Source organism: Sinohyriopsis cumingii, chromosome 4, assembly GCF_028554795.1.
Source record: "Sinohyriopsis cumingii isolate HCF-2022 chromosome 4, ASM2855479v2, whole genome shotgun sequence".
NCBI classification, from domain to species: Eukaryota; Metazoa; Mollusca; class Bivalvia; order Unionida; family Unionidae; genus Sinohyriopsis; species Sinohyriopsis cumingii.
Window position 1 is genome coordinate 72,408,707 of NC_142964.1, and position 288,358 is coordinate 72,697,064.

At 37.1% G+C, this 288,358-nt stretch overlaps 1 protein-coding gene across 1 annotated transcript; it reads right to left on the reverse strand.

The window, feature by feature from the left end:
* Positions 1-44,718: 44,718 nt before the first annotated feature.
* LOC149801439 (insulin-like peptide receptor) lies at positions 44,719-229,099 on the reverse strand. The gene is made up of 25 exons (XM_089955571.1): positions 228,359-229,099; positions 154,450-154,983; positions 126,550-126,713; positions 115,351-115,546; positions 114,517-114,615; positions 111,454-111,601; positions 109,520-109,734; positions 103,739-103,865; positions 100,711-100,764; positions 99,860-100,050; positions 97,374-97,544; positions 91,351-91,534; positions 85,790-86,135; positions 84,013-84,100; positions 82,035-82,186; positions 78,483-78,651; positions 76,644-76,746; positions 73,331-73,392; positions 72,852-72,991; positions 71,363-71,427; positions 68,119-68,248; positions 65,346-65,505; positions 60,810-60,939; positions 58,545-58,679; positions 44,719-57,564 (listed from the first exon to the last, which is right to left on the reverse strand). The coding sequence occupies exons 1-25, from the start codon at positions 228,495-228,497 to the stop codon at positions 56,976-56,978; spliced, it is 4,491 nt and encodes a 1,496-aa protein (XP_089811697.1). The 5' UTR covers positions 228,498-229,099; the 3' UTR covers positions 44,719-56,975.
* Between the last annotated feature and the right edge of the window lie 59,259 nt (positions 229,100-288,358).

A 288,358-nucleotide genomic window follows, 5' to 3' on the forward strand; every position in this document is an offset into this window, starting at 1 on the left:
CCACACTGGACATGACCCACGTCTCTCCTCCTCAAGGGACCGGACGCAAAAAGATGTTATTGGTGAACGAGCTTCGCAGCATTGAGCGGAGCCTCGTCCAAATTCACAACCCTCAAGACCAGATGTGTTTAGCCCGTGCCATCGTGGTGGGACGAACCTATACCAACAAGAACGACACGGTAGAATGGAAAAAAACCTGGAAAACTATTCAACAATCCGACCGAGCCAAACAACGAAATGAAGCAAAACTCCTGTTGCAACAAGCCGGAATGTCCAAAGACACACCCTGTGGCATTCCTGAGATGCAAAAATTGCAAGATGCCCTAGCTCCACGATACACCTTGAAAGTGCACCCTCAAGAAGTGCGCGGACCTCTGTTGTTTCGAGGCCAAGACTTTAAGGACGGAAAATATATTCATGTCTATTATCACGATGACCATTTTGATACCATTACCAGTATCACTGCATTCCTGGGATACGGTTATTACTGTGAGAAATGTGACTATGGTTATAATAATCGAGAGCAACACAAGCATTGTGGATTGAAATGTTCAGGATGTTTGGCCTCTTCACCCTGTCTGAGCGAAGGACCAGTGCCTTGTTTAACTTGTCTGCGCACGTTTGTCAGCCCTACCTGTTACCAACAACATCTGAAAACGCAAGGTTCACAGCAGAAATGTGCTTGTCAACTCCTGAGATTGTGCCCTACGTGTCGACAAGGCATATGTACCAATACTGCCAAGGCACACGTATGTCGAGGAAAGAAAAAATGTCACATTTGTCACCACATCGTGGACTTGGAACACCAATGCTACGTGCAAAAATACCAACCTCCACCAGAGAAAGAGGACGCTCACAAGAAGAAAGGCAATTTCATCTATTTCGATTTCGAATGCATGCAAGAGACCGGTATTCACATTCCTAATTTCTGCGTGGCTCATCGAGCGTGCGAGAAGTGCATTCAAGAACCTATCTTCAGTCATTGCCCTCACTGTAGCAAGATTCCCGGAGGGCGTGAACAAATCTTTCGGGGACCGAACACGTTAGCCGATTTTGCCCAATGGGTTTTAGACCCCATCGACAAGACGTGGAGCCAAGAGGACATCAAACGTTACGGAGATTGTCATCGTCATGCCACGGTGATGGCTCACAATTTCTCCGGATACGATGGACAGTTTCTTCTCAGATACTATACGGAACATGGCACCGAACGTCCTAAAGTGAATTTGAACGGAGCCAAAATCATTTTCATGCAAGTGGGACAAGTACAGTTTAAAGATTCGATGAGCTATTTGGCCATGCCTTTGAGTCGAATGCCTAAAACGTTTGGAATGACAGAAATGGCTAAAGGGTACTTTCCACACTTTTTCAATACGGAAGCCAATCAACACGCCGTTCTACCCCATTTACCTGAGGCTCACTATTACGACCCCGACAACATGCGTACCGAACAACGAGAAGCTTTCTACGCTTGGTACCAGGCTCACGCCTCGGACCCTTTCGACTTTCAGGAAGAAATGCTAAAGTATTGTCGTTCCGACGTGGACATTTTACGGCGTTGCTGTGGAAAATTTCGAGAACTGTTCATGGAACACGGAGGGGTCGATCCTTTGAAAGAAGCTTGCACCATTGCCAAAGCGTGTTCCTTAGTGTATCGACAACGATTCATGCCTGAAAACACCGTAGCTGTCATCAGCCCTCAAACGACCCACTATGTCAAACGTCAATACTCGGTCAAAGCCCTACGTTGGTTACATTACTTGTGCGACAAGGAAGACAAGTGGATTCAGCATGCCCGCAACGGAGTGGGTGAAAAGACCATCGGAACGTATTCGGTAGATGGCTGAGACTTAGAAAACCCAAAGATCGTGTACGAGTTTAACGGTTGCTTATTTCACAGATGTCCCGTCTGTTACCCTGATCGTAGCACTAAAAATCAGTTTTTACAACGAACCATGGAAGACTTGTACCAAGACACTTGTCAGCGGCGCCTAAAGTTGGAACAGGAAGGATACCAAGTGGTGGAAATGTGGTAACACGAGTACGATCACCGTATGAAAACCGATCCCGAGTTTAAACGCCTCGTGGAAAGTTACCAGTTCATGGACCCGCTGAACCCGAGGGATAGTTTGTACGGAGGAAGGACCAATGCCACCTGTTCGCTGTACCAAGCCAACGAAGAGAAAGGAGAAGAAATGAAATACTTGGACGTGTGTTCGCTGTATCCCTACGTGTGCAAATATTGTCGCTTTCCTGTAGGGCACCCGCAATTGTTAACAGAACACATCGACCTGAAAAACATTCGACAATACGAAGGCTTGATCAAGTGTAAAGTTTTGCCTCCCACGAACCTACACCATCCCGTCTTACCTCACCATTGTCAAGGCAAACTGATGTTTCCATTGTGCCGTACTTGTGCCGAAACGTGCAACCAAGACCAACCTTGTCAGCACACCGAGGAAGAACGTGCCTTGACGGGAACCTGGGTCAGCGTGGAATTGTTCAAAGCTCTGGACATGGGATACCAACTGTTAGAAGTGTACGAAATTTGCCACTTTCCCAAGACACAATAATACCACAAGGGTGACCCCAGTCAGAAAGGCATTTTCGCCGACTACGTGGATGCCTTTTTGAAACTGAAGCAAGAAGCCAGCTGGTATCCGTCCTGGTGTCACACTCCCGAAGACCAAATACAATTCAAAGAGAAATACTATGAACAAGAAGGCATCTCTTTAGACCACATCGAGAAAAACGAAGGCAGGCGATCGTTTGCCAAAGTGATGTTAAATTGCTTGTGGGGTAAAATGGCACAACGACCGTGTTTACCCAAGACGGAATATTTGACAGAACCTTCCCGCTACTTCCAGATGATTCACGACAAAACCAAATACATGAAACACGTGGACGTCGTTCGAGAGGATTTGATCTTGGTCAATTACGAAGAAGATCTGGACTTTGTACAAGACGACCCTTTTGGAAATGTCATCATTGCGGCTTACGTGACAGCCCATGCTCGCTTAAAATTGTACGAAGCTTTAGAACTGTTAGGGGAACGCGTCCTGTACTTTGACACGGACAGTTGCATTTACATCCATCACCCGAGTCAACAGCACCCTGACATCGAAGGAGACCGTTTAGGAGCCTGGACAGACGAGCATTCCGACGACAAGATTCTAAGTTTCGTCAGTGGCGGTCCCAAAAATTACGGCTACGAATACCGGGACAAACAAGGAGAAGTGCACACGACGTGCAAAGTGAAAGGACTGACTCTGAATTATCGTACCAGTCGTGTGGTCAACTTTGGGGTATTGAAAGAAGCCTTGTAATCGGGAGAGGATGCAAACTTTAAAGTGACCACCTATCAACCGAACAAGATTGTACTTTTACCCACTCACCACATCGTCAGTCGACCCTTGGAAAAAGTCTATCAAATCGTGTACCAGAAGCGAGTTCGACTTCCCAGTCATTTCACCTTACCGTATGGACACGTCGGTATTGGTCTGTATATAAAAAGGAACCCTAGGCAAGATCGATAGTTCATTGTGACTACCAAGACCGAGCGAACAAGATGAATACTTTCAAAGAAACACAAAACAAGTTGTTTAGAAAGGCACAATTCAAGTGTGGGACTTCTGAAGTGGAATGCGATTGTGAGCCTTGCGATGGGTACGATGCTGTACGTTGTGACCTTAGCGATGCCGTAAAGCATCATGGGAACTTTAGTGTCACTACCCCTATCATGGAAAGTGATGCTGTGCGTGTCAAACCTGAGGGATGCGAAAGTGATGCCGCTCGTCCTCTTGGACATTTTACTGGGTTTCGTTTTAAAGGGGAATGTTCACCTTCACGTCTACCCCCCTACGGATGTCATCCAGCCCTGAGCAAACTCCTGTTCATGTCACCCAACCCTCATCGAAATGAACCTGTGAAAGACGAATATTCGTTTCCTGTGCGTTTGTCGGAATACTGCGACTTTGAAAATCGTCTTCAATCGTTTAAAGGAAAATGGCCTAAGTATCTGGGAGGACCGACCCCCGAAGAATTAGCCAGAGCCGGATTTTTCTACTTGGGCGAAGGAGATAAAGTCAAGTGCTTCAGTTGCGGTGTGTCACTTCACCACTGGGAACCGCAAGATTCGGCCTACGTCGAACATGCTCGATGGTCACCGAATTGTCATTACTTACCCTTAGTGGGACCGAGACATTGAAGTAACTTACCATAATAATCTGTTCATGAATACTTTACACGAGAACATTCGTGCTTTGCCTGTGGAGTTGAGAGAACGCATTTACCGAGAGCTGGTCAAAATACAAGTGAAACGTAAAGAACAATTGCATCCGTTACGTCACCGGTGTTTGAACCACTGGTACCTGAATGCTATACAAGGACTGATTCAGCTGAAAGTGTTCCATTGGACAGACATTGATCAACGATCCTCTAGTTTTAAAAAGGATTGGTTTGCTCTGGATGATTCTATCTACTACATTGTAAACGTACTGCATCGAATTCCAGAGGAAGAGTTAACGAATTACCAACATCTTGTTCACAATGTCAACTTGGTGAAAGAGGAAACTTCTGAACGAATTGTAATGCGTAAATTAGAAACTAAACGATTTAAATTCGACACTGAAGTAAAACCATGTCTGTGCAAATGATACATTTCTTGTGTCAGACAAAAGAGGATTTAGTATGACCTATTCATGGATACTTTGCTAGAGAACATTCGTGCTTTGCCTGTGGAGTTGAGAGAACGTATTTACCGAGAACTGATCAAAATACAAGTGAAACGCAAACGCAAAGTTATTGAACCGTTTTTAAATTATGCTCTGTTCCAAAGTATAAGAAGACTGATTATGAGTGGATATTACATCAGGCACAAAGGTAAACGAGGCTATTGGCCACCACCCAAGGATTCCAAAAACAGTGTATATACTTATGGATACTTTACAAGAGAACATTTTGGGCTTGCCTGAGGAGTTGAGAGAAAGGATTTACCGAGAGCTGGTAAAAATACAAGTCAAACGTAAAGAACAATTGCATCCGTTACGTCACCAGATCTTTAACCACTGGTACCTGAATGGTATAAGAAAACTGATTCGTCTGAAATTGTTTCAATGGTCAGACATTGTTCAAAACTTTGAGGTCGCCAATGATGTACATGTTCATAATTTTGGTTACTTCGAGATTCACCTAGTGCAACGCATTGAGGAAGACGAGTTAAAGGATTACCAACATTTGTTACGTGGAATCTGCTTAGCGGAAGACGAAACTTCTAAACGAACTCTGACGTTTCGGTTACAGTATGTAACATTTAAATTCCCTACTGGAGAACGAAGATTTCTGGCTAGAAAGTACGTGTATTGCATCCGAAAAAAAGAGAATATAAAAACAGGCTGCCATGCCACGACTTATGTCACATGTCATTGAACAGATTCCGTGGAAGGAACTCAATGACCATATTCAAACCGTGGATCATTACCATCGATTATTACAAGAACTGTATCCATTCAATTTGGGTCGACAAGGGGTGTGTGTCTTAGTGACTTGTTTTCTGGGATTTCGTTTACCAGCCGATTCTTTGTGGACTCTTTACGATCAGTACGTACCACATCCCCCATGGCCTTAAATGGTCACGAAAAACTCCTTTTGCTCAAAGCCTTGCGTTTTCATCTGGATACTTCTCGACCTCAACAGGAAAAAAAGATTCGTCAACTTTTAGCTACCCAAGACGTGTATGACGATGTGTGTGTAGCTTGTGACTTACATCCCCATTGGACAGATGTCCGTGCCTGGAAAGAATGGGATTTTGAGGCTTGGACCCAAGAAGTGGCCCAGTATGCACGAGAGTTGTTCAAGGAAAAAAGTTACTTTTCAACCCGTGTTAGTGACGGTGCCAGAAGAACCCGTCACCCAGGACGGGACTGTCGTGGACAGGCCTGAAAGACCCTTTCGGGAGGACACTTGTGTGACCTTACCCCCTACTATAGAACTGGTTAGAACATTACCCAAAACATGTTGTACAGACACTTGTGTTCATTCCACGTTAATGGTTATCATGTGCCTTTTATCCTTGTACTTAAGCCTTTGGCTTTTATGTATTTTTGTCTTTCGTATTCATGTTTGAAACATTCAATAAACGTGTTCTGAAAAAAGTATATAAACTCTCGTCTTGTTTGTTTTCGTGTCACAAGTGACATTCCTGACACTATGGCTACCTCTGCTGTCTCTGCTCCCTCTTCCTCTACTGTCAAAGTCATCGACGAACACTTAGATCGTGCCAGTTGGGAGGCTTTGTATCTTCGCCATCCCTTTAACATGCTCATTGCTGGACCTAGCGGTTCAGGCAAAACCGAATTCGTCAAACGTTTGATCGAACATAAAAATCATTTGATCGATCGGCCACCTCAGCGGATCGTGTGGTGTTACAAAGAGTGGCAATCGGCGTACAGCCTCTTGCGAGAGAGTCAAGGCGATTTCATCGTGTTTGTGGAAGGCATTCCTAAAGAAGACGACGGCATCGTCTCTGACTCCGGTCAAACCCATTTGGTCATTTTCGACGACATGTTAGGAGAAGACGAAGAAGAAATTAAACTGTGGTTCACGCGCAAAGGGCATCACCGTAATGCCAGTGTCGTTTACATCACCCAAAATTTGTTTCAACAAAGTAAAGCCCATCGCACCATCAGTCTCAATGCGCATTACGTGGTCTTGTTTAAAAGCCCTCGAGATAAATCGCAAGTGCAAGTCTTAGCCAAACAGTTAGGAAGGCCTTGGCTGACTCAGGCGTACGACGATGCCACTCAAACTCCACACGCCTATTTACTCGTCGATTTGAAACCTACGACTCCCGAGGATTTGCGATTTCGTACCCACTTGTTTCACCACTGGTGCCAAGACGGAGGGCCTGTCCTGTACACGTCTCCGTCCTCGACTTCATTTCACTCCACATAAAAAAAATCTATAAAAACCTCAGACCCTTTTCGTCTGTCTCACACACATTTTGAACATGACGTCCCTTCAGTCGCATCTTCCCGTCAAATTGATTCGTGACTTGTATGGAATCAGTCGAGAAAAAAATCCACAAATACGAGCTCGTGTCTTAGAAGCTAGTCTCAAAGAAGTCTTACGATGGTTCACGGTGACGGCACGTCAATTACTCCAAGGAATCATTCAGATTCCTCATCAAACCAAACGCTTTTTTGATCGAAACAAAGTCGCTTTGACCCAACTGGCCGATCCCCGCATCGACACTCAAACCAAAAAACAAATCATTTTGAAACCTGGAGGGAGCGGTACTCTAGGAGGGGTCATCATTCGTTCTCTCTTAAGATGGGATCCTAATGCCCCCAAACTTCTCCCCAAGAAAAAAGTCCAACAAAGCCCCAAGAAGAAGAAAAAGACCAGGTCCCCAAGAAGAAGAACTTCTCCAGTGGCGGGACCCTCCTCTTACCAGACACCACCCCGGAAAAAGAAAAGAAGCCCCCCGAAAAAGAAACAGAGGAAAAGTCCCCAGAAAAACAAAAGTCCACAGAAGAAAACTAGTCGCAAGAGAGGCACTTCGGCCAGGACGCAACTTTACACTCGCAAACCACGACCGGCGGTGACCGCGTCTCCGGCAGCCTCAAGTTCATCCACTTCTCCGTTGATGACACCAAGAACTGAAGAGTACTTGGAGACGTTGATCACACCAAGAACTTCTCCGTTGATGACCCCAAAAAGAACTTCCCCAGTGGCAGGACCCTCCAATTTAGTGGCAGTGGCTGCTGCTCACAAAGTACCTTCTCCCAAAATCAAAGTTCAAGAAAGATCGGGCATGTTACAAAGTTTACTGGATTTGTCCAAGCAAGAACTGGCTCGATTTAGTCCGTTACGTACCCCTGCACGACGTGTCATGCCTGTCCTCAAACTAATACGACGTAAAGACAATCAGTGGCGACGCGTTCCAGTATAAAAAAGGCTTGTGACTAAGTCGGGGTATCAGTGTTTTGGTGCTCCTGAAGATGTCACCCTCCAGAAAACCCCAAGGAAAGAAAAGGAAAGGACTACCACCACGTTTAGTCAAACATAGAGACATGTTATCTGTCCTGTCCAAAGCTTCTCCACCTCTACGAAAAAAACTCATTCAATCGGCCTCCAAAGAGGTCATCGTTACCGTGTGCGAATGTTGTTTGAACGTCTTGAAAGGCACGATCCCTTTGTCCAAACACCAGAAACAATGCTTAAGCAAACATCGTCAAGTTCTTCGCCAAATGGTTCAAAAGAAAATTCCCATTCGTCAAAAAAAGATGTTGGTCCAACGTGGAGGCATTTTACCCCTCTTGTTAGGTCCCTTGCTGAAAGGAGTCTTGGGAACCATGTTGGGAGGACTGGTGGGAGCAAGATAAAAAGGCCATCGGAAGTCCCAAAATCTCAGAATCGACCCCTGACAACCCCATGGAAGGACGAAAACTAGCTTTAGTGCCTTACAAACGATGGATGGAATACCATCGGTGGCAAGAACAACGCACCCCGCATTTACCTCCCAATCCCAATTTGAGCGAGATGTCCCAGTTACAACACGAATTGCAGTCCTTGATGGATCGCCAAGATTTGTCCGAAACAGAAAAATCGCAAAAGTACGGTCAACTCTTGCAACGACTGCAACTCTTTCACCAAAAAGCTTTAGACGAAACAGCTCTACCCACTCTGAAAGATTTTAAGACCTTGATGAAAAGTGCAGCACCATCACCAGTACCAGTACCAGTGACCAAGACAGAAAAAGGAGAAGAAGAAGAAGGGTTTCAAACTCCACCAGAAAAAGTACGCAAGTTAACAACACCACCTACCTCCAGAATTGGATGGATTAAAAAGATGATGGCCACCCCTTCTTCATCACAAGAGAAAAAGAAAGTGAAGACAGAAGTGAAGACAGAAGTGAAAGAAGAACCGATATCCCCCGCTCAGACATCCTCCTCTTCAACACCTATTGCTGGTCGCACACGGAAAGCAATGCAATCTAAGAAAATACCCCAAGAGAAAAAGAGTAGCATCCTCCAAGAGTGGGTGTCTCATTAACACACCAACCAACACAAAAAATGGAAAAAGTCTTAGCCAGCATTTACTACGATCCCTCCCATCCTGCAGGTTACGCAGGAGTTCAAAAATTGTATCGTGCTGCCAAAACGCGACTGAAAAGTCTCCGTTCACCTCAAGTGCAACGATGGTTACAAGAACAAGCTACCTACACTTTACACAAACCCATTCGACGCAAGTTTGCCAGAAGTCGCACCCGAGTGGAAGGCATCGATCATCAATGGCAAGCCGATTTAGCCGATGTCTCTCATTTGGCCACCTACAATCGTGGCTACAAATATTTGTTTTGTGTCATCGACGTCTTTTCCAAATTTGCCTGGGTCGTGCCCTTGACTTCCAAATCGAGCAGCGAGTTAGTGCGAGCCCTGAAACGGGTGTTGAAACAAAGCGGTCGTCACCCTCTTCGATGGCAAACGGACAAAGGCACCGATTTTCTGAACCAAGCTTTCCAAAAAGAATTAAAGAAACGTGACATTCATTTTTTTTACCACCGAGAATCCCGAAACCAAAGCCAGCATCGTGGAACGTTTTCAACGCACTTTGAAAGAACGCATGTGGAAATATTTTACGTATCACCACACTCTGAAGTACATCGACATCTTACCGCACCTGGTGCAAGCGTACAACCAATCTTACCATCGAAGCATCGGACGTGCCCCGCAAGAAGTGACTCCCGACAACGAAGTGCTGGTGTTTGAGCGCCTGTTTGGTACGTCCCCGACGAGGGCTGTCCCCAAGAAAAGTGGAGTGTTGGCCGTAGGAGATTGGGTGCGCATTGGCAAAACCAAACGCACTTTCGACAAAGGTTACTTACCTAACTGGACGACCGAATTGTTTCGTGTCACTGGACGAGTGCATGGCCGTCATCCTGCCGTCTATAAATTGGAAGACATGAACGGAGAAGTGCTCAAAGGAACGTTTTATTTCCCCGAGTTACAACGTGTCACCAAAAAAGAAGACGACGTGTACGACATCGAAAGCATTCTCGAACGCAGAACCCGTAAAGTGGGCAAACGACATGTCAAAGAAGTCAAAGTACGTTGGAAAGGATATCCACCCAGTTTTGATTCTTGGATCGACGCTTCGCAAGTCATCGACTATAAAAAGAAGTGACCATCATGCCCTTTCACACAGACGCAGCTACGTCGACCACTCCTTCACCCAGTTCTTCTGTGCAAGATTTAGAAAAACAACCCTTGTGGGTGTGGTGCGGAGAACGTGTGCCTAAAACGCAAATCGTCTTTTTCTGCCAAATCTTCGTGGTGTATTGTGTCATCGGGGCAGCTATTGCCAATTTGAGTTTGCAACAAGGAGACAAACAATTTTGTGGACCATTTTATTGAGCAGTTGCATCGGTTACCTGCTTCCCAATCCCTTCCTGAAATTCTCCTCGAACGGGAACCTTGTGTCCAGTGCCTGTGCCAGTCACCACTCCAATAACAACCAGAACCCCATTTTGAGCGGAGACACGCCTCTAACGTCCAGTAACCCCTCGGACAGCCACAGAACTCTGGAATTATGAGTCACCAAAACCAATTTTACTTAACCTTACCCAGTGACAGTTCCATGGAGGTGTTTCCCAACAACATGTTGTGCTGTTACACGGCCAAATTACCTCAGGCCATCCAGTTAGATCACGAAGCCCATTGGGAAGTGGCTTTAGTGGAAATGATTCACCCTACACAAATCCAAAACATCACCGTAAAGCAAAACACTTTTGAGGTCGAAATCCTGAAACAACAATTGCAACAAACCATGAATGACATCGGGTTTTCAGGCGACGTAAAACCAGCCAACAATCCACTCTTCAGTATCTACACCTTGAAAATTCCGTCAGGGTTTTATTTTAGTGGCCAACATTTGGTGGACACCATTGCTTCCAGGTTCGAGTTAGCCTTTGGCAAAGCCCTGAACAGAATCAAAAAAAGTGTCACCCTGGAATACCATAAAGTGGCTCGTCGCTTACTGATGAAATTTCAGGATACCCAAACGTTGTCCATCAGTTTTAATCGTGACTTGTTTGATATTTTAGGTGGAGACACAAAAATGGCTCCAAATTTTAAACCGAAGATCAACAGCAATACGGAATTTTACAAGTTTTTTCGATTCCCTGTAGAACTGAACCAAGGACTGAATTTGATGTTCGTGTATTCCGATGTGGTGGAGTACAACGTGGTGGGACACACCTCTGTGCCGTTACTGCGTGTCATTCCTTTCAAAGTGGATAGTACCACGACCAGTGACCAGGAAGGTGGAAACACTTATCACGTCCACCGCGAATTTGTACATCCTCACTATTTGCCTGTCAGCAAGTCTTATTTGGACACGGTCAACATTGCTATAAAAGGAGATCTAGGACAAAATATTTCATTCACCAAAGGAAAAGTCACGGTGAAACTCCATTTTCGAAAACGGTTCTCTCACGACTCGTAAGTCATGTATCCAGTGTACCGAGGGGTTGCTTGACAGCGGGGACACGGTTTAGGAGATATGTTAAAATCGGCCTTTCGTTCGGTGGCCCCAGTGTTGAAACCGATGGTGACACGCGGATTGCACGCCTTGAAAGATGCAGCACTGACGCAAGGCAAAGAATTTCTCCAAAATGTCATCATCGACAAACAAAACCCTAAAGAAGCCTTCATGAGGTCAGGCAAAAATGTCTTGCTGCAAACGGGCAAAGGCCTTTTGGGCCGACGAGACACACCTATAAATGCCCTGCATGCTACCGAGTCAGGCATTCAGCAAGGACAAGGCAGAAAGAGACGAGGAAGAAAACACCCTTTCACCAGACTTCACACGTCTAAAACTAGAAAGGCCAAGAAAAGAAGAACCGTTCGAGACTTAGACGTTTTCGATTATTGAGAAAGAGAAAAAATGATGCACCGAGAGTCTTGCGCCTGTTCCAAGTCGGAACTGGATCTGTTTGCCATGCCACCCACCATTATGACGATGCAAGAATCCCAATGGGTGGAATTTCATCCCGTCTCCTCATTGACCGATTCCGCTTCCATCGAGTTTGAAATCAAAGGACAGCCCGAAGATTACATCGATCTGAATAGCAGTTACTTGTACCTGAAAGTCAAAGTTCTAGATAAGACAGCAGGTGATATAGACACTGAAGCAGTAGCTCCCGTCAACAATTTCATGCATTCCTTGTTCAGTGGAGTGGACTTGTACTTGAATAACAAACTAGTCAGTAGCAGCATGGATACTTACCCTTACCGTGCCTACCTGGAAAATCTCTTGACGTACGGAATAGACGCCAAGAACACTCATCTCAATGCCTGTGTGGTATGGGAAGCTGACGAAGCAGGCCAGTTTGAATTATTGGAAACTGATACAACTGATAAAAAGAAAGAATACAATGAGGGATTTGTAGAACGAAGAAACAAAATCAAAGATGGACAGAGTTTAGAACTGATGGATCGTTTGCATTTGGACATGTGGTTGCAAGAAAAGTATTTGCTGAACGGGGTGGATGTCCGCCTGAGACTGAATCGTAGCAGTAGCGCTTTCCATTTAATGGCTGATAGTGACGGTTACAAAACCAAAATCCAAGAAGCCAGACTCTACGTACGCCGTGTGGAAGTGTTACCTAAAGTGGGAAACGACATCAGTCAGACGTTGAGCAGAACGACTGCCAAGTATCCCATACGACGCGTGGAAGTGAAAACCTTCACCATTCCCAAGGGACAGCGATCCATGATCGAAGATCATCTGTTCCAAGGACAGTTACCCAAACGTTTGATCGTTGGTATCGTCGAGAATACAGCCTTCAACGGAGCTGCCGAAAAAATCCTTTCTACTTTCAACACTTTGGCGTGTCCAAAATCGAAGTCAGTCGCGATGGCAAGACCTTGTGTACCCGACCTTTCGAACCTGACTTTACCAAGAAGAATTACTTGAGATCGTACTTGTCCCTGTACGAAGCCACTGGTCAGTTAGGAACCAACACCAGTCACGGTATTACGTACAAGGATTGTGCAGGAGGCTATGCTTTGTGGGCTTTTGATTTCACTCCAGACCAAGGCAGCGACGAGGGACATTTCCACCCTATAAAATCCGGCCAGATTCGTGTGGAAATTCAGTTTGCAAACATAGACCCTGATGAAACGGTGAACGTCATCCTCTATGCAGAATTCGATAATACGATAGAAATCAACAGTTTGAGAGAAGTCATTCTAGATTACTAGAAGCCATGGAAGACTGTTATCCCTCTTTACCTAGTGGAGTAACTTTAGACATGGAATGTGAGGAGACTGTGAAAGAAGAAGAAGTGATCATGATGAAGTCAAGATGGCCAGAACAAGAAGCCCATTTAGTCTCCTGTTTTGCCAAACACGGAATTGATCAAGAAAAATTGCTATGGATGTCAAAACGATCATCCCAGTCAAATTCAACACGATAAATGCCTGATGTTGAGTCAAGAAGAAAAATTGGACGAGTATCTGGACGAAGCTTGGAGTCTCATCTCGGACGAAGACGTGTTGCACCAGTGGTATAAAGACTTGCGTGAACATTCTTGTCCACCATTAACCACTCAAGAGATCCATCGTATCGAAGCTCTCCTGAATCAGAGTGAGGAGACGAAACGAAGAAACGGTTATTCGTCAGACATTTTCAAGCAAAAAGTCAGGATCGAACTGACAACGTATTATTACCTGTGAAGAAGAAAAAAAACAACACACAAATGGATACCTGGAAACTTTATTACCTTTTGAACCACAGTTCGTATACGTCTTCTTGGAATCCTGTCGTCTGTGCTAAAGATGAACTCCCTCATCGCAAACCTCAAGACCATCTAGCTTACGTGATCAACACGGACGACAGTCATCTCCCAGGAACCCACTGGGTAGCCGTTTACTTTCCTCAAGAAGGATGTGTGGTATATTTCGATTCATACGGATTGCCCCCTTTGGAAGACGATATCATCGACTTTATGAGAAGAAATTCTCAAACCACCCGATTCAATAATGTGAAATTACAAGGCACAGATTCCTTGGTGTGTGGACAGTACTGTGTGTATTTTCTGCATCATCGCAGCCTGGGTTATTCCTTAGAACATTTAGTGACTCATTTTGATCCTCGTTCTTCTTCTAGAAACGATGTGAAAGTAGATCGATGGTTTTGTGACCATTATGCTTATCTTTTGTCTCAAGCTAGGAAACGTAGTGTCCATCAATGGCCTAATGACTTCCAACAGTGGAAATCACAATTTCATTCACAACATTGTCAGCCCTGTTTAAAGTAGAGTGTGAATTGAAAAAAATGTTTGTGATTAGAAAAAAATGTTTGATTTTATAGTGTTGGATTATTGTTAAAAAAATGTTAGAGTTGTTGGTTAGTGTTAAGTAATTTTGAATAAAAAATGTTGTGTTTTGAAAAAATGCCTTTGTCTTTTGTTTGGCTATAAGAATGTTTGATTCATGCTCTTTGACTTCTTACTATTCTTTTCATGACACTCATTGAACGTTGCGGCTCGAAAACCGTAGAGGGATGTTTTCCTTCACGTCCGCGTTTTGACTTTAAGAACCGGGGCAGTTTCCAGTCTAACCATCCATTGTCGACTCATCCTCCTACGAAGATGTGCTCAAAACTAGCTAAGCTAAACGAAGCCTACGTGAATTTGCATAGGGTCAGACACAGTCTGATACCGAAGCCAGAAGAGATAGAGAATGTGAGAATGCTAAAAGTCACTGAAGACCTGATAGAAGAGCTCTTCAGAGAAGAAATGAACAGGGAGAAAGAAGAATGGACAGAGAAGTACAGACTTCAGAGACAGCAGCAACAGCAACAGCAACAACAACAACAGCAGCAGCAGCAGCAGCAACCTGAACCTGACAGAGGCTTTGTCGATTGTTGTATCGACACCAAAGAGTTCTTCTTCTTTTTCCAAAGAAGCAGACCTATCGCCAGAAAGTCTATCCTCAGAGGATATCGCATTCTTAGAAACTAAAAGATTGCCATAGCAAACAAAAAACAGCCCTTTTCAGGGCTACCCAATACTCTAGAAAAGAAATAACCATCGATTTGCCAATGTGTGTAGGTAGAGTAGTGTGAATATAAACAGTAACTCTTTTTTTTAAAAATGTGAGGGTATGTATTTGTGTATAAGATTGTGTGTTTGTAAGTGCTAACGTACGTTTGTGAGGATAGTAGATTAAGATGATGGGGTTTTTTTTGGTGTTTGAGGTGTGGGGAGAGTAGATTTGGGGTTGGATTGCTTTGCGTATGTGGATAGTCTATTGAAGTGATTAATGAAAAAAAAATTTAGAATAGGAATGGGTAGTATAAAAAAGTGAGTGAGTGTTTCTTTTAGGTCCGCGCGTTGTTTGGTCATGATCTAGGTAAGATCAATTTTATGTTTTTAGGGGGATGTTTTCCTTCACGTCCGCACTTTTAGTATAAATTGAAACTCGTTGGGCAGTCCAGCTACCCTTGTTGATTGATCAACACCAGAATGAACACGAGACTAGCGAAACTGTTGGAACTTCATGTGCATCTGGATTATGCCAGGCGCCTGTTAAACGAACTGGCCGCAGAAGCCATTGTGGAAGAGGGAAGGATGAAAGAGGAGGAGAGAAGAAACAAAGAAGAGGAGGAGAGAAGATACAAAGAAGAGGCGGAGAGAAGATGCAAAGAAGAGGCGGAGGAGAGAAGAAACAAAGAAGAGGAGGAAAAGGAGAGAAGAAGAAGAAGAAATTTCAGAATCCCAGAGACAGAAAATTGGGATTCTGAAGCTATTTATCCTCCCTCTGCTCTCTCCCCAAAAAAAGTAAAAAGTAACTGGGGAACAAGATGTGTATGTGGCGCCAGGCCTGGAAGGTGCGACCATTAACCAGGTGTCTATGAAGTTAAAAAAAAAACAGCCCTTTTCAGGGCTACCCAATACTCTAGAAAAGAAATAACTATCCATTTGCCAATGTGTGTAGGTAGAGTAGTGTGAATATAAACACTGACTCTTTTTTTTTTTAGTGTGAGGGTATGTGTTTGTGTTTGTGTTTGTGTTTGTAAGCGCTCACGTACGTTTGTGTAAATAGTAGATTATGTGTTTGTTTATTGTTTCTTAGCGTATGTGGAGAGTATAGTTTGGGTTTTATTATACGAAATGAGAAAGTAGGGGATGTTTTCCTTCACGTCCGCGCGTTGTTTGGTCATGATCTAGGTAATATCAATTTTATGTCTTAGGGGATGTTTTCCTTCACGTCCGCGCTTTTTATATAAGAACCCACAAGGTTCGTCGTTCACACCATTCTACAAAGAATAAAAAAAGAAGATGGCTTCGAACCACCTTGACAAAATGAAAAAATTGCAAGACGTTTTGGACAATTTAGGAATAATGGAGCAGATGTTAGTAAGACTCAATGAAGACCATTATTCTTATAGTCCCCATCGAGTAAAGATGGAAATTAATAACTTAAGAAAAGTAAAAGACATAATAAGTGGTGTCATGAAAGAAATAAAGGAGGAGAAGGAGGATGAAGAGGAAAGGATAAGGATAAGAGAATGGAATGAAAAAATTGAAAAAGAAGAAGAAAATGAGAAAAGGAAGAAAGAAGAGGAGGAGAAGAAAGAAGAGGAGGAGAAAAAAAAAAGAAGAGAAAGAGTGTAGGAGAGAAAATAAGAAGTTGGTGGAGAAAAAGAAGAAATTAGAAGCAGAAGAAAGCAAAAGAAACCCAAAGGCCCTTTTCAGGGCCACCCACATTTCTCGAAAAGAGAATGACTTTCGATTGCCTACCCCTTTTTTTAAAAAATTGTTTTTTAAAAAATTAAAAAAAAAAATCCCATGTTCAATCTCCCTTGACGCTATACAGTCCCACCCTGTTTAAATTCCTTTGTCACTCAACAGTCCCACGATTTTTCTCCATGTTCATTTCCCTTGTCGCTCAACAGTCCCACGATTTTTCTCCATGTTCATTTCCCTTGTCGCTCAACAGTCCCACGATTTTTCTCCATGTTAATTTCCCTTGTCGCTATATGTTCCCACGATTTTTCTCCATGTTAAATTTCCCTTGTCGCTATATGTTCCCAGGGGGGTCTGTAATGCTAATTTCCATTGTCGCCCTAGTATCCCTATTTACTACTCATATCAGCGTTTGCTGACATTCTTGTCGCGTAACACAAATATAGATACTGGAACGCAAATATCACAGTTTGATTTTACAAATTTGTACCCGATTTATTACTTTTCGCTGGAGCATCTTGATTTATCCAAGCAGTCTGTTGTTGATATCCACTTCCGAGCTCGTGTCGGCACCCTACCTAAAATTGCAGATGGTCCACCAATTGTTTATGGCCCCTATAGAGAAGTCGCGGTCATCCTCAGTGACAAAGCGATGTTACTCGAAGGTATTAGTGGTCGAATGAGAATCATTGATGTACCAGTAGAAAACATGTAACATTGTTAAAACAATGTGTAGACAATTAGATCAATCTCGTATTAAATAAAATGTCATACAGTCACGTCAATGTCACTCTGACTTCTGGTCAGGCTAAGAAATTACAATCGAAAAACGCGAGCACATGTGGGGCAACAATAACACTAAAACAAGATCAAATCGCTAATGGTGGCCCAAACAAGTTATCGCTGACTAAAACACAACTTAATCATTTCAATAAAGCAAAACAAGCAAAAACTGGAGCTCGACTTGATTTCGCTCCAAAAGCCGTCAAAGATATGGTTAAAACCGATGAAATATTTCCTCTTCTCGCCGCGATACCAGCACTGATAGCTGCTGCTGCCCCAGCTGTCGCTAAGGCCGCCGCGTTAGGAGCTGTTGGAACAGCTGCTGGAATGGCACTGAAGAAAGCAACTGGAAAAGGATACAAAAAAAAAGGACGCGGGTTAAGACTTCCAGGAACTCCGCCCTCATGGTACCCAAAACGGTTTTAGGCATCACTCGAATGTCAAATTTTGATTTACTCGATGCTGTTAAACAATTAAATATAAAAAAATTTCAGAGGCGTCTTTATGCGAGATCAGCTACCAGCACAACCGAATAACCCAGAAACCGGAATTATTAATCTCGATAACAGTAACGGTCCAGGAACTCACTGGGTTGCTTACGCGATCGATCCACGTGGAATTATCTATTTTGATTCGTATGGGTTAGCACCGCCAGTTGAATTCCTCAAATATACAAAAGACATCCCCCTGTCAAAGACAGGGACAAAAGTTTGGTACTCAACGCTACCAACACAAACACTGACCGATCCTCTGATATGTGGTCAACAAGTATTGAATGTCCTCGATGCGATATCAAAATCAACCAAACCACCTCACAAAGTCGTTCATGAGTATACCGCGGTTCGATTTAAACAATCGTTAAAGAATAATGGTTGATATTTACGGAAGATCTATTCTCAACAGAAAAGTGAAGCGCACCGACGTGGATTTGTCAAAATATGCAACCAAGGATGACGTCAGCAATATTTTATCGCTGGCTGGAGTAGAACCAGAAGAAGTTGTTATTTTTCAGGACCGACACGGAAAACTAAAAACCAGCGATATCAAATGGCATGAAATAATTCGTAGAGTTATTGGAGCCAAACCGGGTAACATCCCTGTGTTCACTGACAGCGGAAAAATCAAAGATTCGCTGATATCAATTGCGGCGTTAAGAGATGATACGCAGAAAGCTGCAGGGGAACGCGTAAAAAAGACCGGCGACACAATGACAGGTGAACTCAGCATGAACGGTAAGAAAATAGTGGTTTTAAGAGATCCAACATCCCCGGAAGATGCCGCGACAAAAAATTATGTTGACACCGTTGACGGTAAATTATCCACGTTGCGGGTCGAGTATGATGTTCATGTAAACGCGTTTACAAATCTCCGTAGAAACTTTAGAAAAACCGATGAGACCACGGATAAGTTCTTTGGAACTCCTCCCGTCATCGATATGAAACTTTCTGATATCAAGACCAACACTGACACGATCAAACAAACACAGCAAGATATCGTAAGTGGGATTCCTGAGGTCGTTAACAAAACCGGTTTGATTAAAATCCCATCTGGAGTAACTGCCGGGCATATTACCAACATAGCATACACAGTATCATCTGGATTTGCAACATGGTCTAAACAAAATAATACTATCAAATATACAGCAACAGTCACTGGAGTGTATAGACTGTCTGTTCAGTGCCGCTAAATTTGAAATTTTCATAACGTATCCCTGGAGACATTCCACCGACACGTATTCCAGGGTTGTGACTATCATATTAAACAAGGGGACTGAAGAAACATTTATACTGGAATCCGCCGACAAGAAATTAACCGCAACATCTTACTGGTGGTGTTTGGAATTTGTAGCTGAAACGCCTCAATTGGTTACTGCGTAAAATAATAAAATGGCGTCAGCATCAACGACAACTCTAATGACAGAGTCATTAAATGCTCAGCAATATAGGTACGATCAAGTACGCGAATGGCAGTCAGAGTTAAAAAAATACCATTAACGAATGCACAATAAAAGTAAAAAAATACAAGCAGCGTGTAATTATCCTCGATACAATAGTGTATTCAGTATCCGCGATAGTTGCATCTACGGGAGTGTTATTATCACCGCTAACACCAGTGACAACTGCAATCGCGGTCACAATTACAGTTTCAACATCAACGACAATTGCAGGCGTTGCTAATATTATCGCGAAAAAATATCTTCATGCGCGCTAACAAAATTGCACGAATATGAAAAGTTAAACAACACGGCCACGAGCCCCTACTCGAAATTATCGTCGCTGATATCATCAAGTCTCGACGATACAGTAATATCAGATTCCGAATTTACGCTAATGGCAAAGATGTATGAAGACTACACCGGCCATTTGAAGCGACAAAAGATAAATAATAATGTCAGAATTACTTCATCGAGCTCTGCTCGATATAGTCGAAAATACAAGCCAAAAACGAACTTCAATGATAACAATAATTTCGACTGAACCAGAATTCAGTATTAATTTTCCAACTGCGATTCCAGTAAACGAGATCGCGTTAGCACAATTACGAGTATATCACAGCTGGCCCAATATTAGATCAAAATCGTTTGGTGGATTGCCAGCGAATAATTCGTTTGTGTTTGCACATAAAAATAAACCTGGTGCCGATGGCGCTACAGGCACTCCCGACTGGAATGTCATTGGGTTACCAACCGGGTCTTATCAAATCGAAGAAATCGATGAAGAATTACAACGTCGAATAAAAAATATCACCGGAAAAGAATCCAAAATAACAATAACTGTTCATGAGCCAATGCTGTCTTCTGCCATCGAAATAAGCACCCCAGACTACGCCGTGGATATATATATAATAGTTCGATCAGAACAGTGTTAGGATGGCCTCAAACTCCGCCACCGGCACCACCAATACCACCAGAACCTAAAAAGTCTGATTATGTCACTGACAAACAATCATATCATGAAATTAGTCCATCGTATAAACGACATTTGGATAATATATAAGGATCAAAGTTGGGTAGTAATTTTAGATTTACCGACAAGGATGATACATTATGGTATTTTACTACTGAGATATCCCCCCCCCCACGAAAGTGGTTATGAAATTAATTTAAGTCAAATTATTGAATATTTTACAATCATTAATGAAGAACACAAAACACAACAGGAAAAACTACGGCAGCTCTTCCAGGAATATCTTTTTGATACATCGCTACGAAGTGAAGTCATCACGGGAATAGAAATATTAAATCAGCTTGTATCCGACATGGAATATATTAACCGGCGAGTAATCCAGGCAACAATTAACGATAAAACTCTTATCAATAAACAACGATTTATAACTGCATACTCGCTAACAGAAGCCACTCTGCCAAATTTTAAACTTCCCGGGTATAATGCAACCGAGTTAAGAAAATCCGTCACAGATCTAATCAATGAGTTCTTCGATGACATACTTGCACAACATCGGCGATCACTAACACCGCCAACTATCCTCAGACACAACAATAGTATTTCGGGTGACGGACGACATGTTATCTCCGGGTATCGTAAATATAACTGAAGTGGTCGCGGTCAATCTTGTGTGTGATGTAATCGACGGTAGCTACGGCACAGACACGACAGTACCAAATCAAGTCCAGCAAGGATTTATTCTTTATTCATTCACCCCGAAAGAACCACCTGGATTTCTAATCGTGCAAGAGCCGATCAATCCAGTCTATCTACGATGTCATAATCTGTAGCTGACCAGAATAAATTTCAAACTAACAGACCAGTCTGGCCGCATTCTTGATTTGCGAAATGAAAAACTACATATTAATTTACTTGTGAAATCGTAAAACGATTTTCAAAGACTTTCAGCTCAGTAAAAATATTTTATTTATACACATCGACCAATTTCTCAATTTTGATAGGGTGTTTACTAGTAAAAATCATAGAAATCGTCCGATTTGCTAATTTTGATAGGGTGTTTACTAGTAAAAATCATAGAAATCGTCCGATTTGCTACATTTGATAGGGTGTTTACTAGTAAAAATTATGCGAATTTAGTAAAAAGCAAAAAAATATATATATTTATTGAAATCTGCAGAAAAATTGACTGACAATTAATCAAGCGAGTATTATATAATGTACCACCGCGTAAAATGTTTCATACATAACAGAGAACTTCTTGATGAAGCTGTCGAAACCGGAAAAGTTACCCCGGAAAAAATAATTGTTGACGAATACGGCACTGACGATTTTATACTGACTGATACGCAACTGGAAGTATTTTTAAAAAATCATATTATGATCGCGCATTGCAGTATACCTCAAATTTTAGAGTATATACGCGTATTTAGATCTTAGATTTATGAATATGTACCACCACATAAATGTTTTCGTGTATGACAAACAAGCGCTCGAGCAAGCAGTTAAGGCCGCATTTACCCAAGAAGAAATTAACGTTAAATTCATTATTGACGAATACGGAGACGAAGATTTCTTACTAACACAGCAACAGTTAGATAGTCTCAGACGCGAGCATATTATTTCAATTGTATGTGACTGAGATCAAATTCTCAATTATGCTCACTCTTGCATTAAATCCGATCGACTAAGGGAAATATTATCTAACTCAGACTGATACAAGTCGCCTTGATAAAATCAAGGAAGTAAAAAAAAGTGATATATATTTTTTTTTACTTTCAATTTCATTTCCAAGTACTTGATTTCATTCTAGGTATTTACTTCCCCTTGACAAAGTCAAGGAAGGGACATACACTTTTTTAGCTTTCTTACACGAGTATTTATTATCTTCCTTGTTTCAAATTCTTGGGCTAATTCCAACCTAATTTTTTCAATTGCACGAGACAACGAAACAAATTAATTTATTTGTGCTTCTTCTACTGTAGCCAGCGATTTATATAAATTCGCCTGGATTTTTTTATAAATCTGTACTGAGCAGGTAAAATATAACGCCCTGCATATTTAGCTTCATGTAGTGTTTCAAAATCAGACATGATTGTTTCAGGATTTAGTTCATCGGATATATTAAATCCATACTCGTCTAATTTTTTAATTGCAACAATCACATCATTGATATTTTCGTAATAAAAGAAAAAAATAAACAGCAACCATGATGATCGGTTATCAATCACGGGTCTTGCACTGGCCTCGAGGTCCTTTCAGACTTTTGTCCCAAGATGAAATCTTGGAGTTTTTTTTTAATCTTAGTCTTACAGAGCCTTTCTGATGGCTTCTCGGCAATCCTCGTGATTGGTTCTTTTGGCCAAATGTTTTGTTTTTGTGAGACCCATGTGACGTACAGCCTTCTGCATCCAAGGCTACTGTTTATTTTTGGGGCTCCAAAGCGTTCTGTGTACATACCCACACCCCCAAGATCAAATTCCCAGGGGTGAAAAACACACCACCATGATTCGACGTGGAGGAGATATGTACACAAGGCCCCTGCTGGAGCCCCCATTTTATTATAAAACCCCGAATGGGCACCGTCGACAGTGTGTCCGTGACGAGATTCGAAACGCTGGCATTTGATAAAGTCGGGACGAGAGTCAAACGCTTTACCACTGTACCACGGTCTCATCTGATAATACAGGGTTTAAAAATTATCATATAGGTAACTATTGACAGACAGTTAACACGTTCTGAACTGGATTTTAAACACTGAATTTAAATTCTGAACTGGATTTTAAATTCTGAATTTAAGTTGGATCTAAATTTTAACACAGAATTCATATTGCTTATGAAAAATAACACTTACCTGTACTGACAAACGCGGAAGTGTTATAGACTGTGACGCAATTGGCTGTAAAAAAAAATAAATAATTGTATACCGCTCTGCCGCGCTGGATAAATTTACCTGTAATGACATCTCAAGGAGTGTTGCGCAATCTCCCTGATGAAATCACCTTGACAAGGGGGAGATAATTGTATCATTGACTTTTACACAGTCGCTGTAGAGTTATCTCCATCTACATAACAAAATAAAATCCAGCTATCAAACTTGTATGAAAACGACGATTTATTTATATTTTCTGCAACATGTTGGACCGAACGCTAGTTAATACGGAAATACTTGCCAGCCGCGTTCATTGAGTGAAATATTGTCTCTTCACGGTTACTTATATTGAAAGATCTGACAACTTTCTTTCCAACGCTCTTAAATTTACCAGTACTACCTCGTGCAGAATTCTCACTCTGCGTGATAGATTGTAGGTTAGATAATTTATTATTAAGTTTTTGTCCATCAATGTGATCAATCACAAGGCCGTCTTCGATCTTCCCAAAGAAACATTCAAATACAAACCTGTGATTATAATAGTTTTTATTCCCAGTGTTGAATCTTAGATAACCAGAATTATTAACAGCACCAACTGTTTTATTCAGCCTACAATTTCTGACTATTCCCTCACGATTCGCTTCGTAATTCTTAATGATAGGATGTGGGACAAATTCTTGGCTCATTTATATAATAATATATTTGTCTAATTTATAATTTGTCTGAAAACTTAGTTATATAATCGCGCTCACATTTTAGCGCAACATCGTTATTTTTTTGTTATAATATCTTTTAAGTTCACGGTATCTCTTATCCCGCCACTTGCACATAAGTGTTTTTTGCCCCTGACCCCAACACCACATCGCAAACACGGTATTGGTCCTAAACTCCCCCTTCGGATGCTTTGGGAATGTTCCCCGCAGAATTCTTTTCTGCAGGATTTGTTACAATCAGTTACAGACCCAACTTTAGACCACTTGCACTGATTCATTATATATATATATATATATATATATATATATATATATATATATATATATATATATATATATATATATATATATATATATATATATATATATATATATATATATATATATATATATATATATATATATATATATATATATATATATATATATATATATATATATATATATATATATATACATATATCTTATTTAAATGTTTGTCTTAAATATAATATGGAAGAGCTTGAAAGATTATCTGCAATCAAGCCCTAGAAAGCTTCTAGATTCGATCTTGACAGACTAACCCCTCACTCGCGGAGACGAGCCCTGACTGATCTGTTTGATATTATCAGGAACGCCAAAAGTGAATTTCGTAATGATGGAGCAGCTCACGTTAGGTCTACATTTAAAATAATACGCGACACCGACTCTGTCAATGTTGACTCTGTCAATGTTGACGAAGTCAAGGACGCTACAATGAATGATGCACGAGCGAAAACAATTATCGATTACCTTAATCAGAAATATTTTTTCAGAATAAAGTTTATTGTGCAAGATGATTCCGATACATGGATTATCCGTGATAAAAATGACCCTGTCCTTGCTAATGGAAACACCGTTCTGTTAAGTACAGATTTCAAACCAGGAATGTTGACTGGGATTGATAAACCATACTACGCTCGAGCGTATCCTGTGACCGCGGTCATTTATGGAATCTATCCGATAAAATCATCAAAAATCAATAAACTTGCCCCAATGAGATTCTCAAAGCTAAATTGTGTAGCCGAGCGAGTAATGGAACATTTCAAAAATGCGATGCGCGGAAACGGTCTAACTGATCTAAGACGTTCCAAGATAGCAGCGTGGGCTGAAAAAGTCAAGGATACAGGAGCATCAATAAACGATGTTGCTGAGCTAGAAAAAGCACTAAGATTTCCCATAACCGTAACAACGATAACAGAGGAAGTATTATACAAATCGAAATATAATCGGAACGGAGCTCCAATAAATATCATTGATCATAACGCTCACGCTTGGACTAACGCAGTTACGATATTTCCCCGGGACCGTGTTGTGAAATATTACCACCCCCAACCCCTAGTTTTCCGGGGAGGGTAAATATGTTTGATTTTATTAAACAGATAAGCAAAAACGACCCTGTGTCGGTGTGGTTGTTTAAAAGTTCCGAAGATGGCGAGTATGATCAATTTGTAAGATCTAATGGTGAGTTATACCGGACGAAATTTCTGCAACAGGAAATGAAAAAACTCGCACATAGATATTCAGAAAACACTGAGCAGTTATTAACTAATTGTTTTACAGTTCCGAGTGTTGCCGCTCACGCCGCCAGAGAAAGAAATTCATGGAAGCCAACCCGAAGTGAGTTTCTCCAGGATATACAATTGAGTTGTGTCGAGTATGGACATGGCGGTTTGTGGAATACTATGTATGACCACAAGGATATCATTTCCGTAGACATGATTGCGTGTTATCCGGGAAGCTTTCTTGGGATGGGCGAGTGTAGTGGATATTTTAAAAGATTTGGACATCCCACGAACTCGATGACGCGAGTTGCTATAAATGGTCCTTTACCCGATTTTGACTTGACAGGATTTGCTCGTGTAACTTCGTTTGAATTCTCTGAAGAGCTTCATCCAGTTTGTTATGTTTGGTTTGGCAGACATTTCTCAGAGAAACGTTGGGCACCAACAGTGTTTTTGCGATATATGCTTGACAGCCGAATACTGGTATCGTTGACGGTCAGTGAAGCAATCATATCATACCGACCGCAGACTTCGGTTTGGTTACCAACACCGGAGCGTATCAGTCTCGATGAGGTCATTGAGGAATATGCGCGAGAGTGTCCCCATCAGACCATGGATGTCATTAACAATACCGATCCTAATGTTCTTAAGATTAAACTCAGCAATAGTGAACAAACAGCAAAAGTTCTCGATAGAAGAATAATCGGTAAATTTTCTCAAGGTGGTGCATATGATCATAAACGACATCACTCACGATTGATTATGGATGATGCTGAATTAAATTTTATAATTAATGATGCCGCTGCGAGAAATATATTTTGTAATCGGGAGGACGCTTTTTTGTCCGACGGAACACGGTTGGGCACAATTGTTAGTTACATTAATGGAGAATCACCTCAATACACACATTTAAGATCTTCGATGCTGGCTTATGTTTCTATAAATTTGCTATCGCAAGTAAATAGATTTCCCGACACTGCAGTTAGAGTTGCAACGGATTCATTTTATATCGGTAAAAGATATTCAGAATTATTGGCTCGTTTTACAAGCAATGATGAATCATGGAGTTCGTGAAGAATAAAAAAGGAAATGCTATATTGTTATTGTGAATCCGCTGATGTTGCGATTAAAGATAATTATTGCAAATCAGAATTATCAGAAATGTCGTCGGCCCCGTCTGTGAATGATCCAATCACCAGACATAAAACCGTTTATTTGAACGGTCGGGGGGTTCTGGTAAGACAACTCGAGCGATTGAATTATTTCGAAATTCAGATATGATTGTGCTAACACCTACACACAGACTCGCCAGGGAGATGAAACAACGAGGAGTCAATTCTTGTACTTATCACAGCTATTTCAAATACAGTGGTGGTGTGTGGACTTCTGACCGAATGGGAACAAAATATATTCCAAAAGTTATAATTTGGGATGAAATATGTACGGTACCGTTAGATATATTAACAATATTTCTTGATTGGCTATTAACAAAACATACTGCAGTGATAATGTGTGGTGATCACGGTCAGCCACCACCTTTTGTTGGTCCATCTCCGCATTTGTGGTTAAAAGATTTTGTAGATTATTATGAAGAAGGGTCTGATGATTATAGATCTCTTGATGCAACGTTAAAGGAATTTAAAACATTAATCAGATTACAACCGAATAAAATTCAATGTGAAATTATGCGTAAAGTAATTTCAGAGACTTCAATGAGCGACTTTTGGAAAACGTGGAAACCAAAGGATTTGATAGTGGCAAGTAGAAAGATAGTCAGAGACACGCTTCAGCAGCAGTTATTTCAATTACAACGGGAGAAATTTCCAATGTTGCCAGTGCCATTGTGTTATAGATCAGCTGATACACGACTGCAAAATATTGATGTTGATATTCCTGGGAAAACAGAGAAACAGAATTTAGTATTAAATGATATTGTCACAGTTGATGTTAATGTTGTTGAAGATGCACTAAAAATGAACAAATCCCCGTGGACGCTAGGATACGCGATGACAATCCATTCATCTCAAGGACTGACTATTTCTGATACAGTTGTTTGGATTGTTGATGATCGAATCGAGTGGTCAAACTTAGTTTACTTGGCAGTGTCTCGAGTCAGAAGATTTTCTCAATTGCGAAGAATTGTCTTGGAAGAGTCAGTGGCTGATGATAACGATAAATGTCAAGTCGATATAATCAAAAAAAAAAAAAAAATCTCACCGTTTACAAACAGAGTGACAAAAATAATAATCGCGTTTTTGACCTCGATGTTGAATTTATCATGACACTGAAGCAACAGCAGAATAATCACTGTGCGAGCTGTAATTGTATAATGTTGTGACGGTATTCGAGGAATAATCCAAGACAATTCACCGTAGATAGAAAAGATAACAGTCGCGGTCATACACGACAAAATGTGATGCTCACCTGTCTTGAATGTAATCGACGTAGGGGTGCTAGATAAGTGATCGCGGTGGTAATTGTGTGTCCTCGGGAATTACTTGTAATTGTTCACGTGTGAATCCACGTGAGGAGCAGTTGAATCCAGCCTGTAGATTGCTGGTCTACCAGTAGATCTAGTTATATTAGATATCTTGTGTGTGGTGATGCTCCAGATAGGATCAGTCGCTCTTTTTTTACCACCTTCAAGTTCACCTGGTTCATATAAATATCTCACAGTGACATTGCCCAGTATTGGTTGTGCTGAAAAATCACGTCGTTGTGGTATATTCTTTTTGGTAATTGCAATAATAGGTTTCATGTTGGTTGTTCGAGTTATTTCATTATTTAATGCAGTTATCACGCTTGGTAATCTTGCAACCCATTCGCGAGATCTCTTGTCCTGAATGAATTCCTTCGCGTATTGATATCCAAATAACCGCTCAGCAAGTGTTCGATTAAATCGTTCAACAATTGCCTGATCACGATGAATCTCAGTATGCCCTCGTCTAATGGTGATATTATGTTGCTTCATCAGTGATGATACTGCACCCTGAAATTCTTTGCCAGGATCAACTTGTAATAGATTTGGCCATCGCAGAGGTCCTCGTTGATAAATTCGTTCAAACGCAGAAGCAACCTCAGATGATGTTTTAGCCGTTAACGGTTCTGCATCTTTGTATTTACTTGCAACATCAACTACAGTTAGCGCGTATTTATATGTTCGACGACGAACGGTATCATGTGGTAGAAATAATATATCAGCTTGGTAAACTTCATTAGGAACACTAACATCAAAATGTGCAAAATTAATTTTCTTAGGACGCGGTAGATAAATTTGCCATATTGCCTGTTTGGATAACCAATTTTTAGCAGTATCACGTGTGACTTTTGTTGCACTGGCAAGTTTACTAATTGCTGCGCTACCCCTCCAGTATCCTCTTGGGGAATAATAAATCGACTCCATTATAATTAATTACCAGCGCCTAGCGCTAATTTACCTTTCATTGCGGACTTTATTAACCAACTAGCTAACCTCTCCTTGAAAGATTTATCAGTAATGGAATTTAGCGCGTGAATTAATTTCACATCCGCGAGATGCCTATCTTGTAGATTTTTACTTTTATAAGCCACATCATGCGCATGACACGCTTTAGCGATAGCATTTATCTTATACTCACCCGGTTTTAGTTGATCTTGGTCATCAAGTCTGATATCAAGTCAGGTTCCAGGACCACAGTAATTATATCCTGGGAGATGTTTTTCTCCTGGGTATTTAGCCCACGGAGCTCCTGGTAATTTTCCTAACAATATCACCTCCTCGTTTTTTGTGTTTTTTTACTTAGCGCTGACTTATCAGGGAGATAAATTTGAACTTTTTTATACCGCATCGCTCACACTTGCCCGAAACCGCAGATCTGTTATTTTTTGTTGTAACAATTGTTAGATCACTTGTTGGGGTACGTGCTCTACATTTCACACAATATAAATCCATATTTATATTATATTATTCTAATGGAGATCACTGACTTTTCTGCTACAAGGAAACGAGAACCAGTTAAGCATCACGCAGCGCTACCAAATTCTGTTCGTATGATTATAATTGGCCCATCTGGGAGTGGTAAGACACAGTTGTTACTTAATTTAATAATAAAGTGGATGAAGTGGGACAAGTTGTATTTGGTAGCACCAAGTGTGGACGATCAACGATGCTACGAAGTGTTCAAAGATTTTAATGAAAGTGCAAAATCATTAAATGAAAACGGTGATGATGTTGTTGAATTAATAACTGACATTAATGAAGCACCAAGTATTAATGATATTGATGGATTCATTAATAATTTAGTCCTGTATGATGATGTGATGTTGGATAAACAATCAAATCCTGCCAAGATATTTTCCAGAGTCAGACACAGAAACACTGATGTGATTTATGTAACCCAGCGATATACACAAATCCCTAAAGTGATCAGGGATAACTGTAATATTCTTGCAGTGTTTAACGGAGTTGATACACACACGTTACGAAATATTCATCAGACTTGGTGCAGTGGTGATATGGATATAAATAAGTTTAGAAATTTATTTAGTCATGCCCAATCAACCCCGCACGGATTTATAACAATAAATTTACATGATCCTCGGACACGGTATCGAGTCGGGTTAGATACGATTTTTGGATAATTTTTCACACATCGGTTTTCGCAGGAAGCAGCAGGGAGGGCAAAGACAACAAAGGGCAACAATGACGGCGACAATTGAATTTACATAAAGCGTCATCGCGGTTTTATAAAGGGCTTATTTCGCCCTCCCTTTGCCTGAAAACTTGTAGGATTCGCCCTCCCTGCTGCTAAAAGGACGAACTGAACTTAATCCATTTTAAGTCATTTGCACACCAAAAAAACACAAGATTCACATTAGAAGTTACATAATACAGGAGAGAATGGCAAATACAAACCATAGTTCCTTGTCAGCATTATGAGGCATTCAATATAGGTCACAGTGACCTAACTGGCATGCTGGTGTCGTAGTAGACTTTTTAGCCAACAAGACTGAAGAACATGAAATGTAACCAGCCAATCAAGTGTGTCACAGCAACCTAACTTGTGTAGGTTATTGTTGTACTAAACTCATCTTTGTACAAAATTATATGACACCAAAGTAAACAAAATGTTTGAAAAACTGGTCTAAATGCAAAGCTAGACCATCTTGTGATGTTAACAACTAAATGCAAAGCTAGACCATCTTGTGATGGTAAGACCATGGATAACTTTATGGATTGAGAGAACTGACATAGGTAATGTTGACAGAGGGACAGATCAGACATGGATAACGCTATAGTCAGACATGCATAATGTTAGAAATTGAGAGAATATACGTGGGTAAGAATACAAATAGACATGGGTAACACTAGATGGACAGACATGGGTAACACCATAGATATATAGACACTGATAATACCATAGATCAACATATATGGGTAACACTAGATTAATAGACATGGGTAACAATAGATGGATAGACATTGATGAAACTCTATATACGGATAGACATGGCTAACACTAGATGGATTGACAAAGGTAATAATATAGTTGGACAAACATACGTAACACCAAAGATGGACAGACATGGGTAACACTATAGATGGATTAACATGGCTAATATTATAGATCGACAGACACGGGTAAGGGTATAGATGGACAGACATGGATAATGATATAAACAGGTAGACATGAATACTATAGATGGACAGACATGGGTATCTCTATATATGGAAACACATGGATAACACTATAGATGAATCGACATAGGTAACACTGTAAATAGGAATACCAGACATGGATAACACTGCATATTTTGGATCGGTTTTGTGGATTAAGACATGCCATTTTTCAGCGTATAATACATGGCAGCTAGTATATTTGATGAAGGAAGAGCCTGAGAAAACACCAGAAAGAACCACTAACCCAGGGGAAGCTACTGGTAAGCTTTCTCACATACCCACTCTCATATACCCACTATGGATGAGCTGATACTCAGACTCAAACTGACAGAGATGAAATGTCCGTGATCTGTAAAGGCGAATGCCTTACAGCACTGGACCACCCGGGCCACCCATTACAGATGTACAGACGTGGGTAACACTTTAGATTGATAGACTTGGTTAATGCTATATGGCCTTCCACATTCATGCTGAAGCATAAACCTTGACTTGCCGATCACACAAAGGTGTACAGCATAGTTGTTCTTGTTGTTATGGTGGTTGGGCTTGTAAACATGGTGATTCTGACATTTTAAAATTTAGCCCTGTTTCTTGAATGTACGTTTATGAAAGCTGACAGTTGGACTTGGACTCATTGGTAGGTAAATATAAATCAACCACTAAGAGTTGGTTGCAATGACATATTTTTGATACTGCATTGGTGCATTTCTCAGAATATGTATGGCCTGTCATGAAACTTGGTGTACTTATAGCAGAAAGTACCGTTTAGTGCAACAAAACATGTAAGTGATCAGTTCTTTTAACAGTGAATGAATACGTTTTTTTTTAGTATTCTTGTCCATTAATTGCCTGAAATTCATTAGGCATGCTGGATAGATTCACCTTGAGAAGTACTTCCCACTTCTAGCAACTGCATGTCACAATGAGTATAATAAAAAGCAGATCTGAAAACACGGGTAGGTTTCCACATGGTCTTCCCTCACATTTCTGTATAATCTGAGTTGCGCAGCTGATGGTCACTTTCCAAGGAGGAGGAGGATGCCATCACCAGTTCATGTCAGAGAAAAGGAATTTTTGTGTGCTGATGTTGTTATTGGATAAAGCTTAGTTAGCCCTTGGGTAAACGTAAGTGGTGTTCTCAGGAGTTGCCTTCTACTATACTAATAATCAGGGCTACTATACTACTAATCAGGGCAACTATATTACTAATCAGGCCTACTATATTACTAATCAGGGCTACTATATTACTAATCAGGGCTACTATACTACTAATCAGGGCTACTATATTACTAATCAGGGCTACTATATTACTAATCAGGGCTACTACACTACTAATCAGGGCCATCTAAATGATACTTACGTAATGATTTTATACAAAAATTAAGTCAAATAACGATAGCCTGCTTGTAATTATATAATCATTGTACTCAAAACTGAAGACTTGGCTAGCTGAAAGATAATGGCAGATGATAGCTTATATATTGATTTTGCATAAAAATGTTGGAATGGCTTGTGGATGATTGTATATTTATTTTACAAAAACGCTGTATAATTGAAGAGTCTATGTAGAAACATAATAGACATGATTCTTATCTTAGAGAGTTTCGTGAGATCGTATTAGATGCAACAGAAGTCAGCTGCTTGTCTTTTATTATACCTGCCACGGTAGGTACCTCTGACCTTCCCATGGTCTTGGTATCTGCCCATTTGCATCAGCTGTAGACATAGTTTGGAGAAATCTCGGAAAAAAGCAAGCATGATTAAATCATGCCTTGCCTTTGGAGGACATTATCTGAGCCCACTATAAGAAAGTATATTGGGATCACCATAGGCAAAAAAGTTATGGGCAACAATATCTGCATCATAAATATTGATGGCTTCAAATACAGCCCAGATGTCTACATAGTAGCAGCAATAAAATTCAGTTTCTGGAATTTAGATGTCTCTATGTAAGAGATGTCAGCAAGCATTATTATTTTCCATAAGTATATTCCGGCTCAGAAGTCTCGTTTATAACAGCATACGGCCTGCTTGTAGACATGGGGTTTTTTTTGCAAGTGCTCGCTAATCCAACTTAGAGTTTATCCAGTATGTAAAATAAAATTCGTAACAGACTACGGTTGATGTGAGAAACACCCAGTCGAAATGGGTATCATAGGCTTCATTACTGACTACGATGGTTTAAAACTGTTGATTTAAGCGAATGTACTAAAAAATGATATGCACAAAAAATAAATAGAACAATGCTACATTATCACGGGTGTCCAAGACTAACCAGATTTGATAGATGATATCACAATATGTTATCCTGAACGCAAGCTATTCTCTCTTTTACACTGACCCCCCCCCCCCCCGATCAAAAATCAAAACAAAACTATCAATCACGCTATTTCAAAATTGCGGCAGATTGCATACGAATTAGAGAGAGAAAAAATCAACAGTAATGTAGTGACTCGAACAGAATAATAGCCGCATATTATAACTCATACAACGCTAAGGTAAAATTTCCAATAGGCTGGAATATAGAACATGTCATAAAGCCACCTCATCCAATCAAAAAATTAAGTCGTTCAAATTGAATACTGTTCCTACATGATCGAGACAATGGGAGCACATAACTTGACTGGACTCTTAAATAAGCAAATACACCTGTAATAGCTTCTCTATGGTAAGTATTCATATTTTCGATGTTAAATTTACACAAAAAATCATTTTGAAATCAATGGCCTCCACCATTTTTGGCCGATATACAATGAACCCACTGTACGCTCTTTGCTAGCTGGCCTTACCTACTAAGAGAGACAACTCATGAAGTCCAATACATGTCGCTAGGACAAAGCACTAAAATATTTGCTCAATCCGCCAAGGTGTAGATAGGGTTAACATATCGGAACCTAGGCTAGCGAAGATCAAAAACACATGTGCCAACAACACCTACAGCGATTAACACTAGCAGAAATGTTGTCAACAAAAACAAGCGCTCTTAATCAATAAACTTTCTTTAAGCAGTAATTTCATTGGTGATAATATCAATTGTGACTGCTAATAGTTTTGGAATTAAAAAAAAGCCTATACAATACTTGTTTTACAGATCAAGGCTCATGCATGGCAAGCGTTGCGTTAATAGGTTTGAACAAAGTTGGATTTGCTTCTAAAATCTTTATAAAGAAGCTGCTTTCAAAATCTCTTTCTTACAGCTTTATTTTATTTATCAGCACGGCCCTCTGGAAAATTCGTGAAGAAATTATTTTGTGATAGCTCAGTAAAGTCCTGGTTGTTTGAATTTGCTTCTGCATATTTAATGGTTACAACAAGCGAATTGATATCAACATCAAGCCGCATCATATGCAATATCTAATTTTAGTTAACTTTTGTGCTCAGTAGCTTAAGCTTTATGTTGTGGTGGCAGAATTTCAGGTTGTTTCATGTCAATTGAAGACGTTTGCGCTTCAGGTTGTCGTGACAGGAATTCGGGTTGTGGCTTTTCTGCTTCATGTTGTGATTGCAGTCTTTCTTCCAGACCAGCATTAATAAAGCGTCTTAGATCTAAATTTTCTCCTTGGAACCTTCTGAAAAAAACTTGCGTTGAACTTTATGTTTTCTAATTTGGCTTTCATGATTAGCTTCTGGTGCATTGGATAATAAAATGGGTTTTCTTTTGTATATCAGTAAATACTTGGTTCACCGAAGCATATTTAATTGCTGCAACCAGTGAATTAATGTTGACAGCTTCTCGTAGAAAATACAGTTTGATTAAATAATATGCCTCAGCCAATTACACTTTTTATAGTCCAAAAACCTGCTATAGATCCAGAACACCTGCTGAATATATACCGCTCCGGTGGCCTAAGTGGTTACAGCGTCCGCTTCGGATGCGGGAGGTCGCGGGTTCGAACTCCGACTGAATCATACCAAAAACTTACAAAAATGGTACAGGCAGCTGCCTCACTTGACGCTCAGCATTAAGAAGTTTTTGTTAGGATTAGTTGGCCTGTTGTCAGGATAATGTGACTGGCTGGGACAAGATGCTACATGTCTGCGGCATGAAACCCCAGTGCTAGACATCACTATAAACTGCAATACTGTAAAGCTACGTTAAAAATCCAAATCACACGTACACACACAAACCTCTGCTGAAATACATCATTAGCTTATCGTTCTCGATTGGCGTCCATAGCATTCTTGATATTTTCCACAATATCAAGTCATATCATACAAAAGATTCTTTTCTTTCAACAGTAGCTCCTGCCGGAATTATGAAATTGCTTTTTTTTTTCACTTTATAAATAATGTATAAATATGAAGGAAAAACTTGTGTGTGTGCCAGCGGCTTATTATAGTCAAGCGATGCAGAAAGAACATTTGCTTTGTATTCATGTCTTGTATAATATTTGTATAAATTATAGATTGCCTCAACATTTCTCTTTAGTTTCTGCTGGCAATTATTTAGGAGGATAGTGAAGCATATCCATATCTAGTGTTATGACTCAATGGTCTTAAACTAAGTAACAGAAAAGAGCGAAAACTAAGAGGTTTTTAAAATTCAACAAATAATTTATTTCCCATGAACTCAGTGAAAATTTAAATAGAACTTACAGAATTGTAAGTTGAATCCCATATAGTCGTTAAAGTTCTGTCACAAGTCCAAAAATATTAGTATTTAGAATGAATTCCCATTTTTAATTTGCGAATGTGCCAGTAGTTTGGAAGTGTTGATGTGCTAACAGTATTGACATATCACGGTGACATACTTCACTTGAATGAATCACAGTAATAACAAAAACGTGATTTAGTCCGAATATGATCAGTGAGCAGTTTATAATTCCAATGAATAATTTGAATAAATATTTCCTCTCAAATATTAACTGAAACACAGCTAAAATTGATTCCATTAAAGAATGATGTTAAGATACGAATGACGAATGAGTAATTTCCGACGTAAAACAACTTCATATACCTCTCCACTTGATCTATGTCGCAATTACCATTTTCTATAAATACTCTCGTCTTAATGGAAACTTTCTCCAATCTGTAAAATGATCGTTTCTGGAACCTTCTAAGGCCAGAATCAAGGCTGTATCTAGAACTCAAACAGAAAAAAACATGTTTGTAATTAATAATTATCTTAATATATGATCTACAAAGATAGTCAAATATTAGCTGTGTGTCATATTGTTTATTTTAAAAAAATGTCACAAGTCAGGTAGGACCTTACAATTTAAAATCATCATTAAAAAAATGAACGGTACATAACACTAGCCATCTAGATTTTTTGCTTAGTGTTTACTCTGGGCTGAGGTTGCGGCTGCGGCTTAGATGTGGTGGCTGCGGCTTAGGTTGTGGCTGTGGTTGATATTCAGCACAAAATTTGCTAATCATAACTGAATAAAAAAGTCTGGCACTTTGTCTATTAACATAATGTAATGCATCTTCATTGTCTGCGTCTCGTTACCACATTATGGTACTTCTGGAGTATCAAGAAAGTTTACTTGTGGTATCGCTGTTGTAGAGGATCTTCTGTCTTTAAGCATACTGACCTAGCAGTCAGTCTTTGTCTTAATGAAAAGTGATAGCAGATTGTAGCTCTCTCATTTTGTTATTATTAATGTTTGCAGTTTCGGTCGTTTTCTGCAAAATAGATGACAGCTCAACATATATGTTGTCCATGATAAATTTTAAGATATTTTCGCAGTTTTCTAAATTAAAACTTCATGTGGCGTCATATTGAACGTACGATAATAAATATGGCCAGTTATTTCATCACCAGGATATTCTGCGTCGGCAAAGTTTCTGCTTGGTATGCTGTTTATTTGGCTGTCAGGTACTGCAAGCTCTAATTTGTTCTCTAGAGATAAATTTCCAACGTTCTCAAGAGCTGCGGAAAGAACATTCCTGTCATATTTGTAATAGTGTTTATACTTCGTGACGTGATAACAAGTTTCTGCCGTCTATTTCACAGGTTCTTAAATCTCACTGGCTCTACTTCTTGTTCCTCAGGTTTTAGCAACTGAATTTATTCCTCGTGGCTGCAATATTTCTTTTTCAGACGTCATCAAAAGAATATGGTTCCCCATTTTCTTTATCAGACAAATTTATTACTTGCAGTGTAGTTTCTACGTCATCATAATCTTACCCAAGTTCTCTGTAAATCTCCTTCTGCTGACTCTTTCTCCCAGTATATTTTAAAATAACTTTTCACATTTTTCGTTCTGTCTGTCTCGCTCGTCCATACAACCATGGTAATCTCGCTATGGTCTTTTCTTCCCTGGCGTTCTTTTTTTGCGGTATTATTTTTTGTACCGATACTTAATTTGCGGTTTCTCTTGGCTCAGCTGGTTATGAGCACATCGTCATATTATGTCTCATAATGCCTCTCCCAATTTTCAAAAACTCTTGATATATATATATATATATATATATATATATATATATATATATATATATATATATATATATATATATATATATATATATATATATATATATATATATATATATATGTGTGTGTGTGTGTGTGTGTGTGTGTGTGTGTGTGTGTGTTCTTTCTTCAAAATATCATCGAGCGTGAATATTTAAAAGTAACTAAGACCAGGGTTTATTGGTATTGCAGAAAGACAAAATATATGAAACTCCTTGCATTTCGCATTACTTGGAATCGGGATGTTATAGCTATATATTTCAAAGCCTATATTGTATGTGCTTGGTAAAAGTCTTGTTCAGATGACAGCATCATTAGAGGCCTCCAGTCTCCAGTTATTTATAATTTCGCTGCTAACCATCCTACCCCCCCCCCGCCCCCAGCAAAACGACAGATGCATAACGCCGCTGTCAAATCTATCTCAATCCAAACATTATTGTAGATACCAGCAGTCGCCCACTCATTTCTTGCTGTTGAATATGGAATGTGGCCAGCAAACACTTAGAAAACTTAAAAGATGCTTGAGTATTCGGACGAAGCTTGTGCATGAACGCCACTTCTGTTCAGAACATTACACGACAGTGAAGAAATATGTCCGATAGTAATCTATGCATTTAATATCAATCTACTATTTTCTTACATCATCTGTATTGTCCGCTGGCACGCCTATATTGTTTTTTTTTACTGTGCTGTTTTTGTCTATATCAGCTGTACTGAAATATAGGAACATTAACATTATTCCAAATTCTGAACCCTTCTGGCTCCTGAATATTTATTGGGCTGTATTCCACCGCATATGTTATATGTACAAAATCCGCCTTGTTTAAGATTCAAAAGTAAAACATAGTGATTTACTTTTAGACAAATAATTCATCGTTCCAGTATACCCGCTGGATTATCCACTGATATGTCTCAGTCCGGACCGAACGTTGTATCTAGATACTGTTTATTGCAGTGCTTCTTGGAGTCACTAAACCTGTAATCTTATTGTTGCTGAATGCTATGTGAATATTTAACATCATGAAAGACAGAAATCGTTGTCCATAAACACTGTCCACACACCTGAAACCGCTGGCAGCTCTGGACGCAATGAGCTAGTGGCTGCCGTGGGCTAATCTGTCGCAAATGATCTCTACGTGTTTGGCGTGTAACGAAATCTCATTGCAGTGCCATTATTTAGTTCTTGGTTGACACAAAAAATACGCAAGCGCGTAGGTGGCTTTGGCAAAATAAAGTTGCCCGGAAATTTTCATCAATATATATTTTTTATTTGTCTCCCCAGTGTCAACAGCATGTTTGAAATATTATTTTTCCCATGGATGTCTTTGTTCCGCCAGATAACGGCAACACACCTCGCGCAGATACAACACACCTGGCGCAGACAGAAGCATCTGATTGCCATGATACTAGATGCGAGAGTTTTGGCTGGTAGATAGCAAGTGACCTTAAGAAAAATTATTGCTCGTCTCAGCCTGCAAAACTTTGGCACTAGAATATTTTTCCACGTATTCCTTCTTGATGGCATCTGTGTTGACTGTAGGCCAATCTAACTTTATTATCTTCTGCGACGATATATTGAGCTGCCCTCATCTGGAATCTATTAATATATACCTATGATATATGTATGTCATTTTACACGCTGGATCCTGCATAGTTTTATTTTTGTCCAGGACTGTCATGAGAGGCTGCTGTCAATTTGATAACAAAAAATCAAGGTAGAGTTGCTCACAGATATTCACATGCACAAGTTTATCGAAAACGGAATAAGTGTTGTCAGTTCTGTCCTCGCAAAGAGACATGTTGTAGTCAACAATAAATACTGCCTGGCTATGACGAAAGACAGGTGACCAAGTATATTATGTATTTATATCCTACTAATTTGTATTATTGGGCTATATCGCAAAAGTTTCCTATGGGTGATTTTGCTTAGATGCCGACAGAAAATTTTACACCAAAAATATTAGGTAGTAATGATGACACAGTCTGTGTTCTCGAAGTGCATAATGATTATCCACTCGTATCAGAAACTGTGGCAATATATGACCCAATGCCCAGTACGTATTCAACAGCGCTAAAGAAAATTCTCGGCATCGTCAATTTCAGGATGCGAAAATTGGTATGCTTGGTAAAACAAGCTACCTCGTCCACTACATAAATCTGATGCAGTGCCTCGGCTTGGAAACTGTTATAATTGGCCGTGTTGTGAAACTCCGGGAGGAAGTTTAGCTGAAGCTTCGTGATGATTTCAACACGACAAGGAGAGCAGCTGCAACAAACGATCTCGAACTGGATTTTTCAAGCTAAGTAATAATTCAGTTTTGGAAAAGCTCTGGAAAACAATAGAAAACAAGACAATATTGAATTAGTAAACGACGTAACCTAGTGGCCGACCCAGGCTTTGTCTCAATAAAGATTTTCGACCAGAACATAGCAGTATCCTCAATCTACATGAGAAAAATAAATATATAACTTAGAAGAAAATTTATGTTGAGTTTGTTGTTCTTGTCAAAGTAATTTGATGTATGAATTTCATCATAATACGATCGAAGCGAAATATGGCGACCAGCTGATACTGATTTGCTGGGTAATGAAATCAGGACGGAAAACGTGTATAACGACATGCTTTCTAAGCGAGAAAATTTTGATTTTTCAGCAATCTACTTAGCAAATACTATGACGCAAGCAACAAAAGGAATTGTTGGAAAATTCACAAGGATCATATGCCTGCTAGAGAATACGTAACTACGTTAAGTAAAAAGGCACTTGCTGAAATTGCTAGACGATTAAGAAAAACGTGCCACGAGATTAAAAAGAAAGTTGTGAAAAATATTAATACGTATCATGTATACGGACAGCACTTGCTGGAGAAAAAAACAATATATTAAAATGAATACATTTCAATCGGATTACGAGGTCATAAGTAAAATCACACTAAATAAAATCGGGCTATCTGGCTACGATGACAAGCGCCACATTATGGTCGACGGCGTGAATACGCAATCCCATTGTCATTTCAAAACCAATGTGGCTGATATAGTATCATCATGTGTTCTTGAGGAGATGAGCTTCATCTAAGCAAAAACAAAATAGAGGATGAAGAATATAATTTAAGACAGCAATTAAACTCAAATGCAGCGGCCACAATAGAAAACGAATACCAGCAACCGCGAATTGGCAAATAAGACTTCTTTCAGACCCTATATAGCTGCTAAAACGCCTAATGGTGCCAAGTGAGCTATCGGCTGTAAATATAGACATAAAAGTTTCTTATTCGCCAGAATCGATATTATTGCACGTATTGGACGAACTGTCTTCTTATGTTTTCGAATCTCGCAACGTAAACTATTCGTCTTCCGCGATGCAGTTACTAAGGTCTCGATTGCTCGACCTGTTGCCATTGATATAATATATAATGACGTCTATTGATATAATACCATGCCACCGCTCAAAAACAAAACGATACGTGCTAACTAATTTCTCGAATTTTCCTATGTTGGCGAATGCAATCAGAAGGTAGCCGTTGTTATTTGGATTTTGTGTTAGAATTTTATGACGCAGGAAGTGTCTGACATCTTCTTGCTCGCTTGCTTCATACATATTGTAGGTAGGATACTCTCTCCAAGCCATGGTATGTAAGTTTCAATGTCTGATTGCAGAATCACTTGCGTTTTAATCAAAACTCAATATATAACCACCAGCATCAGCCCAGAGCTCTGCCAACATTTTTATGTAAAATCAGTATATCACCTGCTACCATTATGGCGGCTAGCCATCGGTCAGCTTTGTGTAAGATCAGTATTTAATCACAAGCAGGCTATCCTCATTCGACTTCATTTTGCGTAAAATCATTATATAATCACAAACAGCTCTCATTCTTGTGTAAAAAATTAGAGAGCTCTAATTTGAAGTATAATTCAAGGCGGCTATTGAGACTATCGCTTACGTCTCCACATGTACCTCATCGAACGTTTCGTTAACACAATTTATAGACAAAGTTCCTTTCATCTCAGTGTAATCATTCCCAGAGGAAAGCGATCATCGTCTGTGCAACTCAGATTATACGGAAAAGCTAACCTAGACCAGGTGGAAACTTACCTATATTTTCATAGCTGCATTTTGCTATATTACTAAATGCTTTCTTAACACCAGTGACTGTAGTATGTTCCTTGAATCACAAACAGGGCATTTTAGCAGAATATAGTCTGCAGGATTCTTGTTGATTTGTTGATGCATTCTACATCAAATACAAACGGTTGCCATCTTCAGCAATATATTAATTCTTTGCTGAACTGTTCACTGTTTAACGCCGTTGTTCGTTGTTATCAGGAAAGTAAAAAAACAATTCATTCTCACTTACAAAGGTAAACCATGATCCTTCAAGAGTTTAGCAAAAAATGCCCCGTTTGATTTGACGATTCATTCAGGAGTAGCAATACCAACATTTTCAAGATGGCCATTGTTACAGACATATTGGATAGTCACCTAATAGTGCTAGCAGTAGCATCATCGTCATAGGCACTAACAAGTGTTATTCCAAACAACCTGGAAAAATACATGACGTTTATGCTCAGACAATAGAATCTCCGCAATACTTAGTTCACACTAGGCAATCATCAGTGAGAACAGTTAGCCCAAAGATATTCCTGACCATACTCGTAATAAATTTTTGATTGCAGGATCGACATGGAATGGATATCATATCGCGCCTGACATTGCCAGAATTACCTCAACGGCCCAGATTAATTTAGCCTGTGCCGCCATCAGTGGTAGTTGTGAAAGCAGGTCTGAATGACAGACACAGGTGTTGGAGATGTAGCAGTTCAGGGTTAAATCCTATTTGGGTTTTCACCAACAGTCTAAATGGGTGATTTGTTATCAATTACACCCACGGTACCCGTGTATCTTCCATGTCATTATAATCGGTTAACACATTGGGCACGTTGTAGATCTGCGGTGTGAAACATTGACGATAAAACTGTACATTAGAGATCTGAAATTTAATATGATAGTCATATGTAGACACGTAAGACCAGTGCGTGAGAGTAAACGCAAAAATAAAAAATAAAAATTTGTGCGACTTAGTACGGAATTTAAATATTCCCGAGAAGATATTTTCTATGTGCGACAGCTGTGCCAGTAAAAATGATATGTGCGAGTGGTTTGGATTTTTAACGTAGCTTTAAAAAAATTTCGGTCATATCGCTACGATGTCTGCAGTGTGGCAGTTTATAGTAATGTCTAGCACTTTGGCATTATGCCTCAGAAATGTAACATCATGTCCCACCAAGTTACACTATCCTTACACCAGTCCTAACACTAGCCTCTTAATGTTGAGCGTCAAGCGAGGCAAATGCTAGTACCATTTTTATAAGTCTTTGATATGATTAGGCCGGGGTTCGAACCTGCAACCTCCCTCATCCAAGGTGGACGCTTTAGCCACTTAGGCCACCAAAGCATTCTAAAATGGGTAACTGGTTGGAAGAACATCTGCATATGGACGTTGAGTCAGGACAGTATCTGCCGGCTGAGCAACTGTACTACGCAATCGTATTTTCAACAGAAGAACTACAATGGAATCTCAGTGCTACCAACGTGAAAAAATAAAGTGAAGCAACAGCTTTGAGGTGAGATCACCAAGAGAACCGAGCTGATTGTGAAATATAAATACGTGGGTTTGGCCGTAGATGCCATTTGTGGACGTGCCGATGCAACCGTTGGTCTTGGTGTAACACGTATCCCAACCATGACAACCATCACAGGCGCACCAGTCAAAAGTATTGTCGGGGCTATATAAATAGTCACCGGTGACTGGTGGTGCTAGCAAATTAATTTTGATATGATTACATTCATGAATACGTGTCTATTCAGAACTGCTTCATCAGCACAATGTAGTCAAAACACAATCAGTAACTAAATTATTTGGCAATGGAGGATAAAATGATTAGCTCTGACAACTCTGAGCACAAATAAGAAACCATGCAATTGCAAATTTGCACACAACAAACATTGAATAAAAAGAAAATAACAAAACTTCTCACATCAAAATCTCAAAGACAGGTCTATTGTCCAAGGTAGTTTTTGCCAATTACTACTATGCGTACTGCATTTATCTTATATGACTCTGGACATTTGTTTGGTCACTTTACTTTTCTGTATTAATGCTAATGCACAAAGCATGTGGCTTTCTTGCTAAAATGTCATAGGGGATAGAGGCCATGATCTAGAAAAAATCAAAAAGGCCAATTATCATACTACTAATGGTGCAAATTAAATATGACTTACTGTACATACTTGCTTTCAAGTCCAACTACAAAATGGGCAGGCCTAGATCTGTCATATGATGCTCTAGCAGATCAGGCTCTATGTTGCTATAGTTGGATTCAACATATAAGTACATATAGTACGTCTTAACGTAAAGCCTAATACAAAATTTGGTTCCAGTCTGTACAGTTATTGTAAAGATACTGAGCAGAAAAGAGTTCACGTCTGATGAGAAGAGGCAGGATATAATGAACAGATATGTGTTAACACTATATCCCTGCTAGTATATGGCAGGGAAGTAACTGAATGGCATAAGCCCTTCTTTATTTTATGCTGATGATACAGCAGAAGTCCATCTTCATGTTCTTTGTAAGACAACTGCAGGATATTTGCTTGTGTAAAGTGGAAAGAAAGAAAGGCTATGAGAGAGATGACTGCACACAAATTGTGTGTGTGATTTGGAATTTTAACGTAGCTTTAACAATTTTTCAGTCATATCACTACGATGTCTGCAGTGTGGCCGTTTATAGCAATGTCTAGTACTGGGGCATCATGCCGCAGACATGTAGCATCACGTCCCACCCAGTCACATTATCCTGACACCAGGCTGACCAGTCCTAACACTAACCTCTTAATGCTGAGCGCCAAGCGAGGAAGCTGTTAGTACCAATTCTGTAAGTCTTTGGCATGACTCGGCCGGGGATCGAACCCACGACCTTCCATATCCGAGGCGGATGCTCTAACCACTAGGCCACCAGAGCGGTTCACACTCAAATTTGTGCAATTTTAACAGAAATGATGAAAACACAAAAAAAAAACAACACATGCACTTCATTAAATATATCAATATTTACATTTATTTACTTTGGTAATTTCAGCATTTCTACAAAAATGGTTCAATATAAATGATCAGATAGGACATCATATCATTCAACCTTTAAAGATGTGCATTTCCTTCAATCATACGAATACAATTGAACTGAACAAAGGATAAGCCAATGGTCCAGTGAACAACACACAAACACACACAATTAGTGCAATTTCAACTGCAAATGGATTACATAATTGAAAGGTACACAGAATTTGAGTGATACAAAGCAAATATGATCTAGACCAGTGATGTTTAGCTTGAGATTTACTCCTGGATTGTCCAGCCTAAATAAACCTAACTGAATTTACACAAATCTTTATAAAACAAACAAATAAAAAAATTTAAACGTTATCTTACCTATAGCATGTGATATATGCTTGAATATGTGTTATAACTTTGTGTTATAAACGAACTTGTCTGTAAAGAAGAGTCAGAAAATACTGACATTTTACATTTTAAAAATAACATTTTCCTCACATACGCGTATTAGTTTCATCTGACTTTTGTAGTTTAAAGCAAAGTTACATTGCTGAAGAGCAAGCTATGACTAGGTGTGCAGGTAAAAAGATAAAATTTCAATTAGGCAAGTATCCAGTCCATCTACTCCATATGATGATACCAGGATACATACATAAATTTGGGCATGTACATGCAAAATAATCAATCAATAAGGAAATGATAAAGATCAACATTAATGACTCCCCGTCAAGAGGAGAAACTGAAGAAAAAAATGAAAGCTGAAGAGAATTAAGGAAAAATATTAAACCTACAAATGAAATTTAACAATTTTATGCAATCCAATTCTCTTGGTTATACTAGACCTTCGTTTCATACCACAATTATTTCTCCAATACATGAAAGATATATGTTCTAGTTAAGTTTCAACTTTCAACTCTCTAAACAATGGAATTGGTAGAAAAGGAAAATGTTCATAACGGAATGGATATACTTTGTGTTTAGAGTTTATATGGTGTTTACAATTTAGCATACTACCTTTCGCAGTGAGTCAAACATTATTTTTATTTTCAAGTGAATATTTCACATTTTCCATTTCATTTTCTGTAATTAAATTTCCACAAGTCAAACTTGAAAATGGTTTCAAACAAAGAATGTTTTGATCTGAAACTTATGACCAATATAACCCCCGCCAAGATGTCTGTTGAATTCCAATAATTTAAAAAGTATGACAAACACTTCACATACATCTTTCAGTAGGTATTCTTATAAAGTGTAAACTATTAACATCTTCCTTTTCTCTCCAAAACCAAGTAAGTATTATCATTATTGTTGAAACCACTCACTTTCAACTTGCCATACCTAACTATACATAGAAAATAGAGTACCATATATCCTTGCTTGTAAGTGGAGTCAAATACCGAACTATGCATAAAAAATAGAGTACCATATCCTTGCTTGTAAGTGGAGTCAAATACCTAACTAAACATGGAAAATACAGTACCATATACACTTGCTTGTAAGCGAAATCAATCTGCAAATTATACAAACCCAGAACTTCCATCACATAATGCACCAGCAGATCTAGGTCAATGCAGCTTGTATGGAGTTATCAGTGAACAAACAATCAGACCTGTATCTAATAGCACATTATGCAATGGCAGATGAGGGTCTCCGTTTCTGCAGTTGAACCCTACTTATAACATAGTACATATGGTAAGAATATGCAATTTTCATATAAAAATAATCAAACCATCAGTTATCCACAACAAAATGGAGTTAATTGGAACATTATGTAAATAAATCTTAAGGCGAAGCAACAGAATTCCCCTTTTATGTCCAATATGGGTTTACCGGTACTTTCAATTTACTACTAAAAGTAACATAATCAACTTGAGCAATTAGCATAACAAAGGGCAACCACTCACTACAAATTGGTTCTGTAGTGATGAAACAGAGGAACATAATTGAGAAACCCAAGTTTGAAGAATATGGGCACTCAGGGGCCATAACTCTTCCAGATGAAGATGTGGAATGAAATCCCATTCCTTCAAGGACTCCTCAATACAAACAACATCTAATGTATAGGCCATTCTTAATGAGATCCTAATGAATAATAATGTATTGCGAAAACAAGGATAAGCTAGGCAGATCAAGAAAAAATATGGCATCCTACTGTACATCAAGTAATGATCTGAGCTGTTTGCATTCGTTGAGAATTTCATCATGGGTGTCTCCAGCAGTTCAGGGAAGGAACAGATGACAAAAGGATTCAATACAGTAGAGAGATATGTCCATTCTCTTAAACGTAAGTTTATTTACATCCTATCTTGAGTGTCCTTTTTCTCTACAGTGCACAAAATACAAGTTAACGATAGAGAGAAAAAAAACTATTTAAAACATGGATTTTGTTTCTGATTAGGTATGGTTTAAATGTACAGCAATGATCAATCAATACTGTGGTCAAAACACGCGGTCAGAATAAAACATTTACAAAATATGCATAGTGACACAAACTGCCCTTTTAACCACCACCCCCACCAGTATATACTTTGTGGTGTACTTTAAATAGTTTTGGGTACATGTATTAATTTGTATCAGAAGTGCACAACCTGGTTGTTGTTATGGTGCTTGCTGCTTTTAGTGCCTGTGGGTGGGAGGAACTGGGATTTTCCCTTTAAATGACATTTTTTATTTTCTGAACTCAATACAACATCATTGGTCAACTGACAATATGGATATACAATTTTATTCATATGAACACATTTTTTTGTTTCAATAACAGACTGGCAGTTATATATTTACCCACAAAACAGCAGGATTATTTGTTCAAAACTGTTTGAAAGCCATTAATATATATATATATATATATATATATATATATATATATATATATATATATATATATATATATATAGAGAGAGAGAGAGAGAGAGAGAGAGAGAGAGAGAGAGAGAGAATCAAAGCATCCTGCCCCCAAACACACAAATTGGTCCCTTATTTATGTGACCTTCCTCATTGATTATAATTAATATTATTTTTGTGGTGTTAGTAGATGGATTTAACACCCTGTATGTAAATGCAGACATTAGATAAAGTAAACATAACAGGGAAGAATCATGTCTAAACAATATAAAATTTTGTCATTTTATGTATGGGATATTCTGTTAATCTGTTTATTAAAATAATTTTCTCTTTAATTTTCAGTTTATAAACATGGAAATGAATGCCTTGTTGCAACATAAAATAAAGCTGTGCCTATCATAGCCTCGTTTTGGATTTGTTGACCCAGAGTCACATGAATACATTCTGAGAACAGTCTCTAGACATGAAATTACCTGACAAGGGCTATAATGTTGACTAAAATGGAGTAAATGAGAAAGAAAAGAAAAAAGAAAAACCCCAAAAGGCTCATCTATATCTAAGAACTTCCTCACAATATTACGAAAGCAGTTACTGTTGAACTATGCTCATCACAAGCAACATCACATGTAAAGATATGAACTTGATTGACAAGGCCACAACTCTTTTCCAATGGTGACAATAAAACAAAGTCCATAAAGGCGCATCAAGCACTAAGAGGAACTGTTCTTGCCAAATTCCATCATGTTATCTGAATGGTTCTTACACAATGCCAATTTTGCAAGCAATATTCCAAGTTTTGATGGGGAGACAAGAATTTTGATTGAAAAGAACTCTATCTAAAATGGAGTAGTGGCCAAGACAACCAAAATGCAAATTTAGGTCACTCAGAAAATATCGATAAAACGTTCCATTAAAATATGTTGAGATGGTCCTTGAACTATACTAGTTACACGCATCATTTCATGAGTAGATATGAATTTAATTGTCAGTGGTCAAAGCTCTATCAAAAGTGTCCACCCATAAAATGCACATCAAAGTCTAACAGACAATGTACATACTAAATTGTACCACAATGGGTTGAATGGCTCCTGAGCTTTGCTGGTTACAAGGATTTTCTGTAGTGGTAATTTAAAACTGATAGAAAAAGGATAACATAAAAGACTAAATGCTTAAAATCCACATCTAAATGTATTAGGCAACTTCACCAAGCAAATAGGGCATCCAATTAAGTACCGCCAAATTTTGATGGTTACAAAAAGTGTCAACAGATTGAACGATGGATGGATGGAAGGAAAATGGTCATTACCAAGGGGCTCTCTCATCATGAGAGGCCAAATATATTTCTTGATGCTTACTGGACTTGAAAACTGTGCAGTAATTCAGGTAAACATAAACAAGAAAATAATTATTATTTTTGTCCTAACGTAAAAATGTGAAAATGTCATAAAAAGAAAATGCATGGAGACAGAAAAACAGGCAAGCACATACGAACAGTAATTCCCACTACCAAAGACACTACATAATGAGAGGAAACACATAGGTAAGATGGCAATGATTATTTACATATATATAACTACCTGTATGCATCACATATTTTACATCTAAATTTTCCACCAAATTACATCCTTTTTGTTAGTGCCTATGTGTGTACATGTGTACCTATTTTATTTACATTCCAACTTTAACACAAAAGTCGCAAACTATCACATTCTTTCCCAGTCATTCCCATTTAACACTTGTGCACATAAACTTGCAAATATCACAAACTCTAAAACAAGCACCTGCTTGAAGATGAGCTAATAACAAAAACTAAGTTAAAAACAGTCAAATTTAAAAAAGGGTTTAAAATATGACCTACTTCAAGCTTAAAAATTAAGCCAACCATGTTATTCACCTATCCAGCTAGTACAAAAGCAATGAGCCATTGTGTTGCTACAAACATGTCACATCAATTTTGTGAAATACACACCAAACTGTGGACAGAATGTTGTCAAATCTGGTGTTACTAAATGCACTGGCAAATCAGGGTCTATCCTCTTCATTCTACTATAGATTCATGCAAACCATGCAAACCCTGATTCATGAGCAGACAAATCTGGGTCTATGCTGTTAGCAGTTGGGTTTACATACTACAAGGATACCAATCAAGGAATACAAGTTTCAACTGACTCAGCATTCATAGTTCTTTCCTTTAACATGAAGTCAATGAATGAATTACCCAGAGAACTGTTGTACGTTTTTTTCTTACTTGTGTAGGTCAAACAATTTCAGCGCAATTGAAATGATGAACATTTTTAAATGTTCTTACCTGTGCTAAATTCCTTCAATATAATGCAACGTTTCAATATGCATTGTCAAAAGAGCCGTGTGGATAGCAAACAGCCATATTCACTGGCTGACTGACAAGCTTGCATTAACTAATTTTAAAAGACATATCAATATATGAATTTGCTATAGTGTAAGACAGGATAGAAAATCAATACTACAAGCATTGTATAACTTTACCTCTATAAATGCAAGACACAAGCATTTAATTGATTAAGATTTCTAATTAACAGTTATTTAAAACTTTATTATAGGTCAGCCTCAAAAAATTATGTTCAGTTTCTGCTGTAAGTATAAACTACAAGATAAATCATAAATAAAGTACATTTTTTTTCAAGTAAAAGGTACACAAGATATAATAACCTGATAAACCCATGCCTCTGAATAAAATGAGAACTGTTTCTAAAAAAAATCACATCTATTCAAGTAAAACCCAAAAAATGAGGTCATCGAATTAAAACTTAAAATGAGGTCTTTAACTAAGACAACATGAAAACAAGAAATAAAAATATGCAAATATAAAATCTGAATGAGTTTTAATGATCCTGCAAGAATCATCTCCTGAGAAAATCCAATAAATATACTCTAACCCATGGTCATATACAGTCTAGATCTGATCTATGTACTATGTAATGATATTAAGAGACCACCAACCTTTTGATTTTTGCAAGATATTTGCATAAAACAATATTTGCTTATCTAATTATATACTAAATAGAATGAATGAATATATATATATATATATATATATATATATATATATATATATATATATATATATATATATATCCATTTTTAAGTCAAAGAAAATGTCCCTGCCCCACAAGATTATTTACCATAGTAAATGTGTCTGATCCAAGTCAACTGAAGACAAATACATAACATGTTTCACACTCGAGCCATTTGCAGTGTGGTTACATACAGAAAACTTCAAACTGGGCTAATGAAATTTGATTGAGCAAGATGAAAATTATTGATTGTGCTGTTAACCTTACAACCACAGACAAATAAGAACCAACTGCAAACAACATTGACTCTAATCTGCCGTCACCTTATGCACCAGCAGATTATGGTCTATGTTGTTTTAGTAGTAACAAAATGTAATATCCAGATTTTCTGGCAAACCTGGCACTGCAAGATTTGGATTTAAGCTTTTTGGAGTTGGCTCCAACTTATACTACAGTATATACTGTACTTGCTAAATGCATGTATTGAACTGGGATGGTCCCTCCATCCATGTATCTAAAATGGAACAAGATGAAATTCTTTATTTTGCAACTTAGTGATTTCTTCAAATCTTAATATGGAACAAAATCATTACATTAAGAAAGTCACAGATTTCACAAGATCCATGCATATGATAAGGGATGTATTTCAGTGATTCAACAAATCTGTTTCTAAACATTTTGTAAAATTTTCATTTACAATATTTAATTTACTCACAGCAGTAAACTGGACTCCTTCAACATAGCCCTGCAGTGGATTTTAATACTTTTAACAAAATTAACAAAAGATAACGAGAACAAAATACTTCTGAGAGTTGTGATTTTTTTCCCCTTCATTTTTGCTTGGTATGTAGGATGAATGAATTTATTTTTTTCATGCAGATGAATGTTGGGTGTTTTCAGCAGAAGACTTGGAGGATGTTCCGAGTAGTTTTGAATTTTACTTTTGAAATAATTAAATGAATGGTGTAAATGTTGTAAATCAATGTTCCACCATCACAATGATACTCAAACACTCAATCTTTGCTAAATATCCATAAGTTATGAGAGTTCCTAATAAGGTTGCAAGAATTCGACATGTTACAAGCAGAAAGTCATGTTGTGCAATGCAAAAGCTAACGTTATCTTACATGTGCACAGATCTTAACGTTAGGGATTAATAATTACACAAATCATAAAATGGACACAATCCACAAATATTCTATTCATTTCACACAATTTTCAGATACCCATGCATAGCTGCCTATGGAGAAGATAATGAAGCAACCACTTAGAAGGAACAAATAATTCACAATATAAAATCTACATACATAAAAACAACCATTAGCAAAGCCAAGATCAACAAATACATATAATACGAGTAACCATGCTTAAAAGACCCATAAGTAGATAACTTAAATTTCTGCACAGAAACAACTTTTCTTCATCTGGTCATGCTCCAAAATTGATAGGCTTCACTGCCATCCACAAAGTTTGGTCCAGGTCTGTAATATAAAACTAATGCTATTGTGCAGAAACCATTTTTTAAATATCTTTAGTCTCAATGACATTAGTCACTGACCTTACTGACTGAAATTTTTCCCCCCAAAATCTAGTCCAGGTATGGATGTACAGCCAATATTAATGCGTGTGGAAGTCATTTCTTTCAGCGACTTTGACCTTTGGTGCTTCTGACCACAAACTGATAAATTTCTTCCTTTCGCCAAAGTGCCAGTCATCCACAATCTGGTAAATTTTGATGATTGAGAACCCCAAGTCATTGTGCAGAAACCATTTTTATAATTTAAAACATATTAACTTTGACTGTTTCACTCCAAAATCAATAGGATTCTTTCATACCCCAAGTGCAATCAATCCATGAAGTTTGTTAATTATAGACAATGGACATTTTGAGTTCTTGTGTGAAAACTATTTTTCTTCTTTCACTTTGTGACCATGACCACAAAACTGATAGGGTTCTTTCTCATCCAAAAAGGAAACATCTAGCAAGTTTGGTACCTGGAGAGAGTGGTAAACGTTTAGTCACTGTGCTGAGAAGAAATATGTACTAGAGAGATGGACAAACATCATAAAGCAACATGTTCCACCTTACGGTGGATGTTTAAAAACTGGTAATGTGAATGGTTCCGACTGAATAAGTTAGCAATGTACAATACAGCATTCATATTTTCACATACACTCCTTGCTGTGCTAAATCAGTCACATCATCACGACCAATGAATCAAATGACTGTATAATATGAAAATTATTTACACCATCAATGTCTGATGTATCACATATCATAGCTACCCAGGACATGTACTTTTAAGGCTCCTCAATTTTAGGGTAAATCCAAACTAAATTTCTCTAATAGTCTGAACAAACAGAGCAAGCTATCAAACAAAGATCAAACAGGTGCAAATAATTTATATGAATAAACTGTTATGCATTTGTAAACTACTACACAAATTACATTATAAACACAACATTTGCCCTCAACATATCAACTCTGAGAAACAAAGACATTTCCCAGACTGAGGAGCTCTTAAATACTGGGTCAGTCCCTCATGTAGATGTAAACATACTTTGCCCTTGTCTAATTCACTCGATTTTATAAATTCTTAAAAAGCATCTCCATATGCGGAGATGCCACTCACAATTCACATCATATGTACATATATTTGAATGCAAAGTAAATGGGCATAAATTACCACTTTTTCCAATTTATTTTCTCTTCTGTGACAAAAAATGCTTACCATGTATTGAAAAATGTTTCCATTTGATTATCTGATGGTTGCACACTACAATTAGTACATGAAGGGTGTTATGATAATGGCACAAAACTATCATTACAGGACAAAACTTAAATTGTTTTCAAGCACATATTACTTTTTGCTTCAACTTTAAAAATCTGCACCATAACTGTACAAGTTAGTCAAGAAAATTGATTTATCAACAATGAAAGCACATGTATAATGTAAATGAGCATATATTTAGATTTTACAATCAGAAGAATAAAAATTCATGTTTGTCATAATCAAAATACTTTTGGTGTAACAGGGTTAACAAGGTCTGCCTTGTACACATTTTTGTGAGAGAGAGCCTTTTATTACCAATGGCTGTTGCCTAAAGGGTATGATCTGTTTCATCGCTTCACTATTTATGACAATAAATATGCTATCCATACTGCAATCTAACAAAGAATTCCTTGTTGTCAAGTTATGATTCTGTTTATGCCAATGATTTGCATACATTTTTTAAACAGTGACTGAAAGAGAAGATTAAACTCAGACCTGCCAACCCTAAAAAGACCTTCTCAGTAAGGCAATCAGTTTTTTCTGGCAAGTAGGACCAGTTTTCAGTAATGTGTAAGAAATTATCATGTACTGCTATTGTTAAGCTGTTTAAGTCCAGATCTGTGATTAAGAATTGATGCAGCAATGGCAAACAAAAAGTTTGTAAAGTATACCGGTACCTTAATTACATCAGTGTCGTTTCACAAACTGCAGTTTCTTTTGTACTGATTTAAACTTTTAAAGAGGTTTAATGTCCCTTTCATCATGAAAAGTATCACTTTTTGGATGCAATTTTTAGAAAATATGCATCAGCTTGATCATGCAGATGTTTTGAATCACAAAATATTTGCAGTTTAAAGCATCCAAGTCACTCCTGTAAAGTTAATCTGGTTCCCTGACTAAGTCTCCTGATCGTAATATGAAACAAGAATCAGAATGAAACATGGGCAAGCCAGTATCCGGATTTAATTGCAACAATTTTATTACTGTAATTGGTGTTTTTGTTCCGTAAGTCCATTTTTAAAAGGTCATTTCCACAAAAATTACGGCATAATCATAAGGGTTGGCAGGTCTGTAAACTTCTTAATTCCATGATACATTTCAGTAGCCAAGTAAATTATATCAGACTGAAGACATCATGCGAAACAAACATTCATCATATTATGATCCTGTCTACATTTCTTGAAGACAATCTACCAAGACACCATGTGCATAAAAACTTCCATTAATACTGTTCCATTAAAACAAACTCACAAGTAGTAGTAAAGGATTGTGTATATCTTCTCCAGAGGAGCCTAACTTAATTTGCCACCACATCTCGGGTCTGGGTTTTCCAATGTCTCTGCCTTATAAATAATCTGCTTGTGAGGATGTGCGTTTGAAAGTCATTGGTTTGTTTAAAATCAGCGATTTTGTTTTTTATAAGTAGACCTAGAAACTACATGTAAACATTCCTCATGCCATACAGACACAAAAGTCTTCTTACCGCTTAAAAAAAGATAACTTCTTCAATTGTTGGCCAATTTAAAGATAACTGTGATTGCGTGTTTGTAAAAAGTAACAGATTTATTTTTCTCAATAAAAGCGATTTCCATTATTTGTCCACCTAATCTATTTTTAAAAAACAAAATGTCAAGAGGCTACAAGACTTTAGACCCAACACATTTCATTGATATACCATCTATTATATGATGTAGTTGTAGTTGTAGGGTTTAACGCCATTTTTCAGCACACGATAGGCTATACATGGTGGCCAGTATTAATGGTGGAAGAAGAACCCGGGAAAACCCTGGAAAGAACCACCGACCCACGAGAAGCTACTGGCAAGCTTTCTCACATACCCATATCAGCCGAATCCGAGACTCGAACCCATGCAGACAGAGGTGAGATGGCAGTGATCTGTAATGTAGAGCACTTTAGACCACTCGGCCACTCAGGGCCCGATTATATGATGAACCATCTCTTTGAATACAGCCCAACTGTCATAATTGGAAAACTTTATGGAAATTTCCACATTTGATTCTTGAATGTCCAATTTTGACATATTTGAACACCTAATTTTCATGATTTTGCAATGATTTCATTACATTCAATGGGGTTGTTGTTTGTTTTGCTGTGCAATTTGTGTACAGGTCATAAAAATCTACATAAATAAACATCCAACCACACAAAAAATTTAAATCTACAATTTATATAAGTTATCTTACCTTCATGCTAAATATGTTTTTGTTAAAACCCTTTACAGATTGGGTATTCAACAAACATACACTCAGAACCGTTATGTCTTTCACAATCCAGAAGTGCATGTTCTGAAACTAAGCTATACATGTATTTTTTGCATTGGGTGTTTGCTTCCAACTGGACTAAAGAAAGACCATTCACAGTTCTCCAGACAATGTTTCCCTTTATTCTATGCAATTACATGGACCCTCTCTTCTGATTTCCTAGTTTCTATCTATATAGCTAGAACCAAGTCTGTTTAAGAAGCTTCCAGAAAATGTAGATGGGTCCATACTGATGCTGGGGAATGCTTCCAGTCACCGACCTATAACCCTGATTGTCAGTTATCACATTTTTGTTTAGTTTATCAATTAAACCTCAAATTTTTAAGAAAACTTTTAGAGCATTGGTAAAAAAAAAAATATACCATTTTTCTATACCAGATTCTACTTTTCTGCCTCACTCTGAAATAATCTAACATCACAGAATTTGCCACCCGAAAGAACCATTTAACAGTAATTGTATCATGTACTCCATAAATGAATGTCGTCTCCATTTCACACTTAATCCATGGAAATCCCTTGTGTCTAATTGCACAACTTCTAAACATAAACGTCTTTGATTAGCTTCTCAGTAACACTGTTTGCTGGTTTTGTTCACTAAAGTAAATTCCATACTGATCTTTGTTTCCACGCATTTCAAATGATTAAAAACAATTATACAAATGTATGGGTTTGTACTGTGTGTGAATAAAACAAGGTTGTATGGCCTTTTTCTCCAGGTGAATATTGTACATCTCTAACATTGCAAGCAGATGAGTAATTCATCAATTTAAGGACTAAAGGTTCACTTGTACGTCGAGTGACACCAACTTGTGTTACAACACATCACTATCACATCCTGTGACACATACTTCTATTACCGCCCTTTATTATCATGTGATGAAGACTTGTCACTGTGCAGATCTGAACACTTTAGATCACTTGCAAGTCAAGTGAAACCAACTTGTATTATAATACACTTTCATATCCAATCCTTGTTATCATGTGATGAAGACTTGTCACTGTACAGATCTGAACACGTAGATCACTTGTAAATCAAGTGACACCAACTTGTATTAAAATACATCACTTTCACATCCTGTGACACTCAGATATATTACAGCTTTGTTAATCATGTGATGAAGACTTGTCATTGTACAGATTTGAATTTAAAGCTCCCTTATAAATCAAGTTACACTAACTCAAATCAATCAGACTTAATATTATCAGCCTGTTTTGTATCGCCGACACATAATTCTGAGTTGTAATATGAACCTCCTGAATCCAATTACCACACCTATTTATTGTGTACTAACAAGGTGTAGTTCTGACTTGAATCGGTAAATGACCGTTAGCTACAGATAATCCATTCATCATGGCATAACTGCTACTACTACTTTTACTGCTATCTTTGCTGCCCTCGGTGGATGAGCCATTGTCCATGGCTCCTATTGCACTGTTAGGACTGGCTGGGTTTGAATTATGGGCTGCACTGATTATATTATGGGGTAAGCCCCCACATGCCTGGTCCCTTTCTTGAATTAGTGTACAATCACATGGCTCTGCCCCTACATTAGAATGATCAGGCTGCCAAGCGTAACTTGGGTCATGAAACAGATCATCCAACTCGACTCCCTGATCCTGGGACTTTGTCACCACTGGTAAAAAGGGGATGTTAGAATCGTCCAGTTCCTCTTCCATTAGATGAGGACCATCATCATCATCTATATCATTCAAATCATTATGTTGCACTTCTTCTGACTTAAGCTGTCCTTCATTAAAGAAATAAGACACATCTCTAAAAACTGGGTCCAAGTCTGGCACAAGAATTTCAATTATTTCTTTAAATGTAGGTCTCTGTTTGGGTCTGAATCTCCAACACATTAACATCATGTCATACCTGTAAAGAGAAAATTTATATAGCTGTCAAGTATAATGCAATTTCTGGTATTGTTGAAATTACCTAAATGTGGGCATATTCTTGGTTATTTTAGTCATCGAACAACATATTACATAGTAATCAATGATTAAATTCCCACTTTATTTCCTGTAACTACCAATTTTTAATTCTGTACATGTGTAAAAGAAAACGTTTTCACCAAAGAACTGCAATATGATGGAAAGTACAAATACAAGATTTTGCAAAAAAAATTATTACAAGATCTTAATGCTTTTCATACTAACAACAATGAAATCACCACCAGAAGTGATACCCGTGTCTTGCTTTTAGCTTATGCACAAAAGATCAGATATGAGCATCTGCAATGTATCACAACAGCAAATCCCCATGGTTCTTACTGTTGTTGTTTTTTTGGATTAAATGCCATTACTCTGCACAATAGGGGCTATACATGGTGGCCAGTATAACTGGTGGAAGATAAACCTGGGGAAATCTGAGGAAGAACCACTGACCCATTGGAAGTTGCTGGCAAGCTTTCTCATATACCCACATTGGCTGAGCCCATGACTTGAACCCAAGCAGACAGTTGATATGGCAGTGATCAGTAAAGGTGAGTGCTTTAGACCACACATCCACCCACCAGTTCTTATGCATATTTAAAGCATATACCATCACACTGCATACTCAGAGACAAAATGGTCATCATGCAAAATTTGTCAAATATAACATGCTTGTGACCTTTTACAACTGCCAAATATGAATATCACTGTAATTAAGTATTTGTAGATCTGCCCCCACCGCCAATTCAATGCAGAGGCAGGAACAAAGGACAACACACCATTCACAAATGGTTAACACATGAGCAGCAAAACCACAAAGTTTCCTGAATTTCCCCCCAGCAGTTATGGTAGCATGGGGATAATGAAAAGATTTCTGCCTCAATCCATTAAGTTGAAATGAACAACCCTAAAGTTACATACAATCTTTCTGGACATCCTTCAGGTTTCTCCATTATCCTGCCATTTCCAACGTATCTGAGGACATCCTCGTTTGACAAGCCCTGGTATGGTTGCGCTGCTAAGGTAGCCATCTCCCACAATACCACACCAAATGACCTGCAAAATAGGTTTTCTATTAAATACAGATGTCATTTAAAACAAAATGTTTGTACCAAACTTTTTTAAAACTTTAAACCTAACATTTTATTCACAGTAATACCTGTTTATAAGAGGCTGAATATACAATGCACATGTTTTAGAGTTAAAAATTTAAGTATTGTATCTTCTCCCCACCAAAAAATCCCCAAACAAAATAAAACAACAAAGGTCTAATTTAAAGAAGAAACTTCTCTGGTGCAGTAAAGGTTCATTACAAATAGTTTCCCCTCTCCTTGTCATATTTATCCATTTATAAGGTGCAAGTACATGCAAACAGTGTGGTCCCAGATCTGCCCTTGCACAATGCCCTGGCAGATTATGCTCTATGATGTTAAATTCATATACAAAGTTGAACTAACAGTGTAGACCCTAATCTACCAATGCATTATGTAAGGAGGATCAGAGTTATTCCCAGTAGGTCATATGTTATACATGGGTACATACAATAAGCTATTACAAGGTCCCGTATCATATAAATTTATGCAGATGCAGCGCTCTTCAGTCAGTGACCTTTCACCTTCCTTAACTGTAAACTTCAAAATGATGGGCATCCATCATGAAATTTATGTAGATTAGTGCTGTTCGGGCAGTGACCTTTCACCTTCTTTCACTGTACACTTCAAAATGTTGTGCATCCATCATAAAAGTCACACAAAAACAGCAGTCTATATTGTTTGCAAGCTTGTGCTCTGATAGGCAAGTCTAGTAATCCATCAAGAGCTTCTCACTGAATGTGATTACTTTTATGCAATGATAGCAAATGAATTGTAAATAGTTAAAGCATGTTTCACTTTTTCATCCTGAATACTTAATCAATGAATATACTAATGACTGATGGCCATATCTTAACATAAGCATTATTAAGAGATCACAGGAACTGAATGAATCAAAATTAATTATAATGACAATGGGGACCTTGCTTCTACATCTTGTGCCAATACAATGGTAAATTGTACAGCATAATCAACATAAAGAATGCAAATGCAAATGGAATAATTACAATACTTATATCCTGAATAAAGCTTGGCTTCAAAAACAGATTTCATTTGGTTAACAACCATGCAACAATTGAAAAGAAATTGATGAAGCTATTTTTTAAAGTCTAATTTATCTTTAGAAAGTCGGATGGTGAATAAGAAGATTAAGTGAACATCAATTAGCTATCAAAAAGAACTATTAGCAGGAATTTAGTGAAAGGAACATCAGGATAAAGTAATTGTGATTAATAAACAGCTAATAATAAACAACTTAATACATAAAACTAAATAAACAATCAAGGCCACCTTAATATGCCACAATGGGCCTCATAAATGCAACCCAGGCAGCCCAAGGTAGAAAGCTGGAGAAAACACTACATCCAGTTGATTCTGGTAGAAAATTGTAAACCACATTATCAAACATTTCACATGTTAAACCAAGTTACTTATTAACACTGCACACAATACAGAGTCCCTCGAAGGGACCGATGCTCCACTGACTAGAGTCTAACATAAGAGAGTTTCTTCATTTTAACTTGCAGGTGTTGAGACCATCTGGTAGCCATATTGGAAGTACTATTTTCACTTAGGACAAACACAACATGATAAGGAGTAGTGGTAAGTTTTTTAAGATTGCAGCTATATTGAAGCAAGATCAGCATCATTTTAATTTAGACCCAAGGAGGCATCATAAGAAGTATGTAATGAAAACCTAAAGTCAATATGACCATCGGATCAAGCGAATTAGTAATAACAAACTTTTTATGATTGCCACCTTGGTTGCAAGATTAAACTTGGACTCTGCACCATTTTCATTGAGGACCAATTAGACATTGTAACAAATCTTTCAGTGACAACCCTAATGACCATCCATTAAGTGATTTTCAAAATGACTGCCGTGTTTGCCATATTAGACATCAGAAGGACTCTATTTTCATCTTTTCTTGCCATATATGATATTTTAAACAGTAGTTAAGACAATCTCTTAATAAGACACTGTATTGTTTTCACAGTATATAAGCCATGATTGTTATAACTTCAAATGAAACCTGGCCTCGTAAAACAAGAAATCAAAGTTGTTCATGAAAATCACTGGCCCTGGGATACTTACCAGACATCTGACATGCTTGTAAAGACTCCATCTTTCAAAGACTCTGGAGCCATCCACCTTACTGGCAGCAGACCTCTGTCGCCTTTTCTGTAGTAGTCTGTCTCATATATGTCTCTTGTCATTCCAAAATCTGAGGAGAACAAGAATTGTTACAAGTTAGTATCACAAGTAATTTCCAATGGTATAGTAACCCCTTTTACAACAGTATTCAAAGGAGCTTTAAAAGCATGGTGTTATATGGTGGCCACTTTATAATGGGGTACATAAGTAGACATTATTCCCATTACATTTTGTAACAAAATACATAACTGCTAGACTGTACTAAATACATGACTTATAGAAAGGACCGAGTTGAGACACCTTGTAAGGGACCATAGTATAGTCAAGTTATTTTCAGGCTTGTCTAATGTATAATAAGCACTCCAGTGCAAACGTAAGAAGAAAGAGAAACCAAAATCTGTCCCTGCATCATCATAAAAAATATGTAAAACACGTCTGATATCATTTTAGAATTATCATCCTGTCTAACAAGAAACTCTGCTTCATCCATTATTTTCTTTTTCTGCTGTCCACTTTGCTTTTTTAACTATCACTGACTTGATGTTGAAAAGAATCAGTAATTTTCTGCCAACATTGGACTATAATCCTACCATTTGAAAACTGATAGCAGACTACATAAGAAAAAGAGGAGGAACGGACATCAACTGCAGAACCCATCTCGTACACATTTTTCTGATATAAATAGTTAGTGGGCTATCCCAGCATTCTTTTGGATTAACTTATGTCCGCAAACTTTTGAATGGACAGAGGTATTTTGATAAACTAAGCATCCTTACATTATAACTTATCAATTGTTAAAAAAGAATTCGGTGCGAGTTCTCTAACAAACTTTTACAATTTGTGGATGATTTCCACCCTGACCACATCTTCGCAGTGTATTTCCTGACCAAATAAAATGAATATAATATGAAAAATCCAGATTCTAACCAAACTCAGACAAACCAAGATCCAGATTTTACCTCAAAGACAGTATTTTCATACACTGTGCCATTATTTTGTAATTCACTATTTTAACCCTAGTAGTGTGAAAGCCATATATTTATGGGTGACGTCAACTGGCTGCATATGCGGGAACCATATATTTATGGTCAAATGTCACCTAGCTCTGTGTGCAGATACCCTATTTTTATGGCACAGGACAAAGACGTATGGATGTCCATTCTAGGCCAATCATTAATCGTGTGCTAATAATAACTGGGAGACGGCATATGTAATTGTTTTGAAGATCATGGCTCTGCATCACTGTAACAGAACATCAGTGAAACAAATAATGAAACCGACTTATTTGCCCAGGAAAGTCTGTTCTCAACAGTGGACATTGATGTAAACAATATGGTGGCTGTTAATAGTTGCAGTCTCACAGCTGTCCCGTGCCCAGTTGGCACTGATTACTGTATATGTGTATGGAATAGTCCAAATTAGAATAAAGTTTGTTAGAGCTTTGTGTGGAGGAATAAATAGCAATACGGAGAGTTTTCCTAATTTGAGAATTAATTTTCTGCAGGAATATACCACATGCTGATATGAAAGTGCTCTGACACTATCGCGTGTTGATATATAAATGCTGTAACATGGCCATCCCATTCAGCAACAACTTAAAAATTCCACTAAATTGAGCTTAAACTATATAGTAGCTAAGTTTATCAATGAGTCTGTCATGTGCAGAGCCTTTTCTGATATTGGGTGATACATTGTATCATCAGGAGTGAGAATTGTACTAGCTTGAAAGGGACCAATCATTCATTTTACGGGGTGGGGTGGGGTGGGGTGTCAAGTGTCAACTCCAACGTATTCTTCCTTGCCTATCATTTAAAAAAAATAAAAATCACAAAATTTCTATCGCATTATAAAGTTCATTTTGCTCTGCTTCTCTATCTCTCTCTTTCTCTCTCAACAATCAAGCTTAAAAAGAAATGGACAAGAGAGAGATAGATTCACTTCTTAATTTAACCCACTCTTATGACAGCAATGTGAAATGTATGTGACTTTGGAATCTAAAAATCAAGACCTACATCCAATATCTGAACTTTCGACCCAGCAGAAATCTTTTTTTTTTTTCATCGTCAGTTTTGTTTTGTTTTAACAAGGACAGTTTCTGAGGCAGGCCAATGAACATAAAAAAGCTTGATCACTCCCCCTCCCCTCAAATGTTTGACAACATTGAAGTTAAGATGTGTTAAGACTGTTGCTGAGAAATTTAATTTCAAATATTTTTGGCAATCTGCAATTATTAATTATCATTGAAAACCTCACAACTCTTGCTCTATAATTTATAATCATTGAGAAACATTTATGTTAATTTTCGGTAATAATGACTTATAGGCCTCTCAAATATACAGCTCCACTCTAAAGAATACCTGATAACCAATATCACTATCATGCATATGTGCTGGACACAAGAGCTCCCCAGTGTTTTAAGCTCCATCTCAGTGTGTTCCTACTGTTGTTTATTTCTGCCTCACTGGCAGTAAAGTTCAAAGAGCTAACTCTGTAGCACACTGGCATTTTTTGGCTGTTTCATTACCATATATAATTGAAAACTGGTACACTACTCTTGTGTCATGAGAAGACCCAAACTAATGGCTGTGATAATATTGCTCTATCTGATGATACTGAATGTAAAAGAATTAAATATGTCTATTTGGTAGGCCAGTGACAGTTGTGGAAATGAATAATTTATTTAGAAAAAGAGGGTCTGAAAGTACTCAAAACATACAATAAAAACAAATACAGTATGAGAAAGCGCTCTGGCACAACCCATACAAGTTACACCCAAAAATTCTTAAGGAAAACAAACAAAAAAATATACAACATGAGAAAGCACACAGGCACAACCCATACAAGCTACCCCAAAAATAACTGAAGAAAACAAACCAAAACTTGAAAACTGTAAGGACTAGCATTCACCTTGGACAAATACACTAAGCCTATGGGTACAACTACAGTTAGGAAGGTGGGCCAAACTCTAATGGTCTGAAAAGATCAAAAGAGGGACACCCCACCCCCCAAAAATTGCTGAACATTATAAGATGTATTAAAAATGAGAATTTAAAACAACTCGAGTTTCAAAGCAAGTTATTCAGAAACTATATTTGCTGTCATATATTAAAGAATGGATTAATTATAAAAGCTATTAAAGAAATCAAATTCTGTCTGCATGTTAATAAATAGTAAAGGAAAGTTATGATGTACATAAGATTTAGTAATGATGCTGGCAAAAAGAAAAGTTTATGTAGTATGAGTCTAGAAATAACCCTAAAAGTCGTTAATTCCATGTGTGAAATCTCTTTTAACTATTATTTTATTTTGAAAGAAAAATTTATATTTGTTTCATTTACATGATGTGCTGAAATAATATAGTCCACTGCAGTCGATAACAAACCTGCAGATGGATTTTGTGTCAGTTATTACATTTGTCAGATGTATACATAGATACCTGTATTAATCAAATTTATTCTTGCAACCAACAGTAATTGCTTATAGAGATGTTTACATAAAAATCCTTAAGACATCTGCCTTTCAACAATTTTCAAATGAGATAACTAGTTTCCCGTTAGTTTGACTTCACTGCATATACAGCATTCTCTTCACCCTAAAACATGACAAATATAATTGTTCTACATTATGATAATTATTATTTTACCATCATAATTTAAACAACTTGATAACATTGAGTTCTTTGAAAAATGATTGCTGTATTTAATTGGATAAAAGATTCTGCCAACAATATTATTTTAACAGTCTTTTAAACCTTTCAAACAATAACATTACTTTTTGGTTGCTATGGCAACTAAACTAAATTTATAATTATTTATCATTTTCAGTATGGTTAGTATTGGTACCTTATCAATGAACTATATAAGTGAATGGAATTATGTTTTATGTGTAGAAAATTTGTGAATAATAACTACATAAATACTGCATCATCTAAATATTTTACCATACTGAAAAGTAGAGACATGTTTGAAAGTAAAGTTGTAATTATCTAGCAAAGGCCTAAAAGTAATGAACTGAGGATATGTAATATGTAGAAACAAATTGTCCATGTACACATTCAGAATGACTAAATTTGATGGAAAAGTATACACTATATTTGATTTCTTTTGGTCAAAAATTACTTTTCCACCCATTTTCTCTATTTGGTTGCTATGGTAACCATGAACACATATCAGTCTCACCAACATTTTTAGTGCTTGCAATCTGCACGCATATATGCACCACTTTGTACAATTTCACAGCAATCTGATTATAAATACGTTTTGTAGTTGTTATATGGATTTGGCCCAGAAAGTCTGTATTCTTCTAAAACAATTCAGCATACACAGAGAGGGCAGTTAAAAACAAATCAGCACTGGTTTCAAGGTCATCATAAAAAAAAAAAAACCAGTGTCATTTCAGTGTGACTTATTTTGAAACTGTAATGGTCTCCATGTCTGACAATGAAGTTCTAGAAACAACAGTGACACCAAACCTTACCTCCAATTTTTACAGTGAGGTCCTCTGCTACCATACAATTTCTGGCAGCCAAATCTCTGTGCACATACTTCTTGTCTGCTAGGTAAGCCATTCCATCAGCAATTTGGCCTGCCATCAGTAAAATCATCTTCAGAGTGGGAGGTGGTCGACCTTCATTATCCTGGGAAGTTGAAAAAAAAATCGCATAAAAAGTCAAGCTAAAGCAAAGATCTTGTAAAAAGCTATGCCAGGTCGAGAATAAATTTATTTGGAAGTATTTATTTTTCTGCCTCTATTTCTAGACACCAAGGTATTATGTTTTAAACTTAAGTGTCTTCAAAATAACTTTCAATTACTGACTGGATGTAGAATCAACCTGATGCACTCTCCTGCATGTAGGCTGCAGAAGTCATGGTATGGTGGTTCATTTGTTTGTGCCCCGAATTGTGCCTAAAAGGGTACAGAGTCTGGGTTCAAAACCACATGATCAGCCTGGGTTCAAAACCCTACCACACCATCAGACTGGGTTCTAACCCTACCACATCATTTGGCTACCAAAATGCACCCTTGGAAAAGGCACTTTGCTCCATTTGCTATATATATTCTACTCATGTTGCTCAGCCACAAACAGCAATAAATACTTTAGAGCTATCAAATCTAAAAATTACTATGTAATATAAAGGTTATTTTATAAGGCCTAAAATTGAGTGATTTTGCCTGAGAAGAGCAGATTCAAGCTTGGCAAGTTTATATTACACCAAACACACGGAAGTGGTGATTGTTGTTTTAAAGAGGACAACCAATAATATTTCTACCACAAGCAAAAATTGTCCTCCTAGTATGCTCTCAATTTCTTGTGGCTCACAATCTACTCGAGATCATAAAACCAGTAAGTGATTAATTTTGCCGCTTATATTTCATAAATAATATATTACTGGTACTGAAAGAAAAAATTTCAACAACATAATCCATAGTTACATCGATTCAGAGTACAAGATGAAACCCTGACTTCGATGTCAAACAGTACTGACTTGATGGCTGGAAATAGGATAGTTTAATAATGTTACAATAATTCAACCTGATGGCTAGGACAGCTCCAGGAATAATCTTTGCCTTCTTTATTGTGAGACTGACTGGCTACTATTTGTCTACAACTGAGGCTTGTGGTTTGGGAAGTCCTTAATATTTTCCAAGGCAGTGGATAGGTCACTTGAACTCTTCCATTATATTATCAATTAAAAAGATAATTTTGTTTTATGTTGGTTTTAACAGCACTTTTAACTCACTGGTGACTATATCATGCCAAAGGAAAAAGACGCTAACTGCCTTTCCTAACAACATAAAGTCAGCTGATCCAGCCTGACATGGGTGGGCATCAAACCCAAGACCTAAGTCTAATGTTTTACTGACTGAGCTATGGTGGCTACTAAATGAGATGATAAATTCTACTTAATGATAATATTATATTCAATTAAGATAACATTAGCAATAATGAGTCCCCCCGCCCCCAAAAAGGATACTTTTTGGTTCAGTTTTTGGTGGGTTTAATGCCATATTTCAGCACATGTTAGCCTATACATGGCAGTAAGTATATTTGGTGAAAGAAGAACCTGGACCACTGACCCAAGGGAAGCTGTGTGTGTGTGTGTGATTTGGATTTTTAATGTAGCTTTAACAATTTTTCAGTCATATCGCTACAATGTTTGCAGTGTGGTAGTTTATAGTGATAGTGTAGCATGATGTCCCAAACAGTCATATTATTCTGACACCAGGCCGATCAGTCTGAACACTAACCTCTTAATGCTGAGCGCCAAGCGAGGTAGCTGTTAGTACCATTTTTGTAAGTCTTTGGTATGACTCAGCTGGGGATCGAACCCACGACCTCCTGCATCCAAGGTGGATGCTCTAATCACTAGGCCACTGGAGCGGTTCCATGGGAAGCTACTGGCAAGCATTCTCACATACTAAGTTTGGCTGGGTCAAGATCTGAACTCGTGCAGACAGAGGTGAAATATGTGACTGATTTGCAAAGGCAAGTGCCTTTGACCATTCTGTCACCCAGCATCCATTCTGAATAAGGAAAAATCTTTTCTTGATGATTCTACTAAGGGTGAGATAAACTGAGCAAATACCAACCTGACCTACTTTAAAAAAGGTGGTGGCAGTAGAAAATATGTAAAAACTGTCACAGGGCCCAAAATCAAACAACAAGTGCTTCTTCATAGGATGTTCTTGGATAATAAAATTAACTAGTATGATGTTATACGCCACATTTCAACACTAACATATTAACAAAGAGGCTCCGGTGGCATAGTGGTTAGAGCGTTTGCCTTGGATTCAAGAGGACTTCATGCCAGGATGCTGTCAGTTCTGTCCAAATCTGAGATGTCTTCATGCCAGGATGCTGTCAGTTCTGTCTAAATCTGAAAGGTCTTCATGCCAGGTTGCTGTCAGTTCTGTCCAAATCTGAAAGGTCTTCAAGCCAGGATGCTGTCAGTTCTGTCCAAATCTCTTCAGTGATTTTTAGTAATGGTGGTCATATCTGATTGCGGGTTGGCATTGTTGCAATAAAACTGAAAGGCCCTAAGGACAGGATGCACTGTCCTGATTTTGGTTGAAATTTGTTATGTGAATACCGAGACGGTAAAATTACAACTGTTGATAGATGACACAAAAACAAATAATAAACAATGGGTAAAATAATAAACTCACATGGCCTTATGACCAGGTGAACTAAAAATCTGAAATAGACTGAAGGATGTCATTTGATTTTAATGATCTTAAAATGGCGTACCTCTTCATCTGGTCGATGCATCCGCAGGTAATTCTTCAAATCTTTGGCCATTAGTTCCATCAGTACCAATGCTGGCTGACTTTTGGACACTACTCCAATTAGCCGCACAACATGGTGGCACTCAAATGCCCTTAAAAAAAACAAACAACAATGTAATCAATGCTTATATAACTCTCCCCTAAAAAACTTTTAAGACTCCAGCAGCCACTGTAAACATTATCATGCATAAAATTCAAAATACAGTGATCTCGATTTTTCTATGATATCAAAGAAGTGCCGTACAATGAGTATACACAAGCTTGAGAATATTTGGGTTCTTTTTTTCATTTTTCTTTCTCTAATATTTTCTGAAGTTATTATTATTGTCCACTCTCAGAAACATGATTTTATTGGGCAGAAGTCACATGCTTTGTGTACCCTTGGAATGACAGCTCTTATAAATAAATGTATACATGTATCAAGTTCAATGGAACTTCAGCACAATAGTGGCTATATAGTAATGGTACAAAGCTCAACTATAAATATATCATGGTAAAAGTTGGAAAAACTTCAGTTAGATAAAACCTTATAAATATGAAAATCTAGTCCAACAAGAGAAAAGATAAAAGGCAAAAATGGAAACATTCTTTTAAGACATATAAAACAGATATGTTTATTTACCCACCCCAAATGGCCTAAAATAATAAGACCAATTTTCTTTGACATAAACCCCCCATCTTTTCAAAGCTCAAGAGCTTGAGGTATTATATAAAAAATATGTTCTAAAACAAGTTCAAATCATAAAATCTGTCTCAATGGGTCAAAATCAAAATACTCATTAAGAATGTGTTCCATTGCTGACAACAAAGTGTGTATGGTTTCAAGTTCAGCAAATCTCTATGAGCATGGTACACACTTTATGTCTGTGATTTGTTCTGTATGAGGGCTGCCTCTCTCCAAATAATGGCCCATGTTTTAAAGCTTGTAGAGTATTCATTCCAAATATTTTGATAATGTTTATACAACATGCTAATTTATATACAAGTTAAAGTCACTATGCAGGTGACAGCTTTTTATCTGCCCTTTAATTACCCTTTCTACCAATGTGACTAGGCTGCCAATACATACAGAATACATTTTCCAGATTTCTGTACCAAATGCAGTCCACTGATTTAATTCATATAACTATTCACATATATAATATACAGTTAACCTAGTGTGGTATCCTTTCAAAATATACAATTTAAAGTCATTAATATGGAAAGTTTGCCACTGAATCCATATCTTACTTCCAAATGCACTGGCATAAAAGACTTTCTCTTTTGGCAAGGATGTATATGAAGCAGGTCATGGTGACTTTCTTGTCGTGTGGTATGATGCAAAAAGTCATCATTTTTGTTGATTCTAGATGGAAATGAGCATTAGAAATCAACTTAAAATAACTAAGATCAGTGAAGCACAAAATATCGGTTACAGTGACCTACTTTTGTGATAATGGTCCAGTACTTGTTAATATGAATCCTCTCACAAATTTTATGATTTCAGGTGTAACAGAAGGTATATGGGGTGCCCAAGTTAAGCACAAGAACTGAACAATGAATTTGCATGCAGGTATAAAGCTGGTCCATATCCTGGAGGGTACATGCTAGAAACTGTGGTCTAGAACTTAGGAAGAAAGAATGGATCTGATGCACTGAGGCTGTACATGTTTAATGTGTTCCAATGCCAATGCTGGAGGCAGTAAAAATCTCTCTTCTACTTGGTTGAAGTAAGCTAAACACAAGCACACCAATAATCTTGTAAGATAACAAAACAGAAAAACTTGTCCATAATGATTAATAAAAATCTGACAGCATTCATAATTTTCTACACAATCTTTGGACATATTTCCTATATTTCTATATTTTATAATGATCGTTTCAGAATCCTCTTTCATCTTTCCTTATTAAACAAATTTAAAATAAAGTATCAAATCATGACCAGCATTATTAATTTGCAAATTGACCAAAAGCATGTTCTTTTTCTTCCAAATCCAAGAAATACCTACAAAATCAACAAAGAAAAGTTTTATGTAGCAGAAATTAAGAAAAGGCATATAATGCTAAAATATTCATGTAGCTCACATTTGCAGCTATGCTGTTTAAAAAGACAACAGAAAAGTATGAGCTTTTCTTTAAACATGTCATTAAGTCTGCATTATATGCTTTTCACATAAAAGTGAATGTCACAAGGAGGAAGGCCTTATCTGGAAAAGGCCTCATCTGGAAACAGAAAAAGGCATCATCTGGAAACAAAAAAGGCCTCTTCTGGAAACAGAAAAAGGCCTCATCTGGAAACAAAAAAAGCCTCACCTGGAAACAGAAAGAAGGCAGTAAAGAGTACCATGAATGGTGCTTTCTGCCTAATCATTCTCTATGGAGGAACTCAAAGGCAGAGTTGACTCTGAAGATTTTTGACCGACATATCTCAATGACCTTGACATTATTTGGTCATGGTATGCTGAAAGCATTATTTTTCTCAGACTTACCAAGACCATGACCATTAGACAATAAAATCTTGATGTTTCTTTCTTATCCTAAAAGCCAATCTAAGTGCTGGCCAATTAACCTACACTACAACCAAGGTTAAAACACAAAATGCATTTTTTCTCTTCAGTCACAATAACCTCAAAGTTTGACATTTTGGTTCCAAAATCAATGGGCAGCTTACTTCACTTAATGTAAGACCTTCACAAACTTTGGTGAAGGTACATGATCAACAACCAAGTTTTTTTTGTACAAAGTTTTTTTCCTTTTTCAGTTATGATAACCTTCACTTTTTCATCCAAAATTCAACAGGATCACTCCAAGTGCAAGCCATCCACAAAGTTCTGTTCAATTCAGATATGTGGAATTAATGGTAAAGTACAGAAACCATTTTTCTTCTTTTGTGATCCCGACCTTGGTCCTTTCTATCTTCAAATCTATAAGCTTCTTCTTTACCTTTAGTGCAAGCCAAGCATCAAGTTTGGTCTTACTTTGTCATGGAGAACCAATATCATTGTGCATAAACCATTTTAAATTAACAGGTTTCTTCCCACTAAAAGAGCAAAACATCCACAAAGTTTGGTCAAGCAAGATGATGACATAAAACCAAAGACACTGTCTGAAAACAAAAACAGTAACAAGTGAGCTATGAACAGACTGGCAGACGACATTATATATGCTCAGTCTTTCTATACAAACTCATGAAAAACAGCAAAGAAATACGGGATTCTGGCACTTACTTCATGATAGAGGCCTCTTTCAGAAACATCAGTCTTTCATAATCTGTGGCATTCTCATTCACAGTCTGAAAATATCAGAGTTTGATGGGATGGGATATGTGCACTACATTTCCATGTATAAGGTTCATTTATGGTAGAATCCTGAACAGCAAAAAAATAATATAGCAATACAATGATCTAATCCATCAAACAATTACGCATGTGCATTTTATAAACAAAACCGCTTGAAATTCACATGCTGAATTTATAAATAATTAACGTTAAAAAAAGTTTATGAAACCATGCCACAATATCTGCATGTCACAACATACATTTGTATTTAATTTCATATGAAATTAGATGACCAACTGTTCTTTAAGATGAATTGTAATTTTTATTTCCAAACCACAAAATGTAAATAACTTAAAATTACATTTTTATCCCTTCCTCATTATGCCTTTGCTGTTCACTGTGTCATGACACCATGATTTGACATTACACATATTAAATAAAAATAAAGATTTAAAAACATAGCATATCTGACTGCATATGATAAATAAAAAAGTTCTGTGCACTTGAAGATATCACTGAGCAGCAATGTTAAATAAAACCTATCCCATAGGTGAAAATTTTGAGGGGAGAACAGCCTCCACTCTCCATTTTGGAACAAGAGTACTATGAATACATGATAGGCCTTCTCCGTGTTTAGCAGTTGTCTATGTAGACAACTAAAATGTGTGCAGAAAAGACCTTTTTTTCTCTCTTTGGGTCAGGGTGATTTTTACCTTTTGAACCAAACATAAACAGACTTCTTTCTCCCACCATGTGCAATCCATCATCAAAGTCTGAGATGTCATGCAGCGCTAAGACTGTTGTGCAGAAACCAATTTTACTCTACAAGTCTCACCAATCTTGATCTTTAATTTTTTGACTCTAAAATAAATGTCTGCCTTGCCCCAACTGCAAGTCATCCATTAAGTTTGGTTATGGTAGAATGAACTTAAATTTTGAGAAGACATTTTTCTTTTTTTATAATGACCTTCACCTATGCCATTTTCCATCTAAAATTGATTAAGTTCTTCCTTATCTCAGCCAGCCACAACATTTGTGGTGAAATCAAGATATGCAAAAACCATTCTTCTTCCAGTGATCTTGACCTTTTAGATTTTGAGACTGAAATCAGTAAGGTTCTTCCTTACCCCAATTGCAAGCAATTTATAAATTTTGGTAACTGTAGATAGTGGACAACTTGAGTTACCGTGCAGGAACAAAATTGATAACAGACAAGCACACATATGGACGGGGAGACAACATCATCATGTAAGACCGTTTGATGGGTGAATAAAAAGGGTAAAATTGTTCTAAATAAATTGGGGAGATTTCAAAAAGAAATAAAGACAGGACTTGTAAAAATTATTTGCAACTCTGGTTGATTTCTCAGACTGATTTCATCTAGCAAAATTAGTGTGAATCCTGCAATAAATGCATCCAACAATGGTGTTATGTTTACCTTTACAGCAATTCTGATCTTCTCCTGGCCATTTAGGTCACAGATAACCCCTTCATAGACCATGCCAAATGATCCTTGCCCAAGTTCACGGAGAAGCTTGACTTTGTCTCTGTCCACCTCCCAGTCATCAGGAACATACACTGAAATAACCACAAAAACCACTGTTAACATTTGCTGCCAACCCCCAACTCCGAAATAAAAACCCAGCATGTATTTTGTTGTCAGAAGCCCCAGCATATGGAATGAAACAATTTAATGTCACATGTAGACAGGCATCATGATAATCAATCAGTAATATGATACATACAGATATATACACTGATACATTTCTTAAATTTACAAGTGGGGTTGCTGCCATATTAAAAATCACACACACACACACACACACACACACACACACACAAAAATCTAAATAATTATAAAGCTTTATCTATATAAAATTAAAAATCGTTAAAACTATAATAGATATCATTACTCACCATCATAGCCAGGGTAGTAATTTGCATTTGTAGAGATGTAGGTATCGGGTACCCTCTTCAACCTGAAAAGTGGGTAATGAACATTACAACAGTGTACTGCTGCTACTGACATTCTTATTGTAAATATGACTCAAGTTAATGTTATGTATTTAGACCCCAGGACAGTTTTCACTTACTTCAAGTAAAAAATGGAGGCTAAATGTTAAGGACAGTATTCACTTATTGATAGTACGAGGTGCTTAGCTGAAGTCACAATAGCAGTTGGTCTTTGCCTGTTCAGTTTGTATCTGCATATTAAGGAAGAATTATCTACATCACGTAGATACATTCTGCTCCAGTTCCTTCTGAACTGACATAAAACTTTCCCTCAATAACTTGTGAACAATGGGGTCCAAAAACATAGACCGCACTGTAAGTAAGAGTGCAAGTTAATGAGGGACCTGCAAAAAATCTGCTAGACATCGAGGAAAACCTTTTTTAAAAAACTAGCTACATTTTGTTTTTGCGTCAATCGTCAATATCAAAACTCAATTTTTGTATTGTTCAATTAGTAAAATACTGATGCCGTGATTTCATCACAAGTAACAGTGAAACTTCTTATCATCCTTAGGATATCTCTAATTGCCAATTAAGGAATTCCCTAAAACTCATTTCCCCTACAATGAATGGTCTGCATCTGTGAAACAAAGTTCTATTTTACAAAGTATTCATTTTGCTTGGTTGCCTTGCTATCTTTGATCACAGTTATGATTGATTAAATTATTTAAGGTAGTTTAATTATATTACATATACAACAGCATTTATAGCAGTGTTTGATTGATCAAATGAAACGAGTTCACCCGAAATACGATCAGGGTCTCTAGATTGCATGATTTCTGACTTTTCTTTTATTCCACCCCATTTATTTGATTAAAAAAAACACCAATTAATGTGATAATACAAAGGAGAACTGCTTTTAATTCAGTGCAACAATACAAGAAATACTTCCGTTAGATATCAGAACACAGTCAGCACTTTATTAGGTTCTCAAAGAAACACTCCTGGATATAGAAGTTACGGTAGATTGACACATTTTATGTTTAAATACAAAATGACATATTGCATTAAAAGTAACTAAAAGATAGAACTAAAACACGTTTCACTTCATAAAAAATTAATTTGTACTTACTCTTCACAGATCAAAATTTCCTTGAATATCTTTAATTAAGGTGTACAATAAATTTTATTTGGAAAGGAAATGTTAACATATTATATGACTTCTTATAAAAAGTTGGTAACATAATGCTGATTAAAATTTCCATGTCCTGTCCACCGTTTTCAACGATAAAACGAGAGATAAATCAAAGTTTCAGTTACCAATTTTGATAGCAATTTTCTTCAAGTACAACAATTAGGGATCAATTTTTGGGGTATTTTCTCGTAAATTTTTTTCATAGATCCTTGCCTTACCCACGTTATAAGTGGATTAGCGAGTTATCGAGAAAGTGGGGTAGTTGAAATTATTGTCTTTGTGTGCATAACATTAAAATGATCTTATGTGATTCTTCTTCACAAATATATGTTACTTTTGTTTATCTCGAAGGTGAGAAGTGGCATGATTGTCATTACAGATTTGATCTTGACCATCTAACACCCACAACTAATTTCAATGCTTACTCAAGGCACCTAATTTCACTTTTTTTGTCCTCTGCCTTGGTCCGGCTTTCCATTTCCTTGGGATGAAAGCTGAATTAATCCATGTGACTCCAGCTGGAAAGCTGGAGGTGCAGCATTCAAAAAACTACCATTCACAAATCTTGAGTTAAACTTGCTATATTTACAACAAAAAGACCAGGGCATGCATGTCCAATACTCGCATGACAAATGTGTATGAAAAACAAAAACGAAAACACACTGTAGATTTTTTAAAAAAGTTACCAAAAAAGTTACCACTTTGCCCAATTTCTCCATTAATGTGGGATCAAGAAACTTTGTCTAAAATGTCAGGTATTAAAATCAAAATTCCCAGCACAAACATAAAAGTCATTCCCAATATGATACTTATGACATCTTCCAAATAAATTACATTTTTCCAAGACAGTTTTCCATGCTCAAGTTTCCTGCAAAGGTATCTCTTAAATCCCTACACTGAACATACTCGATTATGAGTCCAACTGCAAAATGCACAGACCCAGATCTGCTGTCACATTATGCGATGGCAGATTTGGGTCTGTGCAGTTTGTTAAGATTAAATTGTTGCAGTAAAATTGGGATAACTGGCTCGTCCATGTTTGATTTGGATCCAGGTTTCATATTAGATTTAACCAAGTTAGTCAGGGAACCAGACATTTTTTCATACAAAGCATCTTCATGATCAAACTGATGATTATAGAAATTTTTAAAATTGGCATCCAACAAGCAATATATGTTGAAGATAAAAACATAAAAATAAACCTTTTGAAAAAGTATTAATAATCAGTACAGAAGAAAAAAGGAATATTCAGATTCTTGTATATAAAAGCAGGAAGGGACACAATTATGTTTATTGGACATCACATGCCAATTTGAGTGTTTCTCATTGTGGAAGACACAACTGCCATTGTATAAAATCCAAAAAACGTTCCAAGAACTGTGCCAAGCTAAGAGATGGCAAGAAGCCATTGAGCTGCAGAGGGTCTGGAACTGAAGTTTGTGCAAATGTACTAGAGGTAAATAAGGTCTACATGTATTTTATTAACTTTTCAGTTGAACATGATTACGGTTACTTTATCAGTTTCGAATACTGAACATTTTAAATCACGTTTTCCAACTTTACAACGAAAGTACATGATATTTTGTTACACATGCCTGAAAACAGAAGAAAAAAAATCAATGCCTTCCTGAGACGGTCTTATTAGGGTTGTCAGGGTATTGAGTGTATATGGTAACCACATGAACCGATAGAATATAATTATTATCTTGTAAATGTCCTACTAGCACTAAGACTGGTATACAATCATTAATTTTTAGAGTTATACCATTGTGCTTTGCAGTTACCAGTGATTTTTAAGGTTATCCTATAATCATAAGTTTCACCATATTTTATGTATGGAAAGAAAGAAAAAAATATTTACTAGAATTTTCCATCTGAAAGCAAAGTTTGATATTAAATTTTAATGTTATAAAAATAAAATCAGAGGACAACATCCGTGTCTAGCACTCCAACAGAGATTTATTACTCAAGATTTCATACATGCATTAATACCAAGGAGGATAGGGAGGAGAAGTGAGGGGAGAAGGAAAAACTGCACTGAAGTGAAACTTGCTACATTAATTCCTTATCTGGTGAACTTACTGTATTCTAAAATACCACCATGAAGCTGCAATGATTAGCACGACGATTACAACCAGGACAGGTACAATAATAGCAATGATCGTCAAGTAGGAAACGCCTGCTTCTGTGGAACAAAAAAAAAAGAGAAAAGAAATAACATTCATTTTTATTGGCAAATTTCAAAACAGGCTGAAACACAAATCTTAAAACAAAGCATTTACTTGTAAACATGAATCTCTTTTCCTGCATGGATACATTTGGAGAAGTGAATAATATATTAACTGTAATGGAGGATTGATACCAAGGCAAAGGGAGCTAACTTCCTTGTTCAGAGTTATGCCATGATTCATCAACATAGTATTTTTCAGTACAAGGCTGAAACAAAGTTAGTCTAGATGTTAACATGGTTAAAGATACAGAGGCTGTAACAAAACAGCTGAAAATACCAAGATTAATTGAGCATAACAAATCAGAGCATAGTGACCTAGTAATGGTATTAATGAGTTACACTCCTTGAGACGCATCTAGAAACTATTATAAGACTTCTGGTGAAAATACCATGTCGATATTACCATCCATTCAGGAGAATTAGCTACAAAGATTTTGAATATATTTATTGTGATAGCCATAACAGATGTCAAATCAGCCTCATTCTCATTCAGGATCAACTAGATATCATACTTAGACTTCTGGTAAAGACCCCATGTTGATATGATTTTTCATTTCGAAACAGTAGCAACAACATAATTTTCAAGATAGCTGCCATAGTGACCAAGCAGGACATTAGACTGGTACCATTTTCATTCAGAACTAAGCAGGTATCATAAGAAGTCTTTTAATAAAATTCCCATGCTGATATGGTCATTCATTCGGAAATAGTAATAACAAGATTTTCAAGATGGCTGCTGTGGTGGCCATACTGAATGTCCAAGCAACACAATTTTCAATTAGGAACAACCAGACCTTGGCATGTATATGTCTGTAGACTTTCATGGCAATCCTTCAAGTAGTTTAGGAAAGGGGCAACTTGCGGTAATGGACAAATATTGAACAACAGACAAGAATGAGAAGGTCATCCCATAAGTTGATCTAGTCTATGAAAAGTAGAACTGAAAAAAAAAGTCAAGATCACTGAACAAGCGAAAAGAATTATATCTGCCATTTTGGACATGCCCCAAGGAATATTACAGTGCTACTAATGTATTTTTTTAAAAACTATCCAATTACGATGATGTACCACTAGAGATACTGGTCAAACTGTCACTTCTTGTGAATCAGTCTTCCACGAAGACAAGAGGTTGACACTTTTCACTATGGTCAATAATTGACTTGACCACGAGATCCAGTCACATGCCCGAAAACACAACCAAGTTATCTTTAGATACTATTTCAGCACCCAAACCAAATGAAGCAAGACAAAGCAAATTTAGACTTCTTAGAAATACTAACCTTATCCAGGATGCTATCAATTAGCCATAAAAATATATGACATTTTAGAAATTAATTTTTGCACCAACTGCGTATCATTACACCACAAACAATCCATGACTAAAAATTCTGTACCAAGCTTTCAGAAAAATGTGTACCTTATGCAAACACACTCTAAACGCAGCACTGTACACGTAATTAAAATGGCAAATTCTAAAGTGCAGCGGAGATTTATCCCATTATTGACAAACAGGACTGAACATGTTCCAACTTAGAGTTACATCATGAATAACTGACTTTAAACTGCATTCCTCAAATAAAGAATATTTCAGCATTTAATATGAGTTTATAAAATAAATTTCTGGACTGACACCATAATTACAAAGACCGAAAATTATTAAGATACAATTCAAACCATGATGATAAACATACCTTCTGGGGGAAGATAAAAGAACATTGGCTCTGTCCATGAACCATTTCCTGCCAATGATGTGGCTCGAATCCTGTAGGTGTAGTTGAAGCCAAGTTCCAGTTTATCCAAAGTATGCCCTCCATGTATTCGATACGTCTTGTGTGGGATACAGATTATGTTTGGCTTTATCTGATAAAAAAATATTACTTTCATTACTGTAGGATTCATGGCTTTAAGAAGATGTCATCATTCACTATACTGCCCGTCGGTATACAAATACTCCTCTAATAATACAGGTAAAACCATGGATTCCAATAATTTTGTTCAATTTTCTCATATCATTACTATTAACTTCACTTGCATCAGTTTCTGGCACATGAGACATGATTATTGTCATTTCAATCATTAAATACTCTACTTGTGTGTTTTAATGCACAAAGAGTTGCAGAAAACATTAGGATCATCCCTTAGCCCTGGGAACATCCCTCAGCTCTGGGAACATTACTCAGCCCTGGGCACATCCCTCAGCCTTGGGAATAATGATACAGCCTTTAGGAAAATTTGTGAGCCTAGAGGGAAATCTTTCAGCCTTGGTAACATCCCTCAGCTTGGGGAAATCCCTCACCATTTGGAAAATCCCTCAGACTTGGGGAAATCCCTCATCATTTGGGAAATCCCTCAGACTTGGGGACATCATTAACCCTTGGGAAGCTCATAACATGTCACTATCATGGCTGTCATGAACAACATTATACCCAGATGCACTGTTCATCCAACTTTGTAAAAAATATCTAAATGATCAAAAGCACAGTTTCTAAGTATTCCATAAACTGTCAATATTCACATGATTTTCTCTCTTGTATATGATTATACTGTATAAACTTGAAAGTTTAATTCAACTGCAAACAACATAGACCCTGATCTGCTGCCATATAAAGCACTGACCTATCAGGGTCTGTTTTGATGTAGTGATTATTCCTAATTAATTGCAAAGTGTTATGTATTTAGGCCCTTACAAAAGAAAAATGAAAACAGTAAAGACAAAAAAGCTTTGTAAAATTTAACAAATAATTCATTTCCCTAGAAAAACAATGTAAAAATGAGAAAAAGAACTTACGGTTTTACTAATCAAATCCAAAAATAATCCAAGAATTAAAAAATGGAAGTCCTAGTAATAAAAAGTCCCAATGAAACTGAGCTCGAATCCAGATGAAATCCAAAATGAAAGGTGATGATGTACGCTGTGGTCAGAGTAGTAATGATGTGCCAACAGTTCTTTGATGAATCACAGAAAATAATATTCCATTTTTTTTAAAATTCTGTCTAAATTTCAACAAATGTCTCTGTCCAAGAATTAATTTAGAGCACTAGTATTTCCAGGGAAAGCAAACTTGTAATCCAAATAAATTGAAGAAAACAAAATTAGCCCAAAACTGGTCACAACATAAAACACTTTAACTTCTCAAGTGTTAAGGCAAGAATAACTATTCTTTCTCAAAACATCATTAATAAATCTAAATATAATGCAAAACAGTTTCCTGGATGGAGGTCATGAGTTCATCCATCTGGGAAAACCAAAAGTTCGTAACAATAAACACGTTATTTGTCACATACTCCAAGTATGGTCTAGATTCCACTTTATGAATCTTACTCTGAGAAAGAATTTTTTAAAAAGTTGTTTACTACTACTCTTACTAGTTCTGAATCAAGGTCAGGAACTAGATCAGCATTAGATACTTAGTTTCTATTATTAGTTGTTTACTTTGAAAACTAAATAAATCAGAACTGAACTCTATTCCAGTAAATAAAGTTACATTACACAATAGCATGGAATGGAATAAAAAATAATAAAAAAACTAACAAACGATTAAATTAAATCAAATATAAATTCATTCAAATATACTTAACCAAAGACCAAGATCTGCCAGTGCATTATGCAACAGATCTTGGAATATATAGTTTGCATTTGGGCTAAGCAGGCAAGCAATGATACAAAGCAACAAGTCTTTTAATCTCTGAGGCTGAATAATTTCAATATTCAAACAATCAATTCTAAAAAAAACCCCACCAAAATATCAATTATAAGTGCAACTGCAAACAACATAGACCCCAATCCATGCATGGTCAATTTCCACCAGGGCACAGACTGGATTAGTAATTTTTAAAGCCACACCATAGGATATAAATTAACGGCTAAAACAAGGTAATGGATAACATCTGGCCTGCAGGCTGTATATTGCTCACACTTGCTTTAATGTCATTACCTAATATGCTGGCACATCAGGGTCTCTATCACTTGCTTTACTGACTGCTCCTAAGAAACTGCATAAACCTAGATCTGTTACGGCATTATGTGACAGCAGATCTATGTGCTTGTCTTGGTTTACAGCTACCAATGACTTGCATGACTGTTGCATTCCCATGAGAGTTCTTGTAACTTGAAATTGCATAACTCAAAAATTTGGTTTCACTGCCTTTAAGTTTAGTAATTCATCTTTAAAACCATTGATTTTCGCAACTTACAAATCATATATTTCTGTTTTTTTAGACAAATAATACCATTATTGTTTATTCTTCACTAATAAAATTCATATGAAATCATGTTATGCAAGTTAGGGAATATTAATATATACAGTACGTTAACAAAAATGACAAACTGTTCAAGTCAAAACTAGAAATAATCAGCTTCCTGCAAAACATGTTTGACATAAAATTTGCAATTTTAAACTATTATTAATTTAAATTTTGTATTAAAAAGATGTAAGCAAAGTCTGAGGCTCAATGTATACTTCCTTACAAAAAACACATTTGCTTACCTACTTTAAAAAAAGCCTTTTCATGGATCAATATAGATATTTTATGAACTACACACTGGTGCTTTCTTACTATATGTAACTGGCACAAAAATAAATTAATATATTTACATTAGTCTCTCTCCCATCTTTTCTAAAATACATTTCTGACTTTACTGATGGTAATTATTAAGAGCTTAGTTATCAACTTAAACATGGCAGCCTCAGTAGCTCGGATGGAAGAGCACTGAATGTGTAATCCAAGGGTCAACATTCTGATACCTGCCGAGGTCGGATATTCTTGGGAAAGGCACATTACTCCCATTTCCTCCACATGATGTAGCCAATATTGTTAAAAGTTGTGTTAAAACTGACATTATTGTCAGCTACATTGATAATATTTTTAATGTTGGCTCTGCTGTAATCAATCTCACAGGTGAGAAATATGGAATGTGATATAATGGCTCACACCACTGAATCTAGATTTTTTCCACTCGACCTATGTATTTGCTTACAAGTCAAGGTCTAATGGCAAACTGTGCAAACGCAGATCTGCTGTTGCATAATGCACATGCATATTTGGGTCAATGTAATTTGTTGAGAGTAATCAGTAACACAAAACAACATAGACCCTGATCTGCCTGGGCATTATGAGATGGTAATCAAGGTATATATTTGCAGTTGGACTCGACTTATAGGTGAGTGCAATGGTATGAACTGCATTCCTTATTTTTGTATATTATAAAACAGCTGTCATAGTCAACTATATCTATAGCTTACATTTTTAATATTGGCTCTGCTGTACTCAATCTCATATGTCAGGATTAAACCATTGGGATGTGGTGGGTCAGACCAGTGAATCTTGACTTCTCCCGTTTGATTTGTGGATACAGTGTGGTTTACGGTGCTCATGTTGATATTATCAGCCGTTTCTGAAATAAAATGTTGAAATTGTTCAACATCAGAAAACAATGACATGATCATATTGCTCAAAGTCATGATCAAATGCTCATAATGATTAAAACTAATCATTTGTTGGGGTATTAACTTTATGATAAGAAACAAAAATAGCTCCACTTTATTCTTCTAAAAAGTGGGGATATCAACCACAAGGTGTGATATAGAAGTAGCTCAAGGTTATTCTTCTAAAGAGTGGGGGTATCAACCAGAAGGTGTGATATGGAAGTAGCTCCATGTTCTTCTTCTACAAAGTGGGGGTATCAACCACAAGGTGAGATATGGAAGTGGCTCGAGGTTATTCTTCTGAACAGTGTGGCATCAACCAAATGGTGAGATATGGAAGTGGCTCTAGGATATTCTTCTGAACAGTGTGGTATCAACCAAATGGTGAGATACGGAAGTAGCTCTAGGTTATTCTTCTGAACAGTGGGGTATCAACCAAATGGTGAGATATGGAAGTGGCTCTAGGTTATTCTTCTGAACAGTGGGGTATCAACCAAATGGTGAGATACGGAAGTAGCTCTAGGTTATTCTTCTGAACAGTGGGGTATCAACCAAATGGTGAGATATGGATGTGGCTCTAGGTTATTCTTCTGAACAGTGCGGTATCAACCAAATGGTGAGATATGGAAGTAGCTCTAGGTTATTCTTCTGAACAGTGGGGTATCAACCAAATGGTGAGATATGGAAGTGGCTCTAGGTTATTCTTCTGAACAGTGGGGTATCAACCAAATGGTGAGACATGGATGTGGCTCTAGGTTATTCTTCTGAACAATGGGGTATCAACCACATGGTGAGACATGGAAGTGGCTCTAGGTTATTCTTCTGAACAATGGGGTATCAACCACATGGTGAGACATGGAAGTGGCTCTAGGTTATTCTTCTGAACAGTGGGGTATCAACCAAATGGTGAGATATGGATGTGGCTCTAGGTTATTCTTCTGAACAATGGGGTGAGATATGGAAGTGGCTCTAGGTTATTCTTCTGAACAGTGGGGTATCAACCACATGGTGAGATATGGATGTGGCTCCAGGTTATTCTTCTGAAGCCGGGGGAGGGTATTAAGCACAGGCAGATTTGCCAATCCTAACAAGACCTTCTAAGGCCGTCAAATTTTTTTTGTATAATGGACCATTTTTCAATAAGGTATAAAAAAAATTGTACACTGCTACTGCTGAGCAGTACAACAAAAACATAAAAAAATACTTCCGAGTCCTCAGCAGTTGTGGTTAAACATTCTCCAAATTTCAAACATTTCAATGTATCACTCAAAATTTTTCTACAACAGATTGGCTTGTGAAAATTATAATGGTGTATACAGGCCTAGAATTCAACAGATTTCTTTGCGGCCAGAAGGTCTAGTAGATTAAGAAGTTTCTGATGACTGTCAATAATAACTTCACCAGTAATATGACAAATGAAATTTTAGTAAGTATTAATCTTACAGGAATTTTACTACCCACAGGCAACTGGACTATCACTAATGTTTCCTTAAACACTACCATACAGTGAATTAATGTTTTTTTCTCTCAGTTTTTAAGCGTCAGAAGACACAATGAAAAAAAAAAGATAAAACTCTTAATCAGGTTTCAACTAAATTGGTCAATAGATTAACCTGCCAACACCAATTAAATACAAATAAAATGTCTTTAAATCTCCACACCAATACTTTTTTAATCCTAAAACAGCCATCATATTGCTGCTGCTTTCTCTGCCAGTATAGCCAAAATTAAACTGCCACACCCCATGTGAGATATACAGAATACAAACTGCTATGACTGTTGGCAGGTTACCTACCATTTGGCAGAGTCCTTCCTGTAATGATAGCTCTATTGCTGCAAAGCTTGTACTTGTTGATTTGGTCACGCTCCTGACACGCAATCACCTGCAAAATGCAAACACGACTCAAGACTAAATATAATGTATTGATGGAAAGTTCTCACAGCAGTTTAATGCATTCAAAGATCATTCAAGATCACAAACAAATTACAGAGAAACAGAATGTCAAATTGAGTATAGTTTCATGACACCATGATCAATTTATATACCTCTTACAACAGTACCCTCTGGTCTGGCCTTTTGAATTTATATACTACTTATGACAGTACCCTCTGGTCCGGCTTTTTGAATTTATATACTACTTATGAAAGTACTGTCTGGTCCAGCACTTTCAATTCATATACTACTTATGAAAGTACCCTCTGGTCCAGCACTTTCAATTCATATCCTTCTTAAGTCAGTACTTGTCCAGCTTTTTGAATTTATATACTACTTACGATAGTACCCTCTGGTCTGGCACTTGTAATTTATATACTACTTACGACAGTACCCTCTGGTCTGGCACTTGTAATTTATATACTACTTACGACAGTACTCTCTGGTCTGGCACTTGTAATTTATATACTACTTACGACAGTACCCTCTGGTCTGGCACTTGTAATTTATATACTACTTACGACAGTACTCTCTGGTCTGGCACTTGTAATTTATATACTACTTATGACAGTACCCTCTGGTCTGGCACTTGTAATTTATATACTACTTACGACAGTACCCTCTGGTCTGGCACTTGTAATTTATATACTACTTACGACAGTACCCTCTGGTCCAGCACTTTCCATTCATATAATACTTAATGACAGCACCCTATGGTGAAGCACTTTTAATTTATATACCACTTGTGCAACACTTTGTTTCCAATGCAGCATAAAAAATATAATAGAAAATTAAATGGAAAATAAGGAGAAGAAAAAAAACTACGCAACCTGCTAGACACATGTACCAAGTTTGGCTGGAATAACCTGAATGGCATAATGATTATTTGGAAATGCAAAACATTTACAGATAGATGGAGAGAAATATAATTTTCTTCCAATTTTGCTTTAACAGCCCTGTAATTGACATACGGTACATGCAGTTTTCAATGTTTACACTATCAATGGCTGGACAATACAAGTCTTTCAAGGAAACTTGTTGGATTAACTTCACCTACAATTCCTATAATTGTTCCTTATTGTGTAGTCCCATCAATTATCCTGTACTTGTCAGTGAAACAAGAAAACACTCATCTATATCCCTGCACTGACCCCCCCCCAAAGTTCTTTTTCTTATACAAAAGTCACCTTGAGATTACTAGTGAGAAATATATATCTACAGTGTCATATGGATATAAAGAAATGTTGTGAAGCTTCGCTCAAGAAACAAGTGTGACTGATGGACCATTTGAGAGTCTAATGGAAGAAAACAAAAAAAGCAGGATTCCCTCTCCCCCATATTATACATTGGGAGGATAACATTTTTAGAATATATATATACGACGACCTTTCTGAATCAGCAATATTCTCACCATGCTGTCAATTTTAGCATCAAGACAAGATGATGAGTAATGTTACAATCTGAAATATAATTTAAAACTTTTCAGTCACTTTTTAAAATTATTCTCATTTTCTTCAACCTATAAAACTTTGAAAGCATATTCACATAATCTTAAATCTTGCCCCCACCCCCACCCCCACTTCAAAGGCCATGGAACTCATGCTCATATATAACATTCAACAATATCTGAGTGATCTACCTCGATACTGTAGTCTTCGAAGTGACTCAGATTCAGAAGGTATATCTCTCTCTCTCCGTATACCACTGCTTTAAGATATGGATTCTCTTTTGGTTGTGGAGTTGTGCCATTATTGGGAGATGGTGTTGACTCTGGGAGGGAAGATGATGAGCCTGTCGTGGGATGGTTAGTGCTGCTATATGTCCTATTGAAGGGGTTTTCAACTGTTAGGCTGGTGTTGACAACCTCTGTTGGTTGTATTGTAAAATTGCTTGTGTTAACTTGAGAACTTCCCAAAAGTTCCAGGTTCTTTCTGAATCTCAGCTGGGCTTTTGTTGGTTGCATTGTTGTTGCTGGATATTCCAAACTGAAATAGATTATGTATATATGTATAGGTTTTAATGGCATGTCAGCACAATACTGGCTAGATGGTGCTAATCAGAAGTTCTAAAATTCTAAAAATGTAAAGATAACCAAAATTTCACCCAAAACTTTAGGAAGATATTGCATTCAAAATAATCATAAAACATGTACAACTATTAGGGAAAGAATGAAACAGTAAAGATGAATTTGTACATATTAGACAGTAAGCAGTGGATACTGATTTCCTGTGTATAATATGCATTTAACTGCCAAAAAAGTGTATACCTTATATGCCCTCATTTGATGTGCTGGCAAAGCAAGATACTGGTTTGAAATTACAAGTGAACAAATAGTGCATACCCTGATTTGCTGAAACATTATATCATATCAGAACTTGGTCTAAAACAGCCAGAGCTGGGACCATAATGAAACATTTAGTTTATTCTCTGTGTCCTGTAGGATTTGTTCTTGTGGCAAATGAGGTTGCCTGTCTGGACAGACTATCTGCCAGGTCATTTCTCTTGCCTGGAATATAACTGACTTTGAAGAGTATCTCGAATGAAACTGTTCAACACAGAAAGTTCCACACTTTAATTTGAGGGAAGGGGCATGAGTATTTCTTGCTGCCCAAAGTACACTACAACCCATCTGCTGCAAGTAGCAACCACTACACAGGGACATTTTGTGTGGTTGACGAACACTTGTAGTACTGCAAAAACATTTTTAGGTCATTGATATGGGAAGATTCTTTCGGAGACAACAAATCCTGCAAGACTACATGCTCATACTCAAATGAGCATCCGAGCATGTATATCAGGTGTTGGTGGACTGAAAGAAATGAGGTTCCAGGGTATGATTTGAAACTCCAAGTAAAACCCTGTTCTCATTTTGCCACCAACTCGGATGGGGACGAAATCTGGATCCTAAGTGGATCTGGCTTGACAGGGGATCCTTGTAAGATATCCAGTTTTCAAGGAACATTAACTGGTTGCTGCACATGAAGCCCTCTATTAAAAACCAAGCCCACTGCTGCATACAGAGACCTTGAAGACAAAGACAGAGGCATACAAACAACAAAGTCTTCTCAAACAGTCTTGCTATGAGAGACACTGTCTCTGAGATCCTCTCTGGAGGAATATAAACTGTCTTTTGAAAGGTGAGGAAATTCATCCACACATACTCAAACATTTGAGATGGAATCAAGTCGGACTTCTGGTTGTGGATAAGGCCCAGATGAATTACCAACCAACAGCAGAGTGACAGGTCCCTCAAAAGGGCACTTCCAAAGACACTGTGCATCAATCACACATCAAAGTACTTGATGATTGTGACCTGTAATGACTTAATATGAGATGCTATTACACCATCACTGCGGTGAAGGCTCTAGGAATAGAAACTAGGCCACAGGGATGAGCCTGACATTGAAATATGTCTGGGTCCAGAAAAAGAAATGCAGGAATTTCCTATGGGCCATGAGGATGGGGATATAGCAGTAGGCATATGAAGACTGCCCATTATTGCATTCTGTCAGAGGTGGAAATCTTCATACTGAGATGTTCTTCCTGACAAAATATATTTTAACTAGGAAAAATCAATAAAAAGTCATAAGTTCCCCCTTTATGGAAACAAAAAAATCCAGGAATAAAATCCCTGATTCCCAATAGTTGAAACCCTCTCTACAGCACTCTTCCTTAGAATGGTGCACACCTATCAATTAGGGATTTGGTCTGATGAAACCAAATGGGGATCTTTGAAAGAGGTGTTCAGTCACAGAAGGGAAACTGGTAACCTCTTTTTAGTGTGGAAAGGACCTAAGCAATATCAACTTGGTCTGACCATGCCCCGAGATAGGCCCAGATCAGCACCTACTAGCATGTCAGGAAGAGGGGACTTGGCAGAAGAGGGTGCAACTCTCTGGGGTCAACTGATGCACACCTTACTAAAGAAGAAGGGATTTGCAGAATTTGTGCCCTTCCCGAATCAGTCAGTATATCTTGAGAAAGACGGGTGAAAAGAGTTTTAAAAATGGACCAACAGTTCTGTTGATATCCCAACTTCAACTGCTTATGAGTAGGACTCGCGTGCCTCTCAGTATGGAGGGTCTTTTTTTTGCCAGATTGGTGACGCCAATTCCTTAGATCTTGAGAAGCCGCTGTGGGGCAACACATAATAATGTCTGCATCAAGAGGTGCTGCCCTCAAATGGCTTTTAGCTGTGGTCCAGTAAGACATTTGATGTCAACTTTTAATTGGGTCTGGTCATCATTTGGGTTGCTGCCACCAGATCCACCTGACTCAAAGTTTGTCTCTGTGAAGCTAAATCTTTGTGATCAAATGTAGAGAATATCAACTGCATGATTGGAACATTACATTCAAACACAAGACTCACAGAGATCGCACTAATTTCATGAGCTGAAATCCTCACGAGGCAACTGATCATTTTGTGACCTCAGAGTATGCCAAGAATATACCACTTCAGCTATGAAGATTGGGCATAAGGGGTGATATCCAGTTTCCCAGCTTTCACTGGGAGAAAGAGACGCGCATGCCATGACTTGCCTGTGCCTGCTTCAAGTAGTGTCTCAGGGTACAAATGGTCTTGCATGGCTGCTGCTTTCATTGTTTCTATGGAAGGTGAGGAGTGTGTGATGACTCGTTTGATTGCCAATTAATAGTAGCCTGTTTCTGGATACAAAGCATGGTTGCAGCATCCAATCCGAACTAAAACAGTTAGGGTCAAAGGGCATGTAATTTGCTCACCCTGCACACTAATGCTATCAGGAAACATGCGTGACTTCACTAAAGTGTGAGCTAATGTCTCAAATTTATCTGAATTGAGCTGGATTAAAACGCAGGACCGATTCCGTTTTGGACACAGTGAGGGAATTAGGCCGATTCTGATCAAAATTGGTAAAAAGTGTGATGGATCTTGATCATAACCCATACTGCATCTGTCATGATGCAAGAAAGTGTCGTATCATGGAGTGGTAGCCTTTGATAGTAATTGGGGCCAACCATTTCTCCTCAGAGCTAGAGAAAAACATCAGCCAGTTGAGGTATTGAGGTACTCCAAGAGAAGATGTTATTGACAACCAGCCACTTTTCATAATAAACCTTGTGAGTAGAGGGCCTTCTTGCTCATGAGATTCTCTCCACAATCAAATGTTTTAAGTTCTTTCTCTCACAAGGCTGTCCTGACAAGAGCCACACATGAAGATGATCTGGGCAGGAATAGATCACCTGCACCTGCTTTGTTTTAGAAGATCTGAGCTAGCTGGAATCTTCCTGGCCAGATCTATTCCAAAATCAAGTAGACTGGTGACCCAAGTCTTGTCACATCTGAGAGGGGCTACCAGAATCATCTTGCACTTCTGACCCTGCAACTGTTGGATTATTTTCGGCATCAAGACTGGGGGAGGGTAGGTGAAGGCTCACAAGCACTCCCAACTGATTATAGTCTGACAATACAAACCAGTTTGTTTGTACCCCACTACTGATTTAAATAATGGAAACCTTTAATGTGATAAAGTGCAAGGAACTTAGTCAATTCATTCACTGATTTATAGTTTCTAACCTGACTGTGAGTAGAGTGGCCCTAACACCGTGATCGTCTGCATGTTTCATGCTTAATGTAAGTTTCAATTTAATAGACTGACATGCTCGGATACATTTCCAGTTCCTGGACAAATCCATTTTCATCAAATGGGTGTGTCATGACTACAGATGTACATACACAAGTTGCCTGCTTTTCGATATTTACAATGCCGAATCAAGCAAAGGAAAATAATGACAACAATAAATTTGCTTTTCACGTGGATTTAACATGCAGTTTAATTTCTATGTTCATGTGTGCAAAGGGATAAAATTCCAAACTCTCAATGTAATGGTTGCCGAACAGGATGAACTATGCCATTATGTTGTCTGATGGAAATAAACTTGCCTATAGTGTACGCAATATAGTTGCTGTGTTAGTATGGAAAGTCCGTTCAGCATGAAAGAGTGCAAGGGATGCCAGCATTAATGCCATTCTGGTCACAGTGAGGTTAGAAATTAAAAATCAATGATTTAATTGACTTAGTTCTGTGCACTTTTTATCACATTAAACGTTTTCATTATTGAAATCAGTGGGGGGGGGGTACAAAAGGGGATGTATAGTCAGTCTATAACAGTGTATTAACAGCTCAAGCTTCTGGGTCTGGAATTGGAGAAACAAAGGTAGTAAGCTTGCGATTCCACCCTGTCGCAAAAAGACCGACCATCGGACACCCCAAAGTGCACAAACGGATGGAGAGACCATTCTGCATGAATGATTTGACCCTCTCTGAATTGTGTTTGGCCAGGACAATGAGACTGCTGAATGTGACAAATTCATCCAAAACTTGGCAAAAAGTATAAAAATAATGTATACAACCTGTAAAGGAATGATTAATATAGTAACAAGTCTTGGGTGGATGGCCAGATCTGAAGGTATCAGATATCAAAGTTAACAATATGGAATGCAAAGCTTAAACACCAGTGACACCTGGTGTTGGCAAAGGAAGGCAATGGGCAAGAGCAACTGCCCTCTGTCTATTCGAGACAGAGAGAAAAGACAAATTTTCATCTTTTTAGTATGGACTGAATTCAGGAGGTAGTAGGCATATCTCCCCAACATTAATATGATCGGGGAACAGATCTGAAGAAAACATTCAACACAGATAATTATACAGTTGTGGGCAATCATGCCAAAAGACACTGTGAATGATGAAAATCGCTCATTGCCTAGAGACTATTATATTACTCAATTTTTCTTTCATTCAATGATCTAGACCATTGACCTTTTGACCTTAAATTATGCTATACAACTGGTCATCATGCAGAATGGAAAAGCTAGTCAACAGACAGATGGATAGACAGGCATAAAGCTCCACCAGAAATGTAAAACTCGTCTCCACCTACGACAGGAAAATTGCAATATCCCTACATTTTGGATGAAGATGGGTTTTTTTTGTGCCTAATCTTGACAGGCTGACCTTAAATGCAACTTCAGAGAAATGTTACAGAGGCTAAATTTTGATCTGATGCCTGGAAACTCAACTTCATCCACATCTTGGTGCATCCCAAAGTACCTGACTTGCCAACACTTTAAACAAAACTGTCATGTTGACAAAGCAGAAACTGTTGCTTCCAAAAGAAAAAGAGACACAAAAGTATATAAACAAAAGAGAATCAGGTCCAAACCGTTTGATGTAGACTTCATTCTGTAGGTAATCCTGAAATTTTATCTCCATCTCCCGTTCTCGCTCCTCATTGGCCAATTCCTGTTTCGTTTTTGGACAAGTGCAGCAGCCACTGATGGTTTGATTTTGCTTATTGTCCTCTTTATCTTCCTGACCCTTCTGTCCTTTACTACTGTCCACCAATGCTACAAATGTGGAAGAGAAAAGAGTTTAATTTTCAGATGATAAAAAATAGAGATTAATCATCTGGTTTTATCAGAAAGTTTTATTCTTTCAAAAAGCATTTGAGTGTCACAAGCATTTATTTACAAAAAACATCTGAAAAAGTTTAAAATATCATTAATTACCCCACTTCTGTCTTGTTTATTGCATTTATGATGTCTAAGAAGCAAATTTTACCCAACAGCGCATGAAGTTAACATGAAATCCTTCAGACTTTACTTTCCCTACATGTAATCAGACAACATTTACGCTTCAATAAATATCCAACCATGATTATTTAACCCTACAATATATATTTTCAAGTAATTGATAACAATGAGTAAAACAAGTCATTTCCACTGAAAAGCAGATGTCTTTAAATAATCTATACATATGGCATGATTTGCTTTTCTCATGTGTTCAATCAAGCTTCAACATTTAAACCATGACATAAATGATACTGATAAATACCCATTTTGGTGCATATTCTTTCCAAAAGCTTTTCCATTAAAACAAACAAGATAAAAAGGGAAGGCAGTTTTCTTTTAAAAAATATATGCCAGGGTCTCCAAGTTCATAAAAAAATGACACAAATTTAAAATTGTACCTCTGTGAGACTTCTCCTCAATGAAAAGTACCTTCCCTGGGTCCCATGTATATTTTTAATGAAACAACCAATATCAAATACTTAAAAAAAAAAAAGAGTTAATATACTGGGCTACAGATGTGCACATTTCACATCATTTACTTTTAAAATCTGAGGCTCATGGTAGATTTTTCATTTTATGCAGTAATGCAAATAACCAAGCTTTGATAATTGTATTGGTTAGTCCCAGAAGTAATAACAGTGACATGTGACAATATTTTGTCTTTCAGTTTGAAAGTACATATTAAATCAAAATAAAACTGCTCCAACCTTGACATGTTGTGATCTGTCTACCTGCCTTTAAAACATGCCTTATCCTGCGTGGTATGGAATGATGAAATATCCTGATGACAATTACAAGAAAAAAAAGTCTACACGTCCTTCATGGCTGTCTCCAAGTTCAGACAGTTACAAGAAAAAGAAGCCTACACATCTTTCATGGCTGTCTCCAAATCCGGACAATTACAAAAAAAAGAAGTCTACACATCCTTCATGGCTGTCTCCAAATCCAGACAATTACAAGAAAGAGAAGTCTACATATTCTTCATGGCTGTCTCAAAGTTCAGACAATTACAAGAAAGAGAAGCCTACACATCCTTCATGGCTGTCTCCAAGTTCAGACAATTACACAAAAAAGGCAATAGAAGTCTAAACATCCATCATGGATGTCTCCAAATCTGGACAATTACAAGAAAAAGAAGCCTACACATCCTTCACGACTGTCTCCAAGTTCAGACAATTACAAGAAAGAGAAGTTTACACATCCTTCATGGCTGTCAATAAATCAGGACAATTACCAAATAAAAGAAGTCTACACATCCTTCATGGCTGTCTCCAAATCTGGACAATGACAAGAAAGAGAAGCCTACACATCCTTCATGGCTGACTCCAAGTTCAGACAATTACAAGAAAGAGAAGTCTACACATCCTTCATGGCTGTCTCCAATTCAGACAATTACAAGAAAGAGAAGTCTACACATCCTTCACGGCTGTCTCCAAGTTCAGACAATTACAAGAAAGAGAAGTCTACACATCCTTCATGGCTGTCTATAAATCAGGACAATTACAAAAAAAAGAAGTCTACACAGCCTTCATGGCTGTCTCCAAATCCAGACAATTACAAGAAAGAGAAGTCTACACATCCTTCATGGCTGTCAATAAATCAGGACAATTACCAAATAAAAGAAGTCTACACATCCTTCATGGCTGTCTCCAAATCTGGACAATGACAAGAAAGAGAAGCCTACACATCCTTCATGGCTGACTCCAAGTTCAGACAATTACAAGAAAGAGAAGTCTACACATCCTTCATGGCTGTCTCCAATTCAGACAATTACAAGAAAGAGAAGTCTACACATCCTTCACGGCTGTCTCCAAGTTCAGACAATTACAAGAAAGAGAAGTCTACACATCCTTCATGGCTGTCTATAAATCAGGACAATTACAAAAAAAAGAAGTCTACACAGCCTTCATGGCTGTCTCCAAATCCAGACAATTACAAGAAAGAGAAGCTTACACATCCTTCATGGCTATCTCCAAATACAGACAATTACAAGAAAGAGAAGCCTACACATCCTTCACAGCTGTCTCCAAGTTCAGACAATTACAAGAAAGAGAAGTCTACACATCCTTCATGGCTGTCTATAAATAAGACAATTACCAAAAAAAAAGAAGTCTACACATCCTTCATGGCTGTCTCCAAATCCAGACAATTACAAGAAAAAAAAGTCTACACATCCTTCATGGCTGTCTCCAAGTTCAGACAATTACAAGAAGAAAAAAAAGTCTACATATCCTTCATGGCTGTCTCCAATCCAGACAATTACAAGAAAGAGAAGTCTACATATCCTTCATGGCTGTCTCCAAATACGGACCAATACAGGAAAAAGAAGCCTACACATCCTTCACGGCTGTCTCCAAGTTCAGACGATTAGAAGAAAGAAAAGTCTACACATCCTTCATGGCTGTCTATAAATCAGGACAATTACAACAAAAAAACTAAGTCTACACATCCTTTATGGCTGTCTCCAAATCCAGACAATTACAAGAAAGAGAAGCCTACACATCCTTCACAGCTGTCTCTAACTTCAGACAATTACAAGAAAGAGAGGTCTACACATCCTGCATGGCTGTCTCCAATCCAGACAATTACAAGAAAGAAAAGTCTACACATCCTTCACGGCCGTCTCCAAGTTCAGACAATTACAAGAAAGAGAAGTCTACACATCCTTCATGGCTGTCTCCAAATCTGGACAATTACAAGAAAGAGAAGCCTACACATCTTTCATGGCTGTCTCCAAATCCTGATCATTACAAGAAAGAGAAGTCTATACATCCTTCATGGCTGTCTCCAAATCCAGACAATTACAAGAGAAGTCTACACATCCTTCATGGCTGTCTCCAAGTTCAGACAGTTACAAGAAAAAGAAACCTACACATCCTTCATGGCTGTCTCCAAATCCAGACAATTACAAGAAAGAGAAGTCTACACTTTCTTCATGGCTGTCTCCAAGTTCAGACAATTACACAAAAAAGGCAATAGAAGTCTAAACATCCATCATGGCTGTCTCCAAATCCGGACAATTACAAGAAAAAGAAGCCTACATATCCTTCACGGCTGTCTCCAAGTTCAGACAATTACAAGAAAGAGAAGTTTACACATCCTTCATGGCTGTCAATAAATCAGGACAATTACCAAAAAAAAGACGTCTACACATCCTTCATGGCTGTCTCCAAATCCAGACAATTACAAGAAAGAGAAGTCTACACATCCTTCATGGCTGTCTCCAAATCTGGACAATTACAAGAAAGAGAAGTCTACGCATCTTTCATGGCCGTCTCCAAATCCAGACAATTACAAGAAAGAGAAGTCTACACATCCTTTATGGCTGTCTCCAAATCCGGACAATTACAAGAAAAAGAAGCCTACACATCCTTCATGGCTGACTCCAAGTTCAGACAATTACAAGAAAGAGAAGTCTACACATCCTTCATGGCTGTCTCCAATTCAGACAATTACAAGAAAGAGAAGTCTACACATCCTTCATGGCTGTCTCCAAGTTCAGACAATTACAAGAAAGAGAAGTCTACACATCCTTCATGGCTGTCTATAAATCAGGACAATTACAAAAAAAAGAAGCCTACACAGCCTTCATGGCTGTCTCCAAATCCAGACAATTACAAGAAAGAGAAGTCAACACATCCTTCACGGCTATCTCCAAATCCAGACAATTACAAGAAAGAGAAGCCTACACATCCTTCATGGCTGTCTATAAATCAGGACAATTACAAAAAAAAAGAAGCCTACACATCCTTTATGGCTGTCTCCAAATCCAGACAATTACAAGAAAGAGAAGCCTACACATCCTTCACGGCTGTCTCCAAGTTCAGACAATTACAAGAAAGAGATGTCTACACATCCTGCATGGCTGTCTCCAATCTAGACAATTACAAGAAAGAGAAGTCTACACATCCTTCACGGCTGTCTCCAAGTTCAGACAATTACAAGAAAGAGAAGTCTACACATCCTTCATGACTATCTATAAATCAGGACAATTACCAAAAACAAGAAGTTTACACATCCTTCATGGCTGTCTCCAAATCCAATTACAAGAAAGATAAGTCTACATATCCTTCATGGCTGTCTCCAAATACAGACAATTACAAGAAAGAGAAGTCTACACATCCTTCATGGCTGTCTCCAAGTTCAGAAAATTACAACAAAAACAAAAAGTCTACACATTCTTCATGGCTGTCTCCAAATCCAGACAATTACAAGAAAGAGAAGTCTACACATCCTTCATGGCTGTCTCCAAATCTGGACAATTACAAAAAAAAGAAGTTTTCACATCCTTCATGGCTGTCTCCAAATACAGACAATTACAAGAAAGAGAAGTTCAAATCTGGACAATTACAAAAAAAAGAAGTATTCACATCCTTCATGGCTGTCTCCAAATACAGACAATTACAAGAAAGAGAAGTCTACACATCCTTCACGGCTGTCTCCAATCCAGACAATTACAAGAAAGAGAAGTCAACACATCCTTCATTGCTGTCTCCAAATCTGGACAATTACAAGAAAAAGAAACCTACACATCCTTCATGGCTGTCTCCAAATCCAGACAATTACAAGAAAAAGAAGCCTACACATCTTTCATGGCTGTCTCCAAGTTCAGACAATTACAAGAAAGAAGTTTACACATCCTTCATGGCTGTCTCCAAATACGAACAATTACAAGAAAAAGAAGTCTACACATCCTTCATGCCTGTCTCCAAATCCAGACTATTACAAAGAAAAAGAGAAGCATACACATCCTTCGTGGCTGTCTCCAATTCTGGACAATTACAAGAAAGTGAAGTCCACACATCCTTCATGGCTGTCTCCATGCAATCCTGTTTACTGTAATGCCATTCCTTATTTTCTTCACTGCCACCTGCTAAAGATAGCCTTCCTCATAAACTTTTCTTTGAATGGATCTTTTTAAAACAGAGCTTGTTCCGATTAAAAATGCCTACAAAATCAAACCTCTACACCTGCTTTCTTTATCCACATGATCCTGGCATCTGTCTAGCTGTACAACTAAACAAGTTTGGCCACTTCTTGACCCATTTTCCACTGAACCATTTAGGGGAAATAAATTACACGGTATCTTGTAGTTGGGGGAAAAAGAAGCCATCATGCAACTTCATGAGGTCAACTCCATTTCTGTGTAAACTTATTACAAATGCTTTCTGTGTGCTACTAAGTTATCTGTGTTTAGAGACGATATTGTTTACACTAATGGTCAATGCAGAAACAGTGGACAAAATTTCAGAAATAAACTAATCATATGTATGGGAATTTGATAGCACATTTTATGAAAAACATGTTATATATGAAACCTTTCATAGTTACAAATGTTAAGTAATGACCATTTGTGATATCAACCTGTTTTTAACAATGCTTTTGGTACTAAGCTGCATGATTGGGATTGGTGCTTTATGGCACAGCAACTCGAGGTTATTTAGTGCCGAAGCCATTGGAGTAGAGTGACTTGCCCAAGGACACACCATGGCAACTGATGCAAGCTGTCCAATAGTAGGATTCAAACCTGCACAATTTTGTTTGCAAGTCTGGCATGCTAACCACTGAACTAATGTGGCTCCCACTAAATGGCATGTCATACACTAGTACTTACGATTTGTACAATAATCTCGAACATCATATTTTGCAGCATCTAGGTCTTGTTTTTGCCAATAAACTTCATAGTGGGTTACATTCCCATTTGGACTTTTAGGTGGATCCCAGGTCACTCGTAACTCTCCTGTCATTTCAGAAGTCACTTTCAGATTAACCGGATAAGTTGGTGCTGTAAAAGATCAGATTTGTTATACTGAGGAAGAGTTAAATTTGAAAACAAACCGCAAAACATTTCTAGGACGTTAAGTTTTAACAAGAACATTAGCTGCAATAAACAAATAGTACAAGCTAGTGTTCAGTTTAATCTGCACCACTGACTTGTATTTTATCTTTGTTTCATGATGGCTGTCTCTGTGACACCCATGGTTTGCATAAAAGACTCTAGAAAATATAAAATAAAAGATCATTACAGCTATTATAGACTGACTGAATCAAGTGCACCCCAAGCTGACTTACTTATTAGCCAAAATATGTATTACAATTTTCATTAGCCTGGGTACCAATCAAAATCCCAGTGTTGATGATCATGGATAGAAAATATTAAGCAGAAATGAAATGAATCTTTAGCAAAATTAGTGCTGCAGTTATTTTGAAAACAGGACACTGGCAGCAAATATGTCAACTCAAATGCCCTGAAATATTTTTAATGAGTAATAGTTACTCAAGCATGTAGAACTGATTTAATGGTATGGAAGATCTACGGAAAAGTAGGATGATAATGACGTGATTTATCTGAAGTAAACAAGAAATGGGTAAGACTATTTGTGACTTTTTTTCTTCTTATGAACTGCTTCACTTCCTGACCAAGTATGGACCAATGGGTCCCACTTTTTTTCATTTCTGGAATGGCCACCGAAGCTGGTATTTGAATGAAACTTCTCCATAATAGATGTTGAATTGCAAGTCTGCAACAGTCAGTGTTCTACACAACAGTTTTCTAAACAAGAAGGCAAGGGTTTGCATATCAAGCCAGCATGTTGATGACATTGATGAAAAAGTGAATTTTATCTCCCTTCACACTATAATGTGGACCCAACCAAAAAACAACAAATTAATTTAAATAGGCAACCCAGGAAAACTGATTTGCAGAAAGAGTTAAAAACTTTCATTATACAGTGGAGCCTGCTATAACGCATTAACAGGGGTCCAAATAATTGGATCGCATTAATGCGGTGTTTTACAGTGTTTTACTTTTTTCAGAGAACAACTCATTGGAACATATACGCAAGTTGTCTTTGTGATTGTCTTCAATTAATTCTGTATACAATTGTTGCTCAAACAATAGCCAACATGTGTTTCTTCTTTAACTGCATACACAACCAAGCGGAAGATAATGATGTGGTTGATAAAAAGATTCTCACAATTTAATGAACACAAAAAAACAAAAGCTGCCAACATGTTTGCTGGACTTGGCAGTGTAATTAGACGCAATTAGTTGACCAGTAAATAATTCAAAGGGTATAAAATTATACATGCATTCAGCTTTAAAAAAATGTATGACTCATAACCACTGCATGCCTACTGCACTTAGTTCTTGGGTTTTACATGTGTATGGCGTTTGCTTATAAACTCGTAATTAATTTCCTATGTTTTATAAAAATATTTTACTGTTATGGAAAAACAAGTTCACAAACGCAAATTGTTCTCTGCACTTTGCGCAATGATTAGTATAGTAGTTTTCACACATTTCTTTCACAAAATATGAAATAAAAGTTTCATGCATGATGAAAGCACGTGTTGACTGTTAATTATTCTTGCTGCAGTCATTCAAATGAACAGGCATACAAGCGTTAATTATTGGAAATTTACAATGGATAAATGTACACAGAAACACATACGAGAAAATTTTAGCAGTATGAAATTTGTACAGACACTTTTCATAGTTCCTGGAATGTAATGAAACGGACACAAACTTCATCTTTCTTAACCTAATGTTGCTGTTAATTTTTCCCACTGAATTCAGACCATAATAAATCTGTGACAAAATTATTGAATAGTTTAAATATGTATGCAATTTTTGCAATGGAATCATATGTATTATGGATTAATTGCAAGCCCCAAAAGTACGATATCAGACAGCAAGTAAATGGTGTTAATTCTCTGTTCATGCTATACGTCAGACACTGCATTCGGACACAATGATCGGGGACAAAATTAGTGAATACTGTAGATCTGTGTGCAATTTTTCAATGGAATTACATGCATTACGGATGAACTGCATGCCATGACAGCATGATAGTAAACGGCATTGATACCCTATTTATCATATACATTAGACATAAATACACATATATGTGCCAATGAGTTGTTCTCTGAAAAAAGTAAAACACTGTAAAACCCTGCATTAATGCAATCCCCGCTATTAATGTGAGCTAATTTTTTGGACCCCAATTATCGAGTTATAGTGGGGTTCCATTGTACCTTTCATTACTGTATATGGGGATGTTTAAATGAAATGGGGTGATGAAGGAAAGTTTATCTTACTATCTGGCAATGTCATGAAGTACACGAGAGGGGTGATGCCTCCCTCCTGTGCATTAGAGATGGTCAGGGTTTGGACATAAACAGCATATTGTGTCCATGACTTCAGACTGGGGAGTATGGATGTCATGAAGACAGTGTTATTTGGATTATTAGGATCTCCTAGACTGGGCTTTTCTTCAACAGTTCTCCATCTGTAACATAAATGTGACACAAAAATTTAGAACAGTGCAAATACAAACGTTTCCCAATGTTTTCAGCTAAGCAAGCTCTTCATCAAAGAAAGGAACAATTTACATCCATAAAACAAACTCCAAGTACAAAAGCCAAGAGAAATTCTGACTCCTACATATTTCAATGATGGGAAAATAAGCTAACAAAAGACAAAAAGTAGAATAAAGAAAGACATCAGACCAACAGAGATGTATAACTAAATTTAAAGAAGAGATTATGATGCCTATTATCCAGAGAACCAAAGCGTTTCAACCTAATTTGGCAGAATGTTTTGGTGAAATTTTAACTGTGCAGTAATATTCGTATCTGATATGTTTTAACTCTGAAAACTCGTACACAGTCAGTAATCAGCCTGTTGACGAAATCTTTAGTATGAGGACGAAGCTTCAGGTTAGCTTGCGATATTTATTGTGTACAAGATTATAAGGTTTGGCAGAACATTTTTCTTAAATCTCACTGTAATTAAAATTTTGGTACATCTGACTTCTGACTATCCCCCAAAGATCCCAGAATATTCCAAGTCAGTAGTTTTGGATGTGAAAGAATTACAGAATCAGACAGATGGACTATATCAAGATATTCAAGACGATTATGCATGGAGCTAACAATGTACCACTTACAGGTCTGATGAACAGGCATCTCGGCCCTGATAGATTGCGACGTTTCTCTCTGGCCTGAAAGCAAAGAGTTCTCAAATTAAATGAAAGACAAGAATGATGCTTAATACTGTATCAATTTAAAATCAAAGAACTGATAATACCCATGGTATGGAGGTTGGAGCATGATAAACGTGTGGCTTATTGTTAGAGATGAATGTCTTTTATCTTCAAACACACCATCAAAGAAATCAAGTTACAGTATTACTCATTATCAGTTGGTGATCTTGAAATCAGATACATGCATTAAAGAAAACCTCTCTGACAAGCAGACTGCTCTGCGTAGGCAATCTTGGCACATTCAGAGTTCACAAACTGTATAGGAGTAGGTTAGGACCTTACAGTCAGTGAATCCCATATATGTACAAATATTATGATTAAAATATAACTGACAAGTAAAAATATATTTTCTATTTGTCAAAGCTTGCTGCAGATAGTATATTCACATAATCATGTTTGCAAGAGAAAATGTGAGAGTGATACAGTGAGGAAATGACTGACTATATATTGTGAAAATAAAGGAACGATTGATTAAGAAACTGCAGGCAGTTGTTTATTTTAAGAATGCATACAAATGCAAAATAGAACTACTGCTAAATGTAATGTGGTAAGACTGTTGGGTATAGAACTGAACAGAACATAAACCATTGTGAACTGAACACAACCTCTCGATTTTGGACTTCTTGTGGAAGAGTATCTTGCACACCTGAGCTTACCCAAGATGAATTAAAGCTTCTCCTGTATCAGGCATGTGGATTTGTAAAGCCCTGACAACAATGCATCAAATGCTGATGTAATTATTAACCAAAACCATGCATATTATATATCATATCTACTGATGTAAACTATACACCAAATGCCAAAAACATATACCCATAATGCACCATTAGATATGGGTGAACAATGATCATTAGTACTCAGGTAAGACTCGGATCTGTCTGCACAATCTTCGATTGATGATTTGCATCTACTTACAGTGGTGCTTACTTGGATTATCAAATTCCTGAAGCACCCACCTGTTAAGTGGATTGTTGCAGACAATATATTTCTCACCGACATATCTGGCCACCCAAATCCTTTCAAGTTGTCTTTATAATTCTAGTCTCAGACACAAGTCCCTATGGTGCATCCTATGGTCCTCTATTTCGATGCTTCATTTGTTGAAACCATCCTTGATATTACTGAGTGATAACAACATTTTAAAGATGGCAACCATGGTAGCCATACTGGATGATGCAAGATCAGCAGCAGTTTCATTCTGAACCAACTAAATGCCATAATAAGTCTATTCATGAAAAACCCACGTCAGTATGATTGAACATTCTGGAGAAGTTTTAAATTTTCTCATCTGTATCAATTTTGCAACAATAATAACAACCAATCTTCATACAGTGGTCTTCTTGCAGAGACTACAGACTGCACATTCTACACAGAGTGCTAAAATATAACCAGTTTGAAAGATACAAGTCTTAACTATCTAAAAATATGAAAATCTCAAAATGTAACTTTTATGCCACATTGTTGATTGTCATGAAGTGGTTCATATGTATATACATACAAGTCACTTCATGACAAACAACAATGAAGCATTATTTATATATATATATATATATATATATATATATATATATATATATATATATATATATATATATATATATATATTATTAGTTGCAAAATCAGCACCATTGTCATCAAGGACAAACTAGATATCATGAGAAGTCCTGTAGTATAATCCCCACGTTAATATGATCATGTATTCAGGTTGGGGGCCCTGAGTGGCCGAGTGGTCTAAAGCACTCACCGTCATGGATCATTGCCATCACACCTATGTCTGCATGAGTTCTGCAATTCCTGTAAGTTCAACCCCAATAACTCCAATCTTGAAATGTTCTGCAATCTGAATCTACCCACAAGCAGGAAACAATTTAAACTTCTAGGTGGACTCAGTGACACTGTACTAATATTGCCACATTCCGATGACTCCAAATGAAACTCAAATCCAGTAACAATACATCATACCTAGGTGTTGAAATCAACAATGAAGATTACCACATATACAATCCAACCAATGATCTATGAAGAAAGGCTAAAAATGCTTGTGCTATATATACCTAAGGACAGTATGAAAGGTAAGAAGTCACTCTGAAATTGTGCAAACCTGCCAACTCTAACGAGACCTACTCAATAAGACCGTCAAAATTTGTCCACAGGTCACATCAATTTTTACTAAAGCACAAAAAAATATCACCTACTTCTATTGTCAAGTAGGAAAGCATGTGTTTAACTTTTTACAAGTACAGTTGGAGACTCATGCGCAGTGGTAAACATTATGTTCAAAACTACCACCAGTACAGTTTCACATGACACAGTTCCAAATGATATGGAGCTTAACGGCTTCTTGCGTCGTCATCTCTATCTAATCCCAGCCTTTTTAAATTTCAAATGTTGGCAGCAATCATCTCTCCTGCCATAAGACATACTTAGATCAACACATGATGTCCAACAGACATAATTGTTGGCCTTCCTGCCCCACCCCCCCAAATTCTGAATGTTCCTTCTTAATCTTCTGCACTATCTAAACTTGACCAACTACACTGATTCTAATATGAAAACCAGGACGTCGATTAAACAAGGAAGAGCCAGTATATGGATTATACAACAACATTTCCATATTTTTCATATGTTATTCCATAAGTCCGTATTTTAAGAATCATTTCAATAAGACCTGTGGTCAAACCATAACGGTTTGCAGGTCTGCTGTTCCTCCCTGTGTGCTGCTGTTCTGGGTGGGCATAAAAATGCACAGTAATATGGGAAAGGTGACCTTATACTGGTTTACAATGCAAGCAAAAACTGAAGTTTATCCTGAATAATTGGATCATGATCGTACAAGTTTTAATGAGGTACCTTACAGTAACTGACTACTGTAGTAATCATCTGGATGGGCATTACATGCAAGAAAATATGATAAATAGTAACATTAACTTACGCTTCCTTGTAATTGATGGTGTAGCTGATCAACTGTCGTTCATCTGCAGTGCGATATGGTGTCCAGTGCAACATTGCAAACTGGGGTAATGGAGTAAGGACAGTTAAATTCAGTATCTGCATCTGACCTGAAAATATATTTGTATAGTCTGAAGCCAGTTTGTATAAAATTTCAAAATATTTCACCAAAATAAAATAAAAAATGCTTGCCTGAAGATATCATCTGTGTGGAAAAAAAAGTGTTTCAAGGTTTCTTGAGTTTTCTATCTTTATCCACCTTCTATTTATACAAAAGTTTCATGGTTTCTTTAGTTCTCAACTGACATCCCTTTCTGATGGACCATCAACAACACCTGTCCAACAAAGAAGGTCTCTGCATCATGATGCTTTCCAAATCAGTCAAATTCTATCTGGTGGCAATATGTGATGCAGGTTGCTATCATTTGTCATTTCAGAGCTCTCAAAGTTTGCATACTTTCTGTCAATTTTCAGTTCTGCTGAGTGTCTTTTTAATAGAAATTTGGTTCAGTGGTCTTTTAGAGGAAGTTATTACAGGTTTTACAGCTTTTATTAACAGCAGCTGTTTGAAGACAGATTGGCAACAATTGTGCAAAATGTTGTTCACTGTTTACTGAGAGAAAGTCATTTAATAGATTTTCTATTTTTTATAATGTTGGCCACAACTGATTGGCATCCCCTGTACAAACCTGAAAGCCCTTAAGACTGCTTTTGACAATTCTCCCGAGTAGTTTTTAGAAAGTCATTAACAGGTTTTTCTATTTTTAGCAATGGTTGCCATATTTGATGACTGAATGGTATCATTTTATCAAATTTGATAAACCTTTATGCCTCAATGCTTTGTCTCATATGGTTAGATTCAGAAAAGCAGTTTCTGATTAGCTGTTTAAAGGTTTTCTGATTTTTAGTAATGGTGGCCATGAAGGATTGGCATCCATTTGATCTGTACTTCATTTTAAAGTCCTGCCACAAATTCAGAAAAGTATAGAGTGTTAACTTTGCCCAGCTTTCCATCTAGATGTCACATTTTGTTTAATTTTTGCATTCAGGTCAGTTTCTTGTGTACTTTTGGCTGTTTGATAGTACAGCTCTGTATATGTGTTGCTCTGGAGACTTAAACTAAAAGTTGATCAGTGTGACCTAGATTTTAAGTGTCACAGAATATGGTTAAATTTTGTATTTTAATTAAGTCTCTTATCTCATCATGACTGCCAGGTCATGCAATCAGTGTATCCCCCAGGGGAGTAAAATTGAGGGTAAAAAAAAAGAAAAACCTTGGTGTCAGAACTGGGGGTCAAATAAAAAATGTGGGGGTCAAAAATGTACTGACAAATTTTCATCTGACCTGTACTTTTTCAGCTTGAAATAGGATACTGCAACTTGTACAACATACTATCTTTGTCAATAAACACACAAACAAACTAACGTGCACAATTAACAAACAAATGCATTGTCCATTTAAAGAATAATTTTATTAGTTCATTTTTCTTTTAAAGTCGTACATCTTTTTGTAGCCATTTTATAGACCAACACATTACATATAAGCCAATACAAAAAGCCAAATAAATCTTTTTAACCAAATGGCAGTTAATTTCTTGCCTGTCATAAAATGTGTACTATCATCTGTTTCATTGTACTTTGTCCCAGAACACATTTATCCAAATATCAAAGAGGCTAATGATTCATCTTCTTTCTAAATAGTTACACTTACACCTTAAGATCTTACTTTTATTGCAGCAAAGTTAAAAACAAACAAAATCTGCAATGACCACCTGACTTTGTAATCCAAATAACGCATTTGTCTCTGCAAGTTTAATGATTTCTTTGTTGTGAAAGAATGTCTTGGATGATAATGTGTTCTCCAGATATCTTGTGGTGAATGAGGGCAGATTTTTTAAATTTCTTAAACCCTGTCACCAAAGGAATATTCACTTTTGCAGACTTCATAATCACGTGATCAGAAGTCACACCAGTAATCCTAATGGATGTGCCATATTCCAGTCAGGGGAATTTTTTTCTCCATTTTTCATTAAAGTTAGATCCACAGTTACTCTTTTGTGTTCTGCTTCTTTCATTTTCTTTGCTAATGATTCTTAGTGCATGCTGTTTTAATCTGGAGATCACTTTCTAGTGCAACAAGCATTGAGGTTAAACATCTGATAACATCTTGCTAAGCTCGACGGAAATTGCATGAGAGCTTATAAGATTAGGGGAAGTTACTTCATCAAAACATAGCCGATGCTAGCCTAGTTGCCTGTTTCGTATGCTCACTGCATTGCACCCCGCTACATGAATAGCGGAGGGAGCATACAAATCTGGGAACCAGTCAATGCCTATGCTCAAAGTATAAATGATGCCATCCCTCATCCAACGCATTGGATATTAAATATATCCTTACTGCATTATGCGAATCCTTTGCATTAAAAAAAAAAAAACGCATGGCAACAAAATGTGTACATCAGTTTTCTCCAGCACGCAACCCTGACCACAAATGTGCATAAAGGGAAACACTGATGCAATATATATGTATAGTGGCCATGCTACAACACAATGGTTGGGGTCCATAATACCTAACTATGTGAATGATTTGAAGCCAGAAAATAAAAATGGTTAAGATGGTAGTGGGTGGCAGTGACCAAAACTGTTGACAATTTGGTCCATGAAATTGTTTCAGTGTTATTTATGATGGATGATAGACCAGGCATCGATATTCTATTATTTTCCCATAAAATGGTAGGTAAATTAACTGATTTATAAATTTGGTTAAGTAGATTTTTTTTAGACCACCACATTGTTTGCTCGACTTGTGAACACTAAATATTGAATTTTGAAACTAACTGCATTTGTTTAACTCCAGACTTAATCCTGCCTGATGCTTCTAACTGCTTGTTTCTGTATCCCACTATCCTCTGTAAATATTAATTAACATTCTGACCTCTATTTATTATAACTACGGCAAGAATAACTGTTACATAACAGGGGTCACTTTTACAGGAAATGCAGAATAGTATTGACTAGTCCCTGATAATACCACAAAGCCACGTGCATGCTGGCAGCTTTCTCGTTTTTGTTGGGTGGGTGTGTTATTTTATATATCATTGCCAAATAGTAACAACCTTAAGCTAACACTGAAGATTAGCAACTATGGAAATTAATTGATTATAAATTTAGATGAGAAGCTTTTCTTTCCCTTGAGCAAAAATTGCACAGGACGAACAGAAGAAAAACGGACAAGACTTACTGGCTTTTATTCCTCATATATCAGACTTAAATTAATCAGCTTCTTAACGAGCTTATTTCTTTCAAACCAAAGAAAGAACAGAGACTGACCAATCAAACCAAAGAAAGGACAGAGACTGACCAATCAAACCAAAGAAAGGACAGAGACTGACCAATCAAACCAAAGAAAGGTCAGAGACGGACCAAACATTTATAGGAACTCTGGACCTAATTTTCAGGTCAAGAAAGATGCAATCACAAGACAATTTTTTTTCTTCAGGAATGTGTCACATCTTGCCAAAGTATTAAATCAAGTTTATTTTGAAACAAAGCTTTGCACTTCTTCAAGAAATATGAAATTCATTTACAATCTCTTCCCTAAAATGATAATTACCTTTTCACACAGTTTTCAAGCTTTAAAAAATTTTAAAATTTTTTCTCTAAAAAAATACACACATTTTTAGGACTTGGCTATAATAGTGTTACATCAGAATTCATTATATAATGAAATATGTTATAGTGTAGTTACTTCTGTTATTTGTTCGTGTGTGTGTGTGTCTATATATACATGGATGACAGTATGTTCATGATCTATGAGCACATTTTTACTTTAGAGGTATTTAAATTACCTCATGGCCTAACTATATACATGTAAATGTAGTAGAATGCCAGTTATACAGATTGTTCATTTGTACTGACTCATGTCCTCCCCCATAAAATGTAACTTTGCATATTAAAATCAAATACCGTCGTATCATTTATTTTCATTGGGCTCAATTTTCATGGTTTTGTATTTTTTTTAAAAGCCATTTTTGTGGGTACTTAAATTTGTGATTTTGCCTGTTAAAGTTTGCATATTAGTAGGTATTTAATTTCATGGTTCAACCTCTACAGATACCCAAAATAAAGAATACAAAAGAATAAAACTATGCCAACGCAAACGGCTGTCAATTTAATGTTTAAAACAATACTACCACCTGTATGAGCACAAATCAAAGACCTGGCAAGTTCAATAATTACACAGTGTTTTTGACCAAGTGAAATAACATCAGTCGTAGCCAATGCAGCCAACAATACTAAAACAATACTTCCATCTCTATAAGCACAAACAAAACACCTGTCCAGATTAATCACTTTCACCATGTTTTCGTTCAAGTGATCAACATCAAAGGAAGCCGACGCAGCCAACAACACTAGGCCATTCAGTTACTGAAGTACATATGAATGATCTCTTACTTAAACCACTGTCCATCAAGTTTCACTATCAGTACTTTCTGACAATCATGGTGTTAACACAGTGGCTTAAGAGTAGTAAAATTCAACTTAGACCCCCCCCTCGGTTCCTAGACTTCCTAAACCGTCAGAAGCTGAGAACACGGCGCAGGCGCTTGCTTACCAGGCAGCTAATGTTTGTGCCTGCCTCTTGTACAGAACGACTTCAACCACTAGACTTGACAGTAAAGAAAGAGTACAAAGAAGAATTCAAGTCACACTTCCACAAGTGGTATGCTAAACAGGTCATGGGCGCCATTACGGAAAAAGATGTTACTGGTGATGATTAGTGCATAGTATTAGTAAACCCTGCAACCTCATTAATCAAGCCAATTCACACTGAATGGATAATTGCAGCTCACATGACAATAAGTGAAAGATCAGACCTAATTATCAGTAGTTTTGAGAAAGCTGGACTTGTTTAATTCAGCAATTTGGGGATTATTTACCCGAGAAGCATTTGTGAGTACCATGAGACTTGATTGACACGATGTTGATACAGTGGCTTTGTCCAAAAATCTGTTAAGTGTGAGCTTTAATACTCTGCTGTAATTAGTGTATATACATAGTGTTTCATTAATAATAGTGTTTCAAGAAATAGTTACAGGATTGTTGTTCTTTTGGATTAAAAAAGCATGGATAAAGTGAAATGTGCTTTCAGAAGGATTTAAACGTTTCAACAACAGTTGTACTCAAATGAAGGATCGATTTGAATAAGAATTAAATTTAATTTTCATATACTCTTATTTTGTATTTTTATTTCTTTCATTTTCAGTATTACTAGTTTGAATACCTTATGCTTCTTCCTACATTTTCTCTCTATCTTTACTTACCTCACATAGCGATTTAAGGCAGTGAGTGTAAAATTACAGCTATCGGATACCTTATCGCACATGTGCACTGAAACAATATAAAATGATTTATAATTCTGGTTTCAAAAGATTAAAATAAAAAAATAAAACAAACACATGTAAAGCTAATATATAATTACCAGAAAACAGTACTGACCTTGATTTATCAAATACTAGTAGCTGTGTTATCTCTAGGAATGATACACTGTAAGAAAACTGGGGAATGGGGCTGGGGGGGGGTCATCATCCTATGTGGCTCATTTTTCGTTGGGGATTTAAATTTGTGGTTTGGGGCAACAACGAAAATTGGTCCCCCACAAAAATTGATGATACTACAGTATCCTGATGACAGATTTTCCAAACTGAGTCAATGAAGACTAATAGTTAGTATTCATTTTTACAACAGATAAAATTTGTCTTACATGTCATCCGATCTCCATTTGTAGAGGGTGACACGTCCATATCAGTAGTTTTGTTAAGAAGATTGAGGGGTTCCAAAAGCATTTTGATGATCTTAATACAAAGTTTGCTGTTGTAGTGGAACCATACGCTCCCATTTAGCAAAACCAGATTCTTGGTGACTTCCTCTGTGAAAAGTTCTTGCAGGTTTGAGTTTTCAAACACAGCCAGAGCATATCTGAAAGTAAACAGTATACAAATGAAAGAACACAATCCTGTCCATTCTTGTCAAGTGTATATACTTTTACCTTTGAGTTTTGATGTGAATTCAATTAAAAAGCATTTTGATGCTGTATCATCCACAAAATCTTAGGACACTGTAAAAAAAAAAGTGATTTAATTAAAAATAATATCAGAAGGATTTCTCCTATTTACTTTAAGTGTATATATCTGCTTATAACAAGAGTCCATCTGCAAACTGCGTGGACCCAGATCTGCCACTACATAATGTGCCAGCAGATCTGGGTCTGTGCTGTTTGTTAGGAGTAACCGGTAGAACTACCAATATAGACTCGGATCTACTTGCACATAAAGCTACAGCAGATCAGGATTTTTGTTCTTTGCAGTTTGACTCGACTTATAAGCATGCAAATACAGAACATTTTGTATGCCACTTGACGAGTTTTCTTGTCTTATTTATCTTACAAGAGTAAATATTTTTACTTGTACCACAGACATTGAAAACAAAATGGCTTTTAAAGTGCTGATATGAAGATATTTGATGTACCAATATTGTGGGGTGTATACCCTCTCTCTTTATCAACCATAACTTAAAGTGCATGAAATATAAGCATAGCTGACCTGCGCCATGCACCCTACGATGGTAAAACTTACAAATAAACCGACCATCAGTGAGAGAAAAGATAAAGAGATACAAGTTAAAACAATCATGTTCAATGTTTGGAGCACTCTTTCTTTACTTTAGCCCCTTTCATGTTTAAATTGTAAATTATGCATTTAATTTATTTAACCAATATGAATGAAAACAAATGATCAAGAAAAACTAATTGGCAATTATCTATTTGCAAAGAGGATAAGGAATAGCTGAAATATATGCAGAAAAACGTTTTGCAGCGGACAAACTGAAAATGGATGTGAAGCATTCACTCCCCGTCAATAGTTTCCTGTAGTTTAACTCCATTGGAAATTTAAGTGTATGGTATAAATAAAATATATGTATGCTTACATTTGACCTATTGCTACTATACATATTTCATCAAAGAAAACTGACAAACCTCATTTCATTCTAAAGAAAAATTTATACTTCCATTGCATATCACAGCGGATGTACTGTGCATATATTCTACATTTACCTGAAAGCAATTCATCTTCTTACAAAATTTTAACAATCTGTATCTTACATATTTATAACAACTTTTTGTTGGTGCTATATTGTCTATATTGTGCTGATGTGTCATTTAATCATAAACATACAATGCTATTAGGAACAAATTATTTTTCTTGTTATTATCGGGGACTGAACAAAACAAAAAATATTGTGTGCTTGGGATTCTTGAAAATTTTGGTGAGCATTACCATTTTCGTTACTGTAAATAAATTAAATTGAAAATTATTCCACAAAAAAAGGAATTTCTAAAAAAAACCAGCAATTCTTTGTTGTACATTTTTTCAAGTTTTAGAGTACTGTGTCATAATTAAGGCCACTATCATGCTTTTATCATTACAGCCAGAATTGTGCCATCGTATTACAACTAACATGTAAATCCAGAATTCTACATTAGTGCAAAAACTATTTAGAACAACCCAGATGAAACAATTATTTTCTGAAAACATATATAGCAATTTGTTTCCTCGGTTTGGCTTCAAACACTACAGACTCAAATAATTTTCTGAATGAAAAAAGATTACATTTTTTTTTCCTTATTCTAATACCCACCTTCCTGAATACTGTTCTTTTCCTTGTATTTCTCGCAGGTTTTTGAAGAAGTGCAGGGACAGCAGAGCATGAGACCGGTAGATTCTAATATAATGTGTGACAACCTCTATCTCCGCTAGATTGTTTTCCAACTCTTGACCAACAGAGCCTATAAATAATACATGAAGCATTCAGTATCTTGCACAGCATGCTTTCAAATATTTTCTTCACGAAAGATAATGTAAAATAAGGGCATCAATTTTTCTCGTTTTGCAGTAGATTAATTTCAATCAATTCATCAATCTTTGGTTTTGGTTTTGAAAAGGTACCTCTTTGTTTACACATAAGAACCATTATTCATAGGATAATTCATTTTCTGCTTCAACCACACCAATCCTGCATCTGTATCCCTTTCTAATACAAACTGAATAACTCTGACTCACTCAAAAGAAACTCTGAAGTAATCATTGTTACACCCGCCAAATTGGCAACGTTTTGGTGGTGAAATATCCTGTCAAATGTGCAATGAACAGATCATACTATAAGGATAGCCACTGAAAATAACTCAGATGTTTCAAGTATCAATAAAATTCTTGCACTTTTAAATTTTCAGATCTCCCTGCAACTTCTAAAAGAACAAAAACAAAACAAGTAATACATTCAGTTTAAATTATTTATGTTCTTGTGACAAAAATGAAATTATGATACAATAATAACTAGTGGCTTCAGGCCGGTTTGACATTATTATTATTGTTATTATTGTTATTTACATCTAAGATCAGTATTCAGCATGTGACAGGAAAGGGAAACAATGTTCTGACTGGCAAACACACAAGAAGATGGCAATGGACTGCGTGTAATGACTGTCCATAAGCGTGTATGTGTTACATGATCAAGACCAAACTGAATGTATTACTAATTTATTTCTTTTAGAAGCTGCATGAGGCTTAAGTCAGCTGAACAAAGCATGCAATTTCCTTAATGAAACAAACATGTTTAATCATATTCAACTAAATGTGATTAGTCCCATTCATTTCATTGAAGAAACTAAACAAATTGTTTAAACAAATTTGCAATCCTTGACCACCATCACTCTTCAACCAACTATGATGGTGGTCCAAAACAGCAACAGTTTAAAGTGGCAAAATGGGTCATTTCCTCATTTCTTGGAAAATAAAGTGCACAATTTATGAAAATTTGCAACAAATTCTGAATCTTTGCATGATTAAGCCTGCATTGATTTGCGTGACGTTTTCAATTTAGTGGAATTTTTATAACTACGTATCCTAATAGCAACTCTGAAACTTGTGTTATTGTGCAGAAACCATTTTTATTCTTGACCTTCTGATCCCAAAATCAATAGCCTCCTTTCTTGGCCCAACTACAAACCATCCATAAAGTTTAGTGGAGGTAGATCTTACACAATTAATGGTATTGTGCATAAACCAAGTTTCTTTCTGTTAGTGACCTTGACCTTTGACCGTTGGACTCCAAAATCAATAAAACGTAAATGATGAGACCTCAAGTTACTGTGTGAAAGTGATTTGTCTTTCAGTCTGAGTGATTCAGACTTTTAGCTTTTGGAGCCTGAAAATGACAGGTTCTTCCTTACACCAAGTACAGCTATCCACACAGTGTGGAAACTTAAAATAATTGAGAGGTAGTATTGTTGTGGATATGTCAATTTCTGTCATTCAGTCACAGTACAGCTATCCACACAGTGTGGAAACTGTTAATAATTGAGAAGTAGTATTGTTGTGGATATGTCAATTTCTGTCATTCAGTCACAGTACAGCTATCCACAAAGTGTGGAAACTGTTAATAATTGAGAAGTAGTATTGTTGTGGATATGTCAATTTCTGTCATTCAGTCACAGTACAGCTATCCACAAAGTGTGGAAACTGTTAATAATTGAGAAGTAGTATTGTTGTGGATATGTCAATTTCTGTCATTCAGTCACAGTACAGCTATCCACACAGTGTGGAAACTGTTAATAATTGAGAGGTAGTATTGTTGTGGATATGTCAATTTCTGTCATTCAGTCACAGTTACCATGACCTTTCTGCTTTTGAGCATTAAAGTATCAAGGTTCTCTCTTAGTCCAAGTACAAGGCATCCACAATGCTTGCTAGATATAGATGGTGAAAAATTAAAATCATGCATCAACAAGCTGCCAAGGGCTGTTCCATTTAAACATATATGGTACCCAGGGAAGGCATTTAAAAAAAAAATACATCACACGGTACTTTGATTCCATAAGAATTCATATTAAAATGATAAGAAAATTCTAAATTGCATCTATGGGTGAGTACCCAACATCAAAACTGCCTTCCCTGGGTCCCAGGTAAGTTTTACTGGAACAGCCCTAACAGACATGACAAACAAACATTATAACATAAAACGATTGCCTTATGGAAGGTATATACAGTTTAGTGTGTAGGCTTTTATGAACGGAGGTGAAAGACAAAAGAACCTGGAAAAATCACAGCAACCTAAAATGCTTTGCTTTAGCTACAATCTGGGATTGAACCCCACTCCCCATATCCAAAGATTACAGTAAATTCTCAAGAACTTTTACATACCTCAGAATTCTGACATTTGAATAGCTGATCTCGAATTACTGTCCAACCAGAATCAGAATTCTAAATTCAGACTGAATTTAGCAGTTTCTTTTTAAATCTCAGGCCATGGACCCAAAAGTAAAAAAAAAGTTCTCTCTCTTGAATTCTGATATAATTACAAAACGTTCTCACTCCTGAATTCAGGTGTAATTACAAAAACTTCACTGCCAATGTGGATATGTGAGAAAGCATGCCAGTAGCTTCTCATGGGTCGGTGGTTCTTCCTGGGGTTTTCGCGGGTTCTTCCTCCACCATTAATACTGGCCGCCATGCATAGCCTATCTTGTGCTGAAAAATGGCATTAAACCCCACAACAACAACAACAACAAAAACTTCACTCTTCAGACATAACTCAAAATTCAGGCAACGTATGTTAGCACAGACCCAGCATTGTTGTAGCCCAATTACTCAGCATACTATCTGTTTGACCTTGCCAAGAGAAATATAAGGTAAAAATACTTGCTTCCACCCATGATACTGATCTCCAGTGGCCCAGTGATAGTAGTACATCCTTTTAACTGTTGAGCAGAGTTGATGCTGTCTATAATTTTTCCTGAACACTCTGAAAATAAAGAGAAATATGTTAACTTATGGTGTACAATTTAAAAGTCTAACATAAATACTAGCTTATAAGACAAGTCCAAATGCAAACTGCACAAACCCAGATCTGCCAGTGCATCATGTTGCTTAGTAGTGAAAGAGTTAATTTGTCCACGCCAACTTTTATTTTTTTAAAAATGTTCTTTCATAAAATTTATACTTTTATGCTTTTATTATGAAATGAGAATTGTTTCCCCTTCAGTTAGTAAACAAACAGCCTTGAAATACGAAACAGATATATTTGGTTCCATCTTAAAGTGAACTAGCTCCCCAAGTAATACACTGGTTCTAATTATGTTGTGATGGGCGGATGTTTGGATCAACTTAGCCAAAATATAAAAGCATGGAACAATCTTTCAATTTCAAGATTCTGCGAAGTTTAGTGATTTTGGAGATGGGATTTTAGAACTGCACAATCTTATCATATGCTTTGGGACTTTTTGGTGTTTGAACAATTACAAAAAAACATAATTACCACTAAAAGTACATAGGATAATTACTGGTACCCGGTGTCAAATGCCTATCATGCCCAGTTAGTAACCAGTTATATTTCAGAATGCAAAACAAAGTTTCCTCAAACTGAATTTTTTATTTTTTAATTTAAAAAATGTTAAGCAAGTACCTATTGGAAAATTTACAGCACAGAGAACGAAATGACAGTTGTTATTTTAGTCCATATTGTTTTTAAAACAAGTACCTTTTGGACACTTTCCAGTACATGGAACACAAAGAGAGCTGTTGTTTTTGTCAGGAATATACTTTGGTGGGCACTCTGACACACATTCCTTCTGTTGGTAATGACTGGGTGTTGAGTTCACAAGCTTATGCGGCTTGTCTCTGTAATCGGTAAAATTCAAGCACTCTGTATCCAGCAAACATCTTCGGTTCATGAACTGCAACAGAATCATCAAAATGATTAGGAACAAATTTTAAATTTGTGAACTCGCTTTTAAATTGTACTGAAATAAAGGACCAGGTAAGAATTTTTATACAATGAAACCTGTTATTGTTGTTGTTGTTGTTGTTGTAGGGTTTAATGCCATTTTTCAGCACACGATAGGCTATACATGGCGGCCAGTATTAATGGTGGAGGAAGAACCCGGGAAATCCACGGAAAGAACCACCGACCCTCGAGAAGCTATTGGCAAGCTTTCTCACATACCCACATTGGCTGAATCCGAGACTCGAACCTACGCAGACAGAGGTGAGATGGCAGTGATCCGTAACAGAGAGTGCTTTAGACCACTCGGCCACTCGGGGCCCCTTGAAACCTATTAAAGGTTAAATCTACATACAGAAGACACTGAGGAAAGCGATACCTCTTTTATCAATTTCCCTTACAAATGAACCTCCTCTATACACCTATCCCGAAACAGCAAAATGTTGTGGTCCCTGTTCTTTATAGCCAGGTTTACAGTATAGATTTCAACAGCTGTATTTTAAAAGCTACCCTTAAAACAAGGGTGCCACAGCAATCTGATTGAATTGAAAGGCATCAATGAGAGGTCATGTTCTGTTGTCCATTTACTCACTTATACTGCTGAGTGGAAAACATTCGGAACATGACTGCTTAGGATGATGCCTTCTAACACTAAATGCAAGACTTGATCTGACCGATGAGCATTTACTAAAAGGTCAGACTGCTCTGGTGGCCTAGGTGGTTAGAGTGTCCATCTCAGATACAAGAGGTTATAGGTTTGAACCCCAGCCAAGTCATATCAAAGACTTATAAAAATGATACTAACAGATGCCTCACTTAGCACTCAGCATTAAGAGGTTAGTGTTAGGACTGGACTGGTCAGCCTGGAGTCAGGATAATATGACTGGGTGGGACATAATGCTACATGTCTGCTACATGATGCAGACCTGCCAACCCTATGAGTCTGTCTCAGTAAGGCATTTGATTTTTTTCTGTAAGATTGACCAGTTTTCAGTATGGTCTAACAAAATATCAATAACTGCCATTGTAAAGCTAAAAAACATAATAAAGTTTAATGCATTGACAATAAACATTTTGTTCAACTGAAAAGTTTGTAATGTATGCGTAGACTTTATTTACCACTAGTACAGTTGCACAAATTCTAGTTCCAAACCCTATGCAGCTTTATGACTTGTTGCTATCTCTCAACTTGACATAACTCTTGGAAATTCTTTTCCATTTCACATGACGATGGCAATCATATCTCCCGCCATGAGACATACTCAAATTGGCACGTGATGTCCAATAAACATAATTGTGTCCTTTCCAGCTTTTATTGACAAGAATCTGAATACACTTTTTATTCTAATGTGTTAATTATTAACACCTTTCTAGAAGCTTTTTTCCATTTCGTCTTAAACATGCATCGCTATCTGGACGCCACTTAAAAAAGTCTGTAATCAGCAGTTTGATCATGCAGACGCTTCGCATGAACAAACAGGTGCAGTTTTCTCTTCTTTTCCTTCTCAATGAGAGCCTTTTGACTTCCAAGCTGTGTGCTTGTATTGGCGACATGGAGTGCACATATTCTGACTGAGGGCTACATCTTTCTTCTTATGGTAAATAACTGAACTTTTTCCAGATGCTTTCTGAGCTTACATTTTTCCGCATGCAGCTTCTTTTGAAGGTGCTGTTCCAAATGCTTCCAGAGGTCACAAAATGCCAGTCCTCTAGTGTTCAGTTTTTTTTATAAACAGACCAACTAATTTTCCATAAACTTTTCGCTCCAACCATTCCTATTACCATATGTTTTTTAAAACCTTTATCTAAACTTTTCGTGTCATAGTGTCTCTCAACAACTCGGGGCGCCATGTTTTGCAAGCATGCTTCTTTCCATTGCCATTACATGAAGATTCATTGGATGAATTTAATCCATTGATCAATCAGATTACTCTTTACGATAGTTATGTGCTAACTAATATATGAAACAAATAATTTACACGGATCCTTCTGAAAATCTAAGTAATTGATTTCGGTATGCATTACATGCATTTTTAGTGCATGTTTTTTGGTGGGAAAAAACCCAACTTTTTTTTTCATTACAGTTTGATACAATGAGAAAATCATGTCACTAAAAAGTGTCTGCACATGTAACATCCTTGTAAAATACTGAATTCTTTGCACTGCAACTACACTGTTACTAGCCTTAAATATGAAAGAACTAATGATTACAAACCACAATCGTCCATTCAATTTTCAAATTGTATTATTGAACTCACTTCATTTCACATCATTTTGGTTGCTTCTGTTTTTGGACTCAGCCAGAATTACACAAGTAACCATTAACTTGTTCATCTACTGTGTCATGAATACTTTCCAGCTGTGTAAAATATTGCATTATGGTAACATGGATACAACAATATAATAACATAAGTTACTCCATCAAATTTGCAATTTATTTACTTTCCACTTGAAAATAATTTTTTTTTTTTTTGTTCAATTTCCCCATTGTAAATCAAAGTATCTGCGTGATGCATATCTACATTTTTTGTATCTCCTAGTACATGATTTTATCTAATTTTTATAATTCTTATTCATAGCTTTAATGTGTACAGAATATCTATAGTACAGCCTGGCCTACATGATTTGATCATAGTATGGCATAGGATTTATAAACAGATGTTTATGTATGTGTTCACGATTAGTAATAATAATCGTAATAAGATGACTTCAAATGGTCCCTATGGCTTGGTTCCTCAGCGACTGCTTGGATATGGAAGTTTCGAGAATAATTATGTGGTTTTCCATTGGTTGCGCGAGATCATGTGAATATGCCTAGTTCATCAAATCAATAGCGTATGCTGTCACATGGGGTCTATTGTGAAGTACAGTCGCTTTATATGGTGTATATAAGGAGAAAATTAAGCATTCAGTTTCTTTCTGTTTCTGGCGTCATTCACCCTTTTTGTGTTCCTGATGCAAGTCTGCAGATGTGCTTTATGTTATACTGAGATGTTTTTGCAAGGTAAAACATTTGTTTGGACAGTTCAGTGGTGATAGAAAGTGCTCATTATCTGGAGAATAATATTGTTCTGGAACCATTATAAATTATTCTAAGGAATTCTGGACAATGACATCTTGACATCAAGAGTTCTTGGAATACCAGTACATTTCCATTATTTAAAATTTTAATGGATTTTTCATTCATTTAGGACTTTCAAAAACCTTGATAACGAAAACTTCCTCTCACATTTATCATTTACCACTTTAATAATCAAATTGTTTGTTAAGTTTCACAAAACTTGTTGATTTTGCTTCTTTTCTGGTACTTGAGTTTGTGACCATAGAGACATAACAATGATACTTCATTATGATTTTGACAATGATCATAGTTCCATTGACTCAGCTCAGTTCAGTAATTTGATGCATTGTCTAGGTACATTTTTAATTCAATTACTTTTCTTTGGAAAATAAACATGGTTCTATGTTTTATTTCTCCGCTGTGGCACATAGCATCTCGAGAGCACAGAACACCGTGTCCACCACCTTCATCCCCACAAATTTGGGGGAAGATACAACAATTTAGAGAGACAAATGAAAATTACAGAACATAATGCACAAACAGTGCTATACAAATACAATAACATTATTGGCTCTGAAAGTTTTGGCCCCCATAACTCGATGGTCTGTACTGTACTGTACTATCATATTTTGCTTGGACAATTACATTATTGTAATAAAAGCTGTATCACATGCTCAAAAAACCTGTGAAAACATCAGCATATTTGAATATCTGGTTTTTATGTGCTGCTCCACAGAATTTTCCATTCCTGACCTTGCTCTCATCAAACTTTAGTGTAGAATCAATACCTATGTTTTCTGAATTACTTTTCGTTCCAAGCTAACAAATAATAAGTATTAAATGACAAATTATGTATTTCATAAATTTCGTTACTTGTTTCAACCTCAGAATAAATTAAATCTTCCTTGCTATGGGGAGACTTTAACATCAAAAATAACTAACAACTGTCAAACACTTCACACTGCAACTCAGCCTACTACCATAAATGCTTAAAGTTTTCATGGCAAGGTACATTGTTTTAAAATAAATATTCATTGCCTACTTATTGACATTTTATCACCTTCCACAACTTTGGCCAATGCTTGCACCAGCAAAGACACGGATGGCCATCTAGAAATTAAATGTGTGTGGGCGTCATTTGAACATTTTTCTCACAAAAAAACATGGCCAGAGTGGTACACAGGGTCAACATAGGTGTGCTTACTTTTGGTCAGGTTACAAACATGAACAGGTCATTCATGGGCAATCATCCATTCATATGCACTTTGTACAGGATAAATATTTTGGGCAAGAATTCCATGGGGCCTTTTTCTGGGACATTTCCAAAAAGCAAAGTATGTACTGTCAATTGCTACTAGAGTGCAACCCCGCCATACGCGAATTCAGATATAATGCAGTTGTGGCATGGCTCCCGAAATTTTGTATATTCATTCGCACATGAAAAATTAGTTTTTGTTCAAAGTATGTGAAATAGTGTATAAAAAATGTATTATCATTATAGTGAAGGGAGAGTGTAGGAATTCAAATATAATACGATCGTGGCATGGTTTCTGAAATTTTAAATACATGTACGTATATTTTTCTCATACCAGGAACATTTTTTTTTAGGTACGAGAAATAGTGTGTAAAACGTTTATCATTTTGGGGAAGTGTTCATGTATGAATTTTAATATAATACGATCGTGGTGTAGCTTTCAATTTCACCAAGTTGTTGAAGTGTTATGCCAAAATAAACATTATCAGATATGTTACTTAATATTGATCCATGAGTAAAGCCAGTAAGTCATCTTTGTGATTTTCTCAATTAATTCTGTATACAATCATTGTTCAAACAAAAGCCAACATGTGTTTCTTCTTTAACTGCATACACAACCAAGTGGAAGACAATGAGGTGGTTGATAAAAAGATTCTCACAATTTAATGAACATAAAAAAATGACAGCCGCCAACATGTTTGCTGGGTTTGGCGGTTTTATCCGACGCAATCAGTTGACCAGTAAATAATTGAAAGGGTATAAAATTATACATGCGTTCAGCTTTAAAAAAAATGTATGACTCGTAACCACTGCATGCCTACTGCACTTAGTTCTTGGGTTTTACATGTGTATGGCGTTTGCATATAAACTTGTAATTAATTTCCTGTTTTATAAAAATATTTTACTGTTATGGAAAAGCAAGTTCACAAACTCAAGTTGTCTCTGCACTTTGCGCAATGATTAGTGTAGTGTAGTTTTCACACATTTCTTTTGATTTTCACAAAATATGAAGTAAAAGTTTTATGCACAATGAAAGCATGTGTTGATTGTTAATTATTCTTGCTGCAGTCATTTAAATGAACAGGCATACATGCGTTAATTATTGGAAATTTACAATGGATAAATGTACACAGAAACGCATATGAGAAAATTTTAGCAGTATGAAATTTGTACAGACACTGTTCATAGACCCTGAACGTAATGAACCATATGCATGCTTCGTCTTTCTTAACCTAATTTTGCTGTTAATTTTTCCCATTGAATTCAGACACATAATGATCTGTGACAAAATTAGTGAATAGTTTAAATATGTATGCAATTTTTGCAATGGAATTACATGTATTAAGGATTAATTGCAAGATCCCACGATACGATATCAGACAGCAAGTAAGCAGTGTTAATACTCTGTTCATGCTATATATTAAACATTGAATTCAAACACAATGATCTGGGATATAATTACTGAATATTGTAAATCTGGGTGCAATTACATGCATTATGGATGAAATGCATGCCACGACGGCACGATAGTAAACAGTGTTAATACTATATTCATCATACACATTAGACATGAATACACGTGTGTGCCAATGCATTGTTCTCTGAAAAAAGTAAAATACTGTACAACCCTGTATTAATGTGACCCTGCTATTAATGTGTTCCACTGTACTCTAAAAAGAGAATCTTTTTTAATGCAAATATTCAATTTCAAAGCAGTGAAATAAAATAATTTGATGCAACAATCATACCAATTAAATAAATACTTGTTCAAAGTCATGCAATAATCATTTGATGCAAGAATTAAATTGGACCAAAAAGTCCCCTAATCACAAAATGCAGTTAAAATGGAAAATTATAATAATTTACAAAAAAATGCAATTAAACTGTAAATGAAGGCATGGTAGTCAGACTGGTTCTGGGTTCTCGCGTTTCTAGATTTCTTTAACATTTCATATAATGGAAGGTTGGAATTATGAGCTTGGACAAGAGGACTTGAGTGTCATGAAAGGAAAGCAAGACCACAGCAACTGTTGTGTATTATTTCTATTAAAACCTAATACCAATTGACTAATATACTGTAGAGATTTGTAAGCTAATCCACCAGTTAGAAGGGCAATCAATCAGCTGTCAAGCTTGACCTGTAAATGACTGCATTAAATAGTTCCTGCAACTAAACAGCAAAAGAGCTCCCCATGTTCCTTAATAAAACCCTGTCTGGACCGACCTTTGCAGATGCATGACCCTTTCAGAGTGAAAGTTCGGTCTTTAATAAAAGTGGTAATGAATAACAATTTTAATAACCTTATTTAACTTGTGCCTGTATACCTAGTTTCCACTTATTTACACTCAACTACACTGTAATTTTTCAGGTGTTACTAGTGTAATCTAATAAATCAGTCACCAAACCCAGATTGGGATGTTCGAGGTTTGGGATCTGATCGTACATATTTATTTATAAAACACTGCAATATTTGCAGACAAATTTGTCTAACACACCAGTGCAACAACAACCAAATGGTCAGTCGAATCAGTGAGCATCTGGAGCAATTTGAGTTACAATGTAAAATTCATCCATTTTGTTAGTTGTATGTTGTTGAACTATTATAATAGTTACATGACAAGACATGTATCATGTGAAATCTCATTGAGAAATACATGTAAATCAATGAAAGCACGAGTCAAAAATATTCTGAATGAGCAAAAGTTGCATCTGATTTGTCATTCAATATGGATGGGTCAAATGATTATCCACCCATGTAGTCCAGTAATTCAATATGGCAGTGGGTGGTAGGATTATATAATTTTCCATGTGGATTTACAGGTTGTCCAATAACAGGTTTTAATATGGAAATATGCTGTACAGATTGCCATAAGGACACATGCAATATGATCTGAGTTGAACCCACGCTTGTGAAAGCGAAAGAACCTGACTTAAAAGGCCAGTGATTTGAGAAAAGTGTCATTTAAAAGCAGATTAGTAATAATCAATATCATGTGAGAGAGCACCTCTCTTGAGATTGCTTTATGTCATAGCGACTTATTGTGTTAACTCGGTGCTACAAAAAGTTTGACATTTTTCTGAGTGCATCTAAAAGCAATGAATTATTTAAGTGTGATGCTACTGAATAAATGTCTCTAAAACAAATATAAACTGTGAAGGATAAATCAATAAAATATTACATTGTCCCATTAAATGTGCTTATTGTTTCTATCCAATATCTGCATTAAACACTTTACTTTTATCTGCTTCTTCATTCTATCTTTCATTCATTTTTTTAAAAGTGATCATAATCATAGAAACTTATTAAAATATTGATCAATATTCTGATTGACAAAAATATTACACACTGAAATAACTATTCAATAATCAAGTATGATGGATTGAGGTGGTTTTGATAAAAATTTAGCAACTGATAGCTTGGTTTGCTTCTTAGAGCAGCTGCGTTCAACAGGAAAAGGTGATGTTGATCTAATGTATCAATTGGTGGCATGGTTTGTTTCTTTAATTATTGTGTAAACAAAGTTAAGGATATGCATGCAACAAGCAAATGTCTAGTCCCTCTTTGTCAAATTATATTGCAACGAGGAAGGGGTAGGGTTTTTGGACAAGAAATTGGCAGGTAAAAAGACATAAGCATATAAAAACAATTTAACAGAACAAAAAAATCATGGTTCTAATTCATGCATAAGATTTCAGGATTACAAAAACTCATCTTCTGACTTGCTGATCTACATTTTTTTCACAAATCCAATAAAAATAACTGACAATTTTGTCCTGAGACTTTTTATCCAACACCTCTTTCATAAGTGCAAAAATCAGAATTATGACTTTCTGTTCTACAATCGTATATCTGCCACTATGTCCTATCTCCCTCTCACTACACCAAGATGTTAGTAGGGTTATAATTCGATTCAAGGGGTCATTTTCAAGTACTTTAAAGTGGTTTCATGTCAAGTCAGCTAAAACTTTTCATCAATCACAGGTTTAAGGTCTTATATCATGTGATACAAATGTAGCTGAGCCCATGGAAACAAAAACAGAAAGGTCTATACACCAGTAGTCCCCAACCCCCTAGGTCACGACCCAAATCAGGGTTGTGAGAATGTTCTGCAGTGTCGCCAGCATTTTTCCTTTTTTTGGGTGGCAAAATGTATCAAAATGTGAGGCACAGAAAAACTGTTTGGGGTCACAGCCAAACAAGGTTGGGAACCACTGGTATACATTCCCTTGCCAGCCATGCAGAGAACTGATTATTATTATTGTGCAGAAACCACTTTTCTTCTTCCAGACAGCAACCCAGTCCTTTAACATTCAAACCACCAAATCAATAGACTTCTTCCCTAGACCATATGTAAAACATTCACAAACTTTGGTCCAATTAAATGACGTAGAACCCAATATTTTTGTGCAGATTTAATTTTTATTCTAGCAGTCACAGTGATCTTCACTTTCAAACATAAAACCAACAGGGTTCTTCCTTATCCTAAGCGCAACTGATCCACAAGGTTTGGTCAAAGTTTGTGATGTACAACCACTGTTATTGCACAGAAGTAATTTCTATTCTAGCAGTTACAGTTAATTTCACCAAGCCATCCACAAAGTCTGGTAACCACAGATCATGGAGAAATCAAATTAATGTGTGGAATTTTTTTTTCTTTGTCCAAGGGACTCCAATTTCTACCTATTAACCACAAAATTAATGGAGTTCCTCTTAACACCAGGCACAAACCATCTACAACATTTGGTCACTGTAGATGGCAGAGAACTGGACTTACTGTGCAGGATTTTTCTTCTCTCTCTCTCTGATTTTGACCACTGACCTTTGGATCCCAAGATCATCAGAGTTCTTCCTTACCCCAAGGGAAAGCCATCCTAAAAGTTTTGTAACCGTGGATGATGCAATCTTGAATTGTTATGCAGAAACCATATTCATTCTTTTGGCAAGTCATCTTGACCTTTAAGCCCATAATTAACAGAGCTAATTAATAAAGGTCTTCCTTAACCAAATGCATGCCATAAAGTATGGTAACTGTAGATGATGCAGAACTCAAGTTACAGTACAGAAACCATTTTCCTTCTTTCGGTCTCAGTGACTGTAACCTTTAAACTTTGCTTTGAAACTGACAGGATTCTTCCTTCCCCCCAAAGTTCAAGCCCTATGCAAAGTTTGGTAACAGTGGACGGTGGACAAATCAAGTTATTATGAAGAACCCAAAAGGTAATGGATGTACAGACATCATAATATAATACCTTACAGAGTATGAGTAAAAATGATTATGTTGTGTCATGGACAAAGATATCTAATTATAATTGCGAGTTTTATGAGCAGGTGTGTGTGTGCGTGATTTGGATTTTTAATGTAGCTTTAACAATTTTTCAGCCATATCACTATGATATCTGCAATGTGGCAGTTTATAGTGATGCCTAGCACTGGGGCATCATGCCACAAACATTGTAGCATGATGTTCTACCCAGTCACATTATCCTGACACCAGGCTGTCCAGTCCTAACACTAACCTCTTATTGCTGAACGCCAAGCGAGGCAGCTGTAAGTACCATTTTTTAAAGTCTTTGGTATGACTCAGTCGGGGATCGAACCCATGACCTCCTGCATCCAAGGCAGATGCTCTAACCACTAAGCCACAGGAGTGGTCTATGCAAACCACCAACATACCAACATAGGTTTGTCGGATGATTTCTCCCGCGACTGAGGTACAATATAAGGCTTCAATCGGCCAAAAGTCTTTTGGGGTAGTGCAGGTGGGTGAAGATGGGGCAGAATGTATTAATCGAATAGGCAAATGCATGTGATTTAAACTATAATTTAGCCATTTCCCTTCAGCTAGTGCATATAACTCAATCAGTGTGTGTGTGATTTGGATTTATAATGTAGCTTCAACAGTTCTTCTGTCATATCGTAATGATGTCTGCAGTGTGGCAGTTTATAGTGATGTCTAGCACTGTATGCATCATGCTGCAGATATGTAATGTCATGTCCCACCCAGTCACAATTATCCAGACACCAGGCGGACCAGTCCTAACACTAACCTCTTAATGCTAAGTGCCAAGCAAAGCAGCTGCTAGTACTATTTTATACATCTTTGGTATGACTTGGCCAGGGTTTGAACTTGTGACATCTCACACTGAAGGCATGTAACTCAGTCAGCATGCCACTACTTTATTTAGAGAATGGTCGAAAGTGCAATAAAATGTGGTTTTCTTGAAGTATAATGAAGATATTAACTTTATTCACTAGTTTTTGTCTTTGAAACTCAACAACAAAACTGGAAAATGTAGGTTGAAGCATATTATATACTGGTTTATAAGTCAAACCCAACTGCAAACTGCACATATCCAGATCTGCCAGCGCCAACTGCACTGAGATCGGGTCTGTTCAGATTGTTAGGACAGATCAGTAGAATAAACAATACAGACCCTGATCTGCAGGTGCATTATGCTATGGCAGACAGGATCTCTGGTGTCTGCAGTTTGTCTTGACTTGTAAGACAGTACATACGGTATGTTTCATAGGTCAATACCATTATGACTAAAAAGAAACTCCAGTCAAACAACATATAGATAATCAATACTCCACAACTAAATGTATTAATATTTTGGGGTAGAGATTACAGCTCATACCTTGTATGTTCCTGGACTGCATCGTTTAGCACATACCGGTCGCACAGCATCTAGTACGTGCTTACAGGCTGTACAATTTGTCTCCTTTGGTCCTGAGCAGCCACCGATACAGTTTTCATTGCAACAAATGCCATCATTGCAATACTCGCAACCATCCGGGCAATCTAGAAAGGATGAATAATTCCATCATTTTAATCAATCAGTCTGATTCATTATCCATAATCAACTACAGCTATTAACTAATGTATATTCATCTACAAATAATAGCCAAGTTACCAGCTTTTAACTAATATATAGTCATCTACAACTAATAGCCAAGTTACCAGCTAATAAATAGCGTGATTCAGTATCCACAAACATAACACTGTTACTAGAGATGCAATAATACACTCCTGCTTTATATAAATATGATGCATGACACAGAGCCTACAATACAATACAGTATTGATACACAATATTAACTTTATGGTCTTTTCAAATTTAGGTCTGTCAGTGGTAGGGTTGATCCACTTTATAAATTTTAATATATTGGTTATATTTGCTGTATATAGATTACAGACACAGACTTGTCATCTGTTTGCATGCAAATCACATCTTTTACAAAATTAAAAAAACAAAATAGACAAATTTCCAAGCAGACATTGAAAGTCTGAATTTAATTCAACCTTTTAGGCCATTTCAGGCTGCTTCAATTGCACACCTCATCTTCATGACGACACCATTCTGTCTGCATTGCTTGAATGCTTTTAAAACATTACCAATTTTATTGTCCCTTAAATCTGGAAGACAATATGATGTTCTCTTCAAAACATGAGAAATAGTGCAGATGAAAAACAAGTCACAATGGAGCATTTACAAACTAACAACCAAATCCTTCAGACTCCACTTCCTGTTGATGCAAAACAATGATCATGGGCACTCATTTTTGTCAGTGAAAAAGGAAAAAAGAAATTACTGAGAACTTCCACTCCCCTTCTACAAATTAACAAGCTGGCTATAACTCGTAACTTATGTTGGTTGGCATCTACTCCCTTGCCGATCTTTTGCAAAATGTTTTCCCCCATCAGCACATAAGTTGCTGATGACAAATATCAGTATAAAAGGAAAAACTTGTTTCCCAGGTACAAATTAAGTACTATACAGATATTGGTATTTCAAAAGCCACTTGTTCACAAAGTTTCTATGTTGGTTTGTATCTGTTTGGATGCCAATACATCCAGTGATACTGCCAGGATTTTATCTGAGGGAGTTTCCCCCTTGTCACCAAAATAAGCAGCAGGAAAAAAGGACAGGGCGAAGGAACAGCCCTAGTTAAATATTTCCCTAACACTTCAATATCAATTTCTCTTTCTTCCTGCTTTACTCTCTTAGAGCATGCCTGAAATCAAAACCTTTAAAAGTTGTCACTTTAAGCATTAATCTAAAGACTGAATTTGAGCTTAATCTGTTCCTCATCTGTGTATGAATATTGTCTGTACTGAGAACCATTTCACAGTCTGCTGACTGAAGGGGCATATATGTACCCAAATCAAAATGCATGCTTACCACAAGCTTGCAGCAAGCTTGTGACAAGATGGTTGAAGTTGCACAATAGAGTAAGGATGCTTGCACATGGTTGCGCAAGCTTGCAAAAGTAATTTTTCCAAGTCTGCAAGCTTGCAAATGGAATTTTTCCAAATCTACAAGCTTGGAAAATCTAAAATTCATGCTTGCAAAGGGAAATTGTCCAAGTCTGCAAGCTTGGAAAATCTAAAATTCAAGCTTGCAAAAGGAATTTTTCCAAGTTGGCAAGCATGGAAAATCTAAAATTCAAGCTTGCAAAAGGAATTTTTCTCATTAAGTCTGCAAGATTGCAAAATCTAAAATTCTACATTAGCCTGCACACAAGCTTGCAGTATAATTTAATCAGTCATGAAAGTTGAAAGTTGGCAGCTAGCTATAGCTCCTGCACGAGATCATGCAGTACCTGTTGAAATGTTGAATATACATTTTGACTATATATCATGTGCAGTAAAAAACAAGTCAAATTTAAATGTTATTTTATTTTTAATTCATAGCATCTGATATTGGACTCTACTTAAATATATGAATACACATTTTCAATTCTTGCAGAAATGCTAAACAGTTGTACTTAGCTGCTACATACATAAAATATATTATTCCAACATTTCTCTGTCTGAACTTAAATAAGAACATTATTAATATATATTTCAAATTAAACTGATTTATTGTCCTTATTTAATATAAAATGTAATTTATTTCTATAAATATCTTTTTTTCTCCAATTTAATGATATATCTTGTTTAAAATATTAGCCAGGTTAGACAAACAGTTGAGCTTTATGCATATAAAAGAAATTCTTTAAGTGATTGTACACTGAATTGGCTATTTTGTCAGTGAGTGACATCGATTATAATCATAAAATAACCATTGGTTGTCTTTAATCTGTTTACGTTCCTAAAAAGACAAATATTTCAATCTACACGTAAAACAGTTTTAAACTATACAAAACCTTGTCCTTACAAATACACATAACCAGTATATTATCAAAGTCACCTAATACAGTGTTTACTATAGAACTAATTCAATCACTTTCCACAGTATTAGGTCTTGGTATGTATGATACAGCTCTTATCTTTTAAAAAATAAATAAATAAACCCAGACCAATAATGTTTTCAAGAGGTATGGCTACAAAATAATCAGACAATTTCCTGGCATAAATGTGAATCAAACATGCATGAACCAATGTGGTTTCATCCGCAAATGAACATTTTTTGTTTTATTTACAATTGCAAAGAATGAAGGAGTGCGTCTGCAGTCATTCATCAAGCAGCAACACAGTGGGTAACTTTAACGTAGAACATATATGGAAGACTGAATAAAGAATGCCATTTAGTAAAATCCTGTAAAATAGATAGTAATTGAAGACTGCAAAGTTATTTACAGACTAACTTAATACAGCAAGATATTTGATGTCAAGTACTTGTAAATGCTATTTACAAACTGCACCATCAAATATAGTCTCAGTAACTCTTGTAATATTAACTTCTGGTATTAGGTTTTTGAAAGAATTGTCATATATTTGTTTCAATGACAATCTGCTGCCAGAAGAAAAAAATAATTGTCAGTTATTTACTTACTAAATAGATGTTAAAATATATACAACATTTGTTTTTATTTGAGAGAGGGAAAGATGCATCCCATTCAGCAAACATTCTATAAAGAATTGAGCTTTGTGAATTTTGGTTGTTTAAAAAGAAATAAGAGCAAGCCATGGAAGATGAAATGTGGTTTTCTGCGACAGAGACTTAATTCGGTCATTAAAGCCAGTAACTTCCCCTGTTTATGGTCAGCAGACTGGTTTACAAATTCTAAATATGCATTCAACATATTTGAGTTGTAAGAACAAACATTGAGCATTACAGCCTCGCGTTAAAAAATTAGGCTCAATTTTCAAAGTTGAACAGTCACAATTTAGGACGTTAATTCTGTACATTTCATTGCCCGCTGAAGCAATGTTTGTTCAGTAACCGATCCTATAACCCGAGAGATAATTTGAAGTCATGGAGTTATCACGTTGGTAAGTAAACTCGAGTGTTGTATTTCACCAGTTTTCAAGACTGCAGATTGGCGGTAGCGTTCTGTTTCACTTTTACGATTTAAATATGCCAAAAAATGTCTTTGTAATGTTGCTTCACCCAATGATTGAGATGACAACTCTTAAGATCATTATTATTTATTGCTGTACTTACCTAACTGAAGTAATCGATGTAGTGCTGTCAGTTATCAGCAACAGGGTTATGAGATTATAAAATTTAACGCATGCATGTGAATCTCATTTCCGTTATTCTTAGGGTCTTTCTTTCCTCTCGCATATCAAATTCAACAATTGTTCACAGGTTGTACATTTAATTCTTTTCATTCTCAAAGAAGATGGCAGTTATTTATTTCAAAATGTCTTAAGGTACCTAATCAGTTTCATCTGATTTTTTTTGTTGTTGTTGTTGTTTAAAACTCTTAAGTGCCATTCGTTTGACATGTGTCTTTCAAAATGGATGGTAAAACAAAAATTTAAGAGCTCATTAAAGGATGATCTTGAATAACATTTACTGATATTTTGGACCTGATAAGTGATTCTGGTACTAAAAACGAAATGCTTTTGCCAATGAGGTAAATACTTGTTGTTTTTTTCCTCCTGGTTACATAGTACATGTTGCTGTAATCCATTTCAGTGGATGATACCTGAATCACACCAGAAGTAGAGGAGGATGCAGGATTTTACTCCGAGGATTTTGTTTAGAAGAAGTTGTTCCGAGTAATTCAAACGTTAAACATTCCTGTTTTCACCTAACAGTTTATCATTTTGACAAATGAGAGAGGGAACCTAACCATCTGACACCATCCTCCCCCAAATGGATTTCTACATGGAGGTAAATTGGTAGAACATTTCTAAGCCATACAGAACAAAAGTATAAAGAGTTTCCTATCACAGATTCATATGCTCTTATATTTTTATCTGATTAAATATTAAATGATTTGATGACTTCATTCTTTTCTTTCATTGTGACAGTAAGATCTCGTGCTAATTAATAACCACAATATATTAACATTTTCATTTTAATATTTAATATTACATACTTTTTGCACATCAAGGGCTAGAAAAATGGAGGTATGTTATCATGTATAGAACAATTTAATCGATGCCATATCAGTTCTTCTTATGCAGGTAGCTAGGTCAGCTTTGTTTGCAAGCTTGTAATGTGCAAACTTACATGACAAGCTCATGCAAGCTTATATGACAATATCATGCAAGCTTGCCAATAGCAAGCTTACCTATTACAAGTTTCACTATTACTAGCTTGTGCAAGCTAGTAATAGTGAAGCTTGCAAAAGGTTGCTGCAAGCTTACATAACAAGCTTGCAGCAACCTTAAAAATAAGCTTGCAATTTTGGTTTGGGTAGCTAGCTTAACCAGCCTAGGAACAAGATCGTTATGGTTATTATTTACAATTTTCCACAGCTCGTAGGTATTGCCTTAACATAAAGCACTACCTAAGTTTTACTTCCTTAAATCAGTTCTTTATGAACTTTTATGCCAGATTTCTTTTCTGTTCTATAATGCTGTATTAGGGTCTGAAGTCCATCAATGCCATAATGTCCTTTTTAAGAAAGAGGTATTTTGATCAAATATATATATTTAGTTTATAATTTCGTTAGATTCTTTTCTATTCAATTTATCTTAACCTTTATAAAGCTGCATGTATAGTCTTATAACACAAGATCTGCCAGGACTAAACTGTTTGAAAAAGAAATCAAAACCATACTCAACATTTCCTCCAAACTGTGGGCTTATTAAGAAATTGTTAAAGCCACACCCTGTGATGTATATAAGCAGATAAAACCAGGTCATAGGTCGCAGGTTGTACATGCTTGATGTAGGATGAACAAGACATCATAAGAAGTCTTCTCAAGGAAAACCCATGTTCAAATGACTTTCCATTTTAAACAAGATTTTCAAGATGAGAAAAATGGTAGCCATATTGGATAAAAGATTCATATAATTTCTGTTCAGGACCAACTAGATATTATATGAAGTCTTTTGGTGAAAGCACAATATTAAAAGCCAAGAGATGTAGCTATAACAAGATTTCACGATGGTCATTATGTCAGTCACATTCAAAGTCAGCTTGGAACAATTTTCATTTACGACCAACTAGACATCGTAAGAAGTCTTTCAGTTAAAACTCCATACTGATATGACAAGTCATTCCTTTTGGGGTAGGGATAACAATATTAAGATGGCTACTGTGGCAGACAAAAAAGGATTTCTGAACAGCACCATTTTCAATTAGGACTAACCAAACATGACATGATATTGTTAGTAAGAATCCCATATAGATAACAGCTGCTCAAGCTGCCATAGTGGATGTGAAAGCAGTTCACGCTTTTAATTTAGGACTAAAAAACAAGATTTTCGAGATGGCCACTGCCACGATACTGGCCCTCAGATTGACAGTTTTTTTTCATTAGGACCAACTGGACATCAAAAGAAGTCTTTCAGTAAAATCCCCCTACCTATATGACCATCCATTCAGGTGAAAGAGCAATAAGATTTTAAAGATGGCTGCTGTAGTGACCATACTAGATGTCCAAGTCGCATAATTCTGATTTTGGGACAAGTAGACTATGAATGTATTTGTCAAGTTTTGTGACGATCTTTTAAGCAGTTTAGGAGGGTAGTGATAACAAACTTGTGCTAACAGATGCAAAGACAACTGATGATGGACAACACACCATTCCATAAGCTCTTCAAGTTTATGGACAGTATAGTTTAACAAAAAATCAACAAAAAACCAAAACATTTAACTGAAATGAAAAAAACAGAGATATTTAGTATAGTACTGTTATGTCATTGAGAATCAAATAATCAATAATTCTTATCACAAAATTTAAGGCCAAAAGTTGTTCTGTTTCAGATGTTACTGAAAGAACATGGTATTTTATTTAAATAAATAATTTCCAAGCCAAACTCGATCTCCACATTGTAGAATCTGCAGTTTATCTTTCATGAAATACTTCTGCTATTATAAAATACTGAAAAAGCCATGAACCCTCAAATATGTAGCTATTATATTTCTCTGAAACCAACTCACTGGCCTACTGTTGATATACTCTACCCTTTTCACAGTAGACCTAATCAGTAGCATTCAACAAATCTTTGGGTCACAGAATGGTCTAAGGCGCTCACCTTTACAGATCCCTGTTACATGAATTTCACCTGTCTGCATGGGTTCGAGTCTAAGGCTCGCCCAACATGGATATGTAAGAAACCTTGCCAGATGCCTCCCATAGGTTGGTGGTTCTTTCCAGGTTTTTCCCCAGGTTCTTCCTCCACCAAATATACTGGCTGCTATCTATAGCCTATTAAGTGCTGTAAAATGGCATTAAACCCATAAGAATAAATTGCTGTTGCAATTTAAAAAGGTCTTACCTGCTTCTGGTTTAAAGTAGACTAAGATTACACTGCCACCACACAGAAGGAAGCCATTGCTGGCTTGTGCTATCTAGGCTATGCGAAAAACTCCTTTTAATTACACATAAAAAATGCACCTTGATAATTGCAATGCATCATCATTAGGTCATCCAGATCTAATTAATGAAACAAAATCCAGACAACATTTAGAGAATTGGATTTTTTTTAAAAATTACAAGATAGCAAAAAATGTCTATGGTGTAGTACAAATACAGCTGATTAAGAAACAAAATTTTTTTTATCTGGGCTGTAGTTTAAGTTCCTCATTTTTTATACTGCTTATTCTTCTTTGTAAGTGAAATTAGTGAATAGCTTTAAGAGCACAGCACATCACACCATAATGGACCACAATGGCAACATTTTTTAATGTACGTGAGTGGCTCAGTAGAATGCAGTGAAAAAGTATTATGTCATGGGACCATCTATATTTGACCATACTGATCAACAAGAAATCAGGCTGCTAAATGAAGCAAAATTCTATATAATAATGGGTGATTTTTTAATTATCAATGATGAAAATGTTTTTATTTGTAAGCAAAAAAAATGATCCAAATTCTCTTCCTTCTGCAGGTTTTCAGTATCAAGAGATATGTATATGATCATCTTTATTATTTTCAAATATATCAGCATAGTGATATCATTACTTGATTTAAACAAGCTGAGAAAATTTATAAGTTTTGTCTTCCCAACAAATACTGTAGCAAAACGTTATATTACCATCATTTGTTGGGTACAGTTACCTCCCCTTAAAGACATCACATCGTATGTTTTAAAGCAGGAATTTCTAAAAATGTGATAATCTTGTGTCATTATTTAACATAAAGTCTCAATAATAATGTTTACTCTCAACTTGATGCCCAACATTCAGTTTAATTTTTTTTATATGGAAGGGAATAAATTAACTGTAAACAGTTCAAAACATTTCTCTAACCGCAAACACTGCAAAGAGACATACTGTAAAACATGTCTTGAGAGAAAACAAACATGTAGATCAAAACCTGTGGTTGTTTACAACAGGATTATGCAGTTGGTTCAGGCTGAATTCAAGAAAAAGGTCCCAACAATTACTGTACATGTATTTTGTTCTTTATTCTTGTAAAATTATTAAATGTATTAATATTTTTAAAAAATAATTCATATTGCACTAAATACATCACAAACATTAGAATTGTTATCTTAAGTTTACATGTAGTCTGCTGGTATTATGGCACAGGAATTGCAAAACTACCTAAAGGGTACGCTTACTTATCATGTCCATAAAGTAAGCTACGATTATTTACAACCAAAGAGCCAAAATCTAAGTAACTCACAACATAAACAATAAATCAATCAGCAAATCAAAGTCACACACAACATTGATGAATAAAGGTCACTCACAACATAAATAATAAACTCGATAAATCAAAGTCACGCATAACATTTTTAAAAAATTGATCTACTGAATCAAAGTCACACAACATAAATAATAAATCCATCAACTCGATAAATCAAAATGACTCACAAAATAAATAATAAATCACAAAATGATGTAAAGGTATCTATAAAAATATCCAAACCAGAAAAAAAGCAAATAACCTAATAAGACAAAAAGACAAAATACCTCATTCATTCCCCGTTATTACATGCAGAAACTTCAAAGAAAAACAATTTAAGACAGTATTCACTGCACTAGACTAAAAGCAGCTCCAGAAGATACATCATTATGACAATACCGGCACTGTATGGGTTTTCATAAGATAAACAATCAGTTTATAATGAACCTCTGAACTGACTAGGCATCCATGACTGCTATCCTTTAAAACCAGAGCTGTGGTAGCACTGGTTTGTGTGCCCTCTCGAGACCGAAAGAGTGTGGGTTCAAATCTTACCATCATACAGGCCTGGGTCAGCTACCATGGTGTGTTCTTAAGAAAGGCACTTTACTTCAACTGTCTCAGCGTTATATAACCTACCTGTGTTACTGTGCCGTAAAACACCAAACCAAAATAATTTAAAGTGGACTTTTATGAATAAGGTACAAGATTGGCAGTTTGTGACAAGCTGACCAGTCTGGTTTATAGTTTTCAACATTCAACTTTAGAAATCTACAGACTCGGGTAACCGGACTAAACTATTCCTTACTTTTTTTGTTATGCATCATGTGTTGCAACAACTGATGCTTGGCATGCAGACTTCACTCAGCAACTTTGGTTCCAAAAGATTAAATAAAAGTCTGTCGTGTTTATATTGCTTTGATAAGCAATCAGTCAAAAGTCTGTCGTGTTTATATGGCTTTGATAAGCAATCACAGTCAAAAGTCTGTCGTGTTTATATGGCTTTGATAATCAATCACAGTCAAAAGTCTGTCGTGTTTATATGGCTTTGATAAGCAATCACAGTCATTGATTACATTGATGAAATGCAAATTTTACTTACAAAATATAGCCTATTGTTATGTTCAACAGGAAGCTGCTCATGACAGTGCATTTATAGAATAAAATCAATCCATGCATGACTATTGTGGTCATAAATGACATAGTCACACACAACAGAAGTCTAAGCTCCAATGAGGTTTAAGCATACTCCTCTTATTTAGACATGTAATGTAGCAAGCTGTTCTTTCCTTGTTCATTCATTTTATATATGTTTACGTCATAATTAGGTAATTCACAAATTACATTTCTGATTTGCTCAATATCTGAACAAAGGTCTATTCTGTTTTCATGTTAATGTTCTTTCTTCTCAGTTATCAACTGACAGGTTGTAGCAAACCATGAATCTTACTGACACTAAAAATCATTTAAATTCATTTTTACTACATGAAGATGTAAATTGTTTTCTTCACTTTACCCTGTTCCACTAGCCTCATGTGAATATTATTAAATGTATTTTAACAAACTGATATCCACTTAAAAGGTTTAAAAAAAAATACCTGATATTCTCACCTACTTTCTCCAAGCAACTGAGTGAAATAATGATAAAAGCAATTAAGATTTTCTCTTCTATTCCACAAAGCGAGTGAGTGAAACAAAAGTCAAGAAGCTTTGATAATTTTCTTTTCAAAATTTTTGAGCTAGTTAGAGAAATAAAGGTAACAAGCATTGTTGATTTTCTCTTATATTCCTCATGGTGAGCAAGTGAACTTTAATTTCCTTTCTGACTCTATTTATGCAGTAATGTCATGGAAAATGTGTTTTAGCCAGTAAAATAATTAAGATATGATAGCTTAACTATCTTTAAATATTTGTTATCCTTTTTCGATCTCTCTCTTTATATATAATAAATAAAATGAAAACTGCACACCTTGTTGGCCATAATGGCACATCTTTGGTAGCTTACGTAGTAGTGTTAGAATTCTAAACACTATGCCCCGAACACCCATCGAACATCATCATGTATGAAGTGTGGAGTCATTTACAGGCCATAATGACACATCTTCAGGTATATGACATTATGCCCCCAAATCCATCTGACATAATGTATGAAGTATGGTGTCATTTACAGGCCATAATGGCAAGTCTTTGGTACATGACACTATAAGCCAAAAACCCATCTGACATCATGATGTATGAAGTATGATGTTATTTGCAGGCCATAATGACATATCTTCAATGGAAATTTTAAAATTCTAACACTACCACGTAAGCTACTCACAAAAAATATGTCTGGGGTCTTTGGTCATTGACCAGATTTGCTTACCTCCAAACAGGTAATTTTAAATTGGAATCTGACGTTAATACTAGCTGGATTTTTTTAAAAAACTTAAGTACTTTCTACCATGTTTCTTCATACCATTAGCAGAGACATGCATACTGTGAGGAGGGGGAGATTATAAATAAATAGAATACATTTTAAAAACAACAGGCTACTGAAGAGACTGATGCTCTCATGGGCAAAAAGAATTTTCAGGAACTCAAGATGGGACCATTTTATCTTTTTAGCTGTCAAATGTTGAAACCATCTCAGATATTCTTCAGCTATGCAATTTTCGAAGCTGAAGTGGTAAACATATATCAGCTAAGCATCATTTTCATTTAAGATGCAACAGACATCGTTAGAAGTCGTTTGGTAAAAACTCCATTTTATAGTGATCATCCATTGAGGAGTAGTGACAAGATTTTTATGACCATAATTATGGCAGCCATATTGGATGAATGACTGGCATGATTTTCATTGAGGACTTTGTGAAAACCCTATATCATCATAATTATCCATTCCAGGAGAAGTGACAACAAGATTGTTAAGAGTCATGGCAGCCATACTGGATGTATGACTGGAACCATTTTCTTTTGGACCAACTAGGTATCTTAAAATTCCCTGTTGATATGACCATCCTTTTGGACAGGAGTACAGATGAAAATATTTTCAAGATTATTGTTTTCCAGTCAGAAGGAGTGACAGTATCAAGATTTTCAAGATGGCTGCTGTGGCAGCCAAACTGGACACCAGATTGACACCATTTTCATTTTGGACCAAACAGACATCAAAAGAAGCCTTTACTGATAATTTGCAGTATTTACTCTGGCAATAGTGTATCAGCAGTGTATTGATAAAATGCAGTAATTACACTGGCAATAGTGTATCAGCAATGTATTGATAAAATGCAGTGATTACACTGGCAATAGTGTATCAGCAATGTATTGATAAAATGCAGTGATTACACTGGCAAAAGTGTATCAGCAATGTATTGATAAAATGCAGTGATTACACTGGCAAAAGTGTATCAACAATGTATTGATAAAATGCAGTGATTACACTGGCAATAGTGTATCAGCAATGTATTGATAAAATGCAGTGATTACACTGGCAATAGTGTATCAGCAATGTATTGATAAAATGCAGTGATTACTCTGGCAATAGTGTATTAGCAATGTATTGATAAAATGCAGTGATTACTCTGGTGATAGTGTATCAGCAATGTATTGATAAAATGCAGTGATTACACTGGCAATAGTGTATCAGCAATGTATTGATAAAATGCAGTTATTACACTGGCAAAAGTGTATCAGCAATGTATTGATAAAATGCAGTGATTACACTGGCAAAAGTGTATCAACAATGTATTGATAAAATGCAGTGATTACACTGGCAATAGTGCAACAGCAATGTATTGATAAAATGCAGTGATTACACTGGCAATAGTGTATCAGCAATGTATTGATAAAATGCAGTGATTACTCTGGCAATAGTGTATTAGCAATGTATTGATAAAATGCAGTGATTACTCTGGTGATAGTGTATCAGCAATGTATTGATAAAATGCAGTGATTACACTGGCAATAGTGTATCAGCAATGTATTGATAAAATGCAGAGATTACACTGGCAATAGTGTATCAGCAATGTAGTGATAAAACGCAGTGATTACTCTGGCGATAGTGTATCAGCAATGTAGTGATAAAATGCAGTGATTACTCTGGCGATAGTGTATCAGCAACGTAGTGATAAAATGCAGTGATTACTCTGGTGATAGTGTATCGTGATACTGACCCAGGCTACTGACAGAAGGTGTTAGGAGAATGAACTATGACCAATGTAAACTTTCCACAAGTGAAAATTTTCTTGTTATCTTTCTAAACCTTCCATTGAAGCAAACAAGGCCACTTAAACTGTGCATAAAAACTACTGGTCTCCTTGTATGGCAACCATTGGTACTAAATCTAAATGGCTGCTAAACATATTTTAAACTATCTTTAAGATGACTTTTAGTCTCTCAGGATTCAGCAAGTTTAATCTTCTGGAGTACTGAAAGTGGTTTTCTCTCCCTCCCCAAAATACTGTCATGTATGTTTTAGTTCATAATTTACACATGCAGTATGATTATGATGTATAGTGTATGGAAGGCACTTATGATACTACCTGCATCGCAATAGTCAGTTTGATATAGGTCTGTCATGTAGAACTAACATTATTGTGTAGAAACAAATTTATTTGCTCATTCACTGTGGTCTTGACATTTGACTGTTTGACTCCAATATCACTAGGATTCTTCCTTACCTAAAATGTGGGGCCCTGAGTGGCCGAAAGCGCTCACCATTACGGATCACTGCCATCTCACCTGTCTGAATGGGTTCAAATCTCGAAATCCGCCAATGTAGGTAAGTGAGAAAGCTTGCCAGTAGCTTCTCAAGGGTCGATTGTTCTTTCCGGCATTATCCTGGCTTCTTCCTCCACCATTTATACTGGCTGCCATGTATAGCCTATCATAAGCTGAAAAATGGCATTTAACCCTACAACAACAACTAACTCAAATGCAAGCCATCCACAATGTGATAAAGAATTCCAGTTATGGTGCAAAAGTCATATTTCTCTTTGTATATTAACCTTGGCCTTTAGCATTTAGAGACTAAAATGTAAAGGGTTCTTTCTTACCCAAGTGCAAGCCATCCACAAAGTTTGGCAACTCTAGATTATGGAGTCTCAAGTTATCATCCAGAAACTGATTTTAGCCAATAGTCATTGATCACTGACCAGAAGAGCGTATGTGATGGTCTGTTTTTCATTGTTCATTTATCAATTAGCACAATTTTATTATAACTCATCCTCCTAAACTGGAAGATTGCCATCAAACTTTACACATTCATTCCCAATGTCTAGTTATTCCTAAATAAATGATTGTTCTTCTCAGATATCCATTATGGCCACCAGTGACCATATTGAAATTCTTGTTAGTGCTGCCCCTCCTGAAAGGATGGTCATATCAACATGGGATTTTCACTGAAAGACATTTAATGATGTCTACTTGGTCCATATCCGATATTCAATATGGTCACCATAGCAGTCATCTTGAAAATCATATTGCTACTCCCCCCATGGAAATCATATAAACTTAGGGTTTTAAACCAGAAAACTTCCTATTGTATCTAGAAGGTCCTAAATAAAAATGGTGCCAACCTTTTATCAAATATGGCTAGTGTAATGGATAATCTAATCATCACTTCTACTTGATAATCTAATCATCACTTCTACTTGATAATCTAATCACCACTTCTACTCATGAATGGACGGTTATAATGACATGGCATTATCACCAAAAGACTTATGATTGTGTCCCTTTGGTCTAAAGTGTGTGGGTGTGTATGTGTGATTTTGATTTTTAATGTAGCCTTAACAATTTTTCAGTTATATTGCAAGGATGTTTGAAGTGTGACAGTTTATAGTGATGTCTAGCACTGGGGCATCATGCCACAGACATGTTGCATGATGTCCCACCCAGTCACAGTAACCTGAAACCAGGCCAACCAGTCCTAACACTAACCTCTTAATGCTGAGCACCTAGCGAGGTAGCTGTAAGTACCATTTTTGTACGTCTCTGGTATGACTCAGCCGAGGTTTGAACCCGTGACCTCCGCATTCAAGGCGGATGCTCTAACCACTAGGCCACCGGAGCAGTCATTGGTCTAACGATAAATGGTACCAATCTGGCATCAAATATAGCCACCACAGCAGCCTGATTTAAATCATGTTAATACTCTGGCAGACAGAAAATTTTGACACCCAGCAGTTAAAGAGATGAATAGTTTCATCTTGGATTCCTGGAAATTTTGGAGGGACAACAGAAAGCCCATCCCTTCGAGGGACTCTTGTTCTTCTTTCAGTCATGGTGAACTTGTCCATTAACCTAGAAATTTTTATAGGGTTCTTCATTACCCCCATATGAAGACCATCCAAAATGTTTGATAACTGTGGATGGTGGAGAACAAGACTTTATGTATGGAACCTTTTCTTTGCTTCTCTTGGTGCCAGTGACCTTTGAGTCTGAAATCGATAGGGTTCATCCTCGCAAGTGCAAGAAATCCACAATACCAACATATGCTACAGACAGCTAAAGTACTGGGAGAAACAAAACTGGCAACAAATAGACTGATGGACAACACAACATGCTTCCAAAAAAAAAGAAGCCAGAATGATGCCTGGATCAAAAGGGAACTTTCTACATGCACCTTTTTAATTGCAAATTGTAGTGAGATAACTTGTTTCTTGCTTGTTTGCTATTTTGTGGCGTTTCTGAAATTTTTAGTATATACAAAGTTGTACTTATAATCTATAACATGATAAATTCATGTTTTAAGTGACCTCTGCAACTGAATACCTAGATCATTTTTCTTTCTTTTTTCATTCACATATTGTACATACTTGCTTATAAGAGGAGCCCAACTTCAAACTACACAGACCCAGACCTGCTGGCGCATAAAGCACCAACAGGTCTGGGTCTGTGCATTTTTTTGGGAGTAATCAGTAGAACAAATGACACAGACCCATGTATGCAGGTGCATTATGTTACAGCAGATCAGGATCTTTGTTGTTTGCAGTTTGACTCAACGCATAAGTGAGTACATATGATAAGCAACTTTACCTGTGGTCTTCTACAAAAAATATTATTGTCTCATTTAGAAATTGTATCACTTATTTGATATTAGATCTTTTGATTCCATGATCCATTTTACAGAATTTTAACATCTTTACATTTCATATTATCTTCTAGTACTTTCTGCATGGATTAATAACTGCAATTAATGTTTATTTTAAAAAAAGGCATATTGGATTCTTTTTATTAAATTCGCAGCTAAATTTACAAAAAGTAAAATAATCGATAACCATTAAGTAAAATACAAATATTTCAGACATTTTGATATAGCAATTTAATTTTAATGTGCTTAGTGGCTTTGGTTAGATTTTGTTGGGCAACAGGAGCAAGGCAAAATGCCAAGGGGTTATTTGTGTAAATCAGAGATACTAAGACATCACCTGGATTAATATGGCAAAGCCCAATTTAAGTCCTGTTGGGTTTTTTCTTTCGAAATCCCCATTACACTAGTCCACCTGATGCATTGAGGTGGGCTTGAATAATTATGAATTTTTGAGTTTTCTTTCTTTCTTATTGTGTTTGTTGTTTCACATGTCCACATGCCATTTTGATTAATCCTGTCAGCTACACTGACAGATAATAACCAATCAAAAGAGTAGGAGTGCTTACAATTATACCCACCATACATCTGATCCATTTCAAAGATTATACTGTATAAACTATTATTTCCCAAGGTGCTCCGATCAATAACTTATTTCCTCTATTTAGTGTTACTTGTGATAGTTATATTTTTCTTCAACTTCAAATTAATTAATCCCTAAGTTGCATTATTTTGCTAATTTAAATGACTCATTTTGGTGGTGCTGATATATATATATTGCTAAGTGTATTTGATTTAATTTATATCTGATTTAAATGTTTATAAGTTTTAAAATCTTTCTATTTTTTTAATTTCATTATATGTCAAAATAATGTAGTTCTGTTTACTAGGAACTCATACTTTTTCCAGAAAACAGTTTGGCCTTGACTGTTCATTTTTGTAAACCTAAGGCTGTCCTGGTTCTCTACCTTAATTCAAAATTATTAACAGTCACGTGAACAAGTTATTTTTAATTTATTTTTATTGTGGGAATAATAAGAGTAAGATCGAGGCTGTAATGAATACGTGACCCAAGGCTTGTAAATAGGTTGACTGAAGTAAACAACTTTTTTTAATATTACTGAGTGAAATGATTGGTTCTTGTCAGGGCCATGTTGAGAGTACGTAATGTAAACATGATCACATGATCTTCAATTTTTCTATTAGTTATTTCCAAAATTGCCCATTTGTTGGTCTTAATAGTGATGCTTAGAGTGAGATTTCACAGTCTGGGCTTAAAAATGCTTGATGTCAAGTCGCTTCCTTCTGTTGTAGCCAGTTTTCGAGTTACTTCTCGTGTTTCTACAAGGAACTGTAGACCATAACACAATACAGGATACAGCATATGTCATTGCCTTCCATTTGGGATTGTTCGTTGGGACTTAAACTTCATTTCATTAGAGCATTTCGTTATTAGGACTTTTAAAATTTGATTTGTGGATTATTCTTGATTATTTTTGGATTTGATTCTTAAAACCATAAGTTCTTTTTTCTCTTCATTTTTACATTATTTTTCCAGGGAAATATATATTTTTTATATATTTCAAAGCTTGTTGTTTTTACTCTTTCTTGTGTTACCGTTTATTCAAGCCTAAACAAGCAACATAAGAATATATATATTTTCCACATGGAGGATAGAGAACTCGTTATAACCACAAGCTTGTGATACTTAATAGTCTTTATCATGGGTTACTTTTCTATTTTTGAAGGTGCTCTACAGTTTCATATTTTGAATAGATTTAGATTTTTAAAGAAAAGGAATATCCCCGATTTTCCTCACTGGTTATCCTAGCCATCTAAAAGCCCTTGTACATCTTTGTTATTGTTAAAATAACTTATAATTCCATATACTTTGGTGATTGGTGTAATTAGGGTTATAGAATATACAGCTTGGCCCAACTTCAGATGTGTACATATCAAATAAACTGATAGCTGTTCTTAGTCATTTTCACTTCCTGGACTTTAAATCTAAATCTTAAAAGAAAGAGCCAATAATGTTTACAAACTTTTAATATTTTCTGCAATTCATTCATTGGATTTTCAGAAGCTGGCATTGTGTTATTCTGGCAAAATTTGTTCTCCCTATTTTTAATAACTACTAAAGATAGTGTACTTTGGACAAATTCAAGCTGAATTTTCTAGCACTTGGGAACAGCAATTTTGGTTAGCTGTGTGCTTAGATCACTTACAACTTCCACAAAAATATCCAAAGAAATTTCAGCCACAGTTCATGAAAGTAACAAAGAAATATGACAACATTCTCTCTGTTGTGCATATTTTAAATGCAAACAACTTCAAAGGTAGCACTCTGCACACAATGTACAAACGGTCAGGATACACAGGAAAAAGAGTTAAACCAGGGCACAACACCACATTATATATCCACATTATATATGGCTATCTGAAACACCATATATCTGCCAGAGTATGTGATTTTTAAATCTTCACAGGTACTACTATGGTAACTAGGTGGTCTGAGTGTCAGGCTTATAATCCAAGGGTCACAGCTTGATACCTGTCAAATTCAACTGAGCTGGCTGCCTCGGTGTGCACTTTAACTTCCATTTTTTCCTCACCATGATAAACAATGTGTCAAAGTGCCCTTAAAAAAAAAAATAAACAACCAAAAAACCTCCCTAGTATTTGTACACTGAATACTGAATTAGTGTCAGATATACAGTATGTACTCAATTGTAAGTTGTCAAACTTCAAACAACATAGACCTTGATCTACTGGTGCAGAATGCATCTGCAGATCATGGACTATGTTGTTTGTACTACTGATTGCTCCTAACAAACTGCAGACCCAGATCTGACAGTGCATTATGCGACAGCAGATCTGGGTTGGTGTAGTTTGAGAGTGAGCAGGTACAGACAGTACATTCCATTTCAGCAAACTCTGCATTGCTCACAGGTCAGGCCCCAGGTCAATATCATCAAAGCATACACTAAAATAGGTGTTTACAGTTAAACTACAAGTACAACCCCGGTCATGCCTGACTTCTTATCCAGCAGTAGCTAAAGCAAGTCAAATAACAGCAGTAATTAGCCACACCTTTACTTCTTACTTATGTATGTATAGTGGCCAGTGGACAAGCAGACCTGGCATCCACCATCTGCACAAGCCAAGGTTCTGATATGTTAAATCTACCTACACCCTGGCTGATTGAGCAGATATTTTAGTGGTTTGTTTTAGTGAAATCTATTGGATTTCATGAGTTGCCTCCCTTAGTATGCAATGCCAACTAACCAATAGTGTGTAACAGCAGTGCATCATTGTACACCAGCCAAAAATGGTAGATGCAATTAACTTCAAACAAATACTTTGTAAGTTTAAAATCGAAAGTATGACTATGAACCAGAGAGAAGCCATTACAACTGTATTTGAGTGACAGATATTTGTATAAACAAGGACTGGCAGTGGGAAGTTGCTTATTTATGAGTCCATTTAAGTTGTGTGCTCCCCTTGTATTGATCATGTAGGAACAGTGTTCAAATTTGAACAACTTAATTTTGATTGGATAATCTGCTCAATCTGCCAAGGTGTAGATAGGATTAAAATGTTGGAACCTTGGCTAGTGAAGATGTGTCAGACTTTCTTGTTTTAAGGACTATGCATAAACAAAATACTTCATCAACAGCACAATTCATTAATATCCTACACATCAATGAAAGTTATTGATCAATAAGTGTCTGTTTGAAGGGAAACTTTGATTGCCTATTCAAACAGTATGAACGGTCATGCTAGGTCAAAATGGCAAGAAAAATTTACTACAACTTACAGTGATTGGTCAAGAAGGTTTATTTATATTCATGAGAAACAAGGAAATATCCACTGCCATGGCTGATAAGGAAGCACAGCATGTTACTACCCTATGGCCTGCAACAACGGATCTGGCCTATTTTCTTTAAATTATTACAGCAAGAAACTGACTGGGATCAACAAATGAACTGTCCAATATTTAGTTATAAACAGAGTCGTTGCACACGAGTGACTGCTATACATATGTTCACCTAAAAAAAAATGTTTTTGAAAACAAAAATGCACCAATTATTATTATTATTATTATTATTATTATTATTGAACTAATTACTTTATCATGCTAACATTAAATTGATGCAGCCTATAAATGAAATCATCACCAGCTTAAAAATATTGATCTTTGTTCAAGCAAATCTTGAACTTGCCAAGATCATAAGACAGTTGGCATACGTGAGAACCCTGCGATAAACAAAAAAAAGTATCAAACAATATTTGGAATGCATAAATTTACCAAGTATATAGATGAAAGGTGTAAAATCAAAATATAGGCTCTCTTTCTGCTGGTGAAGCATGATATATTCCCACTGCAGTCAAATAAAAGAAATGTGTACAGAGACCACCCTCCACATTTTGCAATGCTATTTATAGTACTCACTTATAAATCAGATTCAACTGCAAACAACTTTTGTAGATTAAGGTCACGGTGTACATGGTTTGTTCGACTGACTACTAAAAACATACTGCATATGGAAGCTCAAGATCTGCTGGTGCATTATGGGTCTATGAAGTATACAGCTGGACCTGACTATAATATAGGAAGTATGGACAGCAAGTGCAAAAAAACAAACTAGAAATATGCAGCTGGTACGGATGCAACTTAAAGGCAAAGTTGAGCAATGTCCTTTCAATGTAAATTCTAATTATATTTGATTTCAATTGATTAAGTCCCTCAAAAGTACGATTTAATTCCATCTTTGACAGACAAGACTATAGGGAACAACTTTTGACCTGGTCAACACTATAGTTTCAGCCTGTAACCCCCTTTAACGATTTTAAAAACAAAAAAATATCATGGTAAAAATGTTAAAACTTACTTTTTATTTATTTATTGATTTATAATTTCAAACTAGACTACCACCAAACAGTCCCAACCACTGTCACCTTTGTATTTCAAACTTTACAGAATTTCAACACTAACACATCTTTCAAATTTACATAGTTAAGTACATGTTATTTACAAGCAATGGACTTTTAGTGTTCATCAGATCCGTAAATTTCCATAACGTTAGGATCAAAGGGCATATTTTGCATCATCGTTTTCATTTTGGGGGGGGTGAAAGTATATGAAATAAATACTGCATATATCCAATGCAGACAACAAAGTATTTACCTTCTATTTACCCGTATGTGTAGATCTTGCAGTTCAAAGAAAATGTTCTCTTCCAGCATTCAGAAAATGACACAGAGCAGGCTCCTCCTTTGCAAATAAAACTTCAGTTTTGGTTTGAAAAGCAAAGATGTCAATAGCAGGGACCGTTTGTTAACAATCAAGTTAGAATTTATAAATCAGTGATAGAAATTATAAATCAACAAATGAAATCAGTTAAGTTCAGAACATTTTTTTATATCCTTGGTGCTTATTGTTTTTTAAATTGGTAGGCCAGTAAAAGCTGCCAGGGGTATAGGCTGAACCTTACGATGAACTCCCAGGAAACAATAAGGTTAGAAATTACAAACTGATGAATAAAAGCAGCTAAGTTATGTGCATTTTTTATATCGTTGATATTTTTCATTTTTAAAACTGATGGGGGTGGGGATGGTCCAAACAAAAGGGAAGGTGTGCAAATGCTATAGAGCTATCTACAGACATCACACCTTGTGAAGTAATAAATCTGTTGCTTTGTAACTACATTGTTACCAGCCTTGTTTAATACCTAATGCTTACAATACTCATTAGTCCTGTTCTCTGATTGTTCGAACTTATTTAATTTCTCATCAGTGTGCTGTTTTTGTTCTGTGGCTCAACAGGAAATGCACACAACAGACTGGTAACTTGATATGCTCTGTTACAAATATTTCAAACAGTGCGAAATACTGTACTGCAGCAATGATTAAAATATAGAAGTTACTGTCTCAAATTTGCAATTTCTTAAATTTTCTTTACAAAACAAACTTAGTTTTTTGTTTAATTTCTCATCTTTAATCACAGCTCTTGTTGTGATCAAATGACATGGTGGTTTGCCGAGATAGCAGGTTATAGGTTATGAGTGCCAGTTACAGCTCTGAAACACCAAACATATGTATAATACAAATGGTGTGTATGTGTGTGTGTGTATATATATATATATATATATATATATATATATATATATATATATATATATATATATATGTATATATATATATATATACTGTATATATAGTGATGTCATCTTAGTCTTAATAAATACTGGACTAGACTTTACACATAGCATCTTGGGTTCAATCTTGAATCAAATGAATAAAGTATAAATATCAACAAAGACTGCAGAAAAAACTCGAATACTGAAAGACAAGCTAACATAAAGTAACAGGTCATCATGCCCACTACATAAATGTCAGATCTTAGGTTTTCACCTCATGCTGGGTCAAAAATCAGATATGAGGTATACTTGCCAAAGATTATTTTGTTGCTATCAAGCGGAGCAAGAATATTTTTTCAAGCAATCTGAGAGGCAGGAAACATTATACAACCCCCCCACCACCACCAAATTAAATGGAACAGCACACAGTACTGAAAAGTGTCACAATACAAGGTTGGGCCTACAGTCTCTAACTCGTTTAGGTAAAGAAAATTTCACCAGGACCTAAACTTTAAAATCTTGAATCTGTCAAACTTTTCTTTTTTTTTCATTATAGAATCACAATATTGGCAGACTTGGTGTGACTTGGGAAAGACACTGGGCTCCCATATCCTCTGCATGATCTATAGCCAATAATGTGCTTAAAGCAGGATTCCTACCACAAACATATATAAAAAAAGAAGAAATAAAAGATTCCAGGCCTTTTCCATGACAAACAAAAATTTCTGACATAACAATGTGACAAGTTTAAAGACCTAATGAGGCCAAAATACTTAAAAACTGCAAGTAAAATATGAAATAGTATACAGTAGTCCCCCTCATGAATGGGCCACCTGATCAGCGGCCACCCACTCTTTACGGACAGAATCCATTGGGACTGGTGAGTTTGTGTTCAAAAGTACCCTTTAAGAAAGGTCACCCTGCTAATGCGACCAGTAACCAACATATTAGTGCACAAATGTAAAATGTACCCCTCACAAGCGGCCACATTTTATTATTAATTTGTCCAGAACCAATTTTTAATTACAGTGAGGTAAGTAATCTGATTATCTTTCCTCATGTATGCTTGCGGATGTCAGGTTTTCACTACTGAAACAAGTATTTGGCTAAAGTACATGTACCGCTAAGGTTATTATTATATCACGAACGCCAACATTTGCAGGAAATGGGGTCTCCAGTGTTTTGATAGAGCTTTGGGCTTCACACAGTATTTTTTTTATTGATGATTACAACTTCAAGTAATTGTCAAGATCACAACATGGCCAGATAGGCTAAAAATTGATTTTGTGGATTAACACACACACACAGAAACAATTAACATTAAACAAAGACTAAAAAATCATGTGACAGTTCATGTATCACTTCCTCTATAATAAGACATTTCGTTTACAAATGTTTTGTTGGCAAAATTAAATTGCAGTAATGTACGTTTAGCCACATATGAATAAATCATTACAAAACTTTAACAGGTCATCACGTAAACGAAGAAATAATACTTTAGAAGAAAAATAAGTTATCTGACTTGACAACAATGGGGAGAGTTCACATGCCGAAAAATATATGTTGGGAAGACTCAAATAAACATGAGTGTAAAAAATAAGGAGAATATTCTGTTGCAGTGGGAAAATGGATTCAATAGAAAAGAGATTTATTTTAATAAAGAAACAGCATATGTAACAAGACTCAAATAATGTTTATGAATGGTTTCATAATGTGCATGCCAACAATACCTCACTCAAATTTCATGCCAAAGAATACGAACTATTAATTGATGTTACCTTGAAATAAATGTTTTAAGACAAGAACATTTTAATAATTAATGCCAATTAAATGAAGATATTAACTGATTTAAGTTATATGTAGCTTTCCTACTATATACACATATACATACACATCTCACAAATATAGCCCCCCCCCCCCCCCGAAAGGCCACCTGTCTTATAAGGCCACTTTCCCGGTGCAGAAAGGGTGGCTGTATATGACAGGGACCCCTGTATTCAAAACTAATAGCTTTTATCTGTATACTAAAACTTCTCCCTAACACAAAAGAGCAATCACATTACCGGTTTCTGTATAAATGAAAACATAATTTTTTTAGTCCTTTTTCAATTTTTTCAGACATTTTAAAGATCTAGAAAAGCAATTCTCAAATTTTATCTCTTCCTGCTTTCCAGACCAGCACAGGAACCCTGTTAAAGAACCATTAAAATCACAAAACAAAACATGAATTGTATACAGCCACTGCCCACACCTCCAACTAAGATGCACAATTGAAGGATTCACGTTAATTTCAAAACACTGAAAAATCAACTGAATATGAAATCACACATTATATTCTCAAGCTGACCATTTATTACTCCATTCAATCCCTCGTATAATATTAAGCAATCCTGGCCCCTTTATCAAATTGTGTGTGTGTGTGTGTGACTGCCCCCAACTTTTCAGCTCTAGAGACAGACTGTTGTAGCTGTGTGGGTTGGGCAACAGCTACATTGGGGAATTTGCTGGTACAGCAAACAAACAAACATCTAGGTTACATATTTACTTAATTCAAATTCAAAAGCTTCTGCCTCTGTATATATATCAGCCTAGCCAACTTCACAGGAGACATCCTAATATCATATTTCTATAACTGGCTTGATTGTTTCTGGTACAAAGATCTGTGTTTCCTACATTAAAACTAAACATTCGATATCTCACTAATGAGTTGTCTAGTAGTTGATTTGAAAACATATAAATGATTATAATATATCTGATCAGACTCGCTCACTTTCAACCTCATCCTCAAAATATAAATGTTAAATAAATGTAGTTTAAGTGTAAGGGTTGGCAAAGATTGTCAGAGTTCAAGTATAAAATATCTATTTCTTTAAAATCTATATTTAAGATACTCTTGCTAATTAGAGAAACTTAATCTACTATCTTGTCTCTAATATTATCAGCATTTTCAAAATCTAAAAGTAATTGTAAGTCCTGTAAATAATCTTTTAATTAATTTGCATAAACACAAATTCCTGTTCTCACTTACATAGACCATAGAGATAGACCTGTTAAACCAAATGATTAATGGGGGCCCCGAGTGGTCTAAAGCGCTCTCCATTACGGGTCACTGCCATCTCACCTCTGTCTGCGTGGGTTCGAGTCTCAGATTCGGCCAGTGTGGGCATGTGAGAAAGCCTGCCAGTAGCTTCTTGTGGGTCGGTGGTTCTTTCCGGAGGTTTTCCCAGGTTCTTCCTCCACCTTTAATACTGGCCGCCATATATAGCCTATCACGTGCTGAAAAATGGTGTTAAACCCTACAACAACAACAACCAAAGGATTAATGTCCTCAGGCTATGGGGTGAGTGTGCTGTAAAGATCATGCTTGTATTGTTTTGGAAAATGCGGATTCTATTCAACATGACTATGTACAAGACTAGAAAATTGTAAAACAGTTAAATCCTATAAAAAGTCCCTACTACAAGACCCTGAACCTCTACTACTTAACATGACAGACTGCTTCTTTAAAATATTCATATATAGTCAATCCAATAATTCTTTAGAAAAAAAACATAATTTATCAATTGACTTCATACCTAACCCATTCATATCAGATCTTTTTATTAAAAAACTCTAATCAGTAGTCAGAATTGGAAGGTTTTATTGTTTTCACAGTACTGGAACATGTGCAACAAGATTTTCTGTTTTTGGTAGATTTGTATGACTTTATTCCAGAGTTAATGGCAACCTGTAGGATTGTTGTTGTTGTTCTGGGGTTTAATACCACTCTTTCAGCACAAGACAGGCTATAATTGGCGGCCTGTATAACTGGTGGTTGAAGAAAACTTGAAATCCCTGGTAAGAACCAACAACCCATGGGGAAGCTACTGGTAGCTTCTCACACAGCCACATTGGCTGAGCCCAAGCCTCAAACCCATGTGGACAGGGATGAGAAAAAAACTGTTATGAGTGACCTCTGCTATGAATAACTGCCCGTCATTTATGACCACAATCGTAAGGCACGGATCAATTTTATTACATAAACACACTGCTGTCAGCAACCACCTGTTGAATGTGACCAGCAACCAAGATGACTGGACAAAATATGCATTCTGACACTGCTCCTAACAAATGCATCGCAAAAATGGGGATATACACCATGACCTTTATTTAATCCTTTGCAGCAATGGCCACTTATACTGTTCTAAAAGAAAAACAGGAAGCTACTGATATCTGAAATTTTACAAGTCATGCATGTCGTGTCATGTATTGTAGATTGTAAAACTAAAGTACATGCAGATTGTTCGAACACTATACAAGACTGTATTGCAGAATACAGACAGACACCAATGACTATTATGTAATCATTTGTAACAATGACCATTTGAACAGTAAAGACTGTTCTGATAATAAAAAAACATAAAAAGGACACAACGAAGGAGCCTGGCAACCAGTTTATAAATTTGGCATGTCAAACATATTGTGACATTCGTTATGGATGTAAACCAGGGTAAGGTACACATTGCAAATTGTCATTGTAGTGCTGAAGTGTGTGTGTGTGTGATTAGGATCTTTAACGTAACAATTTTTCAGTCACATCGTTACGATGTCTGCAGTGTGGCAGTTTATAGTGATGTCTAGCACTGGGGCATCATGCCGCAGACATGTAGCATGATGTCCCACCCAGTCACATTATCCTGACACCAGGCCGACCAGTCCTAACACTAACCTATTAGTGCTGAGCACCTAGTGTGGCAGCTGTTAGTACCATTTTTGTAGGTCTTTGGTATGACTCAGCCAGGGATCAAACCTACGACCTCCTGCTTCCAAGGCACAAGCTATAACCACTAGGCCACCGGAGCAGTTGTCATCAAGGTAGTGGTCACACACAGTTTGTGGAGTAAATTCGTATAGCCTGGGGTCTTTGTGTATTAAACCAGTGAGTGAGAATTAATTCCTGAACTTGACTTTGTTTTGCTTTTTTTTTTCTACATCACTTTTGTATCTAAAGTTGTTGTTGTTGGCTTTTTTGTTGTTGTAGGGTTTAATGCTATTTTTCAGCACAAGCTATATGTGGCAGCCAGTATAAATGGTGGAGGAAGAACCCAGGAAAAGCCCAGAAAGAACCACTGACCCTAAGAAGCTATTGGCAAGCTTTCTCACATACCCACATTGGCTGAACACAAGACTCGAGCCCACGCAGACAGTGAACTTTTGTATCTGAACAAATAACTAATTTTTGGATGAGATAATTGTTTCTTTTTATTTCATTCATTTGGTAGGGATGCAATTTACATGTATACATTTTTCATATTTCCATAAGCCTGTTCATAATTGTTGTTACTGATGGTATTACAACTGAGCACTGATCATGTTAACACCTAGCACCTCAATAACAATAGCAGAACCTTCAACTAAAATGAGACAAATTTTAACACTGGAGATAATAATGATTGTGATTGAAAGTAATGAAAAAGAGGGGACCAATCGCAAAATTTAGGGTGTAATAAAGGACAAGGAGGAAATTAGAAATGATTTCATATGCTAATATATGTACATCTGATCTTCAAATGTCAATGTGATTTCATGTTTAATGATAGAAGTATATCTTAATTGCTATACAATTTTGCTGTCCGATGAATGCATACAATATTTTAGAAAGAATTATTAATAAAGAATAGTATATATGTACAAGTGGTTGTGGTTATTTTTAGTGTTGAAATTTGACCTTGGAAACTGGTCTTTCTGTACAAACCTGTGATGAGAGACCACCTGTCTTGAGAGACCGTTTTTTTTGTTAGCAGAAGGGGTTGCCTCTCAAGACAGGATTTACTGTAATGTATCATTGTTACTGTACATAGTATTCAGCCAATCTGCAAACATTAGAGACCCTGATCTGCTGTTGCATAATTCACCAGCAGCTCAGCGTCTCTGCCGTTTCTTGTAGTGTGTACATCTAACAAACTGCACAGATCCAGATCTGCTAGTATATTATGCATCAGAGATGGATCCATGCAGTTTGCAAATGGACTCAAATTACAATTAAGTATACAGGCAACCGGTATGTTGATATTGGTTCAAAATGCAGAACCCAGTATAAATAGACCTTGAAAAATCTCAGAACAGGGAGAAGGCAAGCCAAGCAATGTCATACAAGTAAATTTCCTCAAACACCTGTGATGCTCTCAAACACTGAAAAGAAACCAAGCATCATCTTTGGGTAGCTCCAAATTGTAACCGATTTTTATAAAAACCTTTATTGCTCCGTAATTTTTCACAATGATATTACTGGTAATATTATCATGGTACCTTTTCATGTTGTTTTTTATGATAAAAAAAAGGTCAAAAAAAATTCTTACCTAACATGGTTTGGCAATGTTCCAGTGTCCAGCATCTCCTATTACCATCACGACTGAGAGGACAGTCCGCTGGGCAGGTGTTTATACATTCATTGACATCCTTATTGTTCTTGAAAAAATGCTCCGATGCTTCAATTCCTTTCGCAATTCTGGACCAATCTACTGTTTCAATGTAACACAGATATGGGTTCTTCTCAAGCCGAACTGCTCCACGCGTTATAGTTGTCAATTTCACAAGACCTAGTTCCTCTAAGTTTGGCATTTCAAATGCTATCAAGGCATAATTTGAGAACAATTTTTCTCCGCGTATGACAGCCAAGTTTGGAAAGATGTTTCTTAGTGACTTCAATCCATAAACTCTGTATAACAGAAGATAATCTGTGATCTCGACCAGGTCAGGAAAAGATATATTTTCATAATCTTTTGACTTGGCAAAATCAATTAGGAGAATTTGAAGCGGGCCTTCTACAACGGTACAATTCTGTAAAATGATGAAGTTCTCTACCTTGTTCCTGATGTCAATATTACCACATGCTGAAAAAAAAAAAAAAAAACAAATATAAAGCCGTGAGCTTTTTCATTTCTATTTGAACTTCTTCATGCACATGTATACCCATTATTAAAATAAGCAGTATAGTATAGTATGCCTCTTTTTAATTACAAAATGTAGAAGCATGTGCCACCAGTAAGAGAGTAACAGTTAAAATCGAGATTTTTGGCTGCCCTTCATGTGCCACATAAAACCTCTTGACATGCCACCTTGTGGCATGTGTGCCGTAGGTTGCCAACTGTTGGTATAGCAGATAGCTAGAAATGTGGTACAAATGGACACATCAGGCAGATGTAACTCAATTATACATAGCAAAATAGACTATACTGGCTGTAAATGGGGACAGATTTCATCCATATAATTGGCAGTTCAAATGACCTAAATTTGGTCAAAAAGTTTAACTCTGAATGGATATATCTTAATTACGTTTTCATGGTAATAATACATTTAACAGTACATGTATCAGCACTTAAGTTAATTGATTAGTTTTGAGTATCCATATCATAAATTACATATTGTTGTGGCAGTACTTGTTTTGTGACAATCAGGTGTAATCACTTTGTATATACCTCTCTCTATCCCTCTCTTTTTACTCATAATACCATTGTAATTAAAATTATATTAATGAAATTATAATCAATTGTGTTTGTTTTGGGTTTCCATTACAATGTTCTATGGTGACACTGGGATCAGCCAAGTTGTTTAATTTTTGGATTTGTAGTAATAACAGTTCCCAATAAACTTCATTCATGCATCTGAGACCCGATAGTTTTTAATTTCATCCTGTTTTAACACCAAGGTCTGTTGGGGAATTTTTCTCATTCTGACTCCAGTTCTGACACAAAGGGGATTTTTGACTCTCACTTTTGCACCCCAGGGGATACACTGAATAAGTAAGAATTTCACGGGACACAATGGTAGTTTATACTATATAAAATCTGGTTCATCAACATTTTACTTTCATACCTATTTTTAGGGAAAATAGATGCATAATAAGTGTTCCATGAGATGTCAAGTCTCACCTGTAAATACTATTATTTTAACAGATGTAAGACATAACAAGTACTATTTAATATTATAAATGTTCAAGGGATATCATTTTATATTGGGATGAACACAAATTCTGTGGTAATTCCAACTCAACAGAAGCCTTTACAGATCTCTTCCTCTGTCCTGAATGACTTTATCATGCAAAGCATGGTGACTCGGTGGTCAGCATACCAGACTTGTCAGATTGAATACAAGTTTGAATCTTACCATCAGACCAGCCTAGGTCAGCTACATTACAGAGTCCTTGGACAATTTACTACCATTCATCAAATCAGTACTAAATAACATAACGGTGTTGTTGTGCTGTAACACACAAAACCAAAATAACCTTAATTTTATCCCGACCCCACCCCCCACTCAAGGCAAACAGCAACATGACAACTTTGGCAGGAATATGACTGGCAGGAATATGTGCACAGACTTCTGTACTAAGAACATGTGCACATGTGCACTCCCTGAAGTACATAAATTCATCAAAATACACATGTACAATCACACAAACACAATTCCAAAACATTAAATGAAGTGTTTTTTGGCACTGATAAATTTACTGTGAGATGAGCTGTTTGGCAATGAGCCTAAAATGTGTGACAAAAATTCACCACCAGAAACTCACCGGACAAAAAGGTCACATGACATAAAATAACACTTTGCATTTTGTAATATTACAGCTTTTTTATATGACACGACTTCAACTTGTTCATTAAAAGATATGACCATTATAAACATTATCAGATTTTTAATATTCAATATCTTGCACCATGTTGTTTGCATTGGATGCTAGAAACAGTCTTGATGTTCTACATGATGTCCAATAAGGCAGATTCCATATATACTCACTCATAAGACTAGTCCAACTGCAAACATTACAGACACAGATCTGCCATTGCATAATGTGCCAGCAGATCTGAGTCTATGCAGTTTGTTAGGAGTAATCAGAAGAACAAAGAATATAGATCCTGTTATGCAGTCACATTATGCTACAGCAGATAAGGACACTTGTTGTTTACAGTTAAATTCGACTTACAAGTGAATACAGACGGTACTACTCTCAGTAATCTGTCTTCAAAGTCTGTGCTGACTTCATTAACACTGAAGTCTAGACCTAAGTTGCTGCACTTGTCAATGATACACTGAAAAAGCTATTGGTATGTTGTGCAAACTCTTCTGGAGTAAACCCTACACAGCAGTCATATAGTCATTTCAGAATGGGACGTGGTGTTTTAAAGAGTACTGGAACTGTGTCTAAAGAAACAGGTTAAAAAATGCCCGACTCCCATTTAAACAGAGAAATTGATTCCTACCATCTGTAGAGTGTGTAACTGGTGTATCAAATAAAGTTCTCCATCTTTCCAATTAATGTTGCTACTTGATCAGATTGGATGAATTCTATTATCTGATATAGAACAGTTTATGTTGTGGAGAGAGTGTTCAGACACTGGGATCTCCTTCTTATTATGGATATACCCAAGGTGTTGTTTTATTCCCACTTGGAATTCCCTTTTAGTCTCACCTACACATTTATTTGCCACACAAGTGTGAAAGGAAATGACATTTCATGTGGTACAATGACATCTTAATTTTGATTTATAATATATGAGATTTTTGAATGTGCTTCTGATATTTTAGATTTATCCGTTTTCCTGCAGAAACAGCAATTAAAGGTCTTGCAATCGAGTTGCTTTTGTTTGCAAATATTTTCCTCCATCAGGCCTGGGTTATTACAAGAAAACGTAGCTCTTAGTTGATTGCTTAATTTTGGACCATTCCGCTGGGTGAAGTTTGGCTGATTTTGGAATATCCCAGGATGACTAAGGTTGATAATCGTCCAGAAAGGTCTTATTGCACATTGGGGAAAGTAATTATCTGGTATCACACTACTACTTTTTATATCCTTCTCAGATGGATTTAGTATTCTAAACAGGTTTTTGGGGGCTAGCTTTGGATAAAGCTTATGTTAAAATCCGAGCTGGATAGCCTCTTCTATCACAGAATTGGATGAAATTGGAGGCATTTCTCAAAGTCCGACTCTTTAGTACAGATTCGTCTAATTCATAATAATTGACTGTATACAGACTTGATCTTTTACAATGATATGTGTGGTAGGAATCATAATGTAGGTAGCAATGTTTACCTTAAGGTTTACAATATAAATCGAATAATATTTTATTATTTTTATGAATAACTGTATTATCAAGGAATGTGATTTTTTTTTCTCCATGGATTATTCCAGCATAAAATTAATAATTTTATGGCAACTGTTAAAATATTTTTGGACATCTTTAATTCCAACTCCAAACCAGTCCGTAAAATAAAAAATAGAAAAATAAAAGTTTTATCTTGTGCAGCATTTAGCTTTTTCTGTTCCAGATCACCCATAAAAATAATGGCATATGATGGGCTACTTTGGTTCCCATAGTGCTTCTGCTGAGTCACAGATAATGGGAGTCGTAGAACTGAAAAAGTATTGCAGTGTAATACTAGTTTTAAAAAAGCTAACATATTCTGATTGGAGAGAATACTTGGGTTTATTTACTGCTATAGTTCAGGCCAGTGTTTCCCTTTACGCACATTTGTGCGTCAGGGACGCACGCTGGAAAAAATTTATGCACACATTTTGTTTGCCTGTGCATTTTTTTGACGCAAAGGATTTTCATGTGATCAGGATTTATTTAATACCCAATGCATTGGATGATGGATGGCATCGTATATACTTCGATCACAGGTACTGACTGGTTCCCCGCTTTGTTTGCTCCCTGCCTTGTGCTCCTCTATTCGTATAGCAGAGTGCACCGCAGGGAACATACAAAACAATGAACCAGACTAGCACAGGCAATGTTATGATGGAGTAGCTTCCCCATATCTCGCGAGCTCTCACGCGATTTCTATCGAGCTCAGCAAGCTGTCATCTAGATGTTTAACCTCAATGCTTGATGCATGAGAAAGTGATCTCCAGATTAAAATGTCGTGCACTAAAAATCATTAGTGAAGAAAGTGAAAGAAGCAGAACAGATAAGAGTAACTGTGGATCTAACTTTAATGAAAAATGGAGAAAATAATTCTCTTGACTGGAATACGGCACATCCATTAGGATTACCGGTGTGACTGCAAAAGTAAATAATCCTTTCGTGACAGGGTTTTAGAATTTTTAAAAATCTGCCCACATTCGCTACAAGATATCTGGAGAACACAATATAACCCAAGACATTCTTTCACAACAAAGAATCAGTAAACCTGCAGAGACAAATGCATTATTTGGATTACAAAGTCAGTGGGTCATTGAAGATTTTTTTGGTTTTTAACTTTAAAGTTCAAGTGTAACTTATTAGAAAGAAGATGAATCATTATCCTCCTTGATTTTTGGATAAATGTGTTCTAGGATGAAAAAATTAATGAAACAGATGATAGTACACATTTTATGAAAGGCAGTAAATTAACTGCCATTTGGTTAAAAAGATTCATTTGGCTTTTTGTATTGGCTTGTATGTAATGTGTTGGGCTATAATATTGCTTCATATTGATTGTAAGGAGACTGTTAAAAGAACGACTTTAAAAGAAAAATGAACTAATAAAATTATTCTGTGAATGGACAATGCATTTGTTTGTTAATTGTGCATGTTGGTTAATTTGTATGTTAGAGAGAGAGAGAGAGAAAGTATGTTGTGCAAGTTGTAATATCCTATTTCAAGCTGAAAAAGTCATATGAAAATTTGTCAGTACATTTTTGACCTCTGCATTTTTTATTTGACCCCCAGTTCTGATACCAAGGGGTATTTTTTACCCTCAATTTTACACCCCTAGGGGATACAGTGAGTTCAGGCTACTGATGTTAAACCTTTGTGGTTTGGTATATTAGTATACTGAAAAGTGACTTCTATTGTGACCAAAAAGAAATCATGAGGTAAATTATGTACAGCTTAAAATTTTGTTTTCAAAATCCATAATATATGAAGGCATAATTTTTGGCAAACGATTTAACTCACAAACCCATGCTGCCACAATAACACATCACACTTTTCCTCTCTCATCTCCTGAGTGTCATGACAACATGGCACAGATTACCTTGCTTGTATCCCGAGTGCCACTTTTGAATGCCAGTATTAGTCTATGCAGCACAAAGGGGAAAAAAACAGACTCCAATAGCACCAGAAATAGTGAATTATTTAGATGTAAAATGACAAGAATCTGCCACGATAGTAGAAAGTTACCTTACAGACTATGACCGAGTATTTTCTACATCTTTTGAAGAATCGGTTTGGGAAAATGGATTTAGTTAGCACGTGTGTTCATAATTCTGAGTGTGTTCAAATGTATTTGTTAGTTTTTAAATGTTCAGTGGAGAATTCCATGGAAGAAAGGTATGTGAAGGGCAACAAAAATATGCCAGTCTGCAGTTTTCACACGAGGTTAAAGGTTACAACAGACATGACAAGCGTAATTTATGTCTACATAAAATAAAATTATTTCATATGTTGAAGGTTTGAATTATTCAGTGTGAATTTCATCATGGATTTTATGGATTACACATGACACGAGACACAATTTGGCAAGTAAATCATTTTATTTTTACCTTTATGCTTCAGTTTTATCTCTGCATGTTGCATGACATTTATACCATTATGTACATACTCTGATTGAGAATGTATGTGACAATTTTTGGCTTAAATGAAGGAACACAAAGCAAAAAATAACCAATTTATTGCAAGCAGCCCTTCTGTAAAAATAAAAGTGCTGTGAGCAAGTCTCTGGGATACAGATACTGACTGGTAAGGCTAACACTGCTATAATGGCATGCTGTACAGGAACACCTAGCTGCTTGCCTAGGGTTAACAAGTTCATCTATTAAATGCTAATTTTTTCCATCAGTTTCCACTAATAATAGGTCTTCCAGTAATTTTTTCTGGAAAGAAGACTTTTATGTATTTTTGGAAGGAGACAGAATATTGGAGTATGGATTTTGTCATTGATAAGGTTTTGTTATTGATATGGTTACGAAAACCTTATCATCTAATTCCCTTTAGGGGCCATCCATTTAGTATGAACACAAAAATCTGGCAAAGCTTGACCCCTTCCCCCCGTACACATGCCTACTTTTTTACCCCCCACCTGCATACGTACACATGACGCACCCCCCTCCCCCAAATTCTATAGAATGGCCTATATTTAATCCATGCAGAAATGATCAAGGATTAATAATACTAACGTGTTTTATAAAACAGAGACCACCAACACTGAATGTCTGGCTGCATCAAAGAAATAAGCTGCATAACTCTAAGAAGTTTGTCTAGTGTCCGCTAAAATTCAAACGCCTACTGAACCCAGTCGAACAGGTTATGTATCAGACAAATTATTATCGAGGTTTTGCCCCCCTCCATTTCCTATGTGTATGTACATTATCAGTAGATCCCCCCCATAAGCAAGCGTATGCATTTGGGTTAACTCCCCTCCATGAATACATACTAAATGGACAGACCCTGATCATGCATTTGTAGCACAAGATTTTCACCATATAGTGATGCATTTTAGTTTCCTTATTTTGGCATAATAATTCTCGTCATTTAACTCTCATAGAGCGCCATTAATGTAATCACCAGCATTTATGATTACAACTGAAGAGCCTTTTTCAGCTTTTTTACGATAATGTTTTTGCTATTGCATATTTCTAGGCGGGCCTGTTTTGCTTTTATTGTGATCCAGAGGCAACATCTCCTATTTCGGTTTGAAGCTTAACACTGATAATTTTACCAATTTATAGAAAGCTTCAATATATTCATTGTGGTTTGCAAAAGACCGAGTCTCATCATTGGTTTTCGGTGGGTCATGAAAACTGTTTCAGCTTAATTCGTCAAAAGAAGTTGTCAACATCCGTATGAACTTGACAAAGGCCAATTTCCTTCATGGTAGAAATAATAAAAATAGTCCTTAATTTAAGTTTGTGATGTGTCTATTATGAGGAAAACTATCAAGATGTATGACAAAATGAGGAACATGAAGATGATTATTGTGAAGTATTATTAAAATTTGGTAATTTGTTTTGTTTAGCATTACAAAATCTGTGTGTTATCTACACAAAATAAAAAACACAGCACTTACAATTTTCAAATAATAAAAATTACAAGAGTTATCAAGCCAATTCTTCATTTTTACCTCTATCTGCACATAGAAACATTTTTGTTTTTTATTTTTGTTTTAACTGCAATTTTAGCCAAATCCCTGCTGCAAGAATATTGTATCATTTGAAACCAGGTGCATCAACTGAGCTTGACAATAAACACACCAGCTGCAATATTAGGTCTTGACAAATGAACGGTCACATGTCCATAACACTGGTCAACAGTGAAATCATTACTGACTTGAAAAGGCCCTAATCTGTAGTATTTTGGTGTGCCGAACACGAATATAACCGTGAAAAATTTGTATTGGCTCTCGTTTTGAAGATATTCATATACCTCATTTTCTATGTTTCACTGTGTAAATTTCTCCAGTAGGACTGCAACAACATCCGGAATAATGATGTAACATTGCATAATACCATCATGCTCACATCATCCACAGTTGATTGCATCATTTTCTGATGCAATGCAATACTAATGCCATGCGGCTGCTGAAGTAAGTTGACGTCAGCAGTGTACTATACATGTGTAGGCCTATTATACTAATGCCAGGCGGCTGCTGAAGCTGACGTAAGCAGTGTACTATATAAAGCCCAATCAGATAGGTTCAGCATTTAAAATATTTTAGACGTTGTGCGAGACAGTTCAAGCTACTGATACATAAAACTTATTATTTTATCCATTTACGTACAATAAAGAACAGTAATGCCTCGAAAGTGTGTTAATACCGCGGACAATTTTTGCTATATTTGTGGGGAAGTGACATTTGCCAACCAGAAGAAAAGTATCAATTCTCAAGTGAAGAAGGCATATCATCTTTACTTCGGATGCAAGGTTGGTGACCAAGACAAGCCTTGGGCTCCGCATATATGCTGTGCTACATGTACAACACAGCTTTCACAGTGGTTGAATTGCAAAAGGTCATCAATGCCGTTTGCAGTCCCAATGGTGTGGAGAGAGCCAAGCAACCACCTAAATGACTGTTACTTCTGCTTGGTTCCTCCTCTTTCCGGCGGAATAACGAAGCGAAAGAAGTCGAGAATAGTCTACCCAAACATTCCGTCTGCATTGAGACCAGTTCCACATGGTGAGGGACTTCCTATTCCAGAACCTCCAGCAGAATATTCTCTTGATTCATCTGACGAAGACAAAGGTGAGTCGACCTGTTCTTCTCCTGGTCCATCAGCATGCAGTGATCCAGATTTTCACTGTGGTGCATCATCAACCCCACACAGAATAACACAGGAAGAACTAAATGACCTGATTCGTGATTTGGACTTATCAAAGAACAAGGCAGAATTGCTAGGATCAAGACTCCAACAATGGAATCTTCTAGAAGAAGATGTCACAATTACTGCATATCGAAAGCGCCACCAGCAATTGGAGCCTTTCTTCAGAAAGGAAAGTAATCTGATATTCTGTTCCGATATTGAGGGCCTCATGAATGCTTTAAAAATCACTCATGACCCACAAGAATGGAGACTATTTGTGGACTCTTCGAAACTGAGTCTCAAGGCTGTGCTTTTGCACAATGGAAACATTCTTCCATCTATTCCAGTAGCGTATGCTGTCCACATGAAAGAGACATACGATAACTTAAGGCAGCTACTGAATTCCATTGAGTATAACAAGTACAGCTGGCACCTCTGTGGTGATTTGAAGGTAGTTGCCCTTTTAATGGGACTGCAGCAAGGATATACAAAATACATGTGTTTCTTATGCGAGTGGGATAGCCGAGCAAGGGAAATGCACTACATGAGGAAGGAATGGACTCACAGGCAGAATGTAGCCATTGGAGAGAAGAATATCCAACACCCAGCTCTGGTTGAGGCTCAGAAAATCTTGCTACCACCCCTTCACATCAAACTAGGTTTGATGAAGAACTTCGTGAAAGCCATTGACCGGACTTTGCCAGCATTCCGATACCTGCATGAAAAATTCCCTCGACTCAGCGAAGCAAAGATTAAAGAGGGAGTTTTTGTGGGTCCTCAGATTCGAGAGCTTTTCAAAGATGACCGGTTCAACAACTTGCTGGAAGGTGACGCGAAACAAGCATGGAATGCTTTTCGCCTAGTTTCTACAAACTTCCTCGGAAATGTTAGGGCAGAAAACTATAAGGAACTAGTAGAAGACATGTTGATGAAGTATAAGAAACTTGGCTGCAATATGTCTCTAAAGATTCACTTCCTTCATTCCCATTTGGATTTCTTTCCTAGCAACTGTGGTATTGTTAGTGATGAACACGGCGAACGTTTTCATCAAGATATCGCAACAATGGAACAAAGATACCAGGGAAAATGGTCCACTACAATGCTGGCTGACTACTGCTGGACACTCCTCAGAGATGCTCCCGAACAGCTGTACAAGAGACAGGCGAAGAAATCTAAGATGTAGTCAATGACTTGATTTTTTATAGGTAGGCTATTACAGTTGACCTTTTACTATTGGAATGCATTTCGTTATGTAAACATTAATTTCTTGCAGATTACAAAAAAACTAGAGCCAACTTTGCAATTTGACTGTCATATTCGTGTTCAGCACATAAAAATTGATAAGAATTGACTAATTTTATTTCAGTAACATGACTTTTGTAAAAATTTGTTGTCCAGTGTAATTGCTGTTATTGGCTGCACTGGAAGCCAGGGATATGTACACCTCTCACTGGCAGCCAGGGATATTTACACCTCTCACTGACAGCCAGGGATATTTACACCTCTCACTGGCAGCCAGGGATATGTACACCTCTCACTGGCAGCCAGGGATATGTACACCTCTCACTGACAGCCAGGGATATGTACACCTCTCACTAGCAGCCAGGGATATGTACACCTCTCAATGGCAGCCAGGGATATGTACACCACTCACTGACAAGATATAGTGATTAGCTGAAAAAATTAATCAACAAGATCACTTCCCTATGATGAGTTACACAGAACAAAACCAATCAGGATGTGGGGCGGGGGGAGAGGAAGAGGGAATAGATCACCCCAGCAGATAATAGGGAATGTCGCCATGTCCTGTCCTTTCTGTGTCAGAAGAATTGTCTATGAAGCTCTGTTTCAACTGCAGCTGACCGTTCCAGTGGCCTAGTGGTTAGAGTGTCTGTCTTGCATGCAGGAGGCTGCAGGTTCGAACCCCAGCCTAGTCATATCAAAGACATATAGAAATGGTACTGGCAGCTGCCTCACTTGGTGCTCAGTATAAAGAGCTTAGCGTTAAGACTGATCAACCTGGTGTCATGATAATGTGACTGGAAGGGACATGATGCTACATTTCTGCTGCATGATGCCCAATGCCTGACCTTAATATTAACTGCCACACTGCAGACATTGTAGCAATATGACTAAAATTGTTAAAGCTACATTAAAATCTAAATCACATACACACACACATTCCGCTGCAGTAAACATCATTGGCTGTCTTCTATAGCAACTTGGCAGTTACTACTGTGTGCATCTGGACCAATGTCATAAATTGCACATGTGACCTTATATCCTGTGATTTTTTTGTGTCCTACATGTCCACAATTACCATGATAATTTACATTGTGACATTTTTGTCCTGTGACTTTCTGTCCTATGTGTATTGGTGACTTTTCCTGTGGCATTTTGTCTTGTGTGTTTTACCATAGCCTAACACAGCAGCCATATATGCACCTACTGATAATGATAGGGCACATCCATTATTTTTCTAGGGAAATTAATGTACACTGATAATGCAGCATGACTGGGCACAACCATTGTTTTTTCTAGGGAAATTAATATATCTCTTTCACACATGATTCAGCTATATCACAAATACTGTCTTCGTATCAAATGTGTTACCATCAGATCTGACACAAATTATCCCGACTATTGTTAAACAAGAAACAACTTTAGCGATGATATTCTTGACATTCTAGTATGATTAAAAAATCTTTCAACGTATAAAAATATTTCAGTTGGACATGTGTCTAAACCAGACTTCATTTTTAAAGAAGAAAAACTATTCAGCTGTACATGCAGTTGGTTTTATGTTTTTTATTATAGTTATCTTCTTCAGAAACTGATAAAAAAGTATTATAGTTCATTCTTATTCCCAATCTCTTTGATTACAGCATGAGTAACAACAGTAAATAAAATGCAAGCAGAAAATTATTATGAAGATGAGATACATTAATAACGGCAACTGTTTGCACAATCCAATATGGCAGTTAATGACAGGCATGGTAGCCTCAATTTTGAATGAACCAATCATTTTTAGAACTCTACATGTGATACATTTCTGTCAAAAGTGGAAACGAGTGCCCGTTCTAACCAGAAAATTGCAAGGAAATTTTTTATTAATTTTTTAAATTAAAAAAATTTATTTTTAGTGAGAAAAACGTAAATCCTTATTCAAGTCCAAAATACGGGACAAATACGGGAAAAATGAGACACTTGGCAGCTATGTATAAACAATGAAGGAGAGACCCAGGAAAAGCCCAGTAAAAACCAGCGACCCCCACAAAGCTACTGGCAAGCTTTCTCATATTCTCACAATGGCAAAGCTCAAGACAAACCCACACGGATGAGTTGAGATGGCAGTGATGTGTAAAGGTGAGAGCTTTAGCCCACTTGGCCACCTGGGGACTGTACTGAATGGGATAGAAACAATTTTTTTTTCAAGCCATCATCAGCTGTTTCATCATACTATGAAACTCCTCCATGACAATGGCATTTTTTTTCTTTCTTTATGGCTCAATAACAGTTCAAAGAAGAAAAAAAATCACTCAAAATGACCAGTAATAATCTTTTGTGTTGGCAACAGTACTGAGAAAACAGTGGTATAGAAAAAGTATCTGCATGACAAAGATCAGTTCTACTGACAACAAACCTACCTAGCTATGGTTTTTTGTTCAAATTCATATGCCTGACTGGATAATGGCTATAAAAAGAATTCCTGTTCTTACTGCTCTAACTTCATACCTAGAGGCTCTCTATCTATGTGCTCACCTAGACAGTAAGTATGTAAACAATATCGGCACTAATAACAGGCCATTCTTTTCCAGGTCCTCTGCATGCACTAATAACAAGAGATTTCTTTTCCTGTTTTGATCAAGGAATATTTGTGAAGGCTCATAAGACCCATCCAATACTTAATTGTGTCTCTTTTCCAATACTTTCTGCAAAGTAACTCATTACCTTAAGCATTATTTCCAAATGCTGCCATCCCCACCCCAAATGATCAGCCTTAGCCATATCCCCAATCATCTCTTACATACATATGGATAATCATAGTCATTATATCTGGTTTGATTACCACCATGAATCCCAGCTTCTGCAATTTAATACGCTGTCAACAAAAGGCACATTATCACATTAAGATATGTCACCGTGAAAACTAGGAGACAAATAAACAGGCCTAAAAATAAAGGACTCAATTTCTCTTTCTTTGTCGACAGGGCTGGGTATTGGTTCCAACTGTGCAGAGACTGGAAAAAAACCAAACAATTTAGCAACTGTATTAGTTATCCATGACTTCCTTCCATTAGTTTGTCATAATACAAGAAACCTTGGGGAAAGGGGGGCGGGTACTATTTCCAAGCATACTTGCTCTGATCACTTGCATGTTTGCAGAATATTGTATGAGGCAATTGTTGCCAGGACACAGTTGTCAGTCAAAACTGCAACCTGCACAAACCCAGATCTACCCTTGCCTAATGCACTGGCATATCTGGGTTTATGCTGTCTGAAAGAAGCAATCACCAGAGCAAACAACATATACCCTGATCTGCTAGTACATTATGCGATGGAAGATCGAGGTCTATACTGTTTGAATTTCGACCAAACTTTCAAGCAGGTACATTTATATACAATATTCATACGGAGTCAAAAGGACTGTTTCGGTAATGACTTCACGTTATTTTTTTTTGTACAGCCAATACTGATTTATTCAACTTTTTCTATCGGATTATCCATGGTCTATTCAAGGAAGCATAATTGTCCTTTACTTTGCAAGGCATATCATTATTTTTTGTACAATTCCTCCTATGTTAGAAATTTTTTCCCCCTTCTTCAAATGGAGGAGAGAATTGAGCTACAACTTCCGGTACTTCCACATATCCTTTTTTTAATCATAGGTTTTGATAGATTCATGGAATGAATCATGGAATAGGACATTCCCATGGGCAAAAAAATGAGAAACAATAAAATATTAGCTTTACACATGGGGTGACTGTGGAAAGAAAAATTTCAATGACAACCCAAGGAACACCACTTTCTGAACTTAAGGATTTTTGATCCAAAACCTGCTGTGGAGAAATAGTTAGAATTTGAAGAAAAAAGTGAATGTAGTATGCTGTGTTGCAGATGAAAAGTGTGTGTGTGTGTGATTTGGATTTTTTATGTAGCTTTAACAATTTTTCAGTCATATCACTATGACTGCAGTGTGACCGTTTAAGTGATGTCTAGCACTGGGGCATCATGCCACAGACATTGTAGCATGATGTTCTACCCAGTCACATTATCCTGACACCAGGCCAACCAGTCCTAACACTAAACTCTTAATGCTGAGCGCCAAGCGAGGCAGCTGCTAGTACCATTTTTGTAAGTCTTTGGTATGAGTCAGTCGGGGATCGAACCCATGACCTCCCGCATCCGAGGCAGACACTCTAACCACTAGGCCACCGGAGCGGTCTGCAGATGAAATGAATAAAGTTAATGGAATATAGCCATTTGTTTCTTCTTCTTCCAGTGTTTTGGAAAATTTATTGATCCGAAATCCACATTAAGATTATGAAATAAATCAATATAGAAAAGAATTCTTGTCCTCGATTCCTGTTATAGTTATAACATCACAGAAAATCACAATTTTCAGTTATTAACTGCCTTGATTTTTCTTTTCTTTATTCTAATATTAAATATTTCACAATAAATGCATATTAAGCAATCTGATGACATATAATGGTGACGACAACACACACTTTATACTGTGTTTCCCTTTATGTACATCTATGCATCAGATACGCATGTTGGAGAATAAGTCTCTGATGCACACTTTTTGTTGTTGTTGTTGTTGTTGTGGTGGGGTTTAACGCCATTTTTCAGCACATGATACGCTATGCATGGTGGCCAGTATTACTGGTGGAGGAAGAACCCGGGAAAACCCCAGGAAGAACCACCGACCCACGAGAAGCTACTGGCAAGCTTTCTCACATACCAATATTGGCCAAATCCTAGACTCGAACCCATGCAGACAGGGGTGAGATGGCAGTAGTCCATAACAGAGAGCGCTTTAAACCACTCGGCCACTTGGGGGCCCCCTCACATTTTTGAAGCAAAGGATTTGCATAATGTGATAAGGTTTTATTCAATCTCCAATGAATAGTATGTGGGATAGCATCGTATATACTTCGAGCATAAGGCATTGTTATGACAGAGTAGCTTCCCCATATCTCATAAGCTTTCACACGATTTCCACACAGCTCAGCAACATGTCAACCAGACACACTAACCTCGATGCATGTTCAACTAGAAAATGATCTCCAGATGAAAACTGCATGCACCTGGAATCACAAACCAAGAAAGTGAAAGAAGCAGAACACAACAAGGTAACTGTGGATTGTAACTTTACTGAACAATGGAGAAAATAATTCTTTTGATGGAATACGGCACATCCATTGGGATTATCAGTGTGACCTGTGATCGCTTAATTGCGAAGACTGCAAGATTTTAAGAATTTTCAAAAGTCTGCCCTTGTTTGCCACAAGATATCTGAAGATCACATATCACCCAAGGCACTCTTTCACAACAAAGAAATCAGTAAGATTGCCAAGAAAAATGCATTATTTGGATTACAAAGTGTGTGTGGCTGAGGTCTTTGTAGTTTTTGTTGGTTAGTAACTTTGCTGCAGTAACAGAAAGATTTAAAAGTTTAAATATAACTTAATAAAAAGATGATAAATCATTAGCCTCTTTGATTTTTGGATTTTCTAGGACAAAGTACTATAAAAACCGATGAAAGTACACTTTTTATGACAGGCAGTAAATAAACTGCCATTTAGAAATGTCAAAATTTGGGGAAATTTCTACCAGGTACCCATCAATCCATCAATTCTAACGATCAGTTACCCGAGTACCTGACCAAAAGGAAATTATATTAAATGTGAACCTGAACTGCTTTGCTGTAGGTTCACACATGCCAACCCCCAAGAGAGGTATAATTTATTACTAATGTAAGTGGCAAAAAGCGTAATCTGAGCATAAAAGAGCACTCTATATATTACATATCATAATTACAGAAAACAATGAAAAACGTACATATTTTATTTAACATACATTTATTTTTGCAAGTTACCTGGAACTGCAGTTAACATTTTTGTCAAAAATTGGCTAAATCCCTGTGGATTAGTTGTTAGTACAATAGTATAGACGCAAAAGAAATGGATAAATTATTTATGCATAACATTCACTTTAACTAGCCTGCATGTCTATCCGGCCATTTGTACTGCCATGCACTTATGCACTGAAGTGATTTTGGATCAGATTTCATTTTAATGTGATGAAACAAAACATCATACCGAACAAAAATCATTTTGATCAGTGGAGTGAAAATCGATCAATAGAGAAGAAAAACAACATGCTTCAGAGATTTTATTAAACACAAGTTAAAAGTGATGTTAGCAGTTTTATATTCTCAAGCCCATTTTAACAAATTAAAAGATCATGGAGTGTGACGAGTATTATACATGTCATCAAAATTCATTAGCCTCATTGAATGAAATGTAAAAACGTTTTAAGTTATTATTTGTTATCATGATTGGGAAAAAGATTTTCAAATTTGTAACTGAAATTTTCTTTACTTCTCACACAATACAGACTTTTGATTTAAAGCAATTTGTTGGACATCTCCATTTTCTAAATTGTGCTAATAAAGTTGTTTTCTTTTGTTGTCTTTTTTTGTTGTGTGTCCTCTTTTTAGCATACTCACATTTTGTTTTGCATGCTATTGTTAGAAATATAGATCTATAGAAAATGTGCTGAACGAGCACACTATCAGAAAATAAAAGCACTGGCAAAGAATACATTGTCATCAAATCAATGTACTATGGAGGAATACAGTGTTAACACGGTAGTAACATCATGAAAATAATATATGAAAATAATAATAATAATAATAATTTGGACTTAGCTGAGTGCCTAATCTTTAGAAACTCTTTATAATTCTAGATGACACAAAATACATATAACAACAAGATTACAAAAACAATCACCATGAAAATACAAAACAAAAAGAAACTTACAATAATCAAGGAAGTAAACAGTATTAGGTCTTTAAGTCTGTTCTTAGGTGAGTTTTAAGAGTAATCCAAAATGAGACTACAGTATCATTATGCCTATTATCTATGGGCAAGTCATTTCATGTAGCTGGGCCCTGGTATGGAAAAAAACGATGTTCATATGACTTTTAACAGCGGGAATGATGAGAATGTGAGTGTTGGAAGAGGAGCATAAGTTTCTAGATGGGATGGACACATGGGCGAGGTCAGAGAAGTATATTGGACTCGAGCCATTGACAAAAAAAATGTAGCATAGTGAACAGATTTTGTGTTTGATTCTGGATTGAATGGGTAGCCAGTGAAGGTTGCAGAGCAGTAGGTTTGCTCTTTTTTTCTGTACCTGAAGGATGATCCGAGCAGCTTTTTTTGAACTTTCTTAAGTTTCTGTAGTAGATACTAAGATGAATCAGACAGAAGTGAATTACAATAGTCCAGTCCTGAAAGTACTATATGGAACACAAGTGTTTTGGTCATATACAACAGCAAGAAAACTGACTGGAGCTGATGCATCTCAGCTCCAGAAATGCAGCCTTGCAGTATGTTCATTACACATTGGTGTAATGGAAGTATACTGTTGACGGTGACATTTAAGTTTCATACTGACTGTGAAGTAATGTGGTATTGCTAATACTTATGATTTGAAGTAAAGGATATGAATGAAAAAGATTTTTCATGTTGATCAGGATGGCTTAGTTTTATCATTAATCATTTGCGACTTGTTACATGTCATCCATGACATCACATCAGAAATGCATCTCTCTATGTCTTTGATGGTAGCCTCAACTTCTGTTGGGCAGCTAGATTTGTATATTGGAGTGTCATCAGCATATAATTTGTGAGACACTGGATGTTGAACTATAACACTTGAGAACGTCTGAGTGTATAAATGAAGAGAATGGGGTAGAGAACAGAGTCTTGTGGAACACTATAACACAGATCAACTGGGCTGGAATGTTTTCCATTTACCAACGCAATTTTCAAATGACTGAGTGTTTAAAAACGGGTGGTAGTTCTTTAACTCATAAGGGTCAACTGTTCATTTCTTCAAAAGAGGCATTACAATGACAGTGTACTATGTGCAGAGGCAAGTTCTGTTCTCTGGGCAGGAGCTCTCCTGTAAAGGTGATCAAAAGAGCTGGGTACCATGAAAATCGTTGTACTGCAGTATATTGCAATTATGGAACCAATATTTGAATGTTCAGGAGCAGGGGTTGATGCTTTGTTTGTTTAATTTCTGTCAGTCAATAGCTGGAAAAATATCTTACTCTGATTTAAAGCAAAACAACACCTTTTATATTCATATATCATCTAGAACAAAAAATTATTTTGAGGTAAACGACAAGAAAAGATTTAATCTCAAATGAAAATCAGATCCCCCTCCCCCCTGAAAATTAAATGGTCAGTACCTTATTGTTGATTAATTTTGCTATGTGTATGTTAATTGTTCTACAAGTTTAATCTAAAACTGTTAACTAAAGTGGGCTGATTAAGCATACACTATAGATGATACTGTCAGAAACACCATTCTGACATTAGAGAGACTACTTATAAAAGAGGGCATGTTGATGCCAAAACTTTAAATTTTCAAGCTACACTATTGATATAGTAGGCATGGAAACTAAGTGGGATGGCAACTCCTGGGCAAGAAATTTATCACAGAGGGCCAATAAACATAAAACGCACTGAACAAATGAGGAACTATTTAGTTGGCTTGTGAAATTATGTGAAAATCAGACAGAAAACTAGTGCGCTCCTAAAAATTGTAGGATGATTCAGTGTTACAAAGGACTAACATTCACATCTGCTAATAAATAACTAAAATATTATGTGTTAGGGGGTTTTGTTTGGTTTTTTAAATCTGACATTTTTTCGACTCTTGGATTTGGCCTGAATATGTTTCACAACATTCCATTTGGCCATCACAATGTAATACATTACATACATCAAAACATGTGATTCAAGGATCAAAAATAAAATTTGACTGCAATGTCTACCTTTAATTAATACAACCGATTTGTAAAGCAAATGATAATTTTTATGAACTATATTGTCATGAATCATTAACAAATCGACCAATGGAAAGCTATTGGCTAGCTTTCTCACATATCCAAGTCAGCCGAGCAGAGACCTGACCCACGTGGACAGAGTTGGAATGTCAGTTAATATTAAATTCATAAGATTCCTAAGGAATTTCCATTCATTCCTTACTGACAAAAACTATCCATGTACCGATACAATGAAAAAGTACTGTGTGTAAATACAAAACTACCAATATACAAGTACAGTGGAAAGGTACTGTGTGTACATACCATTGGAAAAAACATGCCATTGTATACTGGTATACCCATAATACTGAGCAACTCTAGGTCAAGTAACTAAACCTGTTCTGACAAACAACCTTTTCACTTTGCCCAACTGAATGCTCTGCCTAGCAATGCGCCTGTCACTCAACATGTAGAAAGAAGAAATTCCAATGGGCCTGCTGACCAGGTGGGTCACCCATGTCATTGTACTACAGTACAATTTCATCACTTTATGACTTCAACATCTCTCCTTCAATCATTTCCCAATAAAATTTCATCACATACTTTAAAGTCATCCATGAACCACCATGATTTTCTTCCTGGAGAAAAACTTCCAATTTTACAGAAATGTTATGTTTAATAGTGGGCAGAGAATCCTCCTTAAATCTGAGAGGTCAATTAGAGTTATTCAACACTGGGGAGTTAGACGAAATGGTGCTGTCTACCATTCAATTGAAAGATACCACACCACTGCATTAGCACAAATTACTCCCAGCTGATTTTTCCCCAATCACAACAAGACCTTTTGATCACAAACTGGAGATTGCTCCCGGGTATTTCAAGCCCTGTATTATTATTATTATTATTATTATTATTATTATTATTTGTTCTACTTTCTGAAGTTGAAGAAGCACTGTGGTTACATGAAACTTTCAAGGTCAATGTAGTTAGTGATTTGGTCTACTGCAATCATTTCTGTTTGGCAGGAAGCCAACCTTAGAGAAACAGTTTCTGTCCAATTACACATCAGCCCTGAGCTCTGCTAACCAAAACAGATTTCTTTTAAACACCAGAAAAAAAATATTTCCTACAACAAAGCCTGATTGCCATAATTTTTATCAGATACGTCTATTTTTTTTCTTCAGGTGAACGGGTGTGATGCTTGGATAGGAAGCAGCCAGTGCATTTTTCCCTTATCCCTTTATTTTCTAAAGTTGTGAAAATTCCTTTACTTTTTAGGAAACTTTAATATTTTAGAATTAATTATTTTTGTATCACACAGTGATGAACCAAACGGACCAAAATTTATGAGGTACGGGCAATTACCTATGCTCTGGTTTCACCTCATTTTATGCCCATAGCTGTATGAAGCTATCCAACTTGACACTTGAACGAAAGAGTGAAGTAACAGTTTCAGCCATGTGCATTCCTGAGATACAATGAACATATGTTTTGAACTGCTGTGAAATGTCCTAGTGTCTAACGTTCAATCTGGGACCTGCTGCCATCTTTTGACAACACACTGTAGACAACATTATAAATTAGGTCGTTATCTTACACCATGATGAAGGTAAAACACGTTTCCTAGAGACTGCATGGGACTTGCTTGTAAGTCGAATCAAACTGCAAACAATAAAGATCCTGATCAGCTATAGCACAAAGCAACTGCAGATTAGAGTCTACTTTGTTTGTCTACTAAGTACTCCTAACAAACGGCTCTGACCCGGATCTGCTGGCGCATTATGCAACGGCTGATCTGGGTCTTTGTAGTTTACAGTAGGCATCAACATAAAAGTGAGCATACATGGTATCAAGTTTCCTGTGTGCTGTGATAAAGTTGTTCAATTGACTTTGTATTTGTACCAGGTGCCATTACAAAGCAGTCCTATCAGCACAGGTTTTCATCCTGCCTGACACCTTAATATAGCACACAAAATTGCTTGATTTGCCACCATATACATATTTTGCACACAATCCAGCCAATCAAATTTTAGCTTTCGTATGGAATGGAAACACCAATAAAGTAAAGAAGATTTGATTGATTGTGCAAAATTTTGCGAGTTGTTTAACACTAATAAAAAAAATCTATGGAAATGGCAAATCCCTCTTGCTTGGGAGGAAAGCAAATTTGTTATGCAAACAACACAAAAAAGACACACCCCTTGTACTTTTCTGACACAGTTTAAAATGAATTTAAATCCTCAACGAAAAATGAGCTACGTAGGATGATGACCCCCCCCACACACACACACCAGTTTCTTGCAGTGTTTCTTTCCTAGAGATTAACACAGCTACAAGTATTTGACAAATCAAGGTCAATACTTTTTAGTTTTATTCTTTTGTATTCTTTATTTTGGGTATTTGTATTTTTTTGGGTATTTGTGGAGGTTAAACCATGAAATTAAATACCTACTAATACACCAACTTTGACAGGCAAAACCACGAATTTAAGTACCCATGAAAATGCCTTTTTTTTTATTACAAAACCACGAAAATTGAGCCCAACGAAAATAAATGATACTAATGAATAACGTTTGTTACGGGTAAAGTGTGAATACTTTGTTAAGTGATTTAGGGAAAATGTCCTCACTGACAACGAACAGTGTGGAAAACAATAAAGTGTTTTTCATGGGCAAAATGGAAACTATCTAGTCTATGTCTATGGACGAAAAGTCACTTTTTCTGTCTTTGGACGAAAAGTCACTTTTCCTGTCTTTATGCCCATGTATTTTCCATGGTAAGAAACTGGAAAGTTGTCCCAATACACCTGCCTTTTTCCATCAATACTATTTCTGTGGAGCAAATCTGGAATCTTCAAGAACTTTACAGCTGGGGATGAACAGACCCATCATGTAGTGTGTGTGTGTGTGTGCGCGCGTGTGTGTGTGTGTGTTGGGGAAAGGTACTTGACTTATAATTGAGTACATATGGTACTGAAGACATACAGTACAATGCCCTTTTATACAAGACCCTGTGAACAGACTGACCAATCAATCAGTGGTAAGGAAACAGATGCAGATCTGCTTTGCATGCTTACATGTACTCTTGCAACAAGGTGAAACTTCAGTTGTTGTGTACTTGTACAGGTGCATCTGTTACCATACATACTAAATTTTAAGTCTAGTCAAGCTGCAAACAAAGATCCTAACCTGCTATATTACAATGCACCTGCAGATTAGGGTCTATGTTGATTGTTCTACTGATTACTCATAACAAATGGCACAAAACCGGATTTGCCAGCGCACTCTGCAACAGCAGATCTAGGTCTGTGCAGTTCGCAGTTGAATTCGTTTTTGAAGCAAGTAAATACAATAACCCATCCCGGCCATAATTATGTATGTGTGTATGTGTTGGGGGAGGGGAAGACAGTGCCAGGTATGTATGCACTGTCACTCAAGTCCACCTGTATTATACACCATACATAATACAAACACTCTGGGCACTGCTCAAAACTATGTAATTATTCGATCAATATTTTACTTTTTTAAAAATCCAAATATAGAGCTATGAATTCAGGGACAAACTGTACATATAATGACATGGTTGTGATTTTTGTCTCTTTATTATAAAGAAAAAAAAAATACTAATACAATTTTAAAAATTACAATTACAATCCAGTGAAAGAAAATGATCAAATCAATGAAAAGCATATGAAACCTTGGGAAATCTTTAGTTGTTTATGACTGGCCATAAATCACCAAGGCAGGTTTTCTATTGTGGAAAGCAACATGATCTCAATATATGTGGCCTAGTGAAAAAAAAAATTCTTTGTGTTGGTAAGATGAGCCTGATCATCAACCTGTGCAAGCTTTGGGAATTTTAAATATCATACAGCTATTACAGGACAGTTAGTGACTGTGTACTTTCTATGTAACAGCCCTTAGATGGGGACATATTTCAACAACATGCATGAGTAGCAGATATAAATGTACACCAATCTGTAATTTTTCAAATGGTTTTGGATTTCATTAACTCCCACTTATGCAAAAAGTCAAAATTTTAAAAAAGTTAACTATTCCAACATTGGAGATGCAATTATCCTTGAAACTCGTATTTATTGATTTGGGGGACAACAGTCCATGTGCACACAAGCATCATACAACTGTCATACTTACTGATCTGGGGATGACTGTCCATGTGCACACAAGCATCATACTTATATACTTATTGATTTGGGGGACGACAGTCCATGTGCACACAAGCATCATACAACTGTCATACTTATTGATTTGGGGATGACTGTCCATGTGCACACAAGCATCATACAACTGTCATACTTATTGATTTGGGGATGACTGTCCATGTGCACACAAGCATCATACAACTGTCGTACTTATTGATTTGGGGGACGACAGTCCATGTGCACACAAGCATCATACAACTGTCATACTTATTGATTTGGGGATGACTGTCCATGTGCACACAAGCATCATACTTATAAATGTCATGCTTATTGATTTGGGGATGACTGTCCATGTGCACACAAGCATCATACTTATAATTGTCATAATTATTGATTTGGGGAAGACTGTCCATGTGCACACAAGCATCATACTTATAAATATCATACTTATTGATCTGGGAAGACTGTCCATGTGCACACAAGCATCATACTTATAAATATCATACTTATTGATCTGGGGATGACTGTCCATGTGCACACAAGCATCATACTTATAACTGTCATAATTACTGATCTGGGGATGACTGTCCATGTGCACACAAGCATCATACTTATATATTTATTGATTTGGGGATGACCGTCCATGTGCACACAAGCATCATACTTGTAAATGTCATAATTATTGATTTGGAGATGAGTGTCCATGTGCACACAAGCATCATACTAATAATTGTCATACTTATTGATCTGGGGATGACTGTCCATGTGCACACAAGCATCATACTTATAACTGTCATAATTATTGATTTGGAGATGAGTGTCCATGTGCATACAAGCATCATACAACTGTCATACTTATTGATTTGGAGATGAGTGTCCATGTGCACACAAGCATCATACTTATAATTGTCATAATTATTGATTTGGGGAAGACTGTCCATGTGCACACAAGCATCATACTTATAAATATCATACTTATTGATCTGGGAAGACTGTCCATGTGCACACAAGCATCATACTTATAAATATCATACTTATTGATCTGGGGATGACTGTCCATGTGCACACAAGCATCATACTTATAACTGTCATAATTACTGATCTGGGGATGACTGTCCATGTGCACACAAGCATCATACTTATATATTTATTGATTTGGGGATGACCGTCCATGTGCACACAAGCATCATACTTGTAAATGTCATAATTATTGATTTGGAGATGAGTGTCCATGTGCACACAAGCATCATACTAATAATTGTCATACTTATTGATCTGGGGATGACTGTCCATGTGCACACAAGCATCATACTTATAACTGTCATAATTATTGATTTGGGGATGACTGTCCATGTGCACACAAGCATCATACTTATAGCTTTCATACCGATTGATCTGGGGATGACAGTCCATGTGCACACAAGCATCATACAACTGTCATACTTATTGATCTGGGGATGACTGTCCATGTGCACACAAGCATCATACTTATAGCTGTCATACTTATTGATCTGGGGATGACTGTCCATGTGCACACAAGCGTCATACAACTGTCATACTTATTGATTTGGGGATGACTGTCCATGTGCACACAAGCATCATACTTATAATTGTCATACTTATTGCTTTGGGGATGACTGTCCATGTGCACACAAGCATCATACTTATAATTGTCATACTTATTGCTTTGGGGATGACTGTCCATGTGCACACAAGCATCATACTTATAACTGTCATACTTATTGATTTGGAGATGATCTGCTACAGACTCTTTGCAATGAATGCATGAAATTATTTTCTAATAACAAATGTTAACTCCTAAATGTCAATCCCAGGTTCCTTGTCCACCACAATACACTGGCTGCCATGTATAGCACACACATCACATGCTGAAAAATGGTGTTAAACTGCACAAACTGAACCATCTTGGGAGAAATACTGTAATGCATACATGCTGATTGTTGATTTCAAACAAAGATGCTTGCATCTGTAAGCTTACACTCTGGATTATTATAACACTGCCTGCACAACTAAAAAATGTTGCATGATCAGTCACCAGTAAAACTGGCCATCATCAACAGCTTCCATCACCCGTGGTTGTGAATGAACTGACAAAAATCTCGACATCTATATAAAACTCCTGAATATACTGTATAGTGCAAAAAGAACTATTTGTATACCAGCTCAGATTGTGCTTTTTCCTTCTTCCTCAATGAATCTGAATAATTTACCCATTAATCAAACCTTGCAAACTCATCCACACATAAAGGTATCAAACTGCATTTGAGTTGCAAAAAAGGAGACAAATCTTTACAAAGAAAAACTGTCATGTCTAAAGTGCACAGTTTTTGTTCCTCCTTAAATATCTGATAACAATTTTACAGCAAAAGGCAATTTACTCACAAAAGGCAATACCAGATAAAATCATAATATCACTACCTTAGGCAGGTGACTCCGACTTGATCCCCCAGCTCTGACTCTTGATCTTGCATTCCAGCATATTTAAACACATGGAATGATGGTAATGGACACAAAATCTGAGCCTGCTCAATTTAGACATTCAGCAACAAAATCTAAAATGAAATTGACCATATATACTCGCTTATAAGTCAAGTCAAACTGCAAACAACAAAGATTCTGATCTGCAGTAGCATCATGCACCTGCAGATTGGGGCTATGTTGTTTGTTCTATTGATAACATCTAAAAAAACTGCACAGACCCAGATCTGCTGGCACATTATGTGCCAGCAGATCTGGATCTGTGAAGTCTGCACTTGGACTCATCTTATAAGCATGTAGATATGGTACATCCTTTAGATATGGGGTTTGGTTATAATTACACTATACTGAGCCTCCAATAAACAAACTGAACTTGGTAAATAGTCAGCATGCTTTCATTGCATAATACAATGCTTGTTCACCATTTGCTATACCATCAGATCCCTGATTAAAAACTGAAATAAAAATTGGAAAATTAAATAATTAAAAAAAATGAAATTTGATGATAATTGTATTGAACCTGTAACACCCTTATGGATCACACGAGATGGAACAGATCACATTAGATCTCTTCTCTTTAGAGAGATCACAGGACACAAGATAAGAGATGGAGGAGTGGGTGGGCATGTAATCCCTAAAGTTACTCCAGGTTCAATGAAGTTATGATCATCAAACTTCAACTTGGTTAAATATCATGTAATTTTCCAGTTTCATTGACCCTTTCGTACCCTAAGGGACCCCAAACATGTTTAAATGCAGAAGCATAGTAGGGAAAATAAGTGAAAACTGCATCAAAAGTCTAAATAATCAATGATGCAGACTGATTGATCTTAACAAGACAAATAAATGCAATGAATTTACTGGCAATGGTTTGGAGCCGATTCAAACAGTTTTTTGCTATATGTAAAGTCAGATATGAAAGGTTTCTGATATTTCAGAAATGGTCTTTGCTCCAACAAGCTGTATTTAATTTTGTAGCCACAGGTACCCTGTCTCACAAGTAGTACTAGTGAATATTCTTGCACTATGTGGGCTAAAATACAGTAAAACCTATCTTGAATGACCTTTGCTATGAACAAGCACCTGTCTATTATGATCATAGATCAATTTTATTATACAAAATGCATTGTGATGAGTGACCACCTGCAGAACACACTTGCAACCATGATATGCATTTCAACAAGGCTGTGAATGACCACAAAACAAAACCCAAGATAAACACAGTGACCCTGATTTAATCCTTTCTAACCATGAATGGATGGTCTGCATGCTAGGTGCAGATTCTTTTAAATATCACCACTATTAAAGACTTATCATGAGACCAGAGGCAAACAGCGCTATCCTTTCTTTAATTCCTTGTAGCCATGACTGATTAAAACCAAAGTCTGTTCAAAACAAAAAGAAAAAAAAATGGGTTGGCTGAAGAAGGTCTCTCACAACAGGTCTGTGCAAGATTACCATTTTTCAAAATCAAAATGAAGCAACTTTAAGGGAAAATATCCACAATTGCTGCAGACACATTTTGTTCATTATTCATATGTCTTGTCAAAATATTACAATGATTTCATCTCCCAAGAAATTCTGTGCAGTAATAAAGACATACATTTATATTAAAACATGAGTACATGTAGGTTAACAATTGCAAACTGACAAGGAAATATTTATTTATCCTGTCCATAAGTTAACTTCACATGTCCATAAATGTCTGACTCACTTCAAATGTAGCACATAACTGCACAGTTAACTATGATAACATTTACACATCCTGTATATGGAATAGCAGCTTTGATCAGGCTGTAGGTAAATATGGAATATACATGTACAAATGAATCAAATTAAACAAACTGAATATTAATGGTTAGAGCATCCGCTTCGGATGTGGTAGGTCATGGATTCGAACCCTGGCTGAGTCATACCAAAAATAGTACTAACAGCTAGCTCACCTGGCGCTCAGCATTAAAAGGTTAGTGTTATGGCTGGTCAGCCTGGTTTCAGGATAATGTGACTGGGTGGGACATCATGCTACATGTCTGCGGCATGATGCCCCAGTGCTAGACATCGCTATAAACTGTCACACTGCAGTCATCATAGTGATATGACTGAAATTTTTTTAAAGCTACGTTAAAAATCTAAATCACACACACACACACACATCTTAAAGAGCTTACAATGATGAAGAAAGGGTGTAACAAGCCTACACCAGTAAACAGAGGATGACTTGGTACGTGTTTTAATAGCAGTAACATCATAAAAGATCAACAAACAACACAAACCTTTTACAATGACAACCAAATTTGGAAAGCAATAATCACTTATTAGAGGCAAAGATCTTATTTACCCCAGGCATTAGGGATCAGCTCTAAAGCAAATGAGATACTCACCAGCTACAATGAAGCACTTTCAAACGAGTCTTCATTAAGATAAATAAACAATACAAACCTCTGAATTGACCAGTGTTTCCATTTATGCACATTTGTGTGTCAGGGACGCACGCTGGAGAAAACTGACACACACATTTTGTTGCCATGCATTTTTTTGGGGATGCAAAGTATTTGCATAGTGCAATTAGGATTTATTTAATATCCAATGCTTTGGATGAGGGATGGCATCATTTATACTTTGAGCATATGCATTGACTGGTTCCCTGCTTTGTTTGCTCCATGCGTTACACTCCTCTATTCGTATAGCGGAGTGCAACGCATGGAGCATACGAAACAGGGAACCAGACAAGCATAAGCAATGTTATGATGGAGTAGCTCCCCATATCTCGTGAGCTCATGTCTAGATGTTTAACCTCAATGATCTCCAGATTAAAATGGCGTGTACTAAGAATCATTAGTGAAGAAAGTGAAAGAAGCAAAACATAAAACAGTAACTGTGGATTTTACTTTAATGAAAAATAGAGAGAAAAATTCCCTTGACTGGAATACAACACATCCATTAGTATTACCGGTGTGACTTTCTAATCGCATAATTGCAAAGACTGCAAAAGTGAATAATCCTTTCGTGACAGGGTTTTAGAATCTTTTAAAATCTGACCTCATATGCCCCAAGATATCTAGAGAACACATTATAACCCAAGACATTCTTTCACAACAAAGAAATCAGTAAATTTGCTGAGACAAATGCGTTATTTGGATTACAAAGTCTGGGGGTCATTGCAGATTTTGTTGGTTTTTAACTCTGCTGCAATAAAAGAAAGATCTTAAAGTTCAAGTGTAACTTACAAGAAAGAATATGAATCATTAGCCTCCTTGATTTTTGGATAAATGTGTTCTAGGACGAAGTACAATGAAGCTGATGATAGTACACATTTTATGACAGGCAGTAAATTAACTGCCATTTGGTTAAAAAGATTTTTGTATTGGCTTATATGTAATGTGTTGGTCTATAATATTGCTTAAATTATAAGGAGACTGTTGAAAGTACAACTTGAAAAGAAAAACGAACTAATAAAATTATTCTTTGAATGGGCAATGCATCTGTTTGTTAACTGTGCATGTTGGTTTATTTGTATGTAGAGAGAGAGAGAGAGAGAGAGAGAGAGAATGTTGTTGTCATGTTTACCCCGACCCAGAGTAGCCCAGTTTGAAACATGTATAATCAAGGCAATTCTGACGGGTCATTGTTTGATGTCGAACACTGCCGAAGGCTAGCACTAATCCGTTACGTAAGATTGTTGTGGCTAGAATCGAGGGACCGGACATTGTTGTTGCGAAGTCACAGACAGCCAATTATCACCTAGGTGTCGAAATGTTTCCAAGATCAAAAGAAATTGACTGAAGAAGTGGGAGTGTCCTAACTTCTTTCCCCTGCAAACAGACAGACAGGTTGAACTGGCCGCTAAGACGATTGGACAGGGGCACAGCGCCACCCAATCAGAATCGAGATGGGGGGAGACCTTGATTTGGGTAGAATGATATCCCTGCGTTTTCCGGCAAAAGTTAGTTCGCTGAGAGAAATTACCCAGAGAAGAGGTTAGCGTAACTCCGAATAGCCATTCGTTATTGGCGGGAAAATCTTAGAGCGGGAAGGTCTAAGTACAGAAAGCTTCGAAAGGTCAGTAGATATTTGTTCGGTCTTTGTGGAATGCGACTGCATTTTAATTGTAGGTCGTATGTATACTTTATTAGTACTAGAATCGTAGTACGAAGAATTACTTTGTTTTGTTAATATGTTTGCATATTTTGAAGGAATGAGTTGTTTGTTTTGTTAATATGTTTGCATATTTTGAAGAAATGAGTTGATATTTGTAAAGAATTATATAGCTTGCCAGCCGTCGTAAGAGTTAATATTGTAATTTACTATGTGGGTATTTTATAGTAGACTAACACATATGTTCATATGATTATAGATTTTCCCATTGTTGAATATTTGTAATGTACAGACATGCGTCTGATTTTGTCAGATTGTAGTACGATGAGATTAAATATATATGTGTATATACTGACGTGACGCAATGTATTGATGTCTGTATAACACTTCGCTGATACTGTGTTATTACGACATTGTTTACCCAGCAAGAAGTGTGTGGGAATTTCGATGTGTATGCATGCGTGGCCGAAACAGTGACAGCTATCTGATGGTTAATTGTCGTTATAGTGTGAGGTGAGGTTCGATAAAACATTTGTTAACGCCTTGTGGTTTTTCACAGGAAGCTTTGAGGGACAGACCAGTTAAAGTTTGGTCCCGTAGTCTCAGACAGAGAGACGGAGGAAAGGAGAAGAAAGGAGAGAAGAAAGGTGAAGTGAAGTCTGGAGCGAAGTTGGAGGAGATAATAGAGAGGGAAAGGAGAAGTTGAAGTCTGGAGCAAAGCTGGAGGAGATAGTAGAGAGGAAACAGAGACAAAGAAGGAGTTAGAGGAACGGAAAGAAGGAAGAATCAGCGGGAAGAAATAGATGAGTAGATGCAAGGACAGGGGGAAAATCGAACTCACACTGTAAATCACGGGATGAATTAGGCTGTCACTTGGTCGTGGGAAAGACGAGTGATTGGAAGTTATCGTTTTAAATTATCACATTTAATAAATTGTTATTGATTGAATTTCATCTTCGTGTTCTCTATAATTTAACCGTCGGCATTGCTAACTGGGGGCTCAGAGCTGTAAATCTACATCATCACTAATTTAACTTTCTAACCTAACGAGCCAGGGTGGAACTTTCAATTTAATTAAATTAAATTATATTGGGAGAACCCCACCCCAATACGACAGAACGCCACAGTTGTGCAAGTTGCAATATCCTATTTTAAGATGAAAAAGTATGGGTCAGATGAACATTTGTCAGTACATATTTTATCCCCCCATTTTTTATTTGACCCCAAGTTCTGACAATTTTTTTTACTGTCAATTTTACACCCCTGGGGGATACACTGATTGACTTTGTACATCTGTGTTAGCTCCTTTTAAACAGGCAGCAGCTAAACATAATGGGGATTTACAAGACTCTATCACTAAAATGGCAGTTAATAACATGTACTTTAGTCTGGGTTACCATCTTTAATATATGACTGCTACCTGCATCACCTGATTTAATAGAGGAACTGGCAGCCAGACGAGACTACCGACTATTTTTGTTTCTTTTTATAGCACGAACACTCAAAAATGGTCCTGGCTTCAGTGGATAAAATAAAGGTCAATGGTATTTATATGTTTTTGTGGTGCTGCCATGCGTAGCAGTTTTGCTTTAGTACAATCTACACTTGTCTGCAGACACTCTTAAGCAATCATGGTTATGTCAGCGGATTAAATAAACATCAGCAGTGTCATTTGCTTTTTGGAAGTGGTCATTTTAAGCACTCACCGTTATGGATCACTGCCATCTCACCTCTGTCTGAGTGGGGTCGAGTCTCAACCAATGTGGGTATGTAAGAAAGCTTGACAGTAGCTTCTCATGGGTCAATGGTTCTTTCCTGGGTTTTCCCAGGTTCTTCCTCCACCATTTATACTGGCCACCATGTATAGCCTATCTTGTGCTGAAAAATGGTGATAAACCCTACAACAATAACTATTACTGATAATATTAACACTGAACATCTTAATTAACAATGGCAGAACCTCCAACAAAAAAACCTGAATAAAACATTGCTCAAACTCAGATTCAAAGTGTTATTAAAGACGAGGAGATAATCAGAAATGTTTTCATAACCTAATAAATGTTTAAATGTGATTTATGTTTTATGACAGATGTGTATCTTTATTGCTATATAAAATTATTTTCAGATGAATGTATGCAATATTTTAACAAGAACCAAAGAATACACGTACAGTGATCGTGGTACTTTTTTCCTTCTTAATCAATGCTGAATTCTGACCCTGTAAACTGCTCCTTTTGTACAAACCAGTTATGATATACAAACCAGTTATGATATACCACCTGTCTTGAGATTGTTTTATGTTGGCAGATGGAGTTGTCTCTCAAGATAGGTGTACTTTATCATTATTGCTGCCAGCAGCTTGCAATGTGGATTTTAGCCATATGGAACAGTGTCCCTGCAATGCCTGAAATGGGGCTTGGAAACAACTAGTTATTCATAATTCTATTCTTCTTCTTCTACCAATAATGTGCTGGGTTCCTCTGTAACATACTCACACATGGTATGAACTATGTACATGTGGTGGGAGGTGCAGCTAAAAACAAGTTAAAAAGATCCCTGGTCTGGAACTAAGCAATCCCTATGCCAACCCCTGCTCTGAAAGCATCGATGGAATTGGCACTGAATGTTTGTCCTATCTAAATACCAACACGGGTAGTGACTGTACAAGGTCCGGTGTCTGTTGTCCAAGTTGCTGAGTTGCTGAGCAATTTTCACCCATATGATTTCCTGCACCTGATTAAGATAACTTACTTAAGTTTCTAAGATGGAATAAATAAACAGTTTTAACTCTCTGTCCAAAAAGCAATACCAGAAGCATAACCACTTTGTATGAAAAATTTAAAGGGAAGAGTTTACAACTGAAAGTATCTGAGCCCAATATTAACATCCCATCCTACTTCATTCTTGGGAAAAGTAGGTCTCTTTTCAAACACTTATCTCCTAAAACAATTCAACAATGTTTGTTGAAGATATCCGGGACCATCTGACAAAATAAGGACTGTGCTAATAGCAGATTTGGTTGTATTTAAAACACTATATTTATTTAAAGCACTATATCCTAATCAATTATGAAAAACCATAGATAACCCACCCCCTTCCAAAAAAATGTAAAGATAAGCAAACTGGATTACCGGTAATCTGTTTTTGGTCATAAAAGCACATCCAATGCTGGAGATATGTCCAATATTGTAACTCTGTTGATCGTCTCCATGTGAAGCATAAAATATAACAAATTGCCTATGGTAAGATTGTTTTCCATAACCTTACTAATAACCTGAGAACCAAGACTAAATAAGATGAGCTTTTCAACTGATGCATTATGATGAAGTCCTGTGGAAGACACAGAATCAACGATGTTCTGGGCAGTATGTACAATTAATCTGACCCAAAAGGTATTCTAAGATGAGCTTTTTCAATTGATGCATTATGATGAAGTCCTGTGGAAGACACAGAATCAACGATGTTCTGGGCAGGACGTACAATTAATCTGACCCAAAAGGTATTCTAAGATGAGCTTTTTCAATTGATGCATTATGATGAAGTCCTGTGGAAGACACAGAATCAACGATGTTCTGGGCAGTATGTACAATTAATCTGACCCAAAAGGTATTCTAAGATGAGCTTTTTCAATTGATGCATTATGATAAGTCCTGTGGAAGACACAGAATTAACGATGTTCTGGGCAGTATGTACAATTAATCTGACCCAAAAGGTATTCTAAGATGAGCTTTTTCAATTGATGCATTATGATAAGTCCTGTGGAAGACACAGAATCAACGATGTTCTGGGCAGTATGTACAATTAATCTAACCCAAAAGGTATTCTAAGATGAGCTTTTTCAACTGATGCATTATGATAAGTCCTGTGGAAGACAAAGAATCAACGATGTTCTGGGCAGTATGTACAATTAATCTGACCCAAAAGGTATTCTAAGATGAGCTTTTTCAATTGATGCATTATGATGAAGTCCTGTGGAAGACACAGAATCAACGATGTTCTGGGCAGTATGTACAATTAATCTGACCCAAAAGGTATTCTAAGATGAGCTTTTCAACTGATGCATTATGATGAAGTCCTGTGGAAGACACAGAATCAACGATGTTCTGGGCAGTATGTACAATTAATCTGACCCAAAAGGTATTCTAAGATGAGCTTTTCAACTGATGCATTATGATGAAGTCCTGTGGAAGACACAGAATCAACGATGTTCTGGGCAGTATGTACAATTAATCTGACCCAAAAGGTATTCTAAGATGAGCTTTTCAACTGATGCATTATGATGAAGTCCTGTGGAAGACACAGAATCAACAATGTTCTGGGCAGTATGTACAATTAATCTGACCCAAAAGGAATTCTAAGATGAGCTTTTCAATTGATGCATTATGATAAGTCCTGTGGAAGACACAGAATTAACAATGTTCTGGGCAGCATGTACAATTAATCTGACCCAAAACACAGTAGCATGGGGAACCATGGTTGTGTACTTAAGACTGTGCTCCAATCACCACCTCCACTCCCCCTCCTCCAATTTCTGTAGAACTAAGATAATTCAACTGGAAGGGAAAGAACATATGATACAGTGAAATTAGTCAGCACATGAAACCCAAGAGGCTGGTTTTTTTTGGTCAAAATAAATCCTGCAAAGTATGCATGCCCCATTCTAAAGATTAACTAACAATCCTCAAAAGTGCTCATCATCTTCTGGTCAAATCTCTAGCTATGGTACCAGTACAGTGAGTACTGCTGTAGTGGCTCACAGCTGTTTAGCTACTGGGGTCACTAATGCAGCTGGTTTCGAGGTCCACTACCAGATCCTGCTGCTGCTGCAGCCAAATGGTAACCTATTCGGCTGTTGATTTGAAAATTTGTGACAAGTGGTTCTTTTTCTATTAACTGACCGATTTATACATGAAAACCATGCGTATATGAGCTACAACAACTGTCTGATTCATTTAATCCTGCTGAAAACTAGAATATTGGTGTTAAAATCCAAGAACTGAACAAAAAACATTATTTAAACACTAAAATTTATCAGCCTGTCTTTTATACAAAATTACTGGTCAAACATGTACATGTCATGTTTGACCAGTCATGTACTACCACTTCTTAGTTTGTTCATGGTATTTTTAAAAGTAGCTTTGCTTTTTCATTCAGATGTTACATTTCCTTCCATTAACGCCAAAGGAAAATATTTCAAGAAAAAGATTCGGTCTCTTCGTTTTGTTACTTCAAAACACATGGCTCTCTTGTTCACACTTTACTCTTCATCATCAGATTCTGTCGCAATTTCTGACACACGGGACAAATTAGATATTTCAATGTCACTGCAAACACTTCTAAAACCAATATTGTTAATCTTGTTTTCAGAAATAAAACCAATATTGTTAATCTTGTTTTCAGAAATAAAACTTGAAAATTCTGACACTGAATCACATGTGTGTGTGTGTGTATATGTGTGTTTTGGAAATGTAACTTAATTTTACCAATTCTCAAGTCATATCGCTATTACATCTGCAGTGTGGCAGTTTATAGTGTTGGAACTGCACATCATGCCAGAGACAAGCAGCATCACGTCCCACCCATTCACATTATCCTGACACCAGGCCGACCAGTCCTAACACTAACCTCTCAATGCTGATGCCAAGCAAGGCAGCTGCTAGTACCATTGTTATAAGCCTTAGGTAGGATTCAGATGGGGTTCAAACCTGCAAACTCAGGCATCTGAGGCAAACACTCTAACCACTTAGGCCATCAAAGCAGTCCATGAAATCACAAGCAAAACAGCACAAGACATTGTCTAAGCTGTGAACTACAAATGCACATACTAAGCACATGGTACATAATTGAAGAAATGTTCTTTTTTGCAAGAACAATCACTTGTCAACTATTTTTATTTGTCAAATGTATATTTACCTCCCAGTGTTGCCTTATATGACTGAATGTAATATGGACTTAGAGCAGATCTATCCATCGCTCTTAAAGGTCTTGTGCATATAACCAGCAAGCAGATATTTCCGCTACAGCAGACATCAGTGCTCGTTTACAAATGGATTCATAAGTCACTGCAGAGGCAGTTATAGGTCATAGATAAGCAGGAATTAAAAAAATACCCCATCCCATGTAAATATAATCAAGTGTCTACCTTTGATTTAGATATACAAAACAAAAAAATTCTATCAAGAAAGCTCTGTTTATGCCATTTAACATGCCAGATTTTATGCATATCCCCCAGCCGGTGCCATATCAACTTGACATTTGCAGTTCTACTCAATACGTGTATATACTGTGGTGGTAAAATGACATCAACAACAGATAACTGTGAAGTAAATGAATACATAAAAGTGCACTCGGAGTGAACAAGAGGTCTTAAATAGAATATGACAATAAATGTGCTTTCAAATTATCTTTGTGCATTTGATCAATGTTATGTACATAATTTTAAAAATAGTCAACAAATAAGAAAAACGTGTCTTTTTTTATAAGACCTACTGCCCATTTTGACATGGATTTACATACTGATACAAGGTCTGTGAAACAATATATACATACCCCATATGTGTGTTTATTTTGGATTTTTAACCTAACTTTAAAAAAATGTAAGTCATATTGCTACGATGTCTGCAGTGTGGTAGTTTTTAGTAATGCATAGTATGGGGGTATCATGCCAGAGACATGTATAGTATGGGGGTATCATGTCACAGACATGTTGCATCATGTCTCTCCCAGGTCACATTATAGTGACACCAAGCAACCAGTCCTAACACTAACCTCTTAATGCTGAGCGCCTAAAGAGGCATAGTTACTACCATTTTTATAAGTCTTTGGTATGACTCGACCAGGATTCGAACTCATGACCTCCTGCATCCAAGCTGGACACTCTTAACCACTAGGCAACCAGACTGGTCATACCTTGTATGTAAATATGCATATAATAGAAGGCCATAGGAATGATTAGTTCCATACAATTGTGTCACTTGCTTTAAATTAAGTCATTGTCATTATTATTGTTATTGTCTGTTTTGTCAACATGTGCTAACATGGATATTTTTTTTAATGGTTTTATATGTGATATCATTGTAATACATATCATGCTGACGTTACACGATACAAACTGGCTGGCAGTATCGGGCTCAATTTGAAACCCACCCAGGACAACCCACGTTGGGTGCCTTTGCATGTTTTTGAGAGAAGTTCCTAGTTCCCATTTTCCTTGGTATGATGTATTGCCAATATCGTGCTGAACATGCCATTAAAATCCAACCAACCAACCAACTATACGTCAATGACCCAAACAAACAAAGCAATTTCAATAGTTCACTGTCACAAATTCCCATCATTTTCATAGAAACTGTAATTGTGATTGGAATGAAAATCAATAAAAATTTAAAGCTGCTGCATCAGCAGTGTCATCAATGAAAGCCAACGCTTGAATTCGAAGGCAAAATTTAACAGCCAAATCTCAAATCTACCCCCAAATAAGGGATCTGACTCTGAGTCAGTCCTGGTATGGTTTTACCACCTACCAAAGAGGTTAATTGTGAACACTAATTTCACTCCATTCTCTTGAGACAGCATGCAGACACTAATATGCCCTATACTTTATAGCAGGCATGTGCATCTATGACCTGGTTTTATCTGCATGTTTGCAATAGGACATGGCTTTAGATGACACTTATCAAGCCTTTGCTTGGAGAAAGTTGCTCTAGCCAGCTGTGTAGGATTACATGGTTAGCTGTGTGCAAATGTTCAACTGGAGCATGAGGGAGGAGTTTTGGCCAAAGAGTTTACAGACAATGAACAGTTCTTCATATAAAAATAACTATAACTGAATACAATCCGTCACATATGCCCTTCTGGGTGCACATGACGTAAATCCAATCAACCAATCGAATACAAAAGACCTACACAGAAAGACTTTATTAAAACCAAAAAAAACACCTGTATTCAAAAAGCATGTAGAATTCCCATTTAAGTCTGATCCAAAAGCACACTGCATAGAACCAGATCTGCAGTCATAATTCACTGACAGATCATGGTATATAAAGTTTCTTAGTATCAATCACTCGAATAAAATAATACTGACCCAGATCCGATGGTACTTTATGTGTCTATGCTGATTGCAGCTGGACCAAACTTTTACGCAAGTAGTGCATACACAATATGATTTCACAAGTGACAAACCAGGTAAAATCTCCCCGATGACGTACAAATAAATGGTTGTGCAATGTAAAATGAGCAAATATTTACAGTATATATACGCATGTACAACATGATGACTCGCTTGTAAGATGACTCAAACTGCAAACAACAATGATCCTGATCTGCTGTAGCATAAGGTGCCTGCAGATCATGGTCCAACTTGCTTGTTCTTTTGATCAAACTGCAGAGACCCAGTTCTGCTGGCGCATTATGTAATGACAGATCTGGGTCTGTGCAGATGGACTCAACTTATAAGCGAGTACATACAGTAATTCAGAACTACACATATCATAGGTGTCATCTACCAAAGCAAAATTTGCCACTAGGTCAAGCCTATGTTGTTTTGTTGTACTAATTAGTCCTAACAAATCAGATAGAACTGGATCTGCCACTGCATTATATGGCACTAGATCTGGGTCTGTGCAGTTATCAATTGGATCTGACTAATAAGCAAGTACATATGGCATGTGAAAACTGTCACTGTGCTTCTGAGGCAGTCATTATAACAGATTGTGCACATGTTGCTATGGATACCAAAGAGCTGCCAATGGATGTTTGTAATCTAATAACAAAGGTGTATACAACAAGAATAATTTCAGGATAAATTTAGTGTAAACAAGAAACAAAGCCTTATGGTTGGGTTGTAATGCTACTTTCAGCATTTGGTAACAACAAATATGTGCCTTTCTGCTTACAAAATCTTTATAATTTATTAGACTGAACAATGATGTTGCAGACCAAAAAATGGCTAATCACAATATCATACCTTCACCAGGGGAATGATGTATAATGCATCATATATTTGTCTGATTAATGTGCAATTTATCTGTACAATGTTCCTGTGACCCAGGAGATTTTCAAAGGTTGAAGCCATTTAACTATACTGTCAAATGAATCAGCATTTGCAACAAAGACTGAACACATTGATTTTGACTGCTTGTTTATCACCAGTCGACTGATTTTCAATATTCCCAAAAGTTATGATCATCTCATTAAACACGAAAACAGATCAATACAATTTTTACCTGGACCACAGTGATTCGGCTCAGAAGCCAAATAAATTATGATCAAAGACCTGACCCAAGGATTAAAAAAGAATGTATCGGTCTTGTAATATATTAGTACTTTGGTATAAAAAATAAAGTATTTTTGTTTTTTAATATTTGATTTATTTCACAGAAACTGCAGTACAAACTACCTAATTGTACCTACTGGTGTCTTAACAGTTAACATCAGCAATTAGTTCTCATCATGGTTTCCAAAAAGTCTAAATTTGCAAATTTATATTAATTTTATGATGTCTTTTCCATTAGTTGCTTTCACAGAAGTGCTTTCATACAGGAGCAACGATCAACTTCAACTTTCAAAATAGTTTATTTAAAAAGCACACCTGAATCATAATCAACTGATCTTGCGTATAGTCTGCACTCTGCTAATGTGGAAAGTGCAACAGGGGAAATAATCAAAGACTATTATTTTATTACTTGTACATGTTTAAGATTTAAATTAGAAAAAATTTATGCATAACAGATGCATTCATTGACATTATTTTTTTATTCACCTGTCTGAGAAAATTGGAACATCAACGAAAGCTGTAAAACAATTTATAGATCAGCACTTTATTTTGAATTAATTATCACTACCCAGATATTAGGTATACAAAAAAAATGTAAGAGGAAAGACAATAAAATAAAATAAAACCACTCATATGCGTAACTGTTGTGTGTGTGTATATATATATATATATATATATATATATATATATATATATATATATATATATATATATATTGTACATAACAATGCCTCAAGATAATTAACTTCCTGTGACTAATTGAGTTACCTTCTCTAAAATCAAGTCAGTACTATTATCATCTTTATATTATTACGATTATTAAATAAATACAGCACAGTGCCATAATGATGGATGACAAGAACTAAAATCAGATCTCCACTGTTCTATGTGAAAATCTGACAGTGACCACATTTGGGTCATGTTCTGGTGACTAATGCTGAAATGGTGTGTGTGAGAGTGTGTGTGTGTGTGTGCAAGTAGGATTTTTAATGTAGCTTTAACATTTTCTCAGTCATATCGCTACGATGTCTGCAGTTCAGCAGTTTATAGTGACGTCTAGCACTGGGGCATCATGCCACAGACATGCAGCATCATGTCCCACCCAGTCACATTATCGTGACACCACCAGGCTGAACAGTCCTAACACTAACCTCTTAACACATTAACCCCTGGAGGTTTTTGTCATTTTCGCCTTAAATTTGAGTAGGAAACACATTTTGAAAGCTATTTCTAAATAGATCAGAAACCACCAAATCCCAGGTGATCTTTCAATAACATACTGCCTAGCTGTGTTAGAAACATCGTTTTTCATTGGCTATTTGGCTCACGCATGAGCAGAAGGGTAAAAGCTGGATTTTTATATATTTTTTTTTCTAAACAGAGCCATTATTTTTGTATCGAGACCACTCTTTATTCCAAATGCCCATTTGATCTTACTTTTTGCAAAGGTTGATTTGTCTGTTTGCAGTTCACACCGGTTTGCCTTAGATCTGCATCCTAAAAGTCTAAAATCTGGACACAAAATTGGATTCAAACCACAGGCGAATTTGGGGCAGAAAAAAATCGGGTCCAAAAAATGAGGTTTTTCCATCTGTATTTTGTAGTGCAACTAGATATTCCAGATTATCTGGTATCATTGTAGAGCTACATTTGTCTACCTTTCTATAATACCACCCACTTTAGCGTATCATGCATAACCATGATGCTACAGAGCTTGGTAGTAGGCTACTACCTCCTGCCATGTTAACTCGTCGCTAGGGGTTAATGTGTTAATGCTGAACTTGTAGTGAGGCAGCTGTTAGTACCATTTCTGTAAGTCTTTGGTGTGACTTGGTCAGGCTTCGAACCCACAACCTCCCACTTCCAAGACAGATGCTCTAACCACTAGGCCACCAAAGCGGTCAAAACGATTCATCAGTATATCGAGGCATTGGTTCTTTTGCTGTAATGATACACAAAGATACAAGTGGTGGAAAATAGATACAAAACGATAATTACCAATGAAAGAGATTTTCATCTTCAGCAAAGGTAACAAATTGTATCGGTCATTTGCCTGGTTGCTTTGTTATCTTTTAAACTGAGAATTGTCAGAAGAACCTGTTGCAGGCACAAGCTCCAATATTTGTTAGTTAAAATGAAAAGGGCATGACAACACTCGCTTGCCATCTACAAATTAACGCTAAGTGATGTAGCCCGTAATATTGACCCCCTCCTGCATCACATGGTAATTATTTTATTGCAAAAGCTTGTTCAGCATAAGGCAGTTAAAGTTTCCTCTGACCATTGCCATCCCATTTATATTTGGACATATATGCTGAGGTGTATGGTCAGAGCCAATCATAAAATGATGTCTGCATGGAGTAGCCACTTACTAGCCAGACTAGCAAACTTGAAGACCCTTGTATCTGGCATACCTGCATGAAATTGATAGGAAGAAGGTTTATTTTCAAATACAACATGTCTTTAATCTGTTGACAGATGAGACGAAACTACAGCGTTGATGAAATCTGACCTGGAATTCACCATTTGCATTGCCAGTCACATAAATGGTTGTTAACACATTAACCCCTGCTGCCTCGATAACTCATCGTACTTTACCTCATTCATCTCCCGAGTGCCTCGATAACATGGCTGAGTTTACCTAGCTTGTATCACAAGTGCCAAGTTTGAGTGGCAGTATTTGTCTAAGCCTGTATCCTGCACGAGTTAAATTGGCGCAAACCATTGGTTGATTTGAAGCCATTTCCTAATTATGCAGGCAGCTTAACCAATAAAATTTTAGCTTACATAGATAGAGTGAACACTGCTGAACAAAGCAAAATAAATTGACTTCGATAGCAGCAGAAATAGTGAAAAATATATAGATCTGAAAATTATGCAAACTGACAAGAATCAGCCATTGGGAGCAGACTTTTAAGGAGGATTTTCAGGATTTTACTCAGATGAGATTGATAGTGACAAAAACAAAAATATCAGGTGAGGTATCTTACATTGCAGGACTAGTCCTGGATGGATAAAAACATGCTGGTCAATCAGTCTTTCGGCAAATGAAGAAAAGGCAGAATAGCAAGCCAAATTAAAATAAATTCAGTTTAAAAGTAGACTGTAACTTTCATTTTTTTCCTCAAACAATATAGCCATGCAGGATCATGTGCTACAAAACTATATTTCCCTATCAGGGTTAAGACAAGACTAAATAAATAAGAATGAAAAAAATTAAGATAATTTGATCAAAATACCTCGGTCTAGTGGCCAAGCTGAGTCCTGCATCTGATAAGATGGGACAGCCTCATATGACATAAAAACGCTGAACACAAATCATATAAAAGAGGGCACCACCTACCATTGACAGACCTTCTAAAATGGCAAGACCATCAGGTTAATATATGTATTGATAATGTATCCTATTGTAGGCTGTATTGTATTGTGAATCATATCAATACACAGCATAGGTGTATTGTTTCAGCCCTAATGTTAACCCTTGAACTAGCCAATGGAAATGCAACTTTCAACAATCTGAATGTGAATCAAATCGTTTAGCACATTTTGATGCTCCTCAGCCACTCTGCTCCATCACTCAAACACGAACATATAAGACTTCATCTGATTGGCTGATAAAATAAGTGATTATGGTAATAACACAGGTCACCAGAACATGACCTCTAAGCAGTCACTCTCAGATGTACACTTAAGGCACTGGAGATCAGATTTTAATCAGACTGACTAGGACTGGTTCAACAGAGCATGGACTTTTCACTCTAATCTCTCTCTCTCTCTCTCTCTCTCTCTCTCTCTCTCTCTCTCTCTATATATATATATATATATATAGTGGAGCCTCGTTAATCCGGAATCCGTTTATCCAGAAACCTCGCTATCTGGACATAATTCAACGGGAACGGAATTCCTAAACATTAATTTGCTCCGTTAATCAAGAAATCCGCGTTCCGGATCCGGAAATCAAAATCGGGAAACAAAGTGTAAAATTACATTAAAACTTGTCTCGATAATCCGGAAATAATCTGTCCAAAAAATAAGAAAATTCGAAAAATCTTATGTGAAAATACAATCAGAAGAATAATACATAAAACACAGCAGTGAAGCCCTTGAGAATCTATGGCCACTATCAATAACTAAGTAGCGTGACCATATTGTAACCAGCGATTGTATAAACAATGTCTGTTTTAGCTAGTCGCCAACGGGGGTGTTAATAATTAAATAGCAAAGCCCTTGACAATCTATGGCCACTATCAGTAATCACTGCAGATAGATCCGCCAAAGAATCCAGGCAAACAAAGGTTTCAGACTTCTTCAGGAAATTGACATAATAAATGTATGTACAGTACATACATGTACATGATCATAGTATGATGTGTTCGATGTGTTAATTGTCTAAACTTCTATTTACTGTATATGTACGTACAAGCACATGTTATAATAATGTGAAATAAACACAAATTAATAGACGTATTCATTACTGAATATACAGTACATTACATTTAAAGCTAGCATATACATATACATATATACGGTGTGATGATATCGTAAAATAAAAAATGTGCATGATTCAATTATCTGGAAAACTCGTTAATCCGGACATATTCGCTGGGAACGAATGTGTCTGGATTAACGCGGCTCCACTGTATGTGTGTGTGTGTGTGTATATATATATATATATATATATATATATATATATATATATATATATATATATATAGAAACAACCTATACAGAAGCTATTCATGAAAGAAAACGTCAGGCAGTAGTTTCTTCTTTGAACAATGGATCAAACAATACATTTTACATTAAGGTATTTAAAATATAATGAAAACTGACTTTGAAAAGTGAAACAATGTTTGTTTCACTGACAAGAACTGGTTGAATGCCAGTACATGTCTCTTTGGTAGGTAAGGGATGCAACTGCAGGAAAATATTATAAGTTTAACAAGTTATGCCTTTGACTCTATCAAATGTATATCTTAACAAAAGGAAGAAATAGCAACACTGCATCTTAAATACATGGCACTAATATTGGGGAAAAAAAGGGGGGGGTTATTTACTTTTCCTGTTCTATTGGTCTATTACACTGCCCAACAATATACATTATGAATAGAGTTTAAAATTGTCAACTGCATGTGTTAACTGAGCCCCTTTGTCTGACAGTTTCTTCAACCAATTGATCTATTTTTTTAAATTTAAAATATAACTCAAATATGCCACAATAACTTTTTTAATTGATCAGGTGTGTTTTCTTGGTTTCAAAATAATTAAAATCTTTTTAAACAATAGCATTTTCACAGAAGTATTTACCAAAGATCAATCCAGACAATTGCCTGTGTGTCCTTCAGGAAAGCCACTTGCCTGTTATTCTGTTCAATGATGCAGCCAATAATATATTAGAATGCACCATTAAAACCAACAAAAACAACAAAAGAAAATCATTACAACACAAGGGGTAAATTATTTCACCACATGATTATGAGTTAACTGATTAAGTAAGATTATACTGAAAAGAAGGGTACTAACATCTTTAGCAGATAGTAAAAACATTGATATGTAAGGTGTGCCAAAACAATGGGGATATTAAGGTGTCTGAGAACAATGGAGATATTTAAAAATATCTGACTGAAATGTATTGTATAATTTAGGTGAAGGACAAACAACATGCATGTGAATGTAATATGAGGATAAATATGTTCAAGTTAAGAACTGTCCATGGTTGTAACTGAGCCCCTTTGTCTGACGGTTTCTTCAACCAAATGATCTATTTTTTTTCTATTTAAAATATAACTCAAATATGCCACAATAACTTTTTTAATTGATCAGGTGTGTTTTCTTGGGTTCAAAATAATTAAAATCTTTTTAAACAATAGCATTTTCACAGAAGTATTTACCAAAGATCATTCCAGACAACTGCCTGTGTGTCCTTCAGGAAAGCCACTTGCCTGTTATTTTGTTCAATGATGCAACTAATAATATATTAGAATGCACCATTAAAACCCAACAAAAACAACAAAAGAAAATCATTACAACACAAGGGGTAAATTATTTCACCACATGATTATGAGTTAACTGATTAAGTAAGATTACACTGAACCTCTAGAGGGGTACTAGCGTCTTTAGCAGATAGTAAAAACATCGATATGTAAGGTGTGCCAAAACAATGGGGATACTAAGGTGTCTGAGAACAATGGGGATATTTAAAAATATCTGATTAAAATGTATTGTATAATTTAGGTGAAGGACAAACAACATGCATGTGAATGTAATATGAGGATAAATATGTTCAAGTTAAGAACTGTCCATGGTTGTAATGTTAACTTCTAAACAAAAGATCACCTAATTGTTGGCCCTGGCTTTATGTTAAGTGTGATCTTAAAAAAACTAAACTTCGAGCTTTGTCCAACATAACATTTTGATGCTAAGAATAATCTTGTGCATGGACGGATGAACAGACACCACCACATACACAATGACCAGATATGCTGAATTTCACAGTTCTTCGAAGTTAGCAATCTTCAAGGACATCTTGTGTACCAGCTTTATTCATACACAATTTAGTTCAGCTATATGACTTCAATTAAGCACAGCAGAAACAATACAATGCTATTAACTCTTCACTGACTGTAGCACCTTGATTACTGAAATTATCAATAAAGGGGCCCCAGGTAACTGAGTGGTCCAAGGTGCCCAACTCACAGGTCACTGACATCTCACCTCTGTCCATATTGGCTTGAGTCTTGGGCTTAGCCAACATGGTTATGCAAGAAAGCTTGACAATATCTTCCCAGCGGTTGTTGGTTCTTGCCGGGTTCTTTTTCCACCAAATATACAGGCCACCGTGTATAGCTTCCAAATCACAATTTGTCCAACTCTTTCTCACTTAACTTGTTTGACTCTAACGTATTCAATGGCAGTTGATATCATTCTGGCAAAGACCACAAAATTCCAAATCTCACTGGTTCAACTCCTTGTTTAACATGTTAGTCAATGGAGTTGTCCTTATCATAAAAATCCCTGCCTTCTCTTTGAAACAAAGAATACATAGCAGAAAGGCTGAAACTTGTACTCCTTAAGTTTCAATATGCCTCTATCCTGCCTCGTGTGGAGATCCGGCTCCAAACACCAGTTGCAACTGGAGTAGTTCAAGTTCTAGCAAGGATGGCCAAATGCTAGCCCTCTGGTATTCACTTTTCTTACAAACTGACCAATTACATTCCCATCAACTTTGTTTTCAAGCCATTTCCACTTCCACACATTGTTCAAACCTTCATCCATTTCTTTTTGTCCCTATCTCTATCTATAACTGAAGACACCATGTTTTGTGAGCATGCTTCTTTCTTTGAATTTTCGTCAGCTGCTATTACATGAAGCAGTGTTTCCCTTTACCTTCATCTGCGCTTCAGAGACCCCCAAATTTTTAATCACCCCCAGTTTTGATACCAAGGTGATTTTTGACTCTTAGTCTTGCACCCCTAGAGGATAAACTGATAAAGATTCACTGGATGAGTAGAAACTACTGACCAATCAGATTTCTCCTTACAATGTTCATCTTTTAAGGATCATTGTGGAATGAGATTGGATGAACCATTATTGAAACACCAGATCCGAGATTCAACATTTATTAAATGTCATATACAATTTTCAAGATTTCTTGAAGTGGTATTTATTTCTTTAAGTGTTTTCAGTATAAGGAATACCAACATTTCCACTGACTGATATTTTGTCATATTTATGGTATATTGAGAGCGCCTTTTTCTTCAATAGTTCATTCCCAATGTTGGGTCACTAACCAACACTTTTGACAAAACAATGAACATCTCAAGACTTCATGTACAAATTTTGACCGTCTTATCCAAATACAACAAAGAGTCTAGAGGTTAGGTTTATTGTACAAAAAAGTATGGGATCCACACCTGTCCCTGTTATAAGCAGGTTCATGGGTGGTACCTCAAAACAAATCCTAAATTTAACTCTGGTGTTGATGACCAGAGACATGGTAATACGATGATCTGCGATGCAAGAATTTTGTTTTTCTTTCACTAATCCAACAGACTAGCTACAGGAAGAATTCTAATAGTCCCTCAACATATTTACCAGCCATGGGCAACCAGAATAGCATAAATGTCAATCCATATCATTATAATTGTTTGCCAGAGTGAAAATGGACTTGCTTCAGGCAATGGGCAATGCAGATTTTAAAGGCATGTGACAGAATGATTTATTTCAGATCATTATTTCCCATGGGCATTTTAGGATAGCGGGGGCCCAGCCCTGTAACATAAACAGCCATTATCTTCTCAAAGATGCTGATGTGCTCATGGAAAACTATGCTTCCGATACAGCCAAAATGATCTACATATCTCAGTGTTGGATTGGTTATTGAAAGTGTCAATTTGCATAGATACTTTCACAAGAGTCACAGTTTTTTTGCTTTTAGTACAGCCACTCATCGCATGTTTTTGCTCTTGCTTTTTCTTACAGCTGCTGATCTATATCAATTCAACATGAAGGTGCCTTATATTGCTTGCGAATGATGCGAAGAATAATTAGTGCACTGTATAGGCTCTGTGCTTTAACTAGAGTATTTTGAAAACTCAGTACTGGATTGTCACATTAGGAGCCAACCATTTAGTATGTAAAAATCTGGCTTAGCCTGACCCCTCCCTGTACACATGCGTACTTTGTTACTCCCCTCCACCAGCATACACACACTTGATGCACCCCCCACCACAATTCTATAGAACGGCCTATATTTAATCCATGCAAAAACGATCAAGGATTAATAACATTAATGTGTTTAATAAAACAGATAGTCCACCGATGTTGATTGTCTGGCTGCATCAAAGAAATAATCTGCGTAACTTTAAAAGTTTGTCAAGTGTCCCACTAAAATTCAAATGCCAAATGAACCCAGTCAAACAGGTTACATATTATTATCAAGGTTTCACCCCCTCCCCCCATTTCCTATGCATACGTACATTATCAGTAGACCCTCCTCCATGCATACGTACTAAATGGATGACCCCTTACACCGTACACTACAATCAAAATTGTACCCAACAATGACCTGAAATTGCATTATCTTGTAATTTCACTGATCAAAAGGTAACCTAAAAAAATGGAATAAATTGTGCTGTTTACAAAGATGAAGTACCCTTGTGAGGTCGGGACAGAAGTAAAGCCCATTCCCCAGCCTACCATAAATAAATTCTGAAACCATGCCATATCCAATTAAAATAAATATTAACAAAATAAATTCATTGAACTGAAATAGTATTGAAAAGGAACAAACATTTCCCTTACGATAATTCTTTACGACATTGTAAACACAGATAATTTTAGTTTATGAAACATTTTTTAAAAACAAAAATAGGCAGACAAGGCAGCAAATTCCCTGCACTGCATTTTCTATAATTAAATACAAATGTTTCCTGCTCATGTTTTGATCAAAAATAATAAAATGCCATATTTTCTAATAAGTTGCATTTTACATTATTTGAGTAAAGGAAAATATGTATGCGCACACACCTCTCCCTCAATAACTCGCACACAACGGAGTCCACAAACAAAGACCGCACTATAAGCCAGGCACGGGTTGATGAGGGACCTCCAGAAATGGATGAAAAAAATCGCTCTGACATCGAGAAAACCGTTCGGGGTGGAGTGGGTGGTGGGCATTAAGGAACTGAGCTCTTACTTGACTGAAACCTCTTTTTACTATCACATCGATAATAATTTTTAACAACACGCTTTTTTTAATGAAGTTGTTCGTTATTCTGTTTAAATAATAATTATTATTATTGTTTCAACAACCATCACATGCACGCGAAAAAATCTGTGTATTACGTCAATGCTTTTTGTTTTCTTCATGAGTCTTTTTCCTGGTGTTCAGGTCTGGGACAGTGTTCTTCTCTAACATTATAGTACCCAACTATATAAATTCTGGGATACTTCTAATAACTTCCTACTTGTAATGTAGATATTATATTTGGATTATCTCATGAGTTTAGCTTGTATACAACTAGAAATATAAAACAAAGTAGGCACTTTTAACTAGTTCGAAAAAAGTGAATGAAGTGTTAGATTTTGAATTATCAGAGGATTTTACCAATTTTGACCTAGTAAAGTTGGATGAAAATGAGAGAAGGCGTCTGGAGAGGCAATGGAATGCGTTTGTGGATGACAGTGAGGACTTTGAAGGTTTTGAACCAGAGAAGTGTACGCTCCATGTAATTTTGTTTGGACGAAGTTGGAAAACCAAAGAGATTTGTTTCAGTTTTCTGAAAGAGTTGGACCCACCCAAGTGTTAAATGGCTCCAGGAGAGCTTTGGAATATTTTCAAATATTCTATTCAGATGAAGTTTATGGAAACATTGTACGTCTAACGAATTTGAATGCGACGATCAAACGTGCCAGAGGTGATACAGGTGTGGTGACAGATCTCACCTTCGATGAAATCAAGTTATTTTATGGCATTTTAATTTCTACCTGTCATGCACCTGAAAGAAAGACTTGTGTTGCAACTGGAATTATTCAGGAGTACATCTAGGGTCAATTGAACAAGTTTTGGGAACTTTCCAAGTCTTTTAAGAAGTAAATAGATAATTACTTGTATTTTACCTGTTGTGTTACCTGTTTGCACCTTTATTTTAACAGCTGTAATAGATATGCACATTTTAGTCAATTAGTCATAAAATTTGATTTTTAACATTGATTTTGACACCTACTCCAGCCAGATATCTTTAAAATTGGCAAAGTTATGTTATTTCAAAATCCACAAGTCATTTTGCTTTACAACTCCAAAGTTACTTTGTGTTGAGGGCTCTATGCCCCCAAAGTTACTTAGTGATGAAAGGGTTAATATTATCCTGCCAAATCGGCAGTTCACAGGGCAGGGAACTAGACTAACTTTTAATACACCACCAAACAAGATTCCTTTTTTCAAAAACAGGCAACATTTATTTCGTGAGACAACTGTCTACATTGAAACTCAATTTTTGTATTGCTCAGTTAATACAATATTGATATCGTGAATTAATTAATTGGAATTAATAATGAAACTTCTTATCATCCTTGAGGATATCCTTAAGTGCCAGCTCAAGAATTCTCTGAAACTCACTTGCCCACACTGGTCCGTATCTGTGAAATCAAGCTCTTTATTTTACGAATTATTCATTTTGCTTGGCTGCTTTGTTATCTTTGATCAGTTATGAAAGAATTGGTTAATTCAAGGGAGTTTATGTTACATACACAATATCATTTATAAGTGTTTGATTGATCAAATGAAATGAGTTCACCCAACATACGACCGGGGCCGCTTGATTTTAAGTTTGTAGGATTTTCGTGCCTTTTAACTTTTCTTTTATTCCACCACCTTTATCCGATTCAAAAGACATAAATAATGAGATAATACAAAGGAAGCCAGCTTTTAATTCAGTACAACAATACAACAAATACTTCTGGAAGTCAGTTATCAAAACATGGTCGGTACTTAAATAGGTTCTCAGAAACGCTCGCGGATATAGCTGTTATGGTAGATTTATGTATTTTACGTTTAATTACAACAGGACACACTGCATTTATGACAATTACACTTACAAGGAACTAAAGGACAGAACTAGAACACAAATTTCAATTGATTAAAAAATGATTTAATTTGTATTTATTTATTAAAGTACTGCCTCCACTTGGAGTGAGTGACATTTTCATTGATCAATATTTCTTTACATACTGTTAATTACAGCGCACTAGGAATGTCGTTTGTAAAGAAAATGTAAAAAATTGTATGACCTATTTTTAAATTTGATATTTCATAGTGTTGATAAAAATTTCCAGGTCCTATCCATCATTTTCAACGATAAAACGAGCGATATATCAAAGTTTCGTTACCAATTTTGATCACGATTTTCTTCAAGTTCAACAAATAGGGATCAATTTTTGGGATATTTTCTGGTTAAAAAAAATGACATCCATGCCGGACCCAGCTTTATAAGCAGGTTCGCGAGTTATCGAGTGGTATATATATATATATATATATATATATATATATATATATATATATATATATATATATATATACACACACACATACACACACACACACACATATATACATATACACACACAAGGGGGAGGAATCTAGACAAAGATAAATACCAAATACAGAGTATATATTTCAACATTTCAAATCATGTTGAAAATAATACCTTGGCATGTAATGTGATGATCCTAAGAATTTACATCCATTAAACCAGGGCCAAGCTGTATCCTGTGGCCCGCAAAATAGTTGATGTCACAAGGTGTTATGAGAGATAACAAAAGTGGTGCTGCCCTTGGGCCATAAAAAAAATGAACTCATTTGGCCCTCAGGCTGGTTTGAGTTTGAGACCCCTGTATTAAACTTGTGGTCTTTACTTTTACTGTACCAGTCAATTCTTCAATGCAGAGTTCATTTAGACTGACTACCTTATTTACTGCATATGTTGGGACATGTACAAAAATTATTACAATAAATTTTAAAAATTACTTGTTTGATAATAAAATGAAAGAAACTAACCTTGTACTGTTATCATTTATTCACTTTTTTGGATCGACATTAGCATTTTTTACAGGAAAAATATATAAACGAACTCTATATAAGTAGCACATGCATCTATATTTAGTGTTATCGCTTTCGTCAGACAACACAACACGATGGTCATGGATGTGAATATTGAGAAACGAATCATGTTTGGTTGTCCTCAAAGGTTTGAATGTCATGAGAATGAAAACTGGATCCTGCAAAATCACATATGAAATGAGAGAGAGAGTGAGGATTATCAACCCCTTTGCTCGGAAGCACCTATCATTCATGTGTGACATGGTGTAAGGTACAAAATATCCAAGAATGTATTATATCCTGGGTAACAATATGACAATATCTTGCAAACTAAAATCATTATTAGAAATACATTCACTGTGAGTACAAATGACAATCTTTTTGATTCCATGGGTTACAAAAAGTATTATTAAAGCAAGTTAATGCTGTGTATACTATTTACACTGAAGAACTCAAAATCCGTTTGCGTCAATGGCGTATAAATGATGCCCAGGTGTTGAATAAACACACATTGTAACAGCCATAAACTCATTGTTTGAACTTACCAGTAGGGTATCAAACACAAAGCAAGCCGACCCTGGAAGATGACTTTGGATTTCTTTTAGCGTGGAGATTTCTTAAACTATACATATGTATACAAAGTCAGCCGACATGGGGAAGCCAACTTTGATTTCTTTCTACCAGTTTTCACTGGGATTTTGAAAATAAATAGAAACAATGGAACACTTTGACAGTCACTGTTATCACGTATGAAGCATATATATATATATGGGAATAAAAATAAAACAAAATAACCCACATTATAGATCTCCGCTGTTAAGTTTGTAGTACAATACTCAAGTAGTGAAGAGATCCTGCCTCGTGCTTGAAGTGTGTGTGTGTGATTTGAATTTTTAACGTAGCTTTAACAATATTTTAGTCATATCGCTACGATGTCTGCAGTGTGACAGTTTATAGTGATGTCTAGCACTGGGGCATCATGCTGCAGACATGTAGCATGATGGCCCATCCTGTCACATTATCCTGAAACTGGGCCGACCAGTCCTAACACTAACCTCTTAATGCTGAGCGCCAAACGAGGCAGATGTTAGTACCATTTTTGTAAGTCTTTGGTATGACTCGGCCGGGGATAGAACTCACGACCTACCACATCCGAGGTTGACTCTCTAACCACTAGGCAACCAAAGCAGTCAACCCTCATGCATGGAAAGAAAATGCATTGCCTAAAGCTTCACATAAGAGACCCAAAGGTCAACCAAAAAAGCATGCTAGAGAGGAGGAGTGTAATGTAAAAGAAAATGAACCAGCTGCAAAAAGACAAGAACACCCCAGTCAGGAGAGAGATGATGCCTACAAAAATGATGAGGGAATGCAAACATTTTACATTAAAGCAAAAAGAGGAAGTTGCAAATTTCTCAAAATTGCATGGAATTCGAGTAACAGCAAGACATTTCAAAACCCCCAAATCAACCATTGCAAATTGGTCAAAAATAGATTTTTCTCAGCAGCTGAATGAATGGGGGCATTTAGCAAGGAGTGGGAGACCAGTATCACATGGCAATAAGTTAGATGGAAAAGATATTCGGTTTCAGAATTAGCATGTTTATCAATCACTCTGTACCATCACTATCTACCGGTATCTCTTTCTCTCTCTCTCTCTCTCTCTGTGAATATATTTTTATGTAATTACAGTGAATAGTTTATACTGTGCTCATCAATAATTATCTTGCCAAAATAAGTCATGTAACAAACACGAACGGCAAATAAACCTTGATATTTAATTTATTTTAAACTTTGTTGAAGCAGAAATTAGAACAGAAAAAGCTGAACTCATTCTCATATACACAAACGATTCATTCTTACCTGAGCTCTTGTTCTTAGCAAATCTGCCTCTAAGAAGAAAGTGTAAACAAACAACACTCACAGCGTTTTTTTTTTTAAGTTTTCTTTAATAAATATTATGTTTGAGTGATTTTTCGACATGTAATTTTCAAATGATTTAAAAGGTGTCCCACAACTTATGACGCGAAAAAACGATGTGTCCCAGAACATACAGTGCACAAAAAATTAGTTTTAAAATAAATTTATGACGTCCCAACAAATACAGTAGCTCAAAATCCAACTTGATCGCTATAATTTGTGTCAAGGTTTGAAGCAGTGGAAATTTTGCACCAAATTCTTGTTTACCTCCTTGATCATTAATATGAACTTAAATCTGATCATCTGAATCATCACTTAACTGACCAATGCATGTACACTTTACAAGAACTGTTGTCTTAGCAGCACCGCCTGTCGGCAGGTACATTGCACACTATCCTCCCTCGAACAGAATTATTTTTCAAATTTTTAAGTATGTGTGTGTGTGTGATTTAAATTTTTAACGTAGCTTTAACAATTTTTCAGTCATATCGCTACGATGTCTGCTGTTGTTGTTGGGTTTAACGCCATTTTTCAGCATGCGATAGGCTATACATGGCGGCCAGTATTAATGGTGGAGGAAGAACCTGGGAAAACGCCGGAAAGAACCACCAACCCACGAGAAGCTACTGGCAAGCTTTCTCACATACCCACATTGGCTGAATCCTAGACTTGAACCGCCGCAGACAGAGGTGAGATGGCAGTGATCTGTAACGAAGAGCGCTTTAGACCACTCGGCCACTCGGGGCCCCACGATGTCTGCAGTGTGACAGTTTATAGTGATGTATATCACTGGGGCATAATGCTGCAGTCATGTAGCATGATGTCCCATCCAGTCACATTATCCTGACCAGTCCTAACACTAACCTCTTAATGCTGAGCACCAAGCGAGGCATCTGTAAGTACCATTTTTGTAAGTCTTTGGTATGACTCGGCCAGGGATCAAACCCGCAACCTCCCGTATCCGAATTTTTAAGTAATAAACCTACTGAAGACAGTTACAAGTAGAAGTTTTTTTTAGTAAATGCTGCATGACACTAAAGCAAAATGTAAATATGAGGGATGGCTGCAATGCTGTCTGCTATGATATACAAGGTCACACCTGTCGGTTCAAATACTTTTTTATTACTGTTGGCATTTATTCTTGCTATAAAAAATGTCAAGCAGATTCTGATGCCAAAATGCATTAAAAAAATCTACAGAATTGTTTAAAACTGCATTGTATTTTAAGCCTGAGCTCTATTTCTCCATTAAATCTCTCTTATATTCAGAATATTTCATCCCTTTTTACCAAATGGAACCCTTAATTTTTAGTTGCAGTACTAACCCTAATATTCAAGGGTTGCAAATATTTGGTAAATGTTCTGATCTCATCATCATCAGGTCAATAAGGGAAGAAAAAAAAAACAACCTGGTTATAACTGACGACTTACAACCTCATCTTGTGCACGTTTTATTATTATTTAAATATTCTGCATCATTCCAATATTAATTAGGTTTTAAACTGAATGTTAAATTTTTTGCAGCATTGTGAATCTGCATATAGCAAATTCGATCTGCAATTTTACTTTTACTCCAGTAAAAAGTGTACAAATGAAGCAGATGCAGAAAGTTTTTTTCTAAGAAAATGTTACAAGGAATATCATTCCAATGTTGGAAAACTTCAGTAATCACCACGAGTCCAAAAAATGTTTATTTTCTATGGCACTGGTTTTAAAATTAGGATAGGTAGGTGTTTTAAAAAAAAAATATGTATTAGTATGATTTGTACATATGTATTAAGCACTATAAAGCACTGAGCAAAACTGGCTTGATTAGGATTTTTGTTGTTGTTTACCATGGCAGGAAAATAGTGCTAAGGGTTGGCAGTGATAAACAGTCAGTCAGCTGATCAGAAACACATTTTGTTTTACCTTATCAGTCAAGTTTCCTATTTTCTTTATCTTATTAAACATTGTTTTGAATAAGAATTAAGAGAAACATTTCTGCCACATGTAAACAGGGTAAATTATGTGCATCAAAGTAAATAAGTAATCAATCAGCAAAGGTTTTGAAGCCGGAAACCAGATTATTCATAGAGCATACATCCTGCATAAGATTAAGAGAGGTTGAGCTGTTTTTCTTTTGAATGTTTGAAATAAATTGTTCCTTTGTTTTTGTTATGTGGACTTCCTGAAGAATACAATACTGAAGACATACTGAATTGATTTAGGTAAAATGTGAACAAAGTCATTAAATACACAATACAGATGTAATCAACAATCACTTATTGGGAGTCCTGCACCAAAAAGCCAAGGCCATTAATACTTTCGATACTGGTTTATAAGTCAATTCAAAGCGCAAACTGCACAAACATATGCCATCACATAATTTGCCACAGATCAGGTTCTGTAGTTTGTTAGGAGTAATCAGTAGAAAAAAATAGAACAAACTCTGATCTGCAGACACATTATGCTACAGAAGATAAGGATATGTACTCTTTGCAGTTTGACTCGACTTGTAAGTGAGTATATACAGTATGTTTGGTTTGTCCAAAATTTCAGACAAGCTAAACTGAAAAACTGTTTTGTATTTACCCTGAATCACCTGAAACAGACAACAAATATTAATTGCAACCTAGAACAACATATTACCGTATATACTCACTTATAAGACAAGTCCAACCTGAAACTTTACAGACCCAAATACGCCATCACATAATGAGCTGGCAGATCTGGGCCTATGCAGTTTGTTAGAAGCAATCAGAAGAATAAATAGCACAGAGCCTGCAAACAGAGGTAACTAACTGATGAAATAATATGGTGGACAAGCTACATATCGGATCAAATGGTAAATGATGTTTCACATATCCACAATGATATGCAGCAATTCTGGAATTAAATAATGGGACTACTTAATTTCTTTCAGCATGTAATGGCACAAAATTTTGTAGATACTTTTTGAAGTACATGGGGGGAGGGGGGACATATAACTGAATTTTAATTATGTCTGTTCGATAATGATGAGACAGATATGTTAACGTAAGGTCATGTAGTGGAAAATGGCAAATCCAAGACAAACCAGGGCCAAAATTTTGGGAAATCGTGGGCCATAAGAAACAGGTGTCAAAAAAGGATATTTTCCAGAATGGTTATTAAGGAGGTCTAGATAGAACAATTCTGACTTCAATGGGAGTGTTACAGTCAGACCTGAAGAGGCTACAGGACAAGTGAGAAGGAAAAGAATTATGGAAATGCCAACCTATCTACAATAGTAATTTGGAAAAGACTGGAAGCAACAGGGTGATGCTGACATGCCAGCCATCTGAGTTTGATTAGTCACTCAATTATATGCTGAAAGTTATTTGCTATCAGTGTAACAGAATGGCTAAATGAATGTTGCATAAATTCTATAACTCTATTTCAAATAGAAGGTGAATCATTCAAATGTTATGTTCAATTTCATTTTGTTGATTTAACTGATTAAACTATTATATTTTACATATGGGTTGTTCTATTCTATATCTCTGCTCAGATCTATATTATTCAATCCATTAACTTCGTAATTTACATTCTCAATTACTCAATCAGGGAAATAACACCATATTTGGTCATCTCCTAGATAACAATAACCAAAACACCATAAGTAGTGGGGATCTCACATTATCCCACCTTTGACACAGTATATGTAAGGAACATGTTCAATTTTTTTTATGTAGTTGTCTGAAAAATGCCAGGTGTGAATCACACCCAACTTTTCTGTTAATACACATAAATTCATGTACCCTGTCCACAAAGTTGGGGTACTAATATTAGTACTAGGCGACAAATGGAAACATCCCTCTGTTCACTTAATCCTAGTTTATTCAGTACAGCATCATAAATGATATCCACTTCTGTAGTTCAATGATTTTTCACATAAACATCTTGAAATGAATCTAAAATTACTGAATCTGTGCACAAATGATTTCATCATCATCTGCAATTTAATTATTATCTACACTGCAAAAGCTTGTGTGCCAGGAGACTTAAATGCCAGAATTTTATGGAGTGGCTTGGTCTGAAAAATTAAGGACTTGTAACCTTTGTTCTCACTTTAATTAGTGTACATATACAATGTGTTTAATCAATACTTTTGCTTTTTTTTCTCCATAGTTGTTGTTTGTTTGGATTCCAAATGCAGCAATAAAAAGAGATGAGATTTCAAAAGAATTCAATTTTAACTGGAAAATGTAATACCTGTAAAATATGAAGTACAATTTTGTTGCATTTATCTATGTCTGATTTAAACTATTCACTCAAAAGGATTACATTTGTAGGCAAATCATCTTGGAGAATTGAGAAATCAGAGATTTGCAAAGAAATGATGCAATTTTTGACAGAAGCTTATCACTTTCTTTTATGTAAATAAACAATATATCCTATTTACTTGCATCAGTTCATTTCAATAATACTATTACTTAAATACTTCATGCTCTTTCTTTTTGTCTTTATTTTAAAATGAGTGGGTCTAGCAGCTGGCATTGCATACAAATATGTGCACAGAAACAAAACGCTTCATTTTTGTAACACATTAACCCCTGGAGGTTTTTGTCATTGTCGCCTGAAATTTGAGTAGGAAACACATTTGAAAACTATTTCTGAATGCATCCTAAGACATCAACTTCCAGGTGATTTTCCAATAACCGAATGCCTAGTTGCGTTAGAAACATCGTTTTTCATTGGTTATTTGGCTCGCGCAAGAGCAAAGGGGTAAAAGTTGGAGCTTTTTTTTTTGCTTAACGGACCCATTATTTTCGATTTGAGGCCACTCTTTATTCCAAATGCCCATCTTTTCCTACTTTTTGCAAAGGTTAATCTGTATGTCTGCAGTTCATACCGGTCTGCCTTAGATCTAAGACCAAAAGTCTAAAATCCAGACACAAAATCGGATTCTGACCACAGGTGAAATTTGGGTGAGAAAAAAAATCAGGTTAAAAAAATGAGGTTTTCCCCTCTGTATTCTGTAGTGCAACTATAACTTCCATATTATTTGGTATCATTGTAGAGCTACATCTGTCTACCTTTCTATAATACCACCCACTTTAGTATATCATGCATGACCTTGATGCCAGAGCTCGGCAGTAGACTACTACCTCCTGCTACGTTAACTCGTCGGGGATTAATGTGTTAAATGGATGTCAAGGAAAATATATATTGTTACAGTAATGTAGATGAATTGTCAAATAACAGCTTTCTTGACCAGGATCAGGAAGAAAATGTGGACATGGTGGTGGTGGGGACTGTATGCATCACACGAAGATAATTCTTCATTGGCCGAGCTGTCAACGGGTACCTGGGTACCCACCCATTCATAATTACGCGGGTAATAAAATGGGCCATAGAGTAACTATTTACTTTACATAAAATAAAACAATGTTTCAAAGCTCAAATCAAAGGTTATATCTGGTGTAGTCAGGAGTGATTAAGACACTGAATAAAGTACAGTTTGAGGCTCATGCATTGCGATTATTCACTACCATGCATTTATCCATCATATATCTCTGTCTAATGACCTTTTATTTTTGACATGTGCAACCATTTGGCCACACATGTCGAATAGTAACCTTATAAACTATTTGTAGTAACTGCACATAACATGTTTCCAAGAAAACAAACAGGTTTCTTGAATTTTAAACCACATGTCACAGATTCATTATATTTTTATACACACACAGGTAACAGACCAGTCTATATTGAATAATAAAAAAAACATGACACCCAAATATTAAGCAAAAGACTTCATCAATGTGACTGATGGATGTTATATGACTGAAAAATATTAGGAGACAGATTTTGTTTAACTGAAGAACAAGTTGCATCAAGAAAAGGGCTAATCAACAGCACTTTACAAATTTTGAAAAAGGAATTTGACAGTGATGTAATGCAGCATTCTGAATTTGTGGACGACTTTACGACCATTCAGTTTGGTGTCTGTATTCTCGAACTAATCCACACAGATTTAGCGGATTTGTGACAAGAATTTTAGCTGCAAATCCATGTTAAGTAGCAACAAAATGTTTTTCATATGGTTTTCAGTAATTATGGCATGTTACAAGTTAGATATTAATCTTTTAATGCTCAGATTACACTCTTCTGCCACCTGTATTAGTAATAATTATGCTTATACCCCTCTTGGGGTTAGCATGTATGAATCTACAACAAAGCAGTTCAGCTGACATAAAATATTATTTAACTATGATCTGGTACCCAGGTGACCGATGATTAGGATCTACGGGTACTCGGTAGACATTTCTTAAATTTTTTTAAAGCTTTATTCAATGAGCCTACCTTTGTGATCCATCAGCAAAACTTGATACACTCAACAAAAAGAAAGTGAAACAACAGGACTCTCGTTTTTCCTTCCATTTACTAACTATGAACCATGGTTGCAAGACCTATTTTCTTGCCTTCTTTCCTGATTTTATCAGTACTAAACAATAGCATGTTTTATCACATATAGCGATATCAACCATGGAATGGTCAGAACATTCTCAAAATTGGCAATTCTTTTGTCTGTTCTTTTAAAATTAATTTTTTGTGCTCAGAAACATTCTATGGGTTGCCTGGCATTAAAAAAAATGCTTGCTAACATATCTATTCCTCACTGACTTGTATATTATGTAAACATTGCGTAAATTACATAACGTTGAGAATATGGAATTATATCCCTCTGCATATATGAACATAGAAATTAAACCACTTGTTAAATCCACATGAAGAGCAAATTTGTAGTTGTCATTATTTTCCTCTGCTTGATTCGACATTGTAAATATCGGAAGCAGACGACTTATGTATGTACATCTGTAGTAAGGTACACCACTTTGCTGAAAATGGACTTGTCCAGAAACTGGAAATGGATCCAAGCATGTCCGTCTATTACACTGAAAACTTCCGTTAAGCATGAAACACACAGAAGATGGTGTTATGGCCACTCTACTCAAAATCAGGTTAGAAACTATAAATCAATGAATGAATTGACTAATTTCCTTGCACTTTTTATTATATTAAAGGTTTCCATTATTTAAATCGGTAGGGGGGTACAAACAAATGGGTTTGTATTATCAGGCTATAAATGCCTTGCAATAAATAACCTATTCATGTTGCCAAGATATAAAACACCAAACCAAGTCATGGCAGCCTTATGAAATTAAATGTTTCTTTTTTAAGAGGTGAATAATAACATTATTTCAAACTGAAAATTGATAAAATCTCTGAAAGAAAAGCTTTTACCATTTCCTTCTATGTTTCACATTCATCAAAATTGATTTTCTGCCTGAATTTGTTTTCAGGTAACTGCAAGTCATACTTTGAAACAATATCCCTGAATCATGGAATGTATTAAAGAAACGTAATTTTCTTCAACTATGAAGCTAATGAAAAGTAAACTGACAAAACTCTGTGCCCAATCTTCCTTTGAAAAGCAAACAGTCAAAATTTGATACACCATCTTTTTAAAATGTCTATGAACTTAAATTAAAAAATTTGGTGGGTTATGGGCAATGATGGGTTCTTGCATTAAATATTACTGAACTCAATGTTATGGACAATCTTTTGTTATTACATTAAATTTACTGATCAGAAATAATAATGTAAGTGAACCTGGGAAAGATACGAGTATTATTTAAGCTGAATATAAAAATAATATCCCAAATCGCCCTTAAATGGCAAAAAATGCACAAATGAGTAATTTAATTGAAAATTTTCAATATTATATGAAGGGAAAATGAATTATGACAAAGTAATACAGTTTTTGGCTGATGTATTTTAATGATATAAAAAAAGACATTACCAAAGATGTTTTGTGATTTAGGGGTCCAAAAAATATACTTTACAATTTTCTAAATTTAACTTGGTAACAAATGATTTAATGGCAGATAAATGCTGAATGAGGGAAAAATATAATCTGGAAACAACAATTTGTTGTTAAATCTCATGTAACAGGTTGTGAACTCTTGTCTAACGGGGAAAAAAATACAAATGCAGTTACACAGAATCATTATTATGAATTCATGTTAAGCTCTTGGATGGTCAACAAACATGTACCAGTAACCAGCATCTACACCAGAGGCAATTCAGGCAAAATCTTACCCTTGATTCTCTCATTTTTCCTGGGTTAGTGCTTACCTGGCTTAAACATACACGTCATTTTAATGAAGGTAGGACAAAATACCATTTTGGATAGTATTTATGTGCAGTAACCAGTCAGAACCAATCTGTTCCAGCAGCGCTGCAACCAGTGCACTGCATGGCTGAGTAATGACTAGCATATATACACAATAAACATCTAATTGATTACTTTATAGTTGTACTTTTGTGAATTTTGGCCAAATGCTGGATGTTTAAAGAGGTAATATAAGTAATGCTGGGATCAAATATTGTCCTTGAGTCTTTGATTCAAATTGGCCATCCTTTGCTTGTGGCGAGATAAAAAGGAAAGCTCAACCAAAACTTATTCCAGCAAAAAAAGCTGTGAAAGTATTTTGAATTTTTCGGATCTCCTTTAATTACTAATGCCTTGTTCAATGTTTGAAGTAACAAATAATAATCGAGTTGTCCCTTGCTCATGCTTACACTAGAGTAATGCAAAGCTGGTTAAACATACTAAATGTCACCCATCAAAAGCATAAAAAGAAACTGATGAAGCAAGACATGCATATCAGCACTGCTGATCCAATGGGTAAGGAGGACATTGATAAGCAATTAGACACAGGATGACCTCTTGACTAGAGATGTCAAAATTTTAGGAACCTTCTACTGGGTACCCATCAATTGGTTACCCAGGTACCTGATCAAAGGGAAATTATATCAAATGTGAACCTGAACTGCATTTTTGTAGGATCACATATGCCAACTGCCAAGATAGGCATAAGTGTAATTATTACTATTATAAGTGGAAAACATAAAATGAGCAATCTAAATATTATATGCCATAATGAGAGAAAACTATGAAAAATGTACATTTACTTTCACTACTTACAATCGGAAAAATGCATGTGGATTAGTAGTTAGTACAGGGGTCGTCTACCAGACAGCATGCGTGTCACCAGGTAGTACCTCAACAGGTTTTGGTTGGCACACAAAGCAAAGCCAATAATCTTGATTGCCGACCCCTGACCTATAATAACCTAATATCTCAGCAAACCACCATTGGTCAGTTGATCACTGTATAGCAACAAGAGCTGTGAATGAAGATGAGAAATTAAACATGACAAGTAAGCAATAAGTCCCTGTGGCAATGAATAAATGCACACATGACAGGAGCCTTGAACTGCAATCATTACTCTGTGTCTCGATCTGAACTTGGATTTTTTTATGTCAGTGTTAAACAGTTGTCCATTTTATTACCCGGGTAGTAATCAACAAGCAGTTACCTGTTTTTATCAGAACCCGGAGGAAAACATTGCTTTATATTAAACATCTTAAAGATCTGAATGAATACGCAAATCTTTTTTTATTTTTATTATTCACATTTGAAGCACAGCAACTGGAACAATAGGGCAATTTTGGGCAAATGGAAATTTTTGTCAGGGCTTGTGTAATATGAGCCAGGATTTAAGGACACATGGTACTAATGGTATGGAAAAATGGGAACCAGCCTGGAAATGAGTGAACATAAAATAGAGTATATACGGGTTATGCTGACCAGGATTGGTCAATAATTTAAGTTATGTTGTTGAGAAAAGAATCTTTTGAGAGCTTATCCTACTTGTAAGTGAAAAAAAAAAATAGACATTGTTTTATTGATGGAATTTCAGTCATTTAACTGTCCTGAGTTTGGAACACTCATTACTAAAATAAGCACCTTACTCATTGGTGCGGAATTGAAAGCACATGTTTCAAACACATGCAGGTCCAGAAAATGCCATGGCCCATATCCTTTCCTCTACACAGAAGCTGACATCCAGGTTTCATCTATACTGATAAATATAGATTTGATCATGAGCACTCAAAAATTAAAAGTCATTGAATTTTTAATATCATGGTGTTTGCATAGGTTTACTATGGGAATTGAATTAGTACCATGAGTCCTTAAGTTACCAACCTTGGGCCTGTGTCCTAAAATATATTATTTTCAAGCAACTATCAGTTACATTTTAAGCATAATATTTGTACTTATCCATGATCCACCAACATTTACATCCTAACTTAGCCTCTGGCAGTTTGTGAGTTTGCAGAATCTAAACAATCCCCATCTGAAAGGTTGTCTTTGATTGATGCATGTCACCAATTTTAAAGGGAGTAGGTGTTAACTGTTAGCAATATGAACTAAGATTTCTACAGCAGGTGTGTTTGGAAGTAAGAGGCATCTGTCTCCAATTAACCACTGGGAGGATTCCATTGAAAGTGTTATCAATATACCAAAATATAGCACACACAGTTATTTTTTAATGATCTGTTGTTTACATGACAATTAGCATGAATGGATTTATACTTAAACATTCACAAATCTTTCAGTTGACAATATAAACAAATCAATACAAACTTTCAGCAGTGTTGCTGCAACTTAAGATCCTGCCATCTTACCTACTTAAAAATGGGAAAGTGGATGACAATTTTAGTTCAAATGCAGGGATTTACAAGTTATGTAAGTCAGCTTGCCCAACATATGTAGACTGAAGAATTTAAGTGTGCTTGGCCGAGATCATGGCTCCCAAAAGTGTTACATATATGTAAACATTTTTTGTGCACTGGTTGCATACCTTTGAGATGATACATGTATTTAATGAATATTTATAAAACCTCAGAGGTTCATAATTTAACTTAAACATGACGAGAAAAACATTAAAAATGCTGCACATATTACTTAGTGTCCTCTTTCTGCACAAATTACAAGTGGATGTAGGCTCAAACATGCATAATAATACATAATATCTCAATTCACAGCATATTTTACTGAAGATTTATGTGAAACTTGACATTACGGGAACTTGACATATAATGAACATGCATAATTGGACACCATTATCTACAGAACATACACATGACTAACTTGTTCCTACTTAAAAATTCTGAAAAATTGTAATATTTAATTTCAGCTATCCTATTTGCCAGTATTCAGTGATCAGGTATACACGTGAAATATCAATATTATATGTTATTTAACCATATTTTATTTAAAAACTATATTTGTTATGCATCTAACTTGGACACCAAACCCCAACTAAGATGGCAAATAATCTATTCAAATACTTCAAATAAAACATTATGTCTTGGAAAATCCATAGCTTCATCAAAAATGTTAAATAGAAGCAAAATAAATAAACAGGAGGACAGAAAATATGTATTTATGTCAAACAGTTCCACATATAACAAGACATAGCACAGAGATAATGTATTTTCATGTCTCAGTAGCGTTACCAGAAATGATAGTTCAGAAGATATAGCCAACGCAGCTTAGTACTTGCTGCACATGAACAAATTTTGCTGCATTATTAAGTACAAGTACAAACCAATACTAAATCTTAAGGTAAATGCAAAAATAGTAATATATGGTGAAGAAAAAAAATGCTGCGGCCATGAGACCACCATCTGTACAAATTCAACCAAGCCTACATTAATTTACAATGAAACAACATCCCTTCTTCAGAAACACCCATTCTAACATTAAAATTACTACAACCAAGGTCTAATTTAAATATGTTACCTTTGATTCAGATGAAACTTCTGTGCTCTGTCTGCATGGGTTCGACTCTAGGATTTAGACAATGTGGGTATGTGAGAGAGCTTGCCAGTAGCTTCTAGTGGGTCGATGTTTCTTCCCGGGGTTTTCCCCAGGTTCTTCCTCCACCATTAATACTGGCCGCCATGCATAGCCTATTGTGTGCTGAAAAATGGCGTTAAACCCAACAACAACATTAAGCCTTTCCCAAGTAAGTAAGCAACCTTCACTGCCCAATTTCTTAAGTCATCATCTGATGATAAAAACTCGTGTTTCGAAACTTTAACAATAGTATTTAAATAGCAATTTGTTTTAACCCTTTACCTCATAGAGCATAGTAACAAAGTGCAGCATGCTATAAATAGAACACCTGTTACCTAGCCGACAGCATACGCATAGCCATGCCTGTGAATTGTTAAGCAATGTAGTGGTGTTACGTTTAACAGCAGTTTTAACCATTTTACGTTTTAGGTGGACATCTATTATATGTGGAAAAATTTAAGAGTAAAGTCCGATTGTTATAGCTGTGTAATTATTTTTCACAGAAGAATATTTTATGTGCTGTAAAATTGAGAGAGAACTCGTTCACCGTCATGTCAGTGAGGCCGTGTGACTGACCGTAGCTGCTATTTCCCATACTCAAAATTTCCATGTTTTTCGTCTGCGTCTACATCACTAAGTCATCTGAATTTGATAATCAATAAAAACTAATTGCTGCTTACATAAATATCAGAGCCTTTACCTAAGTTATTGAATCTTTCGTGGCTGTGATTCTAATCGTGAAAACTTTGTAAGTACTGAATGAAATCCTGCCTGTGAACTGTTAAGCAATTTAGTGTATGTTACGTTTAGCATCAATTTTAACCATTTTACATTTTTGGTACACATATATTATATGTGGAAAAATTTAAGAGTAAAGTCTGATTGTTATAGCTGTGTAATTATTTTTCACAGAAGAATATTTTTATGTGCTTCAAAATCTTGAGAGAACTCGTTCACCGTCGTGTCAGTGAGGCCGCGTGACCAACTGTAGCTGCCATTTCCGATACTCGAAATTTACAAGGTTTTCGTGTGCGTTTATATCACTAAGTCATCTGAATTTGATAATTTATAAAAACTAATTGCTGCCTACATCAATATCAGAGACTTTACCTAATTTATTGAATCTTTCGTGGTTGTTATTCTAATCGTGAAAACTTTGTACGTACTGAATGAAATCCGTGGCTGCCATTTTGGAGACTGGAGATTACGAACCAGTTACTTTAAATAGCAGATATCGACCAGTGCATGAATAGCGACCACGTGATCTGACGTAATTGTCATTCGCAGAAATGAATGTAGTATCTAATGGGGGGGGGGGGTCCCCGAAGGTGGCGCTACGAAAACTAGCTCAAAATGGCCATGTTTACAGCAGGCGCCAAAAGGCACTTCCATGCGAATCTTGTAGAGGCATCAAAAGGCGCTTCCATGCGAATGGAGTAGAGGCATCCAAAGACGTTTGTATGAGGTAAAGGGTTAAGAACAGAATCAGTGATCTGAATATTTTAACTTGTGCATTATTTTCTTCAAAAAATCAGTTTCAATCCTAAGTGAATATGTCACTGAAATGGGGAATAATGTCAGACTTCACAGTCTGGCAAGTACCACTTTATCAGATTGTTTTCATAACCCTTTGGGCACATATATTAAGGAAATGATACATTTCATAGAAAGCAATGTTTAAATATTATGTTACTGAAGATTTACCCTATAAATGCAATTAAGCAAGTCAGAAACATATGGGCCGATGTTATTTTGTTGTATTCAAGAAATGCCATAGGGTCAATGTTGTTTTCTGACTTCTCATTTTTGCTGAGATACAAAAAGCAGCGAAGCAAAGACTATTTAACCAATGCCTAACATCACAAGTAAGTAGAGTGTGTATGATTTGGATTTTTAACGTAGCTTTAACAATTTTTCAGTCACATCGCTACGATGTCAGCAGTGTGACAGTTTATAGTGATGTCTAGCACTGGGCATCATGCCACAGACATGTAGCATGATGTCAAACCCGTCACATTATCCTGACAACAGGCCGACCCATCATAACTCTAACCTCTTAATGCTGAGCGCTGAGAGGCAGCTGTTAGTACCATTTCTGTAAGTCTTTTGTATGACTTGGCCAGGGATCGAACCCACGACCTCTGGCATCCGAGGTGGACGCTCTAACCACTATGCCACTGGAGTGGTCACAAGTAAGTAGACAAATAATAAAACCTTAAATTTGTAATTATATCAGTGGACTGTAATGATGCTTGAAAATGAGTGGTTACACGTGTATGGACACAATTTTTTTACACCCAAGACGCAGAAAAACAGTTACGCAGGAATCCTCTGTATGCACTCAATAGCTGGGCGGCAAATTCAAAGGCATGCCAGTCCTGTTTCAAAAACCTGCTGAGGGGGATCCCCATATGTACATGTTGTCATGTAACAGTACATCAGAAGAACATGACACAATAGCTGGGCTGCAAGTTCAAAGACTTCACCTAGCTGTAGAGTGGAGGAAAATGTGCTGATATGTACAATTATTGAATTCAGAGGCAGAAAGACCTAGTGATGTACATGTGGTCATTATAAGAGTACATCGAAAGAATAACTTCAGCTTTCGTTCATTTCCAAATGTAGCCGAATAAGTAGTGCATGTGACCTCGAATATCAAGAAACATTTAGACTTAGAAAAAATGCCATTTGTAAAGTTGAATAAGTATTTTGGGGTTAAACGGCAATTTGACGAAGATTGTAATGAGATTCAAAAGAGTGCTAAAAGTTGCTAACACTGATAGTTCGCATCAAACAGTAGCCAGATGTAAGAAAGTTTGTGATACCTAGCATAGTGCTTGGACCTTTCCCTGGTCTGACATAATTCAGTCTCACACTGATGGACAAACAAGAGATATATTATTTTGAGACAAACAAAGGTGTAAAGAATTTAGAAAATTAAAATCAATGGCAACTGCTGGTTCTTCTCAGCTGAAATTTAGACACCTCAGTTAGGCCCAATTCGCTTTTGGGAGGGGATTGCAACTTTTGCTGGTGAGACTATTTTTCCCAAAATATATGCCCTGAACTCCCCATTTTAAAATCCTAGCAGGACTTCTGGGTTACATTATGAAAACCAGTTTCCAAAGGAAGATGCACTCGCATGTTGACTGTATTTATTCATTTGGAAAGAAGAGTTTAGTTCATTCATATAATGAAGTTAAAGCTTCAATGTGCTGTCTGAATAGTTACGGTAATGTTTTATTGGCAACAAAAAAATCAAGATGAACCGCATGAGCTGAAAGTGTGTTTGCATTTGCTCTAATGTACAAGGCACAGGGGTTGTTTCAAACAAGTTCAGAAATCTTTTCAACTGCCGTTTTATAAAAAAGAAAAATTCTTGATTAAGGGTAGTTGATTAAGCATTTTTACTAACTTATATTTACAATAAAGCAATTTATTTATTTATAACAGTTAAAATTCATTACAATGTATAATTTCTACTGTGCTCTTTTAAAGTCATTTGGCCAAAATACACTGCATATGAATATGACAATTTTTAAACAAGTAATGAATGTTTGTTAATATACATATACCTGAAAATAAAGTACAGCTTAAAACCAATGTGATGAAATGCTGATATGCAAACTGGGAAATAGAGGGCATAATTCAACTAAAAGAATGAAACCCACTTACAGAGACTTCTCCCTAGTCTGTCCAAAACGACAAGTCGCATCTCCCAAAAATTCAAGCCTGGCATGACCGGTGATTTACATTTGTCCTGAATGTATTTTATTTCCACTTTCTGAGTAAAAACTATTCATAATTAATATTCCATGCTACACAACTTACTAAACGCAAAATAAACTCATTTTTAAGCACAAGATTGATTTGCATGTTTTAGAAGTCTGAGAATAGTCCTGTAACATATCTATCAATAAATCTTTATGGTTTCATTTTTGCCATAATTCAGACTATTTGTCTTGAAGAAAAATAAAAACGGACCAACCTACCCACTGGTTAAACACGTGCGTAGGTCTATAACAAACCAACAAATTATAATTTTAATGAAACCAGAAATGGAAATAAAGATGCAAATTATGACTGAATGAGTTTATTATTTAATGGGGTTTATAATTTACTGTTTTTGCTACAAGATCAATAAAACAAACATCTTCATTGCTAACACGTCACTAATCTCCCCAAGTTAAAGGACTTGCCAAATATAAAACAAGTCTTTATATGCTTTATCGACTAAATTTGAATACTATTTTATCTTCAAGTGTTATTTTGTATACATTAACACACGCAGAGTTTAAGATACATATGAGCATAAGCACTGTTCCAGCTAAGCATATTGAGGGGTGCTATGCCCTGCCCAACTTTTTTTAGCACCCCGTCATTTATAATGCCTTTGAATACCCCTATCAAATTTAAAAGTGCCCCCATCATTCGCTTCTGAAATTTAATTCTGTTCTGGCACTATGCTCTTGGCTGTTTTGCCACAGCCCTACCACTGATTAACTTCGATTCTGTATTGCTAAGACTCATCATCATTGTGCATGCGATCATCACAGAGAATGCATACCACACCGAGTTCACTAGCAAAGACGGGATCTAAGCAAAAAGAGGAAAGTGACATAATGTTTTCGGTACTTGTATTATATGTTCAATTTATTCACGAGCGCAAAATGTTTATTTTATTCCTATTTGATACCCATCCTTGCACCATTATCAAGTGATGTTGTCTTGGTAAACTAAAACTGTTTTTGTTGGGTATGTACTACTTGAAAGCATATGAAAACAGAAAACTGCAGCCTTTTTTTTTTATATATTCTTACTTATGTGTGTAGAAAGAAAAAATTATTGATGAGCAGTAGCCCTCAATTTAATTTAATTTTGTTCTTTTTTTTTCAAGAATACTTGTCAATTAATTGTACAATTGACTAATTTATTCAGAACACACGATATGAAGACAGACATATTTCTTTTTCAATGTCAGTACAATGATGAAATGGAATACAAATGTTGATTTGCCTTTTTAATGAAATTAACAGATCTGACAATTATGAAGAATGACGTTTCAACCAAAAAGTAACTACTTGTTAAGAGTAAAATGATCATTTGTATTTGTTTTAGATTCTCTCAAAATGAACCTACCAAGGAAACCAGGAGAGATGAGACAGCAACAGACCCAAAACATATAACCTATAATAATGAATCCTTGCTTTTAGTTACATATTGTTTGAAATAGTGTATAGTTTGAGAAATAAATGATGCCAAGTCGAAGTTTTTTATTTTTCCTCTTTTTTTTTTGGTTACTATATGACATCCATTCACATATGAAGTGCCCTGATCTTGAAACCATGTCTGATCAGACTGCACTCAAAGTGCTCTGGTCAGCACCTGTCATTTGAAGCCCTAGCTGGAACACTAGCACAAGTATCACAGTGTACGCAAGTTTTGTTATGCTTGAAAGCAATGCAGTGGTGCATACCAGGTCTTGTGGGTAAATGACATCAATTTCTATTTATAGCAACAATGTGAATTCATAACCTGCCCAAATTGATTGAGTCCTGAGAGAAAAAGGTGCTGCGTTTACGTGACACAAGGTAGTAGCCTACTGCCAAGCTCTGTAGCATCAAGGTCATGTATGATACACTAAAGTGGATGGTATTATAGAAAGGTAGACACATGTAGCTCTACAATGATACCAAATAATCTGGACATTTAAGTTGCACTACAAGATACAGAAAGAAAAACCTAATTTTTGGGACCCGTTTTTTTTCCCACCCAAAATTTGCCCATGCTTGGAATCCAATTTTGTGTCCAGATTTTAGACCTTTTGGCCTCAGATCTAAGGGTGTCTGGTCTGAACTGCACACAGAGGATAAAGTGGGCATTTGGAATAAAGAGTGGTATCGATACAAAAATGATGGGTCTGTTAAGCAAAAAAACCAATGGAAAATGATGTTTCTAACACAACTAGGCATTAGGCTAATGGAAAATCTGTTGGAAGTCGATGTATTAGGATGTATTCAGAAACAGCCCCCCAAATGTGTTTCCTACTCACATTTCAGACAAACACAACAAAAATTTCCAGGGGTTAATGAGTTAATTCCTGTGAATTCCTTTCCATTCCTGCTGATGGAAGTACTGATGCTACCATACTGGAGCAAGAAAGAGTGTCTACAGCACAAGACACCTTGACGGTAAAGTAAAACCTTTCATGAAGGACCACCTGTCTTGAAAGACTATGTTCTCAGTACACTGATTTATTAATTATATAACATTCTGACCTGTTATGACAGACCACCTGTCTTGAAAGATCGTAATTTTTGGGCAAAAGGGATGGTCTTTCAAAACAGGTTCTACTTAACAAAAGTTACAAAACAAAGACCATTAAAATAAACGTTGTACATTCTTTGATTTTAATATCAATTAAAATACATAAATCTTATCAAACCTAAACAAGAGATTGAAATGATGGGATAATGGATGACAAAAATAACAATGTCACGACACATAACATGATTAAAATTATTTTCACAGCTCTGTTCTTTGCTATTTCATTTATAAAATTTTTAAAGCCATGTATGATAATTTTTCTTGTGTCTGGAATATATTTAGCAGCATTTTACAGGGACTCCGGAGTCGATTCAGACAAATCATTTCAACCTGCTAATTATTCATGCTGGGTTGATTCTGCCCGGAACCATTTTGGTCCCCCATCGTTTCAACCTAACAATACTCACATCTGAATAAGCTATAAACAAACAAATGACTTAATATCATATTTCATTTTGGTATTTCCTTTACACAAACTCAGAACCAAAATGATAATTACTAAAATATTAAAATAAAATATTACATGTATAGGTTGTGATAACCAGTAAAGATATGTTCATTTATATACGGAAACCATGCTGTAGCTACCTTATTACTTGTGGTTAAAAAAAAAAAACATTTGAATTAACAGTATCTGAACTCATGGATGTGCATTTTGAGAATTTTTATCTTACTTTATTGTCAAAAAGTGTCTGCTGAAAAGTGTTAATCTTTTGATCCATTATGATCCATGAACAATAAAGCTACTTAACTCTTCTTTGCATCTGTCTGCAATCGCTGCTCAAACAAAAACTGACATACTTGTTCTTTAAAATCCATACACAACCAAGCACCACAAAATGCAGTCATTGATAAAAGATTATCACCTAAATTTTTAAATCATTTAATTCAAGTACACTGACAATAATCAAAGTCAATCGCTGAGCTACAAATTTAAAATTATGGTGCAATGATTTATAAATCACAAGAAAATGAAAGCTGCCAACACATACACATGGGCTGGGGGAGGGGTATTGTTAGATGCAATTGGCTGACCAATAAATAATGTCAAATCCTTATACCCTTTGTCAATTGACATTTATTCATGGTGTAGTCATTCAAATAGGAGTAATAGTGTTAACCTATAATAGCATTTTCAATACAGAATGCTTAAACAACTCCGGGCATGACTGACCCCGAAAGATAGTGTGCCAAAATGGAAAGGTCTGAAATAACTCTAGGAGAATTGACCTGAACCATATTACAGTACCATAACACAACAGCGGCTATATAGAACCACCCAAGGTTATCATTATAAATTTAGATATGAAGATGAAACTTTCAGGAGATAAAACCCACAAACAAATGTTAACATGAAAAATTACATAAGATACAAACAAGTAAAGATGTAAACATCCTGTGAAAGGTATGTATAAAGTAAGTAGGTTACAACACATATTGGTAATGACCGATACCATTTTTTTTGCTCTGAGCTGTTGATTCTGCAGGGGGATTGAGATTCACCTGCCATGGGCACATTACCTTTTCAACCACATGACCTATCATGAATCAAATACTTTTTATGGCATTCTATTTCATGACATTTATAATGGAAAGGAAAATTCTGTGGTGAACAGTGGATAATGCTCCAACTTGTTGACTTGTGTGTGCCAGGTAAATATGCTGCAAATACTATCCTTTAAAAAAAATAGATTTAATAAAATAAATTGCAACAATATAACATTATTTATGAGATATGATGTTACAAACCAGGAGTATACATTTCACAAATTCACAGAAATTTCATGTTTCATAATCTCAATTCCCAGTTATAGGAATGGTGGTGCTAAAACAATATGGTGGGAATCTTCAATACTGTAATCCTGACATGAAAAAATATCACCTAAAACCCAACCCACCACAAAACAACAGAATATTTTACATATTATATAGTTTGGTCTTTCTGCACTCACTTCTCCCTATTTTCGCCAAGACGGACCCATCATGGCTGGAGAAGGATCATTTAATCCTAACATTCAAGTCCCGCATAAACTGCGTCAATCGCCCAGGAAAAACAATATTTTTTTATATTCTAGCATCATTTAAAAAACATGATTTTATATTTAGTTCAACATCTATTTATAATTTATATGAAGAAATCCTACATTAAAAAAGGAAAAGATTCACACATGTAAAATTACACCTTAACATCGCATGCGGGAAGGTTAGGTGCAAGGTGTGTGAATCATACCATTCATTGCTAAGGTAATAAGTCTAACACTTTAAACTATTATGCAATTGTAAAGAAATATAAATAGGGTACTTGACACGTGATACGCACCTCCCTTGGCCTTGGATCGCCCGGGATGGGAGTAATTATCCTCAGTGGCCCCTCCGATCAAATTCTGTGACCCCCGCCATACCGGACAAAGAAACACCAATAACAGAAACATTCCACGGAAAATATTGAAAGTGGCCATTTGTTTTAGTCTTAAGTTTTGTAAATGTCACAACTAGAGTTCGGAAATTCCATTAATACTGTCATGTGGCGCCCAGACTACAGACTCGATGATTGTCGTGTTTACTCATACCGGCTGTTGTCTCGCTCATTGGCTCTTGCACAGTTTTATCAATGAACGGCGAAATTCACACTACAACGCACATATTCCAATCCGATTTTAGGTGAAACATCTGCTGTAACAAACTCATAGAAGCATGCAGATGTGACCCTGATGATATAATTCAAGTATTAAGAAAGTATATTCATTAGATATCCAAAACTTAATCACAAAACTATGTTTACGACTAGTTTCAAAATATTTCCCGTGTTATTATAGCCTTGAACTTCTTGTGCTTGTTATGTCAGACTAGGGTCCGACTAGGTAGTATTCCACAACGATCCTGGGATGAATCTGTTATGATGTGCTCTCTCTGGAGAAGCTGAATATCTCTTCTTTCAAATGTAGTCTATGATAATAACATCAGCATCCAAAAATCTTCAATAATTTAGTTATATACCCTATAGATCTCATACATTCCCACTGTACATTGCTACATAGCGGAAAAAAAGTCTGACTACGATGTAAACAACCTACGTCGGTGATTGGTCAATTCATGACAAAGCTATTCTAGTAATTATGGAGTTAGTTTCGAACTTTATCTGGCGGTACTGTAATGTGTACCTTCTATAGTCTGTTTCACCTGTTATTGATGAATTATGCAATTAAATGTAAGGTCACGTTGCCCCGTCTGCAAAATGTTATGCTTAATTGCATTTGACGTCAGTGTTTTGTTATTTTTCCCTGGATATTTTATTCCATTCATTGTAACAGACCAAATTCATTCAATTTGATACAAATCGAAAAACAAAATGCAATAAAGCTCTATCATTTGTATGACGACCCGTCTTGATGAATGAAACATATTCCGACGTTTAGGAGGCACAATTATTATTCTCGAGAAAGTATAAAATATCCTGACCATTTGCAAAATGTGAAGCATAGATTATTTTATTCTTTCAAACATCAATAATCAAGAATGCCGGACCATCTTACATTTAAACGCTTTTATTCCTTTTCTTCCTTTCATTTGATTCTTATTCCCTTTCATCATCATCATCATCATCATCATCGGCATCATTTTCCTCATCATCATCTTGCTCTTCTTCTAAACTGACCCCTCAGAAGTGATGTAGAGTCAGTAAGGATAAACAATAAGATAGAAACGTGCACGTAACCTATAAACTCGTTATGAAATATCGAATTGATCACCTTTATAGCAGTGAGGACTTATTGATTTTAATAGCACTTGTAACACATTAGAGGCTGAATCATGTCGAGGAAATAGGAACTTTGTGCTGTTTCCAGGGACACGCCGGGGCAGCCGATCTTGACTGGCCGGAGTGGACACCGAAACCGCAACACTTGGATTACGAGTCCGACGAACTCCCTACCAATCACGGGCGCCCGCAGGATCTTTTTTTTTGGGGGGGGGGGGGTTAAGTCAGTCACGGCTGGGAGAGTTAGTTGGTAGTTCCGTGCGTAAGCAGTCTGAAACTAAAGCCAATATCTACTAAGCGTTTTGAACAGAATCTTGTGACATATTTTCAGCTTCATCTGCATGATTAAACTTGTCGGAATATATATATATATATATATATATATATATATATATATATATATATATATATATATATATATATATATATATATATATATATATATATATATATATTATTTCCAGGGGGTTACGTGACCCCCTATGCTGTGGGCGCCCATGCCACCAATTGAATTTAGGCAGCATCGGTCTTAAAACCTTATTTTTCTTTTTTAAAGGAAAACAAAATAAAAGAGTTTTGGATAATCAGGCAGGAATAGTCTTGAGGGTAACTAAAGCTAGACCGTCATTAAAAAACTAAGGATGAAATTTGAAGTCCTGATTATCGAATGTCACAGATATATACATATACTATTAAAAATCTTTAAATCTCCATGCTTGCAGAAACCTATTGGTTAAAAATTATACATAACTGAAAGTTTTAATTGGAATTCTGGGTACACAGATCGTGGTCAACATGATACCTAAGTATTTGGCCGGTGTAATGGAAGGCAACAAACTGCAATCTTGCAAATTTTCCAAGGATTCAGCACCAAAAGTAGCAAGTCCTTCCAAACTCATTAGCAGTATATAAAGTCAGGGTGCCGATCAAAATTTTTACATTTTTAAACATATTTTAAATTTTATATCTCTTACCCGTATCCGAAAACATTTTCATACTACGCATATTTATAAAATAAAAAAATACCCCTCTGCACATGGACAGTATTATACATTTTGCGGAGACTACACATTAATAGACAACCTGATTAAATCAAATAGTCCTTCCTTATACGAGAGCATATGACGTAACAGCGTTAACATCTATATTAGGAATGGCAAAATTTCACGTTTGACTGGATTGGAGAAACGTTACTAATTTTTAAAAAGATAACTACCTGTTTTAGATGGATCTTCTATTGGCTTGATGACAGCATTTGAATATAAGTTAACAAGATAAAATTATTATCCGGATTGCTTTATAAGGTTTAAATGATGCACTTAAGACATAAAAAATATTTAAGACGTCCTGATAGTGATCCCGATAGCCCAGCTGCTGACATACTTATCATTCAATTCTGGGTATAATTAAAAAGGGCAAAATATTAATAATAAAAAATAAAAACAAACAGAATGTTCTGATATAAAAGAATGATTAACTGAACAGTCTACCTCAACATAGTACAAATTATGGAGAAAAGATAATAAGTGGCCGGAGGACATAAATGCAACAATGTGAAGAAATTCTTTTTAAAACATTTAGTTTGATAGTTATATATATATATATATATATATATATATATATATATATATATATATATATATATATATATATATATATATATATATATATATATATATATAAATATATATATATTTCGTTAAACGCTTCAGCTGAGAAAATGAAACCAAAATAGAGACGACATTGACGTGCCTTTAGAGATTATTCGAAATATCAAGTCTGAAAATATACAGATTGATGAAGGCAAAAAGAGTGAAACAAAAGGAGGGGTATTTATTTGCTGGGACAGGAAAACATCGAAAACATGTTAGATTTACTCAGACAAATTTATATGTAGGTGAAAGTTTTAACAGAAGACCAGAGACTTTAATGTGAAGTATTTCACACAAAATGAAAACAGAAAATGGGTTGAGGTTTTATTAAAGACGGTTGTGGCATACATTACAATACATAAAATACTCATATAAAACCAGTAGTGATGCCCCAGGTAGGAGCAAGGAATGTAGAAAACCGCTCAACATTATGGATCAGTCTAATCTATTGCAGAGCACTAATGAAATCTATGACGTTCCAAAGAAAATCCCAATCCTGAAAAGTCCAGTTTAGAAACAGAAATATCAAGTATCAATAATAACCTTGAAATGAACAAATAATAATGTATATGTATACCAACGGTTGCATGACCTACCGTACACTACTCCTGACGTAGGTTATAAAATCCCTTCATTTTATCTTTTCTTTGCAGCCGTGTCTACGTCTTTGATTAAACAAAGTAAAACAATAAACTAATCAATGTTAAGATAAGTAAACAAGCATATTCAGGAAGAAAAAAAATCAATCTCACGAGCACTCATAAGAAAGCAACGTATCACATTACCAATAATCTCTTGCAGTGCTACTGCCAATGCCTTTAGTTATTAAGACTTTTCTTCCTTTATTAACGAACGAGTCATCTTTTTTCTTGTGATGGAAAACTATCGCCACTTCTGCTTCCACAACCAGCGAACTATTTTAAACAATTTTATTGACACCTGGCAGTTGTTGATATAGTCACCGCAATCGCTGTCAGAATACCATCTATTGTTGCATCTTTTGTTTTTGAATAATCATTTCAGCCTTTCATTTAATGGTAAATGTTTGGTATATTTGTTTCAAGTACTTGTTCGCTTTGCTCATAGTTTTAGACGTCATTAAACGTTACCACCACATGTACCTATATTCTGTAGCAGACATGTACAGTGTAAGAATTTCATTTGTTCATTTTCTTACGTTGTATAAACTTGGAACTGAATAATACAATTATACAGTGATATTTTGGCCATATTATGCCTTATGAATAAAAACAACTTCAATTTATTCGCTTGGTTTATTTAAGTCAAACGCTTGTGTGAAATTTATAATTTCAAGAAAAAAATTTAAGCGCATAGATGGTGTAAAGGAATGGCGTACGATCTGATTGGATAGTTTTTTTTTTTGTCATGGTTATATGTTACGTATAATTGTATTTTGGACTTGGCCTTGTCAAAAATCAAGCTCATTCTGTACCTGACCAGTAACTTTTACTTTGTAAATAAATAATACGTAGTTAATATTTCTCTATGAGTGTGGATTAACTATTAGGAAATTATCAGTCGAGGTTAATATGTTTATTTAGGTCTGAGTCTAGGACATTGGAATTTCCCCATGTATGACCTGTTGTACCTGATGTTTAATATGTTCTTTACTTTAATTTCAGTTATATATCTTTTCTTGCTGACAACTTAGAATATTCTAGGAATGAACTATTGACCCGCATCCTGGTTCTTTTTTTTATCTTAGTCTTTTATATAACGTTGTTTACCTGAGAAATTACTAACTCCTGCATTTAACATCCGAGGTAGATTCAGTCTTGTTGTTGTGTTCAGAATTTCATTTGGGCAGAATTGTTTATTCAGAATTTCATTCACTGGAAATACAAAATGTTCACCAAGAATACTCGTAGACTGGAACATTATTTTAAATTATAGTGAATTCGGACAGCGACTTATTATATTATTATGATACAACAAAAGACTGTTAGTACATCGCCACACCACAGGTTACTGGCACATTAGCACATTCAAGACTGCAGACACATCAACACATTCAGTATTGGAAATTATTTGAAATACCACTGGACTTCAGTAGGAACCTTATTTATAAATCTTTTAGGACTTTTGGGGATTTAGTTCGCATTACTGTAAATTCTTTAAACGTTTCACTCTGTATTTTAGAGAAATACATTATTTTTTGAATTTTACAAAACTTGATGATATATTCGCTCTTTTTTCTTCCGTAGTTTAAGACCATATAGTTATAATAGTACAAAAAATCGTTCTCAAAGAATAGAAAATGGATTTTTTTTTTAAATCACATACCACTGGTATGTAATTCTTACACAAGCGTGCTCGCAGGCAGGTAAAATTACTGGACTAGAATATAATCTACCAGATAACTATCAGGAAGAAAAAATATAAATTGCCCTTGAATGCTTTTTTCTTTATTTGACTGCCAACGAATGATATACAATTTTCAGAGGATGGAGAAAATATAAAAGTACAGGGTTTAGAAATATTGGCAACACATAACTTCCAAGAAAATTATATTTTTATTTGCATTTTGTGCATCGCAGGACGTTAAATCTTGTTATTTTTCTGGATAAGTTCTCGAATTTGTATAAAATATCTATCTTGTTTATTTTGATCTGTAATCAGCTAGAGAATACTTTCTAAACCTCTTCTGTTGTAATGTATCCAGGTCGCTTTGTCAAGCTATCTTCTACGGGACATGTTTGTTCTAGTATTTCAATAATCTATCTTCACTTTCCATATAAAACTATCTTTCAGGCCATGACGGCAAACTTCCAGGCAGACTGTTTCAGCTGGCCACAAAAGGACCTAAGCGATCCCAATCAATTCGTTCTATATTTTTTCGGAGTTCAAAGCAGTTTCTTACTTTATATTTGCAATAGGGGTAACTCGTGGCAGGCACGCTATTTGAATATGCAAATTTAGGTAATTATACAGACGTAAGTAAGAGTTAGGGAGAATCACCACTCACCGTTGTGGCGAAGACTGCAAGTGGTTTTCAAGATATGTGTAAAATAATTTAAGATACTTGTACGTTAATTGTGAGCAATTTTCAGATTATGTTGGAAATATTAAGACAAAGAATCTGCTGGGGCCTATTAATTCATGTTATTAAAAACCAATAGAAGGTTCCAAGCACCCGAGCCCGTTAGGTCGAGGAGTGTATCAACTAACAGAGCCTCATATATAGAGATAACGTAAGGCACCTGTTGGTGGACTAGCTATTTTTAGAATCGTTGACATTTTGATAAGAAAGGGAAGTTGTTTCGTCACAGAGTCTTCAAGACATAGCGGTAAAAAAGGTTTAAAATACCGATGATGAATCAACTAAAGCGGTTTGATAAATCTATAAACGAACTTACCATACAAAGAAATATCAGTCATGCTTTAAGTCTATCTCAGGTTACTGACTTTTACAGGTAATAAATAGCAATGTGTCGAGCGAAACAAATTAATTATGTTTATTACGCGGCATTGCATCGTTTCTAACCGATGCATGCATTATGCCTTTCAACAGGTTATGAAACTTTATTACTGGTCCACCATTAATAATGGATATAAGAGATATTTAAAAGTTGGTTATTCCTTTTCACTCAGTTCGAAACTCACTACCTGATAGCAGATGGACTTTTACTAGAAACATGTTAACAAAATAGAAATGAGCGCAGCATGAAGCATACGATGCTGACTTCTGCACAAGATTAATTGTCTAGTGAAACAAACAAAACATCAATACAATTTAGTGTGGGACTTAGGGCTATGCCCTTTCTGTTGTATACACCATGCTTTAAAAAGTACTGAAGTTTACAGGTTGTTCTTCAGTAAATATGGAGCCTGAAGACCTTTTTCCAGATTTTTCCACTTGTTAGCCCAATTCACAGTATAACCACTGATAGCCAATGGATTTTGTCTTGACGAGTTTGTTACACAATAGATAGAATTTTTGCTGTTAAGCAAATAGCATATGAGATGAGTGAAACGCCGACACAGTCTTAGAGAAAGTTAAAGACATAAAATCATTTTTATTAAGGAGATTAAATACAGCAAAGGAACGAAAAAGAAATGCAAAGCAACATACAAAGAACTGATATGGTTAAAGAGAAAGAATGGAGACAGTATTAGCTAGTGTAGGTATTTCGACAGCTTCATTGCATTTATCTGTAACAGCTACTTATATAGTTAGAAGCAGCTTGTTTCCAGATGTTCCAACTCTAACAAACGAAATCTACCACAATGTTGAAATTCTAGATTTCAAGTTTGTGAAAAAGCATCCTTACAAGATAAATCCTCTCAAGCAAGATTGTTTGAAACTGGAAATTGGATATCTGTTGGACAATCACTTTATTGAACCAAGCAAAAGTAACTGAAGTTCGCCGTGCATCTCGTGTGCCGAAACCAGATAAAAATTTCCGTATGTGCACTGACGATAGAAAAGTGAACAGTGTCATCAAAACAGATTCATCTCCAATACCAAGAATTGATGACTGTATTGACAGAATTGGAAATGTTTGACCTATCAACATGATTCTGGAAGATTCTACAAACGGATAGAGAAAACTAATTTTCGGTTTTTACAACTCCAGATGGACTCGGGGCCCCGAGTGGCCGAGTGGTCTAAAGCGCTCTTCGTTACGGATCACTGCCATCTCACCTCTGTCTGCGTGGGTTCGAGTCTCAGATTCGGCTAATGTGGATATGTGAGAAAGCTTGCCAGTAGCTTCTCGTGGGTCGGTGGTTCTTTCCGGGGTTTTCCGGGTTCTTCCTCCACCATTAATACTGGCCGCCATGTATAGCCTATCGTGCTGAAAAATGGCGTTAAACCCCACAACAACAACAACAACAACCAGATGGACTCAGCCAACACAGAGTAATGCCGTTTGGTATGAATAATTCTCACTCAGCATTCCAGCACTTCGTGAACATGATAACGTCTGGTATAGATGGCTGTGATGCGTACATCGACGACGTCATTATTTACAGCGACACCTGGAAAGATAATCTTGAAACTCTCATGAAATTCTTCTGCTGCTGACATTGTTTTAGTGGAGAGTTTTGGTTTAGGGGTATGTCTTTCTGTTAGGTTTCTCAGTAGAAGTTTGATTCATATTTTCAAATGTTTTAACTATGCCAAAATGTCTTGTAACATTAACAGTTACGTTTGCACTATCTTCGTTCTGTTCACTGTTCATTTGTCCTCTTCTCCGGTTGTTAATTTTTTTTTTTTAAATCTTCCTCTTTTTGGCGTTTTAATAAAGTCTCTAATTCTTAATTATTTTTCTTTCAGAAATCGCCAAGACAGGACGTATTTTTCCGTTAGTGGCATTCTGTTTAGCTAGAATATCCTCACCTGATAAATCAATGTTCTATTGCAAGATGTGACAACGAACTCGCTGAAGTATTAATGGTAAACTGAACAACAAAATCTTAATTTCATATAAAACAAATTCATTATAGGGCATGCTATCGGTTGATCGGAATAAACGATTTCCTTGGAACACAAATGCACAAGTTTTACAGGCGAATGTACTGGAACACAAATGCACAAGTTTTACAGGCGAATATACTTCTGAGAAGGGATTTCGCGCTACATCTTGTGAATATATCCATACTTCAAAGCTTCTGACAGAATTGGATGAATAAAACCATTTGCTAGCTTTATGATGTAACACAACGGAGTGACAATAAATAGCAAATACCTTGTGAATCTTACTTGGCCCAAAATAATTTATAATATATACTAAATTCAATTAAGTGCGATTTTACCAAGGTCGGAATTCCTATGAATGGAATTTTGTTTATTTACCGATTCGTTGTCTCGGGTATATGACTAGTACCTCACTGAAAAGGATATTTAAGTGTGATATTTTGTAATTTGTTATTGAAATGTCATTGTAGATTTATTCAAAGGGAATATAAACCATGAAAAGGATTTGTTTGTCTAAGTATGAATATTATATTGATACATGCTCTCTCTCTCTCTCTCTCTCTCTCTCTCTCTCTCTCAGATCCAAGCACCTATCACACATAATGAATAGCTATATAAACTAGAATGATATCTTACTCAGTTTTGCAGTTTATTCTTTTTAAAGAATAACTTGCAAGCCCAAAAAAGAAATATTTAGAGTACCAAAAGAACCTCTATTATGTATATATTTTACGCTACAATGTACAAGGTTTGAAGAAAAGGAAGAACTTTTTTCGGTCAGATGGCATACTTATTTTTAAAGTTTTGCATGACCTGATTGGATTCATTTTCATTTCAGTTGTCGAACAAGACTGAATTCCTTTTACTCCAGAATGTGGCTTGAAAACCAAACTTTCTATTTCATGATTTTGGAAATGGTAAAATTGTAAATTTGTTTGAAATATACCCTGCTAAAGCCAAAGTTACAGGCAATGCACACTGACTGAATCTGACACCTCTTCAACTTTTGTTCATTATTTATAACAGGCTTTTTGTAAACTGGTCAGTGAAAACACAAACAAAGAATATTTCTGACACAGGATTTACTCATAAAACTCATAAAAGTGATAACTTGTTGTTAGTGTCTCCTTGTCATACACATTTATATCTCCTTACACTACATTAGTAATGTCGTATGGATTCAGAAAAAAGTAAAGAGGATGGTAGTTTTCCTTTATTAAAAAGGAGGGTTGAGGCGGGTGGGAATATTATGCACGGGGCTTGATAGCTTGATAACTTTTGGTCTATTTATAAGAGGTATCAAAGAATGGTGAAGGAAGACAGAATATTAGTTTTGTTTATAAAGGTTTAAAATGCTATTTTATACTGTTTCTTTTACATCGTACCCTATGTGATCAGTAAATGAGTAGGTGCTGGTCCCTCCAAATAGAGGTATGTAAGTCATAGGTGGATAGCAATTTTACCCTTAGGGTATCATAGGGCGGTATGGGGAGATAGAGATACTTTGAATTTGTTGCTAAGGCACCCCCCTTAAAATACATTAATTCGATGTACTTTAATGTCACTATATTTATCAAGCACAACAATGTAAGGCTTTTCCGTTAGAGGCAGACATAGGCACATTTTACACTTCTCACTTAAATGGAACAAATATATTCATATGGAAAAAAAACCTCCACACATACTCGAAACAAAAAACAAACAAACAACAAAACAACACAAACTACTACAAATGGAACCTGGTTAGAGCGTCCGCCTTGGATGCGGGAGGTCGTGGGTTCGATCCCCGGCTGAGTCAAACCAAAGACTAATAAAATGGTACTAACAGATGTATCACTTGGCGCTCAGCATTAAGAGGTTAGTGTTAGGACTGGTCGGCCTGGTGTCAGGATAATGTGACTGAGTGGGACATCATGCTACATGTCTGCGGCATGATGCCCCAATGCTAGACATCACTATAAACTGTCACACTGCAGACATCGTCGCGATATGACTGAAAATTTGTTAAAGATACGTTAAAAAAAAAATCCAAACCACACACACACACAAATGGAAACTATAAACCAGTTCTTCCGACAACATTTCTAGTGCAGACAGTTTGATGAACTTAGATAAATAATTAAAATTTGACACTATGATATAACCGAACCGAGGAAAGGATGAATCTGCGAATTGCTGCCACTGGTTAAAAAGAATTAATCAGATGAACATAAATGGGAAAAGACCCGAATTATAACAACAATTAAACTGTATGATTCCGATGTTGTTTCACAGCGATGCACACTTAACATAAACCTAATGTAAAAATATGGCATATACAGAAATGTGTACAAATGCAATATATATAGTACCGAGCGCTGGATGATATCCGTATCGTGATTGCGGAATGTCACGTGATACGAATATGGACTCGAATCACAATTAATTTACCTATATGGTCTCTACATTAGTTTCTTAGGACTTAACTTTCCACTGTGTCCAAATGCAAATAAATGACATGTTAATATAAAATTCCTGTCATAGGTTATCCAGGATTTTTTTGAGAGGCTGGACTGTAAACAAATTAATGGGTCAAGATTTCAATTCCGGATCAGAATCAATGCCTCATTTTTCACTGTGCACATTCGCTGAAATACACACAAACAACCACACTATTAATGCTCGAATTATAAAGAATAAGCAATTACATTCAAATCATTTCCAAGAATGCCTTAAAAGTCCATACTTCTCAATGGATTACCTTCAAGGCTCACAGGCCCAAAACCTTTTTGAGATTCTCCATAATTTTTCCAACCTCAGATTTTTTACATACGTATCCATCTGTAATTGAAGCCCACATGAGTCCACGTGGAAGCTCTGCTTATCATGGGTTGCGAGCTGCAGTGCTGTGAGCTCGCAGACATTTTACCGCAAGTAAATAGAATACCTGTTTGGGGTGATTAGCGCCTCGGTTCAGTATCTGTACGCGCAGTCGGATGTGGTTTCCATATCAACCAGCACCATCTCGAACTCCGCCATGGTAATAGTGTTAGTTTCTTTAGTGACACAGCACATCTTGGCAACAAGACTACTCTTTGCAGCCACGAGACCCTTATTCGCGAATGTAACCGTAATGAAATTTCTTTTCCGGTACCACTGGTCACACCGGTAACTGTCGATATGGCTCTGACAACAATTCCGACAGGTGTACCTATGATCGTTGTACTGGAAACGCAATTTCCGCTACGCCAATGGTAATGGTTGTATTGCGACGAGTCTACAAATGGTATCCATGACAACATACACAAATTTGTATTTAGTTGGTAAAAAGGTTTTCTTGGCGATTTCATGTCACAGCATTTGTTACGCTTCGATTTCTTTCTGGCTTGGTTAGTTTTGAGAGTCCATAACAATTCTTTTATTCATTTTGTCTTTGTGTAGATTAAATGATCGACATGATGGCTTTCTTCAGCTGCAATACAAAGGCATTACCAACCACGCATTTTTCTTTGCTAGTAAAACTGCAATGCAATTATAGAAAATATCTTCCGAGGTTATATTTAAGTCTCTGGCGATAGTGTGTTCCTGGGGCTTGCCACCACGTTCACCTAAAACTACCATGGTTACACCTTTGCTTCGTTTGTCCAACGATTGTTTTCAGCAAGGAATTGTCACGCGGACAAATGCGTCCTTGTTGAATATCAGTAGAAGCCTTTCTTTCCTGCTGGCGTCAATGTCATTTTGACATAATTGACGGGGAAAATAAAAAGTGAACTTCACTTCGTCGTTGCACAAACAATCTTTGGCTGATTTCGGGCAGTGATGGTGAAGTATCTTTTTCCCTGGCATTTTCGTATGCGGATGCTGTGGTTTCAGGCTGACGTTAATTTGGTAGTGGCAGGTGTTCCAAACGGTCGATTTTTATCTGGTCTTCACGTCGATTATACTTGAGCGTATACGAGGGTCTTGTAACATCACTCTGAAGCAAATATTCATCGATAAGTGAAACACATCTGATACCGATATTAGCATCTACTGTCAGCTGATCCAGTACATCGTTGGTAAATTCCATTACATCAGCAACACGTGGCTGTTCAGAATCCATCAAGTATACGTCAGGATAAATCTGAATCATAGAAACCAAAGACAGTTAAGTACCCGTCAAGGAATATGTTGAGTCCTTCGAACGGAATTTTCTTCTCCGTCGACCAACGACTCGGATATTGCATATTTGAAAGATTTTACAACACTGTCGTTTAAGATGCCATGCAATACTGTTGTACAATTAAATCGCTTATCATTTATCAATATTAATATTGTACCCCGCCAGCCCCAAGTTCTGGTTAAGACGAACAAGTACGATCCGGACTCCTGAACCTTTTAAATGTGTCGCCATTAATAATGAAAGCAAGTCGACCATTAACTACTCCTCGTTTTTTCCTTGCGTTTCTCTGGTTAATATTTATTTAAATCTACTCTATCATGTTACTACACGTATTAATTAGGACGGCCTTTACATCTACATATTGTTTGGTCACAGTACTGGCATCGTCGATGTAATTTTTGAAGAATTCTACCTACACACCTGAGTCTCAGATTCTCTGATGTTTGGCGATTTCGGCCAGGTATTTCGCGATTTTCATTGCGGATTTAAAACAACGATGTTGAGGTGCACGTGACATGTTTTACGTTTTCCAGTTTCTTATTGAAAAATCACATGCTCAACCGGGTATACGCCAACACAACCCGGCTGGTAAACTCAGTCAGATCCGCTTTGGTGGCTAACATGGTTAAACCCTACAAGACGGTTTCACAAGTGCGAGTTATTATTGACGTAAGTTGATCACGTATAAATATACTTCAGAACTGCTTGAATGACATTGTTATTGTGTCTAAATCAAAACTGGTCAATGGCAAAGCCACAGCCTAGGACCTTTTGTGGTAGTCACGGTTAGTCGAAGACCCTGCACTTGTTTATTCGTCTAATAGTACGATATACGTCCACCGACCACCTTTTTCAGAGCCATCCCGGATGAAGTTCCAACAACTCTTTACGAAGCCGCTTTTGCAGTCGTGGGAACTGAGCCACAAGCAACAATGGGATCACCAAGAGAAATGGAAATATTCCACTGCTCCTTTGCATTTGTATCACATCCGACTTCCATAACTTCAAAGTGCCTGAGGTATTCTTTTGTTTGCTTTCATTTAACTGATTAAGCTATATTTGGGTTCGCCAAACGGAGATATTTTCATTGAATTTTGCTGGGAGAATGCCTTATTGTAAGCCTGCAGTCGTCTCTTAATTCGCTCTTGATTTTCGAAACCTGGTCTTCACTAAGTCCAAGTTAAACTTCTTGATATGACAATTATTTTGTGTGAAAAGAAACAAGTTCAATTACAAGTCTGAGAAAACATTACTAGTTTTAACTTGCGCGTCAATAACTCTCATGCTGATACATATGCTTCCCCAAACAACAACAACTTATCAGAGAGGATCACCGTCTCGGCCCATTTACGACAATAGCTTGTGATATGCCCGTCTGTCATGATTGTGAAATAAAGCAAATTTTCTTCGCAGGGTTTCTAATGAAACTTCAGACACTCCTAACCGGTCAAATTTCATCGCACTACTGATATGTTCCATGTTTACTCTGTCCATGGTTTGAAACGATTTGAATATATGAGTAGTATATGGGGATCTTATAGGGTCAATGGGACTTATCATTACAAATACCCTTGGGAACATATAGGGTCTATGTAAATTTAACATGGAGAAAAATCGTGGGAACATATAGGGTCTATGGGAATTAACATGGCCAAAAACCTATGGGACTGTATAGGGTCTATGTATATTTAACATGGCCAAAAACCCTTGGGACTGTATAGGGTCTATGTAAAATTGAAACAGGGAGGGTCTCTATTCTTTTTTTAAAAAAAATAAAAAATAAAATAAAAAAAGGGGTAGGCAATTCAAAGACTATCTCTTTTCGAGAAATATGGCTGGCCCTGAAAAGGGCCTTTGGTTTATGTTAATATGCCCTTAACATAAAGGGCATTTGCGACATCTTCTTGTCCTCAAACTTCGTCTTACAGCAGGGCCATACATCAGAGTCCTCTTGAGGCAACCTTGTCTCTCTATATAGACTCTTCTTATCCACAGGCTGCTGCTGGTCCTGTGGACAACGGTCCACTTGGATCGGACATACATGAGCATGTCCGTCCTGAACATCATTGTTGACACAAGGGTTGAAGATTCAACGTCGGTCCACATGTTGAGGCTCCTACAATAGGTGAATCAATGCAGTGAACTGCGCTTATTTATAGGGACAGAAAGGATTGAAACGGATTGAGTTCATTCACCAATCCGAACACGCGTTACAGAATTCAGTCAGCCCGCATCCAATCCGAAGAGAGCAGTCTGTGACGTCACGTAGTCTATATAGATTCGCTAGCGCTTGTGTGCAGTCAATCTATGCGACAGTGATTCAACATGACGGAAACTCAGAAAACGATCCAATGGGGTGCACCAGCAGGGGAGACCGCCCAAGGGAACCCGGACTTACTTTCAGAAGAGGTGAATTGGGATTTTGTCGATTTTCTCTCCTCGCAAGAATTTGTTCCGGAACCTTCGTTACCTTCTTCATTACCGCAAGTGGAGAATTTTAGACAGAGACAGAAAGAAGAATTGGAGAAATTTATACAACGACAAAAGGAAGCGGAACAGGCTTTTCTCTTACAGCAACAGCAACAAGAAGAAGAGGTAAGAAAAAAACAACAGCAAGAAGAAGTAGCAGCAAAGAAACAAGAGGGTGAAAATCAAACGGTCACGGTACTGTTGGACATTTTAGCGGAGTTAAGAAGTCTGAAACAAATGTATCAGACTTCTTTATCACGACCGAAGAGAATACGACCTTCCCGAGCTAAACACGTCAACCCTGTGACTAAGCCTACCGTACCACCCTTAGTGATTTCAACCCAATCATTATCATCATTACGCAGTCCAGAAGTAGGCCTTGGCCGTGGCAAAGGCTTAAGGCAGTTAAAATTGATTGCTTAAACTCACCCCTGCACCATAAAGAAAACAGGCCCTTTTCAGGGCCACCCACATTTCTCGAAAAGAAATACAATTTCAATTTGCCAATAACTCAAAAATAAACCCCACCCATTTTTACCCTTATAGTACGTGTCTGTGTATGAGTGCGTGAGTGTAGCTTCTTATTTTAAAATCAAAACTCAAAGACTCTTACCTTATATCATTCATTTATTCTTTTCTCCATTTTTTACAATCCAATTCACAATTCACAACACAACACTTTAATAAAAAGTTCATTGATTTCTTCTTTTCTCCTTGTTTAGTCTCTCTGTTTTTTGAATTTCTTCACCGTTACACTCTTTTCCTCTTCTTCCTCCTCGCTTTCTTCCCTTCTTCTTTTTTTCTCCTGTTTCTTTTTCTTCACCTGTCTTCTTTCTTCCTCAGAAGAATCCCTCTCTTCCTCTGAAGAATTCCTCTCTTCTTCTGAATAATCCTTCTTTTCTTCTGACTCCTCTTGTTTCTTTTTTGGGCAATCTGGAGACCAATGTCCTTTTTCTTTACAATAATAACAGGTATCTTTACTTTTGTCTTTTTTAGCTCCTGTTTTTTGACGGTCTGGACACTCTGAAGACCAATGCCCTTTCTTCTGACAGATATAGCAAGTATCTTGACTTTTATCTCGAAAGGAAGGAGAGTAGTCCGTAGGCTGGTCTGAAGAGAATTTTCTAATGACCCCTCGCAAAGCTCTGACGAAACGTTCCATCTGGTTAGTCTCTTCCATCGTTGTGCTCGGCTTGAGAGTGAAATGAATAGTGAAAGGATAAGACACACACCCTTTTATATACGCTGGTCTGCTATGACTATAAAGTAGCTCATGGTGTTTGAACTTGAGTCATTTGACTTTTTGCTTTCAAGATGAAACGATCCCATTCATTCGAGAAGAAAGAAGAAGAAAGTAAGAGGCAGAAACGTGATCTATCGCCTCGAACCAGGGCTGAAATATTGGCACAAATTCATGCCAGTGATTTTGAAGAGGACATGAGTGAACCAGAATTTGAAACCTCTAAACCAAGTTTACCACCCTTAGTTAACCCTGAAAAATACTATTCCATTCGAGAGACGGAAAAGCGCTCCTCTAGAAAATTTAGAACCACGGCTTACAAATACACGGTGAAGTTTAAAGATTTCAAGTCCGAAGTACCGTTAGAGAAAGCAGAAGGGTTCATCACCGGAGTGTGGGATTCTCTGCTCACTGCACTTAAGCGACAATGTCAACCCAAAGAAGACGATCGCTTGAGACTTTCCATACAACACGACGGTTTGAAATCCCCTGTTTGGATCGAGTTTAGCACCCCTGCAGAATTGACCGCTTCCAAAGTCATGGACAAGATTCAACACGTGCAACAATCTAATGACCAGTTTGACATCACCGATGGAAAATCCACATTGGACATGACCCACGTCTCTCCTCCTCAAGGGACCGGACGCAAAAAGATGTTATTGGTGAACGACCTTCGCAGCATTAAGCGTAGCCTTGTCCAAATTCACAATCCTCATGACCAGATGTGTTTAGCCCGTGCCATCGTGGTGGGACGAACCTATGCCAACAAGAACGACACGGTAGAATGGAAAAGAGACTGGGAGAACATTCGACAATCGGACCGAGCCAAACAACGAAGTGAAGCAGAACTCCTGTTACGACAAGCTGGCATGTCCAAAGACACACCCTGTGGCATTCCTGAGATGCAAAAATTGCAAGATGCCCTAGCTCCACGATACACCTTGAAAGTGTACCCTCAAGAAGTGCGCGGGTCTCTGTTGTTTCGAGGGCAAGATTTTAAGGACGGAAAATACATTCACGTTTATCATCACGATGACCATTTCGATACCATTACCAGTATCACCGGATTCCTGGGATACGGTTATTACTGTGAGAAATGTGACCATGGTTATAATAATCGAGAGCAACACAAGCATTGTGGATCGAAATGCTCAGGATGTTTGGCCTCTTCACCCTGTCTGAGCGAAGAACCAGTGCCTTGTTCAACTTGTCTGCGCACGTTTGTCAGCCCTACCTGTTACCAACAACATCTGAAAACGCAAGGTTCACAGCAGAAATGTGCTTGTCAACTCCTGAGATTGTGCCCTACGTGTGGACAAGGCATACGTACCAATAGTGCCAAGGCACACGTATGTTCAGGAAAGAAAAAATGTCACATTTGTCACCACATCGTGGACTTGAAACATCAATGTTACATGCAAAAATACCAACCCCCACCAGAGGAAGATGACGGTCACAAGAAGAAGAAGAAGAAAGGCAATTTCATCTTTTTCGATTTCGAATGCATGCAAGAGACTGGCATTCACATTCCTAATTTCTGCGTGGCTCATCGAGCGTGCGAGAAGTGTATTCAAGAACCTATCTTCAGTCATTGCCCTCACTGCAGCAAGATTCCTGGAGGGCGTGAAAAAATCTTTCGAGGACCAAAGACGCTAGACGATTTTGCCAAATGGGTCTTAGACCCCATCGACAAGACGTGGAGCCAAGAGGACATCGAACGTTACGGAGATTGTCATCGTCATGCCACGGTGATGGCTCACAATTTCTCCGGATACGATGGACAGTTTCTTCTCAGATACTATACGGAACATGGCACCGAACGTCCTAAAGTGACTTTGAACGGAGCCAAAATCATTTTCATGCAAGTGGGACAAGTACAGTTTAAAGATTCCATGAGTTACTTGGCCATGCCTTTGAGTCGAATGCCTAAAACGTTTGGAATGACAGAAATGGCTAAAGGGTACTTTCCACACTTTTTCAATACGGAAGCCAATCAACATGCCGTTCTACCCCATTTGCCTGAGGCTCACTATTACGACCCCGACAACATGCGTACCGAACAACGAGAAGCTTTCTACGCTTGGTACCAGGCTCATGCCTCTGACCCCTTCGACTTTCAGGAAGAAATGCTAAAGTATTGTCGTTCCGACGTGGACATTTTACGACGTTGCTGTGGAAAATTTCGAGAACTGTTCATGGAACACGGAGGGGTCGATCCTTTGAAAGAAGCTTGCACCATTGCCAAAGCGTGTTCCTTAGTGTACCGCCAACGATTCATGCCTGAAAACACCGTGGCTGTCATCAGTCCTCAAACGACCCACTATGTCAAACGTCAATACTCGGTCAAAGCCCTACGTTGGTTACATTACTTGTGCGACAAGGAAGACAAGTGGATTCAGCATGCCCGCAACGGAGGGGGCGAAAAGACCATCGGAACGTATTCGGTCGATGGCTGGGACTTAGAAAACCCCAAGATCGTGTACGAGTTTAACGGTTGCTTATTTCACGGATGTCCCGTTTGTTATCCTGACCGTGGCACTAAAAATCAGTTTTTGCAACGAACCATGGAAGACTTGTACCAGGACACTTGTCAGCGACGCCTAAAGTTAGAACAGCAAGGATACCAAGTGGTGGAAATGTGGGAACACGAGTACGATCACCGTATGAAAACCGATCCCGAGTTTAAACGCCTCGTGGAAAGTTACCAGTTCATGGACCCGCTGAACCCGAGGGATAGTTTGTACGGAGGAAGGACCAATGCCACCTGTTTGCTGTACCAAGCCGACGAAGAGAACGGAGAAGAAATCAAATACTTGGACGTGTGTTCGCTGTATCCCTACGTGTGCAAATATTGTCGCTTTCCTGTAGGGCACCCGCAATTGTTCACGGAACACATCGACCTGGTCAACATTCGACAATACGAAGGCTTGATCAAGTGTAAAGTTTGCCTCCCACGAACCTATACCATCCCGTCTTACCTCACCATTGTCAAGGCAAACTGATGTTTCCCTTGTGCCGTACTTGTGCCGAAACGTGCAACCAAGACCAGCCTTGTCATCACAGCCAGGAAGAACGGGCCTTGACGGGAACCTGGGTCAGCGTAGAATTGTTCAAAGCTATGGACATGGGATACCAACTGTTAGAAGTGTACGAAATTTGCCACTTTCCCAAGACACAACAATACCACAAGGGTGACCCTACTCAGAAAGGCATTTTCGCAGACTACGTGGATGCCTTTTTGAAACTGAAGCAAGAAGCCAGTGGCTATCCTTCCTGGTGTCACACTCCCGAAGACCAAATACAATTCAAAGAGAAATACTACGAACAAGAAGGCATCACTTTAGACCACATCGAGAAAAACGAAGGCAGGCGATCGTTTGCCAAAGTGATGTTAAATTGCTTGTGGGGTAAAATGGCACAACGCCCGTGTTTACCCAAGACGGAATATTTGACAGAACCTTCCCGCTACTTTCAGATGATTCACGACAAAACCAAATTCATGAAACACGTGGACGTCGTTCGCGAGGATTTGATCTTAGTCAATTACGAAGAAGATCTGGACTTTGTACAAGACGACCCTTTTGGAAATGTCATCATTGCGGCTTACGTGACAGCCCATGCTCACTAAAAATTGTACGAAGCTTTAGAACTGTTAGAAGAACGCGTCCTGTACTTTGACACGGACAGTTGCATTTACATCCATCACCCGATTCAACATCACCCTGACATCGAAGGAGACCGTTTAGAAGCCTGGACAGACGAGCATCCCGACGACAAGATTCTAAGTTTCGTCAGTGGCGGTCCCAAAAATTACGGCTACGAATACCGTGACAAACAAGGAGAAGTGCACACGACGTGCAAAGTGAAAGGACTGACTCTGAATCATCGTACCAGTCGAGTGGTCAACTTTGGGGTATTGAAAGAAGCCTTGCAATCGGAAGAGGATGGAAACTTTAAAGTGACCACCTATCAACCGAACAAGATTGTACGTTTACCCACTCACCACATCGTCAGTCGACCCTTGGAAAAAGTCTATCAAATTGTGTACCAGAAGCGAGTGCGACTTCCCAATCACTTTACGTTACCGTACGGTCACGTCGGTATTGGTCTGTATATAAAAAGGAACCCTAGACAAGATCGATAGTTCATTGTGACTACCAAGACCGAGCAAACAAGATGAATACTTTGAAAGAGACATCGTTCCAGTTTGGGGATTGTAAAAAAGTTGTATCTTCCTCTAGTGTGACTAATATTGGATGGATAAGACCCAGGCATTGCGACGGAAAATGTCCGGAAGGAAACTGCGATTGTCCATGTGGTTACCATTGTAATTGCGTAACGGAGTTTGCAGACGAGTGCGATTGTGAGCCTTGCGATGGATACGATGCTGTACCTTGTGACCTGAGCGATGCCGTAAAGCATCATGGGAACTTTAGTGCCCCTACCCCTATCATGGAAAGTGATGCTGTGCGTGTCAAACCTGTGGGATGCGAAAGCGATGCTGCTCGTCCTCTTGGACATTTTACTGGGTTTCGTTTTAAAGGGGAATGTCGACCTTCACGTTTACCTCCCTACGGATGTCATCCAGCCCTGAGCAAACTCCTGCCCATTTCACTCAACCCTCATCGAAACGAACCTGTGAAAAACGAATATTCGTTTCCTGTGCGTTTGTCGGAATACTGCGACTTTGAAAATCGTCTTCAATCGTTCAAAGGAAAATGGCCTAAGTATCTGGGAGGACCGACCCCTGAAGAATTAGCCAGAGCCGGATTTTTCTACTTGGGCGAAGGAGATAAAGTCAAGTGCTTCAGTTGCGATGTGACACTTCACCACTGGGAACCGCAAGATTCGGCCTACGTAGAACATGCTCGATGGTCACCGAATTGTCATTACTTACCTTTAGTGGGACCGAGACATTGAAGTAACTTCTTACCATAATAATCTGTTCATGGATAATTTACAAGAGAACATTCGTGCTTTGCCTGTGGAGTTGAGAGAACGCATTTACCGAGAGCTGGTCAAAATACAAGTGAAACGTAAAGAACAATTGCATCCGTTACGTCACCGGTGTTTGAACCATTGGTACCTGAAGGCTATACAAGGATTGATTCAACTGAAAGTGTTCCATCGGACAGACATTGATCAACGATCCTCTAGTTTTAAAAAGGATTGGTTTGGTATGGACGATTCTACCTACATCATTGTAAACGTACTGCATCGAATTCCAGAGGAAGAGTTAACGAATTACCGACATCTTGAACACAATGTCAACTTGGTGAAAGAGGAAACTTCTGAACGAATTGTAATGTGTAGATTAGTGACTCAACGATTTAAATTCGACACTGAAGTGAAACCATGTTTGTGCAAAGAGTACATTTCTTGTGTCAGACCAAAGAGGATTTAGTATGACCTATTCATGGATACTTTGCTAGAGAACATTCGTGCTTTGCCTGTGGAGTTGAGAGAACGCATTTACCGAGAACTGATCAAAATACAAGTGAAACGCAAACTCAAAGTGATTCGTCCGGTTTTAAATTATGCTCTGTTCCAAAGTACAAGAAGACTGATTATGAGTGGATATTACATTAGGCACAAAGTTAAACGAGGCTATTGGTCACCACCCAACGATTCCAAAAACAGTGTATATACTTATGGATACTTTACAAGAGAACATTTTGGGCTTGCCTGTGGAGTTGAGAGAAAGGATTTACCGAGAGCTGGTGAAAATACAAGTCAAACGTAAAGAACAATTGCATCCGTTACGTCACCAGATCTTTAACCACTGGTACCTGAATGGTATAAGAGAACTGATTCGTCAGAAATTGTTTCAGTGGTCAGACCTTGTTCAACACTTTGAGTTAGTGAATGATCGAAATGTTCATTATTTTGGTTACTTCGAGATTCACCTACAGCAATACATTGAGGAAGACAAGTTAAAGGATTATCAACATATTTTACGTGGAATCTACTTAGAGGAAGAGGAAACTTCTAAACGAACTCTGAAGTTTCGGTTACAGTATGCAAGATTTAGATTCCCTACTGGAGAACGAAGATCTCTGGCTAGAAAGTACGTGTATTGTTTCCGAAACAAAGAGACTATAAAAACAGGCTGCCATGCCACGACTTATGTCACATGTCATCCAACAGATTCCGTGGAAGGAACTCAATGACCATATTCAAACCGTGGATCATTACCATCAATTATTACAAGAACTGTATCCATTCAATTTGGGACGACAAGTGGTGTGTGTCTTAGTGACTTGTTTTCTGGGATTTCGTTTACCAGCCGATTCTTTGTGGACTCTTTACGATCAGTACTTACCACCTCCATGGCCTTAAATGGTCACGAAAAACTCCTTTTGCTCAAAGCCTTGCGTTTTCATCTGGATACTTCTCGACCTCTACGGGAAAAAAAGATTCGTCAACTTTTAGCTACCCAAGACGTGTATGACGATGTGTGTGTAGCTTGTGACTTACATCCCCATTGGACAGAAGTCCGTGCCTGGAAAGAATGGGATTTTGAGGCTTGGACCCAAGAAGTGGCCCAGTATGCACGAGAGTTGTTCAAGGAAAAAAGTTACTTTTCAACCCGTGTTAGTGACGGTGCCAGAAGAACCCGTCACCCAGGACAGGACTGTCGTGGACAGACCTGAAAGACCCTTTCGGGAGGACACTTGTGTGACCTTACCCCCTGTTGAACTGGTTAGAACATTACCCAAAAGATGTGATTGTTGTACAGACACTTGTGTTTATTCCACGTTCATCGTTATCATGTGCCTTTTATCCTTGTACTTAAGCCTTTGGCTTTTATGTATTTTTGTCTTTCGTATTCATGTTTGAAAAAAAAACATTCAATAAACGTGTTCTGAAAAAGTATATAAACTCTTGTCTTGTTTGTTTTCGTGTCACAAGTGACATTTCTCACACCATGGCTACCTCTACTGTCTCTGCTCCCTCTTCCTCTACTGTCAAAGTCATCGACGAACACTTAGATCGTGCCAGTTGGGAGGCTTTGTATCTTCGCCATCCCTTTAACATGCTCATTGCTGGACCTAGCGGTTCAGGCAAAACCGAATTCGTCAAACGTTTGATCGAACATAAACATCATTTGATCGATCGGCCCCCTCAACGGATCGTGTGGTGTTACAAAGAGTGGCAATCGGCGTACAGCCTCTTGCGAGAAAGTCAAGGCGATTCCATCGTGTTTGTGGAAGGCTATCCTAAAGAAGACGACGGCATCGTCTCTGACTCCCGTCTAACCCATTTGGTCATTTTCGACGACATGTTAGGAGAAGACGAAGAAGAAATTAAATTGTGGTTCACGCGTAAAGGGCATCACCGTAATGCCAGTGTCATTTACATCACCCAAAATTTGTTTCAACAAAGTAAAGCCCATCGCACCATCAGTCTCAATGCGCATTACGTGGTCTTGTTTAAAAGCCCTCGAGATAAATCGCAAGTGCAAGTCTTAGCCAAACAGTTAGGAACGCCTTGGCTGACTCAGGCGTACGACGATGCCACTCAAACGCCACACGCCTATTTACTCGTCGATTTGAAACCTACGACCCCCGAGGATTTGCGATTTCGTACCCACTTGTTTCACCACTGGTGCCAAGACGGAGGGCCTGTCCTGTACACGTCTCCGTCCTCGACTTCATTTCACTCCCCATCAAAAAATCTATAAAAACCTCAGACCCTTTTTCGTCTGTCTCACACAGTGTGAACATGACGTCCCTTCAGTCGCATCTTCCCGTCAAATTGATTCGTGCCTTGTATGGCATCAGTCGAGAAAAAAATCCACAAACACGAGCTCGTGTCTTAGAAGCTAGTCTCAAAGAAGTCTTACGATGGTTCACGGTGACAGCACGTCAATTACTCCAAGGAATCATTCAGATTCCTCATCAAACCCAACGCTTTTTTGATCGAAACAAAGTCGCTTTGGTCCAACTGGCCGATCCCCGCATTGACACTCAAACCAAAAAACAAATCATTTTGAAACCTGGAGGGAGCGGTACTCTAGGAGGGGTCATCATTCGCTCACTCTTAAGATGGGATCCTAATGCCCCCAAAGTTATCCCCAAGACAAAAGTCCAACGAAGCCCCAAGAAGAAAAAGAAAAAAACCAGGTCCCCAAGAAGAATAACTTCTCCAGTGGCAGGACCCTCCTCTTACCAGACACCACCCCGGAAAAAGAAAAGAAGCCCCCAGAAAAAGAAACAGAGAAAAAGTCCCCAGAAAAAGAAAAGTCCACAGAAGAAAACTAGTCGCAAGAGAGGCACTTCGGCCAGGACGCAACCTTACACTCGCAAACCACGACCTGCCACGGCAGTGACTGCGTCTCCGGCATCCTCACGTTCATCCACTTCTCCGTTGATGACACCCAGAACTGAAGAGTACTTGGAGACGTTGATCACACCAAGAACATCTCCGTTGATGACCCCCAAAAGAACTTCCCCAGTGGCAGGACCCTCCAATTTAGTGGCAGTGGCTGCTGCTCACAAAGTACCTTCTCCCAAAATCAAAGTCCAAGAAAGATCGGGCATGTTACAAAGTTTACTGGATTTGTCCAAGCAAGAACTGGCTCGATTTAGTCCGTTGCGTACCCCTGCACGACGTGTCATGCCTGTCCTCAAACTGATAAAACGTAAAGACAATCAGTGGCGACGCGTTCCAGTATAAAAAGAGCCTGTGACCAAGTCGGGGTATCAGTGAACTTGTAAAAAAGATGTCACCTCCAAGAAGCCACAAAAGAAAGAGACAAAGGCAGACGCGTCATCCGACAAAGCGCTTAGCCAAGCATCGACATTACCCTAAGAAAAGACACAGTCGTTCCAAGAAAAAGAGGCGTCAACAAAGGGGAGGATTCCTTGGCGATTTTGGGAAAAACATTGTCACCTTTATGACAAAGCGATAGTCCCAAAAAAAAAGATAAAAGGGTGTGCGTTAAGTCATCGACGTTAGTGTCTGTTCGGTGAATGTCCCGGAACCCACAAGCAAAAAATGTCACCCTCCAGAAAACCCCAAGGAAAGAAAAGGAAAGGACTGCCACCACGTTTAGCTAAACATGGGGACATGTTATCTGTCCTGTCCAAAGCTTCTTCACCCCTACGAAAAAAACTCATTCAAACGGCCTCCAAAGAGGTCATCGATACCGTGTGCGAATGTTGTTTGAACGTTTTGAAAGGCACGATCCCTTTGTCCAAACACCAGAAACAATGCTTAGGCAAACATCGTCACGTTCTTCGCCAAATGGTTCGAAAGAAAATTCCCATTCGTCAAAAAAAGAAGATGTTGGTCCAACGTGGAGGCATTTTACCTCTCTTGTTAGGCCCCATACTTAAAGGAGTCTTGGGAACCATGTTGGGAGGACTGGTGGGAGCAAGATAAAAAGGCCCTCGGAAGTTCCAAGATCTCAGAATCGACCCCTGACAACCCCATGGAAGGACGAAAACTAGCTTTAGTGCCTTACAAACGATGGATGGAATACCATCGGTGGCAAGAACAACGCACCCCGCATTTACCTCCCAATCCCAATTTGAGCGAGATGTCCCAGTTACAACACGAATTGCAATCCTTGATGGTTCGCCAATATTTGTCCGAAACAGAAAAATCGCAAAAGTACGGTCAACTCTTGCAAAGACTGCAACTCTTTCACCAGAAAGCTTTAGACGAAACAGCTTTACCCACTCTAAAAGATTTTAAGACCTTGATGAAAAGTCCAGCACCATCATCATCATTACCACCACCACTACCATCCCCATGGGTCACCAGAGATGCTACCCCACAAAGACCTGAGGAAGAAGAGATGCGCGAAGTGTTTCAAACACCGTCAGCAGCTCCCATTTCGAGTAAGATTGCAGCATCCTTGTTGACCCCGTCCCCCACACCCCAACGAGAAGAAATGAAAGCTTGGGTTAAAAAGATGATGTCCACGCCTCCTTCGACAGAAGTGAAAAAGAAAGAAGGGAAACCAGAAGCGAAAAAAGAAAAGAAAACCAAAGCCATTCCATTGCCTCCTCCACCTCCACCACCACTACCTTCGACTTCTACTCCCGTAGCCCATCGGACACGTAAATCCGTTTCCAAACCACCCTTTCGTCCCACCCAAAGTAGCATCACCGAAGAGTGGGTGACTTATTAACACACAAAAAAATGGAAAAAGTCTTAGCCAGCATTTACTACGATCCCTCGCATCCTGCAGGTTACGCAGGAGTTCAAAAATTGTATCGTGCTGCCAAAACGCAACTGAAAAGTCTCCGTTTACCTCAAGTGCAACGATGGTTACAAGAACAAGCTACCTACACTTTACACAAACCCATTCGACGCAAGTTTGCCAGAAGTCGCACCCGAGTGGAAGGCATCGATCATCAATGGCAAGCCGATTTAGCCGATGTCTCTCATTTGGCCAGCTACAATCGTGGCTACAAATATTTGTTTTGTGTCATCGACGTCTTTTCCAAATTTGCCTGGGTCGTGCCTTTGACTTCCAAATCGAGCAGCGAGTTAGTGCGAGCCCTGCAACGGGTGTTGAAACAAAGCGGTCGTCACCCTCTTCGATGGCAAACGGACAAAGGCACCGAATTTCTGAACCAAGCTTTCCAAAAAGAATTAAAGAAACGTGACATTCATTTTTTTACCACCGAGAATCCCGAAACCAAAGCCAGCATCGTGGAACGTTTTCAACGCACTTTGAAAGAACGCATGTGGAAATATTTTACGCATCACCACACTCTGAAGTACATCGACATCTTACCGCACCTGGTGCAAGCGTACAACCAATCTTACCATCGAAGCATCGGACGTGCCCCGCAAGACGTGACTCCCGACAACGAAGTGCTGGTGTTTGAGCGCCTGTTCGGTACGTCCCCGACGAGGGCTGTCCCCAAGAAAAGTGGAGAGTTGGTCGTAGGAGATTGGGTGCGCATTGGCAAAACCAAACGCACTTTCGACAAAGGTTACTTACCTAACTGGACGACCGAATTGTTTCGCGTCACTGGACGAGTGCATGGCCGTCATCCTGCCGTCTATAAATTGGAAGACATGAACGGAGAAGTACTCAAAGGAACGTTTTATTTGCCCGAGTTACAACGTGTCACCAAAAAAGAAGACGACGTGTACGACATCGAAAGCATTCTCGAACGCAGAACCCGTAAAGTGGGCAAACGACGTGTCAAAGAAGTCAAAGTACGTTGGAAAGGATATCCACCCAGTTTCGATTCTTGGATCGACGCTTCGCAAGTCATCGACTATAAAAAGAAGTGACCATCATGCCCTTTCACACAGCAGACGCAGCTACGTCGACCACTCCTCCTTCTTCACCCAGTTCTTCTGTGCAAGATTTACAAAAACAACCCTTGTGGGTGTGGTGTGGAGAACGTGTGCCTAAAACGCAAATCGTCTTTTTCTGCCAAATCTTCGTGGTGTATTGTGTCATCGGGGCAGCCATCGCCAATTTGAGTTTGCAACAAGGAGACAAACAATTGTGGACCATTTTATTGAGCAGTTGCATCGGTTACCTGCTTCCCAATCCCTCCCTGAAATTCTCCTCGAACGGGAACGTTGTGTCCAGTGCCAGTGCCAGTCACCACTCCAACAACAACCACAACCAGAACCCCATTTTGGGCGGAGACACGCCTCTGACGTTCACTAACCCCTCGGACAGCCACAGAACTCTGGAATTATGAGTCACCAAAACCAATTTTACTTAACCTTACCCAGTGACAGTTCCATGGAGGTGTTTCCCAATAACACGTTGTGCTGTTACACGGCTAAATTACCTCAGGCCATCCCCTTAGATCACGAAGCCCATTGGGAAGTGGCTTTAGTAGAAATGATTCACCCTACACAAATCCAAAACATCACCGAAAAACAAAACTTTTTTGAGGTCGAAATCCTGAACGAACAATTACAAAAGACCATAAATGAAATCGGCGGGTTTTCAGGGATCACAACACAAGCCAGCAATCCAGCCTTCAAAATCTACACCTTGAAAATTCCACCAGGGTTTTATTTTAGTGGCCAACATTTGGTGGACACTATTGCGGACAGGTTCGAGTTAGCCTTTGGCAAAGCCCTGAACAAAGTAAATAAACGTGTCATCCTGGAGTACCATAAAGTGGCTCGTCGCTTACTGATGAAATTTCAGGACACCCAAATATTGTCCCTCAGGTTCAATGGTAGTTTGTTTGAAATTTTGGGTGGACATCCAACAATGGTCGCAAACAATTGGAGCCCCAAGATCAACAGTAATATGGATTTTTACAGAGCTTTTGGAAACCCGGTAGAACTGAACCAAGGACTGAATTTGATCTTTGTGTACTCCGATGTGGTGGAGTACAACGTGGTGGGACACACCTCTGTGCCATTACTGCGTGTCATTCCTTTCAAAGTGGATTCTACTACGAACACTGACGAGGAAGGTGGAAACACTTACCACGTCCACCGTGAATTTGTACATCCTCATTATTTACCCGTCAGCAAGTCGTATTTGGACACGGTCAACATTACTATAAAAGGAGATTTGGGACAAAATATTCCATTCACCAAAGGAAAAGTCACGGTGAAACTCCATTTTCGAAAACGGTTCTCTCACGACTCGTAAGTAAGTCATGTATCCAGTGTACCAAGGGGTTGCTCGACAGCGAGGACACGGTTTAGGAGATATGTTAAAATCGGCCTTTCGTTCGGTGGTCCCGGTGTTGAAACCGATGGTGACACGCGGATTGCACGCCTTGAAAGATGCGGCACTGACGCAAGGCAAAGAATTTCTCCAAAATGTCATCATCGACAAACAAAACCCTAAAGAAGCCTTCATGAGGGCAGGCAAAAATGTCTTGCTGCAAACGGGCAAAGACATTTTGGGCCGACGAGACACACCTATAAATGCCCTGCACGCTACCGAATCAGGCATTCAGCAAGGACAAGGCAGAAAGAGACGACGACGAAGAAAACACCCTTTCACCAGACTTCAAGCTAGAAAGGCCAAGAAAAGAAGAACCGTTCGAGACTTAGACGTTTTCGATTATTGAGACACAGCAACAAAAAAATGATGCACCGAGAGTCTTGCGCTTGTTCCAAGACGGAACTGGATATGTTTGCCATGCCCCCCACCATGATGACCATGCAAGAATCCCAGTGGGTGGAATTTCATCCCGTCTCCTCATTGACCGATTCCGCTCCCATCGAGTTTGAAATCAAAGGACAGCCCGAAGATTACATCGATCTGAATAGCAGTTATTTGTACTTGAAAGTCAAAGTAACCGAAGTGGACGGTGACCCTCTCATTGATACGTCCAGAGTAGCTCCCGTCAACAATTTCATGCATTCCTTGTTCAGTGGAGTGGACTTGTATTTAAATAACAAACTTGTCAGCAGCAGCATGGATACTTACCCTTACCGAGCGTACCTGGAAAATCTCTTGACGTACGGAAAAGAAGCCAAAAACACTCATCTGGATGCTTGCGTAGTATGGAAGCCTGACGCATTAGGTGCAAAGTTCGACAGCAATACAATTGATGGGGATGCTCAAAATTTATCGGGATTCATAGAACGAAGAAAGAAAATTGCACTAAGTCGTAGTTTAGAACTGATGGATCGTTTACATTTGGACATGTGGTTGCAAGAAAAGTATTTGCTGAACGGAGTGGATGTCCGCTTGAGACTGAATCGCAGCAGTGCCGCTTTCCATCTGTTGTCTAATACTAACGATTACAAAACTGTCATCCAAGAAGCCAGACTCTACGTGCGACGTGTGGAAGTGTTACCTAAAGTAGGTAACGACATCAGTCAGACGTTGAGCAGAACGACCGCCAAGTATCCGATCCGACGCGTGGAAGTGAAAACCTTCACCATTCCTAGGGGACAGCGATCTATGATCGAAGATCATCTGTTCCAAGGACAGCTACCCAAACGTTTGATCCTTGGTATCGTGGAGAATACAGCCTTCAACGGAGCTGTCGATAAAAATCCTTTCAACTTTCGACACTTTGGCGTGTCCAAGATCGAAGTCAGTCGCGATGGCAAGACCTTGTGTACCCGACCTTTCGAGCCTAACTTTACCCAGAACAATTACTTGAGATCGTACTTGTCCCTGTACGAAGCCACGGGACAGTTAGGGACCAACACCAGTCACGGCATTACGTACGACGATTATGCAGGAGGCTATGCTTTGTGGGCTTTCGATTTCACTCCAGACCAAGGCAGCGACGAGGGACATTTCCACCCTATAAAATCCGGCCAGATTCGTGTGGAAATTCAATTTGCAAACCGAATCCCTGATGAAACGGTGAACGTCCTCCTGTATGCAGAATTCGATAATACCATAGAAATCAACAGTTTGAGAGAAGTCATTCTAGATTACTAGAAGCCATGGAAGACTGTTATCCCTCTTTACCTAGTGGAGAAACTTTGGACATGAAATGTGAGGAGACCATGGAAGGAGAATCTCAAGACAAAGACGAAGAAGTTGTCATAATGAAATCGAGATGGCCAGAACAAGAAGCCCATTTAGTCTCCTGTTTTGCCAAACACTTGATCGACAAAATGACGGAATTGATCAAGAAAAATTGTTATGGATGTCAAAACGATCATCCCAGTCAAATTCAACACGATAAATGCCTGATGTTGAGTCAAGAAGAAAAATTGGACGAGTATCTGGACGAAGCTTGGAGTCTCATCTCGAACAAAGACGTGTTGCACCAGTGGTATAAAGACTTGCGTGAACATTCTTGTCCACCATTAACCACTCAAGAGATCCATCGTATCGAAGCTCTCCTGAATCAGAGTGAGGAAACAGAACGAATAACCGTTTATTCGTCAGACATTTTCAAGCAAAAAGTCAGGATCGAATTGACGACTTATTATTACCTGTGAAGAAGAAAAAAACACAAATCAATGGATACCTGGGAACTTTATTACCTTTTGAACCATAGTTCGTATACGGCTTCTTGGAATCCTGTCGTCTGTGCTAAAGATGAACTCCCTCATCGCAAACCTAAAGACCATCAAGCTTACGTGATCAACACGGACGACAGTCATCTCCCAGGAACCCACTGGGTAGCCGTCTACTTTCCTCAAGAAGGATGTGTGGAATATTTCGATTCGTACGGATTGCCCCCTTTGGAAGACGATATCATCGACTTTATGAGAAGAAATGCTCAAACCACCCGATTCAATAATGTGAAATTACAAGGCACAGATTCCTTGGTGTGTGGACAGTACTGTGTGTATTTTCTGCATCATCGCAGCCTGGGCTATTCCTTAGAACATTTAGTGACTCATTTCGATCCTCGTTCTTCTGCTAGAGACGATGTGAAAGTAGATCGATGGTTTTGTGACCATTATGCTTATCTTTTGTCTCAAGCTAGGAAACGTAGTGTCCATCAATGGCCTAATGATTTCCAACAGTGGAAATCACAATTTCATTCACAACGTTGTCAGCCCTGTTTAAAGTAGATTGTCCACTGAGAAAAAAAATGTTAGTGATTTGAAAAAATTGTTTGATGTTATAGTGTTGGATTATTGTCAAAAATGTTAGAGTTGTTGTTTAGTGTTAAGTGATTTTTGAATAAAAAATGTTGTGTTTTGAAAAAATGCTTTTGTCTTTTGTTTAGCTATAAGAATGTTGAATTGATGCTCTTTCATTTCTTACTATCCCTCTCATGACAATCACTGAACGTTGCGAATCGAAAACCGTGTGGGGATGTTTTCCTTCACGTCCGCGCTTTCACTGGAATAACCGGGGTTGTTTCCAGTCTAGCCATCCATTGTCGACTCATCCTCCTAAGAAGATGTGCTCCAAACTAGCTAAGCTCAACGAAGCCTACGTGAATTTGCATAGGGTCAGACACAGTCTGATACCGAAGCCAGAAGAAATAGAGAATGTGAGAATGTTAAAAATCACTGAAGACCTGATAGAAGAGCTCTTCAGAGAAGAAGTGAACAGGGAAAAAGAAGAATGGACGGAGAAGTACAGACTTCAGAGACAGCAGCAACAGCAGCAACAACAGCAACAGCAGCAACAACCTGAAGCTGACAGAGGCTTTGTCGATTGTCGTATCGACACCAAAGAGTTCTTCTTCTCTTTCCGAAGAAGCAGACCTATCGCCAGAAAGTCTATCCTCAGAGGACATCGCATTCTTAGAAACTAAAAAAGAATGCCATAGCAAACAAAAAAAACAGCCCTTTTCAGGGCTACCCCAATACTCTAGAAAAGAAGTAACGATCGATTTGCCAATGTGTGTAGGTAGAGTAGTGTGAAAATAAACACTAACTCTTTTTAAAAATGTGAGGGTATGTGTTGGTGTGTTTGTGTTTGTAAGAGCTCAAGTAAGTTGGTGTGGATAGTAGATTAAAATGATATCTTTTCTTAGTGTTTGAGGTGTATATTTGGAGTTAGATTGAATTGCTTTGAGTATGTGGATAGTCTATTGAAGTGATTAATAAAAAATTTTAAAATAGTGATGGGTAGCATAAAAAGTGAGTGAGTGTTTCTTTTAGGTCCGCGCGTTGTTGTTTTTTTTGGTCATGATCTAGGTAAGATGAATTTTATGTTATTAGGGGGATGTTTTCCTTCACGTCCGCGCTTTCAGTATAAATTGAAACTCGTTCGGCAGTCCAGCTACCCTTGTTGATTGATCAACACCAAAAAATGAACACGAGACTTGAGAAACTGTTGGAGCTTCATGTGCATCTGGAATATGCCAGGCGCATATTAAATGAACTGGCCGCGGAAGCCATTGTCGAGGAGGGAAGGATAAGAGAGGAGGAAAGAAGAAACAAAGAAGAGGAGGAGAGAAGATATAAAGAAGAAGAAGAAAGAAGATATAAAGAGGAAAGAAGAAACAAAGAAGAGGAGGAGGAGGAAAAGGAGAGAAGAAATTTCAAAATCCCAGAGAGCGAAAATTGGGATTCTGAAGCGACATATCCTGCCTCTGCTCTCTCCCCCCAAAAGGTAAAAAGTAACTGGGGGATAAGATGCGTATGTGGCGCCAGGCCTGGAAGGTGCCACCATTAACCAGGTGTCCATGAAGTTCCAAACAAAACAGCCCTTTTCAGGGCTACCCCAATACTCTAGAAAAGAAATAACGATCGATTTGCCAGTGTGTGTGTAGGTAGAGTAGTGTGAAAATAAACACTAACTCTTTATTAATAGTGGGAGTGTATGTGATTGTGTGTTTGTGTTTGTAAATGATGAAGTAAGTTTGTGTGAATAGTAGATTATGGGTTTATTTATTGATTCTTAGCGTATGTGGAGAGTATAGTTGAGGTTTATATTATATGAAATGAGAAAAGTGGGGATGTTTTCCTTCACGTCCGCGCGTTGCTGGGTCATGATCTAGGTAAGATCAATTTTATGTTTTTTAGGGGGATGTTTTCCTTCACGTCCGCGCTTTCACTATAAGAACTCACAGTGTTCTTTGTTCAAACCATTCTGCAAAGAATAAAAAGAAGATGGCGTCAAACCAAATCGACAAAATTCAAACCTTGCAAGACGTTTTAGACAACTTAGGAATAATGGAACAGATGCTATTAAGACTGGTTGAAGACCATTATTCCTATAGTCCCCATCGTGTGAAGATGGAAATTAATAACTTAAGGAAAGCAAAGGACAAGATTAGTGGTGTCATGAAAGAGATCAAGGAGGAGAAGGAGGATGAAGAGGAAAGAATAAGAATACGCAATTGGAACGAAAAAATTGAAAAAGAAGAAGAAAATGAAAAGAGGAAGAAAGAAGAGGAGGAAGAGAAGAAGAAGAAAGAAGAGGAGGAGAAGAAAAAAAAGAAAGAGAAGAAGAGTGTAGGAGATAAAATAAGAACTTGGTGGAGGAAAAGAAGAAATTAGAAGAAGAAGAAGAAAACCCAAAGGCCCTTTTCAGGGCCAGCCATATTTCTCGAAAAGAGATAGTCTTTGAATTGCCTACCCCTTTTTTTATTTTATTTTTTATTTTTTTTAAAAAAAGAATAGAGACCCTCCCTGTTTCAATTTTACATAGACCCTATACAGTCCCAAGGGTTTTTGGCCATGTTAAATATACATAGACCCTATACAGTCCCATAGGTTTTTGGCCATGTTAATTCCCATAGACCCTATATGTTCCCACGATTTTTCTCCATGTTAAATTTACATAGACCCTATATGTTCCCAAGGGTATTTGTAATGATAAGTCCCATTGACCCTATAAGATCCCCATATACTACTTATATGTCTTGGTGCACAGACACCCTTTTGGGTAGTTATTTGCCAATAAAACAGCGCCTTCATACGAGTCTGTGGTGAGCGTGAGAAACGACAGTGGTGCTGTGCCTCCAGAACCCATAAACGACAAAAAATATTCGATAATGCAGCTATCGAAGGGGTTATCACAGGTATCCAAAATGTAACATCTTTACCATCATCAATCGATCAGTATGCCAAATTGCATCATAACTGTTGCCTTTCGGTACAATGTGACTAAGTTTAGTTGCAAAAATAGCCTTGCTAACATCTCTGCAAAACCCAAATATATACTGAGAGGAATCGTTCACGGAAATGACGATGTAGTTGCCAGGATGCTATAGAAATCAAAGATTGCCATTCTTATTGTAAAACGTTAAAATCCCTTACGTATATCGCAAAGGTGTGGTGACTTTCGCTGTCCACAGCCTGTGGTATTGTAAAGTTTACGTGATATGCATGTTCGTTTGCGTTATTGTGAAACGTCATAGACGGCCAGCAGACCTTCTCACTCTGGCGAGTCCAATAATCATCGTGGTAATGTCAACGTTACTCGAACATGCTTCAATATCCTATCCATCGATGCGATAATGTACGCTGCTGAACAAAGCCACGATGCTGTGGTTGACAAATCCAATCTTGGTATGGTGTCCTAATTGGCACAGACATCCTTATTTTGTACAAGTTTTCCATCGATTTCCAAAAAGGCCTCACACAAGAGGAAATACCGTGACGTATCACGCACTTGTAATTCTATACGGCCCTGTTGATGAGGATACTTCGATGTGCACGAATAGTACTGAAAATCTATTCCCTTCGGTCTATCATCACAGTCACGTCCATGTCAAACGCTGTATAGGGTACTTTTTCGAATTTTTGCCATCACTTACACATTATCACTTTCCTCTAATAGCTTTTGATGCCTATCCAAAACCTTCCGATTCCTATTGCTGAATTTGAAATTATGGAATTATGTTGACGTTGAATAAACACACAAGCATGATTGGGCTGAGACTCGCTTACGCGATTCGTTGAAAGACTGGCGAGGCCAACAAATCGGTGTCATAACCATCACTGTAAGACACACTCGGAAACAGTTGGTTTGGTATCTTTATAGACTGGGGAACTGAATGGTTGTCGACGTTGTGATTCTGACCCGGTATGGTCCGTCCAATCATTTACTATCTCAGACCGGTTTGATATTCCAAGGTAACCAATGCGCTATCATTTGGCGCCATTAGAAGAACAGTCACGAGACCGCTCTGCACTCCAATATAACATTCTGCATTCTACAAGATTTGTAAAACTGGACAAAATAATTTAATTATCAAAGTTATAAATGAAAATGTGAGAGGAACTTAAAGTATTATGAAGTGAAACCAAAATAATCCTGAAAAAGTTCCATTAAACTACAAAAGAATGAAAAGTTCGGTATAAATTTCAGAACTGGAAATGTACTGGTCTGACAAGAATCGTGCCGTTGTTAAAATGGAGTTATCCAAAACTCCCTATATTAATTGAAAATAGTTCCAGAATAGTATTCTAGTCATATGAGCACTTCTATTTCCACTGAACAGCGCAAGCAAATAGTTTCCTCTCAAATAATATTTAAGTACAACATGAAACACATCTGCAGACTTGATGTTACGAGATGAATAATAAATAATAATGACTCTAATATAGGAATGAATTTGATTGCACAGTTCTCTCCTTATTTACACCTTCAAGAATCAATTATGACTCTATGTCACAAGAAACTCCACGTGACTGATCTTACTACTCAATCTAATATTTCAAAATACCTATTCATGTGACCTAATTCATCCAATAGATTTTAACTTAATTCTTCTAGGATAACACCTGACCGAACTGTCCAATGGGAAGAATCCCGAATTTCTTAAACATATTTACTAATAATTTTATTGTTAGTAATTGTCAACACATACGTAAACATATGTTTACACATCTTATGTAACCCTACGTTCTTTAATATCAAAATTTAGATCTTATACACGTACGAAATCCAGCTATAGATAAACACTACAATTAACATCAACAGCAATGAATAAAAATTACAAAATATAGATATACATAACATTATGATTGAGATCTTTTGCAACCAACATCGAGGGAACTCCATTAGCTTTCTTAATATTTTTTTATGTGTGCCAGATATGGAATTCTAGTTCCGCTGATGGAGCCTTAGTCTCCAGTTCCTAAATGCACAACTAAGTACACTTTAGGTCGCAGTCCATCATATTCCTGGATGAACTTGCCAGCGCATTCGTCCTTACACTTCCATACAACTTTTCTAATGTTGCTTCTAAATGGTGGATGGTATTTCGGGTACTCGCTGGTGATGAGAAGTAATGCGCATGATCAACTTCCTACACTCGTGTGGATATATCACGAAACATCTCGAAGACATCCGCAAGCGACAGAATGTTGTAGGACAGATACAAGTCATGGTAGAAATATCGATGGAAATGCAACTGAGCTGCAGAAACCTTCTCCATGTCAAACATACATTTGATCGGGGAAATTCTTTTACGGGAGAGCAAGATGAACGTTTCAGGTTTACAAGCAGCTTCAAAGTATCGACCAGAGATTGTGAAACGGTCGTTTTCGTTCGCCGCAAGGTTGTTGACGAGTTGGTCCAGGCTGTAATAGAGTAACTTCAGCAAGTCAATGAACTGCAGTTTGCCCAGACGAAACGTCACGTATTTTTCCATCTTGTTGGGAATGACACTTCTTTGTACATTCCATGCTCTTGCAAATCTTTATATCATCTAGTGGCCATCGTATCCACGCAGGTTATGAATCACAACTGGAATTCTTGTTTTGCTGTGGTAAATTCGCAGCTGTAGGTTGTATGCACCGAGAGCGGCTCCTCTGTACGCACCCGTGATATGGCAGCGATCATGCGATTTAGAGCTGGAATTCAGTACCATCGGTGTAGCTGAAAGTTCCTTCACATATACAGCAAGGAATCACTGCAAAAAACTCACGGGACACAATCAAGCTTTTCTCGGATCCTTTACACGGTAACCTTAAGCAATTTAATAATCACCTCATGCGAATTATTGCCACGGTCCAACACACGGCTCAGTTGCTCCATCACATGTGTCAATAATGTTGCAAAAGCCGGCAGGCAGCGCCGTATCACCCACGTGCTGTAACGTTGATACCTGGAACGTGAACCTACGCGGACAAAGTTGGAATGTCACTGAGCTGCAAATGAGAGCTCATTAGATGCTTCGACTCGGGGCCAACTTACAGCTGACTGACTGGCCTAATGACTGACTGAATGAATGAATGAATGAATGACTCAATCAATCAATCAATCGATCAATCGATCAATCAATCAATCGATCAATCAATCAATCAATCAATGATAGATAATGACATTCTTGGTACTGATTTAAAGGAAAATGAAATTTTGTTCTTTAGAATATGGGCATTATGGTGTGGTTGTATGTGTGTATTTTATTGACATCGCAGAGTAAGCAGTGAGACATTGTTGCTGATAAGGAACTGAAAGCTGTGTCCCACCGCACGTTGTTTTAGTTTAAAGTCCAGTCGTGGGTTCGTTTTTGAAGATAATTTAGATTAACATAGAATTTATAAGGACTTGGACATAATGAAAAGTTCAGTATTAACAATCAAATGTACTGACTGTAGTGGAAAAATATCTTTTATCTGAGTCAATATGAACAAAAGTAGTTTCGAATATAGTTCTCAGTCGCGAAGAATTATATTCAAAGTTTCATGCTCGATTTGACGGAAAAGTATTATACTTGTTGCCCAAACGTTATTGCGTAATAAATCAAACATTCCGTTCCGGCTTGAAAGTGGTCAGCGGTTCATTGTAATATTGAATTAACAAGGTTTGCCTTACAGCTATCTGTATGTAGGTGGAGCTTAATGGTTAATTCAGCAGACTTTAAATCCAAAATTAAACGCGTCTTTAAAACTTTGGAATGATATATTCGCAGAACTCTTCTCTAATAAATGCAAGGCAAGTTAGTTACTAAGCTAATTTAAAATATTTCGGAGACTTCTAATAAATTGCTTAAACAGAATTATGATATGTAAATATCGTCTTTTAAATCGGGGGTAAAAATCGTTTAATCTAAAAGACAATAATTTCAAGAGGGGCTTACTTTCTCTCTCTCTCCCTATATATATATATATATATATATATATATATATATATATATATATATATATATATATATATATATATATATATATACTCTCTCTCTCTCTCTCTCTCTCTCTCTCTCTCTCTATATATATATATATATATATATATATATATATATATATATATATATATATATATATATATATATATATATATATATATATATATATATATATATATATATATATATATATATATATATACCTGTTTTCCCAGTAGCTATGTGCAGGAATATAGGAACTTCGCATTATTTTATTTTATTATTATTTTTACACCAAGGTAATATTTAATTTAAATCTTCAATGTTACTTTCCGAAAACATAAATAAGACATTACCAGAGAGAAGACTACTCCGTTTACGGACATGCCATTTTATATGAAATCATTTTATGAAATTATTTGCTGTTGCTGTTGCAATAATTCCTATAAAAACTTATGCAAAATAGGGTCAATTATGAAGATTTAATTTAATTATATTTGGAATGCAGGCGTTTTGACTATAAGGTATATACCTTATACAGATTCGATCAATATTGGTTTCTGTCCAACAAAGGAAAAGACCCCAACACATTTTGCGTGTGTAAATACAATTATGAAAGAGTCACATATCAGAACCGCGATAGTATTAGTTTGCAGAGCGTCGGAATTTGCAGCATGGTCAAGTTTTACCGACAGGTGGGCGGAGTCGTAGATCCATAGATCTGTATGCACGAATCCTCGTTGATAGAAAACAGTTCACCTAAACCTATAAATTGTTCTCTGCCAAGTCTTTTTTGTTTGGTTTTTCTTTTCTTTGTTTTTTTTTCTTTCTCCTATAATTATTGGTGGCAAGTAACACCAGAAAATAACATTAAAGTGAGGCAGGAAAACTTGTTGTTCTGAAGTGAACTTTTACTTTGTGGCGATCTGAGCAACACATGATGTTAGAACAAAATATCATCGTTGTTGTTACCGTTATTGTTACTACTTCTGCTAGTACTAATACTACTACTACTAGTACCACTACAACAACCAATGCTATTACTACTACTACTGCTACCAATCATCATCTTCGTCGTCGTCGTCATCAGCAATAATAATAATAATAATAATAATAATAATATTATTATTATTATTATTATTATTATTATTATTAGTAGTAGTAGTAGTAGTAGTAGTAGAAGTAGCAGTAGTAGTAGCTATATTAGTAATAGTAGTAGTAGTAGAGTTAGTAGTAGTAGATCTCTTTTGAACAAATATTCATGTCTTAAAGACTTAAAAGAGAAGTACGATGTTTTATACTCTACGTATAGTTTAATTACGCACTTTATTTATTTGCTTATTTCTCCATATCCGTGCAGCCTAAATCAGTGGAAAATCACCCATTTCAAACATTTGACGGTTTCGTTTTTTCCCCCTCTTTGAAATATCGCAAACTTGATACAGGTATACGTAAGGACAGTATGATATCACCCTTTTCTCCAAATTTTGAAAAAAAGAGACTTGTTTAGAATGAATTATTTTCGAAATATTCATTAATATAATTGCAATGTGCTCGGCTTTATAATATGAATCATCTTTGGAAAGAAATATAATTTTCTTTCATATCGCTTGTAATAAGTAAATACTAATTTTAACTATGATTATTAGAATATTAAATAATATAGCAAAAGATGATATTTGTTGGGGTTACATGTATTTCCATGATTGGTAGTTTTTTTAGTTTGTTTTCCGTCTTTTTTATTCCGTTGTTATAAACACTTTTATTTATAGAAATGATATCCTTTATGTGTAATAGCTGAAACACACCGAAATTTAGTCATGGTGAAAGTGACGCTATTCAGTTATTTATTTATTTGTTTGTTTGTTTACTTATTTAATAATTTGTTTGTTTATTTCCTTGAGCATTAAAAATCATGCTATATCGCAAACACTGATGAATAAAATAAACATTTGATAGGTAAACTACTTTATAACTTACCAGTTTTTCTTTATTTAAAATATTAAGAATCCAATGTGCACGGAAGAGGATCATTTTTTATCGGTCGATTAATAAACGTATATATCTTGTAATGTCCAGATAAATTTTATTACATCGTAAATGTGGCAAACCTGACATAGTAAAATAAGATCACTTTGAGCTATCCAATTTTTAATATATCTGGCGTGTACGTGCATAATTTATTTGTTTTCTTTACTGTCAATTGCCGTCTCCACTAAAAAAAATCTTTCTACCTATTTATATTTCTATCGCCTCATTTTTTTCCCTCTCCTTTGATGAATTTTATGATCATGCACCACCACATTTAAATTATAAAATCAGCAAAAGAGTAAACATGTAATACTTCTTTATTGGAAGTCACTGCAAAAAAACCCACAAGAAATTTTGTGAGAAACTAATAATGGATAAAGACATAGAAAGACTCATTGACGCAGTTTATTATATTGTTGACAGGTTATCGCATACTCGCATATTCTTTTGAAATGTGTTCTCCTATTGTTCAGAAATAATGTATTCACACAATCGCATCTAAACAATGAAGAAGCGAAGTTAGGTTTGATGATAGTTGAAGAAGGCTCATAATAAGTTTAATTTCACAGAAAAAGGTGTTCTTGAACATTATATTTTTAAAACAAAAACGAAATAAGAACGAAGACCATCAAAGTGAAACGTAAAAGGGCTGAAACTGAAATATCATTCAAGTCAAGTGGTAAGCTTTGCCGTTTTGGAGAAAGCCTTGCAATAACGACAATGTCACAACTTTCGCGTCACAACGATTGACCCTCACGTGTCTGATCATTTAATTATCTGTCGATCCTAGGAGAAAGTAGATCAGATTGCCTACGAGAAATGAATGCAATCTGCCAATCACAACACGGTAACGTACGGATACATTCCTTCAGAATAAAAAGGTTATATAAAAGAAAGATTATTTTGAGCAAAGACGTCCGACGAGATAGATCAAAGCTTAAATGAAGACTACGGAGATGCTGTGTCCTGCGACTAAAGTGATGCAGCATGATCTCGCTCAACTATCGAAAAGGATGTCGTCCGCTTGCCCTATATGAATGTCACCCACGTAATCAAAAACTATTTCCATATCCTGAATGTCGTCAACAATCACGAATCAAAACGAATCAATACACGCTTTCAGTTGCTTTGCCTAACTATTATGATTTTACTAGTCAATTCCAGAGATGGACAAAATATCAGGAGGGACCCACTCCTGATCTTTAACGATAGCAGGATTTGTCGATTATAGTAGGAAACTTGTGCCAACACGTAATATGCGAACACGTTTTGAAATTTACTATGCCATCAGTGTGGCAATGAAATTGCTTGGGACGAAGTCAGTGTCACCATCCAAGACTTAGTGGATTAAACTGCCTCTGAAAGAACTGTTCCACAAGACTATACTATTCCTGTGTGTGTGTGTGTGTGTGACTGAATTTCTAGATTTAGTTTAAAGGCAGATTCTAATTGGCAACTTTATCACCAGTTCATGCAAAATATGCCAACCAAACCTTTATCTAACGACAACCACACTAAAGGTCGATGAAGTGCTCCACCTTATTCAGCAGAAATATAACTTCTGTGCCGCCTGCAACATCGAAATACTGTGGGCATACGAGCTAAACGACACGAAATAATCCAGTGCAGACTGCCTGGACAACGCTCGAGGACATTTGATGGGCCATATGAGGCTGGCCTGTTTGGAATGCAATCGCAAATTAGGATTGTGTCGCTGTGGCTGCCGGAACAACTGCTAGCAAAGGGGTGTATGTCAAATCACGAGCTCTAGACTGTAGACCTTTACGGATCTCACAGAAAGCTCCAGCTCTTAGGTACCGTACCAGTATTGAGGGACGAGTTGCTGTTTCATATCAGATTTCCCCGTCACTGTTGCTTTAGACATAGTTCGCATCGCCGTTTCACGAGTGACATACATATGTGTCTTGTATGAACGTCGCGTTACGTCGCTGTGCAAGTCTTCCAAAACATCAGGCAGCAGCCAAACCTATTGGACACTGCATAAAGTAGAATCTCATGCGTGTTCTGTTGCTCAAACAGCGGATTGGCTAGAGTACAGTTGAATCTCTTCATAATGCCCTGCTCTCGGTGATTGCCGGCCTCATTTTACTTCACCTGCTGATCGTGCTTTGCCAAAGCAGCGACGTCGTCCCCACACACTCCTGGTCGGGGTCAACATGCCGCATACCGGTCACATTAGAGATCACCGTTTTAAATACGTGCCAAAGCGTCGGCCACTTTGGAAATATCCTTTGTGGCCAAGATCTCTGCGTGCTTATAATGACTGGCGATATCAACCACGATCAGTCTATACTTGTACGTTTTTCTCACGACCTTGCATTACGACAAAAAGAAGAGGTCGACCTGGTACACTTCGTTAAGAGTTGAATATTAACCTGCAACCATGGATTTTGCGCCGTGTTGTATTCTGCCACATGGCCTGCCTCTTGAGGCATTTCTTGGCAATATATTGTAAAACATTACAAACTTCTTGACCGCTGACACGCTAGTCTGGTAACTTTGCGGGCTGCAGTATATCGTTGCAAGCATGGTATCCATCGGTTGTTTTTAAGTTTGCCGTTAGAACGACTGTTCGTACGCTACAACTTGCTGATTCATCGTTTCGACACGGCACATATCAAGCATAGTAAGATACTCCACAAAATCAGACACCGTTTCAAAGCCTCAACAGTCTGTGGAAATCAAAGTGTAACGAGCTCACGCACCATCTCAACACGGAGTTGAAGAACGAGCGACAGTGTATGCTTGTCACAAAACATTTGCTCGGTTTCGCGGTTAGGGTCACTCTTGGAATCAAGCTGGTAGTTGGCGGTATTTTTAATTTTGTAATGCTGAATGACAGTTTTTCGAGACCCGGTGCATGTTTGCCAAATAGCTCCTCTTGTAGTTCCATTGCTATACATATCTCAAAATTACGACAAACGTTTCTTTTATTACTGATTTCTAAGATTTAAGGTTTTATAAATATTTATGGCTAAAAGTATAAAGCCACCTCTTTCAAGTGATCAAATAATTTTCTAATTTGGATGAGGGCGTGTGTGTAAAATTCTGAAAGCTTGGGCTCAGTGCTTTCGTCTGGAATGGTGTCTGGTTTTCCGTAGGTCACCGGGTAGTACTCGTGCATCTCGACAACGTCATTATCATAAGTGTTTTTAGCATGTTCGGTGCGTAGTTGAACATTAATGTTGGTACTTGGCGTGCGCATTCTGGATATTTTCCATTGCCCTCTAATGGCGTTCGTGGTCGATGTCGGCCTCATTTTCGTTTAACAAAGATTAAAGGTAGTTCGAGCCGGAGAATTCGAAGGCATTGGGTATTGCCCGACTAATCATTAGTGCCATAGCGGCCATTAGACAAGCCCAATATTATTAAATGGAATTAGGCCTAGTTTAATTGCGTCCAAAGGCTTTTTATTACATTGTAATAATCTTCGCGTACTGTGGTGTAGACATTTATAAAAATAGGTTTTGTGGTTAACAGGTACTACTACCAGTATTCCACATAAATGGGGTCAGGAGTATATCTAATAGATGCAACAATATCTGCGGTCACATGAGGTATTGATTACTTTGCTGTGTATTCCTGCTTTGCTTTTCGCTCTCGCATTTGTGTTCCACTAACTCTGATTTGTGCTGAAGGATTGTTCGCAGACAGTGTATTAAAAAAAGCCAGCAAATAGAGCTGGGCTGAGCCAGAGAACATAGGATCGCATCACCTCGTTTTGCTCATCTGCTCTTGAACTTACGGAGTGGAAACAATGAACTGCCGAGGGGCGTTCTCTCAGATGGCGCTGCTTCATTATCTAGGCAGGTTTCTAACTAGCAATAACTTTTCCTGGGCGTGTAATCTTGACAACTCGTTTCACTTACTGAGCCTGACAAAACGATTACGTTAATGCATCCATTGTTTGATCCATTATAGGTTGTGCTTATAGCTTCTTAACTCTTAAAAATGATCGAATTTTTCATTGTGATCTTGCCAACTGTAATTGATGCTAGTATGGCACGGTATCTTCAGTAAATGCGACAGGTGATATTAGACACAGGGTGTCTGGACAATTGGATATTGTCAAGTCACTCGCTAGACGTTCGCGGTTATCTATAGGCAGGCAGATTGCAACTGCTGTGTGCAGTTCAAGCAGAGAAGACACCAGCGGAATAGTCATCCTGACCACGAGGTGAACTTTGTATATGGCATAGGTCTTTAATACCTCTTCATTACTTCTCTTTATAAGGCCCGCAAAGGTAACAGGTTGGACAATCTATTCTTTTACTGCATCACATATCAAAAAGTCTGACAGATGGTCACGCTGCTCTGCTTGTGTTGATTTGAAAAAGGCATACGGTGGATGTAGCTGTTGCTCACGCTGTTTACGCGGATGCACCATCATTCAGATCATCTGATAATGCTTAAACATCCATTTTGCTCATAGCATATTCTGTCACGTTTTTAATAAGGTTCCGTTGACTGACCAAGTTTGACAGATAACATAGGTTATGACCACAAGTGAAAAAGCACGACCAAGGATATGAAATATATAAAGCCAACAAACAGCACGAGTGCTCGAAAACTAGTAAGATATGAGTGAATCGTCTCGCATGAGTATGCTAGCTATCGTTTCTGATTGGGAAATTCACAGATCACTGCTTTCAGCCCATGTTTAATGTTGTTTTCATCCAATGCATCCTTAAGCGAATCTTTGTCTTTGCAGTAAGATTGTGCTATCTATGGTGTATCCTAAAGCTAGCCACAATAATGCCTTAATCGTGGCTAGAAAAAGATAGCTCAGTGAAAGCAACATGTCGTATTTAGGAGTGTCGTTGGACAAATGATGACCATACGATCAAAATTGCCTTTTAAATGCCGATTGAAGCAGCTTGCAGATAGACACGCTCTTACTCCATCCTCGGAGGCCACAGTCATCGCGCAGCGTGGCTGTAAGTCATCAAAGATTGCAATGCATTCAGTAGATAGCCGACATTATTTGGCCAGTTTGTATGCTCGACTGTGCGTCTATGACGACATATAATTATACATAAGACACGTCGGCCGCATGGGCCACGTTTTCAATCTGTAACGTTACACCATTAAACCTTTGCTAGCGTTTTCTTTTTATCTTTTAAACTCGTGTAGCCTGCGGTCTTCCGAAAATGTTCACGTGTCGAGGACTAGGGCAAACTGAGTATGGTGAAAGGTGCTAACCTCAAGAAACAACGTCCTAATGTCTTTGCGATACTCCACACTATTATCATTTGGGCCTTTTCCCACTTCTGGTACATCATCTGCCTGTGGCCTTACATCTAGTTTGGAACGTCTTTCATTATCACCAAAACCTTTTGAAGAATTTTGATTAAAAAATGTCATTATCACGCGCAAGAAAAATAAACGCCTTTGTTCTTTTGATTGAGTGTTTACACTGGTGTTCCACACTTGGTCTCTTTGGTTCAGCACCATCTTGCGATGGCAAAGCACTCGGTGGTAGAAGATGGCAACGTATCACATGAACTGCTGCCTTATCGTGCATGCGAGTTCCAGTTAGGTGACAATATAATATTTGCTACGATTACAGTGCTATGGGTTCCAGTAAGACCAGGTGCGCTGAGCGTAGCGTTAAATGGACTGAGATTGATTCCGTATTGTGACATACTTTTATTGGAGTTCACGTGTTCTACATTTAACATGTTAGCAGACACAGACAAACAATGAGTATGGCTAAAGGATGCTTTTTTGATAGTCCAATATTGACCTAGTACAGATTAATAACCTGAATGATCAAGAGAAAAAAACATCCGTTAGGGAGGTCAATGAGTCAGAAGAGCTACAGTTGAAAACATATTCTTGTAACAGTGACAATGGGTTACGAACAGGGTGGGAGCGCAAATATATAACCCAAAAGATGGACTAAGCTTACGCCTAAAAGAATTTTGATATGTACCGCAAATCCCTAGGTTTCTCGAAAATCGCGCCATGTATGCGGGCGGGGTGGGAGACTGGATTTCGCTAAGATATAAAGATGACCCCAGTAAATGCGTGTGCTTGTGCGGACACTAGTGCTGCCGTTTGGGTGGACGATTAAGAGGGTGGGATAAAAAGATGACCTGGTATTTGTTTACTAGTTGCGGTTGTTGTGCTGGTTTCATGATCCTGTGTCGGCTGCTGAGGTACTGGATCAACAATGACACTGATGCTAATGCCTGGTATAATGCTCTTGGTAAATTTTAACACAGAAATTTCGTTATTATACGCCACATTGGTGCCGTAGGTAAGATTAATGTTATTTTGGACTTATATAAAGTTGATTGCCAGGACGCAGTTACTTTACTTTGGTCATGTGTATGCAGCTGCCGTTGGACTTATGCATGTTTTTCTCGTGAGAGACGGAGTCTTTGACGTTTGCAAGAAACTGTTCGGGTGTTCCAAATGCACTTTTTGACATTTACTCTAGCCCTTTCATAGAGGACTCCATCTGTCCCCGCTAGCCCAGGATTGCCCACACATATGCCCAAATGTTTTCTTTTAGCCGCTCTACGCAGGCCGGTGTAAAACCTTGTGACATGTCAACTTATCAAGTATGAATGTGATGTAACTGATGCATTTACTGAATAGGCTTCTATACTTATTGAAGGAGAAACCATCCAGTGTGAGGACCTATATGGCAATGAAAAACTGTCAGACTTTTCAGCTACTCTAATCATCTTCAGCCTTCGCATTTAGAACTTGCTCTATGCTTAGCTTAAAGGTGAAAAACAAAAAAGCGGAGGAGAGAACAGATTGAAAAAAACCCTTGAGATTACAATTTAGGATGTTATCTGATATCTGTAACTGGATATTTTCATCCAAGTAAGCGCAATATGTTTTTCTCTCTCAGTCCAGATTTGTGCTATTTTGTCATTTACGCACGAGAGGGGAATGGAAAAAAGAAAGGATTCCAATAAAATTGTGTACCATTTCAATATCACTTAGAAAACAGAGACTATTAATACCTTTTATCGTTATTTTCAAATGTCACTTATGATTAATGAATGAGCAGAAATTCATCATTGATCTATAGGCCTGCGGTTGAAGGAATGTTTATTTATATTCGTATTATTGCGCCATGGGGGGGATCACAATTTGATATAATAGTATTGGTATATAAATTTCCTTTATACTAACACTTTAAATGCCATGTTATTTTTAATGTATGTCGTATATATATATATATATATATATATATATATATATATATATATATATATATATATATATATATATATATATATATATATATATATATATATATATATATATATATATATAAAGGCAACATAGTATTAAAATCGAAGGTAAAATGCATAAGGCTGTGTTTACAAATATATGCCTGTCTGACGCGCTCCTTAAAATTTAAAATTTAAAATATTATATACAGATGAGTATGACTTCATCTTAATCAAGAACAATACGAACATCTTTTAAATAATAAATCAAGATGAAAAGTTGGTAGAGTATCTGAAAGAAGCTTGGAGACTCATCCCGGAATAAAAGAGTTAATGAGTGGGATAAAGACTCGAGAGACTGCTCGATACCTCCGTAAACTTCCTTAGATCGGAAACGCATCGGAGATCTCATGAAACAGAGTAAAGAGACTTCCAGTTCCTCGACTTTCTCGACACACGATTTAAGATATAAAGTGCAAAATAAAATAATTACACATCATTATCTATGAAAACAAATGCCTGGGAACTTCATTATCTCCCAACCAACAGTTCGTACACAATTTCCAGTATGTCCTGTGATGGTTGCTAATGATGAACTTAGTCACTGAAGACCTAAAACATTCGAGCTAATGTCATCATCATAAACGGTGGTCATTGCACAGGAATCCTTTACACAGTTTTGATACCTATGGATTACATACCCCTGAAGACGATATCGCTGACTTTAGGGGAAGAAATACTACATCTGCTCAGTGTGAAATTGCAAGGATCAGATTATATGGCGTGCGGAGAACATTTTGTGCATTGTTTTCGTTAACGCAGTCTTGGATTCCCATTAGAACATTTGTGTACTTTACTGATCATAATTGCTATCGATTTCCTTTAACTAAAAACCAATTAAAGACATGTTTCCATTCATGACTGACAACTGTGAATTTATGTAAAAGTTAAACGAAGACTTGGCGCATATGAACAGAGCTAAACAACTCCTGAACCAGAGATTTGAAAAGAAACCAAATATTTATCTTAGAATGGCCAAAGATCTGAGTGAAGAGATGCTAACAGAGCAGATGCGACGAGATTACAGATTAAAAAGGAAGGAACAGAAAGTACATACCAACGGTTCCTTAGGAGACTGGAGCAACAACAGCAGCAAAAGCAAGAAGATGGGGAGTATCCCCCTATCCCACATTTCGTGGACTGAGAAAGAGAGTCTCACCAGCCTCACGTTTCCCTTCCAGTGCTCATTAAATCGATGGGTCGGGATATATGGAGTAGATCTGCTGCATGTGGAGCCAATCCTGGAGTTGCCGTTGTCCTAGATATCAGTAAAAGCCAATGTCATTTTACAGGTAACACAGTTCTCTTAGAAACAGGGATAATATTCCAATATTGCCCAAAATCGATGTTTTATGCTTGTATGACTGTTTGTGTCTCTTATGTATGCCTTTTGTATATTGCCTTCCACAAATAAAACTTAAAACCCTCCTTTTTTTCTTGTGTGATAGTGTATAAATCTTCGCGATGATAGGTTAGTGTTAGTATGTCAAAGCAATCCTTTGAAATATGACGCTGGTTGACGGTGGGTTGAGTCAAGACAATGCCTTTCTTGGAACCAACCCGCGGCGACAGACGCGGCCCTTGACGTTTCGTCTCCTTTCCGACCTCTTCCAGACATGTAGTTAAGATGTACGCAGTGCATTACCCACCGGCAAGAAATTAAGTAGTACTCCATGCGTACATTAAACGAGTCGCACATGGCCAAAAACAGAGCCTGGCCACGAATTGATTGATTCGACTTTTGTGGCACTTGAATGATATACTTTTGTTTTCTCAAAGCCGTAGAGCAGACAGTTTTCTTTCTCTCCATCAAATTATCCGTTGATCGTAAAGGTTCCATGGGATCACCCCACAGGCCGGGCCTAGGGAGCCTATACCTTAGCATCAACGACTACACCTTAGCATCAAGATCTACTTGTAGGCAGCAATAGATCACAAAGATTTGAGACATAACCACACCAACCAATATCACCGTTCCAGCCAGCCGTTTGTTAACCAGCCAGTCAGCCAACCGGCAGTTCCATTCAACCAGATACATACAGTCAACCATTCAATCAGCCAGTAAGCTGATTGGACTGAACCACTTCATCCTGACAATTCTACAAATACAAACGTAAATTAGGAATTTAGAGGCAAAACCTTAGGGTTGAAAACTCCATACCGTGTGACTAGAAATATGAACATTTTCCGATCTTGTAACTATCCCTGTCTATTTTACTTAAAATAACAAAATAGCAAAACAGCCATCTCCCAAAGAAACGGTTAGCTAAAAATCGATATCCGAAAGGTAAATTGTTCTTTTTTCTTTTGTGTCAAGATCTTTGCAGGACAACGACGATTGGGAGGTATTAGTCAGCGGCAACTGAATTTCAGTAACCTTCTCCATGTCAAACATGTATTTGTTCTGGGAAATTCCTTTACGGAAGAAGAAGAAGAACTTTTCAGATTCATTAACAGCTACAAAGTATCGATCATAGATTGTGAAACAGTCGTTTTCGTTCGCTGAAAGGTTGTTAACAAGTTGGTCCAGGCTAGAATAGAGTAAATGCAGCGAGTCAATGAACTGCAGCTTGCCCAGACGAAACGTCACGTATTTTTACATGTTGTTGGGAATAACACTCTATGTGCATTTTATTTCGCTGCGAATCTTTGTATCATCTAGTGGCCATTGTATCTGCGCAGGTCATGAGGCACAACTGGAATTCTTGTTTTGCTGGTGTAAACACGTAGCTGTAGGTTGTATGAGCCGAGAGCGACTCCTCTGTACGCACCAGTGATATGGCAGTGATCATGCGATTTAAAGCTAGAATTTCCAGTACCATCGGTGTAGCTGAAAGCTTCTTCACAGATCCAGCAAGGAATCGATGCAGAAAACTCACGGGTCGTAATCATGTCCGCATACGAGGGAAACTTTTGTCGAATCCTTTTCACCGAAACCTTAAGTAATTTAATAATCACCTCAGGTAAATTACTGCCACGGTCCAACACACAGGCTCCATTGCTCCAACACATATACTAACAATGTTGCAAAAGCTGAACGGGACTTATTCAGCAGCTGTCGTCGCATAGATCCTTCTACTACCTCTCATCGTTCACGGGAAGGTTCGAAATCCGCGTAGTAGAACTAAAAACAGATTTGTATAAGTACAAACCCTGGATGCATAAACGAATGAATTAATAGTTGAACGTTCGTTTGTTTTCTTGTTTTTTTTTGTTTTATGTATTCAACGCCATTTTCAGTAATTGATAGGTTGTATATGGCGGCCAGTATATCTGATGGAGGAAGAACCCAGAAAGATCCCGGGAAGAATCATGGACCCACGGAAAGCAACTGCCTGGCTTTCTCACATATCCACGTCGGCCGAGCCGAGACATGAATACACATGGTTAGAGGTGGAGTGTCAGTGATCTGCATGGGCTGGCTCATGTGGTCACTCGTGGTAACCATATCGTTGAATGAATGAATGAATGAATGAATGAATGAATGAATGAATGAATGAATGGTTCATTAATTAATTAAGACTATAGACGAAGACAACGCAGATTCAAACGATTTTATAACCGTTACACAGCATTACAAAACAAGACACAAGTGCAATTATTTTCTCGGAAGAAAACATTTGCAGAGAACATAATGTCTCTGAAAAGTAGATATTAATTAAAAAATATTGTCATGACTAATAATACATTTAAAAACCAGTTTGCAGTTGTGTTTTTTTTCTGATGTTTGGGATCACTGAAACCGACTCTCATTTGAGGCGCCGTTTCATCCAGCACGTGCTTGCGTCAGCCTAGAATGCACATACATTTGATGAGATGTTGTGATTCACCTCAGGCGGAGTGCACTGCATATGCTGAGACAGAAAAGGTTGACATGGTTCCTAGTGTGCCTTTATCTCCTTCCGCCGACATATTGTGTCATGTGGACTGAGTTCACGGTTATTACTTCTTGGTCAGTACCCAGGAATGTTGTCCCAGTCTATTTATAGAACATTTCTTCCTCTCTGATTTTGATGATGATGCATACATTAGATAAAGACATTCTTGTTACTGATTTAAAGGGAATGAAAGTTTATTCTTTAGAATATGGGCATTGTCGTGTATATTTTTGTGACATTGAACAGTAATTAGTGAGACATTGTTGCTGGTCAAGAACTGAAATCTGTGCCCCACGGCACGTTTTTTTTTTGTTTACACTCCAGCCTCTCAAAATATGCTGATTAACCAATGACAAGAACTTCACCGTGAGTTCATCTTTGACAATACTTTAGATTAGCATAGGATTTATTAGGACTTGAACAAAATGGAAAACAAATTTAGGGTCTGGTGTGTAAAAACAATTTCTATCTGAGTCCATATAAACAAAAGTAGTTTCGAATACAGTTCTCAGTCGCGACGAATTATATCCGAAGGTGCATTCTCGCCTTTTAAGAAAAGTGCTATGCTTGTTACACAGACGTTGTTACGTAATAAATCAAACAGACTGGCTTGAAAGTGGTCAGCTGTGCATTGGAATATTAAATTAACAAGGCTTGTCTTAAAGCTGTCTGTATGTAGGTGGAGCTTGGGGATTGGATAATTCGGCAGGCTCCAAATCCGAAATTAAACGTGTCTTTAAAACTCTGGAATCATTTATTAGAAGAACACTTATCTAATAAATCCAATCATTTGCAGTGTTAGTTACTAAACTACTTTAAAATATTTTCAGAGTCTTCAAATAATTTGCTCGAACAGCTCGATGATGTGTAAAAACCGTCTTTAAAGACTATGGTAAAATTTTTTTTACAACGCTCATTAATTTATAGACAGGCTTAGTACATGTACATAAAAAAAACAACCTGTATTCCGAGTACGTTATGTACAGGATTTTTTTTTTTTTAGAGATTCGGTAGTATTAAAATTAAATACTCGATGTTACTCTCTCAAAACCTAAATAAAACATCATTAGAGAGAAGACTATCCCGTTTACGGACATGCCAATTGAAATGAGGTCATTTTATGTATTTATGTTTGCTGTTGCTACTGCAATAATCCCTATAAAATCTGATTCAAAATTAAGTCCATCGTGTATATTGAATTTAATTATATCCCGAATGCTGGCATTTTGACTATATTGTGTACATCTTATACAGTTAATTTTATAGGTTTCTGTCCAACAGACGAAAGACTTCAACATTGTCTGCGTGTATATATGCAATTTTTAAAGTCGCATATCAATACCGCGACAGTATTAGTGTGCAGTTGAGTCGGAAATTATAACATGCTAAAGTTTTACCGACAGATGGGCCGAGTCGTCGATACATCAATTTGTATGCATGAATCTTCATGGATGGAACACAGCTTACCTAAATAAATATAAAAAAATCTCCGCCACGTTTGTGTTTTGTGGTGTTTTTTCCCCCCTCTCCAATAATTATTAATGGCAAGCCAGAAAATAACATTACAGTGGGGCAGGAAAACTTGTTGTTCCCAGGTCAGCTGTACTTTTTTGGCGTTACAGGTAACACATGATGTTAGAACAAGGTATCATTGTTACTACTGCTACTACTACTACTACTACCACCACCACCACCACTAATCATCATCGTTGTTGTCATCAACATTAATAATAATAATAATAATAATAAAAGAGTAGTACAATATCTTGTACTCTATGTATAGTCTAATTACACACACACACACATATATAGATAAGACACAAGAAATGCTGTGAGAAACTAATAATGGATGATGACATAGAAAGACTCATTTGTATCACGTTTGTATGCTATATATTAAGCGGTAGATGCCGGCTACGCAGGGAACCCTGAAGCAATTTATTATACTGATGACAGATTATCGCATATTCTTTTGAAATGTGCACTTGCATTGTTTAGAAAGAACGTGTCTACACAATTGCATCCAAAACATGAAAGTGATGTTGGGTTTCATGAAAGTTGAAGAAGGCACGCTATGATTTGTATGTACACACACACACACACACACACACACACACACAGAGGTGTTCTGGAACATTAATTTTTTTAAATAAAACGAAACAAGAATGAAGACCATCAAAGTGAAATGTAAAAGGGTTGACAATGAAATATCGTGTACGTGTATAATTTATTTGTCTTCTTTACTGTAAATTATCGTCTCCACTAAAAAAAAATCTTTCTTCCTATTTATATTTCTATCACCTAATTTTTTTTCCCTCTCCTTTGATGAATTTTATGATCATGCACCATCACATTTAAATATAAAATCAGTAAAAGAGTAAACAGGTAATACTTCTTTATTGGAAGTCACTGCTAAAAACCCACAAGAAATTTTGTGAGAAACTAATAATGGATAAAGACATAGAAAGACTCACTGACGCAATTTATTATATTGTTGACAGGTTATCGCATACTCGCATATTCTTTTGAAATGTGTTCTCCTATTGTTTAGAAATAACGTATTCACACAATCGCATCTAAACAATGAAGAAGCGAAGTTAGGTTTGATGATAGTTGAAGAAGGCTCATAATAAGTTTAATTTCACAGAAAAAGGTGTTCTTGAACATTATATTTTTAAAACAAAAACGAAATAAGAACGAAGACCATCAAAGTGAAACGCAAAAGGGCTGAAACTGAAATATCATTCAAGTCAAGTGGCAAGCTTTGCCGTTTTGGAGAAAGCCTTTCAATAACGACAAAGTCACAACTTTCGCGTCACAACGATTGACCCTCATAGGACTAAGTTTGTCTGATCATCCAATTGTCAGTCGACCCTAGGAGAAAGTAGATCAGATTGCCTACGAGAAACGAAAGCATATTGCCAATCACAACACGGTAAAGTACGGATACATTCCTTCAGTACAGAACGGTTGTAAAAAAAGAAAGATCATTTAAAAAAAAGACGTCCGATGAGAAAGATCAGAGCTAAATGAAGACTGTGGTGATGCCATGCCTTATGACTAAATTGATGCGACATGATATCGTTCCACAGTTGAAAAGGATGTCGTCTGCTTGCCCATTTATGAATGTCACCTACGTACTCAAAACTATTCTAAATTCCAGAATGTCATAAAAAATCACGAATAAAACAATAATACATCTTTCCAGTTGATGTGAAAAAAATCAATTGTAATATTACCAGTCGATTCCAGAGATGGCTAAAATATCGGGAAGGACCCATTCCTGGTCTTCAACGATAGCACGATTTGTCTATTTTGCAGAAAGATATGAAGTACAGTATTTTATTTGCCATGTGACAGTCGACAAATGGGAGTATCAAGATACACCTTACCATTAACGTGACAGATGGTTCGGTGTTGTCGTTACCCTCCATAGATTGGTCCAGAATAAGATTCACGTGGATACTTTATGAGACGAGATGATTTGTAATTTACCTTGGATGGTACGAGAGTACATTTACAGAAACTCTGTACATACTGAAGCAAAGTACAATTGCATCGTCAATAGCATAAAACGAATATTTTATTGGTATCTGAATGCTATACAGAGCCTGCTTGAAGAAGGTTGTATTGTAGTAGGAAAGAGAGGTTTCGTGCCAACACTTAATAAGACACTTCTGCGAACATGTTGTGAAACTTACTATGCCTTCAGTGTTGCGCTGAACTACGTAGGACGAAGTCAGTGTCACCATCCACGACTTAGTGGATTATCGACTGCTTTTAAAAGAACTGATTCCACAAGACGTATTTCTTTGAGTTTAGGACGTCGTGTGTGTGTGTGTGTGTGAGGATTTCGTTTACCGGCAGATTTTTATTGGCAACTCTATCACCAGTTATTACAAAATATGCCAGCCAAAATTGTATTTGGGCCATCTGGACAACAACCACACTCAAGATCGACAACGTGCTACATCTTAAGAAGCTGAAAAATAATTATTGTGTCGCCTGCAGCATCGAAATGTTGTGGAGCATACGAACTAAACGACATGCAATAGTTCCGTGTAGACTGCTTGGTCAACGCCCGAGGACACCATATGAGGCTGTTCTGTTTGGAATGCAACCGGAAATAAGGGATTGCGTTGCTTTGGCTGTTGGAACGACTATTAGCAAAATTGTGAGTGAGTCCGGAGCTCTAGCCTGGAGACCTTTACGGACCACACAGAGAGCTACAGGTCCCAGGTACCGTAATACGTTATTTGAGGGCACGAGCTGCAGTTCCACATCAAACGGCAGCGTCACTGATGCTGTATCTCGCATTGACGTTTCGCGAACGACATAAACGATATAAAAAATGTCTCTTGTATGTCAGTCGTGCTACGTCGCAGTGCAGAGCAGACAAAATGGCAGGCAGCCACCAAACCCACTTGTCACTGCAGAAAGCAGAATCTCATGGGTGTACTGATGTCCAAATAGAGGACTGGCCAGAGTACGTTTGAAACGGTCCACAATGACTTGCATCTCTCAAATCGGCTTTGCTTCATTATCTAGGCAAGTTTTTCTCTAGCAAAGGCTCTACGTGGATGTTTAACCTTGGTGACTTGTTTCCCATCCTGAGCTTGACAAGACGGTTGTGTTAACGCATCCATTGTTGGATATATCATCGGTTGTGCTTATAGTTTCTTTACTCTAAAAAATGAACATGTTTTTAAAGGCAAGCACACCAACTGCATTTTGGTGCTAGTATGGCACCGAACATACGGTAAATGTGACTGCTATTATTAGACAAAGGTCTGAAGGATTGGATATTTTCATGTCACTCGATAGACGTTCGTGATTGTCTGTAGGGAGGCGGATTACAACTGCTGTGTGCAGTTCAAACAGAGAAGACCACAGCGGAATAGTCGTCCTGGCCACGAGGTGAACATTGTATATGGCATAGGTCTTTGATATTTCTTCATTACTCCTCATTATAAAGCCCACAAATGATGCGGGTCGGACGATCTACTTTTTTCTTCTGACCAGTTATAACAAACTCTGACAGGCGGTCACGCTGCCCTGCTTGTGTTGATTTGACAAAGCATATGTTGTGTGGAGCCATTATGTGGATTCACCATAATTCAGATCATCTAGTAACGCTTAAACATCCATTTTGCTCATAGCATATTCTGTCATGTTTTTAATAAGGTCCCGTTGACTGACCAATTTTTACAGATAACCCAACAGAAGGACTATGTCTTCGCTTAAAAGAATTTTGATATGTAACGCAAATCACTGGATTTCTCTGAAAATCGCACTATCAGTCAAGTCGATGGGGGGGGGGGGGGAGAGGGGCTGGATTTTGCTAAGATATATGAATGACTCAAGTAAATCATTGTGTTTGTGCGGACACTTGCGCCTGTCTGATTGTGATGGTGGGTCAAAGCCGACCTGGTAGTTCTTTGCTAGTTGCGGTTGTAGTGCTGGTTGTATGATCCGATTTCGGCTGCTGAGGTATTGGATCAACATTTACACTGATATTAGTGCCTATTATAATGACCTTGGTAACGTTTAACTCCAAAGTTTCGTCATTATACGCTACATTCGTGCCATAGTTAAGATTCATGTTGTTTGTAATTATATCAAGTGGATTTCCAAGACGTTAATTACTTTCCTTCAGTCATTTTTACGTTGCTGCCTTTGGACTTCTGCATATTTTTTTCGTGGGAGACGGAGTCTTCAACGTTTGCAAGAAACTGTTTGGGAGTTCCAAATGCACTTCTTGACATTTACTCAGGCTCTTTCATAGAGGACTCCATCTGTCCCTGCTAGCCCAGGATTGCCCACACATATGCCCAAATGTTTTCTTTTAGTCGCTCTACGCCGGCAGGTGTAAAACCTTGTGACATGTCAACGTATCAAGTAGGAAGGTTACTGATGCATTTACTCTTCTAGGCTTCTGCGCAAAGTGGTCAAATGTCAACTCGTATCCACTTATAATTTCAGGTGTAAAACCTTTCTCATTGGGAATATTCATACGTCGGGTGGGACATAGTAATACATGATTCCAATCACATTGTGGGGAAATTGCTTTTGACGCCAATCTGCGTTTTTATTCACATTAAACTCGTTACATAATCTAAATAGTCGTGTCAACAGTATTGTCAAATTCGCTCTAATCAGTCAGAGCCCGAAAAGGTATCGCATCTGGTTGGGAATTTGCATAACCCCTTGTCGTTTGTATTTGCGGATGCATGGATGGATGCACACACACACACACACACACACACACACACACACATTATATAGTGAGCATTGATATATTATAAGACAGCGTTCGATAGCAATCAACTACAGTATGTTATGGCTTAAAACAGGGGTGTCAGACAAAGTCATTAGTCTGGCCTGCATAGTTCAGGTGTCTTTTTACTGTCATATTTGTTTGTGTTATGATCTTAATGCGTATGGCCCTGATGAAGTTGTTGTTGTTGTTGTTGTAGGGTTTAACGCCATTTTTCAGCACACGATAGGCTATACATTGCATTGATCCGTAACGGAGAGCGCTTTACACCACTCGGCAACCGCCCCCCCCCCCCCCCACCCTGGTGAAGTAAACTTCTATCAAATCTGGCCCAACATAGCAAATGAGTGTGTCACCCTTGGCTTAAGTAACTCATAATCGGATTAGTTCGGTTAGGGCAAATACTTTTAGCGATATTTCTAATTCTGTAAAATCTTGTGTAAGAGTCAGAAATAGTTCGTAAGATTGTTTAGGACTCAAAATATGGCTTGAAAAAAGGCCAACTTCTACTGTCAGTTTTGTCTGCATTCTTTTCAAAATAAACGATATCATTACTATTAATCAGCATAACGTATATGTAGATGATATTTGATCCATAGGTATTTGTGTCTATGTTTGTTGTAAAATGCAGTCATTTTCGCAAAAAAACGGAGCTGTCATTACAAACCGTGCAAAATAATTTGCAGTCGTCTACTCGTTTTTGGACCCTTCATGTTATAACTAATACAATAAATATTATGGGGTTATTTTTGAATTAGGGAAAAAGGGAAAGCCCACCACTAACTGTCAACGATTATGTATCAGAACATATGGATTCGTTTAAGAATTTTGCTCTGTCATTCATTTAAAAAATGGTTCCTGGATACGAACAGAAAGGTATGTAAGTGACCAGGGAAATGTTGGCTCTTTTAAATTCATACAAATTATTTGAATACACTGTTCTACTGGTAAGGGAAAAGCTTAAACATTTTAATACTCTCGCTGGATCTGTGCTCACTTGTGAATCAGAGACATGGGTTGTCCAACAGGAAAAGATTTTGAAAATATTCATGCAAGATTTCGTAGACGCCTGTTAGTGTGAAACATTATACTAATTTGGATGTTCTCTATGGTGAACTGGGGAGACACCCAATGCGAGAACTTTGAAAAATACGCCTGTTAAAAATATGGTCTCGAATATTGGTAACCAGAGATAGTTTGATTTGTAGAATTTATGAAAAAGTGATGTTGAAAAGATTAGCTCGTTTAACGAGAAAATGTGTACATCTCAAGTTAAATCTCTGTTAGAAGATCTATAAGTTTCTTACGTATGGAACATTCACATATTGCTCCAGTCAGTGAAATAAGAAAGAGATAGAGTGTTTAATGAGTATACGCACAATCATCACCCGCGAGGTCGTTAAAAATGCTCGGGTGTCATTCACTGTACGAAGCATATTTATCATTTGAAGAGTACTTGCATGCCATTACTAATGTTCATATTAAAATTACATTAACTTAATTTTGACGAAAATCGCACAACTTGAATCAAGGAAAGAGTCTGTACGAGGGAACAACGGCAAAGACTGTAATATGAGTAATTACAGAGGTGTCGAAATAAATAACAATGTTGATTCTTAGTCCATGTTTCAGGAGACCGATAAGAAAATGTTTATCACTATATAAGTTGTCATGACTGAATGTGGAATTTTTTAAAAAGCCATTATGTCTGCCATTCCAAAAACAATGATCTATGTTTCAATACTTTGAACTACG

What these genes read in the sequence shown, in the direction of transcription:
- LOC149801439 (XM_089955571.1), bottom strand. Translation starts at nt 228,497, where the DNA reads ATGGCCACTTTCAATATTTTCCGTGGAATGTTTCTGTTATTGGTGTTT. An exon ending in AGGAAGGACTCTGCCAAATG is followed by an intron (nt 82,187 to 84,012) that starts GTAGGTAACCTG and finishes ATTTTATTTCAG; the next exon opens with AAACGGCTGATAATATCAAC. An exon ending in TTACTACCCTGGCTATGATG is followed by an intron (nt 72,992 to 73,330) that starts GTGAGTAATGAT and finishes TGGTTATTTCAG; the next exon opens with TGTATGTTCCTGATGACTGG.